We start from the raw sequence: 288,358 nt of genomic DNA on the forward strand, positions 1-288,358 counted from the left end.
TGTGAGGGAAAACCTGACAGGATGGCGACAGATTGAATATGCAGGTTAAATGAGAGAGATGAGTCAAGGATAATGCCAAGGTTAGGGGCTTGTGAGACAGGGAAGACTGTAGTGCTGTCATAAGTGATGGGAAAGTCATGGAGAGGGCAGGTGGGGGGGAAGATTATGAGTTTTATTTTGGACAGGTTAAGTTTGAGGTGGTGGCAGGACACCCATATAGAGATGTCCTGAAGTCAGGAGGATATGTGAGATGGAGAAGAAAGAGAGAAGTTAGGGCCAGAGAGGTAAATGGAAATTAAAGCCATGAGAGCAAATGAGTCCTCCACAGTGTGGGTATAGGTGGAAAACAGAAGGGGACCCAGAAATGACTCTTGAGGGACTCCCACAGTTAGAGGATGGAAAGCAGAAGAGGAGATTGTGAAAGAGACTGAGAAGGAGCAACAAGAGAGATAGGAGGAGAACCAGGAGAGGACAATGTCAGTGAAGCCAAGGTCAGATAATGTCTCCAAGAGAAGAGGATGGCCACAGTGTCGAAAGCAACTGAGAGATCAAGGAGGATTAGGATGGAGTAGAGGCTGTTGGATTTGGCAAGAAGGAGATCATTGGTGACTTTTGAGAGAGAGTTTCCGTGGAGTGAAGGGGGCAGAAGCCAAATTGCAGGGCAGCGAAAAGAAAGAATTGGAATCTAGATGAGAGAAGACAAACTCCAAGAATAACAGGGGATAGAAAACAAAAGGAATAATACTGAGGATTATAATAATGATCTGTCCTAATAGTACAGATGAAAAGTTAAATGAATGCATATTTGGGCCTTTCGGAATTTTCAAATAAAAGGTTTTATAAAGGGCAAACATTAAGACTTTGTTTTTCATAACTGTTAGTAATAAACGATGCTGTCCCATCTTCAAACCCTGATTGTAGGATGCCTATCAGTCCCAAAGTAGTTTTTTTATGACTCATCAGGATGGTATATTTTCTATATCACCTGTATCACCTTGCCCCCTCCTACCTCACCTCGTTGCTTTCCTACTACAGCCTAGCCCTCACGCTTTGCTTCTCAAATGTTAACCTTCTCACTGTACCTTTATCTTGTCTATCTCGCCACCTACTTCTTGCCCACTCCCTGCCTCTGGCCTGGAACACCCTCCCTCTTCATATCCGACTGGCAATTATTCTCCCCAGCTTAAAAGCCTTAATGAAGGCACCTCTTCTCCAAGAGGCCTCTCCATACTAAGCCCTCTTTTCCTTTTCTTCAACTCCCTTCAGTGTCGCCCTGACTTACTTTCTTTATTCATCTCCCCTCCCAGCCCCGCAGCATTTAGGTACACGTCTGTAATTTATTCATTTATATTAATGTCTGTCTTCCGTGTCTAGACTGTAAGCTTACTGTGGACAGGGAATGTTTCTGAAATATTATTATACTTTAGCTCCCAAGCACTCAGTACAGTGCTCTGCACACAGTAAATGCTCAGTAAATATGCTTGACTGACTGACTCCCCCACCAGACTGTAAACTCGTTGTGGGCAGGGAATGTCACTCTTTATTCTTGTATTGTACTTTCCCTAGTGTTTAGTTCAGTGCTTTGCACCCAGTAAGCACTCAAAAAATATGATTAAATGAATGAATGAACAGAACGTAATGAACCTCCACTGAAAGATTATTTTGGGTACTTAATGTCTCCCTTCTCCCGTCACCCTACAGGCAGTCGCTGGGGCTTTCTCTGCTCACACGGGTCTCAGAACATTGCCAGGTCAGCAGTATATACTGTCCATTTAGACACAAGGAGTATTATTTAGTCTAGAAGCTCTCAAAGGAAATATCTGCTTGCACATAAAAAATCTCTGGAATTTCTCTATCCAATGTCCCTGTATCTGTGCAATCTCCTTGAAAAACTCCCAAGCACAATTGCTGCTTTATTCTTTACAGACCAATCTGTCGCCATCTCTAGCCACATCTCCAGACTGGGCTATTCAGGGCACTACTCCTGAGACTTGGGTGGCCAATTTTTGATGGGGTGGGGATTGGGGGCAGGGGTGGGGTGGGGGACATGGCCAGTTATTCTGACAGGCCCAGGGCTGGGATCAAAGAAGTTATTTCTTGGAGTTTTGTAGGTTTTACAGTTGTGTTCATAAAACCCCCATGATGCTTCCTTTTCTTTCTTAACTCAGTAACCAAGAGAATTACAGTATGAAGCCTTTATGATAGGAGAAATGATGGGTTGCTTTAAACAGATTTCTTCCTGCCTCATTCTCTGACCTCCTTCACCTCCTTTCTCTCTTTTTCTTTTGAATTTTTCCAAGATTTTTTTACCCAGCCTCTCTTTCATTCCTCTGACTCTCCTTCTCTTCTTTCTCCAAATCCATTCCCAAAGAGGCCTAGAGTATTGAACTAGGATACCTAGAGGATTTGCTGGAAGCTTACGAGGAATTTATAGGACTACTCTGTTTGGATCTTAGATGACATCCACTGGCTGACTCTACTTCCTCTCTTGAATTTAAGGAGCTGGGAAATGTACTTTTCCAATAAATGCACCTCATTCCCCATCCTGTCCAGTTTTTGTTTGGATTCCATTTTCTTGGCTGGTATGATCCTATCAAAGCCCAAGTTGAGCAGCTCAGGGAGGAGACATCAACTTCCATCTGTTCTAAAAATCCATCTCAATAAACCTCCCTCTTCCACTTCATTTCAATTAATTGGACATACCAGATGGTTCATCCAAGCAATGAATTGGGAAAATATATCTAACAGCAGCTGAAAGAGAGGGAGGGGTGGTATGAGGTAAGAAGAGTTTTGAAAACAATTTCAGGAAAATTTTCAAAATCTCAGATGTAAAAGTTATCTGCAAAATAGGTAGAAAAATAAATGACCCTACATAAATTTACATTGCAGAGAAAATAACCGCAACGGCAGTATCGATAACTGTTTAGACTAGACCACCTCCCTAATGATCTAGGGACCAATTTATTGTGCCAGTTTGAGCCTAAACAAAATCAGACATTTTCCCCAAGAAATTTTAAAAACAAACACATTCACGCCCCTTTTGCATGTACATCTCATACTGTGGGTTTCAAAACTGGTTCTGTGACCCAGCCTAACCTTTTATTTTCCCAAAACAACCATCACACTTATAATGAACCTGAAAAAAAAAAGGCAAAATGTACATGAGAATCTTGTGAAATGAGTCTCCTCCCCCTTTTGAATGACATGAAGACACGGCTGGAATGACTTTTGAGGGTAAAGAAATGAGTCTGCTGATTAATGAACCCTCTAGCCAGGTTCCTGTCTCAGTTATAAAAATGTCAGGGACAGGTGCCAGTCTGTTCAAGGGACCTCATTAGGATTCATTTAGATAAAGCCGTGAGGCTATGGAAGTCATTCTTTGACTTCTAAATAGTTTCCACTTGCACATTGTTGAGAAGGCTACATGATGGTCATCCCAAATCTTGTAAGACCTTTCGAGGCGAGTGTGTGTGGGGGGTGGGGGCGGAGCATTCCATATATTTGGGATTAATTAGAACTCAGGGCTTAGTTTATTTAAATGTCTTGGCTTCTATGCCCACTGCGGCAATTCATGACCCCTTCCCCCTCCCCTCACCACCTCAGAGAGAAGCTGGGGAGGAATCACGTTGGCAGGATAAGGGTTAACAAATAGGGTCCAGCAGACTGTGCCAGAATGAGTGCAGCCTTTTCCCCCAGGTGTCTGTTACACAAAATTTCCAGTCAGACAGTTGGCTCCAAGCTCTCCCCTTAGCTGTGCGTGGCCCCGGGCATCGGATTCCCAGAGTGCTTTCTGGAAATCCAAAGTAATGGGCTCCTGCTTGCAAGAAGCTCCCTCATTGACACTCTTACCAGCTCAAGGCTTATTGAAGGCCCAACTCCTCCAAGAGGCCTTCCCCATCTAAGCCTTCATTTCCTCTTCTTCGGCGCCCTGATCTACTCCCTTTATTCACCGTCGCCTCAGGCCCATGCCACTTCTGTCCATATCTGAGATTTAAAAATTTATATTAATGACTATCTCCCTCCACCTAGACTGTAAATTCATTGTGGGCAGGGTCTGTGTCTGTTTATTGTTGTATCGTACTCGCCCAAGTGCTCAGTACAGTGCTGAGCACACAGTAAGTGCTCAATAAAGCCGATTGCCTAAAGAATTGTGTTAAAGAGCCCTGGGACTCTGAGAGCATTTCCAATGCATTTCATTCATTCAATTGTATTTATTGAACGCTTACTGTGTGCAGGGCATTGTACTAAGCGCTTGGGAGAGTACAGTACAACAATAAACAGACACATTCCGTGCCCACAACAAGCTTACAGTCTAGAGGGGGAGATAGTCATTAATATGAATAAATAATTTACAGATAGGGACATAAATGCTGTGGGGCCGGTGCAGGCGATGAATAAAGGGAGCAAGTCAGAGCAACACAGAAGGAAGTGGGAGAAGAAGAAAGGAGGGCTTAGTCAGGGAAGGCCTCTTGGAGGAGATGGGCTTTCAGTAAGGCTTTGAAGGGGGCAAGAGTCAATGTCTTTCAGATATGAGGATCTCAGTGGGTCTGTGTTCCCCTGCCCCGACCACCAGTCATCATATGTTGAATTTTTTTGTAATTGAACAATGCCAAAGATGGAGATGTATTTTAAAACTGGGGACACTGACATCAGGCAGCTGTTCATTCATGAATTCAATCATACTTATTGAATGCTTAACTGTGTGCAAAGCACTGTACTAAGCGCTTGGTTACAATAGAACAGTGCTAGGTACATAGTAAACACTGAACCAATACCATCATTATCCTACAACAACAGACACATTCCCTGCCCACAATGACCTGTTGTTTCTCATTGAGCCATAGAAATTCTAGATTTACCCCAAAGGGGGTTAATCATTGAGGGATGAAGTAAAATAGCAAATACTGGCAGAAACCTAAAAAAACCCCAGAAAGCGGTGGTATTGCTCTCCCCCTTTCTTGTCTGCTGTGTGACTTTGGGCAAGTCACTTCATTTCTTTAGGCTTCAGCTCCCTCATCTGTAAAATGGGATTTAGAATGTGAGACTGGACTGTGTCCAACCTGATTTGCTTGTATCTACCCCAGCGCTTAGAACAGTGCTTGACACATAGTAAATGCTTAACAAATACACTTATTATTATCTTTTCCAATCAATCTGCTATAGAGAAGTTGCCTGCCTGCACCCTTCTTTCCAGGTGCAAGACTGGGGTAATGTCTTCTTCCACTATCAATCAGTGGTATTTATTGAGTACTTTTGTGCAGAGCACTGTAGTAAGCGCTTGGGAAAGTGCAACAGAGTTGGTAGATGCAATCCCTGCCCACAGGGCGTTTATAGTTTACTGGAGGAGCTTTAAGTCTTCCATTCCGAGACCATCATCAATGGTAATTATTGAGCAGTTACTGTGTGCAGAGCACTGTACTAAGCACCTGGGGGAGTACAATACAACAGAGTTGGTAAAATCATGCCCTGCCCACAACAATGATACCAACTGTAAACTACAACTGCCTCCTTTCTTCACAGCTGATCCAACCAAGGAGAAACAATCAATCAATGGCAATTACTGAGCACTTACTGTGTGCAGAGCACTGTACTAAGCACTTGGGAGGGTACAATACAACACAGTTGATAGACACATTCCCTGCCCACAACGAGTATACAGTTTAGAGGGAAAGAATGACATTAATATATTGAAAGAAAACTATGGATCTGTACGTAAGTGCTGTGGGGCAGCGGGAGGGGTGAGTAAGAGAGCAAAATCCAAGAGCAAGAGAATGACTCCAGATCTTTTTTTATTAAAGTTTCCAGCCCTAACCCTGTCTGCCACTATCCTGCCAACCCTCTAGAGATAACAATTTAGCTGTGTAACTAAGTCCTTGGACAGGGGATCTTGATGATGGAAATTCAGAATGATGCATCAATCTTTCCATCACTTTCATGGGGTTTAGCCTTTAACTTATGCATTTTTTCTCAGGGTTCTTCCATCTCTGTGGAGTTATCAGAGACCTTGTCCTTAAGTAAACACTGTTTTTGTTTCCTTATTGATGGCGGAATTTTTTTTAAACGCTGCACAGAGATGACTAAGATGACGTTCTTGCCCAATATGACATCATTACCTTATTGGCAGCTTCAGGGCATTTTTTCTCATTCCAACCATACAAGTGGAAATCACCCTAAAATAAATTGTTAAAAAAATCCATTCTCTTTCCCGGCAGGGCTCAGAAAGCTCAGAAAGAGGAGTGGGATTGGGGCCAGAAGGAGATTCCAAGGTGCTGTGTCGCCCACGTACATGAATCTGCCCCCTTTAATCACTTGAAATTCAGTTCCACCCTCCGTCCCGCAGCACCAATGCACAAATCCAAAATTTATTTTAATGTCTGTCTCCCCCTCTAGACTGTAAGGTCCTTGGGGGCAGGGAACAGATCTTCCAACTCTGTTGTACTCTCCCAAGTGCTTGGTACAGTACTCAGCACACAGAAAGCGCCAAACTAATGCCGCTGGGGGATTGACTAAGTTCTGAGGGTGCGTTGAGAGAAGACAATGCTGTAAGAAGCTCTCTCACCTCTGTCTGCCTACTTGAATGTGTTGCGCTGCAAGATGAGGGTGAGAGATGAGGGTGAGCATGGGCAGGACAGAACATCACTCTATCATTAGGGAAGATATGGCCTAATGGAGCTAGCACGGTCCTGGGAGTCAGAAGGACCTGGGTTCTAATTCCAGCTCCGTCATTTGTCAGCTGTGTGACCTCGGGCAAATCACTTCATTTCTCAGTGTCTCAGTTCCCTCATCTGTAAAATGGGGATTAAGACTGTGAGCCCCATGTGGTTCAGGGATTGTGCCCAGCCTGATTTGCTTGTATCCACCCCAGAGCTTAGTACAGTGATCGCTACATAGTAAGTGCCTAACAAACACCACAATTATTACTATTATTATTTTGTGGAACAAGAAGAGGGGCGACAGAAAGTGAGGCTCCCCTGAATCTAGTTCTGATTCGTTGGGCTAAAGATGGCCAGATTCAGTGGGAACCATTACAGTGTCTGCCGAGCAGCAGCCTTGACTCCTTTTCTAAAATTCCAGCTGTGCTGGGAACTGACCTCATTCATGAAACAAACACTGAATCAAATACAAATAGGCTTAGCCCGAGCTTGTATTTATTCCTGGCTCGGTGGAAAAAACACTGATGTTTCCATGATTATGAAGCTGCCAGTTGGACTTCAGTTGAAGAAGGATGACTGCGTCTCCTCAAATATCCCAATCAGAGCAAACTCATCACTCTTTCAAGCCAAACGCCATTCTGTTGCCTCTTGTACTGCGTCACTGAAGTGCGTCACGTATTTTGTTTAGATTTTTAGATTTTGTGTAATGTAGGGTGACGTCATATGCAAGGGTCATCTTACGGCAAGGACAGTGGTGGGGGTGAAACTGTGGGATCTGAACCAAAGCAGCACTTTCCCAGCTTGTGTGTGTCACACAACACACCCAACACTTGCTCTCTGCTCCCCTCCGTGCCCTACAACAGAACGCTTCCTTTCTGCCTCCCATATGTGACCTTGGGCAAGTCATTTCACTTCTCTGAGCCTCAGTTACCTCATCCATAAATTGGGGATTAAGAATGGGAGCCCCATGTGGGAGAGGAATGGTGTTCCACCTGATTAGCTTGCAGCTACCCTGGAGGCTTAGTACAGTGCCTGGTGCAGAGTAATTGTTTATCAAATACCATAAAACAAAATAATTAAAAAAAAAACATTTGCACTCCATCCCCCTCCCCTGCCATGTGCCCAATAGGACAACTGCTTTTTGCCGTGTCCCACAGAACACCTGCCCTCTACCTTCTCCACTATGCCACTCCAACAGAACATCTGAGCTCTGCCTTCTTCCCCTGACCATGCCTCCCTGACAGAATACCTAGTTTCTGCTCCTCCTCCCCTCCATGCCCTTCCCAACAGAACCCCTTTGCCCCCCAAAATCTCCTAACAGAATGCCTGCTTGCCTTTCCAATTAAAGGAATTTTTCAGATTTGCAGCCATCCGCCATCTGTTTTTTGCAGCTCTTCGGTTCATGAGGTTTGCTACTTCTGGTAGAAGATCTGTGCTCCATGGCCCAGTCATGACAATCAATCAATCAGTATCATTTATTGATCATCTCTGTATACTGAGCCCCATACTAAGTGCGTGGGGGGAGTACAGTTGAATGAATCCCTGAGTTCCAGGAGTTTATGATATAGTGGGGAGAAGTGCTACTTTATTGGACCCCTCACTGTTCTGCTTCTAACCTCTCCCCTCTTGAGTCCACAATTCACTCTGCTACTTGGAACCCCTTTCTAAAATGTCTTTCTGCACATCTCTCCATGCCTCAAGAATTTCCCAAAGTAAGCCATTCATCTCCACATCAAACAAAAACTCCTGACATTAGCTTTAAGGCACTAAATCAACGCTCTATTTATTTATTCATTCGATTTCACCACACCCCTATTCACATTCTCCATTCCTCATTGGGCCTTGTTCTTAACTCTCCCGCCGTGGTCTCCTCGCTTGTGATCCTGTGCTATGTCTTGTTCTTGGAACTCCCTTCCTCCCCAAATCTGACAGGCCACAACCCTCTACACATTACCAAAGCCCTCCTCAAAGCCCACCTTCTCCAAGATGCCTTTCCCAATTAATTTTTTTAATGACATTTAAGCACTTACTTTTGGCCAGGCACTGTACTAAACGCTGGGATAGATCCAAGGTAAAGGGGTTGCACATAGTAACTGTCCCATGCAGCGTTCATACTCTTAATCCCCACTTTTCAGGTGAAGTAACTGAGGCACAGAGAAGTTAAGTGAGTTGCCCAAGTTCATTCAGTAGACAAACTGAGGAGCTGGGATTAGAACTCAGGTCCTTTGAGTCTCAGGCCTGGGTTCTTTCCTCTAAGCCATGCTGCTTCTCTTAACTACCAGTAACCCCGCATATAAATCTATCAACCATCTCTAGCTCTTATGTTCTTAGTTATACCCATTCTTAGCACTCGTGTATATACATTTGTTCGGTTGCACTTTTGTGCGTAAAAACTTTTATGTTTGTTTCCCCCATTAGAAGCATAAGCCTCTTGAGGGCAGGGAATACTCCTTTTCTTCCCAAATGCTTGATTACTATTACAACTTCTACTCCTTCATGAACTCCTACCTGATTTGCACAAAACAGCCCATGGACAAATCCCCTACTTCTCCATGGTTCAAATCCTTCATCAGAAACTGCTCCTTACCTATGTCATTAGAATCTTGGAAAGTTCAACGTACTTGCAGAACACTCAGTTCTTTGATAGCTAAGTGATGTATAGATACACACTGTATCGCCGTATCTTTGCATTTTGAAAACATACTCAACATTAAGGGTCGGAATTAATTAAAATAGTTCAAAGATCTGAAAGGCTAGAGTTACAGCTAGATAACTATCTTGAATACCCAGGGCATGGAAGAATTAGGGTACTGTATCTTACATACATTAAAACTGTAGTTGTAGTCAAGGAGACCACAAACACATACTTTAAATATTCCTAAACACGCAAATGTAATGATTCGGTTCTTAATTATTCTGGGGTCGATTATCCAACTTGAGGATTTTCCACCATCATCACCATTTATTAAGCATTTACATTTTGCATCCGGGCCTTCTGCCACATCTTCTGCTTGCCTTCCTTTTTCATTGAAAATTGACTCATTAGAGAAGGAAGAGAAAGGAAATAACTATTTTGTTACTTGTTAGCAGCACTGGTAAATGTTAGTTGAAGTTGCAATATGAAAATTATGTTTTTGGATTACATTAACTGTAGAGTTCATTTACTTTTGGAATCAAGCTTTGGTGTCCTTCCTATCATGCTTAATCAACACCATTCACCTAATGTTCTCAATTCATCCTTTCTGATGAAGTCAAAACACCCAGACTCTCTTCATGATATTTGCACCCCATTTGCTACATAGTTCAAAGTAAATTACTTAATTTCCCTGATCCTGGGTCTTTCCCATCTGTAAATTGGGGATAATAATTTCACAGCGATGTTCTACACATCCGGTATGTTGTTTTGCACATCATAATCATTGATTGATAGTCACTGGTGATTTCTCTGAGATCTACAAAACAAAAAAGAAAAGGAAGATACTCCAAAATTGTCTTCCTTATATTTTAAGGTGCTTCTGCTGACAACATCTCCTGTGTGTACCAGTGTGGTTGGAACCAGCAGACACTTCCCACGGCTGTCGTCCGGGGGACTGCGGAGCGTGTCGCTGTTTGCATTCTGATCTTTGAGTCACCAGTGTTTTTTTTCAAACAGGGACACCCACTTCTTTCACGCAAAGACTGTGTCACATAACCGACAGGCTAGGTTTTTTTATCTACGGCCTGAAATAGGGATGACATATTTGTCCTATGTAAATCTAATAGGAAAACTGATAGACCGATCAATCAAGGGTATTTATTGAGTATTTACTCTGTGCAGAGCGCTGTCTCAATCAAATTAATCAATTGATGATATTTATTGAGCATTTACTGTATGCAGAGCACTCTACTAAGTGCTTGGGATAATACAGTAAAATAGAGTTGATAGACGCCTTCCCTGCCCAACAAGCTTACGATCTAGAGGGGGAGACAGACATTAATATAAATAAATAATCTTTGATAGGTACATCAGTGCTGTGGGGGGTTGAATGTGAGGTGAATAAAGAGTGCAAATCCAAGTGCAAAGGTGATGAGAAGGAACAGAGAAATAGGAAAATGAGGATTTAGTTGGGGAAGGCCTCTTGGAGGAAATGCAATTATAATAAGGCTTTGAACGTGGGGAGAGGGGTGATCTGTCACCTACGAAGGGGTGGAGACTTCCAGGTCAGAGGAGGATGTGGACAAGGGGTCAGCAGGGAGATAGATGAGATCGAGGTAAAGTGACGGGGTTGGTGTTAGAGGAGTGCCGTGTGCAGGCTGAGTTGTAGTGGGAAATGAGAGGTAAGATAATCAGTCAACTGATCATATTATTGAGCACACTCACTGTGTGCAGAGCATTGTACTAAGCACTTTGGAGAGAATAATATGAGTTGGTAAACCTGCTCCCTGCCCACAGTGAGTTTACAGTCTAGAGGGGAAGACAGAAATTAATACAAATAAATTATGGAAATGTACATAAGTCCATTGGGGTTGAGGGAAGGGTGAAAAAAGGATGCAAATCCAAGAGCAAGTGCAAAGTCGCCGCAAGATAGGAGAGCGAGAGCTTACTGACTGCTTTAAAGCCGATCCGTTTGATGCGGAGGTGGATGTGTTCTTGAGGAATGGCAAAACAAGGACTGAACTTTTCTCATAATAATGATCTGGGCAACATTGTGAAGTATGGACTGGAGTGGGGAGATACAGGAGGCAGGGGGGTCAGAGAGGAGGGGGGATACGATAAATGTGTGGATCGACACCGTAGCAGTTTGGATAGAGAGGAAAGGCGGATTTTAATGATGTTGTGAAGGAAAAACTGACAGGAGGGTGACAGAATGAATATGTGGGTCGAATGAGAGAGATGAGTTGAGGATAATGCCAAGGATATGGGCTTGTAAAACAGGGAGGATAAGGGTGTTTTCTATTACTGCTTATGGGACATGCTAGTTCCTACAAGCTTTGCCACATGGGGAGCGCTTAAGAAATTATCATTATTATTACTCAAGGCCACTGCCTTGGATTAGGGTGTCTGAATCATCTCTAACATGCTGCCCAGTTTTTTTGCTGGAAGGCAATCTGAGGTGAAAGCATCAGAAATGATAACCCCTACCCTTAAAGCAAGGCTGACTGCATCTTCTATCTGATAAGGGACCTCTTGAATCCTCGTGGATGGGTCACTGCCATTCTCATCTCTCTTGGGTAATAACAGTAATTGAGGTATTTGTTAAGCACTTACAATGTGCCAAGCACTGGAGTGAATACTCTGAGCTCCTTTTGGGATGGAAACTGTGTCTGACCCCAGGGCTTAATACAGTGTTTGACACATAGTAAGCATTTAACAAATATCAGAACTATGATACAAAATAATCAGGTTAAACACAGACCCTGTCCCACACGAGGCTGTCGGTCTTCTGGGGAAAACAGGCATCAAATCCTCATTTTACGCATTAGGAAAAAGATACAAAGAAGTTACATGACTTGCCTGGAGTCACACAGCAGGCAAGTGGCAGGACAAGGATTAGAACCCAGGTGTCCTGATTTCCAGGCCTGGGCTCTTTCCACTAGGCCAAGCTGCTTCTCAGGAGCCATTTTCAGTATGATCCACATGATTCCTCCTCACTCTTGCCCATGTTGCTCTGGTCTCAGAGGCTCGCACTGCTTTGTCCCGGATTTCCCCTTCACAGCACTCTGGGCTGTTTCACTTGCGGGTTTAAAGTATTCATTCATTCAATCGTATCTATTGAGCACTTGCTGTGTGCAAAGCACTGTACTAAGCGCTTGGGAGAGTACAATATAGTAACGTGGCCTAGTGGCAAGAAACCAGGCTTGGGAGTCAGAGGTCATGCGTTCTAATCCCGGCTCCACCACCTGGCTGCTGTGTGACCTTGGGCAAGTCACTTCATTTCTCTGTGCCTCAGTTACCTCATCTGCAAAATGGGGACTGTGAGCCCCACGTGGGATAGGGACTGTGTCCAACCTGACTGCCTTGTATCCCAGTGCTTAGAACAGTGCTTGGCACACAATGAACACTTAACAAATACTGTCATTATTATTATTATAACAGGCACATTCCCTGCCCACAGTGAGCTCATCATCTAGATGGGGGAGATGGACATTAATATACATAAATCAATAAATTACAGATCTATACATATGTGCTGTGGGAATGGGAGGATGAATGAAGTCAGGGCAAAAGGGAGTGGAAGAAGAGGAGAGGAGGGCTTAGTCGGGGAAGACTTCTTGGAGGTGATGTGCCTTCAATAAGACTTTGAAGTGGGGGAGAGCAATTATTTCTCTGATATGAGGAGGGAGGCCAGAGGTAGGATGTGGGAGAGAGGTTCGGCTGTGAGATAAGATCGAGGTACAGTGAGAAGATTAGCATTAGAGGAACGAAGTGTGCAGGCTGGGTTGTAGTAGGAGAGTTATGAGGTGAGGTAGGAGGGGGCAAGGTGACTGAGTGCTTTAAAGCCAATGGTGAGGAGTTTTGTTTGATGTGGAGGTGGATGGGCAACCACTGGAGTTCCTTGAGGAGGGGGGAAATACGGTCTGAACGTTTTTGAAGGAAAATGATCCGGGCAATAGAATGGAGTGAGGACCGGAGTGAAGAGAGACAGGAGGCAGGGAGGTCAGCAAGGAGGCTGATATAATAATCAAGGCAGGGTAGGATAAGTGCTTGCAATAATGTGGTAACAGTTTGGATGGAGAGGAAGGGGTGGATTTTGACGATGTTGTGAACGTAGAACTGACAGGATTTAGAGATGGCTTGAGTATGTGGGTTGACTAGAGAATGTACTACTTGAGATCTTGGAGCAAGATTCTTGTATCAGAAAATTTTGAACAAAACTCCAGCGCTACCACTATTTGCAGCAATGAGTCAAGAATCAACAGGTATTTTTGTCGAACTAATGGAAAACAATAATGTAGTGCCCTAATGGAAAGAACACGGGCCTTATATCAGAAAACCTGGGTTCTAATCCTAGTTCCACCACAAATCTGCTGTGACTTTGGGCAAGTCACTTCTCTGAGCTTCAGTTCCTTGTCTGCAAAACGAGGATCTAATACCTGTTCTCTCTCTTACCTAGACTGTGAGCCTCAAGTGGGACTTGATCATCTTGTATTTATCCCAAAGTTTAGAACAATGCTTGGAATAATAATGGTATTTTTAAGCACTTACTTTGTATCCACCCAAGCGCTTAGTACAATGTCTTGCACATAGTAAGCACTTAAACACAATTATTATTAGAGAAGCACTGAGGCTTAGTGGAAAGAACAGGGGCTTGGGAATCAGAGGACGTGGGGTCTAATCCCTGCTCCGCCACTTGTTTGTTATTTGACCTGGGGCAAGCCACTTCACTTCTCTGGGTCTCAGTTACCTCATATGTAAAATGGGGATGAAGACTGTGAGCCCCAAGTGGGACAACCTGATTACCTTGTATCCACCCCAGCACTCAGAACAGTGCTTGGCACAGAGTAAGCACTTAAATACCAGTATTATTATTACCTTGTATATCCCTCAGCGCTTAGAACAGTGCTTGGCTCAGTGGAAAGAGCCCGGGCTCAGAAGTCAGAGGTTATGGGTTCTAATCCCGGCTCTGCCACTTGTCAACTGTATGAGCTTGGGCAAGTCATTCAGCTTTTCTGTGCCTCAGTTACCTCATCCGTAAAATGGGGATGAAGATTATGAGCCCCATTTAGGGCAACCTGATTACCTTGTGTTCATTCATTCAATAGTATTTATTGAGTGCTTACTATGTGCAGAGCACTGTACTAAGCGCTTGGAATGTACAATTCGGCAACAGATAGAGTCAGTCCCTGCCCATTGACCGGCTTACAGTCTAATCGGGGAAGACAGACAAAAACAATAGCAATAAATAGCATCGGGGGATGAACATCTCATTAAAACAATATCAATAAACAGAGTCAAGGTGATGTACATCTCATTAACAAAATAAATACGGTAATAAAAAATACATACAATTCAGCAGATGAGCACAGTGCTGAGGGGAGGGAAATGGAGAGAGGGAGGAGCAGAGGGAAAGGGGGTAAAGAGGGCTTAGCTGAGGAGAGGTGAAGGGGGGCAAGAGAGGGAGCAAGAGAAAAGGGGAAGCTCAGTCTGGGAAGGCCTCTTGGAGGAGGTGAGCTCTCAGTAGGATCTACCCTAGCGCTTAGAACAGTGCTTGGCACATAATAATGTTGGTATTTGTTAAGCGCTTACTATGTGCCAAGCACTGTACTAAGCGCTGAGGGAGATACAGGGTCATCAGGTTGTCCCAGGTGGGGCTCACAGTCTTCATCCCCATTTTCCAGATGAGGTAACTGAGGCCCAGAGAAGTGAATTGACTTGCTCACAGTCACACAGCTGACGAGAGTCGGGATTCAAACCCATGACCTCTGACTCCCAAGCCCGGGCTCTTTCCACTGAGCCACGCTGCTTCTCTGCATATATATATGCAATTACATATTGCATATATGTAGTATATACTGCATATATACAATTATATATAATATGATCTATAAAATATACATATTATTATTATTGGGGCAGCCGCCCCCACGGGCAGCGAGGCGCGTGCAGAGCGGCCCGTCTCGCGGGCTGCGGCCGAAGCCCCGCCCCCTGGCCCGCTTCTCCTCCAATCCCGTCACAGGGGGCGTGGCCAGGGCCCGCGTGGCGGGCGGCTTCGTCTCCATGGCAACGACGCCGCCAGCCGTTTTCCCCATCACCGCCGTCCAGCTCTGCCTCTCCCGTCCCCGGCGGGAGCCCCCCAGGCCCCCCGAAATGCAAGCGGCGCGTCCTGGCAACGTCCGCCCGCTCCCGGGGAGTCGACGGCGCCTTTCGAGGTCCGCGGAGGGCGCCGCCATTACCGCCCGGGCACGGGGCAGGTGCAACGGCCCGGAGAGGCAACGGGGGGGGGGGGGGGGGGAGCATTAAGACCATCGCGCATGCGCTCTCACAGTGGACGCATGCGCAGCTGCCCTCACATGGACGCAGGCGCAGTTGCCCCACTCGAAGTCTAGCGAAAGCTCCAAGAGGGAGAAGAGTGTGTTTGTTTCTTTGAGTCCTCCCTTTTCCTCCCCGCAGCTGATTATTAAAAAAATCCTTATTATTAAAAAAAATCATTTCTCTCGTCGTCATTCATGTTATCCAAGAAATCAATGCAACATCCCAGGACTTCTATCTAGTCAGGTTCTCCCTATTAGATAAGCAGTTTAAAATAAGGCGGGATTTTAACGAGCATGCGCAGTACTTTCTATGCACCCCCCCCCCCGCTCCCTGCCCAAGTTCTTACAGGTAGTGTTTAGGATAATAATAATAATGATGGTATTTGTTAAGCGCTTACTATGTGCAAAGCATTGTTCTAAGCACTGGAGAGGAAACAAGGTGATCAGGTTGTCCCACGTGGCGCTCCCAGTCTTAATCCCCATTTTTAATAATAATAATGATGGCATTTGTTAAGCGCTTACTACGTGCAAAGCACTGTTCTAAGCGCTGGAGAGGAAACAAGGTGATCAGGTTGTCCCACGTGGGGCTCCCAAGTCTTAATCCCCATTTTTAATAATAATAATAATGATGGCATTTGTTAAGCGCTTACTCTGTGCAAAGAACTGTTCTAAGCGCTGGGGGGATTCAAGGTGATCAGGTTGTCCCACAGGGGGCTCACAGTTTTAATCCCCAGTTTACAGATGAGGTAACTGAGGCCCAGAGACGTTAAGTGACTTGCCCAAAGTCACACAGCTGGGAAGAGGCAGAGGTGGGATTCGAACCCATGACCTCTGACTCCCAAGCCCGGGCTCTTTCCGCTGAGCCACGCCAAAATGGGAAACTGGAGCACGGGTGAGAACGGTCTAGGGTAGTTTAGTCGCATATATGCAGACAGCTTCTAGGGTTAGGGAAGCTTTGGGGAGGAAGGCTTTGTACAGGGCTCAAAGCAGCGTGGCACAGTGGAAAGAGCCCGGGCTTGGGAGTCAGAGGTCATGGGTTCAAATCCTAGCTCAGCCGCTTGTCAGCTGTGTGACTTTGTGCAAGTCACTTCACTTCTCTGGGCCTCAGTTACCTCATCTGTAAAATGGGGATGAAGACTGTGAGCCCCATGTGGGACAACCTGATCACCTTGTATCCTCTCCAGCTCTTAAAACAGTGCTTTGCACATAGTAAGCCCTTCACAAATGCCATTATTATTATTATAATTGATAACCACAAAGGATGAGGATAATTGGGAGGGATTTTTTTTAAGCTTACTTGTTAAAGTCTTATTATGCACCAGACACCATTCTAAGCTTTAGGGTCGATACAAGTGGGGCCCACAGTCATAACCCCCATTTTACAGATGAGGTAACTGAAGCACAGAGAAGTTAAGTGACTTGCCCAAGGTCACACAGCAGACAAGTGGTAGAGCCAGAATTAGAACCCAGGTCCTCTGACTCCCAGGCCCGTGCTCTACCCTCTAGGCCTCACTCCTTCTTGCTCCTGAACCTGCTGGATTAGAAGTGGCCTTGTATATTTTTTTAATGGTATTTTTAAAGCACTTGCTAGGTTCCACACGCTCTATTAAGTGCTACAAATCTGATTAGACACAGCCCCAGTTCTTCATGGGGCCCACAGTCTAAGTAGGAGGAAGAACGGGTATTTCATCCCCATTTTAAGGATGAGGAGATGGAGGCACAGGGAAGTTAATTGACTTTCCCTAAGTCATACGGCAGGCAAGTGGCGAAGCCCGAATTAGAATACAGGTCCTCTGACGTTGAGGGCCGTGTTCTTTCCCCATGACACACATTTCTTAAGAAGAAAGGGAAGAGGATACAGCTCCTGAGTCTTATCTGAGGGAGGAGATTCCCTTCCCTGGGATTTGTCATGAATTTCAGAGCCTCATTTTCTTCTGTGGGTCTCACCTCTTTTTCAGAGACTTAACGTTACAGAGCTTTAATCTGCAGTACAGTCAGTCAGAAACAACCTAATCAAGAATGCAGTCAGATGATATTGAAAACAAAACTTAAAAATCCACACAGTTCCAAAATGAAAACCCGTTCTTCATCTTGTAGAGTCTGGTGTGGTGACTGGAGAATAAACAGAGGGAGAATGTTGAAGGGTGGCCTGCGAGGTGATGTTGGAAATCAGAGTGCTGTCTGGGCAATGATTATTTGAGACTTCACATTTGTTGGGTAACTGTGGTGTCTGGCTCCCCTGTCACCACAAGGCGTGTGGTTTTCAACCCTGTCTGCTTTGGCGTCCTGCTGACAACAATTGGAGCCAGAAAAAAAAAAAAACTTCAGAGGAAGTGGAGCACCAGATGTTCTGGGTTTCCTGTCCGATGCTCCCACAGCTGGTACAGCCTGTGGTTGTGGTTAGTCTGTCTAGGGCTCATGTGTGAAAGACAAAAGCTGTGCTTACTGGAATCCATCTTCCCTCCTCCTAGATCTCTGGCTGATCAGCTCGACCAATGCCCGATGGGCCCTGGAGTTGCAAAAACCCCTGGCCGTTGCTTTGTTTCTGTGGAAGTGATTCCAAGCTGGTAGTTGGCTACCATTCTTGTCAGTTACAAGTTATTCTCTAAAACACTTTCCTTAATATTTTTCTATGACGGGCCTACATCTCTGACTAAATGATAAGCATCTTTCCCAAGCATAGCAGACTTGATGCTTGACACAGGCTTATCATCTGTTTGCAAAGTGCCAGGCTAAGAACTATGAACTCATGACACATGGAAGGTCTTAGCAAAGTTAAGCAATTACGTCATTTCCACCCTTCTGCTTTGATAGAGAACCGTTTGGCTATTCTTCCTTCCCACAGAGCTGCAGTTTTCTTTAGGCTGCTCGGAGGAAGCACTAAAGCTAGCAAAATCAAACAAAAGGAGTGTGTTCCGTGACAGCTGGCAACTCCACTAAGCGACAGGAATGGAAGCATCAATGCACGTTTTTGTGCGTACGGGAGAAGGGAAAACTCTGTGTTCATCAGGGAGAAGAGTAAGAGAACTGACTGAAAGCTGTGAGAAGGAGTTAGTGTCTGGTGTGCTTCCTGGCTCCCTTGTCTCCTCGTGCAGGAGGCCTAAGTCCATATACAAAAGCATCAGGCTACTCCAATTTATTTGAGGCTAGCAGTAGCACTCTGAGGCAAACTGGGGATTAAGACTGGAAGCCCCATATGGGACATGGACAGTGTCCAACTTGATTAGCTTGTACCTACTCCCCCGCCCCACTTAATACAATGTCTGGCACGTAGTAAGCATTTAACAAACACCATTAAAAAACCACTGGGTCTCAGTCGTACTGATTGCTGTTATTTTCTCAGTAAGTCAATAGTATTTAATGAGCACCTGTTTTGTGCAGAGCACTGTACTAAGTGCTTGGTAGATTACGAAGAGGTTTATAATGTATTGGAGGAAATGGAAACTAAGTGAATTACACACTGAGAGAAGAAAAGAATGGAATCACTCAATCAGTGGTATTTATTGAGTGCTTTCTGGGTTCAGAGAGCAGTACTAAGTGCCTGGGAGAGTACAACAGAGTTGGCAGACGAGTTCCTTGCCCACAAGGAGTTTTTATTCTAGAGGAAGAGACAGTCATTAAAGTAAATTATGGTTCTGTACTTAAGTTCTGGGGAGCGGAGGGTGGGGTGAACAAAGGGTACAGATCCAACCATGGGAAATGCAGAAGGGAGAGGGAATAGGGGAAATGAGGTCTTAGTTGGGGAAGTCCTTTTGGAAGAGATGTGATTTTAATAAGACTTTGAAGATGGGAAGAGTGGTGGTTTGTTGTATATGAAGGGGGAGGCAGTTCTAGGCCTGAGGGAGGGAGGCTTATTACAGTGCTCTGAACATAGTAAGTGCTCAATAAATACTATTGAATGAATGAATGAATGAATGAATGAATGAATGAATGAATGTGGACAAGGGGTCAGTGGCAAGATAGCTGAGATAGATGTACAGTGAGTAAATTGGCATTAGAGGAGCCAAGAAGCAAATAGGCCTAGTGGATAGAGCATGGGCCTGGTGGTCAGAAGGACCTGGGTTCTAATCCCAGCTCTGCCAACTTGTCTATTATATGACCTTGAGCAAGTCACTTAACTTCTCTATGCCTCAGCTACCTCATCTGTAAAATGGGGATTAAGACTGTGAACCCCATGTGGGACATGGACTGTTTCTAATCTGATTAGCTTGTGTCCACCCCAGGGTTTAATACAGTGCCTGGCACACAGTAAGAGTTTAGCAAATAACACAGAAAGTATGCAGGGTGGGTTGTAGTAGGAAATCCTAAATATGTCAGTGATTAAGACAGTGAGAAGCAGTGTGGCCCAGTGGAAAGGGCCCGGGCTTGGGAGTCAGAGGTCATGGGTTCTAATCCCTACTCTGCCATTTGTCAGCTGTGTGACTTTGAGCAAGTCACTTAACTACTCTGTGCCTCAGTTCCCTCATCTATAAAATGGGGATTAGAACTGTGAGCCCCACGTGGGACAACCTGATTACTTTGTAACGCTCCCCCCCCAGCATTTAGAACAGTGCTCGGCACATAGTAAGCACTTAACATATGCCATTATTATTATTATTATTAAGTACATACCCTAGTGGACAGAGCATGGGCCTGGGAGCCAGAAGACCTAAATTCTCATCTTGGCTCTGCCACTAGCCTGCTGAGTGACCTGGGGCCAGTCACTTAATCAATCAATCAATGATATTTATTGAGTGCTTGCTATGTGCAGAACACTGTACTAAGCATTTGGTAGAATACAACAGAATTAGCAGACAGGTTCCCTGCCCATAATGAACTTAGAGATGACTTTACACAATTTATCTCGGCCTCAGTTTTCTCAACTGCGAAATAGAGATTCTATAATGTTCTCTCTCCCACCTGATTGTTAGTTCCATGTGGGACAGAGACTGTATCCGGTATGATTAATGTGTATTTTACACCAGCACTTAGAACAGTTTTTGACACATAATAAGTTGGAGCTTAACAAATACCCTTTTAAAAAGTGCTTAAATAGGCAATGTAAATTGACAAGTGCAGAAATGCAACAGGGATTATGAGTGCATAAGTGTGGAGATGGTATGACAGTGTTGAGGTGTTAGTTGGGAGGATATAAACTGGGGAGAAGAAAAATTAACTGGGGAAAGCCTTTTTGGAGGAGGTGGGAGTTCAGAAGAGTTTTGAAAATGGGGAGAGCTGCTCTGATCAGTCAACTAATGGTATTTATTGCATGCTTGCTATGTGCAGAGCACTGTACTAAGCAGTTGGGAGAGTACAATACAGCAGAATTAGCAGATGCATTCCCTGCCCAAAATTAGATAGAGAGGGAGATAGGCATTAAAATAAATAACTAATCTATCTGGTGGATTTTAAGGGGGAAGGAGTTCCAGGCAGGAGGCAGGACACATGCAAGTCGTTGGTGGCAGGAGAGGCATGAACAAGCTCAGGGAGTAGGTTAGCATGGGAGGAACTTAGAGTGAGAGCTGAGGTGTAGTGGGAGAAGAGAGTAGGGAGAGAGCTGATGGAATCCCTGAAAGCCAATGGTCAGGTGTTTCTATTTGATCCAGGGAGGAATGGAGAACAATTGCAGCTTTTTGAGGAGTGAGGAAATGAGCCTAATGAATGACATTTGAAAAAATGTCCAGGCATCAGAGTAAACTATGGACTGGAGAGGGGAGAGGTTGGAAGCAGGGAGACCAGTGAGGAAGCTGACATAGTAGTCTAGTCAGGATATGGCAAGGGACTGGACCGGAATGGTAGTCATTTGGATGGAGAGGAAAGGGTGGATTCGGGAAATGTTATGGAGGAAAAAAATGATGGGATTCAGTGACAGACTGAATTTGAGGGTTGAAAGAAGAGTGACGAGTCACAGATAATACCAAGATTGTGGGCTGGAGAGACAGGGAGGAGAAGGAGTGGATTTGGGAGGGAAGATGATGTGTTCAGCTTTAGATATCTATTTTTTTATGGCATTTGTTAAGTGCTTACTATGTGCCAGACACTGTACGAAGTGTTGGGGTAAGTACAAGTTAATTAGGACAGACACAGTCCCTGTCCCATGTGGGGCTCCCAGTCAAAGTAGGAGGGATAACGGGGATTTAATTCCCATTTTACAGTTGAGGAAACTGAGGCACAGAGAAGTTAAGTGACTTGCCCAAGGTCACATAGCAGACAAGCGGCAGAGCTGGGATTATAACCCAGGTCTTTCTGATTTACAGGACTGTGCTCTATTCACTAGGCACACTTTCTTTGTGAATATCAAGTGCTTAATAGGCAAAGCAGAGGGCAGAAAGAGTTGGAGAAATGAGGGTTTAGTCAGGGAAGACCTCTTGGAAGAATGAGTGCAAAACATGTACTAAGCATTCAGGGCAGTAAAACAGAAGCAAGGCACTCACAATCCAACGGAAACCGACAGACAAAAGTGATTTGCAAAGTGTGAGCCAGAGCAAGATTCTATCAGGAAGTAATTGAAGTACATCGAGATGAAATAACTGACTAAGTAATTGAATAGACAAATTAAAATAGAGGCATACCACACAATACAGCCTTGGGTTCCTCCAAATGTGGATCTATTAGACATGTCTGCGTCTCAACGGATTATCTGGAATCTATCCCAAAGCTCAGTACAGTGCTTGGCATTTAGTAAACGCTTAACAAATACCACAGTTATGATTATGACTCTACCGTGGGGTACCTCAACCCATAGACATTCAAGCAATATGTTAGATTCTGTTCAGAACCAGCCCTGACATAATTCATTCAATCCTATTTATTGAATGTTTACTGTGTGCAGAACACTGTACTGACATAATGACCGGGTCCTATGGTCAAGTAAAAATTACAGTGTAAAATCTTCCCCACCCTTCTTCTCCCCTCTTCTTAATTCCCTCCTCTCTTCCTAGAAGCTTTTCTGCCCCTCTTTATTCCAAAAGAAGCCTCTTCTCCCCCATCTCCCCCACCCCAATTCTAATCATTTTTTAAAAACCTCTGGTCATAGCAACAGCTGTAGCCGCCAGCAGAGCCAGCCAGCTCTGTCGCGTCACCCTGCCCGTCCTCTCCTCCCAGCCCCAGCCAGGAACGGGAAGGGAAAAGGGAGGGAAGGGGCAGTGTGATGACCCCGGCAGCTGCACCCTCAGCAACAGCTGTGTCCCCCATCCTGCCCTGGTCCCTTCCCGTCTTCATTCCCACGGCTGGGGCCGGCGGGCGGAGAGGTAGGGCTACAACTGGTGCCAGCCCGGGATGGGTTTTCAGTGAAAGATGACGGAGACTGATAGAGTACCTGGCACGGGGCCGGGAGAAAGTGTGGTCGATCCAGCTGCACTTGTAGGCGACTTTCCATCATGCACGGCTGGGCTTGCCGATGAAGGCTGAGGATGGTGACAGGGACGTGTGCGTCTAGGGGGGTCGTCGGTGGCATTGGCATGCCCGTCTAGGGGGGCAATGACAGCACTTATGTCTTCAGGTGAGTTGCAGCAGCAAAGAGGAACACGTCTGCGGCAGTGGCACCGCATGGGTCACTCATCTGAATCGCCCTCCCTTCAGCAATTGGACAATCCTGGGGAACTGCGGCAACTGACGCATGATGCATCCCTGGGTTTTATACGCTGTCAAGTGTTTAGGACCCAGGGACAACAAGTACAAACAAAATATCCATAAATACTGATGTTGGGAATAAAATACATAGTAATAATAATGGTATTAAGCTCTGGGCTAAGGTCTGAATTAAGCCCTGGAGAAGATAATCAGGTTGGACAAAGTCCTTGTCCCACATGGGGCTCACAGTCTATACGGGAGAAAGAACAGGCATTCTGGTCCCACCACTTTCTGGATGAGGAAACTGAGGCACAGAAAAGTAAAGTGACTTGCCCAAGGCCACACTGCAGGCAAGTGGCAGAGCTGGGATTAGAATCCAGGTGCTTTGGCCCCCAGGCCCATGCTTCTTCCATTAGGCCATACTGCTTCTCTAAGTAATAAGGGTGACTGTTGGATTGATAAGGCTAAGATGTTGCACTTATATTTCACCCTCACACTTTGATTTGCACCCTTAATTCACCCCTTCCTCAGCCCCACAGTACTTATGTATATATCTGTAATTCAATTATTTATGTCAATGTCTGTCTCACCTTCTAGCCTGGAAGTGGACAAGGAAGGAGTTTACTAATTCTGTTATATCCTATTCTCCCAAGCACTTAGTACAGTGATCTGCACACAGTAAGTGCTCAATACATACAATTGATTGACGTTTTGAATTCATTGGGGAAGGCTTCGTGAAGGGCGCAAGGTTTTCAGAGGACTGTGAAAAGTGGGAGAGCTGTGGTCTGATGGATTTAGAGTCCGGGTAACTCCGTGAGAAGAAAAGAAGAGCTATCAAAGGGATCTTTCAGAACCAGGGACAGAATTTCAGAAAGACTATTCAGATTGGACCAGTTTCAAGTCCAGCTATTCCAAGAAAAACTCTAGATTGTTGTCAGAGCTTAACAGGGAATGTAGACTGTCCCACACTGTAAGCAAGCTGGCTCAGAGTCCTAGGATGGCACAAATGCCAGAGATACAGAGGTGGTGATCCTGTGTCATGTCATTTAACTATTCAATCAAGCTACCAGAGGGCCCAGATGAAAAGGGAGTCCCAAAACTCTGCAATTCCTAAAATGGTGATCACTGGGATCAGGAATTGAAAAACAGCAATTTGGGCAGTGATTTGTTGAAGGACAGAGTTGGGAATTTGCCTGAAGGAACCTTCCATTTCTGGAGGCTTGGTGAAAGAGCTTAATTTATTTATTTAACTCTAAATCAAACCACATTCTCCATTTCTGCTCAAGGCAGATGTTTTTAAAGAACTGAACCCACTTTAAATCACAGTTGCTGGATCGCTCTGTGGAATCCAGGCATGCTCAGGAAGTTCTTTCGTTTTCCATGTAATATAATCAATGGCAGACGATGCTGGTTGTGATGTAACAGGAAGCAGGGTGGCCTAGTGGAAAGAGCACGGGCCTGAAAGTCAGAAGGACCTGGCTTCTAATCCCAGATTCTCCAACTTGTCTGCTGTGTGACCTTGGGCAAGTTACTTCACTTCTCTGTGCCTCAGTTACTTCATCTGTAAAATGGGGATTAAGACTGTGAGTCTGTGTCCAACCTGATTAGCTTGCATCTATCCCCAGAGCTTAGTACAGTAAGCACTTAGTAAGCACTTAACAAACAGCACTAAAAAAAACAACAAAGAGTGCTGGGGCTTGGCTAGTTTGGGATTCTACCTGGGGCACTGCTGCTGGTTTTCTGGGTGAACTTGGTGAGCTCTTCTGGCTTCCTCCTTTTCCTCCTCCTCTTCCTCTTCCTCAAATAAAGGGGTAATGATGTTTGGACTTGAAACACTTGGGCATTTTAAAAAAAGGCAAGTGCCAGACCAGCTTCACATCATATATCCACCAAATAAAAGAGCCAATCAATCTAGTCAGTCCATCAGTAGTATTTTTTGAGCACTTATCGTGTGCAGAACACTGTTGTACGCGCTCAGGAGAGTACAACACAGTAGGGTTGGAAGTCTGGTCTGACACCAGTAGAACTGCTACTGTCTAGTGATGTTTAACTCAATAAGCTCAAATCCAGTAGAGCTTACAATCAATCAATGGTATTGAGTGCTTACTATGTTCAGAGCACTGTACTAAGTGCCTGGGAGTGCAAAGAGATAGATGAGGTGTTTGGAAGGTCTGTTCCCACTCCTAACTTTTCTGATTAGCCTGAAAGCAGTAGCTATGTTCAGAAGGACCTGAGAGGGGAACATACTGACTCTGGAGCAATTAGGGAAGTCAGGGGACACCAGAGATGCTCTCTTGGTCCATGTGATATCCCACAAGGTCACCCTAGGTGCTCACTCAATGCATTTGATATCACGTGGGTTTCAGAATTCGTTGTTTCTTTTTGGGTGCCTAGGTTGACCACACTAATCAGAGAAAGGTAGAGAGAAGGGAAAGGAGGGGAAAAGGGAAAAAGGATAAAGGGGGAAAGAACTGAAAAAAGGGTGAGAGTCAGCACTCTCCTGCCTCCTTTACTGTTGTTTCCAGTTGCTGGCAGCCTCAAGGGAGATCCAGGCTGGAACAGGTCAGCTCACCTGCAATCAAATCAATCAATGGTATTTACTGAGCGCTTACTGTGTGCGGAGGACTGTACTAAGTGATCAGTACCATCCCTTCTGCCCAGGTTGTGGCAGTGGCACTGGGCCTGAGTAAACTGGGCCATCCTGGGCCAATCTCTGCTGGGATTATAGGGCAGGCAAGCTCTGACCATTGCAGCCTTTTTATCTCACCACCGACCCCTCAATCATGTCCTGCCTCTGGCCTGGAATGCCCTCCCTCATATCTGACAATCCCTCTCCCTACCTTAAAAGCTTTATTGAAGGCTTATCTTCCTCCAAGAGGCCTTCCCTGACTAATCCCTCCTTTCCTCTTCTCCCACTCCCTTCTGCGTCACCCTGACTTGCTCCCTTTATTCATCCCCCGGCCCAGTCCCACAGCACTTATGTTCAGACCTGTAATTTATTTATTTATATTAATGTCTGTCTCCCTCTCTGGACTGTAAGCTCATTGTGGGGACAGAATATATCTGTTGCATTGTTATATTGTACTCTCCCAAGTGCTTTGTACAGTGCTCTGCACACAATAAGCGCTCAGTAAAAATGGTTGACTGACTGATTGACTGACTGCAGCCATCCGAAAGCACTGGATCTGGTACAACCCCAAACATACAGGCCCAGGGTTTGCAGGCCCCCCGGCTACCCTGTCTCCCTACCAATCCTCTTCCTCCCCATACAGAGAAGGAAATTATTTGCTCTCCTGGACTCATACCTCTCTTCTTCCATGGCCCCTCCCATCAGACAAGCTTTATTACTACTTCAGCTGACCAAATTTTTTAAAGGATTTTTTTTAGGACTTGAATGAGTCCCGAGGAACCTCAGTCATGAGGCAGGACAGACCCAAATTGGAATTTGTGGTTAATTTAGACTACCAGAGCAATTTCCAGGCAACACTACAATTAGACTTACAATGTTTCCCCTTTAGGATGACTGCTGGAGGTAGATGATGGAGAAGGAAGATTCAGAAGTTCCCACTAAATGTAAAGGTTGGAATAGATTTCCCCTTCCAGGATTCTCTCAGAAAGGCCAGGGCTTTTGGACCCTAGGAAAATCTCTTTTTTTTCCCTCCCATTCCACCCAAGGGAGACCTGTTTCTGGATTTCAGCAGGTTCTTGGAAGCCCCCAGAACCTTCTGACAAGATTCACATCCCTCAGACTGCCTGAGTAACTCTGAGGAACTGATTCACTTTGGCTGAGGTTAATATGGCTGGATTTCTCAGAAGCAGGAAATGTTTCTTACTTAAGGTTTTATTCTTTAGTGTAGTGAGAGCAAAAAGTGGGAGAGAGGTGGAGTCTGTGAGGAAGTAGGGCTTGTTTCTAGTTTACTATAAAAATTATCCCATAGGTTAGGATAGTACAGCATATCTTCAAGTGTTGGAAAGTTCTAGTGACAGACAGGAAATCCTGGAGAAGAAAGCAGGAAAGAGCAGCAGAAGCAACCTTGAACTGATGATCTTATATCCCAGCAACTAGGACAGGGCTTATCACACAATTAGCATTTATCAAATATCATAATTATTATTACTGCTATTAACTTGTATATCACTGGACATCTAACAGTAAGCCATAAATGTGCAAAACCTGCATAGCCAGTATAACCATCAGAAGAAATAAGTATGGTATTTGCTAAGTGCTTACTATGTGCCAAGCATTGTTCTAAGAACTTGGGTAGATACAAGATTATCCGTTTGGACACAGTCCCGTCCCAGATGGGAAATACAGTCCAGGTAGAAATAACACCAAACATAAAATCCTTTTCTGACATGATTTGTCTAAAGGAGGAGGAGGCTTTTGAAGGAATCAAAAGGGAAGACTTTAGTGTAGAGACAGGACTGGTTTCACATATTCAGCTGTCCAAGATAGGGAAAAAGTCACAGCCCACTCCTGTTCCATATGATGTCACCATGTATGATGTCATCCAGCATTCCGTACATTGTCATTATGTAATACCGTTATGTTATATCTGTAATTTATTTATATTAACGTCTGTCTCTCCTTCCAGACTGTAAGTTCGTTGTGGGCAGGGAATATGTCTACCAACTCTGTTGTACTGTACTCTCCCAAGTACTTAGTATAGTGCTCTGCACACAGTAAGCTCTCACTGTGGGCAGGGAATGTGTCTGTTTATTGTTATAGTGTATTCTCCCAAGTGCTTAGTACAGTGCTCTGCACAAAGTAAGTTCTCAATAAATGCATGTGAATGAATTAAAAAAAACCCAAGATTGATTGAGTGATTGATTGACTATGTGCTTATCCAGTGTAAAATAATGACATCAGCCTGCCAGAAACCCAAACTTAGAGCACTTCTCCAAGGGGACTCCTGGACTGCCCTCAAAGCTGTATTGAAGAGACATCTTCTCCAAGTTGTCTTCCCTGACTAAGCTCTTCTTTCCTCTTCTCCCATTGTCTTCTGCATCACCTTGTCTTGCTCCCCCTATTCACCACCCCCCACCCAGCCTCACGGCACTTATGTACTTACCTGTAATTTATTCATTTCAATGTCCGTCTCCCCCTCCAAACTGTTAGCTCATTGTGGGCAGGAAATGTGACTATTATGTTGTTGTATTGTACTCTCCCAAGCGATTAGTATGGTGCTCTGCCCCCAGTAAGCACTCAATAAATACGATTGACTGACTGACTCTACCATCTCCCCATCTCCCCTGCACCCACAGTCATTGCATTCTCCTCCCAGGTCCCTGGGAACACCAACCCACTTCCAATTTGGGCACTTTTGAATTCTTAACCACCACCCCTCAACTGCCCTGCTGCCACTCCATCGTGGCTGCCTATAGGCTGCAGACCTCAGAGCCAGTTGCTTATCTTGGGTTCTGTGTGAAGCAGACCTTGAGAGGAGAGGAGATTGATTGGGTGGAGTGCTGAGGCCAGGGACCCTTGGGAGAGGAAATGGAAGCAGAGTTTTGAGGAAAGAAAAGTAGGGATTGATAGGACATGAGGATTAGAGAGGAAAGGAGGAGGAAGAGGATGAGGAGAAAGAGGAGGAGAAGAGGAGGAAAAGGAGGAAAAGGAAGAGGAGGAGGAGAAGAGGAAGAGGGAGAGGAGGAAGAGGAAGAAGACGAGGAGGAGGATGAGAAGGAAAAGGAGGAGGTGGAGGAAGAGGAAGAAGAGGAGAGGAGAAAGAAGAAGAGGAAGAGGTGGAGGAGGAGGAGGATAAAAAGGAAGAGTAGAATGAAGAGGAGGAGTAGAAAGAGGAGGAAAAAGAGGAGGAGGAGGAGAAGGAGGAGGAGGAGGAGAAGAAAGTCCACCTAAAAAGAAAACCCCAATGAAAAGCCAGAGAGAGAGAGAGAGAGACAGACTTAGAGCAAGTGTGAGAAAAGATCACATGAAAGCAGAATCCAGGCTAGGGATAAGCTCCCTGGTTTTCCAGCTGGTAACATGAGGGGATCCTCTCCTTGTGGATTTTGGGGATCAGGACTGGGTTGGGTAGTGGAGGAGCCAGGAGAGGTTGGAGAAGGTGGGGGTAGCCAGGTGCTGACGGGAGGGAATCTGCAGATTGGGCTTCTCTGTTTGTTTTTCAACAACTGTGAAGCTGGCTCTTGGGTGTTCCTGTGTCTGGTCTGGAGTGTCTAGCAGGAAACTTGCTGGGGCCCCATCTGCTGGGTTTGGGGTGTTCATGTCTGCAGGTACAACGGCAGGATGGGGCCTGGCACAGTAGCTTGGAGGGAGGCAGAAGAGAGGAGTAATCAATCAATCAGTCAATTAATCAATGGAATTCACTGAGTGCTTATTGAGTGCAGAGCACTGTACTAAGCGCTTGGGAGAATACAATATAACAGTTGGTAAACACATTCCCTGCCCACAAAGAGTTTACAGTCTAGAGGAGCAGAGGGAAAATTCAGGCCCGAAATCTTCTTCTAACATTAGCAATTCTCAGAAAATAGCAGTGATTGCATTTGGCATTTTAGAATTTATGGGGAGAACTCAGGATTCTGCACTGGACCCGTTTTTGTCAGTCAAATCGGGGCCTTGGAGAAAAGACAACCCCTCCTCTGCTCCCCATTGTGTATCGGCTCTGGGCCTCACTAACCCTGCAAGCCTCGAAACCAAACTTGCGGGGGCTCAAAATGTGGACGCTTAACTGCTCTTTGAAGCAGTGAAGGCTTCTGGCCTCCAATCTACGGACTTATCTGAACCAGAAGTCTTTTCTTGCTTGTCTTTCTTGTTTTGGTATTAAACTCTGATGCAGGTCTGATTAACTACAGTCTGTGCTAGTGTCTACTGAAATCCGTGTGTGTGCGTGTACGTGAGTGTGTGAGGTGGGGAGGGCTTGCTTGGTGCTGTCTGGCTCAGCCTTCTGATGCTGAGCCAGGCCAGGAGAAATTAACCACCCAAATGTCTGGCTGCATCTCTGACAGGAAGTCGTTCTGCTCCCCATATAGACAGCATCCTTTGCTGCGCCTGGACAGGATGCTGTGGTCTCGACATGAAGTGGGTGGGGAGGGGGGGAGGCGGAGGGAACAGGGAGGAGAGGGGGAAGGGAGAAAAGGGAGAAAGACAGGAGAAAGAATGGGGATGGAGGAGGAGAGTGGAGAAGCAGATGGAGGAGAAAAGGAGAGACTGGTGGAAACGAAGTAGAGAGAGGCTCCCACCAGCCGCTAAGACCCAGAGATGCTCAACTTCTAAACTTCTTAACTTCTTAGTTTCACTTTACCAATGAGCGGGGAGGTAGGTGCTTGTACTTGGGCCTTAACTATGAGTCCCTCTGTGTGTCCCTCTGCTGTCCGGGGGGAGGGGATTTAGCATGTCCTTTTTATCTGGGCATCTGCTTCATCCTTGTTAGTTTAATTTACTCCATCCACACCCATGACTTATGCCTGAATGCACCCCTTCAGTTAGGCAAGGATTTAGCTCCAATTCAAGGGGAGAAATCGGGAGGGTGGGAAGGACAATATCAGGATACATGAGGTAGAGCATAATTACCATTAAAGTTGGTGTGTGTCTATGTGTGTGTGTGTGTGTGTATGTTTGTGTGTGTGAATAAGTGCAGAGGCATGTTGGCTGTATGCCTCGGGTTTCCCTCAACCTCAGTGCCATACTATTGACTGTAGAGATAAAAAACCAAACACAATAAAAGCAGGAGCAAGTTATAGCTGAGCCAGTGGGCCCAGCGAAAATGGATCTCATAATGAGCAGTTTGAATCACTTCTCACTCCAACCTGTAGTGCCCCTATCTTCCTTAGTGCCCCAACTGGTGTAAGATGCCAAGGCTTGGCTCGCGTAGCCACTGCCGGACCCTTGACAATGTTGGACATCCAGATGGGTGTATGTGGGCATGTGCCATTTGCAGAAGTCTGTCTATTTCTCCGGGGAGAACTCTGACATATCCACCCTCAACTTTCTCTAGAGCCACTTTGTTCCTCTCCGAGGTCCCTGTGAGCATGAACACCACATCTGAGCCATGGAATTCGGCAGCAGGAGCTGAGATGGAGGGAGGTTGAGCCTTGAAAATTAAAAATTCCATACATAAGGGCATCTAGTGCTGTATCCATACCAATCAATCAGTCAATCAATTAATGGCATTTCTTGAATACTTATTGTGGGCTGACTGCTGTACTAAGTGCTTGGGGGAATGCTTTATAACTGGGAGAGTACAATACAGCAGACAGGGGACATACGAGCTGAAAACTAGACTTCCAAGTAAAAAGCCCAAAAGAATGACCACCCAAGCCTTGGTATGTGGGCATTTGGTCACAATTTATATTTCTACTCAGTGCCCCGAGCCCTGTCCGCAATGTGGAACTTATTCCGAGTGGTGACCTGAGAGAACCAACACATGAAGCAGCATTGCCTACTGGATAGAGAACGCGCTGGGAGTCAGAAGGACCTGGGTTCCAATTCCTGCTCTGCCACTTGTTTGCTGTGTGACCTTGGGCAAATCACTTCACTTCTCTAGGCTTCAGTTCCCTCATCTGTAAAATGGGGATTAATGCTGTGAGTCCCATGTGGGACAGGGACTGTATCCAACCTGATTAACTAGTGATCAGCACTTAGTACAGTGCCTGTATCCAACCTGATTAACTAGTGATCAGCACTTAGTACAGTGCCTGGCGCATAGTAACAAATACCATTAAAAAAAAAATTTGCCACTCCCCTCACAAAAAATCTGGTCCAAATGCAAGGCTTGTTGTTCTAACTGGGGAGATATGGGCCTTGTTGAAATTCTCCTTCTGGAGCTGAGTGCCCTGGTCCAGCCTTGACCCCCACCATGGAGGGCATGGTGCATAGCATAGCATCTCAACTGTATATATTTTCGTTACCCTATTTATTTTGTTAATGAATTGTACATCGCCTTGATTCTATTTAGTTGCCATTGTTTTTACGAGATGTTCTTCCCCTTGACGCTGTTTAGTGCCATTGTTCTTGTCTGTCCGTCTCCCCCGATTAGACTGTAAGCCCGTCAAACGGCAGGGACTGTCTCTATCTGTTGCCGACCTGTTCATCCCAAGTGCTTAGTACAGTGCTCTGCACATAGTAAGCGCTCAATAAATACTATTGAATGAATGAATGAATAGTCCAAATTTCTTCAACTGACTTTGAATTACTGATGCATTGATTAGACCTGACAATTCCAAATTTTAAACAAGAATTCGGTTCCTTTCCAAGAGTTTTTGCTGCCATTTGTAACCACGAGGGAATTTTCTGTTTCAATTCCACTGCTTTGTAAACCTTTTCCTCTAAATGTTTAGGCTGGGGGTGGGTTGGAGGGACCCCGGAGATTACCTCTCTGTGCAGGGGTAATCAATCAGTGGTATTTACTGAGTGCTTATTGTGTGCTGAGTACTGTATCAGGTGCTTAAAAGAGAAAAATACAGTGGAGCTGATAGACACATTTCCTGCCCACAAGCAGCATGGCCTAGTGGAAAGAGCATGGGCCTGGGAGCCCAAAGACCTGGTTCTAATCCCAGCTCTGCCAAGTGCTTGCTGTGTAACCTTAGGCAAATCATTTAATCCTCTCTATTTAAATTTACCTCATCTGCAAAATGGGGATTCAATACCTTTTCTGCCTCTGGGAGCTCATATGGGAGAGGAACTGTGACCCACCTGATTGACGTCTATCTACCCCAGCCCTTAGAACAGTGCTGGACACATTGTAAGTACTTAATGAATAACTTTTTTTAAAAAAGTACCATATATTTTAGAAGGGGAGACAAACATTAAGATAAATTACTGACAGGGGAAATGGGACAGCACAAAGAAGAGAATATAATTGTTGTGCAGTTAAAGTGGGGGTGGAAAACAAGCGGAGCAGCATGGAGTAGTGGAAAGAGCACTGGCCCGGGTCATGGATTCTAATCCCAGCTCCACCACTTGTCTGCTGTGTGGCTTTGGGTAAATCACTTCCCTTTTGTGCCTCAGTTCCCACTTCCATAAAGTGGGGATTAAGACTGAAGCCCTATGTGGGACAAGGACTGTGTCCAAACTGATTAGATTGTATCTACTCCACTGCTAAGTATGGTGCTTGGCACATAGTAAGTGCTTAACAAATATCATTTAAAAAAGTGTTTAGGGGTACAGATCCAAGTGCATAGGCAACACAGAAGGGAGGGTAGATAGGAGAATTGCGCTTGTTTTTTGCTGTTGATATTGTATTTTAATGGCATTATAAAGTGCTTACTACGTGCCAGTCACTGTACTAAGTGCTGGGGAAGATATAAACTAATCAGGTTGGACACAGTCCATGTCCCACATGGGGCTCACAGTCTTAATCCCTATTTTACAGATGAGATATCTGAGGCATAAGGCAGTGACCTGCCAAAGGTCACACAGTGGACAAGTGGGATTAGAACCCAGGTCCTCTGACTCCCAGGCCGGTGCTCTATCCGCTAGACCATACTGCTTCTCCCTGCAGGATGGGCAAGAATCCAGATAGCAAGGTTACTCAGGGTTGCTCAGTCAGCCAGCTAGGAAAGGGTGGATTTCTGTCTCCCCTAGGAAATGCCCTCAACTCCTGCTGGGGCTGAGCCACTGTTTACTCATGACTGCACAGCTGTCCTTGTAATCAGCCCCCAATCCCCTCCCTCCCCACCCTGCTCAGCCATCCTTCCCCTCTCCCCCCGCCACCCCCTCCCCATCCTGTGGTCGCACCTGCACACTATGAATAATAACCCATGACTAAGAACTTTCCTCCCCCCCACCTCCCCCTCCGCTGTTCCCCCCCACACCTCCCCACCCCAGTCACAGGGAATTGAATCAAGTGCTCAGCAGGTTTCTGATAACCACCGGTGCAAATCTTGGTCAGGACTGGATGCGAATGAACTGAGTCAGATGGCTCGGTCCTGAGCAGACTTTTCCTTTGCGAGCGAGCGGCCTGTTTCCAGTCATCAGGGAAACAGGATGAACTGAACCCCTCCCCCCAGCCCCATCTGCCACTGTGGGCACAGTGGGACAATGAGGAGGGTCAGAGGGACTCAGCCTCCTCCTTTTCCCTCTCGCCCTAGGTCCCCAAGAACAGCTCAAGGGAAATAACATGACCTAGTGAATACAGCAGGGGCCTGGGAGTCAGAAAGACCCGGGTTCTAATCCTGGCTCCGCCCCTTGTCTGCTGTGTGACCTTGGGCAAGTCACTTCATTTCTCTGTGCCTCAATTACCTCATCTGTAAAATGGGGATTAAGACTGTGAGCCCTGTGTGGGACAGGGAATGTGTCCAACCTGATTAGTTTGTATCTACCCCAGCGCTTAGTACAGTGCCTGGCACATAGTAAGTACTTAACAAATACCATCCTTATCATTATGTCTTGGGCCCAGACCTTTCCAGGTCCTCGCACAGACAGCCCTGGGGTTCACCCTTTTGCCACCCCCTCCCCTTCTAGTTGGGCAACCAGGCCAGGGCTTGTCAAAAAGAGTGCTAACAATCAATCAATGGTATTTATTGCGTGCCTAGTGTGTGCAGAGCACTGTACTAAGCATTTGGGAGAATAGAATACAACAGAGTTGATAGACATGTTCCCTGCCCACAACAAGCTTACATTCTAGATGGGGAGACAGGCATTAATATTTGCTACCCCTCCATATAGCAGGATGTGGGCCTTATTAAAGTCACATCTCCTCAAAGATGTCTCTGACAGCCTTCTTTTCCATGACTCTATCCCCCTTCTATCATCAATCATCCAGACCTTAGAACAGTGCTCGGCACATAGTAAGCGCATAACAAATACCATCATTATTGTTATTATTATAATCAATGTCCTTGGGTCTCTACCCTTTGGGCACTTGGTGTTCACCCCACCTTCAGCCCCACAGCACTTATGTACTTATCTGTGTAAGCCCGTCAAAGGGCAGGGACTGTCTCTGTTACCGATTTGTACATTCCAAGTGCTTAATACAGTGCTCTGCACATAGTAAGCGCTCAATAAATACTATTGAATGAATGAATGAATCTGTAATTCATTTGCTTCTAGATTGTAAACCCTCTGTGGTCAGGGTACATGTCTACTGACTCTGTTGTACTTTCCCAAGTGCTTAGTACAGATCTCTGCATACAGTAAGCACTCAATAAATACCATTGATTGATTGACTGATTGTGGGGAGAAGCCATAGGCCAGCCTCCCCTCCAACCCCCACAAACCTGGTCTTTCCCATGCACATGGGTCTCAACCCTCGGAGAGGAGATCTTGCTCATTTGCGAAAAGTGTTGCTGTGATAGTAAGCTCATCTCTAGATTCAAAGTTCCTTGAGGGCAGGGATCATGTCTTCCAACTCCATTGCACTGTACTTTCCCAAGCATTTCATCCAGGGCTCTGCACATAGTAAGCCTTCAATATATACCACTAATTGATCGATTGATTAATTGATTAAGAGGGTCTCAGAGAGCCCAAACTTCTCTCTCAACTTCCTGGAGATTCTTCACTTTGGGGAAAAAGCTCCATTTCTGGGCAGGTGTCCCAGCTGGCAAATCTGTCTTGTTCCATTTTCACATATTCCTCTGGTCGCCCGGGGTTTGGAGAGATGCTTTTCCAGAAAGGCTTTAGAGGCGTCTCAAACTGTAATTGCTTTTTATCCTCACTCTGGGGCTAGGCCTTTATTGACTCCATCCCGAAGCCCTCTCTCCGCAAACCAGCCGAAAGTCCACCGCTGGATGCCACGTTTCAAAACTGCCCCCCAAGACTTTCTGGCTTTTAAAGGGTAGCTGGCTCTTAGAGGGGCCACCTGGGAGAGGCTACCACAAAGTCATCATGCCCCTACTGCCCACACAGCGGGAAGACCACCCTGAAGCCACGGGTGACGTGGCTGTGGCGGCCCGCCTGTCCCAAGTGCCGGGTCCCCGGGGCTGGGCTGTGGGCGGGACCCCACCCCAGGATGGAGACTGGGCAGTCCTGAAGATGACATCCGCAGCCAGTTCTCAGTCCACACAGGAAATCCCCATTAGAAAACACCCTCTTCTTAACTCTACACCCCATACCATTCCACCCACGCTCCTCCCTGACCTTTTCCAATTATCCATTTGATTTCTCCTTGTTAAAAACTAACTCCTCACTCCCTAACTCTGCTGCCCAATTTCTCTCCACGAGCTGGCGTTTTTCCCAGCGTGGTCCAGTGGAAAAGACCTGGAAGTCAGACAACCTGAGTTTCGATCTATCCTTGCCTGCTGTGTGACCCTGGGCAAACCACTTAACTGCTCCATGTCTCAGTTTCCTAATCTGCAAAATAGGGATTCAGTATCTATTCTTCCTCCTACTTAGATTATGAGCCCCATATGGGACAGGGATTATGTCTGACCTGATTAACTTGTATCGTCCCCAGGGTTTAGAAAAGTGCTTGACAAGGGAAGGGGCAATATAGCAGGGAGGGAGAAGAGAATTATTCTCTGCTTGGACCCAGAGCAAGGAATATTTCTGATCCCGAGAGTGGTCTTTGGCACTAGGAATCAGCTCTCAGAAAGGTGGGGAGGGAAGCAGATCTTTGAGAAGCAGTGTGGCATAGTGGATAAAGTTCAGGCCTGGGAATCAAAGGCCTTGGGTTCCAATCCTGGCTCTGCCACTTGTCTGCTGTATGACTGTGGGCTAGTTACCTAACTTCTCTGTGTCTCAGTTATCTCATCTGGAAAATGAGGATGAAGATTGTGAGTCCCATGAGGGACAGGGACTGTGTCTCACCTGATTATCTTGTATCTACACCAGTGCCTTGTGCAAAAATTGGAAAATAGCACTTAACAAAGACCCAATTATTATGGTTATCATTACCTGCACTTTGAGGTGGTGCAGCTTGGATGACAGTCGAACTTCAAAACAGCAGTTTGGAGCTTGGCTCAGCTGGGCCTCAGAATCGGAGCGATCAAGGTCTACAACGCCCTCCCTCCAGCAAGATCTCGGGAGATGGAAAACCGCTCCGGGAGCACAGGCTGGCCAAGATGCCTGCGCCATCACATTAATGAAGCCTTGCTGATAAGAGTTTAACTAGCTCAGACGCCTAATCCTTTTTTTTTAAAAAAACCAGCCTGCTCTCTCTGCTGGCCTCAACCTATATTGCTTAGACCAAGAAGCGAAGAAAATAAGCCTTCTCCACCTCTGACCCAGCAGGCCCAATCACTGACTTACAAGGGCATATGTTTGGCCTGGTGACTCAGAAGGAGGTGTGCTCGTTAACTTCTATTTTTAACCACTCAATCTCCAATGGCTCCTTCCCCTCTGCCTTCAAACATGCCCACGTCTCCCCCATCCTAAAAAAAACCCGCTCTTGACCCCACTTCCCCCTCCAGTTATCGCCCTATCTCCCTACTACCCTTCCTTTCCAAAATCCTAGAACGAGTCGTCCACAATCGATGCTTAGAATTCCTTAACTCCCATTCTCCCCTAGACCCCCTCCGATCTGGCTTCCGTCCCCTCCACTCTACCGAGACTGCTCTCTCTAAGGTCACCCATGACCTCCTTCTTGCCAAATCCAATGGCTCCTACTCCATTCTGATCTTCCTTGACCTCTCTGCTGCCTTTGACACTGTCGACCATCCCCTCCTCCTCCATACCTTATCTCACCTTGGCTTCACGGACTCCGTCCTCTCCTGGTTCTCCTCTTACCTCTCTGGCCGGTCATTCTCGGTCTCCTTCGCTGGCGCCTCCTCCCCCTCCCATCCTTTAACTGTTGGAGTTCCTCAAGGGTCAGTTCTTGGCCCTCTTCTGTTCTCCATTTACACTCACTCCCTCGGTGAACTCATTCGCTCTCACGGCTTTGACTACCATCTCTACGCAGATGACACGCAGATCTACCTCTCCGCCCCTGTCCTCTCCCCCTCCCTTCAGGCTCACATCTCCTCCCGCCTCCAGGACGTCTCCACCTGGATGTCGGCCCGCCACCTAAAACTCAACATGAGCAAGACTGAGCTCCTCATCTTCCCTCTCAAACAAGGTCCTCTCCCAGACTTCCCTATCACCGTGGATGGCACGACCATCCTTCCCGTCTCTCGGGCCCGCGATCTCGGTGTCATCCTTGACTCGTCTCTCTCGTTCACCCCACGCATCCTATCCGTTACCGAGACCTGCCGGTTTCACCTTTACAATATCGCCAAGATCCGCCCTTTCCTCTCCACCCAAACGGCTACCTTACTGCTACGGGCTCTCGAAATATCCCGGCTAGACTACTGTGTCAGCCTTCTCTCTGACCTCCCTTCCTCCTCTCTCACCCCGCTCCAGTCTATTCTTCACTCCGCTGCCCGGCTCATCTTCCTGCAGAAACGATCTGGGCATGTCACTCCCCTTCTTAAACAACTCCAGTGGTTGCCTATCAACCTCCGCTCCAAACAAAAACTCCTCACTCTAGGCTTCGAGGCTCTCCATCACCTTGCCCCTTCCTACCTCTCCTCCCTTCTCTCTTTCTACCGCCCACCCCGCACGCTCCGCTCCTCTGCCGCCCACCTCCTCACCGTCCCTCGGTCTCGCCTATCCCGCCGTCGACCCCTGGGCCTGGTCCTCCCACGGTCCTGGAACGCCCTCCCTCCTCACCTCCACCAAACTGATTCTCTTCCCCTCTTCAAAACCATACTTAAAACTCACCTCCTCCAAGAGGCCTTCCCAGACTGAGCTCCTCTTCTCCCTCTACTCCCTCTACCACCCCCCCCTTTACCTCTCCGCAGCTTAACCCTCTTTTCCCCCCATCTCCCTCTGCTCCTCCCCCTCTCCCTTCCCATCCCCTCAGCACTGTACTCGTCCGCTCAACTGTATATATTTTCATCACCCTATTCATTTTGTTAATGAAATGTACATCGCCTCTATTCTATTGAGTTGCCATCGTTTTTACGAGATGTTCTTCCCCTCGACTCTATTTATTGCCATTGTTCTCGTCTGTCCGTCTCCCCCGATTAGACTGTAAGCCCGTCAAAGGGCAGGGACTGTCTCTATCTGTTGCCGACTTGTTCATTCCAAGCGCTTAGTACAGTGCTCTGCACATAGTAAGCGCTCAATAAATACTATTGAATGAAAGGTCGATTTGCCAGTGCTCCCTGAGCTCGACAGGATGGCCTGTTCTCATGGCCTCACTGGGAAGGGACAGTGAACTTTGTACCTGTTGGGATATTATACCAGGGAGGGAGGGAGGATTCTGTTTATTTTATGGTACTGTTAAGCACTATTCTAAGAGTTGAGGTAGGTGCAAGTTAATTAGGCCGGACCCAGTCCCTGTCCCATGTGGGGGCTCACAATCTTAAGTAGGAGGGAGAACAGGTATTGAGGCTGTAAGCCCGTCGATGGGCAGGAACTGTCTCTATCTGTTGTTGAATTGTACATTCCAAGATCTTAGTACAGTGCTCTGCACATAAAATAAATTGTGGTATTTGTTAAGCGCTTACTATGTGCAGAGCACTGTTCTAAGCGCTGGGGGATATAAGATGATCAGGTTGTCCCACGTGGGGCTCACAGTTTTTTAATCCCATTTGACAGATGAGGTAACTGAGGCCCAGAGAAGTTAAGTGACTTGCCCAAGGTCACACGGCTGATTAGCGGCGGAGCTGGGAACCCGTGACCTCTGACTCCCAAGCCCGCGCTCTTTCCACTGAGCCACACTGCTTCTCTAGTAAGCGCTAAATAAATACTATTGAATGAATGAATCCCCATTGTACAGTTGATGAAACTGAAGCACAGAGAAGTAAAGTGACTTCTCCGAGGTTACCCAGGAAGCAATTGGCAGAGCAATTTGCAGAACCAGGATTAGAACCCAGGTCCTCTGACTCCCAGGCCTGTGTTCTTTCCACTAGACCATGCTGCTTCTCGCTGATTCTGGCCTGCCGAAATATAAGTCCATGTGGGTAACCCCCAAGGGAAATCAAAATCACCCCTGCTGTTTGGGTAGGAAGCCATGGAGCAGCGTGGCTCAGTGGAAAGAGCATGGGCTTGGGAGTCAGAAGCCATGGGTTCGATTTCTGACTCTGCCACTTAGCTGTGTGACTTGGGCAAGTCACAACTTCTCTGGGTCTCAGTTCCCTCATCTGTAAAATGGGGATTAAGACTGTGAGCCCCGCGTGGAACAACCTGATCACCTTGTACCACCCACCCCCAGCACTTAGAACAGTGTTTTGCGCAGAGTAAGTGCTTAACAAATACCATCATTATTATTATGGGGATTGAGACTGTGAGATAGGGACTGTGTCCTCCCTGATTTGCTTATATCCACCCCAGGGCTTAGTACAGTGCTCGACACACATTAAGCACCTAAACAAATACCATGCAAAGATGAGGGGAGAGTGAAGAGCAAGCCCCTTCCTCTCTGTAGAGGCCTCCTAGGGGCCTGCCTTCTTCAGCACACATCTGGAGCTTGGGGGATCTGGTCCATGGAGGCCGGGAGCTGGGGGGAGGGCAATCCCTCCTCTTTTTGGTCTGTAAAGTGCTCAGAGTCACCTGGGAGAAGGGTGTTTGCCACAGGGTAGAGAGTTACTATCAATCATGATGACTCCATTTGGTTCGAAGAGATCTGAGCTCTTTGCAAACCTACAGGGACAGTGTCTCTGGGAGGTCATGAGAGTGAGGCTATAATTAGCCTCCGAGAGACCGGCACCATGGTGAGTGAGTGGGACTGCTAGGTGTAGAACCCAGACCCTCTGTCACCCAGACCCAGCAGGCTCTGACCCTTGAACCACATGGCCTCTTCTCCTAGACCATTCTGCTCACTGACTCCCTCACCTGATCCCTGGGGGCAGCCCAGTCACCAATAACAGTGGTATTTCTCAAGGGCTTACTATGTGCTAACCACTGTGCTAAGCTCTGGGATAGATTCAGTGCTATCAGATCAGTCACACAGAGGGGACCACCTGGAGCTCCATGACACCCACCCCTCTGCTTGTAAAACCCTGCAAGGGCTTCCAGGGATCAGTCCTATCCACATCTGAGGCTGTCACTTTGGCTAAGACTGTTGAATTCTGAGCCACAAGAAGTCTGAATTCTGCCCTCCTACCCCAGTACCCTACAGTTTTTATTTTATTTTCTTTAATCCTTGTCCTGATTTTTCATCTTTTAGACTGTAAGGTCCGTGGGGGCAGGGAATGTGTCTACCAACCCTGTTGCATTGTACTCTCCCAAGCACTTAGTACAGTGCTTTGCACACAGTAAGCCCTCAATAAATACCATGGATTGATTGATTGATTCATTCATTTTGCATTTCTATTGCTTTTCTATTTACTCCTTGTATGTCTGTCACCAACTCCCTTCTCTCCTTATTCTAAGACTGTAAGCTTCTTGAGGGCCAGGGACCAAGTCTAATGCTCACCGACGTGTCCTCTTCTAGCAATTAGTGTCCCGTTTTGCACACTGCTACTATGACTATTATTACCACCATCTCCATTATTACTACAAATAATGATGGTATTTGTTAAGCGCTTACCCTGTGTCAAGCACTGTTGTAGGTGCTGGGGAAGAGCCGAGCTAATCAGGTTGGACAGGGTCCCTGTCCCACATAGGGCTCACAGTCCTAATCCCCATTTTACAGAAGAGGTCACTGAAGCACAAAGAAGTGAAGTGATTTGCTCAAGGTAACACAGCGGACAAGTGGCAGAGCCGGGACTTGAACCCGGGCCCTTCTGTCTCCCAGGCCCGCGATCTATCCATTAGGCCACGCGGCTTCCTTATTACGGCAGAGGGAGGCAGTGTTGGCAGTGCGGGGCAGAAGAGCTCTGTGGAATCTGGGAGAGAAGGGCCAGGAGCATGTGAGGAAAGGGAGGGAATGCTGGCATGGCTGCCTGGGGGCCGGGGGGGCCGGGATCCATAGCTTCTCACACTAGCCTGGTGGCGAAAGCGAGAAGCTGCCGGACTCCGGCGCGGTTGCAATGGCTCCGCTCACCGGGGCCGGGCCAAGAACAGCCCTGGCGGGCCATAAAACGACCTCTTGCAGCCATGTGGTTTGTGCTGCTAGGAGACAAGGTACAAAACATAGAGCCTCTCGCCCGAGTTCTGAGAACCTTATATCCCCCCTCAGACCTGGAGTTCACTGGAAGAATTCACATCCCTAATTAGAACCAATCCTCAAGTACACCAACAACGGGGAAGTGGGGGAGAAATCATCCCCCCACCTCGCTCCTCTTTGCCTGATTTCAATTATAATAAAACCCAAAAGCCGCTTTCCTTCCCTCTCCCCAGAGGCGCTCCAGGCCGGACCTTTGCTGGCGGAGGCCTCTGATGCTGAGAGCATCTGTGAGGCGGGAATCGCTTCCCCTCCCGGTTGCCCCGCGTGCAGGTGTAGCCGGCGTCTGCGAGGACCTCTAGCTCACCCAGCACGCGGGAGAAACTCGAGAAGACCATGGGGCTCTCTCCCCACTGGGCTCCCCGCCCAAGGTTAGGGTTGTTCCCCCTTCCAGGGAAGATGAGAAGTGGCTCTGTTTCCCACCACGGTTCCTCTTGCTTCCCTGCAGCTCAACTGTTTTTATAGTCTTAACCTGGGAGGGGCCGGGGAGGGGAAAGGGGAGGAGAGACACACTGACATGTGTCCTGCGGTAGCGGTGTGGCCTAGTGGAAAGAGCCCAGACCTGGAAGTCAGAGGACCTGGATTCTAATCCTGGATCTGCCACGTATCTGCTGTGTGACCTTAAACAAGTCACTTTATTTCAGTTTATGCCTTAGTTACCTCATCTCTAAAATGGGCATTTGTTTTGTATGGTATGATGTATTAACCTCTCACTCTGGGCTCCTCCTCTAGACTGTAAGCTCATTGTGGGCAGGGAATGTGTCTGTTATCTTGTTGTGTCATCCTCTCCCAAGCGCTTATTACAGTGCTCTGCATACAGCAAGTGTTCAATAAATTTGATTGATTGTCAGGGACTGTACTAAGCTCTGAGGTAGATACAACCTAATCAGATTGGACACAGTCCCTGTCCTTCATGGGGCTCACAGTCTTAGTCCCCATTTTACAGATGGGGTAACTGAGGCACAGAGAAGTGAAGTGACTTGCCCAAGGTCACACAGCAGACAGAGGGCAGAGCTGGGATTAAAGTCTAGGTCCTCTGACTCCAAGGCCCGGGCTGTTTCCACTAGGTCAAATCCCACTCCCTCTTACTTAAACTGTGAGCTCCATGTGGGACAGGAACTGTGTCCAACCTGATTAATTTATATCTATCCCAGGGCTTAGAACAGTGCTTGGCACATAGTAAGCTTTTAACAAGTACCATAATTATTATTACGTGGGAGATGCATAATTGGCTGGAATATAGATGAGAGGTCTCTTTCTCCTCATCTGCCTCCTGGATACCAGCCAAACTGACTTCCTTTGAGTCCCCTCCTCCCCAACCTGGCTCTGCCCCAGAAACCTTCACTCCACAGAGGCTTCTGGCGCCTTGGAGAAGTCACCAGTGTGCTGACCTTGGGCGACAGAAGGGTAAAACCCCGACTGGTTATGGGTCCAGAAAAAGAAGCTAAAAAAACCTCTCTCTGCCAAGTCTCCCCCCGGGCCCATTCCATAGGTGGATGAAAGTCCACAAAAGGATTCATTCCTCAGTTCATTTGTCTCCAGCTTCATCCTCATGGAAGAAGTGAGGGTGGATTTTGAGGGTGTTTATCCACTGGGTCCAGAACTGGACGCTGAACCTGCCCCTGTCTGGCTTGTGGGGCCAAAGTCCCTCACCGCCTGACTGAGCCCTCCTTTCTTCTCCTATTCCCTTCTGTGTTGCCCTGACTTGCTCCCTTTATTCATCCCCCCTTCCCAGATCCAGAGCAATTAGTTTATTTATTTATATTAATACAGATGTAGTTTATTTATTTATATTAATGTCTGTCTCCCCCTCTAGACTGTAAACTCATGAGCAGTATATTGTACTCTCCCAAGTGCTCAGTACCATGTTCTGCACACAGTAGTGTGCAATAAATAAAATTGACTGACTGCCTGACGACCCAGATTGGCCACAGATCACGGGCAAAAATCGGCAGCACGAACTTGATCTGTTCTGGTTGGGCCACTGGCAGAAAGAGTCACCGGCCACATCTTGTCTGACTCGATTCTGATTTTCCACCATATGAGGCTGGGGAGGGGCCCTGCTGAGCTGCAGGTGTGTTGACCATCTCCCAGGAAGAGCAGGGCTGGGAAGCAGACACCCGGGTCAGCCCGCCTCACCCCACCGAAGGCTTCCCCTCTGCTGACCGCCTTGGAGGGTCCTGCTCCCGGCAGTCTGCGGCTGAGCCCCGGCCGAGGTTTCCCAGATCATGCAGGGAATGGGACAGGGAGCCATTCGTTCATTCATTCAAACATATTTATTGAGCACTTACTGTGTGAAAAGCACGGTACTAAGCGCTTGGAAGAGTACAACAATAAACAGACACATTCCCTGCCCACCACGAGTTTACATTCTAGAGGTGGGGGAGACAGACATTAATATAAATAAATTGTAGATTTGTACATAAGTGGAATGGATCCAGAGAAGCAGCATGGCTTAGTGGATAAAGCATGGGCCTGGGAGTCAGAAGGACCTGGCTCAGGCTGTGTGAGCTTGGGCAAGTTGCTTCACTTCTCTGTGTCTCATTTGCCTCATCTTTAAAATGGGGATGAAGACGGTGAGCCCCATGTGGGACAGAGGCTGAGTCCAACCTGATCAGCTTGTATCTACTTCAGAGTTTAGAATAGTGCTTAGCACATAGTAAGCACTTAACAAATACCATCATTATTCATCATCATCATCATCACTATTATTATTAGAAGAAGCAGTGTGACTCAGTGGAAAGAGTCTGGACCTGGGAGTCAAAAGTCTTGGGTTTTAATCCCGGCTCCGCCGCTTGTCAGTTGTGTGACCTTGGGCAAGTCACTGTCAGCTGTGTGACTGTGGGCAAGTCACTTAACTTCTCTGTGCCTCAGTTACCTCATCTGTAAAATGGGGATTAAGACTGTGAGCCCCACGTGGGACAACCTGATTCCCCTGTGTCTACCCCAGTGCTTAGAACAGTGCTCTGCACATAGTAAGTGCTTAACAAATAGCAACATTATTATTACTATTATTCTCTGTACCTCAGTTCCCTCATCTGTAAAATGGGGATGAAGACTGTGAGCCCTTCATGGGACAACCTGATTACCTTGTATCTACCCCAGTGCTTAGAACAGTGCTTGGCACATAATAAGCGCTTAACAAATACCAACATTATTATTATTTTTATTATTGTTAGAAAAGTCTCAGTCCAGGGTGAGTCTGGAGAGGAGTCTCCTCCAGGATTCTGGATCCATCCCAGATCTTAGAACACTGCTTGGCATGTAGTAAGCACTTAACAGATACCATTATTACTAATATTATTATCTCAACTCAACCTAGCTCAAGGGTCTTCTCCTCCTCCAGAGTGCTTTCTGCTCCCATCCCCCTTTTTAGCCTTGAAGGCCTGTCACTGAGGGGCTGTCTTCCATTGCAAGATGGCAGGTAGGGGCAATGGTGCAGAGTGGAGTCACAGATTATCTCTGAGCATCAGAAACCCCTGAGCCTTTATCCATTTGGTAAACCATTCATTTATTCATTCATTCATTCATTCAATAGTATTTATTGAGCACTTACTATGTGCAGAGCACTGTACTAAGCGCTTGGAATGTACAAATCGGCAACAGATAGAGACAGTCCCTCCCTTTGACGGGCTTACAGACTAATCGGGGGAGACGGGCAGACAAGAACAATGGCAATGAATAGAGTCAAGGGGAAGAACATCTCATAAAAACAATGGCAAATAAATAGAATCAGGGTGCTGTACATATCATTAAACAAAATAAATAGAGTGATGAAGATATATTCAGTTGAGCGGACGAGTACAGTGCTGAAGGGGTGGGATGGGAGACGGGGAGGAGGAGAGGGAAAGGGGGGAGAAGAGGGTCTAGCTGCGCAGAGGTGAAGGCGGGGGTAGAGGGAGCAGAGGGAAAAAGGGGGGAGCTCAGTCTGGGAAGGCCTCTTGGAGGAGGTGAGCTTTAAGTAGGGATTTGAAGAGGGGAAGAGAATTAGATTGACGGAGGTGAGAAGGGAGGGCATTCCAGGACCGCGGGAGGATGTGGCCCAGGGGTCGACGGCGGGATAGGCGAGACCGAGGGACGGTGAGGAGGTGGGCGGCAGAGGAGTGGAGTGTATGAGGTGGGCAGTAGAAAGAGAAAAGGGAGGAGAGGTATGAAGGGGCAAGGTGATGGAGAGCCTCGAAGCCTAGAGTGAGGAGTTTTTGTTTTGAGCAGAGGTTGATAGGCAACCACTGGAGGTGTTTAAGAAGGGGAGTGACATGCCCAGAACGTTTCTGCAGGACGATGAGCCGGGCAACGGAGTGAAGAATAGACTGGAGCGGGGCGAGAGGAGGAAGGGAGATCAGAGAGAAGGCTGACACAGTAGTCTAGCTGGGATATTATGAGAGCCTGTAGCAGTAAGGTAGCCGTTTGGGTGGAGAGGAAAGGGCGGATCTTGGCGATATTGTAACAGCGTCTCCAAACTTCAATCTCTGGGTGGCTTTGGAAGTACTGATCCCAGCAATTGTCTGACTGAGATACAATTCTCTGTCTGCTACTATTCTGAAGTAGGGTACGTCCATATCCTGCCTCCGTCAGCTATCCGTCATCTGACTGTCTAATGCTGGGATATTGACTCCACACCTGGCCAGACTACAAATGTGCTATTAATAATTAAAAATAACTGTGGTGTTTGCTAAGTGAGCACTATACTAACATCTGGGGTAGGTACAAGATAATCAGGTCTCACATGAGACACTCGGTCTAACTAGGAGGGAGCATAGGTGTTGAATCCCCATTTTGCAGATGAAGGAATTTAGGCACAGAAAAATAAGTGACTTGCCCAAGGTCAAACATCAGGTACATGGCAGAGCTTGGATTAGAACATGGGTCCTTTGATTCTCAGGCCTGTGCTCTGTCCACTAGGCCACACACTTATAAATAGCTTCAGTCTTTCTGAACAATGAATTCATATCTTCAGTCAGGCAGTCAGTCAGTCAGTCATATTTATTGAGCACTTTCTATTTGCAGAGCACTGTACTAAGGAGAGTGCAATATAACAATAAACAGACACATTACCTGCACATAATGAACTCACAGTCTGTCATCACACAGTACCCTGGCTGGTGTAACAGTAATAATAATAATAATTGTGACATTTGATAAGCACTTATTATTTGCAAGGCACTGTACTAAGCAGTGGGGTGGGTACAAACAAATCGGGTTGCACACAATCCCTGTCCCAAATGGGGCTCAAAATCTTAATTCACATTTTACAGATGAGGTAACTGAGAGGCCCAGAGAAGTGAGATGACTTGCCCAAGGTCACACAGCAAAGTGGCAGAGTCAGGATTAGAACCTAGGTCCTACTGACTCCCAGGCCTATGCTCTATTTGACACTGCTCCTCTGTTTAGGTGAGAGGGGGTACAATATAGCAGTGAAGAAGGTAGGTGGAAAAAGTGAAAAGTCCCCCACACTACACCACATCTGCCAGAAAGCCAAGAATGGGAGAAAATTCCATGGAAGTCCTTTTTTCTGGGTCAGGCCATTTGAAAGGCACATAAAAGAGAAATGGCATACTTTGCTTCTGCTCTCTTGTTCCTGAATATAGTTTGTACAGTACTGATCAGGGAGACTCTCCCTTTCAATGTACAAAATATTGGGTTCGATAATGGAAGTTGCAGACAGTGAAAGAGTGAGAGAGCAAAAAAACGAACTTCATGCTGCAGTCCATGTTAGCCAGAAGACATGGTGCAGGGGAACTTCACTTTCCCCGAAGTCTTCTCTCTTTCTGGGCCCAGTATAGGGGAGGGACATGGACAAGATAAAGAACACTACAGGCCCACAGAAATTTTTTCTGGCTCCTCCCTTGCCCACCCACACTAAGACCTAGACATAAACACACATCTATTTGCTAATTTGCAAAGTCTTCTTGCTGTTTCCTCATAATAAAAATAATTGTGGTATTTGTTAAGCACTTACTATGTGCCAAGCACTGTATTAAGCTGTGGTGTAGATACATGGCAGAGATGGTATTAGAACTCAGGTCCTGTGACTCCCAGGCTTTTTCCGATAGGCCACGCTGCCTCCCAGGGCTCCTCAGAGAGTAGTAATAATTATTATTGTACTTCTTAAGCACTTACTATGGGCCAAGCACTTTTCTAAGCACTGGGGTAGATACAAATGAATCAGGTTGGACACAGTCCTTGTCCCACGTGGGGAAGCAGCGTGGCTCAGTGGAAAGAGCCTGAGCTTGGGAGTCAGAGGTCATGGGTTCGAATCCCAGCTCCTCCACTTGCCAGCTGTGTGACTGTGGGCAAGTCACTTAACTTCGCTGGGCCTAAATTCCCTCATCTGTAAAATGGGGATTAACTGTGAGCCTCACGTGGGACAACTTGATTACCCTGTATCTACCTCAGTGCTTAGAACAGTGCTCTGCACATAGTAAGCACTTAGCAAATACCAGCATTATTATTAATCCTCATTTTACAGATGAGAGAACTGAGGCCCAGAGAAGTGAAGTGACTTTTCCAAGTTCAAGCAGCAGACAAGTGGCAGAGCTGGAATTAGAACCCAGGTCCTCTCCAGCCTGCAGTCCCACCTTCAGAATACCCCCACAAAAAAACAAACAAAAAACAACAACCAAAATGCAGTAGAAGGAAGACGTGAAGCTTGTTGAATTTCTTTCAGGTTAGCTGTCTGATTTCTCTCAGCTCCAGGGCCTGTGCTAGTTGGCATGGCTGAATGAGCTATCTCTGGCTATCTAGAACCTGGGTGGATTGCTATTTCTACAGAAATCTATGCCAAGGGCTGGTCCCTCTGGTATTTGGGTATCTCAAGATTTAGAGCAACTGTGATTAGTCCACACAGACACACACACACACAGACACACACACACACACACACACAATTTAACATCCTCTCAAGCAGATAAGGGGAGTAAAGCAAAGGAAATCAGTGCTGTTTCCTACTCTTGGGGTTTGGCATAAACAGTTGCTTGTGCTAGGTGAAAGATTATTCCCCTATATGATTTAGGGCTACTGAATGAAGGTTCTGATTAAGAATGAGGTTCATCACCAGCTCCAATGTCTCATTCCCCTGCATGATTTTTTCTTATTTCTCTAACTATTTGTTAAGCATTTACTATGTGCCAGACACTATACTAAACACTGGGGTAGACACAAGTTAATAAGGTTGGACACAGTTCATATCCTGCATAGGCCTCAAAGCCTTAATCCCCATTTTACAGATGAGGTAACTAGGGCACAGAGAAATCAAGTGACTTTCCCAAGGCCACACAGCAGATGAGTGGCAGAGCTAGGATTAGAACCATGTTTTCGTCTTGCCTGGGCAGTTGGCAGTAAGGGGCACAGCCCAGGGATGTTTGGTTGTTAGGCAGACTCTGGAGGGCAGTTTCGTGCTGGGAATGAAGAATCCTCATTGATCATACTGCCAGAATGGGGCAAAAGATCAGTGATGGGAAATATGAGAACTAGGAGCAGTGAGAGGAATGAAGTGTGTGAGCTGGGGTGCAGTGGGAGAAGAGAGTGGATAGGTTGGAGGGTGATAGCAGATTGAGTCTCTTAAAGTCAATGGCTACTATCTTATCCTCCCTTGATTATAGCATCAGTCTCCTTGCTGACCTCCCTGTCTCCTGTCTCTCCCCTCTCTAGTCCATACTTCACTCTGCTGCCCGGATCACTATTCGACAGTGCTCAGTACATGTTTCCCCACTCCTCAAGAACCTCCAGTGATTGCCCATCCACTTCTGCATCAAACAGAAACTCCTTACATAGGTAACAAAGCATTCAATCACCTTGCCTCCTCCTACCTTACCTCTCTGACTTCCTACTATGACCCAGTCTGCAGGCTTCCCTCCTCTAATGTCAACCTACTTACTGTACCTCGATCTCTATCTCACTGTTGACCTCTTGCCCAGCCCATCTCCTGCTTTCTTCATATGCGACACTCTCCCCACCTTCAAAGCTTTACTGAAGGCACATCTCCTCCAAGAGGCCTTCCCCACCTTTATTTCCTCTTCCCCCACTCCCTTCTGCATCACTATCACACCCTTTGTTTTGCACTCTTTATTCACCCCTCCCTCAGCCCCACAGCACTTATGTACATGTCTGTAATTTATTCATTTATATTAATGTCTGTATCTTCCTCTAGACTGTAAGCTCCCTATAGACAGGGAACGTGTCCACCAACTCTGTTATACTGTATTCTCCCAAGTACTTAGTACAGTGCTCTGCACACAGTAAGCACTCAATAAATACCATTCATTGATCGATCAATTATTAAATTTAGCCTGATGCAGAGAGGAACTGATAATTATTGAAGGTTTTTGGGGAGTAGGGAGATGCACATAGAATTACATTAGAAAAAATGTTAGCAGACAGACAGCAGAGTGAAGTACCCACTACAGAGTCGAAACTAGAGTCAAGGAAGACAAGAGAGAACAGCAACCATCAGCTTCAAGGCGCTAAAGTCATTTTTTTCTCCCTACTTATTCTTGATACACTCCCTCTATAACCAAGCCCACAAACTTCATTCCTCTAATATCAACTTGCTCACCATGTCTCGATCTCGTCTCCCTCGTTGTCGACCTTAGCTCATGCCCTTCCTTCTATTTGAACGTCCCTCCCCCTTCATATCTGACAGAACACTACTCTTCCCACCTTCACATCCCTACTAAAATTATATCTTCTCTAGGAAATCTTCCCTGACTAACCTCCCATCTCCCCACCCTATTTCTCCACATAATGCATCATTTTGAATTCAGGTCTTCTAACCAGTTAGATACTCACCTTCCAACCCACAGCCCTTTAAATTCTGTTGCTTCCCCCTTTCTGTAATGTATTTTAGTGTCTGTCACCATCTAGACTGAAAGTTCCTTGAGGGCAGGGATCATGTCTGCTTGTACTCTCCAAGCGCTTTACACAGTGCTCTGCATAGAGTAAGTGCTCAATAAATACTATTGATTGAGTGAAAGTGTGATGAGCAAGAAGTCTGATGCAGGAGTCAAGCCAGAATATAACAAGTGGTTGGACTACTGTGGTGGTCATTGGGATGGAGAGAAAGGGACCCAATCCTGGAAATGGTGTGGAGGAAAAAATTGATGGGTTTTGGCAATAGACTGATTATGGGGGTTGAAAGAGAGAAAGGAGTCAGGAATAATGCCGAGGTTGTGAGCTTTGGAGTTGGGGAAGATGGTACATTGTTAACTGTAGGGAGAAGTAAGGTGGATGAGAGGATTTGGGAGGAAAGGCAAGGAATTCCATTTTGGATGTTTTAAGCAGTGCTGGTAGGTCATTTCCATTGCCACTGATTCATTCATTCAATCAAATTTATTGAGTGCTTACTGTGTGCAGAGCACTGCACTTGGAAAATACAATTTGGCAACAGAGATAATGTCTACCCAACAACGGGCTCACTGTCTAAAATGGGGGAGACAGACAACAATACAAAACAGAAGAAATAGATAGTCATCAATAGCATCAATATAAACAAATAGAATTATAGATATACACACATCATTAATAAAATAAATAGAATAATAAATATGTACATATATACACAAGTGCTGTGGGATGGGAAGGGGGGTAGAGCAGAGGGAGGGAGTCGGGGCAATGGGGAGGGGAGGAGGAGCAGAGGAAAAGGGGGGCTTAGTGTGGGAAGGCCTCCTGGAGGAGGTAAGCTTTCAGTAGGGCTTTGAAAAGGGGGAGTGTGTTTTAGTTTGGTGGATCTGAGGAGGGAGGCCATTCCAGGCCAAAGGTGGGACGTGGGCCAGCGGTCAACGGCGGGACAGGTGAGAACGAGGCACAGTGAGGAGGTGGCCTGAAGGGGGTTGGGAAGCAGGTTAGGAAGTTGAGGCTGGCGAGTCGGATATCTGATTTGGTGAGGTTAGAAACAGTACAATGACAAGTGATGGGAAGAATCCACAGGGGACCAGGTGGATGAGTGGGTGAGGTGGGATGGGCCATGTGGCCAGTGGAGTAAAGAAGCTGGAGGAAGTGGGCAACTGGGGGTTCACTGAAAATATCCACCTGGACGTGGAAGACCCCGAGAAGCGATGTAGAGGAAGAGAGGAGAAGGGGAAGGATGTCTCCTGAGGAATGTGTCAACCTATGCCACTCTGAACATAATAGCAGTGCTCCAGAGACCGGGAGGCAGATTGGGGTGGAAGAGGCAGTAACATGGAAATGACGAAGTCCTCCTCTGGCCAGTTATTCAGGGAGGAGGCGATGGTGGGATCTCTTCTGGTGTTCCCAGCCAGGTTGGGTGGTCTGTAGAGTCCTACCAGCACAAGGTGGTCAACTCAGGCCAACTTCTGCCAGGGTTCTCTCAGCCGGCTTAGGGCGTGAAGGCCCCATCCAGGCCCGCTGACTCCTCAATCATTAATTATGATTGTAATTATGATATTTGTTAAGCGCTTACTATACGCCGGGCACTATGCTAAACACTGGGGCAGATACAAGGTGATAGGGTTGGACAGAGTCCCCATCCCACATGGGAATCACAGTCGTAATCCCCCTCTTACGGCTGAGGTAACTGAGGCCTGGAGAAATGAAATGACTTGCCCAAGGTCACACAGCAGACAAGTGGCAGAGCTGGGATCAGAACCCAGGCCCTTCTGACTCCCAGGCCCTTGCTCTATCCATTTGGCCACACTACCGCCCCCAGGGAGTTTATGGGAGCCTCTGGTTGCTTCTGGCAGCAGGGAAGCAAGATGGCTAGTCTTGGCTGGGGCTGGTCTGTCCACAGGCTCCCCTTGTTGCAGCCAACGGGGCCTTTCCCAGGGGTTCGGTGGCCTCCTCCCTCTAAGGGGAGCCTCTCTGTGGAGCTCCCCTGGAATGGATCCAGAAAGGAACGGAGTACTGAGGGGCAAAAGGGAGGCACTTTCCCTCGGGCTCTGAGGCAGAGAGGGCCCGGACAGTCTGCCCCTGGAGGTGGAGCTCCTCTGGGGCTTCCGGAGAATGCAGTCCCCAGAGCAGGAGCAGATCCCCGAGAGGGAGGCCACAGGAAGTTCTGTCTGGGGCAGAGGATGCAGCTGTATCCTCTCTCATCCGGAGCCACACTCCCATTTTCTTCTATCGGCTCTGGGCCGACCTCTCGTCTTCCCTAGCATCCCCAGCCAGACTCAAAATTGCCCCCTCCCCTGTCCACCTGCAGGCTGTCTGCAGAGTTGGGTTCCCGTGTGACCGTCAGTGACCCAGGAGGGTTGGGGGGGAGGATTTGGATGCCTTTCAGCTGACCCCGGGCTCCTTGCGGCCTTGGGAAGCTGATGACCAGAATTCCCATCCTTCCTCTGGGATGCGGCTGCCACGCATCTCAGGCTGTGGGGTTTCAAGTGGGATGAGAACTTGTTCTTGAGGGGGAAAGTGGAGCAGGTCGGGTGTCTGCCTTAGGCAAAAGAAGATCAGAGGGAGCTGGGATGAAGAGAGCCCAGTCAATGGTAATCAATCAATCAATCGTCTTTATTGAGGGCTTGCTATGTGCAGAGCACTGTACTAAGCGCTTGGGAGAGGACAACACAACAGAATTAGCAGAAACATTCCCTGCCCATAATGAGTTTACAGTCTAGAGGATTGGACGTTCAGGCGGTTCATCTTTAGGAAGATGAGCAGACCAGGAGAAAAAGGCACCTCTCCAGCTGATGCCCTCATAAGCCTCCCGTCTTCCTCGGCTGCTGCATGCTGAGCAGAGATGCTCGGAGTCTGCTTTGAAGTGAGCTGCAACGGGTAATTAAGCTGTTAGGAAGGTCTCAGACCTCATGAAATGCCTGTTTGAAGCTCATCAAAATGGGCATCTGGCTTTCATGTCCAAGTGGTGCCTTCCTTCTCCTGAAAAAAGACTTCCTGCCAGAACCACACTGACGTGGCTTTCAACATTTTCTGAATCACAAGGAAACACTCAAGTGGCTTCTTGTCTTCATTCTGTCACTGTTGGCCCTGGCCTCCTGCCTCGAGGTGTAGTCACTATACAAGTGGGCAGTTACCAGAGTAGTCGATACGCTTATTATTATGTGTTTATTACGCTAAGCCCTGGAGTAGAAGCAAGATAATCAGCACAGTCACCCCTTGTCCCACCCAGGACTTCTGATAAAAGCGGTAGGGAGGGCTGTTATCTTAGCCCCATTTTATAGATGAGAACACTGAGGTTAAGAGAGATAAAGTGACTTGCCCGAAGTCCTGTAGCAAACCCAATGGCTGGGATTAGAACCCGGATCTCCCGAAACCCCTTAACCCATACTCTTTCAACTCGTGTCATCCACTGTTACACTGTACACTCCCAAGTGCTTAGTATAGTGTTCTGCACACAGAAAGCACTCAATAAATATGATTAACTGATTGATTGATTGATTGATTGACAGACCTCACAGCTCTTTCTTCTATCTGGCTCTTTGGAGTCCCATCTTCTTCTGGATTCCATCTAACCTGAACTGGTGCACCAGGTTTCCAGTGGCCATGGTAGAAAATTCACGTCTTAGCTTCTCTCCCTGGCAAGAAGGCTCTGTAGGCTCCTTCCTGTCTTGTCTCGCCTGCCTGGCGGACGGCAGAAGGCAGCTGTCTCAGGCGCCCTAGGACCCCATTCCAGTTCCTTGGAGCCTCTTGCGTTCTTTCCAAAGCAGCTTTTTCCAAGTGCTAAATCCCGTTGCTGCTTCTTCTCCTCCACACCCTCAGGAGTGTGTGTGAGTGTATGTGTTTGTGGGTGAATATACTCACAATATTATGATCACTGAATCCTAGTTGGTCTCTGGCTTGACCCTTAACTTGACTCATTTCCTAGAAAAGTTCTGCACAAGTTCCTCTTTCAACACACTGCAGGCGTTCCCATTCCCGCCTCTGCTTTCTCTGGCTCCCCAACTCTTTTCCTTGACGGCTGAATTCCTTTTTTCACCCGCTCCTCTAAAGGTCGGTAAGCCCGGGCCAGGGTTAGAGGGCCCTGTCTTCCATGAAGGCCTGGACCCATCCCCTTTTGGGGAACAAAACCCTGAATTCCTGGTCTCCATTAGACCCTCTTGGACCAAATGAACCGGGCAAGTAGAAACCTGGAGGGGTGGCACAGTAGTCAGGGCCTCGACAGCAGCCCTTTCACTCACTTGCTGCGAGATCCTGGCCACCACAATGGGTCTCCATCTGGGAAGCTGAAAGCTTCATACCAGTGGGGAAAAGATGTTGATGGGTCTGACCCAAGGAGGCATCTGGCCCCCAAATGGATGCAATATCTGGCCCCACCTCAGCCGTGACCTCAGTTCAGTACTCTGCTCTCCCAAGGTTTCCCACAGGCCCCATCTGTGGGGACCAGAGGAAGAAGGACAAGTGAGAGAGAGAAAGCATGTGAGGATGCCTCTAGATTAGTCTTCTAGACCGACATCCAACAGATAATTACTTTTCCCACCTTCAAAGCTTTAGTGGCTCATTTCCTCTTTTCTCACTCCATTCTGCACCACCATCATTTGCTTCCTTTATTCACTCCCTCCGTCCCACAGAATTTATGTACGTATCTGTAATTTATTTATATCAATGTCTGTCTCCCCCTCTAGAATGTGAGCTCACTGTGGGTAGGGAATGAGTCTACCAACTCTGTTGTATTATATACTTCCGAGTGCTGACTACAGTGCTCTGCACGCAGTAAGTACTCAATAAACATTCATTCATTCATTCATTCAATAGTATTTATTGAACGCTTACTATGTGCAGAACACTGTACTAAGCGCTTGGAATGAACAAGTCGGCAACAGATAGAGACAGTCCCTGCCCTTTGATGGGCTTACAGTCTAATCGGGGGAGACGGACAGACAAGAACAATGGCAATACATATAGTCGAGGGGAAGAACATCTCGTAAAAACAATGGCAACTAAATAGAATCAAGGCGATGTACAATTCATTAACAAAATAAATAGGGTAATGTAAATATATACAGTTGAGCAGATGAGTACAGTGCTGAGGGAATGGGAAGGGAGAGGGGGAAGAGCAGAGGGAGATGGGGGGAAAAGAGGGTTAAGCTGCGGAGAGGTGAAGGGGGGGCGGTGGAGGGAGTAGAGGGAGAAGGGGAGCTCAGTCTGGGAAGGCCTCTTGGAGGAGGTGAGTTTTAAGTATGGTAACATGATTTAAACATGATTGATCAGACTGTATGCTCATTTTGGGCAGGGAAACTGTCAGCTAATTCTACTGTATTGTACTCTCCAAACTCTAAGTGCAGTGTTCTGCACATAGTAAATGCTCAATAAATACCTCTGATTGATTTGCCAAGTGCTTACTTGGTGCCAGGCACTCTTCTAAGTGCCGAGGTGGCTACAATAGCATGGCTCAGTGGAAAGAGCATAGGTCCCCTCCCCCTCCCTTCAGCACTGTGCTCATTTGTATGTATTTTTTATTACCCTATTTATTTTGTTAATGAGGTGTACATCCCCTTGATTCTATTTATCGTGATTATGTTGTCTTCTTTTTGATTCGTTCTGTTTTGCTCTGCCACCTGTCTCCCCTGATTAGACTGTGAGCCTGTCACTGGGCAGGGATGGTCACTATCTGTTGCCAAATTGTGCATTCCAAGTGCTTAGTACAGTGCTCTGCACATAGTAAGCGCTCAATAAATACTATTGAATGAATGAATGTCAGAGGTCATGGGTTCAAATCCTGGCTCAGCCGCTTATCAGCTGTGTGACTTTGGGCAAGTCACTTAACTTGGAGAAGCAGCATGGTTCAGTGGAAAGAGCCCGGGCTTTGGAGTCAGAGGTCATGGGTTCGAATCCCTGCTCTGCCACTTGTCAACTGTGTGACTGTGGGCAAGTCACTTAACTTCTCTGTGCCTCAGTTACCTCATCTGTAAAATGGGGATTAAGACTGTGAGCCCTACGTGGGACAACCTGATTCCCCTGTGTCTACCCCAGTGTTTAGAAGAGTGCTCTGCACATAGTAAGCCCTTAACAAATACCAACATTATTATTAACTTCTCTGTACCTACGTCACCTCATCTGTAAAATGGGGATTATGACTGTGAGCCCCACGTGGGACAACCTGATCACCTTGTATTCTCCCCAGTGCTTAAAAGTGCTTTGCACATAGTAAGCGCTTAACAAATGCCATTGTTATTATTATTATTATTATTACAACACCATCAGAACGGATGCCATTCTTGCCCCATAAGGGGCTGCCAGTCTGCGGAGAAGGGAGAACAGGTATTTAATTTCTATGTCACAGATGAGAAAACCAAGGGCCAGAGACCTGTCCAAGATCACACAGCAGGCAATGGTAGAGCTGGGGAAGAGAAGCAGCGTGGCTCAGTGGAAAGAGCACGGGCTTGGGAGTCAGAGGTTATGGGTTTTCAGAGGTCATGGGTTTGAATCCCGGCTCTGCCACTTGTCAGCTGTGTGACTGTGGGCAAGTCACTTCACTTCTCTGGGCCTCAGTTACCTCATCTGTAAAATGGGGATGAAGACTGTGAGCCTAACGTGGGACAACCTGATGACCCTGTATCTCTCCCAGCGCTTAGAACAGTGCTCTGCACTTAGTAAGCGCTTAACAAATACCAGCTTTATTATTATTTGAACTTTGGTCTAGATTCCTCATCCTGAGCTCGTTCCCCTGGGCCCTGCTGCTTCGTCGCCCCTTTTGGCCACTAGTGGGCGCCTCCCCCGACGTGGGGCGCCTCGCGTGCGCATGCGCCAGAACTTGGCATTGTCAGCTGTGTGACTGTGGCTAAGTCACGTCACTTCTCTGGGCCTCAGTTTCCTCATCTGTAAAATGAGGATTAACCGTGAGCCTCCCGTGGGCAACCTGATTACCCTGTATCTCCCCCAGCGCTTAGAACAGTGCTGTGCACATAGTAAGCGCTTGACAAATACCAACATTATTGTTAGCGCTCCCTGGGAGTTGCCGGCCCGGGCCTGGGCTTGCAGCCCCTTTAATCCCGCAGGACAGAAACGCCCTCTCCCATTCCCTGCTCCCGAGAGCTGTTGTGTTTTTACCATCCAAGTAGCCGTCTCTGAGAGCTGTTCCTGGAGATAACTGTGCTGAGATAATATTTATATAACATGTTCTTCTGGGGGCCCGACTCACGCCAGGCCTGGGTCTTGGCTCCGAGCGGCCCTCCTGTTGACTGTTAGCACCGAATTCTCACGTCAGATGTCCTGAGAACATGGTTTTTAGGAAACTGGCCGGGTTCCCTCTAGGCAGAGCAACCAGCTCGGCGGCCTCTGGAGCGGAGCCGGAATCTGGGTGCTGGAACCCAGCCACAGCAGGACATCGGAGATGCTGGGCCAGCCGCGGGTGGTCACCAGGCCTTCCCACGTCTGGCCTCTCTAGCCCCATCCCAGCCCCGGGCCCTGGATCGTGTCAATCAGTCAATCAATCAATCAATCAAACATATTTATTGAGCACTTACTGTATGCAGAGCAGAGTACTAAGCGCTTGATAGAATACAATGTAACAGTTGGTAATAATAATAACCATAATTACAATATTTGTGAAGTGCTTAACTATAGACCAGGCACTGAACTAAGCGCTGGGGTGGATACAAACAGATTGGGTTGGACACAGTCACTGTCCCACGTGGGGCTCACGGTCTCAATCCCCATTTTACAACTGAGGTAGCTGAAGCCCAGAGAAGTGAATTGATTTGCCCAAGATCACACAGCAGATGAGTGGTGGAGCCAGGATTAGAACCCATTAGAACCATGGGATTAGAACTATGACAGGGTAGACAGATTCCCTGCCCAATGGGGCATTTACAGTCAAGAGGGGGAGGCAGACATTAATATAAATTTTGGATATTTACATAAACTCTGTTGGGGTGAATATCAAGTGATTAAAGGTGTTGTATGCTTGCTTTCCTCAGCTCACCTACTCCCTACCTCTCTGCACAGGAATCAGCATTCTGTATGCTTGGCTGTCCTGCCTGGCCCCCAGGCCAACAGGGTGACCCCTTCCCCATTAATTAATTAATTAATTCAGTCAGTCAGTCATTCATATTTGTTGAGCATTTAATGTGTGCTGAGCAATGTATTAAGCACTTGGGAAAGTACAACGATCAACAATGAGTTTACAGTCTAGGGCAGGGAGAGAGACATCAATACAAATAAATAAAATGACAGATATATTCATAAGTGCTATGGGGCTGGGAGGAGGGAAGAGAAAAGGGAGCAAGTCAGGGTGACTCATAAGGGAGTGGGAGATGAGGAAAAGTGGGGCTTAGCCCAGGAAGGCCTCTCGGAGGAGATGTGCCTTAAACAAGGCTTTGAAGGTGGGGGAGAATAATTGCCGTTGGACTTGAAGAGGGAGGGCATTCCAGGTCAGGAGCAGGAGGTGGCCTAGTAGCATGTTGCCATCCTGCTCTCTGCTGGATGCCTCCGGCTGCCTCTGTTCCCAACTGCCCTGCACCCTCAGCTCCACTCTGCCCCCTTGACCCATTGCCCCTCTGACCCCTTGTCTTCTGTCCCCAACTTGTGGTCTTTCCACTTCCATTGTCTATGAGACACAGCTGGACAACACTGATGGTAGAGGAGCAGGGTGTTGGGTGACGATGCCTGCTTGACCTTTTAGAGCCTGCAATTTCCTCCAGGCCCCAGCATGTGCTCTGAGCACCACGGGGTTGGGAGGGAGAAGAGAAAAGCTTTCCAGCGTGCAAGATCTTTGATGAGTCACCCTCCTTCCCATCTTCCCAACCAAATCCAGGAAGTGAGAAAGAGCTTGGGGCAGTAAAATCTCTTCAGTTTGGACCTTCCAGACCTGTGACCTGAACCTTGACTTTCATCAGTCTGTCCTGTCCCCATGAATGAAGAGTGAGCGTCAGCTTGCTGCCTCTCTGATCAGGGTTGACTGCTTTAATCTGTCAGTGGTATTTATTGAATAGAGTTGGTAGTCACAATCCCTGCCCAAAGGAGCTTACAGTCTGGAGGGGGAGAGAGATATTAATAATAATGATAGTAATAATAATAACGATAATAATGGCATTTGTTAAGCGCTTACTATGTGCCAGGCACTGTGACACAGTACCTGTCCCATGTGGGGCTCACAGCCTCAATCCCCATTTTACAGATGAGGTAACTGAGGCACAGAGAGGTAAAGTGACTTGCCCAAGGTAACACAACAGGCAAGTGGTGGAGCTGGGATTAGAACCCATGACCCTCTGACTACTGGCTCTATCCACTACACCTTGCTGCTTCAATAAAATAAATTACAGATAGGGGAATTGGGAGAGAATAAGGATATGGATATGTGTTCTGAGGCTGAGGGTGGAGTGAATATTCAATATTCAAGGAATTGATATGCAAGTGCATGAATGACACAGAAGGGAGGTTGAACGGGGAAATGAAGTGAAGTTCAGTCTCTTGGAGAAGATGTGATTTTAGGAGGGTTTGGAATATGGTGAGAGCAGTGATCTGTAGAATATGAAAGGGAGGGAGTTCTAGGCTAGGGGGAGGATGTGGGTTGGGGACAAGATAGATGAGACTGAGTTACAGTGAGTAGGTTGACATTAGAGGAGTGAAGTGTGTGGGCTGGGGTGTAACAGGAGATCTGGGAGGAAAGATTAGAGGGGGAGGGCTGCTTGAGCATCTTGAACCTGTTGGTGAGGAGTTTCTGTTTGATGCGGAGATGGATGGGCAACTATGGATGTGGATTTTTTTTTTAAGAAAAATGATTCGGGCAGCAGAATATTGTGTGTACTAGAGAGGAGAGAGACGGGAGATAGGGAGGTCAGCGAAGGGGCTGATGCAGTAATCAAGGTGGGATAAAAGTGCTTGGATTAGTTGGTAGCATGTTGGATGGAGAAGAAAGGGTGGATTCTAGAGATGTTGTGAAGGATTTGGTGACAGATTGTGAGACAGAAAGGATGGAGGTGTGGTCTACGGTGATAGGAAAGTCTCAGAGAGGACAGGATTTGTGTGCAAAGATGAAGAGTTCTTTTCTGGATGTTAAGTTTTAAGTTTCAGGGGGACACCCAAATAGAGACGCCTTGAAGGTAGGAGGAAATGCAAGACTGCAGAGAAGGAGAGGATGAGGCTGGAAAGGAAGATGTGGGATTCATCTGTGTAGAGATGGTAGATGAAGCCTGGGTGCAAATGAGTTGTCCAAGGGAGTAAGTGTAGGTGGAGAATAGAAGGGGACCCAGAACTGAGCCTTGAGGGACCTCCACAGTTAAGGGGTGAGAGACAGAGGAGGTACCTTCCCCTCCCAATAGCAACAGAAGGATTTTGGGTATTGAGCACTGTACTGAGTTTCCACAGGGCAGAAGCAGAGCGTTCCTGGGTGTGGCGAGTTATACTGAGAGCTATTGTGTACCGAGTACTGTATGGAGGTCCGCCTGTGTACAGAGCTAGGTCTAAGGCTTTTCAATAACATACGAAACAAGTAAAGATGCCAACCCTGACTTTGGAGGGCTTGCGATCTAGCCAGAAGGCCGTAAACATAACTTGCCTAATTGTTCCCAGTTAAGAGTAAGAAAATCGATGCAAGTGAATAAATAATGGAGAAGCAGATTCCTCTCTGGGTGCTGAGGTGGCTGACGGGATGGTGGGAAGGGAGTCTCTGGGATTCACTGGGAGGACCCTGAAAATAGGCTATTCCAACGCTCTCGGTGACCCCTCTCCCAGCCACCCTCCGGGGGGGGGGGTGCGAGGAGACGAGGAGGGAGCCGGCCCGCCCCGCCGGCCCAGCCCCTCCTGCGCCCGCTCTCCCTCTCCCGGGGTTCGCGCTCTGGCGAGGGACGAGAAACACAAAGCTATTTTTATTTATGATCGTGTCAGTGGGCTGGCCTCCGTCTAGACAGCTGGTATTATCATTCGAAGCCGCCCTGGAATTCGAAATACCATTTCTTCAGAGCTGAGCACGGCCTGGAGATTAAACAGCTCGTAAAAATGAGCTGGGACCTGACCTGGGCCGGCGGAGGGCAAGGTATCAGCGTCGAGGCCAACCGTCTTCATCGGTCTTAGGCCCCGGGATGTTTTCACAGAAAACAAAACGTGATCTGTCTTCGGGGAGAGCCGCGGGCCCCTCCCGGCCGCCCCGTTCCGTCTCGGCATGGCCCCGTCCGGTACAAAGAGGCCTCAGAATAGTCGCTTCCCCAAGCGGGGAAGCAGGAAAGAACAGAGGAAGAGCAGCCTGAGAGGGGCCGACTTTCCCCACCTCTCGGCCCCCTCCCCGCGTGGCCCTGGGAGTCTCTGGCTTACTGTTTTCCCGCCAGCTGGGGGACCGTCCCCTCCCAACAAAGGCCCCGACCTGGGCTCTCAACTCCCATCCGGTGACTGGGGGGCAGGGGAAGGAGGAGGAGAATGAGGAGAAAAAGGAAAAGGAGGAGGCGGAGGCCTCCCTCCCTCCCACCCAGAGCCAACAGTGCGGCTTGCACCTGTCCCGCAGGCCCCTCCCTGGGCCAGATGGGAGCCACAGCCCAGGACACATCCCTCACAGCTCGGACACTGCCGCTCTCTCCACCACCAGCCTCTGTGGGGGCAGAGGGGACGCCCCCAGGCTTCACACCCTGCTTCCCAAGAGAGGCTTCAGTGTCAGAAGGCATCGAGGGACACCGGGAAGCCCCGGCCCGGTCTCCCCGGAGGCGCGAAGAGACTGCTGCAACTGAGATCCAAACCCAGACCGATTCCATTTCCCCGCCAACAGACTTGGGTGTAAGATCAGGCGGAGAGAGGCACGTGGGGGAGAAGAGCATCCAGGCAGCCTGACAAATCCCATCCTGCCAGGCTGACTGATCCCCTGTCTGGTTTCTTCATGCTGGGCCTGGGCCTGGGCCTGAGCCGAGACATCGCTTCTCCCTCCCCCTGCTGACTCCTCTCTCCTTCTGTTTTATGTCAGTCCGTGGGCCAGAGTGGCAAGAAGACCCTGACAGCTTCCCCACCGCCCACGGTGGCGGCCCAGGTGCCTCCTCCTCTTGCCATTCCCTGGTGCCAGCAGCCTCTCCCTTGGCTTGGGAGTGCCTCTGTTTGGTCTTTTGAGCTTTGGAAGGCTGGGATCCTCTATTATGGGACAGTCCAGCACTTCTAATCCCCAGCTCCTTCTCCTCACTCACAGAGGGTCTTTGGCATTACCCAGGTACCGGTTAAGAACGGTCCCGAGATCTCAGGTGGAGCAATGAAGACACCCAGGGACTCCCTCCCCCTCCCCAAAATGCCAGAAAGAAGCATGGAACTGAGAGCACTCCCCCGACCCTCCCAGCCCCTTGACATACAGGCAATATGTCAAGCATTTCATCTCTCCCATATCTGTTCTTTTCTCTCCACTCTCCCTCTTCCTTCTCCACTCTTCCCACTCACTTCTCCGCTGTCCCCTCTCCATTCTCGAGTTTCCCCTCTCCATTCTCCCCTCTCCCTCTCCCTTTTCTCCTCTCCCAGTAATACTAATAATTGTGGTATTTGTTAAGTGCTTACTTTGTGCCAGACACTGTACTAAACTGGGGGGGAAGACAGGTTGGATACAAGCAGATCGGGTTGGACACAGTCGCTGTTCCACATCAGGTTTACAGTTTTAATCCCCATTTTATGAATGAGGTAAATAAGGCCCAGAGAAGTGAAGTGACTTCCCCAAGGTCACACAGCAGACAACTGGCAGAGCCGGGATTAGAACCCCTGACCAAATGTGGTCGAGGAACTCTGACCAGGGCCTCTGGGCCTCGTGGCCCTCGTTCAGGTGATGCGCCTCAGAGGGTGCCGCCTCTGGGTCCATCTCAGTCTCTGGGAAAGGTCTGGGATTCTTTTGCGCCCTGGCTGATCCAAGCCACAAGCCCAACCACTCCCACCTTCTGAGTGCTGAGCCAAAGGCCCTCAGGACTCTCTGGCTCTAGCGGGGATTCGGCCTCCCTGTAGCTCACAAATCTCAAAGACAAGGTTTACTCCTCTCTGCATGATGTGGGTGGAACGGACCTCAAAGACACCCTAAAACTGGCTGGGCACATGAGGAGGTACTAAGGGCAATACTAATTGAACACCCACTTGGTGTTGGGCTCAGTACCAGGCACTTGGGAAGCACGGAATTGAAGAGTGACCCATTCTCTGCCCCCAAGTAGCTTGCACTGTAACCATCCGGGCAGAGTGAAAGGTGGGAGTGGCTCTCCTCAGCTTCCCCCCCTTTTCTCTGGGGCCCAGGTAGCCGCCATGCTTTTGTAGTGCCCGGGAGGGTCAAGCCCTTCCCGAAGGCAGCGCCTCGTGGAGCAGGGGACTGTGGGAGCCAGAGACGAAGGCGGGGGAGCCCTCCCCATGCCCTCCATGCACTCCTTGTGCCAGTTGCTTCCCACATGCCAGTACGATGGCACCAAGAACAGCCAGAGCCGTAATGAATAGAGTTCATTGGGAGTTCGGGCCAGGTGGAGAGAGTACAGGCCTAGGAGTCAGAAGGACCTAGCATTTTAATCCCAGCTCCGCCGCATATCTGCTGTGTGACCTTGGGCAAGTCACTTAACTTCCCTAAGCCTCAGTTACCTCATCCGTAAAATGGAGATTAAGAGTGTGAGCTGCATGTGGGAAAGGGACTGTGTCTAACCTGATTAATTGGTATCTACAACAGCACTTAGAGTAGTGCTTGGCACATAGTAAGAGCTTAACAAGTACCATAATCGTGATTATTATTATTATAGGAAGTGGTCAGGCGGGGACTGACTCAGAGTGAGATGCTCCGGAGGCGATGTGCTGGACAGTCGGGCTCTCTGACCACATGGCTCAGGACCAGAGCCAGTCTGGCTGAAAGGCTGTGGAGGGCCTCCGTGAGTCGGACGAGTTCCGTGGGGAGGAGCTTTTACTGGAAAGCAAACATAAAATCCACGGGCTGACTTCCACACTGACCCCTTCCGCTCGGATCTTTTTAAGGTCTAAGAGCTATGTGCTCTCATCTGAGGAGTGGACCCCGAGGGGCACCGGCCCCCATTATCTGCCTTCGGAGACCAGCTGGTGAGAGGGAAATGGCTGATGGGCCTGGAATGGAGAACTAAATGAACAGTTCCAGAGACACAGCTAACTTTCCCAGCAAAACCCCCTTCTCATGAATGAGACTCCCCAATGACCTAAAGCAAACGCGTCAGCAAAGTAATTGCCCTAAACTGTTAGGGAAGGAAATTCATCAGGGGCTTCCCCAAGGGACTTGGTCTGAAAGCAGCTCATGATGTGCTGAGATGGATCAACAGCAGGGACCGATGAACCAGGGTGGCCTAATGGAGAAGAACACAGGCCTGGGAGTCAGAAGATCTGAGTTCTAATTCTGGCTCTGCCACTTGTCTGCTAAGTGACCTCGGGGGACTCACTTAACTTCTCTGAGCTTCAGTTCCCTCTTCTGTAAAATGGGCAGTAAGACTTTGAGCCCCTCGTGGGACCAGGCCCGTGTCCAACTTGATCGGTTTGTATCTACTCCAGCATTCAGTACAGTGCTTGGTACTTAGTAAACACTTAACAAATACCATTAAAAAAATGATGGGGAGGGCTGGGCTGGAACCAAGAGGTTCGACATTTGTGTCTCAATGGGGGCGGCAGCTGGAAGACCCAGTGGGAGCTGATACCAATGCGGATAACGAGCCATCAGTTTGTGTCCTGGGGCCTTCCCTAACTGCGGGCGTGATGGAGATTGCGCAGATCTGGCTCAAACCAGGCTCTTCCCCTGCTCCCAGGCCAAGGTCGCTCTGCAGAGCAGCCAGAGAGGCATCCACTTACCAACAGAAGGGAAAGGCTCCATCGAGTCCTGGGTAGGAAAACAGAGGGAGGTCCCCTCCCCTGCAGAGGCGTTCCAGCCTTACTTTCCAGCTGTGCTTTCCAGCTGTGCTGTCCAGCCTTTCAACATGATCCCTCAAGAGAAACATTTCCACCTTCCTCAAGCCGGTCCCTCTTGGGGGACTCAGAGAGAGGAATTAAGGGGCCTTGCAGGAGCCCCCCCCAACCCCCAGTGGCCGGCGTATTGGGGGTGAGATGCAAGAAAAGCAGCCCCGAACAGCCTGGCAGCATCCTTTTCATTCCTTTCAATCGTATTTATTGAGTGCTTACTGCGTGTAGGCCACTGTACTAGGTGCTTGGGAGCGTACAATTCAACATGGACGCAGAAACTTCCTGGGCAACTGAAGCAACATGGTGGACTGGGGGGGCCTCGGGGTCCCTGCCAACCACGCAGGAATCTGGGAGAGGCTTCCAGGCTCCCTATCCAAGGAGGACCTCCTCTCACTCCTACAAAAACATGGAGAGGGGACATGAGCCCTCCTTCTCTTTTACTTTCCCAAGTGCTTAGCACAGTACATTGCACTCAGTAGGCTCTCGGTAAATACCATCGATTGATGGATTGGATAGGAGTGGGGATGAAATCTACAAGGTTCCAGTGACGGGCCCAGATGAGGGGCGGGGAAGGAGACCGCATTTAGTCCAGCTTGACGATGTCGCTTTGGCCAGAGTCCACGGGCTCTAGGCCAGCTGCCCTACTGACCTGCCACGGGGCGTCCATAGCCAGGTTCCTTTCCTCCCCCGCTCCCTGCCACCATTCATGAGGAACTGGTCTCTGCAAGCCCCCAGGACCAGAGCCCAGTCCCTGAAAGCCCACCCCTTTGGGGAAACCGTGTGCTGGAGTGTTCTTTCTCAGGAGAGGGAGCCCTGAATTCCAGAGCACAAGGAAAGGATGTTTTCCTTTCTGACGGACAAAACATTTCTGGCACTTTCCGAGGGGACTGAACACTCTGTCCACTCTGGCAGCAAGCGGGATTCCAGGACAGACACAAGTGTGTTTTCACATGCAACAAGATTAATTACACAACCTCCTCTCTCCGCCTCCCGCCCCCCCCCAGAGCAAACTTACAGAGAAGCCGTTCCAAGTGGCTTCAGGAAACCAAGCTCAGCAGTGTGCGTGGCTCCTCCGGCTTCCTCCTGGGAGTCTGTTGCCCCACAGACCTCCTGACTTTGCTGCAGGGCTGGGACGGGGGAAGAGGTGGGGAGGAGGTAAAGGGCCTCTCCCACCCCAGCCAGCCATGCAATCCCAAATAGCCAGGGATCTGCAAGGACCCAAACCTCCTTCAAGAATCCCAAAGGCTGCTGGGACAGCTGTGTCCTCTGGTCCAGGCAAGGTGACCTTCATCCAAGGGTAGGAGCAGGGTGGCCTAGGGAAGAGGGAGCATGAGTCTAGGAGTCAGAGGACCTGTGTTCTAATCCTGATTCATCATGTGCCTGCGGTGTGACCTGGGCAAGTCATTTAACTTCTCTGTGCCTCAGTTACCTCATCTGTAAAATGGGGACTGAATACCTGTTCACTCCTCTACTTAAACGGCGAGCCCTGTGTGGGACAGGAATTGTGTCTGACCATCTGATTATCTTGTATCTTCCCCAGCTCTCAGAGCCCTCGGAGCTCTGGGCCGTTGGGCTTTGACTTCCTCAAAGCTGACGAGACACTTCACGGTCCTGTTCCTGGAAGCGGCCAGCATGGGTCTCCCGGGGCTTTGGAAGGAAGCACAGTGATCATAGATGGGCCAAACGAGGCTTGAGGGGACAGCTGGGGCCCACAGAGCCAGGGAAGAAACAGGGACCAGGCCACAAGAGTCTCACCCTCCACCAATCTCCCAAAACAAGCAGCGTGGGCTAGTGGGTAGCGCACGGACCTGGGAGTCAGAAGGACCTGGGTTCTAATCCCGGCTCCACCAGTTGTCTGCTGTGTGACCTTGGGCAAGTCCCCTCACTTTTCTGTGGCTCAGGTACCTCATCGGTAAAGTGGGCTTTAATGCTGTGAGTCCCATGTGGGACATGGGCTGTGTCCAACCAGATGATCTGTATCTACCCCAGCATCTCGTACAGTACCTGACACATAGTAAGTGCTCAACAAATACCATTAAAAAAAACAGAGCAGGAGCAGTGGACCTGGCAGATTAATTTCTCGTGGTCCCCAGAGGGGCCATGGCAGGCAGGATGGGGACAAATCCCCGCTAAAGGACAGGGTGGGTGTCTGGGTGGGAGCTCTAGACTGTAAGTTCACTGTGGGCAGGTAACCTTTCTACCAACTCTGTTAGGCTGTACTCTCCCAAGCGCTTCATTCAGTGCTCTGCACACAGTAAGCGCTCAATAAATACGATTGATTGAGCTGGCAGATTCCACGGCAGGACTCTCCCTCGCCGGCCAACCCTCGGTCTCCCACGCCGCAGGGCGGGGTTGGCTGGCTTCCCGTCCCCGGCCGCGGGGACGGGAGATCCTGGATGATGGGGAGGGCTGGAGAGCAGCCGGCGAGAACAGCAAGGGGCAGGGCCTGAGCCCTGAACCCATCGGGGCAGGTTGAACTGGGGCCGGAGGAACATTGCTAAACAGTAAGCAAGTTGTAAAATAGAATTCAGACACAACATCTGGCAGCTGCATCAAATAGTTCTCTGTCTGAAGGCTGGGCGAGCCTGCAGCAGATCAGTAAATCAAAACATGTACAAGGAGAGGCTTTCTATGGACCCGTGCACCTCGTCGGTTCCCTGCTGTAACCCGGCCAACGTCTACCCTGCTCGCTCCCTCTCAGAAATTCCCCTGTTCACATTCACATACCATTTCCTTCTAAGATCAGTTCATAGCATCCTTGGGCCCAAGCCAGAAGCCAGGATCCCAACCAGTGAGCTTTTGGCTCAGGAAAAGGAGGGAGGCCCCGGGGGGCGGGGGGACGGCCCTTGAGTTGGGGCCTTAGGAATCCTGGTTCCCACTGCAGGGAGCCGGGATTGGTCTTGGTGGCCGGGAGAACTGGCTACTTAGCCTGCGGCACGGTGCCCCCAGGTAGTCTCCACCGGTTTGATTTTCTGGCAGGAATGTCTACCATCCTCCTGCAGCCTAGCCCAGAGTCCGGGAGAGTAGCCAACTGAAGGACTTGTATAGACATGATTTCTCCCAATGGGAGGGGGAAATATTTCAGAATGAAATTGTCTACATTTAAACGTGTGTGTGTGTGTGCGCGCACCTTTCCTCTTAAACTGTAAGTTCCTTGAAGGGAGGGACCATGGCCAATCAATCAATCACTCAATCAACGGTATTTATTAAGTATATTCTGCTGCTGAGCACTGTACTAAATATTTGGGATAGTACTGTACAACCGAGTTGGTAGATAGGATTCCTGTCCACAAGGAACTTATTGCCTCCTTTCCCTGCAATTCCCCAAACGCCGCACCCAGAATTAAAAGTGATGGATAGTGCTGCCAGCTGCCCATTTTACAGGTGGGAAAACCGAGGTACGGGGTGGGGTTACCAATCAGGGAGCAGCAGAGACCACCCCCACCATGCCAACCCCCCTCCAGGGTAAGGTTGGCATGATCAGAACCTAAAGATTCCCAGATCAGGAGCGGAGGGATGAGCAAAGTCTGCTGCTTGGGCCCTGAAGGCGGAAACTGGACAGACAAGAGTTTGTCCACGGTCCACAAAGGACCTCCTCTGTGAGCTTCCCCTGCCCAGGAAGACCAGGGGACTCAGCTGTGGCAGGACGGGAAACACAAAGATAGTTGAAGGAGGTCGCTGCCACCCCCTCTCTGGCCCAGCCAGCTGCTCTCTGCCAGGGTTTTCCCGTACTCCTACTCCCAGCCCTGGAAAGTCACACCGGGCCTGCGGCAGCCGCCACAACGGCAGCAGCAGTGCAGCGACGGCAACAGCAGCTGCAGCGAGAGCAGCAGCAGCAGCCCCTCTGAGGTGGCTGGATCTAGGGAGCGCGGTTCCCTCGGGGTGTCAGGTTTCTCCTTTCTCCTCAAGAGACGGCTGGCCGCAGCAGTTTCAGCCGGGAACTGGAACGGGAACGGGAGCTGGGCCCGAGAGACCCCAGAACTCCCGGGACACGGGGGCGTTTGATGCAGCTGGGCACGGGGCAGGGGGTACGGGACAGAGGGCATGGAGGGGAGGGAGGGAGCAGTCGGGCCGGCTCGTTTAAGACTTGCTCACGCGGGACATCGTTTGTGCACTCTACAGCCCAGTCCCCATCTCATGATTTCCGCCCCGGTTGCCATGGTGCCATGCCAAAAACACAGCAAACTCCGGGCCCTCAGCAGGTCATTTATTTCAAATATTCCCTGCAGCTGGAATCCAACCATGTTTGGGTGTCTGGACTGGAGAATGAACTAATTGCTCTGTGTTCAGCCCCATCCTCAGATCCCTAGGCCTAGTTTAGGATTCAGTGAAGTCCACATTCTTCCCCCTTCTTCTCTTTCCTCTCCTCCTCCCCACCCCCCCGCCCCTCCTTTTCCTCCTGTCTCTCCTCCTCTTGCCTCTCCTCCTCCTCCTGCCTCTCCCCCGCCTGACTTTCCTTCATTCATTCGATCATATTTTTTGGGTGCTTACTGTGTGCAGAGCATTGTACTAAGGGCTTGGGAAAGTACAATACAACAATAGAGTGACATTCCCTGCCCACGACAAGCTCAGAGACTAAAGTGATAATAATTATGTGTTTTTTTTAGCGCTTACTATGTGCCAGACACTGGACTAAGCACTGGGGTGAATACAAGCAAATCAGGTTGGACACAGTCCCTGTCCCAAATGGGACTCACAGTCTCAATCCCCATTTTACCTCCTGCCTCTCCTCCTGCTTCCACTCCTACTTTTCTCTCTGCCTTTTCCTCTTCCTTCTCCTCTCCCTCCTCCTGGTCATCCTGGGTCTGGAGAAGGATGGGCCGGGGGCCGTTTCCCCCCCCCCCTCTATCCAGAGGCCGCAAACATTTTCTTCTCCCTTCGGGAATGGGAAGCCAGGCTGGCGCTCGGGGTAGTGATTCCGACCACATGTGCCAAGTCTGCTTAGCTGGCTTCGGTAACACTGCTTCTCTAGCACACAAAGACCTGCTGCACAGCAGAACAAAAGCCCTTATTTTCTCCATGCCACTACCACCCACGACCGCGGCTCCCCTCCTCCACTCTCCCCTTTCAAAGGAAGCTCGTGTTCCACAACCCAGACTTGAACTCCAACCTAAAAATAATTTTAGACCACCCTCCCCCCACCCAGACACGTCTGGAAAAGGTAGCGCGCGAGCCCTCGGCCCCACAGCCTGGTGCGCCCGCCCCCTCCCCCCCCACATCCAGAACCTCTCCTGCCCACCGTCTTTGGGGCACAGCTCCCCATGGCTGGTGCCGGAAAGGTCAGGGCCCGGATCAGGCGGGGTCTATAAGTCACAGAACTGGGGTGCATGGTCTCTCTTGGATTCAGCTCTAGAATAGGTTGGGCAGACTGGCCCTAAAGGCCTCATCAGTATGGAAATTGTGGGGCAGGGGCAGGGTGGATCTATTCTTGAAATTAAACCACAGGCTCGCCTGTCCCACGTTCCAGCAGTGGGATCTGAGGTCAGCCCTCCCGCTCCTCTCCCATGAAACCCAGCCCTCACACTTCACTCCTAATAGTGATAGTGAGAATTGTGGTATTTGTTATGCGCTTACTACGTGCCAGACACTGTTCTAAGCACTGGGGTAGATACAACGTAATTGGGTTGGACACGGCCCCTGCCCCACATGGGGCTCACAGTCTTAATCCCCATTTTACACATGAGGCAACTGAGGCACAGAGGAGTTAAGTGAGTTGCCCAAGGTCACAGCAGACAAGTGGCAGAGCCTCTCACTCCAACATACTTTCTGTGACTCAATTTCGTCTCTGGCTGGCGACTCATTGCTCACATCCTCCTTCTTTCCTGGAATTCTCTCCCACTTCACATTTGACAGACCACCCCTCTCCCCATCTTCAAAGCCCTTCTAAAATCATATTTCCTCCAGGAAGGCTTCCCCACCTAACCTCTCATCTCCTCACTCTAATCTCCTTCCTGCTCTGCCTAGGCACTTGGGTTTGTACCTCCTAAACGCTTTAATACTCACTCCACCCCTGCCCCCAAAGCACTTAGGTACGTATGCTTATACAATGTTGTTTCCTTCCTCACTAGATATGTAAGTTCCTTGTAGGCAGGGATCACGTCTACCAACTCTACTGCACTGTTTTCTCCCAAGCACTTAGTACAGTGCCCAGCACAGAGAAAACCCTCAATAAATACCATTGATCGACTGATAAAAACCTTGAAAGGAGCTAATGTGGACTGCAGGCATTTGCCTACCAAGGCTCTAAGAGTTTTTAAGTGACTTCAGGATTCTTTCCCTCCCACATACTTCTTGCTGCCATCCCTGCTCTTGGAACACACTGACTCCAGCGCTTAGAACAGTGCTTGACACATAGTAAGTATTTAACAAATACCATCATTCAATTTCAGCTGTCAAGCTTCAATCAATGGTATTTATTGAGCACTTACTGTGTGCACAGCACAATATAACAGTTGGCAGACAAGTTCCCACCCACAACGAGCTTACAGTCTAGACAGGAAGACAGACATTAATATAAATAATTTATAATATATAATTTAAAGATACGTACATATGTGCTGTGGGATTGAGGGTGGGACGCATATCAAATGTCCAAAGGTAACAGATCCACGTGAACAGACATTGTAGAAGGAAGAGGGAGCCGGGGGAAAGACAACGTAGAACTCTGCCAAGACTGGGCTAAGATCCCATTTCAGGCCTCTTCTGACTGGGATGGGGATGGGAGAGGGGATAATACGATTGAATGAATGAGTGAATGAGTTGTGACTTCATAGCAAGTGCAAAGATTATCTAATAGCCTTGACCTCGTGTGCCGCTGGGCTCTAAAAGTCCGAGGAGCCCCAGGGGTTGGCCAGCCGTTCGAGTTTTGGGCACAAGTACGGCCCATCTAGAAATGGGGGGACAGCTCAGGCTGGGCTGCAGGCCTTCAGCTCTACCTCACTATCCCCAAGAGGGGCTGGTTGTGCACTGGCATGGGGGCTCTGAGGTCCCTGGCCCCTCTGGCAATGGCACTTCTCCCACTGTTTCCCCTCCCTCACCACCCCCCAGCCCTGCTGGAGAAGGTGACTCATTGGGAGCGGGAAAGACATGAGTCTGGGGATGGTTGTGGCCGTTCTGACATGGGATGGCCCCGCCTGGAGCAGTAGAGAGCCCGAGGACTTTTCCCTCCCAGCAGGGGTGAGCGGTGGCGTTTCTTGTGGTTGTTGAATTATTAATTCTCTCCCCGTGCACCTGGAGAGTTTGAGCCCCTGAGAGGGCAGGGACTGAGTTTGAATCAATAACGGTATGCCTTTCTTGAGAAGCAGCGTGGCCTAGCGGAAAGAGCCCGGATCTGAGAGTCAGCGGACCTAGGATCTAATTCCAGCTCTGCCATGTGCCTGCCGTGTCACTTGGGCGGGTCACTTCACTGCTCTGTACCTCATTTCCTTCATCTGCAAAACAGATACCTGTTCAATCATTCATTTTCATTCATTCAATCGCATTTATTGAGCACTAATTGTGTGCAGAACACTGTACTCAGCTCTTGGGCGAGTACAATACAGCAATAAATGGACACATTCCCTACCCACAACAAGCTTACCATCTGGGGACGAGCTTACAGTCTAGTTTACCTGTTCTCCCTCCTTCTTAGACTGTGAGCCCCATGTGGGAACCTTATTATCTTATATCAACCCCAGCACTCAGTACACTGCTTGGCATATAGTCAGTGCTTAACGAATACTACAATTATTATTATTTCTCCAAGGCTGCAAAAAGTGCTCTGCATAAAGTAAATGCTTGTCAGAGCTCAGGAACAGAATCACAATGGTGACATCACTGCTGCAAACAAGGGAGATCCCTTCTCCACTTCCCTCAGACCCCCATAATAATAATGATGATGACGATGGTATTTGTTAAGCACTTACTATGTGCCAAGCACGATTCTAAGTGCTGGGTAATCAAGCTGTCCCACATGGCGCTCGCAGTCTTAATCCCCATTTTACAGATGAGGTAACTGAGGCACAGAGAAGTGAAGTGACTTACCCAAGGTCACATAGCAGACAAGTGACAGAGCCAGAATTAGAACCCAGGTCCTCTGACTCCCAAACCCGTGCTCTTTCCACAAAGCCACGTTGCCCTCCGTCTCCCTGATCCTCCCCTGAGCCCACAGACCCAAAGACAGTTTACTATACACAGGTCTTCATATTTAATAAATTTTATTTCATTATTAGGATACGGAATATTATCTACAGCCATAAAGTAGAAAGTGAAGAGACTGAAAACTGTACAAGCAACCATGTTGGGGGAAGGGAGGGGACCTGGGCAGGGACCTGAAATGGGAAAGACCCTTTCTCCCCCACACTTCCCAGTATGCTGGAAGACAACTGGTCAAGGCATAAAGCTATCATCCGGAAGGGCTCAATTCTCTCCTGTGCAACATGTGGAGGATACCCAACCGGCAAGAGAATGGAAGATTCCCCTCCCTCCCCCAGACAGTCCCAAACAATAATAAAGGGGGTAGAGGGGGTGGTCTTGGCACCAATTCTGGGCTTTCAAAAATATACTCTACAAGTAGATTTTTAAAAAAAGGTACCCTACAGCAGCTGTTTAAAAACACATCTTGTATACAGACAAGTATATATTAAACATTTTAAACAAATAAAGTCATCTATTGTACCTGTACAGAACTGAATGAAATTTGGATCCCAAGAAAAGAGGTGGAGACAGAAGAAATGTGCAAAACAAGGTGGCATCATGGACTGCTACTTGGGAGCAACACTAGGGAGGCCTGGAGTTATTTGGAAGATCCCTCCTTGTGGTTGGCAGTGGTGGTGGTGGCGGGAGCAGCAGCAGGAGAGCATTTTAGCTTGGAGTCGCGAGACGGGCCAGGTTTGAACGAGGAGCCGAACGGCCTTCCCGACTTCTGTCTCTTCCGCCAGAATTCCTGACGAGGAGGGTAGGAATCAGTCTCCCCTCTCCGGCTCTGTCCCGCTGGGAGAGAGGTGAGCCTTGATGTTTCCTCCCTCACCACTGGCCAAAAGGGCCAGCCTGGCTTTCTGCCACGGGAGCAGGGGGTTGCCCCAGCAGACACGGAAGCTGCCCGAGAACCCCCAACGGAAATAACTTTCAGGCGGTTTTCCCAAGTGGAGGATGCTCTTTGGCCAAATTGTTTTCAGGAACACTTTAGCACATATACCCCGCCCCACTCTCCCAACAGAAGTAGACCCTGTATGAGAGCAAAAAGGTGGGTGGGTGTAGGAAAGGAGGGTAGGGTTCCTGTGTGTTGATCCAGGTGGGTCCGATGAAGACGTCCATATTGCACGTGGCACCTCCAGTCATGGAGGAACCCAGGGCAGCAGGCCTCCGCCGCTGCCCAAACCCTCTCCAAAACCACAGGTCAACTAAGAAACGTCCATCTGGGTGCCAGAAAAGGAGGTTGGCAGGGGTGGAGGGTGAGGAGGACCGGGGTCAGGCATGGCCGGAATAAGAGGGACCCAGCGGACAGAAGGGACAGAACAAAGATTTTCTATGTAGAATAAATAACGGACTCTTTTTTGTCTATTTAGAGAATAAATAGAGAGGATGCAGGGTGAGAACATCCCTCATGGGAGTGAAACTAGCTGCTGCTTATCCACCTTGTCCAGGTCCAGGCTTTGTGTTCAAAAGGCTCCATGATGCATTTTTGGTGTTAGAAGCTTAACCTACTGCGACACTTTCTTTTTCTGGCCCAGGCCTGCCCCGGATAGCTCTGGGACTGCCAATGGGCTGAAAGCATCTCTCCAGCTCCTCTCTGGAGATGGTTTCCCTCTAGTCTTTGATAAAGTTTGGGATGCTAAGAGGGTGTCTTTCTCTCTGGGCAGAGGTGGAGAGGTCTCTTAATCCCAGAGCTAAAGAGCTAATCCCTCTAAGTGTTTATTCCATTGTTGATTTTTTTTTTTTTTAAGGAGGATGAAGACAGTCTGCAGGAGGCTCAGCCTCTCTTGGCACAGAGGCCATTTCCAGGGATGGAGAGAAGGCCTCATTGGTTCTGGGGTTAGCAGGAATTTGGCATGGGCTCTGGTGGGCAGGACCAACAGCAGAGAGAACAGTGGGGGGCCGGTGGAGGTGACTGAAGGAGCTTCAGTGATTACAGTGGGCAGTGGGGAGGACTGGGGGGAAGTGATGGAGGGAACTTCAGCCCAACGAGGCCAGGGGAACAGGGGAGGAGAGACCCAGGAGGGAAGGCTCCTCAGGTGGGCACTGGTTGGTATTCCTGAAGGCAGCTACGTGGCGGAGGGAGTCCTGGAGCCGGCCGGCGGTCACTGGTAGAGCAGGTAGCCCTTGAGGGAGGCTGGCAGAGGCAGCGTGTGAATTTCACTCAAACGTTCCTTGCCCAGAGCGAGGCGCACCGAGCGGCGACAGAGGTCCATCAGGGGCAGTGGTTCTGCTGTGGAGGACAAAAGACACACAAATATATACATCAGGCTAACCCTCATTCTGGAATGGACCCAGAGCTCCATGCAAAGGAGAGGAAAAACCCGTTCTGGGGTGACCAGATCAGCGGGGACCAGCCCTCCTCCCACGAGCACAGCACCAGCAGCCCTAGCCCAAACCAAGAATCTGGGGCGAGCACCCCACCTCTCCCGCCCGCCCAGTCTACGTGGCCGTGCTGACAGCCAGAGAGAAACAATCTTCTCTCGTGCTCGCTGTAACTGCTTCAAGGCAGGGGTGGTGCCACAGATGGAGGGGACTCTGTGTCCCCTCTCCAGATATCTTTGGGGGAGTGGAGGCCCAGAGTGGTTCGGCAGCAGCCCTGGAGAAAAGCCACGATTCTCTGGGTGCCTGAAAACCTCAAGCTACCTTGGCCATTCCGCAAGGAGAGGCAGTGTGGCTCAGTGGCCTGAGATTTAGAAGGACCTGGCCTCTAATCCCAGTTCTGCCACTTGTCTGCTGTGTGATCTTGGGCAAGTCACTTCACTTCTCTGTGACTCAGTTACTTCATCTGTAAAATGGGGGTTAAGACTGTTAGTCCTATGAAGGATACAGATTTGTCCAACTTGACTAGCTTGTATCTAATCCAGTGCTTAGTACAGTAAGCACGAGTAGACGTAACTCATCTATAAAATGGAGATTGAGACTGTGAGCCCCACATGGGACAGGCCCTGTGTCCAACACGATTTGCTGATATCCACCTCAGCACTTATTACAATGCCTGCCACATAGTGAGCACTTGACAAATTCCACAATTATTATTATTATTACAGTGCCTGGCACATAGTAAGTGCCAGGCATTTAAATACTATAAAAGGTGGGGGGGTGGTCTTGGAATTCCTCTCAGGAGGCAGGCACAAAAGCTCACTGAGGGGCTTCTGAACTCTGGGTTTCTGGCAAAATGCCACTGGAGAAAAAAAATAAGTGGCCTGAGGAGACCATCAGCTGGTCTGGCTCTGGTCAGGATGCTTTGCTACATTTCCCTGAGCCTTCTCCTCCTCTGACCCCTCCCTCTCTCTCCCTCCCCCTACCCCCCAACCCAACCAGCTGCAGCACCAGCACCACACATGCTGAACCTGCTGCCTGCAGGGCAGCTGAGCCTCCGCCCCCCAAGAGCAGAGCCAACACAGAAGCTTTCCAACAGCTAACAACCTGTTCTAGCTGCAGCCTTCACATCCTGCACATGCTGGCTCAGATCCTACTGCCCCGACAGGGTCAGCACGCCCTGCTTTCCTGGTGCGAAGAGGCTGCTCCCTGATTTCACCTCAGTTAGCCTTCCGGCCAGGCAGAAACCAGGGGAGTGTTCCCATCTGCCCGCCTGGCTCTCCTGCAGGCCTTCTGGCTTGCCGTTGGAGGGGCACGGGTGGGGGCTCCCTGCACTCGGGCTTCACATGGACCCCTTACTGCCGACCAGGATTCTTTTCCAAGGATAGACCCACCGGCTCCCACCCTGTTTCGGAAACCTTCTCGCCACTGAGTCCCATTCTAACTTCCCTCCCCAGCGGGCCTTCTAAGGAAAGAGTGGGGGACGTGGCAGATGAGGGCGTGGGCCTCTGGACAGAAACCCAGCTTTTCCCATCCACAATGAAGGGGATGAGGATGGGAAACAAGGTCAGGGGATGGGCAGAGGGAGGGAGGTAGGGAGGAAGAAAGACCTGAAGATGCTCCCTGCTCCTCACTGGGTTCAGAATAGTAATTATAGTATCTGCTAAATGCTTACGATGTGTGAAGCTATGGGGTAGATACAAGATCATCAAGTCCCATATGGGACTCACATTCCAAGAAGCTGGGAGAACAGGAATTGAATCCCTTCGTCACAGATGAGGCCCAGAGAAATTAAGTGACTTGCCCAGCTGTGGTATTTGTTTAGCACTTACTATGTGCCAAGCACTGTACTAAACCTTGGGGTGGATACAAAATAATCAGGGAGGACACAGTCCCTGTCCCAAATGGGGCTTGCAGTTTAAGTAAGAGGGAGAGCAGGTATTGAATTCTCAATTTACAGATGAGGAAACTGAGGCACAGGGAAGTTGTGATTTGCCTCAGGTCACACACTAGTCTGTTAAGCCAAGATTAGAACCTAGGTCCTCTGACTCCCAGGCCTGTGCTCTTTCCACTAGGCCTTGCTGCTTTCCCATTCTGCAGCCACTCGGTGAAGGCTGAGCCTGAGTGACCTCGAGTCCCCACACCACGGGGTCTTCCCTTCCATTAGTTGGGGCAGCCATCCTCATCCCACCTGGGCCCATGTGAGTGATGTATGCTTTCCTAAACTTGAGAACACAGTGAAGGGCCATAAATTAGGACCACCATCTGGAGCAATGAGGAGCCATAGAGGGTTTCCTCTGAGGCTTATTTTAGCATTTTAAAAAACAAAACAAAAAACTTTCCTCATTTGGATGGTCTTATTAATTTGCTCTGTTACTCTTGGGGATTCATCACTGCGCTGTCTGTCTCCCCTCCACTTAGATTGGAAGCTGGACTAGCTCTTCATTATTGACTTTCGATTGACCTTGCCGCTTAGTACAGCGCTTGGCACATAGGAAGCGCCGATGATGAGGTGACAAGAAGCTGTCAAGAGTTCAACACATTACTTGGAATTCAGGTGTTTGGAACTGGGACTCACACACTCCCTTGGGGAGAGACGGGTGAGTGGCACAAGATGAAACTCCCCAGGGAGTTCTCGAGGCATTTCCAGGGTCACCCCCTTCCGGGTGATGAACAGAGTCTTTGAGAGGCCTCAGCTTGGTGGGCCAGGGCGGCCAGGTGACATCCCTTAGGCTCGCAGGGAGACCAAGGCGGGAGGGTGGAAGGCCGGGCTCTGAGCCAGGGTACAGGGGCCCCCATGGCCGGACCTGAAACCTTGGTTCGTAAGCACTCTCTCTCAGAGTTTTGTTTCAAAGGCGAGAAAAATATGCTTCCACATTCACCCCACACCCTCTGAGTCAGCAACCTCCAGGCCAGAGTCTGGTTAGACCACTTGGAATGATTGTCCTGGTAGATTCTGAGTAGAAGATAGTGGGTGGAAGGGGTTAGGAGGTGGTGGAAGGAGGCTTGTTAAAGTCTTTGTTTCTAATCTTTCTCCAGTTTAAGTGATCAATCAATTGTATTTACTGAGCATTTATTGAGTGCAGAACTCTGTACTAAGCACTTGGAAGAGTATAATATAATAATCCCAGCGTCATCACTTGCCTGCTTTGTGAACTCAGCGTCACAACTTCACTGTGCCTCAGTTTCCTCATCTCTAAACTGAGGATTCAATACCTGTTCTGCCTCCTACTTAGATTTGAGCCCCATTTGGGACAAGGACTGTGTCCTACCTAATTATTTTGCATCTACTTCAAGGTTTAGTACAATGGTTGGCACACAGTAAGTGCTTTACAAATACCACAATTATAATTCCAGGCAGGAGAAAGAGAACAAGCAAGAGATTAGAGGTGGGAGGTGAGAATGAAACCCAATGAGTAAATTAACTTAAAAGTGAAGAGTGCAAGCTGGGGTGAAGTGGGAGAAAAGAGAGGATAAATTGGAAAGAGAGCACTGGTGGGACCGCCTTAAAGCCAATAATCAATCAGTGGTATTTACTGAGTGCTTACTGTGTGCAGAACACTATATGGTGTTTGGGAAAGTTCAGGACAGTAGAGTTGGTACACACAGTCCCTCCCTACAAGGATGTCTACTGGGGGAGGTAGACATTAAAAAAAATTACAGATGGGAAAATAGAAGAGTGTAAGCATATGTAAGTGTCATGGGGCTGGGGTGAGCAACAAAGTACTTAAAGAAGCAGCATAACCTAGTGGAAAGAGCACAGGCTTGGGAGTCAGAGGACCTGAGTTCTAATCCTAGGTCTGCAAATTACTTGCTGTGTGACCATGGGGAAGTCATTTCCCTTCTCTGTGGCTCAGTTCTCCTATTCTCTCTCCTACTTAGACTGTGAGCCCCAAGCGGGGCAAGGACTGTGCCCAACCTAATTAACTTCTAACCCCAGCAATTAAAACAGTGTTTGATACCTAGTAAGCACTTAAATATGTTAAAAAGGGTACCCAGCTGAGTGCATAGTCAGATGCAGAGGGAAGGGTGGGTAGGGTAATTAAGGCTTAGTCAAAGAAGGCCTCTTGGAGGACATGTGATTTTTAGATCAGTTTTGAAGGTGGAGAGAGTGGTGGAGTTCTTGCTCGATGACGAGAGGAATGGGCAACCAATGAAGGTTTCAGGGAGAAGGGTGATGTGTACAAAAAGATGTTTTAGAAAAATGATCCAGGCACCAGAGTGAAGCATATGCTGGAGAGGAGGGAGACTGGAGGCAGGGAAACCAGTGAGAAGGCTTGATGCAGTAGTCAAGGCGGGATATGACAAGTGCCTGAACCAGCGTGTCTGACCGTTTGGATGGTGAAGAAAGGGCGGGTCCTGGAAATGTTGTGGAGGAAACAGACAGGATTTAGTAACAGACTGAATATGAGAGTTGAAAGGGATGGTGGTGTCCTGGATAATCCCAAAATTACAGGCTTCAGAGATGGAGTGGACAGGGTGCCATCAACTGTGAAGGGAAAGTTAGAGGAGCAGTATGATCTAGTGGAAAGGCCACGGGGCTGGGAATCAGAGGACCTAAATTCTAATACTGCCCTTGCCACTTATCTGCTGTGTGGTCTTGGGCAAGTCACTTCACTTCTCTGGGTCTCAGTTACCTCATCTGTAAAATGGAGATTAAGACTGTGAGCCCTGTGTATGGACCGTCTCCAACCCGATTAGCTTGTATCTACTTCAGTGCTTGGTATGGCGCCTGAAACATAGTAAGAACTTAAATTTGGGAGAGAAGATGAATTCAGTTTTATACATGTTGAGCTTGAGGTGTAGACGGGACATCTAGCAAGTTATGTCCGCAGGAAATATGAAACTGCAGAGGAGGTGAGAGGTGGGGCTAGCCAGATAGATACGGGAGTCATCCACATCAAGTTTCTTTAGCGGTCTCCCTCCTCTATCTCTGTCCCTTAATTGTGGGGTGTCCCACAAGGGCTCTGTTTTGGAGCCTCTACTCTTCTTATTCTACTCACTCAGGGAACTCATTCACTCACCAGCATCAGCTACCTCCTCTGAGGACAACTCCCAAATCCACTTTCCAGCCCTGACATCTCATCTAACCTATAGTCCTGAGTCTCTTCTGGCCTCCGAGTTACCCCCACTGGGATGTCCTGCTAGCACCTTGAATTCAACACACTCCTTCTTCCTTTTTAAGTCTACTTCTCCTAACTTTCCTATCTCGAGTCGGTAACATCACCATCTTGCCTGTCCCAAAAGCCTTCAGACTCGGAGTCATCTTTGACTCCTCGGTCTCCATCAATCTCCCACCAAATCTTGCCAGTTCTTTCTACACAACATCTCCCGGATCCACCCGTTCTTCACCAAAAATGCTACCACTTTGGTAAAGGCTCTGGGCATACCGCAGTTAGACTATTCGATCAGCTTAGTCATTGACCTATCTGTCTCCAGGCTCTGCCCTCTCCTTTCTATAGTACAAGCTACTGTACAGATTTTTTCTGAAGCTTCGCTTGGCCAACATCTTTCCGCTCTGCAAGACACAGTCGTTTAGACTGTGAGCCCATCATTGGGGAGGGATTGTCTATCTGTTGCCGAATTGTACATTCCAAGCTCTTAGTACAGTGCTCTGCACATAGTAAGCACTCAATAAATACTACTGAATGAAAGAATGAATGACTGTCCGCTGGTTCCCAGCGTACTTCTGCAGCAAGTAAAAACTCCTCAAAATTATCATCAAGGCTCCCTACCAAATCAGTAGCTCCATCTGCTACTCCCTATCTGGCTCTCTTCAATTCCGTTAAGCTAATCTTCTACCGTACCTCGCTCTCAACTCTCCTGACTCTGTGCCCTTACTCACACTCTTTCATGAGTTCTTTCCAAATACAACACACCAAACATCTCCCCATAATCAAAGACTTCCAGAAAGCTCTCCTCCTCTAAAATGCCTTCCCTGATTAAGTCCCGGCACTCCAGGTCACATAAACCCACAAGCCATCTCCAGCATTTCTGTTCTTACAGCCATCCTCATCACTTTATGAATACACATTAAATAGTACATTCAATGTTTCATTCTAATCAATGAATTACAAATACAATCACGTCTCCCCCATTAGAGCTTAAGCTCCTTGTGGGCCAGGAATATGCCATTTGCTTCTGTGCTTCCCAAGTGCAAGAACAGTGTACGAACCCATTTGGTGTTTAATAAGTGCTAGTACAACTAGGTGATAGTTAAAACCGAGAGAGTGGATGAATTTCCTAAGGAATTGCGTACAGTGAGAAAAGAAGGGGACCCAGAATTGAACCTTTAAATTGGGACGTCAAAAATTCCAGCTCTGCCACTAGCCTTCTGTGACACCTTGGGCAAGTTACTTAGCCTGTGAGCCTCAGATTCCTCACCTGTAAAACGACGGTAAGGATAACTGTTCTTCCTACCCCTTAGACACTGAGCCCTCTATGGGACAAGGGCCGCGTGAGATCTAATTATCTTGCACTGACCCCACTGCTTGGGCCATAGTAGGCGCTTAATACCATGATGAATTGGATCCTCACCCTTTATTCGCCCCTCTCTCAGCCCCACAGCACTTATGTATATATCTGTAATTTATTTATTTATATTAATGTCTTTCTCCCCCTCTACACTTTAAGCTTGTTGTGAGCAGGCAATGTGTCTGTTTATTGTTATACTGTACTCTCCCAAGCGCTTAATACAGTGGTCTGCACTCAGTAAGCACTTAATACAATTGACCGACTATTCTCGCAAGTGCTTACTACAGTGCTCTGAACACAGTAAGCACTCAGTAAGAGCAATTGATTAAGCAGGCAGAGTTAAGTCCTTCATTGGTTAAGGAAAACAGCCTTATGAGAGGTCCAGCAATGCTAAGGTGAGTGCCCACTCCCATCTGATTTGGGACTTCAGCAGCTGCCGTCCCAGCCTGCTCTAGCCATGGGTTTCCAGCTTTTGCAATCAGCTTAGTCATTGACTAAGGAGAGGAGAGGGCCTGGGCCTTGGCGTGCATTTCAGGAATCTTGATTTCAGAGAGACTTTCAAATGGCTCACTGAATCACTGAGGAGAGCGCCCCCGACCTAACAGGGAGCTCCTTTACAAGCAGCAGGAAAATTCATCCCAAGGGCAGGAGCCTTGGCTGCTCTGCCCGTGTTTATGCATCAACTTCTTTCCTTTCATGTTTCTAGGGAGGACAGGCACTGGCCTCTGCCTGATCAGCCCACCATATGCCTGGCCCCTCATTCACTACAGGCTTCCCCTGCACTGCCAGTGCTCGGCTGTGAACGTCAAGGGGCCAAGTTGCAAGTAGAGCCTACGCCCCAACCCCAAAGCATGTCCCCTAGAGACCAACCCAGTTTAGAAGCCCAGAGCATTAGCTTGTCAAAGCCTTGCTCGCCTGGAAATCAGCTCCCAGCAGGACAGAAGCAATAGGAGCACCTCTCCACCGTGTTATTCCTCTTCAAAGAAAGCAAAACTGAGAAGCCTAGTGGATACAGGATGGGCTTGGAAGTCAGAGGATCTGGGGGTTCTAATCCCGGCTCCGCCACCTGTCTGATGTGTGACCTTGGGAAGTCACTTCACTTGACCTCAATTACCTCAACTGTAAAATGGAGATTAAGACTGGGAGCCCCATGTGGGACAGGGACTGCGTCCAAACCAATTTGCTTGTACCACCCCAGCGCTTAGTATAGTGCCTGGCACATAGTAAGCACTTACATGCCATCATTATCATTTTAAGTGGACCTTGATCCACCTTGATCTGAAAAACGATTGGTGTCTCTGGTTCCAGCCAATCCAACAGTAATATTTATTGAATGCTTACTATGAGAAGGCACTGTACTAAGCACTTGAGAGAGAGTACCATATGGAGCTAATAAGCATGATCCCTGCCCTCCAGGAGCTTCTAATCTAGCAGTGCCAAAGCAGTCCCACAGCACTTATGTACATATCTATAATTTATGTTAATATCTGTCTCCCCTCTCTAGACTGTAAGCTTGTAGGCATAGAGTGTGCCTATTTACTGTTATATTGTACTCTTTCAATCTCTTAGTACAGTGCACTGCACACAGTAAACACTCAATAAATACAACTATGCTTGACAGTTGCTCCTTCCCAAATAGACTGTAAACTCCTTGAGGACAGAGGTTGTGTCTACCGACTCTACTGTAGTATAGTTTCCTAAGTCCTTAGTATAGTGCTCTGCGCACAGTAAGTGCTCATTAAATTCCACTGACTTGATCGTTTGATTATCCTTTTTGGTGGCTTCTCTGAACAGAGATCTTTCCCCGACCCGAGTAGAACCTGAATGAGCTTGAGTTTTCCAGAGCTGTCAATGGAAGCCAGACTCTGGGGTAGGGTCAGTGTAATCTTTGCAAGGAGTTGCCACATCATTCTATAGATAGAAGGGGCAAAGGCAGATACTGGGCTACAGGGTGTTGGCAGATCCCTCGGGTTGCTAAATCCAATCTGAGGAGAAACTGTGTGTGAGGTGAAAACAGCACTAAGACGACCCCCATTTTTGGGCTGCGGGTTTTAACAGAGGCCGGTGAAACTTGTCTGCTTAGGTGAGAAATAGGCAACAGGCAAGGTAATTAGGGACTGGAGATTCATAACCCTGGCTCTTCCATTCCCTGGGTCTAGAATGCTTGGCCAGATGCTGCCCCTTTTTCATCAGTGGAAATGGGGCTAGCAGGAGGGCTCGGCTTCTAATCAAATAAACACTGGTACATATAATAATAATAACAGTAATAATGGCATTTGTTAAGTGCTTACTATGTGCCAGGCACTGTACAAAGTGCTGGAGTAGATACAAGAAAATCTGGTTGGACACAGTCCCTGCCTCACATGGGGCTCCCAGTCTCTATCCCCATTTTATAGATGAGGTAAATGTGGCATAGAGAAGTGACTTGCCTAAGATCACACAGCAGACAAGTGGCAGAGCTGGGGTTAGAACCCAGGTCCTTTTGACTCCCACACCCATACTCTATCCACTAGGCCACTATGCTTCTACTGAGTGCTTATTGAGTGCTCACTGTGTGTGAAGCACTCTACTAAAGCACTTGGGAGGGTACAATACAACAAAGTTGGTAGACGGTAAGGTCTTTTTTAAAATGGCATTTGTCAAACACTGTTCTAAGCGCTGGGGTAGGGTCGAGTTAATTAGGTCGGACATAGTCTTTGTCCCACATGGAGCTCACAGTCTAAGTAGGAGGGAGAAAAGGTATTCCCTTTTTTTTTTTTTTTTTTACAGTTAAGAAAACTGAGGCACAGAAGTTGAGACTTGCCCAAGTCACACAGCAAGCAATTGGCAAAGCCAAGATTATAACTCAGGTCCTTCTGATTCCCAAGCCCTTGCTCTTTCCACTAAGTCACACTGCTTCTCCTTTGGACAGAGAACATATCTAATGTGTATATATCTATAATTCTATTTATTTCTATTGATGATTGTTTACTTGTTTTGATATCTGTCTCTCCCCTTTATTTAGACTGTACGCCCGTTGTGGGCAGGGACTGTCTCTATTGCTGAATTGTATTTTCCAAGAGCTTTGTACAGTGCTCTGCACAAAGTAAGTGTTCAATAAATATGATTGAATAAATGAACTCTGATATACTGTATTTCCCAAGTACTTAGTACAGTGCTCTGCACACAGCAAGCATTCAATAAATACAATCATTTGACTGATTGGTAGACAAGTTCCTGCCCACAAGGCGCTTACAGTCTTGAGAAGGGAGAAAGAAGGTCTTAAAATAAATGATAGACATGTACCTAAGTGCTGCGGGGCTGAGCATGGGGTAAATATCAAGTGACTAAAGGATACCGATTCAAGTGCACAGGTGATGCAGAAGTGAAGGATTAGGGGAACTGAAGGCTTAGTCGGGGAAGGCCTTTAGCTGCTAGTACGGCAAACCAATCCCTGGGGAGAAAGATACTGCAGCCTCAGCCTATCAATATCCCTCAACTTGCTGGGGAGCCAAAGGCAGAGGAGGGAAAAGGATGATGGTGAAGATTGGCTCAGGGCAGCCGCAAGACACCAGGCTCCTGCCTCCCAGCCCAAGGTGGCTGGATCTATGCATAACCTGCATTCAAGAAAAAGCCCCTAGTAGAAAAGTGAAGGAGATGGTCAGGTTAATTAGTAGGAAGGGAGTGAGAGACCTCAGTTCACCCAGTTTTTGTAACCAGAGAGGCCCTCAAAAGCATCAAGGAAGCCTGCCCAGAAGACTGGTTAACGTTCGCAGATCTGGAGTCTCCCATATTTTCCTTCCTGCTCAGTTAAGACTTAGACAAATGAGAGGAGGCACTTGAAACACTCCAGCTTTAAGCCACTGGGTCCTGCACCCCAGTTGGGCGCCCTTGTCATATGAAGCGGCCAGTTCCAAATTTTGCTGGGGCCAGAGCGGCGAGAGGTGGAGGCTCCACTGGATCCCAAGGGCAACCTTGGCTATCATCCAAATAGGGAAGGTAGCTCAGCGACTCCCCGCCCCAGAGACTTCAGCTTTGACAGAATGGCAATCCATCCTCCAAACAAGTTTTGGATTTAAGCGGGTGGGGAGAGAAGGGCTGGGCATTCCCTTCTGATACATGGAGCCGCCAGCGCGCTGAAGTAGGGCGATGACTCCATCTAGCAGAAATGAGGCTGAGCGTGAGCCCCGAGCCCCCCGAGACTTGGTTTCTGCAGAATTTTTAGGTTCTTATTTGCCTAACACACATGATTCAGCACAACTTCTGCACCCCTCCCAGCAACTGTGTGTGTAATGGATCCTGCACTGGGCTAAATAGTAAAGTGGTGCAGAGGCAGAAAATCACTGATGGGAATATCAGAACTATTTCTGAAGTGGCTGTTGAAGTGGCTTCTGAGGTCCAGCCTCTTTGGGAGCCTGGATTGGTCAGCTTGGACAGGAAGAGGAAACACACAGGCTTGCCATTTGGAACTGCCCGGAAGTCCCTCAGAAGTACCTAATTGCATCCCACCCTAGTCAATCGATCGGCTAGTCGTGTTTATCGAGCTATTAGTGCAGGCAGAGCACCAGACTGGGCCCCACGAACTCACGCCTTACTGGTGCGTAAGTAAAGTGCTCTGCACTCAGTGAGCGCTCAATAAATGCGATCAAGTGAATGGTGGGGCTGACCCAAAGGATGGCTAAGCCTGAGGGGCCTGTGCCACAAAGTCCTCTGAGATTCACTTCCTAGAAATTTCGACTCGGCTCTGTCCGCCCCCATCTATCCCCCATAAGCTGGACAAGGAGGAGGGAGGATCGGTCCCTTTGCAACTGGGGAGAGGCCCGAAGAGCTCGTTCCCCGGTTACCCAATCCAGGTTGGAGCTTCTTTCCCCCGGCAAATGCCGCTGGATTCACAACTGAGAGCGTCTGCCCAGAAGAGTCCCATGACTTGGGGTATCTAGAGAGGCTGTTTCAGGTCAGGACCGAGCGGCCTTGGAAGCTTGGACTCCGTTGAGCAGCAGGCCCAGCGGTCAGACTTATTTTCATTTTCCTGGCCAAATAGAAGGGGATTGGAGGGAAAGAAATATTCACTCCTACTCATCTCCAACCAGGCTATTTCTCCCTTCCATTGCCCTCTGTGGCCCCCGTGGGGAAGACAAGGGAGGTGGGTGGCAGAAAAGGGCCACGTTTGTTTCTAACTTCCAAATCTCTACCCCAAGCAGTGGGAAGTGCCATCTCTTGGGGTAAAGGAGTGCTCAAGCACCAGCCAGATCTCACCCTGCTCCGAGGGATCAGTTGGACAGAGGATCCAGATCCGCTGGGGATGACATCAGCAGGGAGGGTAAGAGGAGAGCACACTCCTGTGCTCTCCCCCATGCAAGGAGGGGGCCTGAAGTGGCGACTGACCCAAACTGGGTATGGCCAGAACATTCCAGTTTCTTCAGAGCTGGGCAACTCTCTAGTGCTGAATAGGCAGCGACAATAAAAAGCCACCTAATCTTCTAATCTGCAGGTCCTACACGCCAATACCCTCAAATTCTACATCCCCCACTGATTTTTAAAGCAGAATCATTTGGGACCAGCTGTAATACAGCTGCTCTTTTTAGGTGAGAAGAAGTCCGTCGGGAAGACGCCAGTTGAATCGGCACTTCACAGAGAAAGTCTGTCCCCACCCACCCCCTCCACCCTTTTGGCTCTCCACCATCCTATACTCCTCTGGGGTAACTCACACCTTTGCAGGCAAGTGAGGCTCAGAAAAGCCGCTCAGCTCTCGGAGCCCAAGAGTCTTTAGCCCTCATCACAAAGTAACCTTTCCTGACTGTCTCCCCAATACACGCCTGTGAAGACTTGAATTATCCAGGGATAGCAGGGAAAGGGGCTCTGCCAAGGAGCTGCCTCTGTTACAAAATCAGAAGAAATGGGGAACTCCATGGAACATAGGGTGGGGGAGCCAGTTCAAGGTCACCAATGAGAAGCAACATGGGTACTGGAAAGAGCATGGGCCTGGGAGTCAGAGGACCTGGATTCTAATCCTGGCTCTGCCACTTGTTTGCTGTGTTACCTTGGGCAAATCACTTAACTTCTCTGTCCCTCAGTCACCTCATCTGTAAAAAAAACAGGGATTAAAGACAGAGTCCCATGTGGGACATGGACTATGTTAACCTGATTAGCTTGTATCTACTCCAGCACTTAGTACAGTGACTGGCACACAGTAAGTACTTAAATACCATTAAAAAAAGGCAAAAAAAAAAATCCTTCCCCCCACAAAAAAAGGGGGCACTTATCCCGCTAGAAGTTACAACCTGGTTTTGAGCCCCAGGAAGGCATGACAGTGCTGCCAGGATGCAATGCAAGTGGAAGGTGAGATTAACAGGCAGCATGGCCCCTTGGAAAAAATATAAGCCTGGGAGTCAGAGTACCTGGGTTCTAAATCTGGCTCTGCTGCATGACCTTGGGCAAGTCACTTTGCTTCTCTGTGCCACTGTTTCCTCATCTGTAAAATCGGGATCCAAAACCTGTTCTTCCTCCCCATCTGACTGTGAATCCCATGTGGGACAAGGAGTTATCTAATTTGATTATCACCTGTCTACTGCAGTGCTTAGTACAGTGCACGGCACACTGTATACATTTAACAAATGCCATTATTACTATTAATATCAGCTGGCATTTTGGGTCCCCCTAACCATACAAACCAAGAGCTCTGCTAACCACAAAACTGTCAGTTGCCAAGGCATCTGAAGGTCACATCTGTATCACCTCTGCGGAGAAGCGGCATGGTCTAGTGGATATAACACGGGCCTGGGAGCCAGAAGGACCTGGTTGCTAATCCGGCTCTGCTACTTGCCTGCTGTGTGACCTTAGGCAAGTCACTTCACTTCTCTGGGCCTCAGTTCCCTTATCTGTAAAATGGGGATTAAGATTGTGAACCCCCTATGGATTTCCTATGGACACAGGGACTGTGTCCAACCTGATTAACTTGTATCCGTCACAGCGCTTAGAATAGTTCTGGGCACATAGTAAGCACTTACTAAGTACCATTATTATTATTTTTATTATTTTCATCAGTGCTCGGAAACTGAAGCACCTTGTGCTCTTCAGGAGGGACGACCAAACCGGGCAGATGTGTGCACAGGGCCCATACTTGTAAAGAAGAAATACTTACGATCAAGTCCATTCAAGTAGCGCATCCGTATTTCACAGTGGCCCCAGACTGCACTCACAACCGGGTAGAGTTTTTTCCCCTTGAGTCCACGAAAGGCAACGCCCATGTACTGGCCGTCTACAATGAAGCTCAGGGTCCCATCGTCCATGTCCAGGGCCACGAGGAAGGAGTCCGGCACGATGAATGTCTCATCCGGCTCCAGAAAGGCGGGGTAGGTCTTGCTGGGCTGGTTCTTCCCGTCGTGGTACAGCCGATTGCGCCCCAGGTCCCAGCCCCAGGACTCGTGGTTGTTACCCACGAGGGTCGTGTACCCGACCGAGTGCAAGGGCGCGTCCGCGGTCGCCACCCCGACGACGGCGTGAGTGCCCCGCTGCCTCATCGCCCACGTGATCTGCCACACGTGCAGCCCCCGGGTGTAGCCGACCTTGCCCCGGATGGCGTCCGTGCTCTGGGCCACCGGATGCCGGTGAAAGATAAGTTTGTCATCCTCTTTGACGAAGACGTTCAGCGACCGGTCGTCATTGTTCCACGAGTGGAGCAGCTGGATGTCGTAGGCCACCGGAGGCATGTCCAATAGCAGGTCCAGCCGAGTGGGCTTGCTGTAGTCCAGACCCTGGAGTTCGTGTTTCAGGGGCCGGTATGCTGGGTCCCTCATGTCCACAGTCTTTATTCCTCCTGTGACCTTCTGACCCATGTTCGCCTTCAATTTCACCTCTGTATACACTCCCAAGGCAAACTCATCAATTGCCTGGCCTCTTTCCTGCTTTCCAGTTAAAAGCAGGCAGGATGCCTAAGGAAGGTTGCTAGGAGATCTCCTCAAGTTGTGTACCATTCAGTATTGCCTAATGGATGGAAAGGAAAACAAGGGGGGGTGTGGGGAGAGGAGAGAAGAGAGAGAGAGAGAAAGAGAGAGAGCAAGAAGTTGGGGGAGGGAGGGAGAAGGAAAAAAAGTTAAATATTAATGCAAGGCTCCTAGTAAGTCCAAGTAAAATCGTCACTGCTGTTTGGTTTGCAAGGATTCCTACATCATATCTGCTAGCAGGTACACCTGAGAATTGGAAGAACAGTTAAAAGAGGGGGGTTCAGGCTATTAGCTACTGCCTATCCTCAAATTTTAGTTTAAGACCATTTTTTCCTTAAGGTGTGCCATTACATTCAGGGGCACATATATGTCTTACTCCATTAGGTAAAATAAATCTTTTTCTGAGGTGCTCTGTGATGCTATCTGTCCATGCCATTTTTGGTTTATCCATCTGTTTTAGGGCTTATCTCGGTACTTCTCTGCCTTCTGCGGCTATATTTTGTAAATAACCAGAGGATTGCCTTGATTTCTCAAGGAGAGGAGTGTGTTTGTTGAACCCTGGTTATACTGTACAGGACAGGGTCTACAGGCTCTGCTCTGTACAAATTCCCGGACACCAAATGCTTAGGAAATAGTATGTTTTGCCAGGGGAGCACATGTGTTTTCTAGAGAATGCCAAGTCAAGATAGATCTTGAGGGTGGAGGGTGATGGGGGAAGTGTGTTCCCCAAAGGGCAACAAAGTCATGCCTGCCCCCTCCAGTTTCAGGGGCCTTTTTGTACCCAAATCTTGAGATAGCAGTCAGCAGAGGCATTTCTGAAATTAGGCAGCCCTCTTGACTCGTTGGAAGACAACCTCAGCGCAAGTGTAACTCTACCCTCACTGCTCCAAGTCAAAGCTTTAGGCTCAATCCTTCAGGGGCCTCCCTGTTTGGGAAGAAAGGTCAAAGCAGAACAGTTCCATGGGCAGCCGTCCTCCTGAGACCAGTTGCCTTTCCGGGTAAGATATAGCTGTGCTCAGTGGGGCTGGAATAAATCACTCAATCCGGAATCTATTAACAGAGCAGACCGCGACAGCCTCTGAAATCCTAGAAGGCAAGACAGCTTACAAACTAAGGGAGAGTAGATGAGAAGGAAGATGGCAATACACCCAGATGTAAGGAGCAAGACAACAACTACTGCAGGAAGACATTTCGAGGAGTCAAAGCCCCACTTGGCAAGCTAACTCCTCTCTTCACCTGGGGAAAATTTTCAAGCTTTCTCCCCAAGGACTCCACGTGGCCTGCCCCAGGTCACATTGCTACCTGCCCCTCAGGCCTGTTGGGGGTGAAGGCTTCTTCAAGGTGGAACTCGATTGGATCAATGAAACATATTTATTGAACACTACTAAGCGCTTGGGAGAGTACACTATAACAGAGGTCATAGACATGTTCCCTGTCCACAAGAAGTGTACAGTCTAGAGTGGGTTACAGACATGAAAATAAATTACAGGTATGTACAGAAGTGCTGTCAGCAACCTTCTTCAGGGTCCCGGGACTCCAAAAAGCACTTTTCCCCCAGTACAGAATGCAGCCAATGCACCCAGGAAAGATTAATTTATTCATTCAATCGTATTTATTGAATGCTTACTGTATGCAAAGCACTGTGCTAAATGCTTGGGAGAGTACAATATAACAATAAACGGACACATTCCCTGCCCACAACGAGCAAGAGAAAAGAGTCCCTGTAGAGAGAGGTGAAGCAAATATAGATTGTAAACTCGTTAGGGGCAGGGAGAGTGTCCGCTAAGTCTGCTGTATTGTATTCTCCCAAGTGCTCATTACATTTCTCTGCACATAGTAAGCTCTCAATAAATCTCACTGATTGATCAATTGATACATGCAGCAGAGCAATCCGGCCAGGACTACAGAGGTCTCAAAGCTACTTCCCTTTCCATCTTGAAGCACAACCCCCGGCCCCTGACCTTTAGTTCCCCGCCCGCTGCTGTTGGCAAGGTCCCAAGCTGCTGCGGCTGCCACTGTAGCGTCAGTGGTATTCCCGGGGCAGGATGGGCAAGCTACCCGCCTCCGGCCCAACACGGGGGAGGTCAGGGAATGCTGGCTCCCTCTCCCGCTTCTCAGTCCCACACGGGAAGCTATGTCCGTCAGTCAGCCAGCCAGCTCACTCGGCCGCAGCGGAACGGCACCGCCTCAGAACCCCCCCGGCCAACTTGGGAGCAGCTAGGCCGGGGTGGGAACAACGGCCAGTCTCATCTCGGATTCAACGAGATGAAGCTCTCGGGGTCGGAAAGGTCCGAGCGAGCGTCCCCAGAGCAGACCCACTCCTCCTTCAAAGATCTGCTTGACTCTGTGGCCCTACTGTCCCTTTGCATCGTTCTTTCCTCCTCAGACTCGCTGGTACCCCTGGGGTTCCTCCACTGCAGCTCACCTAACAAGGTGGGGAGTGCTTGCCCCAGGGGCGGCCTGAGACACCCTGCTGCTTGGCTAGACAAATCTTTCTACCAAGTTGGCTCAAGCGCTCCCCCAACCCGGCCCACTCACCTGGAAGCCCTCTGAACAAGGGTTCCCTGAGACATCCCAGATGACGAGAGTAAGAAGAAATAAAGAAGCAGCATTCTATCACCCGTATTGCTGGGTTTCAGCAATGAGAAACATGATGGCTTTGTGGATAGACCACAGGCCTGGGTGTCAGAAGGACCTGAGTTCTAATGCTGATTCTGTCACTTGTCTGCTGTGTAACTCTGTGAAAGTCACTTCACTTCTCTGTGCCTCAGTTACCTCGTCCATAAAATAGGGGTTAAGACCATGAGCCCCATGTGAGACATGGGACTGTGTCCCAACCTGATTAGCTTGAATCTACCCCAGCATATAGTATAATGCCCGGCACATGGTAAGCACTTAAATACCACTAAAAAGAAAAATTAAAAAAAGACCTCCAGCCTTCCCGGCCCTGCCTCAATGTTCCTCTATCTTCAAGTCACCCGGCGGCTAAGCTCATCCCGAGTCTGCGACATCCAGACCGGAGAGATTTGAAAACCCACCTGCCTCTCTGCCTTACACCATTTCTTGAGCTCCTTTCTTCGGTCCGCGCCCCGAGGACAGACTCGAGGGAGGGAGTCCCACGCAGAATTCCCCATGCTGGGAAAACCCGGCTGGAGCCTTCCAAGAACAGCACAGTCTCTGCGCCAGTCCAAAGTTGGAAACTTCTTCCAAAAGTGTGGGCCCGTCAAAGCTGGGGAGGCCAGCGGGAGGAGTGGTGCTGGACCGTTGGAGTTTTCGGTGTTTGCTCAGGCTGGTTGGGAGGCGGAGCGGAAGACAACTCCCCAACCACTTTTCTGCCTCAGTCTCCACCCCACCCTGGCAGCCTGGCGCTGACCTCACTGCATAAGTGACCCTCTGGGTCGGTTGTGATGGGGTGGGGGCTGAGACTCAGAGAGGTGGGGGGGGACATGGGGTGGGGAGCTAACTTTCTAAGAAAGATGAAAAAAAGTTATTTTAACATTTCCTGGAGTGAGGCAATCTCCACAAGCACTCGCCAGATTGAGTCACAGGCTGTCCCCAAGACCAAGATCGTGTCTGGCCTAGGGGAACAAAAAACAAAAACAAAACCCCAAAACCAAGATAACTATCATACCCCTCTCCTACTGTGGGGAAACCAGGTACAACAATATTCTCAAATTCTCCCACTCACCTCCTTTGGTTTAAAGCACAAGGGTGGAATGGAGGTGGAATGAGAAGCAGTGTAGTTTAGTGGGGGTATAGCACGGGCCTGGGAGTCAAAAGGCCATGGGTTCTAATCCCAATTCCACCACTGGTCTACTGTGTGATCTTGGGCAAGCCACTTCGCTTTTCTGTGCCACAGTTAACTTATCTGTAAAATGGGGATTGAGATTTTACAGTCTATATCTCTTAATCACCCAGCAGCTAAACTCATCCCGAGTCTGCAACATCCAGACCGGAGAGACTTGAAAACCCACCTGCCTCTCTACCTGAGTCAGGAGACCCAGGTTCTAAGGCCAACTCAGTCCTACACCTGCTGGGTAACCCTGGACAAGTTGTTAAGCCTCTTTGTGCCTCCATTTCCTCATCTATTAAATGGGGATAAAATGCCCGCTCTCCCTCCCTCTGAGACTGTGAGGCCTGTGTAGGATAGGGACTATGTGTGACCATCTTGATCCACCCCAGCTAGTGTTTAGTAGAGAAGCCTTTAATAAATGTAATAGCAACATTATTATTATTATTACTACTAATAATAATTTCACTAGGCCACAGATCAGCTTAAAAGACCTCATTCAATCTCAGCTCCTTCAGAAAGCCTTCCTTGAATAATCCACAGCATCCTAATTGCAACAGCCCAAGACCACCTATAACCTTTATGTATAGGTATATTTATTTGTAGGCGTATTTGGTCACATAATTGCCCCTGCTGCATAATTCTCTCTCCCCAATCCAATTTTTGAGGAGCAAGTGAAAGATTTTTCTAGGCAGTGACAATGGCACACACCAGAGTGGGAAGAGGACTAGGTTCAGAGCATCATCGATATACCCACTCACAATCAGCCAACTCCCCTAGAAGAAGAGGAGAAAGGGGCCGGAGTGTTTGAAGACACAGTTTCTAGTGTCCTTACCATTCTCTTCCTTCCCCCGTACTTTCCTCCTCCTCCCCTCTTCCCCTTATTGCTAGGCTTAATTCTCAATGTAATAACCACCTCCCACATTTGAGGGTTGCAAAAATAAGGCGAAAAACTGGAGACAATTATGTGAGTAAATTTGCTATTTGAATATTCAAATAGTTATTTCATCCTGATCAGAGTTACATTATTTTGTTACACCCTTGTTCTTCCCCCAACTCCCACCCTTTGTCCCCGTCCTCCCTTTCCCCATTAGATTACAAAGTCTCGGAGGGCAGGGAACTTGTGTGTACTCTCTGCTCTCCCCTTAAAAAAAAATTATGGCATTTGTTAATATTTGCTATGTTCCAGGCACTGTACTAAGTGCTGGGGTGGATACAAGCACGTCGGGTAGAACACAGTCCCTATCGATTAGACTGTAAATCCGTCAATGGGCAGGGATTGTCTCTATCTGTTACCGAATTGTACATTCCAAGCACTTAGTACAGTGGTCTGCACATAGTAAGTGCTCAATACATACTACTGAATGAATGAATGAATAATAATAATAATAACGAGGGTACTTGTTAAGTGCTTACTACATGCCAAGCACTGTTGTAAGCACTGGGGGAGATAAGGTAAATCAGGTTGTCCCACACGGGGCTCAAGGTCTTAATCCCCATTTTACAGATGAGGTAAGAAGTTAAGTGACCTGCCCAAAGTCACACAGCTGACAAGTGGCAGAGCTTGTGGATTCTAGACCTCTGACTCCCAAGCCCGTGCCCTTTCCACTGAGCCATGCTGCATTTCCATCCCACAAAAGGCCTCACCGTCTCAATCCCTATTTTACAGATGAGGGAACTGAGGCCCAGAAATTAAGTGACTTGCTCAAGGTCACACAGCAGACAAGTGGCAGATCCAGCATTAGAACTTCCACCCTGACTTCCAGGCCCGTGTTCTATCCACTAAGTCATGCTGCTTCCGGGGCATGCTGCTTCACGCTTAGCAGGCCCTCAACAGATCCCAACAACTGACTGATCACAAAAGCCAGGTAGAGAAAAGAGGGCTGGAAATTTACACCCCCCCCCCCCCATTCCCTCCTGCCCCGGGAGGCTCTGGGTAAGAAGCTGTGCCCAGCATCTGCCAACAGCACCATGCTGAAAAACTTCTAGGCCCACCCAGGGCCCTCTGTTCCCTGGGCCGCTGCACCAGTGACTCACTGTCCACTGGGCCGATCACCGTGACAACCTCAGTGCCATCTCTGACTCAGTCACCCTCCGGCTCCCACCCCACACCCCGGCTGTAACTAAAGCCAGTCATTTCCGTCCCGGCAGGGCTCTCCTGGTCCACACTCTCCCTCTGCTGCGCCCCACTCACAACACTGTTGCAGACATCAGTCTTCCCCCATCACGACTTTCTGCAGGACGTGCTTTCTATGACGTCGACTTTCTGCAAGGGCTCCGCTTCTCTCTGCTTTTGCGGTCTCCCCTCCTGTGCACCTCTCTGTTGCTTTGTAATCTCCTGAATGTTCTTCACTGCATCCTCTTGCTTCCTTACTGTATCTCTTCTTGGAACCAGAGTCCTGGCTAGGCTTGGGCCACCATTCGGCTTTGAGGTGCCCCTTCTTCCTGCCCCATACCCATCCTTAAAAAAATCCCAACAGCTCAGGGCACAGTTGGGCAGCCTAGGCCCTGCGCTCACCCTCAGCTTGGGCTTTGGTAGGGACCACAGCACAGCGGCGGGAACCATCTTCATGAAACAGTATGGCACAGTGGATTGATCACAGGTCTTGGAATCAGATCAGGGGTTTTAACTGCGCCTTCACCACTTGCCTGCTGGGTGACCTTGGGCAAGTCACTTCACTTCTCTGTGCCTCAGTTACCTCATCTGTAAAATGGTGATTGAGGCTGTGAGCTCCACATGGGACAAGGACTTTGTCCAACTTGATTTACTTGTATCCAACCCAGCACTTAGTACAGTGCCTGGTACATAGTAAGCACAGAACAAATACCATTATTATTATGTGCAGACATCCCTTAGGCTGTGGGATTTTGAGGAGGAGTGACAGGTAGGGAGTGGGATGGCGGGGGTCGGGGGTACTCGGGGTTGAAAAAGAGAGGCTGGCAAGACAGAGAAGAGAACAAGAGTAGAGAGGAGCAGGGCACGAGAGAGCATTCCGGGGAAATGAGAGTGGCTGGGGTGGAAACAAAGGATCCCGAGGAGAGATGAGAGGATCCAGAAGGGGACAAGATGGGGAGAAAAATAAAGACAGTGCTAATACAATGGTCCCTTTCTGAGAGAAGGAAGAGACAGGGGGTCTAAAAGTGGTAAAGGAACATTACAGTCGGGGAGGGAAGAGAAGATGAAAGCTTAGTACAGTGCTCTGCCCATAGCAAGCACTCAATAAATATCACTGATGGACTGATTGAAGAGGAGGAAGGGAGAAGGAACACCACAAGAAAAGAGACAGATTCTCACAAAGATATCCAGAGGCATAGAAACAGAGACCCAGAGAGCAGGCAAAAGGAATAGGGAAATGTGGCGAAGAACAGTGTCTGACTAGGGCAAGAGATATTTTTCTAATACACATACAAGAGTATGTCAATCAGTAATATGTATCGAGCACTTACTGTTTGCAGAGCACAGTACTAAGCTTTTTGGAGAATACAGTGGATTGATTTATCCACTGAAATTGATTTATCCATGAAATATATTAATAGATAAAAACAGTAGTGGAGTTTATTAAGCACTTGAGTAGACAGGATAATCAGGGCAGACCCAATCCCTGTTCCACATGGACTCATACTCTATGAGGGAGGGAGAACAGGTACTGAAACCCCATTATACAGATGAGGAAAGAGACACAGAGAAATCAAGTGGCCTGCCTGAAGTCACCCAGCATGCAAGTGGTGGAGCCAGGATTATCAACCAAGTTTCCCTGTTACTGACAGGGAACGTGTTTGCTGATTCTGTCGTACTGAACTCTCCCAAGTGCTTAGTATAGTGCTCTGCACATAGGAAGCGCTCAATAAATGTGATTCACTCTAATGCCCTTGTTCTTTCCATTAAGTCACTCTGTTTCCCCACCCTCAAGGAGCAATGGGGGAGACAGACATTAATATCGATATTGAATAAATATGAGCATGGCCTGAGGCAGAGAGAAAGTGGTGCAGTACTTGTGATCAAGAGAAGTGTTGCAAAACCTAGCCTGATTGGCATTTCCCTCTTCTGTGCCATGGAAGCGCTGCAGAAAAAAAACTTCTAAGATGTATCTGGGTCTAGGGAAACCCAGTTGATGTTCCACATCCTAATTCATGTCTCAGGACCTCAGTTTACTGCTAACCTCCCTCCTCCACCATCTTGCTAGCAGTAATATAAATCCCTTGTTTATACAGACTACACACACATACTTTATTTATATACATACAATCACAAACCTCTCCCTCGTAATCCTCTATGCCAAGAATGAACGGTTCTTACTGCGGCAAGTTAGCTACCATGACTACTGATGTGTAATGGCAACAAGCCTGAAAAATTGTTTTAGTAGTCTGACATTTTCTGAAGTTCAACTGCTTTCCAGTTGAACGGGGGCATGATAACACACACACACACACACAAAAAACAAAAAACCCTTTAGGCCACAGTGGATAACAATACTATATTTCTTATAGAATATTCAGGATACATAAATTTGCACATACCATGTGCTTTAAATTAGCTTCTTGCTAAAGCCGCATTGTATATTATAACTGAATCGAGTCTCATCCGGCCAGTTCTTCCTACATAACATCTTTGGGATTCGTGCTCCTCTCCACCCACTTACCAGCCTAGCCCAAGACCTGATCATACTGTAGCTATATTGTTTTTATCAGCCTGCTTACTGACCTCCCTGCCTCCAGCCTTTCCCCTTTTCCAATTTAAACTAGATGCTGCTGCAAAGATGATCTTCTTGAAGCTTTACCTGGTACACATCTCTCTCTACTTTGCTAAACCCTACATTGGCTTTTCATTTCTGGCCACATTAAGCTAGCGGGGGTCTCTAGGGGTGTCAAAGGATCTACTTGAAACATCTATTCTTATCAATTCTGCAGAATGGCTTAAATTAACCATCAGTTGACATCTAGCACAGTGTAAACTATAGGGTCTGCTAGATTGGGCAGTCCTGGTGGGCAAGGAATGTGTCTACCAACTCTGTTGTACTGAACTCTACTGAGCGTTTAGCTTAGGACGGTGCTCTACACACAGTAAGCGCTTACTAAATAATATTGATTGATTAAGCAAAAATACCTCAACTGCTACACTATAAGATCCTTCGATCTATCCATCAATGGCATTTATTCAATGTTTACTGTGTGCAGAGCTGTACTAAACAATTAGAAGGGTACAATACAACAGAGTTGGTAGACACGATCCCTGCCCAAAATGAGTTTACAGAATAAAGGGGGAGGTAGGCATTAATATAAATTCAATAAATTACAGAACCTTGAGGGGAAGAATCATGTCTTCCAACTAGTGTACTCTCAAACATTTTCAACAGTGCTCTGCACATAGTAGATACTCAACAAATATTACTGGCTGCTTGGTTTCAAAGTTCTGCACCAACTCTCTCCATCTTACATCTCTGCTCTCTTTACTTGCCCATCCCCAACCTGCTCTCTTCATCCTTCCCCAGAAAACCTTGTAATCCCACCTCCTCCAACAAAACTTCACTAATTCCCAACATCCCAAACTATACAAACTCAGCAGCCATTTCTAGCGCTTACACATTTATGCATACCTATTCTCAGCATTTTGCCCATATAATTATTCAATTGCACATTCAATTCTTTATTTTGATTACTCCCAGTTATAAATATGTATATACCTGTCTTATCCATTAGGAGTATAAACTTTTTGTGGGCAAGGCACACGTTGCTTTTGTGATACTTTCCCAAGCACTTAGCACAGTGCATTGCATCGAATGGGTTCTTAATAAAACTATAACTATTCCTACTATTAGGCCTCTACTGTAGTTTCCCAGCAGTCTAGCTGAATGTTAGAGCAACTGAATGTATCTTCAGATCCGCCTTTGAGCCTTTTTAGGGGTTGAACTCTACTTAGGCTGGATTGGTTTTCTTGGGTTTGAATCCTAGGATGCTGGAAGAGATGAAGTATTCTCAACTAACTTACTTCTGGGAAACTTCCAAGGGCTGACAATAATTGATACAAGAATCTGACAAAGAGGTAGGGGAAAATACAAAACCCAGTTTTAGTCATGCAAGAGGATTTAAAAAAAAATCTAATTAAAAGGGAGTCTGACTGGGGTAACCTAAGTAGAGCGAAGTCCCCATCTGATCCACAGAGGCAAATGGTAGAGCTGCTACTATTTATTCAGTGAGGTAGAGATAGCAGTGGAATTTGGTGAACACTCAGATACAAGGCACTGAACTGGTGTGCTGTGTAACGTTCTGGAGGAAAGCTTAAAAAAACCCTTCAAAGTGGGAGGTAGAATAGCCTAGTGGAAAGAGCATGAGGTTGGGAGTCAGGAGACTTAGGTTCATTTATTCATTCATTCAATTGTATTTACTGAATGCTTACTGTGTGCAGAGCACTGTACTAAGCGCTTGGAAAGTACAACTCGGCAACAGATAGAGACAATCCCTACCCAATAACAGGCTCACAGTCTAAAAGACTGTGGGTTCTAATCCCAACTCTGCCACTGGTCTGCTGGGTGACCTTGGGCAAGTCACTTGACCTCTCTGGGGCCCAGTTTCCTCAACTAAAAAATGTGTGCAACACCCATTCACCCCACCCCTTAAACTGAGAGTCCCACGAGGGTTAGGGACCGTGCCCATTCTGCTTAACCCCATATCTACCCCAGAAACTGGCACCTAGCAAACACTCAATAGCTACCACATCGCTGCAGGATTTGACTCTGCAAATAAAAAGTCCAGAACTCTAACAAGTTAGGCACCCCTTCTCTCTCATCTCCAAACCAAGATGAAGGGAATCCTTAAAATATCCAGTTCTAGATTTTTATCGCTGACTTGGACCCAGGAATCCAAAGCCGGCTCATCAAGTTTGTAGATGAAGTGAGACTGGGTGGAGTCGTTAACACTTTTCATTTTATTCCTGCTTTTCCAGAGTGGCCTCAATAATTTTGGAAAATCGCCAGGCAGGATGAAATTCAACAAGGATGAGTACAACATAGTACTTTGGGAAAAAGACTGCATAAGCACAAGTACAGCGGGGAGAAAAAAAAAGCCCAAAACCTGACATGCGAGTGGACCATCAAGAAAATCGGAGCCAACGGCAAACTACTATTAGGACAATCAACGGGTTTCTGAGATTTATCTATAAGAGAATAACACTGACGGCAGCAGAATAACCCATCTGTTAGTTCTGTATTGATCTGGAGGTTTTTTAATGGTATATGTTAAGCACTTACTATGTGCCAGCTACTGTACTAAGTGCTGGGGCATGATATAAGTTAATCAGGTTGGACAGAGTCTATAACAATAATGATGGTATTTGTTTAGTGCTTACTATGTGCCAAGCACGGTTCTAAGTACTGGAATGACAATAATGGTAATTGTTAAGCACTTATTATATGTCAGGCATTGTACTAAGCACTGGGGTGGATACAAGCAAATTGGGTTGGACAGGGTCCCTGTCCACAGAGGGCCCACAGTCTTAATCCCCATTTTACAGATGAGGTAACTGAGACATAGAGAAATCAAGTGATTTGCCCTAGGCCACACAGCAGACAAGCTGCAGATCCGGGATTAGAATCCATGACCTTCTGACTCCCAGGACCGTGTTGTAACCACTGCCCCAGATGGGGCTCACATTCTTAATCTCCATGTTACAGATGTGGTAACTGAGGCACAGTGAAGCTAGTGTCTTGCCCAAGGTCACGCAGCAGACAAGTGGCAGAGCTGGGATCAGAAGTCAGATTCTTCTGATTCTCAGCCTGGGCTCTATCCACAAGGCCACACTGCTCCTTGCATCCAGATTTGGTTAGTCCACTTTATTGACGATGGGAGAGGAACAGGAGAGAGTCTAGAGAAAAAATGAGATGAAAAGGGGGGTGGAAATAAATCCCATTTGGAAAGGTTGAAAGAATTGGTAGTGGGCAGACTGAAGACGACAGAGAGGGGACAATGATGAGATTCAGGAGTTCATGTAGGGTATTTCCCCTCCGGACTGTAAGCACTGTGAAGGCAGAGATCATGTCTACTAATTTTAGGGTACTGTACTTTCCCAAGGGCTCAGTTCAGTGCTCTGCACATAATAAGCACTCGATATATACCAGTGATTAATATTTATGAGGCAAACTAGTGGGTCTCCAAGTCCAACAAGTAAATGCAGGCTTATATTACTAAATTAATTATATTTATTGAGCGCTTACCTTGTGCAGTGCACTGTACTAAGCGCATGGGAGAGTACAATATAACAGAGTTGGTAGCAAGGATTATATTGAGACACTTCAATTGGATAAAAAGAGGACCTTTTTGATGGTCAGGGTGATAAAACAATAGAAGAGACTGCTAAGGCAGGCCTGGGAGTTAGTTGAGAAAAGAATATCCCTCAGTAGTCTTTACATAATACTAACTCTGTGCAGGGTACTCTACTAAATCCTTGGGGGAGTCCAACAGTATTAATAATAGCATAGATAATCACCTGAACTGGATGGAAGCCAGACCAAGGAACCCCTGGAAGGTCTCCCCTAGCATTACGATTCCATGATATTTAAGACTGAAGTTTTGTTCTTAAATGGCCAAGCCTAGTCAGATCTCTAAGGAATAGTCCCTGGGTCTCTGAGAAATACTACTATGGTTCGCACTGTTGAACAAGATCACTGGTGGGGAAAGAGGAGGCTCTGGCAGGTTTAGAACAAGTGTCAGAGCAGGAATTGGTTTTGCAAACGCCCCAGACAATGTGCCGGGGGGAAGGTTGGCTGGCTGAGACCCAGGAGGAAACAGACAAGGACTCAGAGAGAGGATATTGCACTGGAAGCTGTGACATTTGCTTGTTTCAACACTGACAGGAGTCAGATGACACACAGGCTTCTCACCACATCCTATCATGAACAGCGTTTAGAAGGGGGTCATGTCTGTTTCAAGGTTCCGGGTTCCCCGCGTCAATGTATAAGAACAAAGATTCCAGCAGAACTTGTGTGGGATGGACAGCACGTTTGCTGCTGGGTTGAATTATGTTGGGCATTGCCTAACCCTTCGGCCACTAACTCTGAACACACCCCACCTCCTGTACAACAACAACAAAAAAATATAAACCAACAGACAACATCACTGGGGCCAAAATTCAGTTCACATTCCACTGTGAAAGGCAATGCACATCTGACCTTCTATAGGCAAGTGTCTCACTCTCCAGTAGATGAGGTTTGCAGCTGCTCTAGGGTGGGGAGAGAACAGCAGCAAAGGCGCTTAAGAAAACAATTGGCGTTTCTCTTGGCAGGAGGGCAAGAGAAGCGAGGATAGCTAAGGCCGGCTGTTCCAATTTGAGGGTAGCCCATCCTTTGCATCGCACCCAGCTTGCTAGAGCGGGCGTAAGGGGCTGGTTCTCCGGTGTCCACTATGACTCTGGGGCAGCAGCCTCGAGTTGGTTTCCTCAGACAGCAGCTCACTTATGGGTGATGGATGGAGCCTAGGACCCCCTCCAAAATGGACAGCTCACCTCATCTCTGCCTAAAATTCCTCCCATCCCAGGAGCAAACAAACAATTAGTGAGCTAGCCGGGTCATGGCCTTCGAGCGGCTGAGATGCCAGACTTAGGGCGGTGACCAGATCCCATGATGAACGGACAAAACAGGGGAAGGAGGATGCGGCACAGCATGACCACGGATACACATCTGATGTGAGGGGGGAGCCCCCTGGTTGACACGAAAGGAGTCAGGGGCCAAGGGTGTCCTCAATCCCCAAGAAATACCTGCTGGATAAAGAGCAGTACACCCCGTTTTCCTAAACAACCCAGAAGTTGTAAAGCCGAGGCCACAGGTAATCAAGCTGCAAACCCTACCTCTTCTGTATTCCCCCTCTTGACTGTAAACTCATTGTGGACAGGGAATGTGTCTGTTTATTGTTGTATTGTACTCTTCCAAGCACTTAGTACAGTGCTCTGCACACATTAAGCACTCAAATACGAATGAATGAATGTTTCAGCCATCAGAACACCCACACACATACAATAGAGAGTAGATTACTGGTCGGAGTTCAGATGCTAAAGTGGCTGAGCTGTTTTGAGTCCATCTTTAATAATTGAAATTAGATTACGGGGACGTCCCGAGGACAGCTATTTCTTGTTGGCCTTCATTTTCACTTGCCTGGTAAAAATAGGACACTAGCTTGGCCCCAGCTGGCCAAAAAAAATCAGAATAGAACAAATTAAATCTGTGCTGGGCCAGTGGCTCTGAGCACCATGGAAACAGCTCAGTTTACCTGGGGTCACACCTCAGAGACCGTCCTCTGTTTGTGTTCCTGTTCTCACAATATTCTGCAGAGGAGGAGATTAAGAGAATCTTAGGAGAAAGGGACAGAGAGGGAAGTATGAGAAAACAGGGATGGCCAAAGGGAAAGGGGCAGCAGTGCTTTTGTGTGTGTGTGTGTGTGTGTGTGTGTCTGTTTGTTGTTGTTAAAACAAGAATTCCCTGAAGGAGCTTTAGTATACAACAAACTTGACGTTAGGTTTTAAGACTCACTGTTAACAGAGAGAATGGGGCTGTTCATTTTCCAACCCAGGGGTGTTTGTCTTGTCTTTTTTAAAATGGTATTTGTAAGTGCTTACTATGTGCCAGGCACTGTATTAAGTGTTGGGGTAAATACAAACTAACCAGGTTGAACACAGTTCATATCCCATATGGGGCTCACAGTCTTAATCCCCAATTTGCAGATGAGGGAAACTTGAGGCACAGAGAAGTTGAGAAGTTAAGTGACTCACCAAAGGACATACAGAAGACAAGTGGGGGAACTGCGATTAGAGCCCAGGGCCTTTTGACTCCTAGGCCTGTGCTCTATCCACTAAGCCATGCAGCTTCCCAGGTGGATGTCTTTTAAAGTTCCAGTCCTTAAAGTTCCAGTCCAATTTGTGGTATTTATTGAGCACATATTATGTACAGAGCACTGTACTAAGGCACTTGGTGAAGTATAAAACAACAGAGTGGGTAGACATGTTCCCTGCTTACAGTCTAGACTACTGGCAAATGGACAAGGTGACAGAGACGGAAATGCAAATCAGGGACAGTGACAGAGACCAAAGCAGAGACAGGCAGAGACACATACACTCTAGCTGTACTTCTTCCCCCCACCCCAACCCAACTAATCAGTGACTTATGATAACGCTGGAACACTAAAACTATTGTTCTGAACAAGGAGACATTGGGAAAGAATAAGATTCAGGATGCAGAACAAAGTGACCTACTTATAAAACCTCCTTTCACCTGAGGATCAAGTAACAACCCCTTCCACCTACCCACTCTTTCATGCACTTGTGGTTAGAGCTTTGGATTTTAACAGAAGTTAAGGCTGCCCCAAGCAACCTCTTCCAGGGAGATTATTCCGCTGATTGCCAATCTTGGAGACTCAACTAGCTAATGAGGACTTGACATTTGTGTTCCAGGAAACAGCACTCAGCTTCTGCCCGGCCAGAACTTTTTCGGCAGGCAGATTGATGTTCCCAGTAGTTTGAACACTAATGACAATATGCGGCAGCGATACCTAGCAGGGTATTGCACTCTACTGCACTCTCTGTTCTAATGCCACTTTTTATTTTATTTTATTTTATGGTATTTGTTAACTGCTTACTATGTGCCAGGCATTGCTCTAAGTGCTGGGGTATAAACAAATTAATGAGGTTGGACAGAGTCCACTTCCCACAGGGGGCTCACAGTCATAATCCCCACTTTACAGATGAGGGAACTGAGGCACAGAAAAGTTAAGTGACTCACCTATGGTCACAAAGAGGACAAGTGGTGGAGCCAGGATGAGAATCCAGGTCCTTCTAACACTTGGGCCTGTGCTCTAGCCAGGAGACCCACGCTGCTTCTCACTTGAAACCAAGCAATGAGTGTGATACCGAATGATATGACACAAACTTTTGTCAACCAGTAAGGCAGGAATCCCGTACCTCCCTGATCGCAGTCACTCCAGGAACACAGACGGCTCTCCCTCCCTCTTGTTCCTTTCTTCTCCCTCAGTTTGGTTTTGCCATCCTACATGACCTCCATAAAGCCAGCCTGCCCTTGCACCTACCTAATAATAATAATAATAGTGGTGTTTGTTAAGTGCTTACTATGTGCCTGCCACTGTACTAAGAGCTGGGGTGGATACAAGCAAATTGGGTTGGACATAGTCCCTGTCCCACATGGGGCTCACAGGCCTAATTCCCATTTTACAGATGAGGTACCTGAGGCCCAGAGAAGGGAAATGACCTGACCCAAACCACATAGCAGACAAATGGCAGAGCCAGGATTAGAACCCATGACCTTTTGACTCCCAGGCCTGTGCTCTCTCCACTATGCCATGCTGCTTCCCAGTTGGCTGGTGGGCTCTTCTTTCAGTTTAGAAAGCTTCCAGTCACAAGCTTCCAGTCACTTTATGCTCCTCCTTGGCCCTAGTGTCCAAGGAAGCTGGTACCCTGAGCCCCAGGTGCCTAGGCAGGGAGGTCAGACGAGGAATGAAGAAGGGGAAGCTGCTGATAGAGGGACAGGCACATGGTGACAAGATCCCAAACCTGGGCAGTCCAGGAGGGGTGATGGGAGACACACCCACATTTTGTAGAAGAGGATGTTGGAGGAAGTGGGACTGGTGCACTCCTGGGACAGAGCCAGCTGCCCAATCAACTTGACTACCAGGGTCCCGAGATGTAACCGAGAAAACTGCAGTTGCCCGTGGCTCCGGCCTTGGGCTCCAATTCCAATCCACCAAAACAAACAGTGTGGCCTAGTGGAAAGAACATGGGCCTGGGAGTCATAGGACGTGGGTTCTAACACCAACTCTGCTAATTGCCTGCTGTGTGACCTTGAGCAAGTCACTTCACTTCTCTGGGCCTCAGTTTCCTCAACTGTAAAATGATGATTAAATACCTGTTCTTCCTCCTACTTAGACCTTGAGTCCTATGCGGGACAGGGACTGTGTCTGACCTAATTAACTTGTAACTATCCCAGGGCTTAGAAGAGTGCTTGACACACTGTAAGCATTTAAATACCATAAAACAAAACAAAACAAAAAAAGTGACATAGGCAGACGTACTGCATCTTGGTAACCAAATAGCACATTAAACCAAACAGAAACTGCTAGATTGTAAGCTCTTTGAGGGTAGGGATCGTGCCTATTAACTCTATTGGACTCTCCTGGGAGCTTAGTACAGTGCTCTGTACACAATAAAAACCACTGATTGAAGGATGCCAGTACTCCCTCTCCACCTTTGGGCCACAATCAATCAATCAATCAGTCAATCAAGCAATCAATGCCTTGACTACTGGATCAGCCTCCTGGCTGACTTCTCTGTTTCTTGTCTTTCCACACTCCAGTCCTAACTTCACTCAGCTGCCCAGACTATTTTTCTAAAATGTCATTCAGTTCATGATTCACCATTCACCCCTTAAGAACCTCCAGTGGTTGCCCACCCAGTTACACATCAAACAGGAGCTCTTAACCATAAGCTTTAAACCAAACACCTTGCCCCCTCCTACCTTACCTCATTGTTTTCCTAGGACTATTCCTCTTATGCCAACCTACTCACTGTATCTCAATCTCATCTATCTTGTTGCCAACTTCTCACCCATGTTCTGTCTCTGACCTGGAACTCCCTTCCCCTTCATATCTGACAGACCATCATTCTCCCCACCTTTAAAATCTTATTAAAAATCTCATCTTCTCCAAGAGGCCTTCCCTGACTAAACCCTCATTTCCCCTACTCCCTCTCCCTTCTTGTACATGGATCTGTACCCTTTTATCACTTCATATTCACCCCACCTTCAGCCCCACAGCACTCAAGTATAGATCCGTTACTTATTTTAATGTCTGTCTCCCCCCTCTAAACTGTATTCTTTGTGGGCAGGGAACAGATCTACCAACTCTGTTATACTGAACTCTCCCAACTACTTAGTTCAGTGGTCTGCACACAGTAGGTGCTCAAGCCTCTGAGATGGTCCGGGGGATACAGGATGTCTTATACTGTATGTAGGCAAAGATAACATAGCAGTAATAATAGCATTTATTAAGCAATTACTGTGTGCAGAGCACTATACTGAGCAGTGGGAAAGAATACACAGGTGAGAATTAGACTGTATTCCTGTCCCTTGTCTCAGCACCCAGCAAAGGAAGCCAAACAGAGGCCAAATTCCAGCAGGAAGAAAACTTAATAGTGTTGAGCTGAGATGGATGTTATGGTCAATGTGACCTTCTCCCTGAGGACCCGGCACTATTAACTAGTTATTGTATACATTTTCTTCCTTCCCAGGGACAACCCAGGGAGAACATAGAAAACACCGTAGTGGTTCAGTAGTCCTTTGGATTACTGAGAAGCAGCATTGGCCTAATGGAAAGAGCATGGGCCTGGGAGTCAGAGTACTTGGGTTCTAATACCAGCCCTGCTAATTGCTGGCTGTATGACCTTGAGCAAGTCAATTCCCTTCTCTGGGCCTCAATTTCCTTAACTGTAAAATGTGATTAAATATCTGTTCTCCCTCCTACTTAGACTTTGAGTCCCATGCGAAACAGGTACTACACCTGATCTAATTAACTTGTACCTATCTCAGAACTTGGAAGAGTGTTTGATGCATAGTAAGTGTTTAAATACCATAAAAATGAAAACAAAAGAAGTGACATAAGTAGACATACTGCATCCTGGTAACCAAACAGCAAACTAAACCAAATCGAAACTGCTACACTGTGAGCCCTTTGAGGGTAGGGATCGTGCCTATTACCTCTATTGGACTCTCCCGTGAGCTTAGTACAGTGCTCCGCAAACAGTAAAAATCACTTATTGATTGAAGGATGCCAAGAGCAGTCTTTTCTTCCACTCCAGATTCTTTATTGTTTCTCCATTTCCCCTTTTTCATTTGAAAGCATAAAGACCTTAGGTGTACATATCCTATCTAAAAAAAAAAAAAAAAATCAAAGTGACCCTCACCCACTCCCTCTTTTTGCTCACAAAATCAGGCATCACCAGATGTCCCAGGAGATTTCAAAAACAAAAAACAAACAAAAAAAAACAGGAGCAGTGCCCTCTGATTGAGCGAGACCAAAATGCACCTGCCATAAACACCTACGGAGAGCTCCAAATTACTCATCACGGATCTCAGCGAGAAACAGAGCGGTTAGGCCTTGGCCCCCTGGGAAAATGGGGACGAATTCATTTACATACTAAACATTAAATATTAGTAATTAATAATTATGGCATTTGTTAACTGCTTATTATGTATCAAACACTGTTGTATGCGCTGGGGTAGAAGCACTTAATCAGGACAAGAGTGGGGCTCGCAGCTTATGTAGGAGGGAGAAGAGGTACTGAATCCTCAGTTTACAGTCGAGGAAACAAACGAACAGAGAAGTTAAGTGATTTGCCCAAGGCCACTTGGAGGGAAGTGGCAGAGCCAGGATTAGAACCCACTAATCAATCAATGGTATTTCAATCAGTCTATCAGTCAATGGTATTTATTGAGCATTTACTATGTGTAGAGCACTGTGCTAAGTGCTTGGGAAAGTACAACAGAACTAGCAGACACGTTCCCTGCTCACAGTGAGCTTAAGGTCTAGAGTAGAGACACAGGTATTAATATAAATACCTCTGATTCCCAGGTCTGTGCTCCTTCCACTAGCCCACGCTGCTTCCTGGTTACAACCTCATCAAGGTTACTGCTGCAAGGTTCTACATTCTCTTCCAGATGTTCCTCTCTCAAGTTCAATTCCTGGAAACCTGGACCCATGGAGGGCTCCCTGACATCGCTAACAACTGCTAACTCACTGGAACAGCCACATGACACTCAGCTTGCTAGAGTCCTGCCACCCTTTGGATGCTGTTACAAACTCAGTTTTAAGTCTCTGAGTCGTAAGGTAAGGGGATGGGGAGGGAGAAGGGAAGGACAGAACCATTTGGTTAGAGAAGTGAGTGGGTTCAAGGAGAAAAAGAAAGTCTCCAATGCAGTACTAAAGTAACAGGAGACTGCCGGTGCCTAATAGCTCTTTACCTGAGAGCTAGACCCTCGGGAATCATGGAGGCATTTAAAGTCTACTAAAGGGAAATAAAAGCAATTTGCTGATGGACCCAATCAAGTGACAAGCAGAGATCTCATTACACTGAACTCTCAAAGCTGATTTGTTCTCTCTAGACAACTGCTTCTCCAGTCCTTTCCTCCGCCAGTCTTCTTCTGGCATCCATCAAGACCTACACCCCTCACCACACTGTTGCTCCTAATATAATAATAATAATAATCCATTAATCACTTACTATGTACCAAGCACTCTCCTAATTGCTGGAGTAGATGCAAGATAATCAGGTTTGACACAGTCCTGTTTCACCAAATGTACTCAGGTGCAAATAGATCCAGGCGGCTTGGTTACTTAAACCTTGGTTTGTTCTTGAGAAGTTCTGTGGCCTCAGTTCCCTCATTTGTTCCCATTTGGGACATGGACTGTGTCCAATCTGATCAACTTGCATCTACCTCAGCACTTCATACAGTGCCTGGCACATGGTAAGCGCTTAACAAATACCATAAAAAAAGTGCTTGGGAGAGTTCAATACAATAGAGTTGATAGACACCTTCCCTGCCCACAACAAAGTTACAGTCTAGCAATTGATGTTAGTTACCTTATGATAATGAATTCTCTCCTTACCCTATCACCTTAAAGCAGGTGAGGATGGTTTAGCAGCACACTCAGGGTTTCTTGACTCTCACTGCCTATTCTCCCAGAGCTCTAAAGCGTTGGCTGGGCAGGTTAGAGTTACTCTCCCTCAAGCAAAGAGAGAGCCCACTTTGTGGCAAGAGAGAAGTCACTCAAGTGGGCTGAAGAACGAAAACAGGGGGCAGCCACACTTGGATGATTTTTAAGATAAAAGGCTCAGCTGTCTGAGGGCATCATCATCCATCATTATCATTGGTATTTATAGAGCACTTCCTGTGTTCAGAGCACTGTACCAAGGGCTTAGGAGAGTACACTACATCAGACAAGTTCCCTGCCCACAAGGAGCTTATAGTCTAAAGGGGGAAACAGACATTCACAGGAGTTCATAATATACAATTCATAGATATATATGGAAGTGCTTGGTGTGAGTATCAACATCGGTAATATGTTCAAGCAGAAATATCAATAGCTTCAAGAAGGGTGTGGATAAATTTATGGATGAGCAGTCTCCAGTGGGACATGAGAAGGGAAGATGGGGCTGCTAAGATGGAATGTTCATAAACATGAAGATGGGATGCCAGCCATCACTCTGTTCCTCCAAGCATTTGGCTTCCTTGCTGGGAACCAGGATCTAACTGGTAACTGTGCTACCAGCTCTGTTAAACAGTACTCTCCCCAAGTGCTCAGTACAGTGCTCCGCACAAAATAAGTGCTCAATAAATATAGTTAAGAGAAAGGGAGAACTGGCATTGTATCCCCATTTTACAGATGATAAAACTGGATGCGAAGGTTTGCCCAAGGTCAACCAGCAGGCAAGTAGCACAGCCAGGATTAGAACATAGGTCTCTGACTCCCAGGCCTGTGCTCTTGCCACTAGACATTGGGGTGGAATGCCATTGGTCTAGTCCAGTACAGCATTTGTGTTATTAAACACAGAACCATACTAAGACTACACAAGGCACACCCAGAAATCGCTGACAAGGTAGTCTGATATTCAATGTCAAAATGACCACAAGAAAGGTAAGACAGGAGAGAACAAAAGTCCTCTTCTTTTGGCCAGACTTTAAACCCTTCTCCCCTTTCCTGCTAGGGCAGCCTGGAAGGTTAGAATACTAATACTAAATGCAACATGAGACAGTTGAACAGCAGGAGAGAATGCACAGGTGGGACAGCTCTAGTCACTGAGCCTGTGAGTACACATGTGTACACACATACCCCCCACTCCCCCAACTCTCTAAGTTCTCTTTACTAAGCAGCTTCAGTTTCAGTGTATCTCAGGCTGTTCTTCTCTTTGGTTGGTCCAACGAATTCTCTAAGGACTTGACAGCCCCTATTGGCTCCCTCCCACCAGTCTCACTGGGCAAAGCTACTGGGTGCCAGAATTTTGAGCGGCCCACAGGTTAAAAAAAAAAAAAAGATGATGCAGAGAGCAGGCAGCACAAACGCTAAAGGCTCTGCCTCCAACTATTGCGCAGGTAGACTCTGACCTGGGGTAGGAGCATTCAGAGTTTTTTCCTTGCTTTATTTGGGCCAGTTGGCTCTGGAGGTAGTGTGGCCTAGTGGAAAGAGCACAGGCCCAAGAACCAGAGCATCTGTATTCTAATCTTGGCTCCTCCATTTGTCCATTCTATGTGACCTTGGGCAAATCACTTCACTTCTCTGTGACTCAATTACCTCATCTGTTAAATGAAGATTAAGACTGTGAGCCCCATGTGGGACATGGGCTGTGTCCAACCTGATTAGCCTGTAACTACCGCCAACACTTACTACAGGGCCTGGCACATAGCAAGGGCTTAAAAAATACCATTAAAAAAAAAAGAGGCTGGGCCCTTTACCCCTGGTACTTGGAGGAGGGAACTTGGCTACTGAGGGGTGACAGCAATGAGGCCCGATAATAAAAGTCAACTGAGCCCAACTCAAATTGATCCCTGGTCATCCCACAGTTCCAAAATGCATAGGCAGGTAGAGCAGTGGCTAGATGGGGCTTTCACAGAAATAGCAGGCAACACAGAAAAAATTGGAAAGCTGGGGAGGAAGAAATTTCCAGAGAGGGAGAAGTCGTTCATGTTCTCAAATTTCACTTTATAGAAAATGAAGTCAAAATGCCAAGAAGTGAAAAGCCTCTGAAGTCCAACAACAAAATTGGAGGCAGGGCAAGTACCCAACTGAAAGACCAGTGTTTTTCACCTTGCACATTGCAGTTGCCGAACAAGTCTTTCCTCATTAGAAATGGAGAATTGGGGGCACTTTCTCCAGCAGATATGGACACTCCTATCTTCCCTTTTCCTACCCAAAATAGCCCAAGAGAAATCTGAAAGAAAGTCATTCCCTCTGTTTTTTATATCCCATGTGAGCACAATAGATAACAAGGAAGAAAGTTTATTTTCATTTCTTTGACCTTTCTATGAGCACGGCTCTGGTCTAATGTCTGACCTAGTTATCCCCAGTTTTAGTACAGTGCTTGGCATATAGTAAGCACTTAACAGATACTACTTGATGGCAGGGATCAGGTCTACCAACTGTATACTTGTACTTTCTCAAGACTCTTAGTACAGTGCTCTGAACACTTAATAAATGCCACTGACTGATTGATTAGCACTGTGCTAAGTATTGGAAGAGAACATCAAAAGGAAAACATGCAATCCCTGACCTCAAGGAGCTTACCATCTAATGGGGAAAAGACAGGCAGATAAAAACATTTACAAAGAGTGAAAGTACGAAGGACAAGGACATACCAGGAAGCAGTGCAAATACATGAAGATGAAATAGCTAAATAACTGAATGCACAGTAATAACAGCTATTATGATACTTTCTATTAATAATGATTGTTTTATTTGTTAAGCTTTTACTATGAGCCAAAGACTGTACTAAGCACTGGGATAGCTGCAAGACAATCTGATCAGACTTCGTTCTTGTCCCATATGGGGCTCCCAGCCTAAGAGGTAGGAAAAACAGGGGTACTAAGGTCACTTTATAGATGAGGATATTGAGGCCCAGAGAAGTTAAATGACTTATCCAATGTCACATGGCAGGCCAATGGCAATCTTATAACTCCCAGCTCTGTGTTCTTTCCACTAAGTCTCACTGCTAAACAAATTATAAATAAAAAAATACATGGAGGAGATACAGAATAAAACATTGAAAACTATTACATGCTCACAAAGCTCATTCAATGCCAGTTTTTACCCTATGATCAATTAGCACTCTCCCTCTTGCCTAACTTGCTCATCTCCCACTAAAACCCAGCCCACACCTTCACCTCCTCTAACACCAACGTACTATTGTTTCTCCATCTCCTCTCTGGTCATCGACTCCCTGCTCACATTCTCCTTCCAGCCTGGAACTCCCTCCCCACCTCACCTTCATATCCAACAGACCACTAGTCTCCCCTTCTTGAAAACCCTATTAAAATCGTATCTCCTCCAAGGAGCCTTCCTTGAGAAACCTCTCATTCCCCCCCACCCATTTTCCCTCCCTTCCCATCATCTATGGATTTTGGATCTGCACCCCATAAACAGTGCTTAGTACAGTGCCTGTCACAGAGTAAGCACTTAAATATCACAATTAATATTATTATTACTCACCTCATCCCAACTCCTTTAGCATACATATCCTCATATTCTACTGCTTTCCCTATCTGTAATTTCTCTTAATGGCTTGTCTCCCCCAGTAGATTTTGAGTTCCAATAGGGCAGGGACAGTGTCTATCAACTCTACTGTATTGCACTCTTATAAGTGTTTTGTACAATGCTCTGCACACAGCAGGAACTTAACACCACTGACTGATCTTAACTAAATACATGGCTTGAAAACGAACTCCGAAGAAAAGTTATAAAGGAAACAAAAAACTGATCCCACGCTCCGAGGGAGAGGAGGGAAGAGGAGTGGGTGTGGAGGTGCTGGAGGGGAGAATGGACAGGTAGCCAAAAGTAATGGGACCTCTTGTCCCTTGCCTCCAAATTTTCCCTCAGGAAATCCTGTAATTTCAAGCTTTCCTACTTACACCATGTCTGGACAGGTGAAAGTGAGGACAGCCAACATGCACTGCTCTGATTTGGGATAAACTGAAGAAGAGCCCCAAAAGCATTTGTCTCCCCAGGCTGTTGGGAGCTTTGATGTAGAAGCCATGGACCTAGAGGAATCCTGATGAAAGGACGCCAGGTGTTCTTGCCTGACAGGGCTACAGGATTGGTTCCAACATCCCTTTTAAGCCTGAGTTGTTGCAAATGGCCTCCCCGGTTGTGCCTCACCCTCTGATTGCCTGATGAAGAGCAGCCAGACCTAAGAGATCACAGCAGATCTCAAATTCCAGGTCAGCCCTCACAAGCCTGAGAGCAATTCGAAACTAGCCCTCTACTTCCCAGTATGCTGAAGTGGTGTGGAAGTGCTTCCCCTGGTGCCAGGGGCTGAGCTGCCACATGTCAGAGCAGGAAGATGTCAGCCAGCAATAATTAACCCCCGCCCCTTGCTCACCCCTGTCGGTGTGAACCTTGCTGGTTGGGGCTCGCCCTTGTGTTTCACAAAAGTCACATCGGTGGACAGCAACCAAAGAGTGGGGGACATTGCACCCCTGCTGCCCAAATGGACAGATGACCTATGGACAGGCCATGTTTGTAAGCAAAGGTTCCGGACAGGCTTTATCAGGGCTCACTCTTCTATGGGGTGAGTTAGCCTTTTGAGAGCAGTGATTCACATAGATTCTTCTGGAGGGAAGAGTGCAGAGTTGTGGTTTGGCAGTTTAATCCATGTTGAGACGGCACCTGTCTATTGGGTTACAGAGCAGGAATTTCAGATGCAGGCATCCCCATCCCCGAGCCCAGAATTCCGTCTGAATAGGCAGGAAGCAGAACACATGTGGCCCACTGACATTCCTTCCCCTCTGGTCTCATGAAGTAGAGCCTGGGGGAGGGGATGAATGGGGGCTCTGGGTTTTCACAAGGACACTATTTGGTACAGAAACCGGAGACAGGGCTACAATGTAGAAAACTGAAGAGAAAGAAATTTACCTTAAACTTCCTAAAGCTTTGTGGGCTGTTGTGCCATCATCATGCTACTCCAGAATAATTTTTTACTTCTTAGGACTTTAAAATCAGGCTCTACTTTTCAGAACAGAGGCACATTGGGTAGAGGTTACCTTTCAGGTTCAATTTGTCTCCTCTTTGGTTGCTGTCCGCCAGTGTGACTGTGTGAAACACAATGGTCAGTCCCACTCAGCAAGATCCAAACCCACTCTCGGAAATCCACTTGGAAACTCTGGGAAAATCCACTCTTGGATAGCAAGAACCAATCAATAGCAACACCAATCAGTGTTATTTATTGAGTGCTTTACAGGGTTCAGAGCCCTAAGCACTTGGAAAGTACAATACAGATGGTAGACATGATCCCTGCCCCCATGAACTTACAGTCTAGTGGGGGAGATGGACATTAAAATAAATTACAGCTAGTGGATGGCAGAGTATGGGGATATGTATGTAAATTCTATGGAGGCTGAGGATGGGGTGTGATTCAAAGTGCTTAAGGGGAGCAGACCCAAGAGCTTAGGGTGGGGGAAAAGGGGCTGGACAGGCCAGAGTCTCCCCCATTCCCACAAGCAACAAGGGGCACACAGACCGGAGTATACTCAGCCTGGAGGCTCCCTTCAGACCATCTCTGTGGGACTTCCTCCATGGGCCATAGGCCAGAGAAGCAATGGAAGATGAGGCGCTTGCCCCAGAACCTGCTCTGGCAGTCCGTGACATCCTGATCTATGCAGAGAGACTCTGCCGCCCTCTTCCCAACCTTTTGCCAAGTTTCTACAAGACCTCAGACTACATCACCTGAGCACCGGAGCTGAGCCCTTACTGAAATGGTGGATGGGGAGCAGGGGGAGAAAAGGAGTCTGGCAGATTGGTCCATTTCACCAATACCTTGGAGTCCTGGATGCCTAAGGAAAAGCTCTCCACTTAGCTGGCTGTAGCCACCACCACTGAGCAGAGCAGATGGGGGAGGAGTACATACTATCCCCAGGATCACTGAAAGTCCAGACTACCCCCACATTGGAGAGAAAGGGAAGTTTGGGGGAGCCACAAAAGATCAACATGCTTGCCTATGAATGCTTGGCACTGTACTAAGTGCTTGAGCGAATACGACAATAGGAAGGCACATTTTCCCTCCACCCACCGACCCAAGTGCTTCAGGTGGATCCATTCCTGTGAGAGGCAAGAAGGAATGGAACGCAGCCTCTGGGTGTAGACAGATCACCATTTTGGCTGTTGTTGTCTCTCCTCCTTCTTAATCCTATCCCTCATGTGTGGGCAGCAGAGAAGCTAAGTTCTCCTGGAACTCCTCAGGTGCCACTGAAATCAGAGCTGCCAGGGCACTGGCAAAGATTTTTCCTATTTTCCTACTGCTGGCCTTCCCTGACAGCCTGCCACTGCCACATTTTCCTTTTATCACTCACTCTGGCAACAACGGGTGTGGAGGAGGAAGCAGTGTGGCTTAGTGGCAAGAGCACGGGCTTGTGAGTCAGAGGACATGGGTTCTAATCCCGACTCTGCTACTTGTCTGCAGTGTGACCTCGGGCAAGTCACTTCATTTCTCTGTGCCTCAGTTACCTCACTGTAAAAATGGGGATTCAAAAATGTGAGCCCCACATGGGACATTCTGATTACCCTGTATCTACCCCAGCGCTTAGAACAGTGCTCAGCACATAGTAAGCGCTTAACAAATATCATCATCATCATCAAATATAAGGACCATTATAAGGGAACAACTTCAGTATGGCACTCCAGCAGCACCTGTGGACTAGATGGCTGTTGGGTGACGGAAGGGAGAGTGGGGGGGGAGAGAGAGGGCAGGAGTGTGTATGTATGTGGCCGAGAAGCAGCGTGGGCTATTGGATAGGGCCTGGACCAAAGAGTCAGAAGGACCTGGGTTCTAATCCCAGGTCCTCCACTTGTCTGCTGTGTGACGATAGGCAAGTCACTTCACTTCCCTGGCCTCAGTTATCTCATCTGTAAAATGGGGATTAAGACCATAAACCCCATGTGGGACATGGTCTGTGTCCAACCTGATTAGCTTGTATCTACCCCAGGACTTAGTGCAGTGCCTGGCACACAGTAAGCACTTCAATACCAATACAAAAAAATGAAAAAAAGATCTTCACATTGGAAATTGATCATTTCAAAAGGCCATGGCTGCCCAAGATATACCAGGGCCTGAAACTTTTCTTGGGCATATTTCAAGTCTGGAGGTGGCAAACAAAAAATGGACAGGAGGGCAGTGGAAGAAGAGAGACACAGCAGAGCATCAACCACTGGACCAACTTCTGCAAGACAGCAAGGTCAGTGAGGGGGTGGGCGGAGTGGGTAGGGGCAGCAGAAGCTGGAACCAGGGCCTGCCTGGCCTAGGTCACAACCAGGGTACCCCCTCCTTTTTGGGGGGCCCTTTAAGACCCACTGTCTGGTTCCCCAGACGCTACTAGCTTGCACTCTTGCTCCATCCCACTGGCACAATCGACGTTGCACACGATCTTCATCCCCAACGCCCGCCTCCGCATGTCTGATCCGTGACATCAGGCAGGCCACATTTAGAAAGGTATTTCCTCCGCGAGCTTAACTTTCCATAAAATTAAAAACAGCAAAATGTTTACCTTTGTGGACCAAAAGGGAGCAAGCCACATGCATCGAGATCTTTCACTGCCAAGCTCAGCATTCCTCGGCATTCGACACCAAGTCGCTCATGGGACAGTGCGAAAGGAGGCCCGGTTTAAACCCCCACCCCCTGCCCTCCGCCTCCCCTTTCTACATTCTTGCAAAGAGTCCGGGGAGGCACTTAATCTCGCTGCATCTCCCTGAGTTGGATGAACTTGTTTCCTTAGCTGCAGGAGTACCGCAGGAGAACCCCCCCGCCCCACCGCCCGCACCTCCTCCCACAAACACACGGAATATTTCTAGCACTGTCCTGAGTTTCCGTTCCCATATCAAAAGTGCCTCTTTTCTGCTGAAACAGCAAGATCTGCCAACAAAACAAGCAATCAGGACCAAGGTTTTCGTAACAAAACTCTTTCCCCTTGAAACCCGCTAACAATGAATCACTGTGGCTTAATGGTAGCAGCAGCTGTGCCGGTGGAAGGGATCCCATGTGAAAGTTGTTCAGCGGGGTTCAAAACTTCTCCGATCCCACCTCTGATTCCTAAGCGATGGCAACAAACTAACTTTAGGTGCTGGACTCTGGGTACCTCTGGCTCCAGTGGGTTCCATACAGGAAAACCTCCTTAAGGATAAGCAGGCATCCTGCCAGCAAGGGGAAATCATCACGAGGTGAGAGGAGCAGCATGGCCTAGAGCAGCACAGGCCAGGGAGTGAAATGACTTGAGTTCTAATCCCTGCTCTGCCATTTGTCTGCTGTGGGACCTTGGGTAAGTCACTTCACTTCTCTGTGCCTCAGGTACCTCACCTGTAAAATGGGGATTAAGACTGTGAGCCTCATGTGGAACAGGGACTATGTCCAACCTGATTATCTTGTATGTACTGCAGTGCTTAGTACAGTGCCTAGCATAGAGTAGGAATTTAACTAACTTCATTAAAAACAAACAAAAAAACCAGTTCCAAACACCCAAGGAAAGGGATTTGAGTGATCATGAAGGGTCTTTTCTATCACTGAAGTTGGGTGGTCTGCACCCTCCAGGGATCAGGATTCTGTATGGTTAACTATGGTTAACTAATCCTGGCTCCACCATTTATCAGCTGTGTGACTTTGGGCAAGTCATTTAATTTCTCTGTGCCTCAGTTACCTCACCTGATTGGGGATCTCTTAATGGGGATCCCTTAAGGGATCCCCATCCCTTAATGGGGATTAAGATTGTGAGTCCCATATGGGGCAACCTGATTGTATTTACCCCAGCACTTAGAAAAGTGCTTGGCACACAGTAAGCGCTTAATAAATACCAGCAGCATGCCTCAGTGGAAAGAGCACAGGCTTGGGAGTCAGAGGTCATGGGTTCAATCCCGGCTCTGCCACTTGTTAGCTGTGTGACTTTGGGCAAGTGACTTAACTTCTCTGTACTTCAGTTACCTAATCTGTAAAATGGGGATTAAAGACTGAGACCCATGTGGGACAACTGATTACCTTGTATCTACCTCAGTGCTTAGAACAGTGCTTGGCTCATAGTAAGTACTTAACAAATATCATTATTATTATTATCATTATTATGGGCTTCACCCTTGCCCTAGAGAGATGCTCATCAAATCCTACCTTGGTTCATTCATTCATTCAATAGTAGTTATTGAGCTCTTACTATGTACAAAGCACTGTACTAAGCGCTTGGAATGTACAATTGGGCAACAGATAGAGACAGTCCCTAACCAATGACGGGCTCACTGTCTAATCGGGGGAGACAGATGGACAAAAACAATATAATCAGGATAAATAGAATCAAGGGGATGTACACCTCATTAACAAAATAAATAGGGTAATTAAAATATATCCAAATGAGCACAGTCCTGAGGGGAGGGGAAGGGAGAGGGGGAGGAGCAGAGGTAAAGGGGGCTTAGCTGAGGGGAAGTGAAGGGGGGGAAGGGGGAGGGAACAGAGGGCGGAGGGAAAGCAGAGAGGCAGCAGAGGGAACAGAGGGAAAAGGGGAAGCTCAGTCTGGGAAGGCCTCTTGGAGGAGGTGAGCTCTCAGTAGGGCTTTGAAGAGGGGAAGAGAGTTAGTTTGGTGGCAGTGAGGAGGGAGGGCATTTCAGGCCAGCGGTAGGATGTGGGCCAGAGGTCTACAGTGGGATAGGCGTCAATGGGGGACAGTGAGGAGGTGAGCGGCAGAGGAGCGGAGCGTGGAGGGTGGGCAGTAGAGAGAGAGAAGAGAGGTGAGGTAGGAGGGGACAAGGTGATGGAGAGCCTTGAAGCCCAGAGTGAGGAGTTTTTGTTTCATGCGGAGGTTGATAGGCAACCACTCGAGGTTTTTAAGGAGGGGAGTGACATGCCCAGAGTTTTCACCGCTTCCTAAATCCAACCGGCGACCACAGCACATCCCTAAGGGTGGGCTGGTTTGAAAATGGGAATTTGTTGATGGATCAACTCCTGGCTGCCAGCCTCTGCTCAATGCCAGATCCTTAGAGCTTGAGAGTGGGCAACCCTTGGTTCAGGTTGTCCCCAGTCAGAGGCCCCCAGGATAGGGGAGCAGAATGCAGAAGGAAGTTTGACTCAAACAGACTCTTAACCAGAGCTTTTCTCTTCTGGCAGAGAACTACCAAGAGAAGAAAAAGGGGGCACCCAGCTTTACAGACATTAGGCATGGAGCCACTTTTTTTTAATGGTATATGTTAAGCACTTATATTGACAGACACTGTACTAAACTCTGGAGTAGACACAAGATAATCTGGTTGGGCACAGTCCATGCCCCACAAAGGGCTCACAGTGTTAATCCCCATTTTACAGATAAGTTGTAACTGAGGAACCAAGAAGTTAAGTGACTAGCCCACCGTGACAGCAGACAAGTGGCAGAGCCAGGATTAGAACCCAGGTCCTTCTGACTCCAGCCCCGTGCTCTATCCACTAGGCTGCACTGCTTCACTTTTTTCGTTCCCTTCTCAAACCTCTTCCCCAAGGTTTCCATGGACTAGTTGTTTCTCCACTGCTACAGAGAGGGTCCTTGTTTCATTCCCATCCATGTTTTCTTCATTCTTGGTCACCTCCTTGCAGATCAATCAATAGATTTATTGAACACTTACTCTGTGCAGAGTACTGTTAAGTGCTTGGGAGAGAACAACACTTCTTAGACATGATCTCTGCCTGGAACTTACAATGCATGGGGAGGAAGGTGGGGGAGGCAAACTCTAAAATAAATTAAAGGGAGTGGGAAGCAGGTTTAAAGATATGTGCACAAGTGCTTGGAAGGAGGGATGGGGAAAGATGTGAGTAACCAAGGGCTCAGGTGGTGGGGAAATGCTGGAGCAAGTAGCAAATTTTTCAAGTTTAAAACAGCCACTGACCCCCTGCCCCTTTGACAGTAGTCAGTCAGGCAATCTTATTTATTGAGCATGGTGTGCTGAGCACTGTACTGAGGGTTTGCGAGAGTAAAATAGAATATTAAACAGATGCATTCTCTGCCCACAACAAGCATACAGCCTAGAGGGGGAGATAGATATTAATATAAATTGCAGATATGTACATAAGTGCTATGGGGCTGGGACGGGGCTGATGAATCAAGGGAGCAAGTCAAGGTGACGCATTAGGGAGTGGGAGAAGAGGAAAGGAGGGCTTAGTCAAAGAAGGCCTCTTGGAGAAGATGTGCCTTCCACAGTACACACCTCGCGCTAACCATCTCAAGCCCGGCCCGAGTGCAGAGTGCATCACCATTACGGAGGGCAGAAGCCACCTTTCTTTTTCCAAACTCTCCTGAACAAGCCCTGGGCATCCACCAGACATTAATTACTTAATTACCTTGGATTCTGCATGGCCAGGCCTGGAGGCAAATGGCTAATCCGAGAAGGAGGAAAAGGTGTCCAGCTCTGGGGGTGAGGAAGGAATGCAGGAGTGCTAAAGCCAAGATGAAGCAGCCAACCCAAAGAAAAGCAAACCAAGAACCACAGAGCCAGAATTTCTGGGGGCGAGGGCTGGTGCTGGTGCTGGCACAGCAGAACGCCCACATCACACTCTCATTTCCAGAGAGGGTCTTCCCCGGTGAGCTAGGATTAGCGCGCAAGAGTCAGCCCGAAGCACCCTGCAGTCACTAAGAGGAAACTGGCCTTAGTTACCATTTGCTTTGGGAACACAGAACGAAAAACAAACACTGAGGACTGTAAGCTTGGCTCTCCAGGCCTTACAGCACCATCTCTTAGCTGCTGGTAACAATTACAAGGTAATTGTTCCCTTTTTTAAAAGGTCCTCCAGGAACCGGAGAGACTCGATGCTCTGCTTCACGAGGCTGTTATATAACCCATCCCTCCCCCACCTCACCCCATTCCCCTTTTGGGAAACCACACTCCAACCCCATTAAAATGAAAACTCAGAAAAGCAGGAGATGGCAGAAGGAAGGCCAACAAGAATGCTCAGCTCAAACCCACGTTTAAAACTGCTTGATGTTGATAGCCAGTAAATCAGTATCAAAGACCCTTCCTTTTTTTTATTTTTAAACACAAGGGGCTCTCTGAGATGCAAAATCTTAGCCACACTTCAGAGTTCAAAGGGGAGGTCCCTCCCAGGGGCTGATTTCTTTGGGCTTGCTAGCAAAGCACTGTCAAACCAAACCAGAGGGGTAGGTCCAAACCTTCACTTTTTTCTTCCAAATGCAAGTCGGTCCCATTACAAAAACATCCCATGATTTGCCAACAAGTAACACTGGGAAGGGAATGCTCAGGGCCTGGGCAGGTTTTACAGCTGAATTTGACCAAGTTAACATCCCTGGTGTCTAATTCCCTGGTGCAAGCAAATGGTCAAGGATTCACTTCTGAAGTTTGCTCTTTAATGTTCCATTTTGAAGACTAGTTACTTGTACATGGTGCTCTGTATCAGTCAGCCCTCTGCCCAGAATTCTAATAATAATAACTGTGGTATTTGTTAAACATTTACTATATGCCAAGCACTGTACTAAATACTGGGGTGGATATAAGCAAGTCGGATTGGACACAGTCCCTGTCCCCCATGGGGCTCCCAGTCTCAATCCCCATTTTACAGATGAGGTAACTGAGGCACAGAGAAGTAAAGTGACTTGCCTGAGTCACACAGCAGACAAGTGGCAGAGCCGGGATTAGAATCCATGACTCCCAGGTCCGTGCTCTACCCACTCTGTCATGCCGCTTCTATGCCATGCTGCTTCCATTCCAAGCTGGCCTCTCTGGGGGCAGATGAGCAACTAGATCAACCAATCAATGATATTTATTTAGCAGTGCAGAACACTGTACTAAGCACTTGGGAGAGTATAATAGAACAGATCTGGTAGACCCATTCCCTGCCACAAGGAGTTTACAATCTAGAGCCTTTATAGGTACAGGGTCTAATTCCCATCTGTGCATTCTTTCCCAGTGCTTAGTATAGTGCGCTGCACATTTTAAGTGCTTAATAATTCTATTACTACTACTACTCCAACAGAGTGCACTCAAGAGAACCAGGGATTGGACTCTGAGCCAGCGAGAAGCAACACGGCCTAGAAGAAAGAGAACAGGCCTGGGAGTCAGAGGGACTGGGTGCAAATCCTGGCTCTACCACTTGTATGCTGTGTGACCCTGAGCCAGTCACTTAGTGCCTCCTGTGCCTCAGTTTCATCTGATAAACTCCTTCTACCTCCTACTTACATTGTAAGTCCCAGGAACTTTGCCTGATCCATCACTTTGCCCCCTCCTACCCCACCTCATTTCTCTCCTTCTACAGTCCGGCCTGCACACTTCACTCCTCTAGGGCTAACCTTTTCACAGTGGCTCCATCTCGCCTGTTTCGCTGAGGACCCCTAGCCTATGTCCTGCCTCTGGCCTGGAATGCCTTCTGACAGACAATTACTCTTCCCCCTCTTCAAAGCTTTATTGAAGGCACATCTCCTCCAAGAGGACTTCTCAGACTAAACCCCACTTTTCTTCATCTCCCTCTCCCTTCTGCATCGCCCTGCCTTGCTCCTTTTGCTCTTCTCCCTTCCCAGTCCCATAGGACTCATGCACATACCTGTAATTTTATTTATTTGTATTGATGCCTGTGTCTCCCCAACTCTAGACCTTGAGCTTGCTGTGGGCAGGGAATATCACTGTTTATTGTTGTATTGTACTTTCCCAAGCGCTTAATACAGTGCTCTGCACACAGTAAGCACTCAATAAATACGACTGAATGAACGAATAACCTTGTATCTACCCCAATATTTGGTGACTGGCCCCAAGTACGTACTTAACAAATACCACTATTATTATTGCTATCAGGGGAGCTATGTGAGTGGCGCCTGCTGAGCTGGAGGGAAGTGAGTGCACCCTGCTGGGGGCATAGGACCACCAGGTGGAAGGTAATGGTGGCCAGAAAGTCAGGCCGTCCTGTGTGGTAGGGCTGGGTTGGCGGAGATTACTCTAAGCCCACACACATTACCTAAATTTTGGACCAAGAATCACTACCTCTCTTGCCCCTCCCTGGCCAAAAAAAAAAAAAGATAGCAATCAATCGTATTTATTGAGTGCTTACTATATGTAGAGCACTGTATTAAGTGCTTGGGAGAGTATGACGCAACAATATAGCAGACACATTCCCTGCCCACAGCGAGTTTACAGTCTAGAAGGAAAGACAGACATTAATATAAATTATGGATATGCACAGAAGTGCTACTTCTCATAAGACATTACCACCCTTTTGGACTTCACACCCCTGTCTCTCCTAATGTGCAGCTTCATTTTGGGGTGTTTATGATTTTTCATGATGGGGTGGGGGTGAGGGGAAGAAGGTGTGTTTGTATTATATTATGGATTGTTTCCTTGGCAAAGCACTGCGGCTTGAGGATTCTGAGGCAGCCAGCTATCTTCTTAAGCGGAGCAGAGGAAGGCTTTTGCCTCCCTCCTCCTAGAATCCAGCCACCTTGTCCTTTTAATTACTTGGAAAGGAACCCTAATGGACCCAGCAAATTAGTATCGTAAAACAAGACTGAGCAGGGCTGGCTGCCAGGGAAGAGCCCAGCTCAAGTCCAATCTTGCTGCCTAGCCTGCCAAGGACTGCAGATATAACTTCATGCCAAAGAGAAGGGGTGAGAGAGTTAAGCAGCTCACTGTGTGCTTCCCTAGTAAAACTCTCCTCTTATCCTTATGTGCAAAACACCTCTGGCTCTTCAAGAGAAATGGGGCTCATCCCTTTGGTCACCACCTGGCCAGACCCTCCTGGAGCAAGCATCCCTTTACCCAGAGCAAGACACACAGCCCACTTACTCCTCTTGCTGACCTTCATCCCAGATCTGGGGCTGCTCTTTCCAAGGTCCAGGTATCCCATAACCTTTCCCTCTCAATCGGGACTGAACTTCCCTGGGGCAAGCTTCATATTTCATATTTCCTTCTCCCTCCAGAAAGTGAGCGGCAATAAGGAGGAGAAAAAAGGAAATTCCAGCTTCCTGGAAAGCCATAAATTCCAACCAATTTCTTTGCAAACTTTCCTCTGTGCCTACCACCCCTGAATGGGGAGCTCTGCCTTCTTTCCCTATCCTTTAGGGAAAGGTCAGCTGATAGGGATCTTTACAAAGTTTTGGAGAGGAGGGTTAACAGGTCAGTTTTTTCTCCCCAACTTACTCCAGAACACTTGCCCCCCCTCCCCACCGTGCCCCAATTGCACCCCCCTTTTCACCTCCTCCCCCACTAATCACACACACACACACCCCTCCTTCACTCCCCCTTGCCTCTTGGCAGAGTTTCTGAGATAGAGCCCGGGGACAAAGCTGCCTACCTTATTTTTTCCATCTCGCTTCACTTCTCCCTTTCTTATTCCATGCAAGTCTACTCCCAAAGAGAAACTCTCCCCAGTCCCAACCACGACCCACAATTGCATGCAAATAGAAGGGTGGGGGGAGGACACACACACACACACACACACACCTCCTCCCCCCCCCCCACCAATCCCCCCTTCTTACCTGGAGGTGCAGGTCTCTACCTGCCCACAAGGGCTTCGGCTCCCAGGAACCCTGGCCGGTCCCGCTGCCCACCGTCCCCTGTGTGCTGCCCACCGTCCCCTGTGTGCTGCCCACCGTCCCCTGTGTCCGTCATGCAGGCTCGGCTGTCATGAGTGGGAGACCCCAGGAGACCCCATCCGGGCCGGAGACCACCTCACTCCAGGCCGGCGAGGACCTCGCTCTGAAAGCAGGCACGCTGGCCCGGTGCTGGAGGCAGAAGCTCGCCACATCGCCCCTTCCCCGGCCCCTCTTCTAGAGGAAAGCGGGCCGCCGGGGCTCAGCCTAAATGAAGGTGGTGGTGGGGGGCTCTACGATCTGCAGCTCCTCCTCCTCCTCCTCCTCTTCCTCCTCCTCCCAGCAAAGGGCTCTCTCTCTGCTCAGCCTGGCTCAGCCCCCCATCTGGCGGAGCTGTGTCTGTCCGGTGGATGCACATGTAGCTGACACTTAAACCCTGACTCTGCGGGAGCACTCTCCTACTGCGGATTCTCTGGCAGAAGGTGGGGAGGAAGGGGAAAGGTTAAAAAAAACCAAACCCAAAAAACCCTGAGGAAATCAAACTGGGCATTTTGGTCTTGCATGGAAAGCTTCACAATCATTTATAGAGGGACAAACACACTCAACCTCTAACGCTTAAGTGGTAGATTTATCATTCTCCCCTGACCTTGGCGGAACGCTTCTGTTTATTTAAAAGGATTTGCTCCTGGTTGGAGGGGCAAGATCTTCTCTTAGAACCTGTAAAGTCAATCCGGAACAGGGATTGCTGAGATGGACAGGATGGACTGCGGAAATCCCAAGAAGCTTGTAGAAGAGGTGGGTCACTGTTAGAGTTGCAGCGTGGCGCAGTGGAAAGAGTACGGGCTTTGGAGTCAGGGCTCATGAGTTCAAATCCCAGCTCTGCCACTTGTCAGCTGTGTGACTGTGGGCAGGTCACTTAACTTCTCTGTGCCTCACTTCCCTCATCTGTAAAATGGGGATTAAGACTGTGAGCCCCACGTGGGACCACCTGATTCCCCTGTGTCTACCCCAGCGCTTAGAACAGTGCTTTGCACATAGTAAGCGCTTAACAAATACCAACATTATTATTATTGAGCTTAAATGCTGGACTTTCCACAGCCGTGGACTGACCTGGACCCCTCTAGGTGAGCCAACAGGCAGAAAGATATAAGCACATGTCTGTCACCTTCCTCTCCATCTGGTCCCCTCCAAGGAGATTAGTCTCCTGCTGAAAACCCTTTTTGCACCCCTTACACTTTCCAATTCAGAAGGAAAACAACAAAATCTGCTTCAATAACAAAACTCCCTGGTCACCACTATCACGTGGCATCTCTCTCACTCATACACCCGCACACACACCACCACCCACCTTCTAGAAACTCTTCCATTTCCCTTTGCTTTCCCAATGATGAAACCGAAGCCTACTTTCATATTGTCAAGGCTTTAGGTCTTTTCAAAAGCATCCCCACCCTGCAAAAATGATCAGGCATATAAGTTGTTTCAGAAAGCAAGAATTTCCTGGAAATCAATCAGTGGTATTTATTGAGCCCTTACTGTGTACAGAGCACTGTACTAAGCACTTGGGAGACAAAATTGGAAGGCCCTCTCCCTGCCCGCAAGGAGTTTACAGACTGGAGGGGGAAAGTTCATCTTATGCCCACCTGGCCAGCATGTTTCTTAAGAGTTGGGATTTGCCCCATCAGCTTCCTGCTCCAGATGGGCAGCTGGGACCTTTGGTAGTTTTCAGCTGACCTGCCAAGTCCCTTGTCCCTCCCGCCTCCCCTCCTCCCCAACCCCCCTCCATTTCCACCAGCCTGACCAACACCAGGACACTTTCATGTCTATTATTAAACACCCAGCCTTCCTCCAATTCAGCTCCTATATCTGAATCCCATGGCTCAGAAGCAGTAGTAGTATTTAACGAGCACCCATTAATAACTGTGATATTGCTTAAATTCTTATACTCTACCAAGCACTGGGGTAGATATAAGATAATCAGGTCAGATGCAGTCCCTTTCCCATGAGGCTCCCAGTGTACTAGATAATTATAACAATTAATAACTATGGTACTTGTTTAGCCAAATGAGCCAAGCACTGTTCTAAGCACTGGGGTGGATACAAGTTAATCAGGTTGGGAAGTACAGAATAATAAAATTAATGCTTTTGCATTTTTTAATAGTATTTGTTAAGTGCTTACTATGTATCAAGCACTGTTCTAACCACTGGGGTAGATATAAGGTAATCGCATTAGACACAGTCCCTGTCCCAAATGGTCTCACTGTCTTAATCCCCATTATACAGATTAGGGAACTGAGGCCCAGAGAAGTGAAGTGATTTGCTCAAGGTCACAGAGCAGACAAGTGGCAGAACTGGTATTAGAACCCAGTTCCTCTAACTTCCAGGCCCGTGCTCTTTCCACTAGGCCACAGATTCTCTGCCCACAGAGAGCTTACCCTTTAACAGAGGAGACAAACATGAAAATATTGACAAATATTTACAACTAGAAAGGTCAGAAGAAACAACTGTGTTTCCAGGGGTCTGGGAAGGGACTGCAAAGGCCGTGGAGTTAGTTGGGAGCAGAGAAGGAAGTCCAGGGCTTCCCCTGGAAAACTACTGAGTGCCTGGCACAATGTGTGTCATGTCATACCTGTTGGGGTATCTGGCACCTGCAAGGGCCACCACTGGCCACCTTCAGACTTCTACACTTCAAGGAAGAACCTTACCCTGTGACACTTATTTTCCTGAATTTGCAGTCATCTCATTAGACATGGACAGAGGGGGAGAGAAGAGATTATAGATCAAAGTGGCCTCATGCACACACCCAAACACTATTGGTTTCCAGGCAGGAACTAGAAGAAAGCTATAAATGAACAGCTAATGGATTCCTATTTACATTAGGCAGTTAACTTTTAACTGCTTAATGAAATGTACAATAAAGTGAGTAGCAGATCCATAAACTTAGGAGACCTGAAGGCCTTTTCATTATCCAAGATGAGGCACCCTCACACAGCGATTTGGGGAGGGTGCACCCATACTCCAAAAAGGTTACAAGTGGATAGCATTCTGCCTCCTCCAGGAACACTTCCTGTAGGATTGTGTGACAACAGAAGACCCCTCACAAATCTAGGGGGATAGGGAAGCTAGAAAAGTCAAAAGGTAGCTGGAGATGTGGGATTTCCATTAACTGCTGCAGTAAATACCACTTTACAAGTTGTAAGCTTTGTAACTTAGTTCACAGTAAAGAACAGGTAGGTGAATTACAAATGCCCAGTTTCCCAAGTAACTGCATCTTACAGTAACTCTTCAGAGGAATCCCAGGTTCCTCTCTCCACAGTTGTGCTTTATAAAGTTGGCAGGTTTCACTGCTCTTCTTGCCTTACACCAACTACTGTTCGATAGTCTGTCAGTAACAAAGCTTTCCCTTCCAGGATAACTTCTTTACAGCCTCCAGGGATATCCTGGTCTAAGCAGTGCTGAATGTCCCTCCTCCTAGCTAAGAGGCATCCCTCAATCAATCAACGGTACTTATTGAGCACTTACTATGTACTGATCACCTGGGAGAGTACAGTACAACAGTGTTAGCACATAGGTTCCCTGTTCACCCTCCTCAAAACCATTCTTCCTGGTCTCTTCCTTTCAGAGATATTTTCAGCAGTGACCCTTGATTGAAATTAAGAAATATGTGAGACCTCCACATCCCTCAATGGCAGTAAGTCGGTTTCCTGGAGGATTCTACTTTTATTTCAAAAGATAATTATGGAGCCTTCCCCAACAGGGTAATTGGCACTGTTTTTTTTTTTTTTTGACTTTTCCACTATCCATACACAAAGTGCGGGAACAGTCGCCTGTTCTTCCTTTGAACTCGCTTCCAAACAAGTTTTTAAAACCTCCCCCTGCCTTAGCCTCTACCAGTTTTTCTGTTCTGGTTCTCTGTCCTGAAATCCTAAGATCAAGCGCTCGTGCTTGTCCATCATTCTAGCTGGGAGAGTCCAACATCAACAAACCCCTGCAGGAGAAGCAGCAGCAGCCTTGAAAGGATTGTGAGACAAGAAGGCAAAGGTGAAAACACTAATAGGCTTTAAGGACAGTCTTAAAACCTTATTAAAAACCACACCTCTTCCAAGAGGCCTTTCCCAACCAAACCTCATTTCCTCTTCTCCCACTCCCTTTTGCATCATCCTTGCACCTGGATATATACCCTTTATTCACCCCTCCCTCAGCCTCACAGTATTTCTGTACATATCCACAATTTGTCTGTCTCCCCTTTTAGACTGTCAACTCATGGTAGATAAGGAACGTTTCTACGAACTCTGCTATATTGTACTTTCCCAGGTGCTTAGTACAGTGATCTGTACATAGTAAGCACTCAACAAATACAACTGATTGATTGCACAATGCGCCAGAAACTGTGGGTCCTGCCTTGGCTTTTTTAGCGTGGCTCAGTGGAAAGAGCATGGGCTTTGGAGTCAGGGCTCATGAGTTCGAATCCCAGCTCTGCCACTTGTCGGCTGTGTGACTGTGGGCGAGTCACTTAACTTCTCTGTGCCTCAGTTCCCTCATCTGTAAAATGGGGATTAAGACTGTGAGCCCCACGTGGGACAACCTGATTCCCCTATGTCTACCCCAGCGCTTAGAACAGTGCTCGGCACATAGTAAGCGCTTAACAAATACTAACATTATTATTATTATTATTATTATTATTAGCCACAGGTGAAATGCATCCTTGGTAGCAACTTTCATTCATTCATTCATTACTGAGTGCTTACTGTGTGCAGAGCACTGTACTAAATGCTTGTAAAGTACAATTCAGCAATAGAGACAATCCCTGCCCACACTGGGCTCACCGTCTAGAAGGGGGAGACAGGCATCAAAACAAGTAAACAGGCACAAAACACATAACCAGGCACAAAAGGCAGCTCTACACAGTATACAGGGGAGGAAAAGCAAAGCTATTTTAGTGACACCCAAGTAGCCTCCCAATACAGAGCTCCCACAGGAAGAGTAGTATTCTAAGAAGCAGCTCACTTGTGTCATCCACCCAATGAGAGCAGACAGTTTCCAAAACACCACTCTGAACTATTAGAAATAGCAAGGGTATTTACTTCATGTTCACAGAGCACAATGCACTGTACTAAGCACTTGGTAAATACAAGAGGCACAAGACTTGCTCCTCAGTCTCTTTAGCTATTCTTTATTTAGATGAATTGGGAAATTGGTCCAGGGAAGGGGTTCTACGGTAATTCCAGCTTCAAGGGGCAGAAATCAAGCCTAAAGCAGCATTCCCCAACCTTATCCACAACCCACACACAAGCAAATAAACCCAAAATACAGTCATACATAACCCAGAAACTGTGAGAAGCAACACTGAGTAGTGCATAGATTATGGGCCTGGGAATCAGAAGACCATGGGTTCTAATCCCTGCTCTGCCACTTCTGTGAAACTCAATTACCTCATCTGTAAAATGGGGATTGAGACTGTGAGTTCCACCTGGGATGGCGACTGTGTCCAACCTGATTTGCTTGTATCTACCCCAGTGTTTATTATAGTGCCTGGCTTGTAGTAAGCACTTAAATACCACAATTATTATGATTATTATTAAAGGAAGTACGTGTTCAAATGTACGTGAGGAAAATGAAAGATTTCCAGAATGACTGGGCAAAAGCCTAGTCCTGAAACTTGAGAAAGAGGAGAAGATAAGCCTTCCAAAGCAGGTTCACTACTCTCCCACCTCTGACATTGAGCAACCCAGATTCAGGTAGTCCATGCCCAAATCTGCATCCCCGGCCTGCCAACAGGCACCAGCCAGGCTTACATCTCTCAAGAGTTCACCAGGACATGACCTGTCTCTTGTTGCTGCTGTTTTATGATCCTCCAAGTACACAGAAACCACAAGAAGGGGGAACAGAAGAGAAGCAGCAAAAGGAAAGCAGAGTTTTCTTTCATGGTATTTGTAGAGTGCTTACTATGTTCAGAGCACTGTACTAAGAGTTTGGGAAGGTACAGTACAACATAATTAGCAGACATTCTCTGCCCATAATGAGCTTACAGTCAAGAGGAATCTTGCCTTACGCCACTCAAAGTGCTCATGCCAGCAAAGAGCAATGTGAGAAGCAAGATGGCATAGTGGATAGAGTATAGGCCTGCGAATCAGAAGGTCATGGGTTGTAATTCCAGCTCTGCCACTTGTCTGCTGTGTGACCTTGAGCAAGTCACTTCATTTCTCTGTGCCCCAGTCCCCTCATCTGAAAATGGGGATTGAGACTGTGAGCCCTTCATGGGACAGGGACTTTGTCCAGTTTGATTTACTTGAATCCACCCCAGCAGTTAGTACAGTGCCTGGCACATAGTAAGTGCTTAACAAATACCATCATTGTTCCCAGGCACCCTAATTAGGAGCTGAAACATGAGTTTGTGCATATATGTATACCCATTCATGTTTATTGAGTACTTATGTTCAGAGCACTGCCCACTTGGGAGAGTACAACAGTTGGTAGACATGTTCCCTGTCCACAAGGATCTTACAGTTTAGAAGGATGCCCACGTACGTACACACACTTGCATATGCAAGCACAGATGCATGCGGAAACACATCCACACCCCTACTTACGATCCTCTGGCACTCATCCCTTCCTCAGAGGCGAACTTGCCCCCTTAAAGTAGAAGGGGCAGGAGGGGCAACAACAGCCTTGACAGGCTTGGCAGCCTGGACCGCTAGTGAAACAACCTTGCTGCTATTTATTCCTGCCATCCCTCCAACCCCCCACGGTTGCGCGAGGAAGATGAAAGAGGAAGATGAACATGAGGAAGATGAAAGAGAAAGCCCTCTGTAGTCCTTTGAAGAAGAGTGCAAAGCGACACCTTGGAGGTGAGGACTGAAATTCAAAAGAGAAGAGATCCTGTGAACTCTCCTGGGCCCCACTTCCCACACAGAGGAGAGTGGCAAGGGACCGACCATTCAACTGTAAAGGGGAAACCCAGGCAGAGGGGATCCATGAGCTTTGTAAGCTGGATACAGCCATACATCAAAGGGGATTTTCCTGTTTTGATTTGCAGCCAACAGGTCTTTCAAATTAAACCGAACCAGACTAAACTAAAGTACTAAGGAAAGTCCCTCCACAACGGTCTGCTCAAGCTTAAACTTTTCAGCCAAGAGTCTTCAGGCGGCAGGAGGGGAGACACAGTGGAAGGAAGAGCAAAGGGGCTTGTCAGCCCGGAAATTTATGAGGCTTTCAGGAAGGGCAATCAGAAGGTACTTTATTACTGTAACACTTAAAACAAAGTCTTTACCTTCCACCAAATTCCTTCTGGGAAAAGGGGAACTGGTGTTGCAACAACCTAGTCAGAATACAGAAAATGTTCTCATTGTTGTTGTTACTGCTGGTTATTTTATATGTAAAGAGTTTACTATGTGCTAGGCACTGTACCGGAGCGCTGGGACAGATACAGGCTAATCAGGCTGGACAAAGTCCAAGTCCCACATGGGGTACAGAGTCTTAATTCCCATTTTACAGATAAGGGAACTGAGGCACAGAGAAGTGACTTGCCCAAAGTCACATACCAAAGTGGCAAAGGCAGGATTAGAACCCAAGTCCTGAACTCCCAGGCCTGAGCTTTATCTACTAAGTTATGCTGCTTCTCACGGTTCTGGTTCCCACTGTATATTTCTGAAAAACAAATCCCTGACACGAAGGACCATTCCCAGGATCAAAAATAAGACCTGCCTTGGGACCAAGCTGAGAATAATTCTCTTCTCCCTCCCAGGCATATTAACCTGTACCCTGACAACCATTCGGGCATTATTTTGTTTTGAGACAAAATTGTTTGAGTTGAGTTGAGTTTGAGACAAATACTGCAAAGGCACGGTTATCCCAGCATTGTGGATAAGCAATTCCACTTCTTCCTAGGATCCTCAAGGGTCTGATGACCTACTCTGAGGATGCCAGAGAAGGATAGGGAAATAACTATTTCTGTCTCCCCTGACTCCAGTACTTATTTTACTCTGCCGTCTGGATTGTTTTTTTTAAAAAAAAAATTGGTCCATATTTTCCTGCTCCTCAAGAACCCCCAATGGTTGTCCACCCACCTCTGCATCAAACAGAAACTCCTCATCATTGACTTTAAAGCACTCAATCACCTTGGTCCCTCCTATCTTATCTTGCTGATATCCTAAGACAACCCTGCATACACACTGCTCCTCTAGCCAATTTTCCTCTATCTGGTTTATCTCACTGCTGACCTCTGGCCTGGAACTCCCTTCCTCTTCATATCATCATATCTTATCTTCATATGATCATATATTCATATCTTATCATATCTTCATATCAGAGGCAGACCATCCCTCTCCCCAACTTCAAAGCCATATTTAAAAACTGTCTCCTCCTCTTCCTGCCTTCCCCAACTAAGCCCTCATTTCCCTACTCCCTTTCCTAGCTGTGTTCCTCTTTCACTTGGATTTGTACTCTCCCAAGCTCTTAGTACAGTGCTTGGCACAAAATAAGCTCTCAATAAATACGACTGATTGACTGAAAGAGCAGAAGACTGCCCCCAAACTACCTCTAGATACAACAATCCGGAAAGGGAGGAACACTCAAGGTTGCCTTGGAACTGACATGTTAAAAAAAACTATGTTATTTCTGCTTTGATTTTAGAAATTCTTAGAAGCTCAAGGTCCTTCTAGACCGTAAGCTTGTTGTGGGCATGGAAGGTGAATATTTATTATGTTGTACTCTCCCAACACTTAGTACAGTGCTCTGCACACAGTAGGCACTCAATAAATATGATTGATTGAATGAATACCAATTGTGTTGTACTGTATTCTCCCCAGGGCTCAATAAATATCATTGATTGATTGATTCTTCCAACTCAGACTCCTTGGCCTCTGTTGAAGCTGATTCCGGTAATGAACAATTCAGAATTTGCAGTTAGAGGAAGAGAGGGTGGGGGATGAGGGGAAATGAAGTTGCAGGTTTCCGCCATAGTGAAAGAGGGCGAGGACTGGAAGAGGATGACAAGCTGCTGCTGACAAAAACCCTTTCATTCCAGGGGAACCAAAATCACAGTACAGTTTGGTTCCTGTGAAGCTGCACAAACCTTTTGATGAAGAAGCAGGTGTGACTGTGGAGAGCGTCTTCAAATCAAGGAACTCAAGGCCCTCCAAAGGAACTGTTAGAACCAGGCTGCTTACCCCATTTTTCGTTGCTCATTCCACATTAATCTTAATCTTGCAAATATAAAGAAGTGGAAACGTGCATCTGTCCCCAAAGTGACAGGTTTCTGAACAAGACGGCAATATGCTCCAGACTCCTGCTTTCCATACAAATTCAGGAAGATTTTCTGATTTGTGAAAACAAAGGAGAGAATAGTAGTAGAGAGTAACAGAGAGTAGTGACCAGATGGCACCCACCCCTCACCTCCAACCCTCCCCTGCCAGGACCACTGGATAACTCCAGCTGGCTGTTCCCTGCACTGGGCATCAAGAGGCCTGGATTCTAGTCCCAGCTCCGCTAGCAGGGGAATGCCCACTGGGGTTAGCTAGGCCATCAGTGGTGAAAATTTCTGACTTGCAAGCTGGATTTCTCCCCTTCCTCCAAATGTCACCATCTTGCCAACTTCTCCCTCTCTTACTGCCAGATTTGTAGCATTTCCCCTTCTAGGGAAAAGAGTTTCTAATCTCACACAGGCTGAAAGGACAGGGAGGAGCACCCCATTATGGAATAAGAATAAGGATGAGGATGATAAGGACGATAAGGACATTAGAGAAGTAGTGTGGCTTAATGGATAGAGCATGGACCTGGGAGTCTAATCTTCATTCCACCATGTCTATGTGACCTTGAGCAAGTCACTTAACTTTCCTGGGACTCAGTTACCTCATCTGTAAAATGGGGATTAAGAGCATGAGCCCCATGTGAGTCAGGGACAGTGTCCAAACTGATTAACTTGTATCTACCCCAGCGTTTAGTACAGTCCTTGGCACATAGTAAGCACTGAACAAGTACCATTAGTATCATTATACTTGTTAAGTGCTTACTATGGGACAAAAACTGTTTTAAGGACTGGGGTAGCTACATGGTTATCAGGTTGGACACAGTCTTTGTCCCACATGGGGCTCACAGTCTAAGAGGGAGGGTGAATGGGTATTGAATCTCCATTTTACTGATGAGGAAACTGCAGCACCGAGAAGTTAAGTGACTTGCCCAAGGTCACACAACAGCTTGTTAGCAGAGCTGGAACTAGAACCCAGGTTCTCTGACTTCCAAGACCTGTGCTCTTTCCACTAGGTCATGCTGTTGCTCCAAAGTATTCTGAAGTGGTCATTTTTTAATGGTATTTGTTAAGCACTTATTATGTGTCAAGCAATGTTCTAAGCACTGGGCAGACACAAGTTAAGCGGGCCAGATACAGTCCCTGTCCCAAATGGAGTTCACACTCTAAGTAGGAAGGAGAACAGGTATTGAATCTTCATTTTGCAGTTGAGGAAACTGAGGCACAGAGAAATGACTTGCCCAAGGTCACACAGTAGGCAAAAGGCAGAGTCTAGATTAGAACCCAGGTCCTAGGGCTCCCAATCCATGCTCTTTCCACTAGACCATGCTGCTTCTATGGAGAGCCTGATGGGCAGCAGCGGATTCATTCCTTCTGATCACCAAACCTTAAGGAAGTTCAGTCTCCACGTTTAATTTTACTTGTGACATGTCCCACAGGGGGAAGGGAATTGTATTAAAATTCCCGGCCTCCAGTTTCTACTTCTGTTCTCACTCTTCTCCTCCGTTCCTCCTCCCTGCAAAGAACTGCCTGCTGTCATTCCTCTCCCAGAATCCCAATATTGACTAGGCTTCTTTTCTCCAAGAAAGTTTCCTATTTGGAACAGTGACACACAAGGCTTCATAAGAATTTTTCTTCTAAAAAGTCACTATTTTAATTTCAGGATGACTTTCCAGTTCTGAAAAGCTCTGAGGGTCAGGAGAACTATTACTCCAGCAAATTATAGCCCACCGGGAGGTCACACCCATTAATTACCAGAGAGTTTTGAATATGGACTTGAGTTCACCTCCCACCTCAAACTACAAAGTTCCCTTTGTGGGAAGACAAGCACTGGAACCTTTGCCTGGGGGAAAACCAAATTTGAAGTTTCACTTAGGTCACAACTAATTCTTTGTCCTACCCAATCCCTGGCCCTACTTGCACACACCACAAAGCTGGCAATTTATGCAGGACCAGTTTTCCTATGGAAGAACCTGACATTACAGGAATGAGGTTCATGAAGCCCAAGACAGATTGATCAGTGCTCTGCCTGACTCTGGTCAATAACAATTTGAGTATCCAGGGGATCAGTCCCTGAACTTTCTGTGTGCCTGGTGGGACATTCTGTACAACGATACTTCTTCTTATCCCTAATCCATCAATCAATAATAACTGCGATAGTTGTTAAGCATTTACTATGTGCCAAGCACTGTTTTAAGCTCTGGGATAGATACAAGGTAATCATGTTGGACACAGTCCCTGTCCCACATGGGACTCACACCCAACCCCTGTTATACAGATGAGGTAACTCAGGCAGAGAAAAGTTAAGTGACTTGCCCAAGGTCACACAGCAGACAAGTGGCAGACCTGGGATTAGAACCCATGACATTCTGACTTCTAGGGCTGTGCTCTGTCCACTAGACGACTCAACTTCTCTACGGTATTTGAGTGCTTATTATGTTCAGAGCACCAGAAATATGCTCCCCTTCCTCTCTGCTTCGTAGACTTTAGTGGAATAGGTTTTTAGGAGGGGGAATTGGGGTTTTAGTTTGATGATTATGCTGAAAAGCAATTCCACATCTCATTTCATCTAGATTCCACCTAGACCCTTTCATAAGGGCTGAACAAAGTCAACAACTTAAAATAGGGAGCTAGATGGGAGCAGATGTAAGGTCTGGCAGAGATTACCATCTCCATTGCCTTCACAGCACTCAAATCACCTTGCCCCCTCCTACCTTACCTTGCTGATTTCCTACTATAATCTAGCCCACACACTTCGCTCCTCTAATGCCAACCTACTCACTGTACCTAAATCTTGTCTATCTCGCCGCCAACACCTCACCCACATCCTGCCTCTGGCCTGGAACTCCCTCCCTCTTCAAATCCGCTGAGCACTCTCCTCGCCTTCAAAGCCTTATTAATATCACATCTCTTCCAAGAGGCCTTCCCTGACTAAACCCTAATTTCCTTCTCTCCCACTCCCTTCAATCTCACCCTTGTACTTGGATTTGTACTCTTTGATCATCCCACCCTCAGCCCCAAATCACTTATCTACCTATCTCTAATTTATTTATTCAAATTAATGTCTGTCTTTCCCTCTAGATTGTAAGCTCCTTGTGGGCAGGGAGTGTGTCTACCAACTCGCTTATAGTGTTCTTTCCCAACTGCTTGGCACGGTGCTCTGCACGCAGTAAGAGCTCAATAAATATAAATTATTGATTGATTATAAATATGGCAAGGCCAGAAAATATAGCTGGTGTCCTCTCCTAAACCCTCTACAGTACTCTGCACATAGAATGCAATCAAACATTATTATTAAAGGATTGATTGAGGTCTTAGGCTAGGACATAAAAGTTGACCGCCAGAGCACTTAAGCAAATGCAAGAAGATTGGCAGAGTAGGGGGCAGAATGCATTTGCATCTGAAGAGAAAGCCTGGCAGTGGGGGTCAGAGGGAGGAGGGAGGGATTGCATGGGGAAGGGGGCACTTGTGAACTGATCAGTCCAGGAGGGTTAATTCAAAAACGTAATGGAACTGGGAACTGACAGAGCATCAACAAGTATTTCAAAGGCACCCATGCCCACAATCAGTTTCATTTATTGAGCACTCACTGAGTGCAGGGCACTGAACTATGCTTGGGAGAGTACAATAGAACAGAGTTGGTAGACATATTCCCTGCCCAAAGGGAGCTTACAGTCTAGAGGGGGAGACAGACATTAAAATAAGTTATAGATAAGCGCTGACGTGGTGGAACGTATCTGCTGAGCTTGTTGTACTGTACTCTCCCAAGCGCTTAGGACCCAGCGCTCTGAACCCAGTAAGTGCTCAATAAATACCACTGATTGATTGAGACTGAGGGTGGGGTGAGTAAAGGGTACGAATCCAAGTGCAAGAGTGACACAGAAGGGAAAGGGAAAGGAAAAAAACAGAAAAAAGGGTGGCACTCACTTCCCATGCTGGCTTCCAGCAATCTGGGGCAGCTGCTTCCTTTACCGCAGCAAAAGCTCAAGAGGGCAGGGCAGGAGAGAAGCCCCACACTAGCAAGACTGCAACATGGACAGCGGATCTGGGGGAAAGGTCGAGCCCAGAGGCTTCCCCTTCTCGGTCTCTGTGGCGGGCTGACGGAGGCGGCGGTGCTGGTGGAAAGATGAGTCAGCGGACTTCTGGGTAGTTCAGTTCTTGCTAATCCAGGGTGTCTGTTGGCCCTTCGGGGGGCCTGGGTTAAGACCAGTTCCCAGCACCCAGGGAGACACTAGAGCGCCGATGCTAACCGTCGGGCCACGACATCGAGGGGAAGCAGTCAGCAGATGCTGCGTCAGTCAGTTCTGCAGGATGGAAAGGAGACTCTTCCTTCCCCAAATCGGGTCAGCATCCATTCTCTCCAGCAACGACCAGGACACTGGGATGGACCGCCCCAGGACCTTGGTTCTGGGAACAGTACGGCCGGGGGATACGGTGGTAGTTCGGGAGGGGGACCGCAGCCGTCCCACCTGCCCAGGGGTCCCCACTTTAAGCAGTGGATGCTTGGGGGTACCTCCAGAGTCCTAGCTCCTTCTTCTCTTTAGGGTGGAGGAGGGAATCAATCAACGCTTTTAATTGGGTGTCCAGCACTGTACTCATCACTTGGCGAAGTACACTACAGCAGAGTCGGTAGACATGATGTCTGCCCACAGGGAGCTTACCGAGGTCCGGCTGGGTAGTCCTGTTCCTTATGAGCTGGTTGCTTGGGCTTGGAACTCAAACGCCTTCTCCTCCCTGTCCCCTCAGGCCCCATCCCATGAAATAATACTAATAATGGTGATATTTGCTAAGTGCTTACTATGTGCCAAGCACTTTACAAAGCACTGTGGTAGATGTCCATCCACCTCCCCATCAAACAGAAACTCCTTACCATCGGCTTTAAAGCAGTCAATCACCTTGCCCCTTCCTATATCACCTTGCTACTTTCCTACTACAATCCAGCCTGCACACTCGATTCTTCTAATGCTAACCTTTTCACTGTCCCTCGAACTCAATTATCTCACCGCCAACCTCTCGCCCACGTCCTGCCTCTGTCCCGGAACTTCCTCCCTCTTCATATCTGACAGACAATTACTCTCCCCACCTTCAAAGACTGATTGAAGGCACATCTCCTCCTAGAGGCCTTCCCTTACTAAATCCTCCTTTCCTCTTCTCCCTCTCTCTTCTGTGACGCTTTGACTCGCTCCCCTTATTCATCCCCGCTCCCAGCCCGACAGCACTTAGGTACAAATATATAATTTATTTATATTAATGTCTGTCTCCACTGCGGGCAGGAAATGTGTCAGTTTTTTTGTTATATTGTACTCTTCCCAGTTCATTGTGGGCAGGGACTGTGTCTGTTATATTATACTCTCCCCAGCACTTAGTACTATGTTCTGTCCACAGTAAGTGCTCAGTAAGTACAGTTAACTGACTGACCACATGGAGCTCACAGCCTAAATAGGAGGGAGAACAGGCACTGAATCCCCATTTTGCAAAATGAGGGAATTGAAGCCCAGAAAAGTTAAATGACTTGCCCAAGGTCATACAGCAGGTAAGTGAACCTAGGTTCTCTGACTCCCAGCCCTGTGTCCTTTCCATTTTGAAGTTCTCCCGAGTTCTTCACAGAGTACATAGCATCACTGACTCTGAGCAGAAAACTGGCATTTATTCATTTAAGGCTTTAACATTAACATTTAGCTGTGCAACCAATTTTAAACCTAGTCAGGGAATAACCATCCTTTGAATGACAGAGCCCTCACCCCTAGTCCCCTTTCCTCTGGACCATAAAATAATCACCTCTCCTTTTGGTCGCCTGGCTCTACCTGTGCCCAAAATAGTGGCAGGATTTCTTCCTCACTTGCTAGTCCTCTTCCACTTCTCCCAAATCTTCCCCTGCTTTAGTTGACACCACCAAGAGAGGGACTGACCGCCTTTGCAGATGAGTGGCCTTTTGGGAGAGGATACTGAGAAATAAGCAACTCCCTGATCTGGAAGGTTCTGAGGTTTTTGCTCCCTTCTCAATCAGTGGTATTTATTGAGCACTTATGTGAAGAGCACTGTGCTAAGTACTTAGAGTAAAATATAACATTATAACAGAGTTGGTAGAATGCTCCCTGCCCACAATGAGCTTACAGTCTAGAATCTATGTCATCTCTTAGGATGGGGCAGGCTGAGTTTAATAATAATAATGTTGGTATTTGTTAAGCGCTTACTATGTGCCGAGCACTGTTCTAAGTGCTGGGGTAGACATAGGGGAATCAGGTTGTCCCACGTGGGGCTCACAGTCTTAATCCCCATTTTACAGATGAGGGAACTGAGGCACAGAGAAGTTAAGTGACTTGCCCACGGTCACACAGCCGACAAGTGGCAGAGCTGGGATTCGAACTCATGAGCCCTGACTCCAAAGCCCGTGCTCTTTCCACTGAGCCACGCTGCTTCTCTAACCAACTCTGTTGGTTGGTTGGTTTAACCAACACAGAGTATAAGCTCATTGTGGGCAGGGTACATCTCCACCAACTCTGTTCACTGTATTCGCCCAAGTTTTTGTACAGCATTCTGCACACATAAGGCATGCAACAAATACCTTGATTAATAGGTAAGTAGAGGTGGGTGGGGCACCTTAATTTGTCACTGCCACAAGATGTCCTTGCCTCCAGGGCCTTGGAAGGTTAATCCCTCATCCCATTAAAGAGGGCATCCTTTTGGTATATTAGGAGTGGAGTTGAAATGGGAGTGTGCTCAAGGGTCTGGTTAATTTGGGTCCCAAGACTAGGCGAGAGGGAAGTGTGAGGAAAGCAAGAGATACTTCGGACTGAGCTCAACCATTCTGTCAACCAAAAAAAAAGGAAGAAATGATATCACCAGCTGGATCTTTGGTGGAGTCCCACAAGTAGCTAGGCAGGGAGTATGAAGAAGGACCTATCACAAGTGACACTTACAATGCACAGTCCAACCCTGGGCACGGCTGCTCAGTCTTGGCACATGCTCGTTCAATTCACTGCCTAGTGGCAAGAAAATCCCTCAGAATAGTTTACCAGTCAATGGCATTTATTGAGCACTTACTGTATACAGAAAAAGTATATTATGGTCAATCCCTTAACGCCCTAGAGTACAAAGCTCCTCTCTGGGCTCTTGCTAGAGATGGGTTATTGAATGGTCAGGACTCAGTATGAGGATCACTTCTAGAATTCTCACCAGGAATTTTATCCCCACCTTCCTCACTCAGACCTCCATTATTAAAGCAAAGCGCCTGTCATCTAAAGCCTCCCTTACCTCACCCTCTGTCTCTGCATGTAGAGAGGGGCAGGCTAACTCTGTCAATCAATCAATGTTATTTATTGAGCACTTACTATGTGCAGAGCACTGTACTAAGCGCTTGGGAGAGTACAATACAGTAGAATTAGCAGACATATTCCCTGCCCATAATGAGCTCACAAGACTAAGATTCCTGGATATATCACCCCTCCTGCATGAACACCTTGAGTGAGCACTTTTCTACAGGCAAAGAATTTATGGTAACTGGGGGGAAACACTTCCTGCAGCTGCTCTTTGGCTCCTTCCTGGGACCCCAGAGAGGGAAGACGGCTGGGGGAGACATTCCCATCACTGCGCATTAGAGGGTCACAGAATCAAGTTGCCCAAATGCCTTGATTACATGCATCTGGAATCCCTTTTCCTCAGCTCTGGTGTTGCACAAATGCTCACGTTTGGCCAACTCAGGACAATGGCTTTGTGGGATTATTCCTAACTTGTTTCATGCACTCGCATTCTCAGACGGTGCCTTGAGCACTCCAGCAGATGGAAGGGATTTTGAATGAAACCTACTCTAGTAAGCAAGATTCTTTGCCTAGTCTGGGGGATGGGGATGGATGGGATGGGTCTGAAAAAAGCCTTTGGTCACAAGAGTCAAACCACGGAACCTGCATATTGTTTTATTACTGAGACTGGCTTTGGTTTAAATAAAGCTTAGAACAGTGCTTGGCACATAGTAAGTGCTTAACGAAAACCATTATCATAAATAAAAATAAACTTTATTTTATGAATTTGGCTCCCAGGACTTGTTTCAGTCAGTGGTGCCTTCTTTGACTAAGAACTATACGCCAGCACATTTCACACCTCTAATGCCAATATACTTCAGTCTTGTCTATCTCGCCCTTGCCCACATCCTGCCTCTGACCTGGAACTTCCTCTCCCTTCATATCTGACAGACCATTACTCTCCCCACCTTCAAAGCCTTATTGAAAGCACATCTCCTCCAAGAAGTCTTCCTCCACTAAGCCCTCATTCCCATTTCCTCTGTGTTGCCTTTGTGCTTGGCTTTGCATCCTTTATTCATCCTTCTCTGGGCCCATAGCACTTATGCACATATCCATAATTTAGATTAATGTCTATCTCTTCCTCTAGAATGTAAGCTCCTTGTGAACAGGGAGCAATATCCCAACTCTGTTCTATTGTACTCTCCCAAGTGCTTAGTACAGTGATCTGTACATGGTAAGCATTAATAAATACCACTTATTGATTGGCATGCAATTATGTTTAAATCACCTGTTGAAATAACACAATCCATTTAACTCTTTTCCCTTGTGAAATGCCTCTTTGCCTCTACTAAAGCATCCTGCAGCAGAGAAGACTTTGCAGGGGAAAGGGAAAGGAGGGAGCTGGGTCTTTTTTTTTTTTTTTTTTAAGAAAGAATGGGGCTATCCTCCCCTGAGCTAAGCTTTGGAAAGCTTCCAAGTTCCCCTATGCCATTTTGGCAGGAAAGGAGGGTAACAGAAGTGTCTGAAGTTCCCTGTTCCTTTGAAGTTTCTTGCATTACCCCAGATGTACCACCACCATAAGGGGTGTGACAGTCAACAGCTGAGCTGAGGAAGCCTGAAGAATGCAGATGTTTTCAACATCCACTCTCTGGGAAGCCCCTGCAGACTAAACCATGGGTTTTCTTTTTTAAATGGGGAGGCTGGGACAGGGGGGAGAAAGCACATTCCAGTACCTGTCATTAAATGGCTGCTTTTTTCAGAGAGAGCTCCAGACACCACTGTCTGAGTTTCTTCCATTTTCTTTACTGACAAGGTGGGAGTGGAAATCCAAGAATTTACAGAGAACAGAACAAGTCAGAAATAGGCTGGGGGAGGGGAGAATAGTTTAAACGAGTTAAAAAAAAAATCAAAAGCAAACTCAGGTTCCTTGGTCTGGAATTTCCCAGCCAGTTTTTTAAGAGGAGGTAAAAGTGGAAGTCAAGGCACCATTTCGAGACAAGCAGGCCTCCTTTGGCTCTTGGCTCCTCAAGTGAAAGTTCCCCCAGTTGAAAATGAGACTGGAGTAGTAACTTCATACCTGTGTACTGGATCGTCTGAGCCTGTCATCCATATTCCCAAAGAAATAATGAAAAATTTCAAATTGGAAAACAGAAATCCAGCCATGCCACACTGCTCCTCCTAAAAAAGTGGCCAATTCAGATTCTCCCCTGCTCTGTCCACAGGCTCCCAACACCTTCAACCATGTCTCTTGGAAATCTCACCCTGGAGGTTCCTGGCTCAGTAACTGATTTGTTGAGATGCCTACTGGTCTTCCACTCCCAATTCTGTGCCTGAGCTTCTGCAGCAGCCAATCAATGGTATAAATGCTCAATAAATAGGCTGCAGAGCACTGAGAATGAAGTGATTGTGAGCCTGTCTTCGAGACTTTAAGCCCATTGTTGGGTAGGGATTGTCTCTGTTTGTTGCTGAATTGTACTTTCCAAGCACTTAGTACAGTGCTCTGCCCATAGTAAGCGCTCAATAAATATAACTGAATGAATGAATTAAATGAGGAATGAAAATGACATGGCCCTTTCTCTCTACCTCTGGGAGTGGTTATGAGGATAAATGAAATAATGGGTTAAGCAGTTGGTCTCCTCAAAAGATGGATGCTGAATAAACCCAGAGACCTGAAGTTTGGGATTCTTCATGGAAAACTGGCGCAGGTCTCTCTCCTCCTTAAATTAGTATGTTTGAGAGCTGCCTTTAAAGCCCTTCCTTTGTCAGCTCAGAGGGGAAATTCTAAGACTTCTGGCCATCACTTTTTGCTGAGCATCTCCTGTGTGCACAGCACTGTACTAAGTGCTTAAGAGAGTACAATAGAGTTAAGAAGACTCGATTCCTGTTCTCAAGTAGAGTGGTCATTTGTCCGGTTTTTTTTAACAGACAACTTGCTGGCTCCCTGCCCGGTGGTGATATGGATGCCTTCATGACCAGAATTTCCATTTTAAACACCAGTTTCCCTCTGCCTCGGCTCCTGCAGGGGGATCCTTAAACTCAGATTATCTGCTCCACCTTTCCAGCATTCTGGGTGAGGAGTAACTTCTCTGGAGTCAGGGAGGTCATGCTGAGAAACAGGGTAGTCTACTGGAAAGAGCACGGGACCTGGAGTCAGAGGAACTGCATTCTAATTTTAGCTCCATCACTGCTGTGTGGCTTTGGGCAAGTCCCGTCATAGAGCATAGGCCTGGGAGTAAGAAGTTCATGGTTTCTAATTCTGACTCTGCCACTTGTCTGCTGTGTGACCTTGGGCAAGTTACTTCACCTCTCTGTGTCTCAGTGACCTCATCCGTAAAATGAGGATCAAGACTGTGTATCCCATGGGGGACAGGGGACTATATCCAACCAGACTGGCTTGTATCCACCCCAGAGCTTAGTACAGTGCCTGGCATAGAGTAAGCGCTTAACAAATGCCATTATTATTATTTCTCTGGGCCTCAGTTAATCCCCCTGTAAAATGAGGAATAAGACTGTGAGCACCACATGGGACATGGCCTTCATGCAATCTCATTAGCTTGTATCTGCCCCAGTACTTAGTGTCTGGCACACAATAAGTGCTTTAGAAATACCATTAAAAAAATTAAAAAGGGTGTGTGTGGCGGGGGGTTGTCCCTAGGTCTTCATCCTATGTTATGTGGATTTCTAGGGTAGGTTCTATATGATGTTATTACATTGAACGATGCACACAGGTTGACTGGAGGACATCTGGTGGCTGGGAATGCCATTTCAATGAGCTGACACTCTAATAGGGGGGATAGGCACAGAGTAAATTACCAGTTGGAAGAGAGAGGTGAATAAATGTCTTTTATAAAGTATATAAATCAATCTGCACAGAAGACACTCACGGCACCAGCAGCCCAAGTCCTGAGGTCATAATTGGGAAGATAGGATTGGGGGGAGAAGATAATTAACTGGGGAAAGCCTCTTGGAGGTGGTGAGATTTCAGGAGGACTTTGAAGATGGGGAGGACTGTGGTTTAGGTTTCTGAAGGGAGAGTTCCAGTTGGGAGGAAGGGCGCGAACCATAGATTGTTGATGGAAGAGTCCAGAATGAGGCCCAGTGTGAAGGTTAAAAAATAATGGTATTAGTACAGTGCTTGGCACATAGTAAGAGCTTAAAGGGCTGGATTGGGTACAAGTAAATCTGGTTGGACACAGTCCCTGTCCCACATAGGGCTCACAGTCTTAATCTCCACTCTACCAATTAGGTAACTGAGGCATAAAGAAGTGAAGTGACTTGTCCAAGGTCACACAGCAGACAAGTAGCGGGGACAGGATTAGAACCCAAGTCCTTCTGACTCCCAGGCCCGTGCTCTATCCACTTGGCCATGCTGCTTCTCAGTGGTTTAGGTTAGCTTGGGAGGAGCAAAGTATGAGAGCTGGGGTGTAGCTGGGGAAGAGAGTAAATAAGAGGGAGAGAACTCATCTTCTTTGCCCCATTCTCCCTTCTGCATCAGTTACATACTAAATGCAAACATCCTAAGCACTTTGATACTCATTCCACCCCAAACAGCACTTATGTACAAATAAATCTTTATTCTCGGTTGCTTCCCCTGCCTGTAATTTATTTTAATTTCTGTATTCCTCACTAGATTGTAAACTCCTTGAAGACAGGGACTGCATCACTTACTCCACTGTACTCTTTCAAGGGCTTTGTACAATACCCTGTGCATAGTAAGCACTAATAAATACCACTGATTGATTAATTAACCTTGTGAAGTACCTTGAAGTCAGTAGTCAGGTGTTTCTGTTTGATGTGGAGAGGATTGGGTAACCATTTGAAGTTTCTGAGTGGAGGAGAGATGGGTGCTAAATGAAATTTTAGAAAAATGACTGGGGCTTCAGATTGTCAGCACCCTGAATCTTATCAATCCTTCATCCACCTCTTGCACTTAGGTATTTCTTTATTTGTGCCCATCATTAACACTTGAATACTTGCATATTTGACTGAACATTCAATTTTATTTATTCTGATTCCACTGTGTGCAAACATTTCTCTGTCTCCCCGTTGACAGAGTATACTCCTTGTGATCAAGAACCATATTTTGTTCTTCTTTAAAAAATGGATTAGTGAAGCATTTACTAAATGCCAGGCACTGTACTAAGCGCTGGGGTAGATATAAGCTAATCAGGTTGGATACTGACTATGTCCCACAGTGAGCTCACAGTCTTGTCCCCATTTTACAGATGAGCTCACTGAGGACCAGAGAAGTGAAGTGACTTGCCCAAGGTCATACAGCAGACAAGTGGGGGAGCCGGGATTAGACCCCAGGTCCTCTGACTCCCAGTCCTGTGCTCTTTCCATCAGGCCACACTGCTTTTGTTGTATTTCCCAGGGCTCAGTACAGCACAGCACATTTCAAAACACTGAATAAATATCATTACTACTATTGCAGCAACAAGAAGACAGGAGGTTGTTTCAGAAGTCTAGTGGAGCTCTACAAATGAGTGCTCTGAGGAAGGGGACATAAAGAACATTCTCAGTGGGCTACCATTAATGAACACTATCAGAGAAGAAAACACTTGCCACTGTGAAAGCTGTTAGGGAATGTTTTTGCTGGAACTCTCTGTAAGCACTTAAGCAACAGAAGAGACACTTCCCCCTCCTGTTATAGGAGAGAAGAACACGGAAGAGAAAAGGGAGAGAATCTGTAGGAGTCTATCGCAAGACACTGCATCTATCCAGAACCATGGGGCACAATAAATAATAGTAATAATAATAGTATTTGTTAGGTGCTTACTATGTGTCAAGCACTGTTCTAAGTGCTGGAATAGATACAAGTTAATCATATTGGACACAGTCCCAATCCCACATGGTCCTCACAGCCTAAGTAGGAGGGAGAAAAGGTATTGAATCCCCATTTTACAGGTGAGGAATCACAGGCACAGAGAAGTTAAGTGACTTGTCCAAGGTCACATAGCAGATGAGTAGCAAAGCTGGGATTAGAACTCAGGTCCTCTAACTTCCAGGCACCTGCTCTTTCCACTAGGCTACGCTGCTGCTTCTCTATACGGGGATGTTACGTTCTTATTGTGAAGGTGGGATGTTAAAGGCAAAAGGAAACACTTTTTCGCACAATGGGTGGGAAGCATATGGAATCTGTTCCCAGTAGAAGCTGTGCAGGCTGAAACTATGAGCAGAGTCGAGAGGGGTTTGGACACACTTGTGGATGAGTGTTCCAAAATGGGTCACTAGAGGAAAACAGGGATATAAAGGAAAAAGTCAAGAATTTTAGATGGTTCATCCTCTAGACTGTAAGCTCATTTGGGGCAGGGAATGTGTCTCCTAATTTTGTTGTATTGCACTCCCCCAAGCACTTAGGACAGTGCTCTGCACACTGTAAGCCTAGCCTAGAAGATAGAGCACAGACCTGGGAGTCAAAAGGACCAGCAAATTAATCCTAGCTCTGCCACTTTGCTGTGTGACTTTGGGCAAGTCACATTATCATCATAATAGTGGTATTTGTTAAGCACTTAGTATGTGGCAGGCACTGTACTAAGTGCTGGGGTGGATACAAGCAAATCGGATTGTACACAGTCCCTGTCCTACATGGACCTCACAGTCCCAATCCCCATTTTACAGATTAGGTAACTGAGGCACAAAGAAGTGAAGTGATTTGGTCAAGGTCACACAGCAGACAAGTGGAGGAGACACGAGCCACTTAACTTCTCTGTGTCTCAGTTACCTCGATGGAAAATAGGGGTTAATAATGTTGGTATTTGTTAAGCGCTTACTATGTGCAGAGCACTGTTCTAAGCGCTGGGGTAGACACAGGGGAATCAGGTTGTCCCATGTGGGGCTCACAGTCTTAATCCCCATTTTACAGATGAGGGAACGGAGGCACAGAGAAGTTAAGTGACTTGCCCACAGTCACACAGCTGACAGGTGGCAGAGCTGGGATTCGAACTCATGAGCCCTGACTCCAAAGCCCGTGCTCTTTCCACTGCGCCACGCTGCTTTCTCTTAAGAAAGTGAGCCCCATGTGGGACAGGGACTGCGTCCAACCTGATCAGCTTGTATCTACCCCAGTGCTTAGTACAGTGTCTGGCACATAATAAGGGCTTAATATAAAAAAGTAAGCACTAAATATCATTGATTGATTGATCCCAAAACATTAGGATGGTTGTCCAGAAGAGCAAACATCACTCAGCTCTTTCAGACAGCCTTTTGGGCTGGAAGAATTACTAGTCGGAGCCAGAAGGGGGGTTGCTTATGGCGTTATGTTCCGAGATCAATCAATTGTATTTAATATAACACTTGGGAGAATACAATATAACAGATTTGTCAGACGTGTTCCCTACCCAAAATGAGTTTACAGTCTAGAGACAAGGAGCTTACACACCATTCAGACACTGCGCCTATGGCTTTCCCCTCCTTGTAGTGGATAGAGCACAGGTCTGGGAGTCAGAAGGTCATGGTTTCTAATCCCAACTCTACCGCTTGTCTGCTGTGTGGCCTTGGGCAAGTCACTTCACTTCTGGACCTCAGTTACTTCATCTGTAAAATGGGGATTGAAACTGTGAGTCCCTCATGGGACAGGGACTATGTCCAACCTGATTTGCTTGTACCAACCCCAGCGCTTAGTACAGTGCCTGGCACATAGTATGTGCTTAAGTGCTTAATAAATACCATCATCATCAATAAATACCATCATTATTATTATTATTGCCTTTCTTCAACCAACCCAGGTACAACCAGATACAGCCTATGTTCAAACTATACCACTGGGTCAAGGGATCAATCCGAGGTCTCAGGAAAGAGCAAAAAGTGGAGCAGTTTAAGGGAAACATGAAGGTGGATTTTTTTCACTCTTCAAAGACAGTTCCTAGACAGGAAAGGCTTCCCACCCAAGGCTCCTCACCACTAAATTGAGACCGATGGAGCTGATGCAGACAGAATCCATTACGGCTGGAGATGATGCAGACAAAACCCATTAGGGCGGCAGCAGCCTGAAGCTCATCCCAAAGATCCTGCTTGCTCCTCCTTCCCCTCTGATCCCAGAGCAACTCTTTCAGCTCGATCAATTGGTCGGTCACAAGGCCCTCAAAAGAAGACCTCTACAGAGGGCAGTTTCCAATGCTCTCCCTCCCCCTTCAGCACCATTTTCTCAGACCCACTTCACCAGCCCTGGCCTTCTGATGCTGCTACAGAGGCAGATAAAATCAATTAGCACTAAGCTGCTCCCTCAAGTCCCCTCCCTTCCCAGTCCCCGCAACCGGGGTGTGTCTCCCATCAAGGAGACGATAGACTAGAAGAGCTGCAGTCAGCACTGCTTTATATTAAAGCCTTTTGAAATCAGCCAGCCTCTTTCCAAGAGTGGTCTTTAAATGGGTAACATGTTCCCACCAGATTTCCTCTTCCCCGCACTGGGAAATTCACACAAGGTTCTGTCAGCTAGAGAGGAAAATTCCAGTTTCAGCAGCAATCCAGTTACCAAGTCCCAAATGCAAATACCCTGCTCTGAAGAGAAAGGGACTTGGTTCAAATTTTTATTTCCTCCTGGGTCAACAGTCTTATTGTCCCAATAGACTAAGGGATGCGTGGCTCAGTGGAAAGAGCCTGGGTTTCGGAGTCAGAGGTCATGAGTTCCCGGCTCTGCCACTTGTCAGCTGTGTGACTGTGGGCAAGTCACTTAACTTCTCTGTGCCTCAGTTCCCTCATCTGTAAAATGGGGATTAACTGTGAGCCTCACATGGGATGACCTGATTACCCTGTATCTCCCCCAAGCGCTTAGAACAGTGCTCTGCACATAGTAAGTGCTTAACAAATACCAACATTTTTAATTCATCTGGTTGCATTTTGGTTCCCCAACAATCAAAACAAGACAGATACCAGCTAGATTGTGAATCAATCAGTGGTATTTATTGAACATTTTTAGTGTGCAGAACACTATAATAAGTGCTAGGGAGAGTTCAATGGTGGGTAGAAGACCAGCGATCGCCACTTATTTCACAACACTGCAAAAGGCTGCACCTGGACCCTGTGGCTTATTTCCTGTTCACTCACTCCCTTTGCCATGCAAAAACTGCAATGAATTTTGAGGGCAGGAGACTACCTCTGTCCTCTCCTCCTCCCCCCCACCTCAACCCCTCCCACCCCACAACACCCTCCCCCAGCCACTGGCCAAGAACTGTAACGGGAAGCGCCGTGTCTCCCACAGCCAGGCTTCCCAGAAAGCTCACAGATTTCCAAACCTGACAGGACGTGAGCACAATCAGCTTCCTTTGCTGTCCACCTGGGCGGTCATGAGACCTAGAGCTCGGCAACAGGGTCTGTGCCCGTCCTTCCTGACCAGCCCAATTTCCCGTTAAGCCCATGTGAACTCTCACCACACCTCAGGATTCGTGGCGGGATTTTCCAGAAACAGAATGAGCTATAAAGCCAAAATACTAAACCCACTCCCAAAACCTTTAGCCCAAATTCAGCCAATCCTCTCCCCTACTCACTCCTTCCAAGCACCTTGTCTGTGTCCCTACCCACCTCCCAAACACAAGTCTGGCTGGGATTAAGCAGCAACACTACATAACAATTATCTCCCCTAGCCTCTCTCCATCCCTGCCGTCCCTCACCCACACATCCACATCCCAAAGCACTCTTTAACTCTGCTTCTGTTCTTTCATTAGAATTAATCCCACCACCCTGGAGCCGGGGCCAAATGGGTAGGATGCAAACCAAACTGGATCAACTGAGGTAGAAAGAAAGGGGAACAATTCCCCTCTACAGCTTCCTAGTTAAGGATCAGTCATCTGCCTGCCATTTGTCAGACCCAAGCCTGGTCTGTGGATGATCGGGGGATTCAGGGGCTTGGAACTGTACACGTGGGAGAGAGGGGTCTTCAGAGCATGGGGGAAGTGGGAGGGAGAACACAAACCCAACTTCCTAGGCTGAGAAGCAGCCTTGCCTAATGGATATAGCACTGGCCTGGAAGTCAGAAGGACCTGGGTTGTAATCCCGGCTCCGCCACTTGTCTGCTGTGAAACCTTTGGCAAGGCACTTAATTTTTCTGTGCCTCAATTACTTCATCTGTAAAATGAGGATTAAGACTTTGAGCCCCATGTGGGACAGGGACTGCATCCAACCTAAATACTATTGAATGAATGAATCCACCCCAGTGCTAAGGAAAGTGCCTGGCACAGAGTAAGTGCTTAAGAAATACTATAGTTATTATTATTAGGCTGTATCCTGGGTTGGCCACTTGTCTTCTGTGTGACCTTAGGCAAGTCACTTAACTTCTCTGTGCCTCAGTTACCTCATCCATAAAATGGGGATCAAGACTGTGAGCCCCATGTGGAACAGGGGCTGTGTCCAACTCAATTTGCTTGTTTCCACCCTGAGCTTAGTATAGTGCCTGGCACATAGTAAACACTTAAATGCCATATAGTTATTATTATTATTATTAAAGATTACAACCAGAGGAGCAAACCGGAACCTGGCATTATCAACATGAAGATGTGACTAGAACAGGGGTTTGGAGTGCAAGTCACCCAAGAGCCCTTTCCTGGCTTAGATCAAGCCATGGAGCCTCCAGTTCATGAATCACATGGTCTTAGGCCAAAAAATGGTCATGCCAGTTTGGACAGAAGTGGAATGGCACCCCCACCCCGCCACTGACACATTCCCTATTTCAAACCTCCTTTTAGCTGGTCCAGGGAGGAAAGAGGGGAGAGGAGAAGAAGAGGCAGAACAGCAACTCCAGGCTAGGGTGAGGATTCATTCAATAGTATTTATTCAATAGTATTTATTGAGCGCTTACTATGTGCAGAGCACTGTACTAAGCGCTTGGAATGAACAAGTCGGCAACAGATAGAGACAGTCCCTGCCGTTTGACGGGCTTACAGTCTAATCGGGGGAGACGGACAGACAAGAACAATGGCAATAAATAGAGTCAAGGGGAAGAACATCTCATAAAAACAATGGCAACGAAATAGAATCAAGGCAATGTACAATTCATTAACAAAATAAATAGGGTAATGGAAATATATACAGTTGAGCGGACGAGTACAGTGCTGTGGGAATGGGAAGGGAGAGGTGGAGGAGCAGAGGGAAAGGGGGAAAAGAGGGTTTAGCTGCGGAGAGGTAAAGGGGGGGTGGCAGAGGGAGTAGAGGGAGAAGAGGAGCTCAGTCTGGGAAGGCCTCTTGGAGGAGGTGAGTTTTAAGTAGGGTTTTGAAGAGGGGAAGAGAATCAGTTTGGCGGAGGTGAGGAGGGAGGGCGTTCCAGGACCGCGGGAGGACGTGGCCCAGGGGTCGACGGTGGGCCTCGGTAGGCGAGACCGAGGGACGGTGAGGAGGTGGGCGGCGGAGGAGCGGAGCGTGCGGGGTGGGTGGTAGGAAGGGGCAAGGTGATGTAGAGCCTTGAAGCCTAGAAGGCACGACTCAAGCATGTGTTAGAAGGCCCTGAATGAGAACACAATGCACCAAGCATCTGCTGTCTCCCTCCTCTCCTCATTCAGTAGTGTGGTGAGGCATACTCTAGTCTAGACATAAGACCACAGGCCAAGCGTGGAGCCACTCAAGCGGTGGCTCCGTCACTCTCTGAGAGCAGGATCACTGGGTGTCAATACTTGGGTTTTGTTCCCCCACTGGTCTCACCTTAGGACCACTTTCTATCTTAGTTCTCCTTCCCTCTCTTTTCCTCCCCCTTCATTTATATGCTGGGATAGAATTATACCTGTCCAGTTCCCTGAGAGGGGATGAGATGAGTTTTAACTGGCTTCAGGGTTTTTGGAGAAGAGGTGAAATTCACAGCAAGCAGTTTTACAGGTGTTGGAACACACCAGACATTAGCTAGTTTCTTTAACTGGGTTGGGGGAGGTAACAGGCACACTAGGCCAAGTTTAGGAACATGCTTGGGCATGCAAAATTAAGCCAAAGATGGCAACACCAAGAACTGTGGACTTCATGAGTGTTCTGGGAATGGCCACCTGTCATCATGTCACCACCATGCCATGAGAAGCAGTGTGGCCTTGCTGGAAAGAACATCCACCTGGGACTCAGAGGACCAAGATTCTAATCCTGGCTCTACCATTTGCCTAGGGTGTGACTTTGGGCAAGTCATTTAAGTTCTCTGTGCCTCAGTTTCCTCACCTGTAAAATGGGGACTCAATACCTGTTCTCCTTTTCACTTAGACTGTGAGCCCCTTGTAGGACTGGGACTGTGTTTAACCTTATTATCTTGTATCTACCTATGAGAAGCAGCATAGCGTAGTGGATAGAGCATGGGCTTGGGAGTCAGAAGGTCATGAGTTCTAATCCTGGCTCTACCCTTTGTCTGTTGTGAAACCTTGGGCACATCACTTCACTGTGCCTCAGTTACCTCATTTGTAAAATGGGGATTGAGACTGGGAGCCCCACAAGGGACAGGGACTGAGTCCAACCCGATTTACTTGTGTCCACCCCAGCACTTAGTACAGTACCTGGCACACAGTAAGCACTTAAATACCACAATTATTATTATTATGGCAGCGGTTAGTACAATACTTGGTATGGAGAAAGCATTTAAATCCTGCAATTATTATTATTCTTTCCAGGGAAATTAAGGATGGCAGCAAGGCAAACTTTCCAGGCACAAGGAAGTATTACCCTGAACCTCGGTTGCGAACCATCAATATGGTCCCTTGGCCTGCTCTCACTCACTGAATAAATGGCATCTACCACATAGCTCCCCAGGGAGGGGAATGAATATGTTCCCTCTGTAACCCATTCCACTGCCTCACAGTCTTAGCTTAGCAATTCCTCTCAGGCAGAACTTGGATTTATCATGATACTAAACTACAGAGAAATAAAAGCACTCTATGCTATTACTGCATGAATAAATCAATACGTCTAATCCTGGCGGTTTTCCCATCTGGGTGTGCGCCTACACATATGTATAGATCCACTATGAAAGATGAGAGGATTAACACTGAGGTGTTATCTATGCTTGTGACTGTGGCTAAGAAGGCTGATAGGGGATCATCATGTTTATGTGTAAGTCTATCAATCCTTTGTTGAGCACTTACTGTGTACAGAGCATTGTACTAAGTTCTTGGGAGAGTATTTAGGCACATTATGTGCCAGACACTATACTAACTGCTGGGGTAGGTACACGCTAGTTAGGTTGGACACAATGTCCCACAAGGGGCTCACATTTTTAATTCCCATTCTAGAGATGAGGTAACTGAGGCACAGAGAATTCAAATAACTTGGCCAAATTCACACAGTAGACAAGTGGCAGAGCCGGAATTAGAAGCTAGGTCCTACTACCACTCAGGCCCATGCTCTATCCACAAGGGCCATGCTGCTTCTCACATTGGTAGACATGTTCCCTGCCCAAGTGAGCTTACAGTCCAGAGAGGGAGAGAGACATTAAGGAAAATGTAAGGATAGATCCTTGTTGGCCTAACTGTTTTGTGGGACAAAAACCTTCCATCCTGACTTTCGTGAAGGCCTTAATTTAGGAGAGCAACCTGACGTCTGCCCACCAAACTTACCTGCTTGCACCAGGGGCCTCCCCACCAACCCCCTGCTGGTTCATACTGCTGGAGTTTGTGCTTCACCATATTTTTAAAATGCTTTTTTCTGCCCTCTGGGGTTGTGCGAGCCCCCTTTCAGTTCCCCCTCAGCAGCTGAGTGGGTATCCTGCTATCATCCATTCTCCCTTCACTCCATCTCAACCCACTGTAGAACTGGGCCGCTATAAGCACTGCTTCATACTACTATATTGGTTAAGTGCTTACTCTGTGTTACGCAGTGCTGTAAGCACTGGGGCGGTGCCAAGCTAATCGGGCTAGACACAGTCCCTGTGCCACATGGGGCTCAGAGTCTAAGTAGGAGGGACAACAGTTGTTGAATTCCCATTTTGCAGATGAGGTACCGGGCACAGACAAGATAAGCGACTTGACTGCAGTCTCAAGCAAATGACTGAGTGAGCTGGGATTAGATCCCAGGTGCTCTGACTCCCATGTCGGTGATCTTCCCACTAGGCCACACTGCTTCTCCTTAGCATTTCTATCTGTTCTCTTTCAATTAGCCTTCAGGCAGACCCTGGACTTCAACCTAATATAGTTTCCCTTTGGCTTCAATTGACAGCTATCTTATTTTTTTTCCTCCTCCACTTATTTGTGAATAGCTTGAATCACTCAGGCTCTCCCATTAGACTAAGCTCTTTGAAGACAGGGCACTATGTCTCTCCCATGCACTTAGAACAGTGCTGTGTGAACAGCAAGGACTCAGATATTGCTGATTGTTGAATACTCAATTTTAGGGAGAGGATAGCACTCACCTTGCTTCACAGCAGTTAGACCAAACCCTATTTGTACAGTGAATTTGGCACCAAGATTACAGCCTGGTGACAATCATAACAATCATTACTTCCTGGATTCACAAATGTAAGGTCTCTATGGGCAGGGAATGTGTCCGTTTATTGTTATATTGTACTCTCCCAAGTGCTTAGTACAGTGCTTTGCACAAAGAAAGTGCCCAATAAATACGAGTGAATGAATGAATGAATGAGTAAAAACACAGACCCTCAAGACTTCTCCTTCCAGTCACTGAGAGGAACAGGCTTGATACTGTAGGACAAAGCCTAAAGCCTGGGCATTCGTGTCCTCTTTATTACTAATGATAATAATGATATTCTTTGTATCAAGCACTCTGTAAACACCATTGATTGATATGATGATCATGCCTCCCATCAAAAACAATGGATAAGCTTGGTCCTGCTCCTCCTGGTGCATTATAGGATGGACAGGGAGGTCAACAGTACTGGAACACAGTGATTGGCAGACAATGCCCACAAAGGTCAGGACTGGCTGTAGCACAACACAAGAAATTGCCAAACACGTTCCTCCTCCACTGCAGCAATGCGTTTGGCATCAAAGGACCGAAGAGTCGAATGGCAGGGCTGGTGCCAAGTGGATCTACCTTGAGCCTCAAGGTTCCCAAGCTGGCAGAGCATTTGTGGAGATTAGCCGTTAGTACATCCTCATATTTTTTTGAACTTCAGCCTTATTATCCAACCTGATTAACTTCTATCTATCCCAGTGCTTAGAATAGTGCTTAACACATAGTAAGTGCACAAAAATAATGATGGTATTTGTTATGCACTTACTATGTGTCAAGCACTGTTCTAGGCGCTGGGGTAGACACCAGCTAATCAGGTTGGACACACTCCCTGTCCCACATGGGACTCACAGTCTTAATCCTCATTTTACAGATGAGGTAAATGAGGCACAGAGAAGTGAAGGGACTTGCCCAAGGTCACAGAGCAGACAAGTGCCAGAGGCGAGAATACAACCCTGGTCCTCCTGACTCCCTTGCCTTTGCTCTATCCACTATGCCATGTTTCTTCTTATAATAATCATATTATAATAATAATCCTAATAATATGTGGTAGAAGGCTATCTCTGGACCCAAAAGGATTTTCTTGGAGTCAGAGGTCTCTCATTCCACAATGGTTCCTTTAAAAAAGAAATACAGTGTGTCAGGGGGCAACACACTGTCCAGTTGTCACTGCTGATCTGGAGGACTCTGTTCCCAAGCAAACAACAAACAGAGTTAAAACCTGACTAGCTTCTGCAGTGTCATTATGGCAATCAAGACAAGGTTGCCTTTATGGCAACCAGCACAAGTTCTACTGCACATTGAAAACTTGCAGCCGAGCCCCCACCAGGCTTGGGAAGTGGGGAAATAAGCTCGCCTCCTCCTCAAAAAGTCTTAAATGATTTAGCAGATTCAAAGTGAAAATCATGTGAAGGACGTTTCCCGGCTTCCCTCGGCACTGCTCCCTTCCCATTATGAGTAGGAACTGAAAAAGCAACATACTTTGGATATTTTCCCTTTGGATACTCTGAAAGCAGGCAGTTCGGATCCAAGAATTCTAAGGGCAAACAGCACAATTCCAGGGTGAATTGGGAAGGGGAACTCCAGGGTGGCTTCCTCTCAAAAACCATCCTCTCCAAGGCTCGTCTTGGAGAGGCCCTTGAGCCACTTCAAGAGGAAACACAACAGAACCAACCCCACTGCAGCACAGAGCAGAGCAGACGACAGAGTGGTCTCCAACTCTCTAACACCATCCTAGCAATTTCTTCAGGGACAGGACAACAGATTCAGTTTGTGAGTTTCTAATCCTCACTAGCAGAGGGATAAGATCATACAAACGAAAACTCTTTGTGCCTTCTGACAGCCTGTCACTAACTCGCCAAGATTGTTATGCTCTTTGTGGGCAGGGAATGTGTCTACTAACTCTATTGCTGTATTGTACCCTCCCAAGTGATTAGTACAGTGCTCTGCACTCAGTAAGCACTCAATAAATATGATTGATTGATTATTTATCAAAGCATTATCAGTAAACCAGGAGGAAACTGGGGGAGGGGGTACAGTGGAAATCTCATTAGTAATAACTGTGGTATTAAGGACTTACTATGAGGGGTAGGTGTAATACAATCGGATTAGACAGTCCTTATCCCACATAAGGATCACAGACTAGGGAGGAAGGAAAGTGTATTAAATTACCATTTTGTAGATAGGGAAACTAAAGCCCAGAGAAGTTAAGTGACTTGCATAAGGGCATACAGCAGGCAAGTGGTTCCTGCTTTTGCTTATTCACAGTGAACTCTCAATGACCATTTTTGCGGTTCACAAGGCAAAGTTCTCTTTAGTGGCAGAGATTCCTTGCTGGAAGACACCACAAACCACAAAACTAGTGTCCAGAGTGGTCGCTGAAACTAGTCAGGTGGAATCAAGTTACACCAGAGCTGTGGCAAGTTTACGCACCCAAAGAAGCCAGGACCCAGCAGGGTGGAGGTCTGTACCCAGCATTTAGGAAGACTACAGGGGGAGATGGGAACTCAACCCGATTTCTTCTGGAGAGTTATATTTCTTGCTATTTATATTTAGTGGGTTGGCAGGTTCTATGAGTGGCCAGGTGTGTCTTCAGTGCTACGCAACCCTAGTGGGAGCTCAAGGCTGGGTCAGAGACTCGCTAAACTATGTGCATCAATGATCCTGCAGTCTAAACACTCCATGAGTCCATTCCACATGCTGCAGAGAAGCAATGTGGTGTAGTAGTTAGACCAGGGGCCTAGGAGTCAGAAGGACCTGGGTTCTAATCCTGGTTTCGCTGCTTGTCTCCTGGGTGACCTTGGGCTTCACTTCTCTGGGCCTCAGTTACCTCATCTGTAAAATGGAGATGAAGACTGTGAGCCCTACTTGAGACAGGGACTGGCCTCAGTTACCTCATCTGTAAAATGGAGATGAGGACTGTGAGCCCTACATGAGACAGGGACTGCGTCCAACCAGAGAAGGTTGTATCTACCCCAGGGCTTGGCATATAGTAAGGGCTTAACAAATACCTTCATCATTATTATTATTCCCCGGAAGGATGACCTGGGTTGACCGAGGTCCCACCATCTACCTCTCACCCCAGAGATTGAGACATGCTCCACCATAAAGCACTTCCAGATGGGCTGCTAAGCCTGTTCCTGGAGGACAGTTCCTTCTCCAGCTGCAGCCGGAATATAGAACCTGTGAAAAACGGCAGTAATTACCACAGAAATAAACTGGCTACAGCCAAGGGAAGGGCTGGGCCTTAGTTTTGCCATCGCTGTGTAAGTCTTAGGTAAAACGTACACTAAATCCTCACGTAAACAGGAGGTTTACTGCACCCTCCCATACCCCCTTGCTTTTGAGAAAAGAGGAAGCATTAACACCAAGATAAAAAAATAAACTTAGTCATAACTTCATGAGACATCACAAAGGTTACTGAACACAAATGCTTAGTCACAACTTTAATTGGATGAAATGGCTTTTTTATAATTTACCATCACAGCTATTCTGTTTTAGAAATTGAGTTTCAAGCAAAACTCAGTGTCCCCCTCAAAAAAGAAAATTAATTTCCTTCTGATGTGGTTACATACCCCACCTGGGCCAGATGTGAAATTGGACATTTGCTGGAGAAAGGTCATACTTCACGGATGACACCCTCTGGCTCTGGACAACATACTCTTGGGGCAGGCAGGGTGACCTGCCAATAAACATTCTCTGTTGCAGCTAAATCAGACATGGAAACAGCATGGCCTGGTGAAAAAAGCACAGGCCTAGGAGTCAGAGGACCCAAGTTCTAATCCCAGCTCTGCCACGCAAGTCACTTAACTTCTCTATGCCTCAGTTTCTTCAACTATATAATGGGAATTCAGTACTTGTTCTCCCTCCTACTTAGACTGTGAACCCCATGTGGGACAGGGACTGTTCCTGACCTGATTACGAGTATGTAAGGGAGAAGCCGGACAGGTGGACATGAGTTCAAATGAAAGCAGCCACCTAGATTTGGGCCCAGGGGTGGGCGTGACCTACAATCATAGTGAAGGCCATACCCTCTGGACCCTCACAGTGAATTGGGCTTGGACCATTTCCTGGAGCAAGCAGGGAGGAATTAGCACCCTTTGTGGAACAACCCCCCTACATTAAATCAGCATCTCCTGATGCTAGGAATCCAGCGAATCCTGGACAGCAAGGGCAGAATCCAGTACCCTAGTCCCTGGTCCCTTCCTGCCTAAGGGGGCAGAGGATCCCCAGGGTTGGAGTGCATATTGGCCCTAATATGGATAGGATAGGATAGTGCCACAGAGGAACAAACCTGAAGCTAGTTAACAGCGACTGGCCTCTGTACCTCTTAGAAGCCAAGCCTGGGAAAGACTCAGGGCAACTTTCTCACTGTGCTTCGTTCTCTCCTGTCTCAACCCCTGGCCGCGTCCTGCCTCTGGCCTGGAATGCCCTCCCTCCTCAAATCCAACAATTACTCTCCCCTCCTTTCAAAGCTTTATTGAAGGCCCATCACCTCCAAGAGGCCTTCCCAGATTAAGCCCCACTTTCCCTCATCTCCCACTTCCTTCTGCGTCACCCTGACTTGCTCCCTTGGGTACACCCCAGCCCCCCACAGCACTTATATATCTATTTTATTTATTTGTATTGATGTCTCTCTCTCTCTCCCCCTCTAGATTGAGAGATAGTTATGGGCCGGGAATGTCACCGTTTATTGTTGTATTGTACATTCTCAAGAACTTAGAACAGTGATCTGCACACAGTAAGCACCTAATAAATACAACTGAATGTCTGAATCTAAGACAATCTGGTCTGCTGCCAGGAAGGACAAGCTCCGACCCTCATGGCCAGCTGGTACTAGGAGAGTGAATTTGGGACGAGTGGTCATATGGCAGGAACTAAGGAAGCGGGACTTCCCTAAAGGGGAGCTGGATGGGTTGTTCACTGATATACTGAGGCTGCTGACCCGTTGGGGGCAGACCAACAGCTCTGCCCGTCACAGAGCAGGGAGGTTAGAAGGGGGATCCTGCGGGCTCGACAAACATTAAGTGGCTGTGGCCCTCTCATGGTCCAGGTGCTCCTGGCATATTGAGACTGTGAGCCCCACATGGGACAGGGACTGTGTTCAACCAGATTTCCTTGTATCCACCCCAGCGCTTAGAACAGTGCCTGGCACATAGTAAGCACTTAACAAATACTACAATTATTTTATGACCGTCCTGGGAAACGACCATCAGGAACTTTCTTTCCTGGTATATACCAGGGCTCTTCTGGGATTTTAATGTATGTTTAAACCAGCACTAACCAAGTTAACTAGTTTTAAATTGTAAGCACCAAACCAGCTTCACATGAGAGATCAGTGTCTGATACTGTTTGTACCTGATACTTATGGTCTGTGATGAAGAAGAGTTCCTAATGACCTGAGAACATATCCATTCTGTTCTAAAAGTATAGAAAGGATTATGTGAATATATTGGGATTAAGGCCCACCTCATGTGGAAAGAGTTGAGATTTGCAGTGGATGCCTACCGAGAGATTGGGTGGAGCAGAAATGAGGAAAGGTTGTTAAAATGCGGAAAAAAAAGTGTCAAAGGCCCAAAGGGTTACCTTTTATACTTAAAGAGATAATGGGGAAGTGAATAAAGATGAGAGGGACTCCCTATGTCTCAGGAAGGAATGAGAATGCTGAAGAAGGATTTAGGCATTTGTCCTGGGAGGCAGAAAGTGACACCTCATTTGTTAGAGGAGATTGGTTGTATCCTGTGCCTGTGAAAATGCATGTAGAATGAGTTATATTAGAATGAACTGGCCACTGTTGTGCAAATGTAAATTGTGCATTGTGAAGAGAAATTCCTAGCTGAATTTGGGTAGCTCCAAACGTGGACAGTCATCTTATTAAGTGCCGTCAAGTTGTTTCCAATTCATAGCAATTCCATGGATATAGTTTCTCCAGAATGTCCCGTCCTCTGCCATAATCTGCAACCTTTCCAATGGTTCTTTCGTTATCGTTCTTACGGTCTCCATCCAAGTGCTGGTCTGCCTCTTTCTCTTTTTCCTGGACTTTTCAGAGCATTAGTGTCTTCTCCAGAAAATTAGTCCTCCTGATTATGTGTCCAAAATATGCTAATCTAAGTCGAGTTTCTGGCCTTCCAAAGACCACTTTGGCTTAAATTTGCTCTAAAATCAATTTGTTTGGCATATTGGTCTACTATTTTTATTCCTTTTCCCTTCTCTCAGTTTCTTAAAGTCACCCATTTAGGTGCAGGAAATCTGCAACTAAGGCATTGGGGTAGGAAAACTAACCAACTTCTCCTCAGGGTCTATTAAGAATAAGAAAACCCTGGTGGGCTTGAGCTATCACCTTAGAAGATCCAAAAGGAATTTGTTTGAGAAAATGCACCACCCTTAAGCAAAAGGTTGCCTCCTTTAATCAAAAGACACTTCCCTCAAATAGTTAAGTGTGAAACTGTAAAGGAGAAAATTAGGAGAGAATTTGCAATTGCTCTTTCAGGCTAGAAATGCCTCTAGGGGTGGCAATTAAATCACTATTTCTGAAATTCTACTGCATTATAATTTGCTAAATTAGTAAAATAGGTATATAAGCAAGTCAAATACAAACTACATGGTAAGCTACATGCCTAGTAGAAAAAGCCCAGGCCTGGGAGTCAGAGGACCTGAGTTCTATTCTCAACTCCACCATTTGTCTGCTGTGTGACCTTGGGCAAGTCATTTGATTTATCTATGCCTCCGTTACCTCATTTGTGAAATGTGGATTAAGACTGTGGGCCCCATGTGAGACAGGGACTGTGTCCAACTCAACTTGCTTGTATTCACCCTAGCACTTAGTACAATGCCTGGCACATAGTAAGTGCTTAATACCAGAATTATTATTATTAGTAGTAAAAGGTATCTAGAACAGTGCTTGACAAATAGTAAATGCTTCATAAGTATAATGATAATAATGGTGATACTTGTTATGCGCTTACTATGTGTCAAGCACTGTTAAGTACAATAATAATAACGATAACAATAATGTTAATGATACAGGGTTGGGGGGAATGGGAAAGAGGGAGAAGAGGACAAATGAGGAGCTGACCTTGCTTATCAAATCCAGAAATGATCATAGCCATTCTGCGGAAGACTGAAACCCAAAAGGCATAGTTTGCATATACACATCAACAGGCTAATAGGCAAACACCCACAACTCCCCAACCCCCTCCACCATCACCTTTCACAGGAAATACAATGCCACTTTTTCCACTAGTTTCCTATATTTTAATCTCTAAAAATATAAAAGCCTCATCTGACTCCTTTCTGTAATTTCCAATTTTATTCTTATGTGGAAAAAAGAAATTTGTACTCAGATCCACATGTGCAAGAAATTGATTTCTTCAGCTACATGAAGAAGCCCAGTGAATAGTACGTTGCAACAAGAAGTCTTGTTTCTTTCAAAAGCTGCCTCTAGAAAGCAACCATCATTTCACATCCTGCCTGCTGGATGGCAACATACTATAATATTCTGACGTGAATGAGGTAAAGGTTGAGGGTGTGTGGATAGAATGGTTAATGAGAAACCCATATGTTTTCAGATATTTTTTTTTTTGAGTAGGGACCTGAATCTTTACCAAGTATAAGCCAACCTGCTGTAGGAATGGAAAGCTGTATTAGCTTGCTGGCCACCAGATTCAGGAAGAATGAGAAAAGATAGCGCCAGACAGCCTAATTGCTAAAGCTTTAGGGTAAATGGAAGACTGCAAGTTTGCAAAAGGTAACATGGGAGGGAGCTTGGCCTAGTGGAAAGAGCTTGGGACTAGGACTCAGGACTTCTGGGTTCAAGCCAGAGGATGAAGTACACATGTGATTCCCATAGATTATGATCTGATATATGATATATGATTATGCTATGATATATGAAGTGTTCAGATCATAGTAAGGAATTTAAAATGCTAGCATTATAATTATTATCATTTGAGCCTTTTTAAAAATTTGTCTGCAGAAACAAGTCATCTTGTTGGGGGCTGGGGGTGAGACGTAAAATTTAATGCATAATTACCTTCCAAAATATATTTTTCCTTATCTTAGTTTTGTCTCATAACATTCTTGTGAGGGGGGGGAGAGGTATTACTAGCTCCATTTACAAATGAGGAAACAGGCACAGAAAGGTAAAGAAATTTACCCAAAGTCACACAACAGGCCAGGGCCAGGGCCTGAACTGTGGCTAGAACCCATGACTTCTGACTCCCAAATCCATGCTCTTTCCACTATTTCCACACCCAGAGTACTTACCCTTTCAAAGGCCCTTCTCTCTAAGGCAGTGGAAGAGGCACACACACGTGTGTTTTCGCTCTCTCTCTCATTTGTGTACCAGACACTGTTCTAAGCACTGGGATAGTTGGAGTAATCGGGTTGGACACAGTCCATGTCCTACATGGAACTCAAATTTTCAACCCCCATTTTATAGATGAGGGAACTGAGGCACAAAAAAGCAAAGTGATTTGCCCAAGTCTCACAGCAGACAAATAGTAGGGCCAGAATTAGAACCCGAGAATGTTCTGGCTCTAGATAATACCCAGAGAACACCCAACAATACCCGGGCAATACCCAAAAGCTGTGACGTCCAAGCAAACAAGGAGGCGTGGAAAAAAGGGTCCCATAACTAGTGGCACTAAGCTAAAACACTACTTCCCCACTTGTGGGCAGGGAGTGTTTCTACCATTCATTCATTCATTCAATAGTATTTATTGAGCGCTTACTAAGTGCAGAGCACTGTACTAAGCACTCTGTTACACTGTACTATCCCAAAAGTTTAGTACTGTCCCAAAATTTTTGTACAGTGATCTGCCCACAGTAAGTGCTCAATAAATTCTATTAACCATGATGATGATGAAGGGGATCCTATAACTTTATATCTGGTCCAGCACAATATCTGAGTGCTTAATACCATAATAAAAATTATCAATAAAGTTTTACAGAGCCTACATAAAGATAAGGAATTCCCTACCACTACTAAGAATTTTTTTTTTTAAGGGAAGAATCTGAAGATCTTGTTTGCTATGACAAATACAGCAGAGTGGCAAACAAATCATAAGACTGTCATACTGGCAAATAATAATGATGGTATATTAAGAGCTTACTATATGCCAGGCATTGTACTAAGCGCTGGGGTGGATACGAGCAAATCGGGTTGGACACAATCCCTGTCCCACGCAGGGCTCATATTCTCAATCCCCATTTTACAGATGAGGGAACTGAGGCACAGAAGTGAAATGACTTACCCAAGGTCACATAGCTGACATCTGGCCAAGCAGTATTAGAACCATTAACCTGCTGATCTCAGGCCTGTGCTCTATCCACTATGCCAAGCTGCAAAAAATCCAAGTCTGTGATGTAGATTGAGAATGAAGAGATCAGTGGAGAGCAATCCCATCAACTAAAGAGCATCCCACACGTGCACCACTGCACCCAAATGCAGCTTAACATATCATCATTATTATTTTCAGGGATGCCAGTCTTATGATTGGTTTGTCACTCTGATGTCTTTGTCATAGCAAACAAGATCCTCAGATTCCTCCCTTAAAAAAAAAATTTCTTAGTAGTGGTGGGGATTCCCCTATATTTATGTAGGCTCGGTAAAACTTAATAATTTTTATTATGGCTATGTACTCAGATGTTAAAACTGTGCTTTACAGGTACAGGTTAATTAGGTCCAACACAATCCCTGTCCCACGTGGAATCCCTGTCCTGTGTGGGGGTTCACAGTTTAACTAGAGAATCTTGGTGACCTCAACTGCACTTCCAGGGGGAAAAACTGGAGCTTAGTCAGCTCCCTGAAAGGCAAAATTCTACCACCGTTGGCTTGACCAGAATCCTGGACCATCAGATAAACCAGGTGGTCGCCACAGAAACTACCCTTCTGGCCTAGACCAGGTCTTCAATAAGGAAATACAATAGCTTGGGGGTCCTTCTGCACCAATCCAAATGATCTGATCATCAGAAAAATAAACTCTGCTAAAAGCAGAGGCCTAACAAACTAACAAAGAATTAACTTTGTTCTTCCAATAAATATTCAATCCTCAGACCCTTCTCACCCTTGCTAACAAATCTCTCTCTCTCTTTGCCTACTTAGGCAAGAGGGCTGAACGAGGCAATTCCATTCCAGAAAGGAATTACTGAAGTTGAAGGAGAGCAACAGGAAGCTGGGAACAATGAGAGAAACCATCAGTAGGGGTTTAAGGAAACGGGAAAGATTTAGGATCCGATTGCCAGATCAATCCAACCATGGGGAAATGTGGTTCTTTTCTTTTATACATCCTCCCCGTCACTCCCCACCTCCAGTCAACAGGCAGACCACCTCATCTGCCAGCAGCACCGAGGCATGTAAAATCCTGCTGCTGGAATGTCATTCATCCATTCAAGTGTATACAGCAAAACTAATGGAGCTCTGTTAGTTAACTCAGGTCAAAGCAATTAAATCATTACACTGAGGTGGAATGTTAGCAGAAAACGATTGTATTCATCCCAGTGAAGATAAGGGTATTTAGGTCCATTGAATGGCTGTCAGTCAAGTTCTTTAAATTTTAAGGAGGAGAGAGTTATTGATAGTGGGGTTGACCAGAGGCAACAGTTTCATTTGGCTGGAAAAAAAACCAACCACCAAAACTACTTTTCCCAGGTAGGGGGCCACAGAATCTGTAAGCAGCCATCAGTAGTGCCAAGTGAATTATAGGTATAGAGTAATGGGGTTTCACCCCCAAGGAATTCTTCCTTATTATTACTATGGCACTTAAGCACTTATTATAGACTAAACATTATTCTAAGCACTGGGGTAGATACAAGTTAATAAGGCTGGACAGAGTTCCTGTCACATGGGGCTCACAGTCTTAATCCCCATTTTACAGGTGAGATAACTGAGGCCCAGAAAAGTGGAGTGACTTGCCCAAGGTCAAACAGCAGACATGTGGCAGAACTGGGATTAGAACCTAGGTCTTTCTAAGTCCCAGGCCTGAGCTCTATCCACTAAGCATACTGCTTTTACACCACTCTCTCCTCTTCTTCCTCTCCACCCCTCTCCCCAAAATGGTCCGAATTGCCTTTATCATACACTTTATAGGTATTATTCAGGTTTTTTTTCTTTCCTTATAGGCCAGTGAAGACTAACTCCCTAAGGCAGCCCAGAAAGGAGAGTCAGGCTAGTAGCCCGGTGAAAGACTGCCTTGATTCGACCCACCCTGAGGAAGCACTGCTAACAGACAAGAGCTGTTTCTCAAATCAGCCAAGCACGAGATGCTGGCCAAGAGGATATGGGCCATCTGCCAGGAAGGAAAGAGGCCAATATTTTATGTAAAACTGAATTAATAAATGTGGAGGAGGGGGGTGGGGAGAGATGGGAGCAATGGATTAATAAAATCACTGTAGCACTAGTTGTTTGGTTTTCAGCTGAGGGTAAGGGAGAGGCTCACCCAAGAGAGCTTAGTATCTCCATTTCTATCATTTCTGTTATATTGTACTTCTCCCAAGCACTTAGTACAGTGCTCTACACACAGTAAGCACTCAATTACCAGACTACTTGATTCCAGTGCTTAACACAATGTTTACCCCATAGTAAGCACTTAGTAAACACACAATAACATAACCCATGACTCCTTTTAAACCACGACAGAGGTGGAGGCAAGGGGAAGCGCTTAGTATGGCACTGTACTCACAGTACAGTAAGCTCTCAATAAATACAATTGAATGAATGAATGAATGGGGAAGAGGCAGCACTACTCACCCCTCTAGACTGTAAGTTCGCTGGAGTTAGGGATCTTGTCTATTAACTCCGTTGTACTTTCCCAAGCACTTGGTACAGTGCTCTGTACACACTGAGGGTTCAATACAATTGATTGGACTCCAGGGCTTAGCACAGTGCTCACCACACAGTAAGCACTTAAGTACCATGACAATGTAACTAACCCATGATTCCTTTTAAACCACCATGGAGGGTTGAGGAGGGGGAAGTGGCAGCACTAGTCATCCCTCTAGGGTGGGGAGGGAATGTGTCTATCAACTCTTTTGTGCTCTCTCAGGTGCTCTATAGAGCACTCTGCACACAGTAAAGCACTCTGTAAATACCAACTGATGATGATAGTCACCTGGAAATACAGTCACGTGGTCTGTTAGGAAGCCTAACAATGCATCTTTTTGCTGATTCATTCATTTTTTCAAGAGGTTTGGAAGGAGTGGGGTGTGTGGGCGGAGGATGAGGCAAGGGCTGGAATAAAGGGAAGAGCTGGAAGTGTCCCAGTGAATTGCTGTGGGCAGGGAATGGGTCTACCAACTCTGTTGAACTCTCCCAAGCGCTTAGTGCAGTGCTCTGCACCCAGTCAGCACTCAATAAATAAGATACGGCTGAATCTCTTGATGACATATTCAACGGAGTTTAAGAGGCCTCTCGCATAGTCTGTGAAAAGTTTCCTCATTGTGAGCCCTTCCCCCTTCCACCTCCTACAACATAGACTATTTATAGCAGGGAGAAGGCAGTGAGTTGTTGAAGGCAACCTTCCCCATTCAGAGAGAGGACAGCTACATTCACCACATGGAGCTGCTGAACCCGATAAGGTTAACCAAAAGCCAACATGAATAAGTAATTATCAGAGAGGCTTTCAGCACACCAGTCTTCAAGAGACAAAAATCCTCTCCTTCCAGGCCACTGCTCAGGCACCATTTAGACCAGGAGAAACTGTGGGACACATGACATTCAGAAATCTCTTCCCATTCAGTGTTGGATTCCAAGAGGCTAAAGGTGGCCATTCACACTTATTTACTTATCATTAGCATCCACCCAGATGGTTCTTCCTCCTCTTCCTCCACCCCCTGCCCATTCTACCTGCTTTTGTATGCAATCAACAACAAGGAGGGTAAGCTGGAGACACACACCATATTAGTCCCCTCCTTTCAGAAAAATAAAGATAAAAAACTCACTTTATCCAGGCAGGCATCAGTGCACAGAAAGAACGCCAGCAGCATTGCAAACACATTGAGAAGTTGAGATAGGAGCACAAGCATCCAGTAGATATCTCCTCCTCGTCACCCCTCCCCAAGAAGCAAAGGAGAGCAATTCATTCCAGAAAGATCTAGGAAGTTCCAGTAAGATCTAGGAAGTTCCAGTAAGCTTTGTTCCTTCCAAGCAACTTCCAGAGTAACACTAAGAACCTTGACATTATAGCATTTTTTGTGTGGTTCTCAAGGCATTTCACATCATCCCATTTCTCTTTTTACAATTCCTTTGAGGAAGGTTCAGGCTCAAAGGGGTTGAGGTCTTGCCCAAGGTCTCTCAACTGAACCAGAAAGCCAAGCCTTTGGAGTAAGGGAAGTGATCTCCCCATAGTTCATGCTGCCTCACACAGCTAGTGACTTCCTGAAGGCTCACAACCTTCGGGCTTATCAGCCCCCAGAATCGGTTTCCTTCCACGGGACCCAGAAGCCAAAGCAGAGGGCTAAGACTCTGCTTCAGTTTATTCCTGGCTCAAATACGGATTGATTGTGCAAACTGACCCTGCCCAAGTGACTTCAACTCGATTGTTCATTGCAAAAATCTGCAAACTTACTGGTTGGGAAAGTCACATGGACAACAGTGAGGAACGTCAAAGCATGTTGCAAATAGGAAGGTTAAAAGAGTTTAAATAAGTGACTATCATAGCTTCATTACAGCTCAAGGAGGAAGAACATCAAGAACCAAAGAATGTTTAAACCAGAAATGAAAGAAACTAGAGAATACATCTATCAAGATAATCCCTTACTCAGGGCCCACACACAATTTCTTTAGAAGCTTTAGCCCATGCTTCTCTCAGGGTCACACCTGGAGAGTTTCCAGTACTTTAGCAATCTCGACTATGGGATGGAGAGTCAAGCAGAGGCATACCCATTCCATTCCTAGCTTGGGCAGTGGCTAGCGAGTGGAAGGCGATTTGCTACAAGTCAAAACTCACCTGTGTTGGGCAGCAGTAGCATGGGATAGAGTCGAGGGTGAAGACTCAAGTTGACTGTGCAGAAGGAGGCAATGGTAAACCGCTTCTGCATTTTTACCAAGAAATCTCTATGGATCCACTACCACTGTGATTGAAGACAGAGGTGGGGAGTTCTGGGAGAGAAGTGTCCATGTGTCGCTAAGGGTCAGAGACGACTCGATGGCATAAGACAAGCCCATGCTTACGAGGTTCTCTCAGTCGTCATTCCCCACTATGACTCACTCACACACACACACGTAATGTCTGCACCCAAAGTGTAGAATGAACCAGAACTCTTTAGACTGATTTTTAACCAATGACAGTATATTAACCTAAAACACCACTAAATTTTTTAATAAAGTGTTTCCAATCCCTAACTATAATCCAGACCCACAAGAAACTTAGTCTTGTAACTATCCCATTGCTCTGCTTCATGGTGGTAATATTACCACAACTGGTTGGATTAATCTGGTGACAGAGAGAACAGGTAAGAACACTTCTTCCAAAAATATCATAAAGCCTTGGAACTAGCCTCAGCAGCAGCCAAATATTCCTTTCCAAATCCAGATTTACCTGACTAGTCTTCTCCCCTTCCCTCCCTTGTAACCTGAAAGTAGCAGCTATTTACAATGATCTGTCTGACCAGCTAAGGAACATTCAGGATTGCCCTTGTGATCCTGAAACAGAACTAAGCTTTTGCAAATCCTTTGCCAATCAGGGCAAACTGAGGTTCTTGACACATCTGCAGCTCTTTTGATGTCAGTAGCAACCCTCTTTTTAATAATAATAGTTTAGCACTATGTGCTAGGCACCGTTCTAAGCACTGTGGTAGATACAAGGTAATCAGGCTGGACATAGTCGATGTCCCACGTGGGCTTCACAGTCTTAATCCCCATTTTACAGATGAGGTTACTGAGGCCCAGAGAAGTTAAGTGACTTGCCCAAGATCACACATCAGACAAGTGGAGTCAAAATGCGAACCCAGGCAACAGCTGCCAACTGCCACTACAAAGGGCATTCTAGGCCTGGTTCCTCCTTGTTCTCAAACCAGCCCTGCTCCCTTCTCCATCCTTATAAAGTATATTAAGACAAAAAGGACACATACGAAGCGAGACGGGAGAGTGTTGAAAATGGACACTAAGTTTGGCCATCCTTCACCTCAGATCAGTATCAATGTCTTGAAAGTTCTCCTGCACCCCAGGGGACTATCAACCAAGCAGCTGTATCCCCCTCCCTCCCCAGCCCCAGCCAGTCACATGGAGACCAAGCAATCTGGACCACCCCATGTTCCCCTGCTTACAAGTGGTTGACTTTGCAAGGAAAGATCACTTAGAGTGATGAAGAGAGACCTCCACTCCTGAATGTCCCTCTTCTCTTTGTAAGCAATGGAGGAAGCTGCATGTGTGAATCAAGCCAAGCCTTAGCTACTGGTTTCCAATGTTTAGATTTTCTCTCCAACTCCTTAAGGGTGGGTGTCCACCATCTCCTGCACATTCATCAAACACATCTCCACCACAGCCAATGGCTTTCTGCTCTGCCAGTCTCTAGTTTACTTAGGACTGTGTCTTCCAACACATTCCTCTGTGCTCTGAAAATGATTCTGGGCTGTCTCTCTCCTTTCCTGGGCTGGGCAAGTACAGATTCACTTGTGAAGCCCAGCGATTCTTTGTTTGGGCCTTGCCTTTACTGGGTTGGTTTTTTTTTTTTTGTTGTTTTTTAAAAAAAAGTCAAACAAACAGCTTCCTTGTCTTCTGACACCCAACCCCACACACATTCAAACCCTACACCCATGAACAAATGAGTAACAAATCTTGCTATGAAACAATACCAAAGAGCAAGAGTGGCATTTCACACGGGTGAATTATCTTCAATGACTCTGAGAAAGGAACAGATGGCCTGTGCCAGTTTTTGATGTGGGTTCGTGTTTCGGTCACTGTATTCATGTATTTTTAAAGTAAGGCAATAAACATGAGTTCTAAAAAACAAACAAGCAAGCAAACTTCCCAAAGCCTTAAAAGGGATGGCCACAGTACACAACTTTCAAGTTACTTGAGATAGCTTTTCCCTCTTTTCCCTGAGCAGACACCCTAAGGATTAGACATCAGGCAAGGGGAAGAGTCTGGGTTTGGAAGTCAAAAACCTCTGCCCGATTGCAGCTTCATCGCTCAACAGTCCTTGGGCAAAAAATCAATACCTGTTTTATCATCACCTTTATCAGAGAGCATTTGTTAAGCATCTACTGGGTGCTGTGTTAGATTCTGCAAAAAGCTCATCATCGGGGACAGTTTCCAAACTTAGGATCTTTCAGTCACAGTGGCGGGCAAACGGAATGAAAGACAAGGAAGGACAGACAAAAACAACTCGGATAAGAGTCCTTCAAATTCCAGCAAATGAAGGTTCAGAATGAATTTACAGTGTTGTGTTCTAGCCTAGTGTTATTAAATCTAAAAGATGAAGTCAAGCTATGTGGTTAAAAAAAAGTCTCCAGGAGAATTACAATTGTGAGGTTCACTCTTGCCTACCTGTGGGGGTGGAGAAGGAGAAACCACAGGTTACTTACAACTGTGCAGGTATTTCTCATGAACAGTCATAGTAGAAACTTCTCAAACAAAACCAGTAAATAGGCTACGGATCATAAGGTTTCTTCTCAGCAGGTGAAGGGCTTACTGCAAACTGCTGAAATGCAAATTCAATAAAGCTTTTTAGAACATCAGAACTATGACCTGAAGCATAAAAAGAGAGATCAAGAGCAGTTAATGATCCGATTACTACACTCTGGTTTCCTTTGACCTTACTTCATTAGTGGGAACATCCCAAGTGTTCTGTACCGAAATTAAACATCTGCATCAAAGTCACAGGGGGCTGAATTTATGGTAGAGAGCTACCTGTTGAAATGGGGCCAAAATCATCTTGTCTGGCAGAAAGAAAGGAGGATGGTATACTCTCAATCCAGAGGGAATATTTTACTAGCAGTTCTGAAATGACAAGCCCCAGAAAGTCCTCTACAAGTTTGGCAGGAAAGGGAAAAAGAAAAAAATTGCAAGCCCACCGGTTGTCACCATCAAAATCCACTAGGGGCAATTTTCCACAGGAACAATGTAGGCTGCTGGATCCAGATAGGGGCCGGTGGCAAGACCCCTCCCCACCCATCTCAACCCAACTGTTATTGCTTCGTGGGCTAAAGGCCTCAGGGACAGCAGGGAAGATGTTGGTAAAGTAAGAAAGATTTTCTATGCATCTGCTTCATCGCACCTGGATTTGAACCCTTTATTCACCCCATCCTCAGCCCCACAGCCCTTATGTACATATCCAAATTTATTTTTATTAATGTCTGTCTCAGTTTCTTGGAGGCAGGGAATGTGTCTAGCATTTCTGTTACACTGTACTTGTCCAAGCGCTTAGTACAATCCTCTGCACACAGTGCTCAACAAATGATCCATCAACTAAACCTTTTTTTTTTTTTTTTTTGACTTTAAGCAATACTGGGGGAGCTCAAACAGGGAAAAACTTGTCCATTTCACAATGAAGTTGCTCAGAGTGCAGAATGGCAGCAAACTGTAAGAGATGGATTTTGAGAGAGTAATGGGCACATACAGATTTCTACCAACAACATGCACAATGGTCTTCATCATTTCTTTTCTCTCAAAGAGGATTGTGAGGGCAGCATAAGCACCACATCTGAGTTTCTGTCCCTCATCTTCAAAATTGGTCTTAGAAAAAAAACACACAACCTGGACATTCTGGTCATCGCCAGGATGAGAGTAAAAAAATGGCACCTCATCAGATTACAATTTCACAACTTAGTTCTGAAGAGACAGCCTAGTTACTTGAAGCAGCAACAGCCCAGGGTGGGATGCTGCCTTAGAATACCAAAATGATCAAGTCAATCCCTAAAATGAAAAGCTACCTCTTTCATATGTGTTGCAAGAGGCATAAGATGGGCAGCAGTAGGTGAGAAAGAAGATAGTTCTCTCTTGACTGGTTTGGAAAAGCCGGATTTTCAGCAAATTGAATAAAAGAGCCAGGTAGGGGAAAAAAAAAGTCCTGTAAGACCCTGGCCTCCCTTTCCCCCAGTGTTTTAATTTTTTTATATAAGAGGGGCACATAACATATTTCTGTTATTTATCACACTTTAGTCATCCTAGAGGATAGGGCTTTTACAATGAACACCTGTTAAAACTCAACTCATGACCAGGCTCCGATGCTATGCCGGAGTGTTTAATTAAATATTACTCACTCAGGAAGCACCAAATGCCAATGCAACCAAAAGCTATATATTTATTTTAATTTTTTTTCAAGAGTGTGAGCTGAAGCTAGGCATCCAGCTTGTCATGGAAGTTTAGATCACCACCACACCACCATCAGCACTTAAAATTTCAAACTGGATTGTAGCACACTGTCACTGGCACACAAGCATAAAGGGGAGGGAGGAAACAACTCTGAGAAGCAAAATTTAGGCTGCTTTCTGGGGCTGTCAGGTTGCCTTGCAGGCACAAGGCAGCTGTGTTTCCACATAGTGCACCCAGAGCTCTGTCTCCCTTAGTAACCTGGAGGAAACTCTGAATTCTCTCCTCTACAGGCCAGGACTCTCTAGTGCCGTTTGCTGGTGAAACTCAGGTGACCTCGCTCTGGCCTGGACTCTCTCCGGGCCCCTTCAACAGCTGAACCTTTGGACGGGAAGAGGGCCTGGAGAAGAAACTCTCCCACCCCCTGGCTCAAGTTGCAGCTGACACCTCTCCGAAGGGAGAGTTGTAACAGCTTTACCCCCCTCTCCCCACCCATAGCACTTGTATGTGTGTATATATATAATACATATATATAATTCTATTTATACTGATGCCTGTTTACTTGTTTTGATGTCTGTCTTCCCCCTTCTAGACTGTAAGCCCGGTGTGGGCAGGGATTGTCTTTCTCTTTTTTGCTTAACTGTACTTTCCAAGCGCTTAGTACAGTGCTCTGCACACAGTAAGCACTCAAAAAATACGATTGAATGAGTCAGAGGACTTGGGTTCTAATCTTGACTCTGCCACTTGTCTGCTGTGGGACCTTGGGCAAGTCACTTCACTTCTCTGGGCCTCAGTTCCCTCATCTGTAAAACGGGGGTTAAGACTGTGAGCCCCACGTGGGACAATCTGATTACCTCGTAGCCACCCCAGCGGTTAGAACAGTACCTGTCTCATAGTAAGCGCTTAACAAATACCATCATTATTACTATTATTCATTCATTCAATCGTATTTATTGAGCGCTTACAGTGTGCAGAGGACTGTACTAAGCGCAATTCGGCAACAACATTGTCCTCCTCTCTGCTTTGCACTCAGATTTCCTCTAAAAGGCTGGTGGCTTTTGTTTTGCTTTAAAGGCAAAACAAAGCACAGCAGCAATAAGACTGCGAGCTACTTTGGACAGCCCGGGCTGGCAGGAGTGGAGGAGAGAGAGGAGAGGAGAAGAGAGGGGGGTCCGAGAGCTGAGAAAGTTTGGAGGAGGCGTCCGCTCCACTGACAACCCGCAGGAGCAACGCAGGAGGGAGAGGCGGTCACAGGCCGGGCGGGAAAAGCGAAACCAAAGTTTTTGATGAGAACGAGCCCCTCTCCGCCGAGCAGGAGAGAGGAAGGGGTCATGCCGCAGCGGGTCGCAGAAGGAGCCAGGACCTTGCAGCCCCTCGCCCACGAGGGGCTAGAGAGGCGAGCCTTCAGCTCTCCTTTTCACCCAAATCGGACCCTCCTCTCCTTTACACCCGACGGGGAGGGAGCTGGGGGAGACCCCCCTTTTGCACCCACCTCCGAGCCTTGACCTCCGAACCTTGACCCCTCCTTGCCCCCCACCCCTCGGGTGGAGAGATTCTGCACAGTAGCTGGAGCTTCAGGGTGCAAGAAGAGGGTCGGTGGAGACCCCCCCCCACCCCCAATCCTTCCACTTCCACGGGTGACAGCGATCAGAGGGGGCTTCCCCACGTCCCACAGCAGGAGGGACGCGGCCTTCCCGTGCCCACCCACCCCTCCCCCGGTGCACGGCGACCCCCGACCCCTCCTACTCCCTCTTGCCTACCGTTCAGGGGCGCAGCGCAGGACCATGGCTTCGCCCACCTCTCCCCGCTTGCCGTTGCTCTTTATCCCTCTGGCTCGCTGACTTTTTTTTGCTTAGCCGCGGCTTCTCGGGTCGCTTCTCGTAGTGCAAAAACGGGGGGAAAATGGAAAAAAAAAATCCTCCCTGTGGGCCCGGGCTGCTTCCACAGCAGCAGGGATCGCCCAGGACCTTCGCGTGGGTGCGCCGGCTTAATAAATGCTTCTACCCAAGTAAAATCAAAAATCGGCGGCGTTGATCCCTTCTACACAAATAAAATCTAAACCGGCGGCTTTAAATGGGGAGCGCCAAACGCACCCCCCAACATGCGAGGGCACAATAGTGCGAGCGGAGCGCGTGCTGCAGGACCGGCCGGGGAGGGAAAGGAGGCGGGATGGGGGGCCGCAAGACCAACCCCCGGCTCATGCGAGAGGAGGTAAGAGGCGAGCCCTCCCTCATCACGTGCTGCGAAGCGCTCTCAGCTGGGCCTCTGCACCTCCCAGCCGCTCCCTCCGCCCCTTCCTCCAGGCCTCCCCGCTCACCTCCCGAGAGGCGACCACATCGGTCCTAGGGGCGGTGGGACGAGCCGGCCGCTGTCAGCTGAGGCTGTGACGAGTCAGGCCTCCTTAGTTCGTTTGTTTATTCCCTCCCCTTCTTCGGGAGTCGGAGAGGGGTGCAGAGGGAGGGGTGTAGCTTTCCCGGTAAATGCCATGAGTCAGGCACTGGCCCCAAGGAATCATCCTCGAGGAAAGGGACGGACCGTTGCAGAAGAGTCTGGTTGCTGTAGATGGGGGGCTGAGGGTGGAGGAAGGGGACCTGGCAAATCCTAAACATGTTTTTGCAGCTAGACAGAAGAGGAATGCCTCCCCCCCCACCCCCACTCCCCTTATCCCGGGAGGGTTGGAAACGCTTTAGGAGGCAGAGCCTCAGGCACACAGAGGCTAAGTGAGGTCACAGAAAGAGACTTTCGGGCCTTTTCACCTGATGAAATCTCAGAACTTGGTGAAATCCTCCTTCCTAAACTGCAAAGTCATGGGGAAGGAATCGAGTGGCCTTTTTCTAGGGATGGGTCGGCCTTGAGGGGAAATTAATCAATTATATTTATTGAGTGCTTACTGTATGCGGTGCACTGTACTAGACGTTTGGGAGAGGGCACTATATCAGAGTTGGTAGACAGGGAAAAGGATGCTGATGAGGTCCCCCACCACAGGAACTTCTGTCTGGGGTTTAGGGGTTCTTCCAAGGCCCTTCCTCTCTCCCAACCCCCTCCATCCAACCTACATGTGGACTGTGCAGTCATTTTCAGGATACGAGCAGACACAGTAGAAGCTGCGAACCTGCATTTCAAGCAAGTTGAGATGGGAACCAAGACTCTTTTTATAGTTTTTGTTAAGTGCTTACTATGTGCCAGATGCTGTACTAAAGCGCAGGTGTAGATACAAGCTAATCATATTGGACACAGCCCCATCCCACATAGGGTTCACAATCTTAATCCCCATTTTAAAGATGATGGAACTCAGGCACAGAGAAGTTGAGAGACTTGGCCAAGGTCACAGAGCAGACAAGTGGCAGAGCAGGGATAAGAATCCTGGTAATAGTAGTAATGATAATTATGGTATTTGTTAGGCACTTACTATGTGGCAAGCACTGTTCTAAGCACTGGGATAGATGCAAAGTAATCAGGTTGAACACAGTCCCTGTCTCACACTGGGCTCACAGTCTCAATCCCCTTTATACAGATGAGGTAACTGAGGCACAGAGAAATGAAGTGACTTGCCCAAAGTCACACAGCAGAGAAGGGGCGGAGCCAGGAAGTACTTCTGACTCTCAGGCCTGAGCTCTATCCACTAGGCTATGCTGCTTCTCTGCCAAAGGATGGCCTCACCAGATCCACCTTGAACCAGATAATGCGTTTTGTGGCATTTGAGATTTGATGGACACAGTAGTCTTGGTGCCAGGGCAGTCGATCTGTGGTTACATCATCTACAAATTCCACACCACTAACACTGTATCACTCTGCAGCCGCCATGGACAATCTGGTGATAATTTCAATAACACAAGTCTGTTTACCCCAAATCACAGCCTGCTTCACAATTCGCCTTCACTTAATGTTTGAGCTACTGTATTGTCAACTGGTGTCTGGGAAATTTGGGGGTTGCCTTAGGACAACGAGGAGTGCTTTCATGTTCACTTTTATGTCTTCCTTGAAAGACACGATGACACCCCATCCTTCTCTCTGGTTTATTTACCAGGGGCTGGGCATAAACTGGGTCTTAGGCTCATTCAGCCTCGTGGCATTAGAGGTTCAGGGAGGTGAGTCGAGTTTGTCTTCCTGTGTCTTCTCTGAAAGACAAAATGGCACCCCATCCTTCTCTCTAGTTTATTTACCAGGGGCTGGGCATAAGCTCAGGCCTTAGGCTGGGTCGGCCCCATGGCATTAGAGGTTCAGGGAGGCGAGGCGAGTTTGTGCTATTTCCCAACACGTGGGCCAAGCAGTCTGCAGCCATTCTGCCTGGGGCTTGGAGGCTGTCAGCTCTCATAAGTGAAGACCAGTTGTGCCTCACCAGTGCTCTGAGGGGAGACTTCCCAATACAGAGCTGCCGTCTTCTGGAGGCTCTGTTTGTATTTCAAAAGAGGACACTACTCATCTGTAGGTGGAGGTGCTCGTCTTAGTGTGAGTTGCATAAAAAGGAAGATCTCGATGGATAAAAATTGCACAGTTTTGGGGGAAGTGATGGAGGAGAAGGTGAAGGAAAAGCGGAATGGGTAGAGATCCTGGCTTCGATCCAGTTGGGTAGTAGTGTTCTCCTGCTTACATGTTCTAGGTAAATTTCACTGGAGAATCTAAATGTTTTTCTCCTTTTCCTATCCTGAACTGTTTCATAGCAGATGCTGTTAAGCATGGAACTTCAGGACCTCCACATTTCATTGTTGATTCATGTGAGTGTTCTGTAGGTGAAACAAATATGCTAATCTGATACTATTTTTTGTTGTTGTTGTTGTTTTAATACCACTTGCTTTGTAAAGAGATTAGCACCTCTCCGATAAACACCACCCAGGAATTTCTAGGCAGGATTTAAGACTCTCCAGGTAACAATAAGTGGGTGAGTGGGAAGGCTCGAGTTAAGGAAGAGTGCTTCCTGCCCCTTGGCAATCTGCAGCACGCTTTTCATCTCTTGCGCCACTCGACTTGCTCCACCTTTTGGTCGGGCACATATTTTCGGATTCAGTAATGACCTTTTAAAAGTAATGACTGGAAGGATTAATCGAATCAGATAGCAAGCTTGCCTTGGGTGGCTTCCCAGGGGAAGCAGATGCGCACTGCATTTCAGAACCAGCTGTTTATTTTGCCTTAGTCAGAGCAATCATTAGAGCTGCCCTTAGGCAAATCACTTAATCGCTGTGGGCCTCAGTTTCCTCATCTATAAAATGGAGACAAGGTACCTGCTCTCCACTGCTTTTAGACTGTGAGCCTCATGTGGGTCAGGGACTGTCGGTTTATTATTTTGAATCTAGCTCCAAGTTTAGTACACGTTAAGCACTTGATACCATAAATAATTTTCATTCACCTCTCATCCTTCTACCTCGCCTAGCTGATCTCCCACTGTAACCCTCACGAAGGAGCACACTTTGCTCCTCTAACACCAACTCGCTGTACCTCAATCTCCTGTCTCTTTCACTATCAGGCCATTGCTCATATGTCTCTGCTAACTGGAACTCCCTTCCCCTTCAGACCACCATTCTTCCCATCTTCAAAGCCCTACTAAAATCACATCTCCTCCAAGAAGCATTCCCTGACTAACCTTGAATTTCCCCACCGTATCTGCCTTCCTTTCTCTGTGGCCTTTGCATTTGGCTACAGCCCCAGTAAGCACTTTGATACTCACCCTACCCCCAGCATTTATGTACAAGTCCTTAGACTCTGCTGTTTCCCCTCTCTGTAATTTATTTTAGTATCTGACACTCCCTCCCTCCCCACTAGATTGTAAGAGTCCTTCAGGGCAAAAATCTTGTCTACTATTGTGTTCTACCGGGAATCTCTTACAATGCTCTCAACACAGTAAGCAATCAATACCATTGATTGTTTGATCACTTGGCGTCACTAAAACATTGATGGGATTGGTCTCCTCTCTGCCTAGATAGAGAAAATCCTTAAGATGTAAATCTGAATGAGAAACCCTGACTCTGCCCTTCATTCAGACCAATGGGCCAGTTTACTTAAGGAGAGCTGGAATACAAATCTTCAAGGAAGAACACATATGCTGTTGCCCATCTTACTCCCATGGGACTAGGTTGCTTTGGAAACTCTACCCTGTAGTGCCTGGGGGTTATTTGACTCCCAAGCTGAATTTCAAGAGGCTGATTCATTCATCAGAATTGCAGTTTACCTGTGTCACCCTTGAAACTCTGTAGGTGAAAGGATTTCTTGAGGAGGAGAGAGAAGGGAGAGCATTCAAGGGTGGCGAAAGAACAAAGTGGTTTATTGCTGAGCATTTTCAAACTGTTCTCTGGGAGCAATAATAACAATAACAACTGTTGTATTTGTTAAGCACTTACTATGCTCCAGGCACTGGAGTAAGCGGCGGCCGGGGTGGATACAAACAAATCGGGTTGGACACAGTCCTTGTCCCAGGTGGGGCTCACAGTCTCAATCCTCATTTTACAGGTAGATAACTGAGGCTCGGAGAAGTGGAGTGACTTGCCCAAGGTCACATAGCAGACAAGTAGTGGAGCCGGGATTAGAACTCATGACCCTCTACACCCTTTAGACTGTAAGCTTGCTGTGGGCAGGAAATGTGACTCTCTATTGTTGAAATGTACTGTTCCAAGTGCTTAGTTCAGTGCTCTGCACAGGGTAAGCACTTAATAAATACGATTGAATGAATGAATGAACGACCCACTCCATTCACATTCATCTACAGAATGTCTGTCTGTCATTAGTTCCAACGTAAACCTGAAGTAGGATTAGAGTGTATTCCATATGATCAAGAGGAAGGGGGGACCAAAGTGAAAGCAGAAACAGTAGAGATGGGCTCACACACCTTATATTCTGATCCACTGCTACTGATTGTCAGTGTCAATTCTGTATGAGCAGGGAAAGTGTCTTGCGCTTCTTTTATATTTTCTTAAATGCATCTTACTCAGGAGGAGCTCATAGTAAATACCTTTACCATTAGTACCACTTCCCAATCTGCATTCTGAGAGAAGAAGTAGGAACTGGGGTAAAGTTCAGAGAAGCAGTGTGGTTTAGTGGAAAGAGCTTGGGAGTCAGAGGTCATGAGTTCTAATCCCGGCTCCACCACTTGTCAGCTGTGTGACTTCTGGCAAGTCACTTCATTTCTCTGTGCCTCAGTTACCTCATCTGCAAAATGGGGATTAAGACTGTGGGCTCCAGGTGGGACAACCTGTTAACCTTGTATCTATCCCAGGGCATAGAACAGTGCTTGACACATAGTAAGCGCTTAACAAATACCATCATTATTATTAAAGGTTGGGTGTTTTGTCCCATAGCAGGGGTTGTGTTGAAATAGAGGGTTTAGCAATGCCTCTGCTAGAAGCGTAGAGTACTGGAAGCATACAAATGTCAAGAAAAATGTGTTAGTTTTGACCTGTCCCTCCCACAGATATATGGAAACTGGTGGAGAAGAGTCTGTGGAAATTGGAAAAGCAGACACCTTTCTCTCTTGATATGCAGATGACTAGACAACGGATCTCCAGGCTCAGCGAGAATGCAAAAGAGGAAGATAACCCCACCCCAGATAAAGCAATTTTTTTTAGTAAGGCAAGCTTCAGCTATTTGCCAGAGCAAGAGTAGCATAATGGTGTGGCAGTTTGCAAAGGAGGACCAAGGTATCCCGGTACCAGAGTTATTGACCCAGCTCCAGTCTCAGGACATGACCCTGGACCAATAGTCACTTAGTTTCTCAGTGTCTTCAAGGGCTCATCCTGCAAAATGGACTCTAAAGGAGCTTGTGATACTGAGCTGTTAAAGGGTGAAGCGGGGAATTGATGGATGCTTTAAGTGTGATCTCGGAAAACCTTTGGCTGATCCTACCAGTGGAATTTAGAAAGAGGAGTCCAGAATTAGATTTTCTTCCTCCCTTTCTTCATGGCTTGCACATTTCCCCTCCCTAATTACATCTACACTGTTGATGCAACACAGTCTGGAGCTGGATGACCAAGAAAGCCCAGTTGCTTCCTCCCAAGACAGCAGAAAAGTCTCCTGAGTCCTCTCTCTCTCTCAGCAGTAACTCATTCTGCCTATCCCTTCCTAGCTTGAAGTCTGAAATGGTTCTGCTGCCCACTGACTTTATTAATATTAATAATAAAAAAGTGATATTAAGCATGTACTATATTTCAAGCACTGGACTAAGTGCTAGGGTAGATTTCACATAACCAGATTAGACACAGTCCCTGTTCCACATGGAGCTCACTGTTTAAATAGGAGGGAGATCACGTATTGAATCCCTATTTTATTCATTCATTCATTCAACCATATTTATTAAACACTTAGTGTGTGCAGAGCACTGTACTAAAAGCTTGGGAAAGAACAATACAGCGATAGACAGTGACAATCCCTGCCCAAAATGAGCTCACAGCCAGATGAGGAAACTGAGGCATAGGGAAGTTAAGTGACTTTCCCAAGATCACACAACAGACAAGTAGCCGAGCTGGGATTAGAACCTTTGTCCTCTGATCCCCAGACCCATTCTCTTTCCACTAGGCTATATGGCTTCCCTACTTTTCCATGGATTTCCCAGCCCCAGTGAGCCAGACCATCCAGACCACAAGGCCCCACCCAAGTTGGGAAATCGAGGGATATGCTATTTCCAGGGTAGGCCAGAAGCTGATCTCATCAAAGTAGAAGTCCCAGAGCAGGGTCTACTCTAGAGTCCCTCCGGCTAGTGGGTCTGCTTCCAGGGAGACACCCATTCCCGCCTTTAGTCAAATGACCCACATAAAAGCCAGGCCCCTGGTGGGTCTTGTGTCTTTAATGGACAGAACCAAAAGAGGCCAGGACTAGTGGCTGCCCACCCTCACACAGACATGCAACCCTTTGGGGAATAGCCACCCAATCAATCCATCAACCAATCAGTGCTATTTATTAAGTGCTTACTGTATGCAGAACACAGTACTAAAGGTTTGGAAAAATACCATACAGTAGGTAGACTTGACCCCTGTTCATTTGTATTGATGGCTGTCTCCCCCACTCAAGACTGTGAACTCATTGTGGGCAAGGATTGTCACTGTTTATTATTGTATTGTACTTTCCCAGGTGCTTACTACAATGCCCTACACACAGTAAGTATTCAATAAATACCACTGAATGAAAGGAGTTTACAGGTGGAGATTGAGAAGCAGCATGGCTCAGTGGAAAGAGCACGGGCTTTGGAGTCAGAGGTCATGGGTTCGAATCCCAGCTCGGCCACTTGTCAGCTGTGTGACTTTGGGCAAGTCACTTAACTTCTCAGTGCCTCAGTTACCTTATCTGTAAAATGGGGATGAAGACTGTGAGCCCCACGTGGGACAACCTGATTCCCCTGTGTCTACCCCAGCGCTTAGAACAGTACTCGGCACATAGTAAGCGCTTAACAAATATCAACATTATTACAATCTTCCTGGGGGCGAGATTCTTGATTTCTTCTGGCCTGCTTCTGTACTTGTCAACTGTACTTTTCTGTTCATTTCTGAGAAAAGGTAAAGTCGCTGAGGTGGGCAAAGCAGGGCCCTGGGGCAATTTTAGGACTCAGTAATAATAATGTTGGTATTTGTTAAGCACTTCTATGTGCAGAGCACTGTTCTAAGTGCTGGGGTAGATACAGGGTAATCAGGTTGTCCCACATGAGGCTCACAGCTAATCCCCATTTTACAGATGAGGTAACTGAGGTACTGAGAAGTTAAGTGACTTGCCCACAATTACACAGTTGACAAGTGGCAGAGCTGGAATTCAAACCCATGACCTCTGACTCCCAAGCCCGTGCTCTTTCCACTGAGCCACGGGACTCAAGTAAGGGCAGCTGCCTGAAACCAGACAGGCCTAAGATGGACTCATTCCTTCAGTCGTATTTATTGAGCACTTACTGAGCGCAGCGCATTGTACTAAGCACTTGGAATGTACAGTTCGGCAACAGAGTTAATCCCTGCCCAACACTGGGTTCGCAGTCTAAAAGGGAGAGACAGCCTGCAAAACAGAACAAGTAGACAGGCATCAAAACCATCAAAATAGATAAATAGAAACATAGATATATACACGATTAATAAAATAGAGTAATAATAATATATACAAATATACAGAAGTGCTGTGAGGTAAAGGGGATAGAGTAGAGGGAGGAGTAGGAGCAATGAGGAGGGGAGGAGGGACAGAGGGAAAGGGAGGGCTCAGTCTGGGAAGGCCTCAGGGAGGAGGTGAGCTCTCAGTAGGGCTTTGAAGAGGGGAAGAGAGTTAGTTTGGCGGAGGTGAGAGGTGAGGAGGGAGGGCATTCCAGGACAGCGGGAGGACGTGGCCCAGGGCTTGACGGCAGGACAGGCGAGAACAAGGCACAGTGAGGAGAATAGTGGCAGAGGAGCGCAGTGTACGAGGTGGGCTGTAGAAGGAGAGAAGGGAGGTGAGGTAGGAGGGGGCAAGGTGTTGGAGAGCTCTGAAGCCAAGATGGATGTCTGTTAGCGCTAGTCCCAGTTCCGTCTGGTTAAATTATCAGACGATTAATCATTCCCTTTGAGTTTCCTCTGGCAGCCTTGGCCTATTTGCCCTTTAGTTTTTGTTGTGCCAAGGACTCCCACAGTTCTTCCTGCCAGAGGAAGCCCTGTTTTTGGTTTAGCATTCTGGGGGCCTGAGTTGCCCAGTGAAGAATCTATTCACCATCTCTGCCTCTGACTCTCCTTCCCTCACCTGCTCCATCTCTGGCTCCCAGGGCTTGCGTCCTGAGTAAGGTGAAAGAGCAGGACAGCTTGCGTCTCTGCCCTGTGCATTAGTAGAGGTAAATACATCGACTAGAAGCAGCATGGCCTAGTGGACAGAGCACGGGCCTGGCAGTCAGAGGTCTTGAATTCTAATCCCAGCTCTGCCACATGCCTGTTGAGTGACCTTGGGCAAATCACTTAACTTCTCAGTGCCTCAGTTACCTCATCTGTTAAATGGGGATTAAGACTGTGAGCCCCCTTTGGGACAGGGACTGTGTCCAACCTGATTACCTTACATCTACCTCAGTGCTTAGAACAGTGCTTGGCCCAAAGTAAGTGCTTAACAAGTACCATAATTATTATTATTACTGTCCACTAATGATAAATCCAAGGATGATTAAAGGGCAGCATGAAGGGTGCTACTGTGGGAGAAGCCTCACTCTGAACCAAGTGTTCTGGAAATTAGATAGTTTACTTCGAAAGATGGGAAGGGAAGAGGCAGAGAGTCCAGTTATGTTTGCATTCCATTAAATCCAGAAATCAAGAAAATCCCCTTTGCCAAGCCTTGGGTTTCCTTTGTTTGGGAGAAATAAGGGTACCTCTGCTTGTCTGCAGGCACTTTTAGGGCTGATGTGACATCTGGTTTTAAGTAAAGCAGCATGGCCCAGTGGAAAGACCTTGGGTTTGGGAGTCAGAGGACCTGGGTTTTAATCCCAGCTCTGCCTCTTGTCTGCTGTGTGACCTTGAAGAAGTCCCTTAACTTCTCTATGCTTCAATTCCCTCATCTGCAAAACAGGGGTTCAGTAGCTGTTCTCCCTCCTACTTGAGAATATGAGCCCCACGTGGGACCTGTTTATCTCATATCTACCCCAGCACTTAGTACAGTGCTTGGCACATATTAAGCTCTTAACAAATACCACAATTATTGTTATCATTAAGTGATATCCAGCTAATCAACAGGGTTGCCTGAAATATCAGGAGTAACTGTCTCAGAGTCAGCCAGACACCTGGTAGCAATTCAGACCTCTCACCAGAGTGTCTTTTGTCCAGAAACAGCTTGTTCTGACCACTAGATCACCCAACCAATTGACCATTTTCTGGCCGACAAAGTGTTGGGTTTGGCTTGGGCTGGCAGATCAATTCCTCAAGTCAGGGCTTTCCTTTGTTTTTAAGCTGCCTATCCAGTCTAGAAACCCTGAGAGTCTTGTCCATTAAATTTGTCTCTTGTTTGTATTTGTTGGGTGTTCCCTACCACTATTAGAAGCAGCTTGACCTAATGGATCGAGCACAGGCCTGGGGGTCAGAAGGACCTGGGTTCTAACTCTGGCTCCATCACTTGTCTCTTGTGAGACCTTGGACAAGTCACTTAAATTCTCTGTGCCTCATTACCTCATCTGCAAAATGGGGATTAAGATTGTGAGTCCTGTGTGGGACATGGATCGTCTTCAACTTTGATTATCTAGTATCCACCCCAGCATTTAGTACAGTGCTTGGCATCTAGTAAACATTTAACAAATACCATTTTATTTTAAAAAGCGTGATCAGGGTAAATGTCCACACTGAGAACATGGTTATAGCTCAGACCAAGTTATTGCTCATTCCGGGTTCCGTTAAATTGTGAAATTGCTACTGAACTTGTTAAGGGTAGTTCTCTGCAGTCCTTACACAGGATTTGGCATTTTGTAATAATGATAACTGTGCTATTTATTAAGCTCTTATTTTGTTCCAAGCACTGTACTAAGCCCTGGGATAGATGGAAGATAATCAGGTTGGACACAGTCCCTGTCTCACATTCATGCATTCAATTCATTTATTCAATCATATTTACTGAGTGCTTACTGTGTGCAGAGCACTGTACTAAGCACTTGGAATGTACAATTTGGCAACAGATAGAGATAATCCCTGCCCAACAACAGGCTCACAATCTAAAAGGGGTAGACAGACAGCAAAACAAAACAAGTAGTCAGGTATCAATACCATCAAAATAGATAAATAGAATCATATATATATATATATGTATACATCATTAATAAAATAGAGAAATAAATAATATATACAAATATACACAAGAGCTTTGGGGAGGGGAAAGGGGTAGAGCAGAGGGAGGGAGTAGTAGGAATGGGGAGGGGAGGAGGGGCAGAGGAAAAGGGAGGGCTCAATCTGGGCTCACAGACTAACTAGAAGGGAGAACAGAAATCGAATCCCCATTTTACATTTCAGGATACTGAGGCATGGAGAAATTAAGTGACTTGCCCAAGGTCACACAGCAGGCAAGTGGTAAGGTGGGATTTCAGACCCATGTCTTTTGATTCCCAGGCCTGTGCTCTTTTCACTAGGTCATGCTAATTTCTCCTACTCGCTCTCCCCTCTGCAAGGTCTACGTACTTGGCTGTGTACCCCATGAGCACATGACACTCACTTGAGCACCACAGCACTAATGTTCATACCCTTATACTCCACTATTTCCCCTACTCATCATATATCTTAATGTGTCTGCCTCCCCTTGTGGACTGTAAACTCTGTGTGGGTAGGAAGCACAGCTACCAACTCTATTGTGGTGTACTTTCCCGAGAGCTTAATACAGTGCTCTGCACACAGTAAGCACTCAAATGTCATTGTTCATTTTCTAAAAGCTTTAGAGTCATTGATTAGGAGCTGGCCCTCTGCCACAAGTGGCCTGGTACACTCCACTCTGTCATAATACCATGTGTTTTGGCTAGAACGTTGGGAGGGAATTAGGGTATGTCTGCTTGACAATGTGAGCCTGTTTGGATACAGCAAGGCCTGGGATGGGCCCAAGGGGTGGGGGTTTATGAGCATGTAAGCACGTGTGTGTGTGTGTATGCGCGCGTGGTCTCGAACATACACATGCCTGAGATTTTCTCCATGCAGAGTTGTGCAAGTACATAGCCCCTCTGTGATAGAACGAGATGTCTCTCCATTTTAATCAAGAGGAAACAGTCCCTGAGAAAGGAAGTGACAGTAATCTAACCAAACAGACCCACCAATTCAGTGTCCAGCCTCAGCCAATTCCAACAGACCACGCCCGCGGTCCTTTCAAGGGTTGGGTAAATTCTTCCTACTAAGTCAAGCTAGAGAAGAGGAGGGTGGCACAGGAGGCAGGGCCCGGGGAGTTGAGTCCAAGATAGGATATAAAGTTCTAACTGTGGCTGTGTCTTCAGTTCTTTGCGGGTGACCTTATGCTGCTCTTTCCCCCTGGCCTCAGCTTCCTTATCTGTGAATGCAGTGTGGCCTAGTGGAAAAAGCACAGGCCTGGAAGTCAGAGACCTGGGTTCTAATCCCATTTCTGCCACTTGCTTGCTGTGTGACCTTGGGCAATTCACTTAACTTCTCTGTGCCTCAGTTTCCTCAACTGTAAAATGAGGATGCAATACCTGTTCTACTTAGATTGTGAGTCCCATGTGGGACAGGGACTCTGTCTGACCTGATTAAGCTGTATCTACACCAGCGCTTAGAATAGTGCTTGACCCATATTAAATGCTTAGTAAATAACATAAAAAACGGGGTCCTGAAACCAAATCTAACCCAAAGGTGTGCAATGAAGGAGAAACTATTAGACCACTGCTCTTCCAATCTTCATAAGCCCCTTAAAATCCCACCTCCAGTAGGCTCTTGCCAATCAATTCAGAATATCTCAGGCACTTTAACCCCATAGACATCCTTAGGTCTTAAGGATTTTAATTATTCCCTCAGCACCAATATACATATGTATATTTAGTTATATAGTCAATTACTTATTCAGCTCTTTCATCCTAATATTACTGTTCTAGCTTTGTTTTCCCTCCTGCTCCCATTATTTGTAAACAATTTCTGACTTCCCCGTTAGATTGTAAACTTCTTAAGGCAGGAATCCTGTGTCTTGTTTGTGTTGTACTTGGCCAAGTGCTTAGTACCTGACTTCATACTCAGTAGATGCTCAATAAATGACACTGATTGATAATTACTGGCTAAAAAGTACTGTGCATATGCAAATGTAATACAATCATCATGGACAATCTAGTGTCTGCTCCCTTCGTGTTCAAGGCTGGGTGGGAAAAGAACACAAAAGAGGCAACATCAAACATTCCTAGCAGTCTCTGGGAGGGCCTTGGTCCAAAACTGAAAAGCACCTGAATAAATCCCTCACCAAGTCAAAACATAGAGACGCGTAGGTGGTTTGTTTACAGACAGCGTGCAGAGCACGTCAAAATGCTTCTACCGAGGAATACAGTCCCGAAGAGCATCTGCTATTCAGAGATAACCATGTCTGGGAATGAACACATGCCCACACAAACCCGCACACCCACAAACACATGCATGCCGACACAAAATCCACCTCCATGCATTGTCCTTTAGAGACCTCATAGCTTCTCTCTTCAGGGCTCCCCAAATACCACGGTGCCTCTGCCAGGCATTATTCCCATGTTGCAGATGGAGAAACTGAGGCACTGAGAAATTAAATACCTCGTCCCAGGTCCCCCTTGTGGATCTCTGAAGTGTGATGCCTGCAGTCCTGTTCAAGACCCAGGAAACCCTAACCCCACAGCCGGTCAAAAACAATTCCATGAATCCAAGTGGGTCTAAACGGTGCTCACGATACCGCCCGTTTTAAGGAGTTTGAGAAAAATTTGACGGGTGCAATCTTATCCAGTTCAGTGTTTCACTGAGCTGCTACAGATAGGGTTCTTCGTGCTGAGACTGAATCCTGCTGTGGAGGGCTACCAAACTGATAGCAGTTCCCCAGGAATGCTGGCACTGTTCCCACCAGCTGCCCGGACTTGGGGCACTGCTCCGCAGGCCCCCGATATGGCCTCTGGGCTTAGAGGGGCTATCTGAGGCTGAGTGGATGGTTAGGTCAGAGGAAGTGCTGACCTCAGGTTTCCCTGGATGGGCTTAGAGGCAGGACTAGTGGGACATTCTGTTGATTCTGTCTGCAGAAGGGAATTCCTGCTCGAGTTATGTTGGTGTTTGATGTGTTGATTTGGGCAAAAAAGCAGAATTTCTTACAGGAAAATGACTTTCAGAGATGATGGCAGCCCCACCCAATTCTGTCACCTCTCTGTCCACTGGTCTGAGGCATGGAACTCAGTGGAAGGAGCTGGGGTGGAGGGAGGCGGGGTACTGAATATATGAATACCAGACATGAAGTCCTCTTGATAGTAGGCACTTTGTGGGCAGGGAATATATCTACCAACTCTGTGGTAGTTTACTCTCCTAAGTGTTTAGCACAGTGCTCTGCACACAGTAAGCACTCAATAAATACCCTTGACTAATTAAAGGTATCGTGTGCTGATCTATACTGGACAGGGCATAGACCACCTGAAAACCAAACAGTCTGTTGTGAAACCTGATGAATGTCACTCTAGCAGGGAGTGGGGAAATGCAGGTTCTGGGAAAACACTAATGCCAATCTTGGATATCCCTGTATCCTTGCTGGGCCTACTCTCAGTCAATCAATAGTATTTACTGAGCACTTGTTCTGTGCCGAGGATTGTACTAAGCATTGGGAAGAGTACAATAGAATTATTAGACACAGTCCCTATCCTTGAGGAGCTTAAAATTTACAAACGAGGAGCAGTGTGATCTAGTGGAAAGAGCATGGACCTGGGGGTTGGAGGAGTTGGGTTCTGATCCCAGCTCCTCCACTTGCCTGCTGGGTGACCCTGGGCAAATCATTTCACTTCTCTCTGCCTCAGTTTCCTCATCTGTAAAATGGGGATTCAATATCTGTTCTCCCTCCTACTTAGCCTGTGAGCCCCAGGTGGGAAAGGAACTGTGCCTGATTCAATTAATTTGTACCTACCGCAATGCTTAGAACAGTGCTTGACACATAGTAAGTGCTTAATAAGTACTGTAAAATGGGAATAACAGCAATAATGGTGAAATCCGAGTAGTCCCAGAACAGCTTGGTGGGTCTGACTCCAACCCCTTGGGATTAGATTGGGGCTGTGTCAGACCTACTGGTGTGGACTCGGATATAAGATTTTTCAACTTAGTAGGATTTTAGCGCTTACCCGAAAGGTAAGGGTAGTCTCATCTAAAGGTTCCAGCTCAGTTGAAGGACATAATTTGACAGAGATGATCAAAATTCATCCCTAGTAGCTTCCTCCCTCCCCAGCAAGGCCCCGTGCCGGAATATCCTGGACTCCTTCCGTCAGCTCACTACAAATGGATGAGGACTCAATCTCCTGCCATAGGTGGATGGGCTTCTTTCCCTTCCCTATATTAGGATTTTATTAAAATACCCTCATGCACAAAACACATTAAATCATAATATTTGTGCAAAAAAAAATCAAACCAGACCCAAGAATGGGGATGCTGTGATGGTCTTGGAATTTTAAAGCCTCGAAGAGTAATTTTAGCAGTTTACTGACGAGAAGCCAAGGAAAGCATTAAAATAGATGTTTGTTTTTGAAGATTTAAGATGCTGCCAGGGTGATTCCACCCCATTTCACTGTTTTTCTGAAACTTTGCCCCCAAGGCTGCTGGCCCAGCACCCACAGTGCTGTGGGAGTGGCTTTCCCCTTTTGGATTTTGGCTTTGAGAACGCTAGACTGTCCCACCAGAGCTTATAGTCCCACTAAACTGTAAATTCCTTGAGGGAAGGGATCGTCTCAACCAACTCCATTGTATCGTACTCTCCCAAGTGTTTGGTACAGTGCTCGGCACACAGTAAATGCTTAATAAATACTTCTGAATGCCCCCCTTTTCCTCTGCTCCCTCTCCCTTCCCATTGCCCCTTCCATTTGCTGTACCCCCCCCAGCCCCACAGCACTTGTGTATATATGTATGCATTTATAATTATAATTCTATGTATTTTTATTAATGATGTGTATATATCTATAATTCTATTTATTTATAATGATGCTACTGATGCCTGTTTACTTGTTTTGATGTCTGTCTCCCCCCATTTAGACTGTGAGCCTGCTGTGGACAGAGATTGTCTCTGTTGCGGAATTGTACTTCCCAAGCACTTAGTACAGTGCTCGGCACACAATAAGCACTCAATAAATACCATTGATTGATTGAATGAATGAATGAATAAATGAATGACCTGGGCCTGAAACCTGTCCCCTACTTAGTTTAGGCTGGACCTGAGTGACTTTTAAAATAACTTTTTACTTCTGCAATCATATTTGGGTTGAGTCTGATAGAAAGACATCTTTTCCCACACAGGGGCTAATTCATTCAGTCGTATTTATTGACCACTTATTGTGAGCCAGCACTATATTAAATGCTTGGGAAAGTACAATACAACAGTGAACAGTGACATTTCCTGCCCACAGTGTGCTCACAGTGGTGCGTTCCCCAAAATCAACCCCTTTATGTTGTAAGCTCTTTATGGGCAGCGTACAAGTCTGCCAACTCTTTGTACTCTCTCAGCTCTTAGTACAGTGCTCAATAAATGCCATCGATAGATCTGTTGATCGATATATCGATCGTGTCTTTGGAGTAAAGGCTAATGCATATGTGGAGTAGGTCTGAATGCTGCAAATCTGCTACTGTGGACTGTATTGCCCCATTTGCTTACCCTGTCTCATTCACCCCCACCCCTCCTCCCTCTGCTCCATTTACCTCACTCAGTAAACCATTTCTCGGCTTCCTTGGCTACTTCTCTCTTTTGATTATCCCCAGGCAGCACTAGCTTTATCCCTCTCCTTTCCTTGGGAATCTCCAAAGGGAAGGAAAGCTAAATAGATAGATCTCTTCTCTCCCCCAACAAATGCACAGCCTTCAAAGGAAATGAAGAAGAGGAGCATATATCAGCCCAGTCATAAAAGCTGAATGACCCAATAAGGTGTGTCTTTGTCTGCTTCTAATGGTCACCGACCCCACACGAGGGCTCTTCTCCCTTCTGCAGAGTGTTTTACAGAATGTCCAGTGTGCTGAGCTCCTCTGCCATGGAGAAGTTCAAGGTTAGGTCCCGCCTCCTCCTGACATGCCCTGTATCTCTCTTAACAGTTTACTCCCTCTCCCAGTGTGACCAGTTCCAAGGATCAACCACCTGGGGGAATACATGGGGGAGGAAGTGTTGGAGCTGAGCTGTAGCCAGAGGAGTGTCTGAACTGATTCTTGGGGAGTGAGAGGGTTTCTCATGGCTTGGAAAGGGTCACTAAAACTCGGTCGCTCCAGGTGGCAATCTGCTTCCTAGGATTATGGGAGGGAGAGGTGAGGTTGTGAGAAGGGAATGTGTCTATTGTTGTATTGAACTCTCCCAAGTGCTTTGCACAGTGCTCTGCACACGGTAAGCGCTCAATAAATAGAATTGAATGAATCTGACTGGGCCAGTTGTCTCCATCTCCAGTGGATTACAAGGCTGGACTGTACCAAACCTGCTCACCACCTGCACCCTGCGCCCTCAGAATCCGTAATGGTCGCAGGGCTGAAGGCGGGTGAGTAGACATGATTGTGGGGCCCAGCCTGTCCTATGAAGTTGGCCCTTTTCCTCCAAAACAAGATGACACCTTTCTCCCCTCTTCCATTTCACACCCAGCTCCAGCCCCTCTAGAGGGATGGACCCCTGAGGTGGCCTAAATGCTGATATGGGCTTTCCTGCTTTAGGGGTTCTCTGGTCCTGCCCCAACAGAAGTGGCTCTCAGTCAGACACCCTGTGTCCCTCCCAGAAATTTTGGTTCAAGATGCACATAGTCACACACCCTCCCTCCCCAAATCTGGTCCAGTGATCACAACCACCCCCCTGTCCCTCCCCCCTCACCTCCCCATCTTTGAGCCTTTCTTGACTCATTCCTCAGATATGAGGGTGGAGGCCTCCAACGACTCTTTGGGCTGGGACACCTTTCTAGCACCACCTCCTCCTAAGCACAGGGCTAGGCTAATTGATGGCAGGGAGAGGAGCAGCCAAATCCCTTGCTAACTTCAGCCCCAAAATCTGAGTTAACAGGAATCGAGGTGTGGCTGCTGAACTGGGACACGCAAGAACTGGGTGGTTGGGTCTCTGGAGCAGGTGGGTGGGACCCTTTCTATGGGAGCAACAAATTACTCGCTGATGTTGCAGCCGCGACTGGGAATCTCATCCTGGCCAGGCTCTCTGCTTTAGTTTTTTCCCTTGGTCTTATTGTACCACGTTACTGTAGTGGGACACTGAACAGTACCCCAGCAGCTTGGAATGCAAGGCCCTAAAATGGCCATTGTGGGGTCAGACGAATGACCTCTTCAGTCCTTGCTTCTATCTCCAATGAGGTCCCCAGGATGCTTGGAGGAGCCCTCCTGGGTGCCCATTCTCACCTGCCACTGGGTGAGTGATCTGGGCCCTGAGGGGAGGAGGGAGAAACCGAGCCAACTGCATCTGAAAGAGCAGAGGTGCCGGTCCCAAAGCTTAGAGTGACATGGGGGCCACCGGCCATTAGCTTCTGCTCTCCAGCTGGCCAGTGGCAGGGCGGTGTGGGGAAGCAGTCGGAGAGATGACGGGAGCCTTCCAGGCCCAGTGCTGCCCAGCTTGATACCCCCAGGCACCTGAGGCAGACTCCAGTCTCTTCTGGCCCCTAAGCAGGGAAGAAAGAACTTAAAACACAGAATGTCTTGGCAAAAGGATTTTATTGTTGAAAAATATATTTTTTGCATGAAAAAATGTTTAAAAATCTTCAAAATTCACAGCCTTTGATTTTTCCAGTGTTTCCACAGCGTCTCCCTAAGCAGCTAGGGTAGATTTCAAGTACTGTCTCGCTCTCCGACGGCCACTGAACCCCCTTTGACTGGCCAGTGCAGCCCACTGAAGCAGGCTCCTCCACCAAAGGGGAAAACAGAGGTCTTTCAGATTCTCGGTCAGATTCCCAGCTGGGGTGTGACCCAAACTGGCCGGCCGCTTCCACCAGCTGCTCTTTGGGAGGCCGAGACCTGGCTCGGGGTGATGGGGGCTGTGAGGTGCCCCCCTACAGGGGATTGCTGGCATCCTGAGGAGGCAGATGGCGACAACCTTTGGCAGTGTCTCAGCTGTTTGGTTTTTTTCAGATCTCTGTTTTTTGGGTGGGGGTTAGGTCTTTTACCTGTAATGGGATTTTGAGTTTGCAATTATTTGTCCGTCCTTGGCAAATGTGACTTTTTCCTGATGATAATCAAGGATTCTTCCACGCAGCTTGGGAAGGTGAGATGGTGACCCTGTTTTTTTTTTTTTTTAATGGTACGTGTTGAGCACTTACGCTGTGCCAGGCTCTGTTCTAAGCACTAGGGTAGATGCAAACTAATCAGGTTGAACACAGTCTCTGTCCCAAATGGGGCTCACAGTCTTAATCCTCATTTTACAGATGCGTGAACTGAGGGACAGAGAAGTGAAGGAACTTGCCCAAAGTCACACAACAGACAAGTGGTGAAGGCAGGATTAGAACCTGGGTCCTTCCGACTCCCAGACTCATGCTCTATCCACTAGGCCACGCTGCTTCTCTGGTTCCCAGCAGACCACCGTTTTCCCACAGCTGTTCTTGTAGCAGGGGAAGGGAGGTGCTGCTTCCTATTCCAAGACCAACATGTGGCTCAGCATGTGTCTGCGTGGGACCTGCTGGTGACTGGTTTCATAACAGGGGCAATGGCCTTCAATAGGCACTGGTAGACTAGTAGGGACCACTTAGTTAAAAGATTATGATCAGTCCAGAGAAACATGACCCTCCCACACCCAAACTGCCATAAAAAGGTGCAACCACGTGTCAAAAGCACCGGGATCCAATTCAAACTTGCAAAAAATGAGGACAAGCTACTTGCTGTCTGGGCACCCGACTTGATGGGCCAAGGCAAAAATCTGTAAGCTCCGTGGGGGATGCTACCTGCCACATTAGAGGAACAAACTCCCAGGTGCTACAGGGTAAATGTTCTGAGTGTGTGAAGATGGGGCTTTGCTCATTTTCACCCTTCCAGGCTTGGATGTTCTAATCAGGTTTTGATTTTAGCTCAGTGAAGCCTTTGCTGCCCAGTGCTGATTAGATGGAAGGAAATTACCTTCTCTGCAGGTGAAGAGTGAAGTTCTCAGTGAACTTCATCAGCTCAGTGAAGTTATCAGCTAGCCCTGAAAGTGCTGCCTATACACCTTTAGAGAAGGAACTCAAACTCTACCCTAGCTGTCTGGAATATTTTGGGACAGCTTAGTCCTGACAAGGTCCAAAAAGCACTCTGCTGAACCAAATTAAGAGACAAAATGTCATTCTCTTCCATGTGACAAGCCATGCGGATAAACTAATAAATGGCCTCCCCAAGGTCTCCTCCAAACCTATAATTCTCACTTTATATGGCCCTATGACACTGGCCTTGTGGTTGCCACGAGAGTCATCTCATGTTTTGGGAAGACAGGGGTACGCCCTTGTTTGCCTTTTCTTTGTCCCCGTGCCCTGGTGAAAGAAGGAAGGCCCACCAGGGTTTATGATAGGTTATGACACCATATTTTTGAAGTGCTTACTATTGTGCACGGCACTGTGCTGGGTGCTGGGGTGGGTACAGTATAGTTGGATCAGCCATAGAGAGGTGACCCTCTCCCCTCTCCTCTAGCAAGACCAAGGCAGCACTCTAAGGTTTTGGAAATTGAGTGCTGTCAGAAAGGCCAACCTAATGCATTTAGCTTCCTAAAAGTAAACTTCTTCTACAACAGCCTCCCTCTGATACGCTTCCTGACTTAATGAGATGCTAGGTGTTACATGCCTTAAGCTTTTCTACACTTTCCATAACCCCTTTAGCCTTCCCAGATCTTTGGGTTTTTTTTTTCCATAACCTGGCCACCCAAGATCTCTGGTCTACACTTGTTCCTGTGTGGATGGCTCAGCATGAACCATCCTGCTGCTGCAAAACCCATGGAAGTACTTAGCCTGCTGGCGGTAGGAAACACCCTCCCCCTCTCTGATGCTGGCATCTAAGTAACGCCCTCCTGAGTGGTAGAGGGGTCGGAGAATGTGTGCTATTCTCTCTTCATGGACAAAATGCATAAGAGATTCTCTCCGGGTGGGACTCACCCTCATAAATAGCCTTGCCGGCAGCAGTGTTACTTATGAACCAAAGGACCACTGGGTCAGCAAGAATACCCAATGCTGCAGAAAGGTATGGAGCAGCCTCAAACTTGAAAGGGAGCCCATTGTGGGAAGGGAACGTGTCTACCAACTCTGTTACATTGTACTCTCCCTCAAGCAGTCAATAGAGTGTCCTGCTCACAGTAAGCACTAAATAAATATGATTGATTTTCCCCTCCACCCTTGGTCCCGTGCCATGCATCGATAGCCTGAAGATAAAATCCTATGGCTACTAACTGCGTGAACCCACCCCTTCCCCCAAAGGCCTTCCACTGACTTCAATTTAAGTGTCCTGAGGGTGCCAGTCCGTTGTGTGGGTTTAGTAGGTAAGAACCACACATTCTACCTGGAATGTCTCAAGGTCCAGTTCCGGGGTCAGTCTCGAGCAGGGGTTTTGGTTTTGCTGATCCTTGTGGGGAGGAGACTCTGGGAAAGCTGGGGGAGAATGGGAACTTGGAAAGGTGCTGGGTACCACTTCCCTCATCCCCCACTGGAGCTGCCTATCTTGCTTATCTATTAATTTATTTATATTAATGTCTGTCCCGCCCCTCCCCAGACTCTGAGGTTGTTGTGGGCAGGGAATGTCTGATGTTATATTGTACTCTCCCAAGCGCTTAGTGCAGTGCTTGGTGCACAGTAAGCACTCAATAAATACGACTGATTGATTCCCTCTGTGGTTGGTTGAAAAAAATCAGCCCCAGGTTCGGAAACAGAGTTTGCTTGTCAGCCCCTGAGAAAATATCTCACATTCTCTACACACATGCAAATAATAATCAGGATTTGCCTTTCACCCAACAAAGCGATGAAGTCCACAAAACACGAATTAATTCACACCACAACCCTGGGAGACATCACTACCTGTAACCCAGAAACTCTCACATACAAAGGCACACAAACAGGTTAAGTGCTCTGCCTGAGGGCAGCCAGCAAGGCTGATGAAGAGGGGAAGGAGAGTGGGGAGGAGGGAGGAGTAGACCGCCTGATGCCTCTAAGGGCTACCCTAGGCCGGCCACCCAGAAACCACATATTTTAGTCTGCAGAAGGGACAGCATGGCAACTTCATGGTTCTAGGCTGCAGCACTCAGGCTCCCAGTAAACTGCAGAGAAGTTCCTTAGCAATGGGGATGTATGGAAAACGTGCCTGCATAACGTGCTCACGCAAACACCACTTTTTCCTCTGGGGGTGGGGTGAGGGGGGTCTCCTGGTGAAATACTCTGTATTTGAAATCACACTAAAACCTCTTCCTCTTAAGAGATGCCTCTGTTCCCAAGGTCTAAAGGGAACCACCCCAAGAGAGAGAGACACACAGAAAGAGACAACTTTGGTTCCCAGCCCCACTGGCTCTCTAATAAAGCTGGCTCTCAGTTTGGTTTCTAAATTTTTGGGGACTCTGTCCCACGAGAGTGACTCGGCCCTAACTCAAATGGAAGATCAGTCAATGCTGCTGTTGGTGTGGTTTTGGGTGAGCAGCCATTTTGTTCAAAAGATTGACATCTTCCCTCGAAGGAAGGGGGGGAAAGGTTAAGAGGGGAATCAGATGACCCTTCTCAAGAGTTTTCACTCTTGCTTTTTAAAAGGGCCCATTTGACGTTTACTCCCCAAATCCCACCAGTGAACCCCTCCCCCGACCCCACCCCCCGGGAAATGCATCAGCGTGAAGGCTACGGTCCAAAGCAGAAACAAATTTTCTTTTCTGAATCAGCAAAGGACAGTCTCGGGTCAGGGCCCCAGCGCCGTGACTCAACATTGTTCTGAAATGGTAACATTATGGTAGCCCCACGCCCCAGGGTCCTCCAGGGCATTTCTGAATCACCAGATATTCTCCGGGGATGCAACTAAGTCAAAGGAATTTCATATTTAAAAAAAAAGAACAACCCAGGAGGGGGCTGGGCGGCTGTTGCCCTGTGGAGACGAGGTCACCGTTGCCTTCTGGTTTCAGGGACCCCGGTGGGACAGGTTCTCAGAGGCGCCATGAGAGGGAACACTTAGGAGTCACAGAAGGATGGAGGGGAAAGGGGGGAAATTGCACCAGGTGGAGACACCTGAAAAATTAGGTGAAACTAAGTCGCTTTCACAGTTCAGCCCACTTCTTTAGGCTCAGAGCTTTGGTGTCGGGCTGCCACCTCGTGGCTAAACCCTGTACTTGGACTGCCTTCACCACTCTCCTCGGCCCATCCGGCCTGAAGTCCGGTTGACAAGAGAGAGAAGAGGGAGAGAAAGAGAAGGGGGAGACAGAGAAAGAGAGCCTGCACAGAGCACGTCCTTGCCTGCTACCCCCTGACTGCAGCCGTCTGAAACCAGATTCCCCCCAGGAACTATCCCAGATCACCCTGCCCGTGGCCCAAGCTTGGACCCAGCCTTGGGTCGTGGGATATCGACTACTTTTTCATGGCTTCATTTTTACATCATTCCTACACCATGGTGGGGACGGCTAAAAACACCAATGACTCTAGGTTCCCATCCTCCTCCCCGGGTAAGAGCCCCAGTCAAATGCTGCCCAGTCCCCAGGGAACCGAGGACACGGAGGTACTTTTCTGCCCTTCTGGTTTTCAGTAAAGCTGGCCCCAGATGGAGAAATGAGGAGTTGCCCCTTCCAAACGCCAGAAAGTTTGGCACCAGGGTCCAAGGCCTTGACGGAACTCCCGCCTTGGGTCCCAGTTGGGGAATGGCCAAGACGGGCACAAAGGGATCCTGAGGACACTGGTCAGAAGGCTACAAGGAGAGAAGGTAGAAGCTGGGTGGGTGTCTGTGTGTGTGTGTGGGTGTGTGTGGGTGTGTTGTGGGGGGGAGGAGGAGGGTGGCACACGTTGGGGAAGGGATGGGGAAGGGTCTCCATCAGCCCAGAAAAGCATCATAGTCCATGTACCACACCAAGTGGCCGGAGCTGGGCAGGACCCCTGAGATGGGCCACTTCCTCGGCTCGTGGCCCACACGGCTGACCAGCGAAGTGATGTCTCGTTTGTTCTTGCCCATCACCAGGACGGCCACCTGCTTGGCCCGGTTGATGAGGGGCAGGCTGAGGCTCATGCGCTGGTGAGGCTTGGAAGGGCTCTCGGTCAGCACCACCAGCTGCTCCCCATCCAGGCCGCTGGGCGAGTGGGGGAAGAGGGAGGCTGTGTGCCCGTCCGCCCCCATACCCAGCAGCACCAGGTCGAAGCTGATGTTGCCCACCAGGGCTGCGATCTCCTTGGCGTAGAGCTCCACCCCCTGGTCTGCCTCCACGCACAGCCGCCGGTGGAGGTGCACAGGCATGGGGTGGACATTGCAGTAGGGCATCCGGATGTGCTGCAGCAGGTGGGCCTGCAGGCCCTGGAAGTTGGACTCGGGGTCCGTGAGCGGGACGCACCTCTCGTCTACCAGCCACAGGTGGGTGTGTGCCCAAGGGAAGCCGAAGTGCCGGGTGGCCAGCCTCTGGAACAGGGCCACCGGGCTCGACCCGCCTGAGAGGGCCAGGTGGAACTCACCGGAGTGCCGCACCGCCTCCTCAGCCGCCGCCTCGATGTCGTCCGCAAGGCGGGAGATCAGCTCCTCCGGCCAGGCCGAGACCAGCGGGCTCTGCCGAAACCTGGCATCCAGGACGCGGAAGTCACTGGGTGTCTGGGCGGAGCCCAGCCCGGGAATCAGCTGCTCCGGCTGCCCCTGAACGAAGGACACCTGTCTGCCCTCTACTTCGAAGTCCAGCAGGGGTCCGTTCTCCGATCCGCCGGGATACAAGCGTGGGACCTGCTGGGCCAGACTGTCCAACAGGGGTGTCCAGAAGTCCCAAGAGGCCAGCAGGTTCTCGGAAGTGATGAAGGCATCCTTCCGGCGATGGAAGATGTGGGAGATGAGGATCGAGTAGGCGTCCCTCTCCCGCACGGGGCCGTAGGCATGGTAGGCCGACAACGGGAGGCCGAACAGCTGCAGCCCCGGCCGCTCGGGCATTTCCCTCCAGCTCTCCAGGGACAGGCGGGGCTCGAACAGGTTCCGGCTGACCAGCACCGCAGGGCTGCCTAGGTCCCCGTGCCCGATGTAGAAGATGATCTGCCTGGGCTGGCACTGGCTCTTGCCCGTGTCCCGGTGGCTCTCGCTCTGGGCACAGTACGCCCGGTTCTTGAACAGGATCCGGACATACCCCACCCGCTCATCCATGGCCTTGCCGGACGTCAGGATAAAAGGGACACCCTCCCAGCGCAGGGTGTCCACGTGGATGAGGATTCCTGAAATCGGCAGGGAGGGTTGGAAGGGGAGGGAGAATGGGGAGGGGCAGGGAAGTATGGCAGGTCAGGTTGGGCCCGGCCTCCGTGGCCAGCGACCAAGCCACACACTGGTGCGGCTGAGCCACAGACGCCCACTGCCCCCTTTAATTTTTCCAGTCTTCCTGTGCCTTCCCAGCTCTCCTCTTCAGACCCTCTCCTCCCGCTCTCTGGAGGCCCTTTCTCCCTGGAAGTTGGACTCGGGGTCCGTGAGCAGGACGCACCTCTCGTCTAGCGGCCACAGGTAGGTGTGTGCCCAAGGGAAGCTGAAGTGCTGGGTGGCCAGCCTCTGGCACAGGGCCACCAGGCTCGACCCGCCTGAGAGGGCTAGGTGGCCTAGACCATCTGTGGATTCCAGCTAGGAGTCCAGCTGCACTAGGCAAACCAGGGTTTGTCCCTGTTTCTCCCACAGCTGAGCCCCCATGTAGAAATCTGAGCTCAACTTCTACTTCAGGGCAGCGTGGACCTCAAGAGCCTTTTTCTTTTTTTCAACTACCTTCTTTGTCACCCTGACTTGCTCCCTTCCTCTCCCAGGCCCACAACACTTATGTACATATCTTTAATTTATTCATTTATATTAATATCTGTCTCCCCCTCTAGACTACAAGCTCGTTGTGGGCAAGGAATGTGTCTATTATAGTGTACTCTCCCAAGTGCTTAATACAGTGCTCTGCACACAGTAAGCACTCAATAAATACGATTGGCTAATGGAAAGAATGCAAACCTGGAAGTCAGAGGACCTGGGTTCTAATCCTGATTCTGACACTTGCCTCCTATGTGACCTTGGACAAGATGCTTCACTGCGCCTCAGTTTCCTCATCTACAAAATGGGGATTCAGTATCTGTTCCTCATCCTCCTTAGACCGTAAGCCCCATGTGGAGAGGAATTGCCTCTTACCTGATTATCTTATTAATCTCTCTGCTCCTCTCAGTGCCTGCCCCCCTCCATCTCTGCTCCCATCCTCAGTGCTCCCCCTCAGGGCCCCCCAGTTCTCTGCTCTCCATGTTTATTCCCTTCAGTACCCCACAGCTCTTTACCATCCTCAGTGCCCCCTACCTTGTTCTGCTCCCCCCCCAGGGCCCCCACCCTGCTCTGCACCCCCCAGGACCTTCCCACCCTTCTCTGTTCTCTCAGGGCCCCCCACCCCACTCTGCTCCAATCAGGGCCCCCACCGCTTGTCCCCGGCAGGAAGCTGACCTGCGAAGGTGGGCGTCAGGCTGCCATAGCTGGCTGGCTTCTGCAGCTCCTCGCGCACCTGGGCACTGTACGCCTGGTACTGGCCTAGCACGGCGCTGGCTCTCTCCAGGCTGCGCAGGGCTTGGAAGGTCTTCAACTTGTGCCGAAGCACCTGCTCCGAGCTGCTGACGTTGCGGGGCAGCTCTATGGCCACGGACAGGAGGATCTCAGTCAGGTGGTTCTGGATCACATCACGGATCACGCCATACTCCTCGTAAAAGCTCGTGCGGCCTGGTGGGCAGAGGCAGGGAGTGGGCAGCTGCTCTGTTAGGTTTCTTCAAGATTCCCAATCAATCAATCAGTAGGAATTATTGAGCCTTTTACTGTGTATATGTTAAGTGCTTGGAAAAGTACAATACAGCAGAACTGGTAGTTGCCCCCCCACAAGGAGCTTACAATCTACAGACCTTAAAATGGATTGGGATACGAGTAATAGTACAGTATAAAAATATTTACACAGGTGCTATGGGGCTGGGGTGAGTATCAACATGCTTAAGGGGTACGGAGCCAAGCACACAGTCGATGTAGCAGGGAGGGCGAATAGGGAAGATACAAGGTTTAGCCTAGGAATGCCTCTTAGAGAAGCAGTGTGGCTCGGTGGAAAGAGCATGGGCTTGGGGGGCCAGAGGTTGTGGGTTCTAATCCTGGCTCTGCCACTTGTCTGCTGTGTGACTTTGGACAAGACACTTAACTTCTCTGTGACTGAGTTAGCTCATCTGTAAAATGGGGATTAAGACTGTGAGCCCCATGTGGGACAACGTGATTACCTTGTATCTCCCCCGGTGCTTAGACCAGTGCTTGGAACAAAGTAAGCACTTAAATACCAACATTATTATTATTATTATGTGATTTTAGGGGGGTTTTGAAAGTGGGGAGAGCAGTGATCTACTGGATATGAAGTGGGAGGGAAAAAGTGTGCAAGAGGTTGGTGGCAAGATAGATGAGACTGAGATGGAGAATAGGTTGGCGTTAGAGGATCAGAGTGCAAGTAGTAGGAGATCAGCAAGGTAAGGTAGGAGTGAGAAAGCTGACTGTCTTAAAGCTGATGGGAAGGAATTTCTGTTTGATGTGAAGTGGATGAACAACCCCTGGAGGATTCTGATGAGTGGGGAGATGACTGAATAGTTTTTCGGAAAAACGATCTGGGCAGCAGTGTGCAGTATGGACTGAAGAGGGAAGAGACAAGATGCAGGGAGGTCAGTGAGGAGCTGATGCAGTATTCAAGATGAGAAATGATGCATATTTGTATCAGCATAGCGGCAGTTTGAATGGAGAGGGAGGGCTGGAATTTAGTGATGTTATGAAGGTAGAACCAACAGGATGTTGTGACAGATTGAATGTGTGGGTTGAATGAGAGAGATGAGTTGAGGATAATGCCAAGATTACGGGCCTGTGAAACGGAGGATGGTGGTAACGTCTATAATGTTGGGAAAGTCATGACATGTTTTCGGTGGGAAGATGAAGAGTTCTGTTCTGGACACAGGAGCCAGAAACCTGGACTCCTGTCCCATCTCTGCCACTGCCTGGCGGTATGATCTTGGGCAAGTCACTTGGCCCCTCTGGGCTTCAGTTTTCTCTCCTGTAAAAAAGCAATCATAAGACCTACCGCCTCCCTTCCTCACAGGGATGTTGTGAAAAGGAAACAAAAAAACTGATTGCTCTCTGCACAGACTAAGTTGATCAATTTTATTTCTTGAGTCCTTACTATGTGCAGAGCACTGTACTAAACACTTGGGAGAGCACAATATAACAGAATTGGTAGACCCGCTTCCTGCCCAAAACAAGCTAACGGTCTAGAGGAGGGTTTACAGCCTAGAGGGGAAATTTACAGTCCAGATGGATGTGAAAGTACTAGCAAATACATAGCATCATTTTTTTTAAAATGGTATTTGTTAAAATGCTTACTGTGTGCCAGGCACTGTACTTTTTAAATAAAGATTAGTGCTCTGGAAAGCAGCGTGTCCAACTGGACCTAAGGACATTTGGTTCTGGGATGGAGGGTGGGGGGGGCAAACCTCATATTCTTGCCCCAAACTTCCCCACAGCAAGGAAAAATGTCAAATGAACCCCTCCCCGGTTAGGATCTGGAGAGGGAAGGGAGGGTCAGTATACTCTCCAAAGACATTATCCAAAGACATTCAATGGGGTGGGACCTAACCAATCTGCTTTTTCCTCCCCACAACAGAAGCCCCCTCCTAGTCATTAATTGGCTTTTCACTTCTACTTCCCATTCACCATCTTGTCTCCCAAGGAGAGGAAAGCAGACTTGCAGGTAAATCCAAACATTTTACCCATCTACACCCATGTTTCCCAGGTCATCCTCCCTCCAAGAGGATAATCCACGTTTAAACTAACAGATTATCTCCTTCTTGACTGGCCCACTATGTGACCTGTCCTAGACCAGGTTGGAGAGAGTGGGCCCTCAGTTAAAGAAGTCCCTCCGAGTGGGCTTCACTGGAAAAACTGTAGCAGCCTCCTCACTGGTCTCCCTGCCTCCACCTTCTTCCCTCTCCCTAGTCTTTACTTCATTCTGCTGCCCCAATCGTCTTTTTCAAATACCATTCTGCATGCATCTCTCTATTCCTCTAAAGCCTTTGATGGTTACCCACTCCTCTCCACATCATGCAGGAAGTCCTGGCCTTTGGCTTTTAAGGCATGCCATCAGCTTTCTCATTCTTACCCTAACCAATCTCTTCACCCCAGCTCACTTTCTCATGGTGCCTCATTCTCAAAACTCCCATCTGCAACCCCTGGGTGCATGCCTTTCCTTCTTCCTGCAACTCCACTCCCTCCCCCTTCAAGTGCAGCAGACCACTGCCCTCCCCATTTTCAAAGCCCTCTGGAAAACTCACCTCCTTCCTACTATCACCTGAGCCCTTTCACACAACCTTAGCATTTTTGCCCTTACTGCTTCCCATAGCACTTGTGTACATGTTGTTTCACATACTATACTCTAAGTACTTTTTGTAAATTATTCTACAGCTGTTTCCTTACCTAAACTAGAAGTTCCTCGTAGACCGGGATCATGTTTTCTTCTATTGCACCCTCAGTGCAATAAATATGATTGAGCGCTTACCGTGTGCCTCTGCACACAGTAGTGTACTAAATGCTTGGGAGAATACCTTATAACAATGAACAGACACGCTCCCTTCCCACAACGAACTTACAGTCTAGAGGGAGAGACAGACATTACTATGAATAAATTACAGATAGGTACATACGTGCTGTGGGACGGGGGTGTGTGGGGGGGTGGATGAATACAGGAAGCAAGTCAGGGTGACACAGAACAAAGTGGGAGAAGAGGAAAAAGGGGCTTAGTCAGGGAAGGACTCTTGGAGGAGATGTGACTTCAATAAGGCTTTGTGGCGAAGGGACAGTGTCTGCTGGATATAAGGAGAGACGGCGTTCGGGCCAGAGGCAGGGCGTGGGTGAGAGGTCAGGGTGAAATAGATGGGATCGAGGTACAGTGAGATAGCACTACAGAAGTGAAGTGGGCAGGTTGGGTTGCAGTAGGAGAGTAGCAAGGTGAGGTAGGAGAGGTCAAGGTGATTGAGTGCTTTAAATCCAATGATGAGGAGTTTCTGTTTGATGTACTGTGCACCCTCCCAGAAACATAATACAGTGCTTGACACAGAGAAGGCAGACAATAAAAAAACTCTTGACTGATTGAGAGGCCTGAAATCCTTCCTTCTCCTACTTTTTGCCCTGATGTGGCCAAAGTTCCCCGGACAAGTGAGAGGCAGAGAAGGGCTCAGGATTTCCCATTTTTAGCTCTGCCCCTCAGTCTGGCTTCCTCTCGCGTGGCAGCTCTGCTTTGGGCTAGGACCCCTGGGTAGGGGGAGGGTCAAGCCTCAAGCCTGGAGTTAAAAACAACCACAAACCATGATCAAAGCGGTTCCCATGTGGTTTCCTACTCCACTGCTAAAACAACTCCGAGGCCTGCTGCAGCTCTGTGCTCCTCCTCTCTTTCGGATGCCCGTGGCCTGTCTCATCAGCTCAGTGCCTAGAAGAGGCTCCTTGAGAATGAGGGCCAGTGGCCAGCCTGCTCACCTGCCGACTCCCACTAGGTGTTGCCAGGGATGGACTCCCTGCATCTCTCAGGACAGCAGGGTGGGAAGGTCTGGCAGCCTAGCCTACCTTGCCTGCCGCAGAGCGGTCCTGGGGATCGCTCCTCCCCAGTGCTGCGGTGCTCGCCCTGTTCAAGGGCCAGGCTCCCATCACGTGGCCAGGAGGCAGGCCAGCAGACAGCTCAGGATCTGGGCAGGTCCCAGTGACAGGATCCGGCCCTGCCAATCCGGCAGGGAACGCGTGTCTTGCTTCTGTTGCACTCTGCCAAGCACTCAGTACACAATACTCAGGAGGAGTTCAGTAACTACCACTGATTAATCGATTGATTGTATTTACTTAACGCTTACTTTGTGCAGAGCCCTGTACTAAGCATGCGGGAAAGTACAATATAACATTTGGTAGACATGTTCCCTAATCACAACGAGCTTACAGTTTAGAGGGGGAGAGAGACATTAATATAAATACATTATGGATATGTACATAAGTGCTGTGGGGCTGAGGAAGGGGTTAAAAAAGGATGCAAATCCAAGTGTGAGGGCGGATTGAACCTGGTGGCAGAAGTGGGTCTGTCTGGTCTGCTCTGGCTGAGGTTGGGCATGTGACTGTCCTGGAAATTACTGCCCAGTCTCTGGGCGAGGCCAATCTCGCCGGACTGCCCAAATGAAGCGGTGAGGGCAGAGTTTTCTGAAAAAGGAGCCACTGTCCTTGGCCAAGGTGCCAGTGAGACTCGGCATTATTCCCTACACTGCGTTTCGCTGTGCCTCCTGCTGCTCCTTACCCCTCTTGCTCCCCCCTCCTTTACAGAGTTCCTCAAGGGCAGTTCAGCATAGATTTGGGCACCTTCTCTACTCCTCCGCGCCGCCAGTATACTGCCACCGGTTCCTGGCCCATGGCTACCACAAATGCCACCCAGAAACCAGAGGGGGTGGCCCTCTGATTTCCCCAGAAATCCTAGAGCAAGCTGGGGTTTGCCCTAGGAGCTGCTGCCCGCCAGCAATGTGGACTGTCTGAGGAAATCTGCTGCTCTAACCAGCCCAGACCCAATCTGCAAGTAGGCCCTGCCCCTGGTGGTCCCAAACAGCAGGGGTCCCCCATCCTTCTCAGTCTCTGCTCCGAGCCAGCACACTCTCCTGGAACTAGCAGTACGGGAGCATCCTCTAAAAGGTCCTTGTGGCAAGTTCGGCCCAATCAAAGACCATGTTTCTTAGCTAGAAATCCGGAGGCCCAGGCAGGGACGTGACTTTGCTTCCGGAACCAGCCCAGAATTCCCTGCAACGCTGCTCTCTCCTCCCCCTCATCCACTCATCTCTCAAGTGCTGCGGCCCAGCCCCGCTGCAACCTACTGCGGGCCAGAGGCTGCGACAGAGAACGGCAGGGAAGGGGTCAGGGAGGGGAAGCCTGATTCCAGGGGGAAAGCAGGATCTCCGGGTGACCTTGTCGGGTCGAAGTCCCTCTCTCACATTTGGCCTGTGGCCACTTCTGAGGAAAACACCGGCCTGGGCTCCATCTCCAGGAGGCTGACCCTGAGGGAGACAGGTTTGGGGTGGGGAGGGGGAGGGGTGTGTGTGTAGGGGGACAGTTTTAGGGCCTCACCCAGGCTTTGGTGGGGTGGATGGCTGGCTAGTCCTGGGGAGAGGAATCTGAGAAATCCTTAGCAGTCTGAGGAGATGTGAATGGAGAAACGGGGACAACTCCCGGTTGGAAAGACAATCCTAGAGTCTGGCTGCTTTGCCCTATCCCCTGTCCTCTAATCCCCTCCCCACCCTATGCCAATGGCACTGCTGCTGTTTAGCTGGTCAAAGTTTATTAGCTTGGGGGGGAAGGGGATGCTTCTGGCCACTCCCCCTGCCCCTCAATTCCCTGGGTAAGCGGCGTCAGTATTCGGGCACTCCCAGGGCTGGGAACTGCCGAGCTGTCTCAAGGCCTCAGAGATGTGGCTCAGGCCCTGGCTTACAGAGTCCCCCTGAGAAGCACCATGACCTAGTGGAAAGAATACAAGCCTGGGAGCCAGAGGACCGGGTTTCTAATCCCGGCTCTATCACCTGTCTGCTGTGTGTGACCTCGGGCAAGTCACTTAACTTCTCGATGCCTGTTACTTCATCTGTAAAATGGGGATTAAAACTTGGGGTCCCATATGGGACATGCGCTGTGTTCAACCTATGAGAAGCAGCTTAGCCTAGTGGAGAGAACACAGGCCTGGAGTCAGAAGGAACTCGGTTCCAATCCCGGCTCCACCACTTGTCTGCTGTGTGAGCTTGAGCAAGTTACTTCACTTCTCTATGTCTCAGTTACCTCATCTGTAAAATAGGAATTAAGACTGTGAGCCCCACTGGGGAAATGGACTGTGTCCAACCTCATAGCTTTGTAACTTTCGCAGTGCTTAGAACAGTGCCTGGCACATAATAAGTGCTTAAATACTATTTAAAAAAAAGAACCAAACCTAATTAGCTTGAATTTACTCCAGTGTGTGGTTCAAAGCCTGGGATATATAAGAACTCAAATACAATTTAAAAATAAGCTGGAACTGCACATACTGGCTGTCAGGGACCTTGGAGGCTGGGGCAGGGTTATCTGGTTGGGGTGGAGGGGAAAGTTTCACTGGCTCCCTACCCATGCCTACTGCATCCAGGTTCTGTGTACACACTGGCCCAGGGTCTTCCTTGATCCCTGATCCTTCACCAGGCTGCTGCAGGGCTGCCCTGTCCCTGGCAATGGTGCCCACTGACAGCAACTAATTTGGCAAGTCTCAGTCCAGCTTTTTGTGGAGACATGCCGGGGACCTGACCTGTCAGCCCCTTCCTCACTTCTCACCACTGGCATTGGCTGGCAGCCCTGATCTGGGCTGCTGCCCCAACTAGCCACAGGATCCCAAGCAGTTTTATCCTAGTGCCGGCATCTCCCCCGGGGCACTGGCGGGGAGGGAAACTGACTCTACAGGCCCTTCTGCTAGCCACACCGAGCTGTAGTCACCCAAATTGGTCACTCAGAGCCAGGGGCTGTTCTAAGCCCAGTACAAGGCAGAGCAGGTGAGGGTACCCACCCCCTCACCATAAAGTGGACCCTGGGCTTGTCCCCAAGGACAGGAGGCCTGCAACCTCCTCTTCGACCCTGCGGCCCCAGGCCCGAAGCCCACACTGGCTCCTGGACAGTTAATCAAACAAGGACAATGAGGGATGATCTAGCTAATGCTGCTTATTCAAACCCAAGCCTCGATCCAGCCCCCAAGCTCATCCCTGCCTCAACTGGTCCCTTGGTTTATCGACTGATCTAGAGTAATAGAATGTGTGTGTGTGTGTGTGTGAATCTGTCCCTCTAATTCAAAAGGCACACTCATTAATGCAGTCAATGCTGCAGTCTCCCTAGATGCCAGCCGACAAAGGGGGCCAGGCAGAAAAACTCAGGTGACAAATTATAGTGGATTCCAAAACCAGAAAGGGGAAAAAAAAAATCCCTCCTCTAGGGACCCAGAACCAGGAGAGAAAAAAAAGAGAGAGAGAGAGAGAGAGAAAGAAAAAGGAGAGAGAAAACAGAGAGAGAGAAAAGAGACAGAGGAGAGAGAGAAAAGAAAGAAATATCAATCCTTTCATGCAGCCCTCCCGCCTCCATCCCCACCCACCTAAGCAGCCCTCAAGGTTTCAAGGAAGCGCAGGGCGGGTGGAAGAAGGCTGGCAGCAGCACTGGGAGGTTGCGGAAAGCAGAGTCCCTGGAACTGCTCTGTGGGGCCATCCAGCCCAGGGAACTCTATTCTGAGCACTGCAGACGGACTGTGCTGCAGCACTGCAGGGAAGGCGATGCAGCCGTGTCCTTCAAAGGGGTGGCAGGGCCTGCCTCACTCTCTCGGTACAGCAGCAGCGGCCTCGGTTCTGGAGCACGCTCCCTGCAAGATGCCAGAGATGGGTCCAAGAGGGCACCAGCCAGGCAGGGAAGGATGGGGAAATGAAATGTAGGTGCTGAGAGGGTCCTGCAGCCCAAAGGGGCAGGTCCACTCCAGCATACATCACCAACGCTGCCGTGAGGATACCCAGCAGGGATGCCCACCGGACACCTTCAGTTCTTCCAAACTGGACTCAGGAACTGGCACCAGTCTGGGCTCTGAACAGGGCCATGATCCTGGCAGATCTGGGCATGGTGGTCTCCACCTACCCTGCCCTCTGTCCCCACACTCCACCATGACTAGGTCACCCCACCACCCTGAAGAGAGGGGGGCCGGGGTGGGCGCCGGCCTGCCACAGGCCCACAAAGATTTCCTTATCCTGTTGCAAACAAGACACGTGCAGATATAGAATCCCCCTTGCCACCTCCTGGTTTGAGGGAGGCCCAGGATGTGACATCTGGTGCTGTTCCCTCACCTGCCGCATCCACCGTCTCCTTCAGGACAATCTCCACCCTGTCCACGTGATGCCGGTTCCAGATGGGGTCCAGAGCCTCCCGGTTCTGGTCTCGGAAAGGTAGGATCTGGGCCACGGCCTGGGGGGAGAAGACAGACAAAGTTCCTTGATGCCTCCTGTACCAGCTCTGCCCCCTCCCGCCTCAAACAGTGCAGAGATCATTTTCTCCTGCCTAGAATGTCCTCCATTCTCATCTTCCAATCACTAAACCAAGCAGCGTGGCCTAGTGAAAAGAGCAGGGGCCTGGGAGTTAGAGTACCTGGGTTCTAATCCTGGCTTTGCCAATTGCTAGCTGTGTGATTTTGGGCAAGTCATTTAATTTCTCTGTGCCTCAGTTTCCTCCACTGTAAAATTGGGATTCAATACCCATCTTCCCTCCTACTTAAGACTATGAGCCCCATGCAAGGCAGGGACTGTGTCCAACCTAATTGACTTTTAGAACAGCATCTGATACACAGTAAGTGCTTAACAATCCCTTCTCGGGGTTTCACCCTTCCAGTCTCTTCCAGTCTCGACTACAGGAGGGAAAGTCAAGCAGAGGCATTTCCATTACAAGCTTGGGCCATTACAAGCTTGGGTAGTGGCTAGCGAGTGGAAGGCCATCTGCTACAAATCAAAGCTCACCTATGCTGGGCAGCAGCGGCGTGGGAGAGAGTCGAGGGCAGAGACTCAAGTTTATTGTCCGGAAGAAGGCAATGGTAAACCACTTCTGGATTTTTACCAAGAACACTCTAGGGATACACTACCAGAATGGTTGCAGATAGAGGTGGGGCATTCCGGTCATGTCCATGGTGTCACTATGGGCCGGAGACAACTCGGCAGCATAACACAACACAAGTGCTTAACAAGCACCATCAAATAAGCAAACCAACCTCCTTACCCTCCTTCCAGATAAGTCCAACCGGATAACTTGCTCCATTAACACCCACCCCCACTCAAGGCCAATAGAAATCAGGCTCCTTGAGGGCAAAGACTTCGTCTTCAGTACCCAGTGAACTACAAAAACTAAACTCTCAATCAATGCTGTTTATCAATAATACTTTAGCACAATTACGTTCAGAGCATTGTACTAAGTGTTTGGGAGAAGTGAATAGCGTTTGTAGATGAAATCCCTGCTGACAAGTAGCTTTTCATCTAATGGGGAAGACAAATATGATAATGATCCTTCATCTTTCCCAAGTCACTCAGTTATATTAATTGAGCACCTACTATGTGCACTAGATTAAACACTTGGGAAAGTCCAACAGAGTTAGAAGTAACGATCCTTGCTCTCCCTGCAAGATGCCAGAGTAGGGATTTCCCAGGTTCTTAGCACTCATGGGTATGTAAACATCTGTTCCTCTGTCATGGCACATGTTTTTATGTTTCTTTCCCTTGGGTTGATATCCATGTCTGTTCCCTTTCTCCCATGGGACCTTGAGTTCCCACTGGACACGGCCAGCATCAATGGTATTGAGCACTTGCTGTGTGCAGAGCACTGTACTAACCACTGACAGTACAATACCGAATTGTACATTCCAAGCGCTTAGTACAGTGCTCTGCACATAGCAAAGGCTCAATAAATACTATTGAATGAACGAATGAATACTACAGAGTTGGTAGATACGTTCCCTGCCCACACAGCTAGTGTTGCCTTCTCCTGTAATCATTCCCCAAAGATGCTGGCACAGACCAAGGCAGGTGGCAGATGGATCAGTCAGTCTAGAAATATTTCTTGAGTGGCCACAGGGTGCAGGGTGGGGTCAGGGATCTGCAGAGGCACCAATGTGATCCCCGGAGGTGGAAGCCCGAGGAGGGGGGACAGAAGAGAAGGCAGAGGAGACCTGTTTAGCTTGAAGGGTGAGAGCAGGCTTCAGTGGGGAAGAGGAAGGGAAGAGAAAAGGTGGGAAAAGGGGAGGAGCAAGTCAGTGGAGTCTGGAGGGGAGTTGGGGGGAAGGGAACATGAACAGTGCACTTATGTACACATCCTTTCACTCTGATGCTTCCCCTATCTGCAATTTATTTTAGTAAGCTAAAAGCCTCTTCCACTAGCTAGTTTAAAAAAAATCATATTTATTGACTGTTTTAAGCACTTGCGAGAGAACAATATAACAGAGTTGGTAGAGAGGTTCCCTGCTCACAAGGACCTTAGTCTAGAGGGAATAATAATAGTAATAATAATTGCACTTAAGTGTTTATTTTGTGCTAACCACTGTATTATGCATTGGGGTAGATACAAAATTAGACACAGTCCCTGTTCCACATGTGGCTACCAGCTGAAAGGGGAGAGAAAACAGGGGCAGACACCAAGGCACAGAGAAATTAAGTGGCTTGCCCAAACTCAAAACAGACAAGGGGAGAGGAAGGATTAAAACCCAGATCCCCTGCCTCTTAGGCCCATGTTCTTTCCACTTATGCCAACTTCCAGTTCTGGAGTGGGTACTGATTCAGCAAAATCAGAACACTGTCCTGTAACACCAAGTGGTTTGTCCTCCCACTGGCCTGCTTGCACACACCCACTCCCCTCCCCACACACCCACACATACCCACACCTCCCCCGCCTCCTATGGACACAAGGAGAGGTCAGTAAAGCCTGGAGGAAGGGGAAATGTGGACCATTAGACTTTCAGGGGCTGCGGTCTGGGCCAGATCCACTACGTGTCCTTGGCCTGCTGATACACTGATACAGCCAGAATTGGACACACCCCTCTCCCGGCTCTGGACTGGGCACACATCTTCCTTCCGCCTAGCGAACAGGAGACCGGGAACAGCTCACCTGCTTGCCCAGGTAGTGGTCCACGCGGTACATCTCTTCCTCCTGGAAGAAAGACCTGAGCTCCACCGCCAGCTTCTGGGCCGACTGGTAGTCATGGCCGAAGGGTTTCTCCAGTACCACCCGCAGCCAGGCCCCCGGGCTCGGCCGGCAGCTGCTGTTGATATGTCGGGCGATTTCTGCGTAAGCGAAGGGGGGCACCGAGAAGTAGAAGATCCTGCCGGCCTCCCTCAGCCCCTCCTGCTGGAGCCGCTCCTCGATGTCCCGGCTCAGGGCCGCGAAGTTCTCGGCCGTCTTCAGCTGGCGGTACTGGCTCAGCTGCAGGAAGCGGTCCTTGAGGGTGGCACAGGGCTCGGGCGCCACGTCGGCCGGGCAGGAGAGCCGCTTCAGGGCTTCTGCCAGGAGGCGCTGCCCCTGCTCAGGGGCCGTCAGGGCCGCCCCGTGGAAACTGAGACTGTGACCCCGATCTGCTTCATCCACGAACAGCTGGAAGAGCCCCTGCCACAGGTACTTCTTGGCCAGGTCCCCGGTGGCCCCCAGTAGAACCACCGACACGTGACCCCGAGGCTCCTGGGCTAACACAGCCCCCAGGAGGAAAGCCATGCAGAACGTGGCCTTCAGCATTGTCGGGAGGCCTGGTTCCCGGAAAGTGGGAGCGTGGGTATGGGGGGAGAGAGAGCAGGAGGAAGAGGGAGAGTGAGAGAGAAAGAGAAAGCAGAGCGAGGGGATTAACTGGGATGGGAAATCAAACAAAGAACCAAGCAGTCAGCTACTTCCTTCCCAGCAAGAACTTTCCACGTGTTCCTTTTGGTAGCCCAGTACTGCTCTCAGACTCCTTCCTCTCTTGACCCTTGAGAGCTAGGGTGGTCAGTCATACAGTTTTTTGCAGTAGGCCTGCCCCTCACCCAGTCCAGAAACCATGCCCAATGCCTTTTTGTCTGACATTTTAATTTTCAGCACACACTCCTTTCCTCCCCACTAGCTTGGAAGTGGTTCCTGGGTTCAACATGAACTGGGAGAGGAAGGTGATGGCTCTGAAGCAGGCGGGGGGGCCAGGGCTCTCAACCTGAGCGACTTGGCACATTTCCCCAAAACGGTGTCTGCTGCGTGACTGGCGCAGTCCACGTGACATCGTGGGCGTCTCGGTGTCCAGCATTTCTAAGGGCCTCTAGTGGCCACCCTGCTTTGCTGCCCCCCTCCCTAGGAGGGTTGGAAGGCTGGGAAACCGCAAGGTCAGGGAGGGAGAGAAGCAGCAAGCGGCCAGCCAGGAGAAATAGCAGCGAGCTGGCACGCAGGATCTCCAAGTGACCATTCAGAGCTCGCTTGTGGCACCAGGGCTGTCTCTCTGAAAAGGCCTCTGCCATGCTGCAGGGAAATTTCATTTGGGTTCATTTCAGTGCCACCCTCCCCTGCCCTGCCGAGCCTGGGGCATCAGCCTCGCCGGCTGGGGCTTCACAGCACCTGTGCATATTCTCTCTCACGTGTTTGTTTTCTCTCTCTCTCCTTCCCCCGCCACTCCCTCCCCACCCTTTTCCAGCCTGCATGCAGACCAGCAGACCTCTGACATTTTAACTAGAGTCCATGCATGGGACCTTCCTGGCATGCAACTGGGCTCTGACCCTGTGAGAAGGGGCTCTGTACCTTGGGCTCCCAAAGATGGCCCAATCCCAATCCTCCCACTATTGGTGAGAAGACTCCATGTGAAGTTCATGGTCTCCCGGGGAACTATAGTACAAAACTTACATTTACACAATACCTACCGGCTGGACTTCCATAAGCTTTAGAGCTTATTTGTTTGTTTCAAAGGTCCAGTTAACCCTCACCACACCTCAGTAAAGAGCAAAGGCCCCATGTTCTACTTTCCACCTTTCAAAGGGGAAAACTGAGGCACAGAGCACAGAAGCAACCTGCCCCACGTAAAAGCACAACCAAAGCAGAGCTTGGCCCGGGGCCAAGATCTCTTGTCCCTGAGGACTCTGAGAACTTTGGGTCTCTCAAGGAAACCACAAGAAAGTCAAAGAGAGGCTGAATAGAATACTCCTGCACTCTAGTCTGAGACAGCTGTGACTGGGTGGCCCCTCCCAAGCCTCCCTCACGACCTCCAGCATGAAGCCATCTGAATGGGGGCTGACATAAGACTGCTTCAGTTCATCTTCAAACATCCTGCCACTTCTCCTGATTCTCCATCCTCTCTGAAGATTCTAATTAGTAAAAAGCAGGGTGGCCTAGTGGAAAGAGCACAGGCCTGGAAGTCAGAAGGACCTGGGTTCTGATCCAGCTCTGCCACTTATCTGCGTGTGACCTTGGGCAAGTTGTTTAACTTCTCTGTCTCAGTTACCCCATCTGTAAAATTGGGATGAAAAACTGAGTCCCACATGGGACATGGACTGTGCCCAACCGGATTAGCTTGTATGTACCCCGGCGCTTAGTACAGTGCCTAGCACATAGTGTGGGTTTAACAGTTAGTATAAGATAGTATAAGTAGAGAAGCAGTATGGCTCCCTACCTCCTGTCTCTCCCCACTCCAGTCGATTCTTCATTCCGCTGCCCGGATCATCTTTCTGCAGAAACGCTCTGGGCATGTCACTCCCCTCCTTAAAAACCTCCAATGGTTGCCTATCAACCTCCGCACGAAACAAAAACTCCTCACTCTGGGCTTCAAGGCTCTCCATCACCTTGCTCCCTCCTACTTCACCTCCCTTCTCTCTACTGCCCACCCCGCACGCTCCGCTCCTCTCCCGCTCACCTCCTCACCGTTCCCCGTTCTCGCCTATCCCGTGGTTGACCTCTGGCCCACGTCCTACCGCTGTCCTGGAATGCCCTCCCTCCTCACCTCCGCCAAACTAACTCTCTTCCCTTCTTCAAAGCCCTACTGAGAGCTCAACTCCTCCAACAGGCCTTCCCAGACTGAGCTACCCCTTCTCCCTCTGCTCCCTCTCTGCTCCCCCTCCACCCTCTACTCCTCCCCCTTCCCTCCTTCACCTCCCCTCAGCTAAGCCCCCTTTCCCTCTGCTCCTCCCCCACCCCACAGCACTGTGCTCATTTATATATATTTTTATTACCCTATTTATTTTGTCAATGAGGTGTCCATCCCCTTGATTCTATTTATCGTGATGATGTTGTCTTGTTTTTATCCGTCTGTCTCCCCCGATTAGACTGTGAGCCCGTCACTGGGCAGGGATTGTCTCTGTTGCCGAATTGTATGTTCCAAGCGTTTAGTACAGTGCTCTGCACAGAGTAAGCGCTCAATAAATACTATTGAATGAATGAATAAATGAAAGAGCACGGACTTGGGAGTCAGAGGACGTGGGTTCTAATCCTGGCTGTGTGACCTTGGGCAAGTCACTTAGCTTCTCTGTGTCTGTTACACTTTTAATCCCTTTTTTACAGATAAGGTGAGCCCCATGTGGGACATCCTGATTACCTTGTATCTTCCCCAGCACTTAGAACAGTGCTTGGCACATGGTAAGTGCTTATCAAACACCATCATTATTATTATATAAAAAAAATTCACGTCCTTTAGAGGGATGGCTTTGGAACCAGGACCAGCCTTCCCCTTGCCCCCCGACTCACCTCCCTCACACGAGCTCAGGGGATCCTCCTCGGACCCCAGCAGTCTCCTGAAGCAGACTCGCGGGCCCCCGGGAAGGCTTGCTGAGATCACGCAAGGGCCCGACCCTGACCCTCTTCCCTCCGCTGCCTCCTGATTCCTGGATGGCTCTCCCACAGGGAGAGGCAGGTCAGGCCGGTGCGGTGTCCAAATCAACACAACCGAACACACTCTCCCAATCAATCTTCAGACAAACAGGACCTGAGGTGGAGATAAGCCTGCCGCTGAAAGCTTTCTGGTAAACTGGGAGAGCTGTAGGCCTCCTATTCCCAGCAGAGAATGGGCGGCGGGAAGTACCTGGTCCTGCTGCCTCTACATTCCCCTCCTCCCCCAGCCCTCACCCCCGCTACAGCCCCCATCCCCACCCCCCACGGGCTTGCCTTTGCTTCCCCAAAAGAGACAACAGGAGGAAATTATTTCCTTAAAAAAAATCACATGACTCTCGAATCAGAAAAGAATGAGTGGGAGTAGAATTGCAAAAGGTTCAAACTAAATATTTGCAGCTGAACTTTGCCTGATGTTCACCCAGCCTGGTGCTCTTCTCCTAGCTCCCTGGTATGCTGTTTTCTTCTTTCTCTACCAGATCACATTCTAGAAAAAACTGCCTCCCTGTGAAATATTGCCCTTCGGCAGCAAATCACCCCGTAAGTGCTTTGGGATCTGGAAATGTGTTCATTTCACCCACTGCTACACCATTTGAGAATCTCTGCTTCTCCTCCCCTCCCCACTGCCCCTACTCACTCCCTCTGCTCTTTCCCCTTCCCCTCTCCACAGCACTTGTGTATATTTGTACATATTACTCTATTTTCTTAATGATGTGTATATATCTGATTCTGTTTATCTATATTTTGATGCTATTGATGCCTGTCTACTTCTTTTGCTTTGTTGTCTGTCTCCCCCTTCTAGACTGTGAGCTTGTTGTTGCGTAGGGATTGCCTCTATCTGTTGCCAAACTGTACTTTCCAAGCGCTTAGTACAGTGCTCTGCACACAGTAAGCGCTCAATAAATATGACTGAATGAATCAATGAATGAATGAACCCCAATCCTGTGCAGCAAAATCCCAAAAACGGCCTGTTATATGGGACAGAAGCGACTCACACAAAAAACTAACACAAAGCATCATTTTGCAAGGGGCAAACCTGAGAGCAGGATAGGAATTAGAGTAAATTTACCAACCAAGGGGCTTTCAGCTAGTGCTCTGATCCCATTTCGTCAAGGTGGGACTGGAAATCTTGAAGTTGGGCTTGTGCAGAAAATAAATCAATTGTATTAATTGAGCACGTACGGTGGCGGATCACTGTATTAGTTGGTAGGCATGTTTCCTGCCCACTAAGCACTTACAATCTAGAGGGGTAGACTGACATTAATATAATAAAATATGGATATGTACATATGTGGGGCTGAGGAAGGGGTGGGAAAACAAAGTTTTAAAAAAAAAAGACAAGGCAGCATGGCAGCTGGGTGGCTTCCCTGGGTTGCCCTTCCCAAAGGATTGGGGATCTGCATAGTTGAGATGGGCATGATAAGATGGTACAATCCTGAGAAGAGAGTTTGGAACCCCTCTTTCATTGGGAGAAAACTGGAGGAGAGGCAACGTGGTTTAGCAGATAGAGCACGGGTCTGGGAGTCAGAAGGACCTGCATTCTAATCCTGGCTCTGCCACATGTCTGCTGTGTGACCTTGGGCAATTCACTTTAATTCTCTGTGCCTCAGTTACCTCATCTGTAAAATGGGGATTAAGACTGTGAGCCCCATTTGGAACAGGGACTGTGTCCAACCTGATTAACTTGTATCTAACTCAATGTTTAGAACAGTACTTGGCACAAGTAAGCATTTAACAAGTTCAATGATAATAATAATAATTTTGGCATGGCCTACTGGAAAGAGCTTGAGAGTCAAAGGATCTGAATTCTAAGCTGGCTCTGCCATTTTCCTGCTCTTTGACCTTAGGCAAATTGCTTAACTTCTCTGTGCCTCAGTTTTCTCATCTGTAAAATGGAGATTAAATGCTTATTCTCCCTCCGCCTTAGACTGTGAGCCCCGTGTGGGACAGAGACTGTGTCTGACCTCATTATCTACCCCAGAGCTAAGTATAGTGCCTGGCACAAAGTAAGTGCTTAACAAATGTCACATTTATTAGTATTCATGTTTTTTGAAATCTTTAAAACCCCCAAATACCTTCTTATGGGATAAAATCAGTTCCCAAGTCCCAAACCAGAAACTTATCAGGGAAGAAATCAATTTCCGGGCACAAGGGGCATCCTAGAGGAAACTGTTTTGCTGGGCCCTGGTGTGGGGGGCTGGCCTTGAGGCTCTCCCAGCCACCCCCTTTGCTCTGCAGCATTTCCTGGGGTGGGGTGGGTGCTATTGGGAACTCCCCCCAACTGCGCCACTCCCATTGTATCTGTTGCCGACTTGTTCATTCCAAGCGCTTAGTACAGTGCTCTGCACATAGTAAGCGCTCAATAAATACTATTGAATGAATTTGCACTCTTGCACTGAGCCCACACAATTGTCTCCTCTAATGCTAACCTTCTCACACTGTACCTTGATCTCATTTATCTCATTGCTGACCTCTCGCCCAACGGGCTCACATTCATTCATTCAATAGTATTTATTGAGCGCTTACTATGTGCAGAGCACTGGACTAAGCACTTGGAATGTACAATTTGGCAACAGTTAGAGACAATCCCTGCCCAATGATGGGCTCACAGTCTAAACAGACTCACAGTCTAGAAGGGGGAGACAGACAAGACAAAACAAGTAGACAGGAATCACTACCATCAAAATAGATAAATAGAATCATAAATATATACACACCATTAATAAAGTAATAAATATGTACAAATATACACAAGTGCTGTGGGGAGAGGGGAAGGAGTTAGAGCAGAGGGAGGGAGTAGGGGCAACAGGGAGGGCAGGAGGAGCAGAGGGAAAGGGAGGGCTCAATCTGGGAAGGCCTCCTGGAGGAGGTGAGCCTTCAGTAGGGCTTTGAAGAGAGGAAGAGAGTTAGTTTGGTGGATGTGAAGAGGGAGGGCAGTCCAGCTCAGAGGTAGGACGTGGGCCAAGGGTCAAGGGCGTGACAGGTGAGAATGAGGCAAAGTGAGGATGTTGGCAGCAGAGGAGCGGAGTGTGCAGGGTGGGCTGTAGATGGAGAGAAGGGAGGTGAGCAAGGTGATGGAGAACTCTGAAGCCAACAGTGAGGTGATTTTGCTTGATATGAAGGTTGAGAGGCAACCACTGGAGATTTTTGAGGAGGGCAGTGACATGCCCAGTGTTTCTGCAGAAAGATAATCCGGGCAGTGGAGTGAAGTACAGGCTGAAGCGGGGAGAGATAGGAGGATGGGAGATCAGAAAGGAAGCTGATGCAATAATCCAGTTGGGATATTATGAGAGATTGTACCCGCAAGGTAGCAGTTTGGATGGAGAGGAAAGAGCAGATCTGGGCAATGTTGTGAAGTTCAGACCAGCAGGTCTTGATGACCGATTGGATGTGTGGGGTGAATGAGAGAGCAGAGTCAAGGATGACACCAAGGTCTTGCCCCTGGCCTGGAATGCCCTCCCTCCTCATATCTGACAGACAATTACTCTCCTCACATTCAAAGCCTTATTGAAGGCACATCTCCTCTAAGAGACCTTCTCTGACTAAACCCCACTTTTCCTCATCTCCTAATCCCTTCTGCATCACCCGGACTTGCTCACCTTATTCATTCCCAATCCCAGCCCCACAGCACTTATGTACACATCTGTAATTTATTTTTATTAATGTCCGTCTCCCCAACTAGACTGTAAGCTCATATTAGGCAGGGAATGGGTCTGTTTACTGTTATATTGTACTCTCCCAAGCGCTTAGTGTATGACACTGCACACAGTAAGTGCTCAATAAATATGACTAACTTAGGTTCCTTCTGCAGTTGCCCAGATGTAGCCGTGGGGTGTGTTCGAAAGTCCTGCAAAGAGCAAGCCAGAGGTTCCTCGCAACTGAACCAGCTACAACAGCCCCTGAAGAGGGCAAGGAAAAGCCGAGCACAGCAGGGAAACAAAAAGCATGGTCCCCCAGGGTCCCAGGTCCCCCTTCTCCTTCCAGGCATTTGACCACATCCACTGCATCACAATGGAGTTGGGCAGACTTGGGTGGGTGATCAGCCTTGGAGAGGGAGGGTAGCTGATGGCAGAGTCCTGGACAGAGGGGTGGGGGATAGGAAGGGGGGTCTGGGGTCTAGTCGTCTCCTGACAGTCTATGTGGAATCTGGCAAGTCGCTTAATTCTCTGTACCTCCACTTTCCTATCTGTAAAATGGAGATAGAAACCTCAGCCCCTGGAAGACAGAAATGAAATCCTCTGACTTGGAAATAGCTTTGGAAATAGAGGTGGTATTCCCCTGGCACAAAGCAGCTTTTCTTCCTCCAATGGGAATGCTTCTCTCCAACTAGGACGCAGGAATCACATTCCGATTTTCTAGATCACAGAGAAGTTTGTGACCCCTAGGCTGAGGGCATGGGCAAAAGACCAACTGGAAATCTAGTCACAAGAGATGCCATTCAGCAGTTGTTGAGCTCCATAAACCCAGCCGGTCCACCAAAGGGATAGGGTCTATGTTACTACTCTCTCATTTGGGGAAAAAAAAAAAGATTTGGGCTCAATAATAATAATGTTGGTATTTGTTAAATGCTTATTATGTGCAGAGCACTGTTCTAAGTGCTGGGGTAGATGCAGTGTAATCAGGTTGTCCCACGTGAGGCTCACAGTTAATCCCCATTTTACAGATGAGGTAACTGAGGCACAGAGAAGTTAAGTGACTTGCCCACAGTCACACAGCTGACAAGTGGCAGAGCTGGGATTTGAACTCATGACCTCTGACTCCCAAGCCCGTGCTCTTTCCACTGAGCCATGGTGCTTCTCAAATGCTAAAACTCTCCACCAAAGATGCACGGAGTCAACAGGCAAACAACCTTCAGAAAAGCATGCTCAGTTACTGGAACAGGAGAAGACACAGAGAGAGACTATCCCTTCCAGGAGAGGGGGCTGGAGAACAGGAGAGGTGATGGAACTGGAAAAGAAGCAGTGTGGTATAGTGGACAGAGCACGGGCCTAGGAATCAGAAGGACCTTGGTTCTAATTCTGGCTCCGCCACTTGTCTGCTTTGTGTCCTTGGGCAAGTCACTTCATTTCTCTGTACTTCAGTTACCTCATCTATAAAATGGGGATTAAGACTGTGAACCTCATGCAGAACATGGACTGTAACCAACTTGATTAGCTTGTATCTATTCCAGGGCTTAGCAGAGTTTTTGGCACATAGTAAGCACTTGACAAATACCATTTTTTTTTTAAAAGAGGTCATTTATCTCAAAACTGTCTGCTGGATCTGAGAAGGTGGCTGAACAGCGGGGAGTCCGAAAGCTGATGTTTCCACCTGTGGAGTCCTTGGACCCTGGAAGGAAGATGCCTAGCCCGGCCTTTTTTTTTCCAGCAGCCACAGAAACTGTTCCAAAGATTTGTGTGCCTCCCTGCACCCCATGCCCACCTCCACCCGCCCCCCTCACCCCCACCACAGACATTTATCATTTGTCTTTGCAGAGAGGGAGGTGGCTCCCAGGGTTGAATTAAAGTGACACCTCCGACTGCGGACTTGAATTCCTGTGCCGGGGAAAGGATGATTGCCACTCGTCCCCAACTACTTCAGCTGGAAGAACGGCAACAAAATCTAACCCTCCTGCAGTGGGAGGGCAGCAGGGCCTGAGAATTCTCCCTGGTTTCCCTACTTAGACTATGAGCTTCATGTAGGCAGGGATTGTGTCCAACTTGATTCATTTGCATCTACTCCAGTGCTAGAACAGTGTTTGGAACATAATCGCTTAACAATTACTATTATTATTATTATTTCCCTCAAATCTACTAGCCAAGCTCACAAGTTTTCACCATTCTGTTACTGGAGATGGGGAGTGGGAACCCCTGTGACATTTCTTTCTTTTTCCTTTTAAATGGTCTTTAAGCATTTACTATGTTCCAGGCACTATACTGAACACTAGGATAGATACATGATAATCAGGTTGGACACAGCCCCTGTCACACATGGGGCTCAGAGTTTAAGTAGGAGGGAAAACAGGTAATGAATTCCTCTTTTACAGACGAGGTAACTGAGGCACAGAGTCGTTAAGTGTCTTGACCAAGTTGACACAGCGACAAGTAGCGGAACAGGGATTAGGACCCAGGTCTTCTGACTATCAGACCCATGCCCTTTCAACTAGGTCATGTTACTTCCCAGGTTTAAGAGCGGGACAGGAAATCCAGTGGTGACTTTCAGCAGGCCACTATACTAGGTGATAAAGAATGGATGGGACTCCAGAAGCCTCTAGAGCTCTCTATTTGGCTCAGCTCAAGGTCAGTTTTCCCTTGAGATGGACAAAATGGCCCACAGAGTGGCCTGCCCTGTGGACCAGAAGCAGGCTTCCCCAAGCCCGTCACTTCCACTGGGGGCAGTTGGACCTCTGCACTGTTTCAGCTGCAGATGTAGAATGCGACCTCCCACACAGAGTGATTCCCAGACCAGCTGCGCCTGGGCATACTGACCAAATCTAGGGCCGACTCCATGGTGGGAAGGAACTGTTGTGGAAGGGAAGCGACAGCACTTCTACTGCTGAAGTCACTGCCCACCCGTCCCGCAGATATTTATAAGAATGGGAACAGCTGAATCCTTTGCCTCAGTGTTTCAATTTGTTTAGAGAGGCTTGCTAAATGATCCAAGTTGAGTCTGTATAGATATATTGAAATGAAACAAAATATATATGAAACATATACACACACATATATAAATGGAGTGGATTTTAAGTTCAGAAATCAATGTATTTATTGTGCATAGGTACAATAATTACAGAGTTGGTAGACACGTTCCCTGCCCACAATGAGCTTAGTGAGGAAAATCACTCCTCCTATCCCTGTAGCGCATTCAGATGGTTGCTGAATACAAAATAATAGTAATTAATAATAATGGTGCTTGTGAAGGATTTACTATGCAGCAAGCACTGTACTAAGAGCTGGGGTAGATATAAGGAATTCAGGTCATACACAGTCCCTGTCACAAAATAGGATTTCCAGTCTAAGTAAGAGAGACTGTATTAGACCGTAAGCCCGTCGATTAGACTGTAAGCCCGTCAAACGGCAGGGACAAGTCCCTGCCGTTTGACTGTCTCTATCTGTTGCCGACTTGTTCATTCCAAGAGCTTAGTACAGTGCTCTGCACATAGGAAGCGCTCAATAAATACTATTGAATGAATGAATGAGAAAACAGATATTGAATCACCAATTCATTGATAAGGAAATGGGCTCAGATAATTTTTTATGGTATTTCAGCACTTACATGTTCCAGGGACTATACTAAGCAATGGAATATTCATTCATTCGATCATATTTATTAAGTCTTACTGTGTGCAAAGCACTGTACTTAGCACTTGGGAAAGTACAATATAACAATAAACATTGACATTCCCTGCCCATAATGAACTTACATCTAAAGGAGGTTGGGGGTGGGTGGGGGAGGCAGACATCAATACAAATAAATAAATAAAATTGCAGATATGTACATAAGTACTGTGGGGCTAGGAGCGGGGAAAAGCAAAAGGAGCAAGTCAGGGCAATGCAGAAGGGAGTGGAAGATGAGGAAAAGTGGAGCTTAGTTTGGGAAGGCCTCTTGGAGGAGTTGTGCCTTCAATGAGGCTTTAAAAGGCAGGAGAGTAATTGTCTGTCAGATTTGAGAAGGGAGGGTGTTTCAGGCCAGAGGCAGTATGTGGGCTAGGAGTTGGTGGCAAGACAGGTGAGATCAAAGCACAGTGAGAAGGTAAGCACTAGAGTGAAATGTGAGGGCTGGGTTGCAGAAGGAGAGAAGCAAGGTGAGGTAGGAGAGGGCAAGGTGATGGAGTGTTTTAAAAACAATGGTGACAAGTTTTTGGTGGGTACTGACATGGATGGGCAACTACTGGAGGGGTTTTTTTAGGGTGGCGGGGGGTGACATGTCCTGAATAATTTTGTAGAAAAAATGATCCAGGAAACAGAGTGAAGTATGAACTGGAGTAGGGAGGGACAAGGAGGCCAGGAGGTCAGAAAGGAGGCTTATGCAGTAATTCAGGTGGGGTAAGATGAGTGATTGCATTAATGAAGTAGCAGTTTGGATGGAAAGGAAAAGGCAGATTTTAGCGATGTTGTGAAGGTGGGACTGACAGGATTCGATTACGGATAGAATACGTGAGTTGAATGACAGAGAGAAGTCAAGGATAACGCCAACTTTACAGGCTTGTGAAACAGGAAGGATGTTGTTGCCGTCTACAGTGATGGGAAAGGAGGGGGACAGGGTTTGGCTGGGAAGATAAGGAACTCTGTTTAGGACATGTTAAGTTTGAGATGAGAGGAGGACATCGAAGAAGAGATGTCTTGAAGCATGAGGAGAAGCAAGACTGGAGAGAGGGAGAAAGATCAGGGCTGGAGATGTAGAGTTGGGTATCATCTGCAGAGGTGGTACTTGAAGTCATGGGAGTGAATGAGTTCTGCAAGGGAGTAGGTGTATATGGAGAATAGAAGGGAATTCAGAATTGAACCTTGAGGGACCCCCATAGTTAGGGGTGGGATGTAGGGGAGGAGCCCGCGAAGGAGACTGAGAATGAATGGCCAGAGTGATAAGAGGAGAACCAGGAGAGGACAGAGTCAGTGAAGCCTTGGTTGGATAACTTTTCCAGGAGAAGGGGTGGTCTACATTGTCGAAAGCAGCTGAGAGGAATAGATACATGCTAATAATAATTGTCATTTGTTGATAATTTACTATGTGCCAGGCACAGGTCTAAGTGCTGGAATAGATATAAGATAATCAGGTTGGACACAGTCCCTGTCCCACAAAGGGTTCACATTCTTAATTCCCATTTTTTTCAGATGAGGTAACTTCTCTGTGCCTTAGCTAATTGACTTGCCCAAGGTCACACAGCAGACAAGTGGCATATTTGAACCCAGGTCCTTCAGAGACAGAGGGGGGAGACACTTCCTTTCTTGGGTAAGGGTGTCGCACTTCAGCAATACCTGGCTGAGGATGGCTGCTTCACTCTGGATGCAGCAGAACTAAACTTTTCCTCCTCATAACTTTCTCATCACTTGAAAATACCATCATTTTCTCTGTCTCTCGAGTCTGGAGACAAGGCATTATTCTTGACTTCTCTCTCAAGTCCTATATTCAGCCTGTTGTCAAATCCTGTTGGTTCTCCCCAGAATGAGCCACTTCCTCTTCATCCATGGCCTAGTGAATACAGGATGGGTCTGGGAGTCAGAAGGACTTGGGTTCTAATCCCAGCTCTGTTACTTGTCTGCTGTGTGACCTGAGCCAAGTCACTTCACTTTTCTTGGCCTCGGTCATCTCATCTGTAAAATGGGAATTAAGACTGTGAGCCCCATTTGGGAAAGGGACCGTGTCCAACCTGATTAGAGAAGCAGTATGGCTCGGTGGAAAGAGCCCGGACTTGGGGGTCAGAGGTCATGGGTTCATATCCTGACTCAGCTGCTTGTCAGCTGTGTGACTTTGGGAAAGTCACTTTACTTCTCTGTGCCTCAGTTACCTTATCTGTAAATTGGGGATGAAGCCTTTGAGTCCTATGTGGAACAACCCGATTACCTTGTATCTATCCCAGTGCTTAGAACAGTGCTTGGCACATAGCGCTTAAAAAATACCAACATTATCATTATTATTATTAGCGAGTGGCTTAGTGGAAAGAGCATGGGCTTGGAGTCAGAAGACACGGGTTCTAATGCTGGCTCTGCCACTTGTCGCTGTGTGACCTTGGGCAAGCTGTTTAACTTCTCTGTGCCTCAGTTACCTCATCTGTAAAATGGGGATTGACTGTGAGCCTCAAGTGGGCCAACCTGATTACCTTGTATCTACCCCAGTGCTTAGAATAGTGCTTGGCATACAGTCAGCACTTAAATACCATAATTTATTATTATCTTGAATCTCCTTCAGCACTTAGTACAGTGCCTGGACCATGGTAAGTAGATTTTTTTATGGTATTAAGCAAACCACCACACTAGTCCAAGCTTTTGTCGAATTCCAACAACCACTGCAGGAGACTTCTCACAAACCTACCCTCTCCAGTTCACACTTCACACTGCTGACCAGATAATTTTTCTAAGACATCATTGAGTGCACATCTCCCCACTTCTCAGAAGCTTCAATAGTTATCCATTTCGCTATGGCTTGAGCAGAAACACCTCATCATCTGTTATGACACTCAAGAAGCTTTTAGTCAGATTTCTTCTTCCTTCTTATCCTTTGTTCCTCTCCCACTACACCCCAGCTCACAGGCTCATTACTCTGTACCTCATTCTCATCTCCGGCCAACAACTCCTTGTTCGCATTCATTCCTCCTATCCCTTTTAAGGTATTTGTTAAGCATTTATTACGTGCCAGACACTGTACTAAGGGCTGGGGTAGCACAAGCTAATCAGGTTGGACACAACCATCTCCCACATGGGGTTCAGTCCTAATCTCCATTTTACAGATGAGGTAACAGGCCCAGGGAAGTTAAATGACTTGTCCAAGGTCACATAGCAGACAAGTAGCAGAAGTGGGATTAGAACCCAAGTCCTTCTGACTCCCAGGCCCATGCTCTACCCACTAGTCCATGCTGTTTATAATAATAATAATAATGATAATAATGATGGTATTTGTTAAGCACTTACTCTGTGCCAGGCACTGTACTAAGTGCTGAAGGAGATTCAAGATAATAATAATAATAAATTATGGTATTTAAGTGCTTACTGTATGCCAAGCACTATTCTAAGCACTGGGGTAGATACAAGGTAATCAGGTTGGCCCACTTGAGGCTCACAGTCAATCCCCATTTTACAGATGAGGCACCAAGGTGGATATGAGAAGCAGCGTGGCTCAGTGGAAAGAGTACGGGCTTGGGAGTCAGAGGTCATGAGTTCAAATCCCAGCTCTGCCACTTGTCAGCCGTGTGACTGTGGGCAAGTCACTTAACTTCTCTATGCCTCAGTTACCTCATCTGTCAAATGGAGATTAACTGTGAGCCTCACATGAGACAACCTGATTACCCTGTATCTACCCCAGTGCTTAGAACAGTGCTCTGCACATAGTAAGTGCTTAACAAATACCAACATTATTCTTCTTCTTATTATAAGCAAATCAAGTTCAGTCCCTGTCCCGCGTGGGGCTCACATTCTCAACTCCCATTTTACAGAAGTGGTAATTGAGACACAGAGATGTGAAGTGACTTGTTCAAGGTCACAGAGCAGACAAGTGGCAGAGCCAGTATTACCTGCTTATGCTGCAGACCACTGCTCTCCCCATCTTCAAAGTCCTTCTGAAATCACATCTCCTCCAAGAAGTATCGCTGATTAATCTCTCAGATAAGAAGCATTATGGCATAGTGGATAGAGCATGGGCCTGGGAGTCAAAATATCATGAATTCTAATTCTGCCTCTGCCACTTGCCTGCCATGTGGCAAGCCATTTTACTTCTCCATGCAAGCAGCATGGCATAGTGGATAGGACACGGGCCTGTGAGTCAGAAGATCATGGGTTCTAATTCCAGCTCCACCACTTGTCTGCTGTGTGACCTCAAGAAAGTCACTTCACTTCTCTGTGCCTCAGTTACCTCATCTGTAAAATGGGGAATAAGACTGTGAGCCCCATGCTGGACAGGGACTGTGTCCAATCTGATTTGCTTATATCCACCCCAGGGCTTAGTACAGTGCCTGGCACATAGTAAGTGCTTAAATACTACAATTATTCATTATTATTATATTAAGACCGTAAACCCCATGTGGAACAGGGGCTGTGTCCAACCTGATTACCTTTTATCTACCCCAGTGCTTAGAACAGTGCTTAGCACATAGTAAGTGCTTAACAGATACCATAATTATCTCCCCATCATATTTCCCCCCACTTCTGGCACTTCTAATCCCTACACATGTGGGAACTCACCCCCCAACAAACATTTATGTACATCTGTTTCTTCTCCTTACCTGTAATTTTTTAGTGCCTGCCATAGTTCCCTCTCCCATCCTTCATTGTAAACTACTTGAGGTCAAGGTTCACATCCATTAACTCCACTGAACTCCTCCAAGAGCTTAATACAGTGCTCTGCCCAGAATAAGCACTCTGATAAACACTAATGAATGCAGCACCACTCCTCCAAATCCTATCCAGAGCTGGTTTTCCCCTGCCAATCAATCCCTGAGGAAAATATCTTCAGCTTGTAAGCAATTCACACACCTGAGATAAATTATTGTCCTATGGCTTTAAGAGGTGTTAGGCCATTTAGCACCCATATATGAGGGAAGTCCTTGAAAAATGGATTCAATTAACACTACTGTTTTTACATTATTTGACTGTAAGCCTTTTGAGGGCATGGGCTGTCTTTTGGTTCTTTTCTATTTTCCCAAGTGCCCAGTACAAAACTCTGTAACCAGTAGGTACTCAATAAATAATTAATTAATTGATGCTAAAAGTTAAACATCAGGGTTAATATAAAACATAATAGAGGGGGTCTTTGTCCTTACAGCACAGGTGAGCTGACTTAAAATATTCCTTTTTTTTAATTGGTTTCAACCACCTTTGAGAAGCAACCACTTCCAGAGCAGAATGCAGCAATTATTAAGTGGCCTATTAGCCCTAGGGGGAAAAAGGGGGGGGGGAAGAAGTGGGGGGGAGAAGAGGGGGAGAGGGAGAGAGAAAGAGAGAAGTTGGGAGGGGGGGAGTGCATGGTGAAGTAGATAGAGCATGGGGGACTAAGAGTCAGAAGATCACAGGTTCTAATCCTAACTCCACCATTTATCTGCTGTGTGACCTTGGTCTTAATTAACTTCTCTATGCCTGTTACCTCATCTATAAAATGGGGATCAAGACTGGGAGCCCCACGTGGGACAGGGGTTGTGTCCAACCCGATTTTCTTGTATCCACCCCAGCCTTTAGTACAGTGCCTGACACATAGTAAGCAGTTAATACCATAATTATTATTAAGTCAAGAAATCCATCATGCACCTTGGAGAGCATCCAGGACAGTGGGATGGACAGGATGACTAGCATAAAATGCCCAAGGATTTAATTTTTTTTAAAGTAGCCCCAAGTGGTCAGTTGCATGTATCAGCTGAACAGATCCATGATACAAACGCTTGGCGAATGCGCCATCGCTGCCGGATATAAATAAAAGCGGGGGAAAGGAGCCAAAAGTGAGGGGAGCAGGGGGAACCGCAGTCTACTTAATCTAAAGCTGTCAGGGCGATGATGTTCCGGACCCTTCAATTCCCAGAAATGTCAAAAGGTTAAAGCACAGGCTCTCCCCTGACTGCCGTGGGACCATTAGGTTGTTTTACAGTTTGGGGGAGGTTGTGGGAGGTGAGGGGAGTGCATGCAGAAGCCCACCAAGGTCAGTTCCCCCCATACCCTAGAAACCCACCTTCCCCCACGCGGGTTGAGTAACAGGGTGAAGCAGCATGGCGTACTGGATACAGCACGAGCCTAGGAGTCAGAAGGCCAGGGGCTCTAATTCCAGCTCCACCACTTGTCTTCTGTGTGGCCTTGGGCAAGTCACTTTACTTCTCTGGGCCTCAGTTACCTCATCTGTGAAATGGGGATTGAGACTGTGATCCTCATATGGAGAGAAGCAGCGTGGCTCAGTGGAAAGAGCACGGGCTTAGGAGTCAGAGGTCATGGGTTCTAATCCCGCCGCTTGTCAGGTGTGTGACTTTGGGCAAGTCACTTCACTTCTCTGTGCCTCAGTTACCTCATCTGGAAAATGGGGAGTAAGACTGTGAGCCCCGCATGGGACCTCATTACCCTGAATCTATCCCAGCACTTAGAACAGTGCTCGGCAAATAGTAAGCGCTTAACAAATACCAACATTTTTATTACTATATGGGACAGGGACTGTGTCCAACCCGATTTGCTTGTATCCATCCCAGCATTTACTGCAGTACCTAGCCCATAGTAACCACTTCACAAAAACCACAATTATTATTATGTCACCTGACAGGAACCAGATCTTCAGGGGCAGGGGGGAGGGGAGTGGGCAGGGAGTGTGTTATATTGTTGGGGTTGTAATAACTATGGTATTTTAGTGCTTACTATGCGCCAGGTTCTGCTAAGCGCTGGAGTGGAGACAAATTGGGTTGGACACGGTCCCTGTACCACACAGGGCTCAGAGCCTCAATCCCTAGTTTACAGATGAGGTAACTGAGGCAGGGAGACGTGAAGTGACTTGACCAAGGTCACACAGCAGATAGGCGGCAGAGGTGGGATGACAGCCCATGACCTCGGGGCTCCCAACCCTCTGTTGTACTCCCCCAAGCGCCCTTAGTACAGTGCACAGTACACGTTCAGTAACAACGGCTGATTAAGGGAGGGAGAGGGGTGCGTGCAAGAGAAGCAGCATAGCTCAGTGGAAAGAGCAAGGGCTGGGGAGACTGAGGTCATGGGTTTGAATCGCAGCTCTGCCACTTGGCAGCTGTGTGACTGTGGGCAAGTCACTTCTCTGTGTCAGTGACCTCATCTGTAAAATGGGGATGAAGTCTGTGAGCCTCACAGGGGACAACCTGATAACCCTGTATCTACCCCAGCGCTTAGAAGAGTGCTCTGCACATAGGAAGCGCTTAACAAATACCCACCTTATTATTCTCTGTGCCTCAGTAACTTCATCTGTAAAACAGGGATGAAGACTGTGAGCCTCATGGGGGACAACCTGATGACCCCGTACCTACCCCCAGTGCTTAGAAGAGTGCTCTGCACATAGGAAGTGCTTAACAAACATCCATCTTATTTTCTGCCTCAGTGACTTCATCTGTAAAATGGGGATGAAGACTGTGCACCTCACAGGGGACCACCTGATGACCCTGTATCTTCCCCAGCGCTTAGAACAGTGCTCTGCACATAGGAAGCACTTAAATACCCACCTTATTATCTCTGTGCCTCAGTGACATCATCTGTAAAATGGGGATGAAGACTGTGAGCCTCCCTGGGGACAACCTGATTACACTGTATGCATCCCAGCGCTCAGAATAGTGCTCTGCACATAGGAAGCGCTAAACGAATACCCACATTATTATCATGTGCAAGTGGAGCATGAAGCCAACCAACTTTAAGCGTGGCTTTGGGGTTGGCCCAGAGGAGCGGCAGCAAGGGGGCTGCGGGCGAGGAGGCAGGTGGGCTAGCAGGAGAGGCAGGTGGGCCAGCGGGAGGGGCAGGTGGGCCAGCGGGAGGGGTAGGTGGACTAGTGGGAGGGGCAGGTGGGCCAGCGGGAGAGGCAGGTGGGCTAGGGGGAGGAGCAGGTGGACTAGTGGGAGGGGCAGATGGGCCAGCGGGAGGGGCAGGTGGGCCAGCGGGAGGGGTAGGTGGACTAGTGGGAGGGGCAGGTGGGCTAGGGGGAGGAGCAGGTGGACTAGTGGGAGGGGCAGATGGGCCAGCGGGAGGGGCAGGTGGACAGCGTGGCTCAGTGGAAAGAGCACGGGCTTTGGAGTCAGAGGTCATGGGTTCAAATCCCAGCTCGGCCACTTGTCAGCTGTGTAACTTTGGGCAAGTCACTTCACTTCTCGGTGCCTCAGTTCCCTCATCTGTAAAATGGGGATTAAGACTGTGAGCCCCACGTGGGACAACCTGATTCCCCTGTGTCTACCCCAGCGCTTAGAACAGTGCTCGGCACATAGTAAGCGCTTAACAAATACCAACATTATTATTAGCAGTAGTAGGAGAGGCAGGTGGGCTAGCGGGAGGAGCAGGTGGACTAGTGGGAGAGGCAGTGGACAAGCAGGAGAGGCAGGTGGGCTAGCGGGAGGGGCAGGTGGACTAGTAGGAGAGGCTGGTGGGCTAGCGAAGGGGCAGGTGGACTAGCGGGAGGGGCAGGTGGACAAGTAGGAGAGGCAGGTGGACAAGTAGGAGAGGCAGGTGGGCTAGCGGGAGGGGCAGGTGGACTAGCGGGAGAGGCAGGTGGACAAGTAGCAGTAGGTGGACTGAGAAGCAGCGTGGCTCAGTGAAAAGAGCACGGGCTTTGGAGTCAGAGGTCATGAGTTCGAATCCCAGCTCTGCCACTTGTCTGCTGTGTGACCTTGGGCAAGTCACTTCACTTCTCTGGGCCTCAGTTCCCTCATCTGTAAAATGGGGATGAAGACTGTGAGCCCCACGTGGGACAACCTGATTCCCCTGTGTCTACCCCAGCGCTTAGAACAGTGCTCTGCACAAAGTAAGTGCTTAACAAATACCAACATTATTATTATTATTAAGTAGGAGAGGCAGGTGGGCTAGCGGGAGGGGCAGGTGGACAGGTAGGAGAGGCAGGTGGACAAGTAGGAGAGGCAGGTGGGCTAGCGGGAGAGGCAGGTGGGCTAGCGGGGCTGCACGGCGAGCGGGAGCGGCCGGTCCTGCTCCAACCCGTGCAGAGCCTCGAGGCCTCCCGCGACCTGCTTTCATTTTGCACACTCAAAAAGGGAAGCAGAGGCGGCGCTTCTTCTTCTCCTCCCCCCCCCACCCCTTCCCGCCGCTAAGCCCCGCGGGCCGGGCTGGTGCAGCGCAGTGCTGGGGCCGGCCCGTCCCTCCCCGCCTCGCAAAAGCCGCAGCGTGGCTCAGTGGAAAGAGCCCGGGCTTGGGAGTCAGAGGGCGTGGGTTCGAATCCCACCTCCGGGGAACTTTGGGCCAGTCGCTTCGCCGGGCCTCAGTGACCTCATCTGGAAAAGGGGGGTGAAAAGTGTGAGTCCCACGTGGGACATCTTGAGCAGCTTGCATATTCCCCCCCCCAGCGCTTAGAACAGTGCTGTGCACATAGTAAGCAATTAACAAATACCAACGTAATTATTATTATTATTATTATAATTACTCACCCCGAGCTGCCGAAGCCAAGGGGAGAGGGGGCCCACGCATGCGCAGACGGAGGCGCCCGCGGCTCTTTTCCCCCCTATGACGTCACCGGGGGCGGGGCAAGTCTTTGGTTGACGCTCAGCTTTTCGCACCTTTCCCACGCGGGCGGGCGGGAAAAGGGCGAATTATCCCTCCTCCCCCTACCTCTCCTTCCTTCTCCTTTCATTCGGTAGTCTTTATTGAGCGCTTCCTATGTGCAGAGCACTGTACTAAGCGCTTGGAATAATAATATTGGTATTTGTTAAGCTCCTACTATGTGCAGAGCACTATTTTTTTGCTCTGATACAGGGGGTAGGGGGTAGGTACGGGGTCATCAGGTTGTCCCCCATGAGGCTCACAGTCTTCACCCCTGTTTTACAGATGAGGTTACTGAGGCATAGAGAATAATAATGTTGGTATTCGTTAAGTGCTTACTATGTGCAGAGCACTGTGCTAAGCGCTGGGGTAGATACAGGGTTATCAGGTTGTCCCCTGTGAGGCTCACAGACTTCATCCCCATTTTACAGATGAGGTCACTGAGGCACAGAGAAGTGACTTGCCCACAGTCACACAGCTGCCAAAAAAATAGCAAGTAAGCGCTTACTATGTGCAGAGCACTGTTCCAAGTGCTGAGGTAGATAATAATGATAATGTTGGTATTTGTTAAGCGCTTACTATATGCAGAGAACTGTTCTAAGTAATGGGGTAGATAATAAATGATAATAATAATAATGTTGGTATTTGTTAAGCGCTTACTACGTGCAGAGCACTGTTCATTCAATAGTATTTATTGAGTGCTTACTATGTGCAGAAGCACTGTACTAAGCGCTTGGAATGAACAAGTCGGCAACAGAGATAGTCCACTGTTCTAAGCGCTGGGGTAGAGACAGGGTCATCAGGTTGTCTCACAGGAGGCTCACAGTCTTTATCCCCATTTTGCAGATGAGGTCACTGAGGCACAGAGAAGTGAAGTGACTTGCCCACAGTCACACAGCTGACAAGTGGCAGAGCTGGGATAATAATGTTGGTATTTGTTAAGCGCTTACTGTGTGCAGAGCACTGTTCCAAGTACTGGGGTAGATAATAATAATAATGTTAGTATTTGTTAAGCATTTACTATGTGCAGAACACTGTTCCAAGTGCTGGGGTAGATAATAATAATAATGTTGGTATTTGTTAAGTGCTTACTATGCACAGGGCACTGTTCTAAGTGCTGCGGTAGATGATGATAATGTTGGTATTTGTTAAGTGCTTACTATGTGCAGAGCACTGTTCCAAGTGCTGAAGTAGATAATAACAATAATGTTGGTATTTGTTAAGTGCTTACTATATGCAGAGAACTGTTCTAAGTGCTGGGGTAGATAATAATAATAATAATGTTGGTATTTGTTAAGTGCTTACTACGTGCAGGACACTGTTCTAAGCTCTGGGGGAAATAATAATAATAATGTTGGTATTTGTTAAGCGCTTACTATGCGCAGAGCACTGGGGGAGATAATAACAATAATGTTGGTATTTGTTAAGCGCTTACTATGCGCAGAGCACTGTTCTAAGCACTGGGGGGATAATAATAATAATGTTGGTATCTGTTAAGTGCTTACTATATGCAGAGCACTGTTCTAAGTGCAGGGGGAGATAATAATGTTGGTATTAGTTAAGCGCTTACTATGCGCAGGGCACTGTTCTAAGCACTGGGGGGGATAATAATAATAATGTTGGTATCTGTTAAGTGCTTACTATATGCAGAGCACTGTTCTAAGTGCAGGGGGAGATAATAATGTTGGTATTAGTTAAGCGCTTACTATGCGCAGGGCACTGTTCTAAGCACTGGGGGAGATAATAATAATGTTGGTATTTGTTAAGCGCTTACTATGCACAGGGCACTGTTCTAAGCGCTGGGGGAGATAATTATAATAATGTTGGTATTTGTTAAGCGCTTACAATGTGCAGAGCACTGTTCTTAGCACTGGGGTAGATACAGGGTCATCGGGTTGTCCCCCATGAGGCTCACAGTCTTCATCCCCATTTTACAGATGAGGTCACAGGCTCAGAGAAGTTAAATGACTTGCCCAAAGTCACAGCTGACAAGCGGTGGAGCTGGGATTCGAACCCATGATCTCTGACTCCCAAACCCGGGCTCTTTCCACTGAGCCATGCTGCTTCTCTCTCTCTATATATATACAATTCAGCAACAGATGGAGACCATCCCTGCTCAATGACGGGCTCACAGTCTAATTGGGGGAGACAGACGGACAAAAACAAGACAACATAATCACAATAAATAGAATCAAGGGAATGTACACCTCATTAACAAAATAAATAGGGTAATAAAAATATATACAAATGAGCACAGTGCTCTGCCACCGGCTCAGCTGCTCCAGAGTGGCTCAGTGGAAAGAGGCCGGGCTTGGGAGTCAGAGGTCATGGATTCTAATCCCAGCTCCGCCACCTATCAGCTGTGTGACTTGGGGCAAGTCACTTCACTGGGCCTCAGTTACCTCATCTGGAAAATGGGCAAGAAGACTGTGAGCCCTACGTGGGACAACTTGATTACCGTCTATCTACCACAGTGCTTAGAACAGTGCTTAGCACGTAGTAAGCACTTAACAAATACCAACATTATTAATCCCGACTCCACTGCCTGTCAGCTGTGTGATTTGGGGCAAGTCACTTCACTTCTCTGGGCCTCAGTTACTTCATCTGGAAAATGGACAAGAAGACTGTGAACCCCAAATGGGACAACCTGATTACCCTGTATCTACCCCAATGCTTAGAACGGTGCTTGGCACATAGTAAGCGCTTCAACAAATACCAACATTATTATTACTATTTAAAGTAGCCTGGCGCAGTGGATAGAGCACAGACCTGGGCATCAAATGCATGGGTTCTAATCCTTACTCTGCCAGGTGTCTGCTGGGTGACCTTGGACAAGTCACTTCACATCTCTGTGCCTCAGTTATCTCATCTGTAAAAGGGGGATTGAGGCCATGAGCCCCATGTGGGACAGGGACTGTGTCCACCCCCATTTGCTTGGATCCACCCCAGCACTTAGTATCATGCTTGGCACACAGTAAGTTCTTAATAAATACCATTATTATTACTATTATTGTTATTTCTATTGCTACCTCCCTCCACCCTATCGTTGCGGCCTCATTCGCAGCACTGGTGTCAAGTCTCAGTATCCAGAGAAATCTCCTTTCCTTATAAACCGCAGCTGGGGATTTGGTGATCCAATTTTTTCTTAGTTTTATAAAAGCCTATAGAGAAACAGCTTGGCCTAGTGGATAAAGTGTGGACCTGAAAGTCAGAAGAACCTGGATTCTAAGTTGTCATTTGTCTGCTGTGTGACCTTGGGCAAGTCACTTAATTTCTCTGTGCTTCAGTTACCTCATCTGTAAAATGGGGATTAACACTGGGAGCTCCACCTGGGAATGGACTGCATCTGGCCTTATTGGCTTGTATCTATCCCAGTGTTTAGAACAATGCCTGGCACATGGCAAGCACTTAACCAAGATCATGAAAGGAAGAAAATGCCACCCCAAGAGACCAGGGGTTTTATCCAGGCTTTTCCACTTGCCCACTGTGTGACACTGGGCAAGGTATTGAAGTTCACTGTGTTTGTTTCTTCAGCTGTGAGCTTCATGTGCTTGATCTGCTTTATTGTATATGCCCCAGCACTTAGGACAGTGCTTGGCACATAATAAGCACTAATGAGTGTTGTATTTGTTATTACAAAATCTGTTTTCCACCCCCATGAGAAAAAGGGAAGACTATATCATGGGAAAGACATGAAAGAGTGGCTAAAAGACATTTTTCTCCTCAAACCCACATGCCACACTAAGGTCAGGATGGTTTCTTCATGCAGTAGATTTCCTTGGAATCAGTGATTTCAATCAATCAATCCATCAGTGGTTTCTATTGAGCACTTAGCGCGCACCGAACATTGTAGTTAGAGCTTGGCAGAATACAGTTTAATCAAGTTGAAAGACAGTCCCTGCTCACATGGAGTTTACAGTGTAGCAGAGCAGACATTAATTTAAATAAATTAAGGGTACGTATGTACGTATTGTGGGGCTGAGGGTAGGGTGAATACCAAGCATCCAAAGGATTCAGATCCAAGTGTATTGATAATGCAGAAGGGAGAGGGAGTGGGGGCAGAGAGGGCTTAATCAGGGAAGGGCTCTACGAGGGGAAGGTATCTATCAATCAATCAACCATTATTGGTGTTTGATACAATCATATATTTTAAAAATTGTTTTGAAAACATTGAGTGGCAGCAATCAGAAATGGGCAGTGAATGTTTCCATATTCGACTGAAATAAACATGATCATTGAACTGTACTATTTACTCAAAATCTGGTGGTATTCTGGAAGTGGGCATGTGTAGTGTGGTGGAGCAGTCACAAAAAGTCAGGGACTCTTAAGGCACTGCCAGCTACTGCCCTTGGGCCCAGCTCCAAACTCTGGGCCTTTCTTCCCCTTCTCTGCCCCTCGGGTCCTCTCAAATGTCCATTACACTCTCTCTTCCCTCTGCCAGGGCCTTGTTCTTCCCTGTTCTTAGGCCTGGCAGGCAAGCCTCATTCAGGGAGAAAGCTCAGTTGTTTTGTTTATCTCACTGCTTAGTTTTTTTTTTATGTGGACAGCTAGGAAAGAGCAAGGAGAAAGTAGCTGACAATGCCAACCAGTAAGGAAGCCAGCTACTGCCCAGCTAGCCCTCCCTCTCCGGCCCCAGGACGTTGTCACATGGGGTGAGCAAGGGATTTCCAGGAACCCAGTGATCTCTGAGACAGCTGGCTCCTGATCCAGACCCTTGATTCTCAAGGTAACAGAGACCATCTTGGAGACTGTTTGACCAGGATGGGTGCCCCAGGGGCAGGGCACACTGGTCTTCTGGAGAGAGGAAAAGGCTAAGGGATCAAGCCCCCACCTCTCTATCCCCCCATTCACACTTTGGAGCAAGAAGAATTTAGGGGTCAAAGAAAGGAGCTTCAGGGTTGGGGACTTGTGTGTTGCACTTGGATTTCCACCCTTTATTCACTTCTCCCTCAGCTTCACAGCACTTACATACATATCCGTAATTCATTTATTTGTATTAATGTCTGTATCCGCCCCTCTAGACTGTAAATTCACTGTGGGCAGGGAATGTGCCTACCAACTCAATTATATTGTACTCTCCCAAGTGCTTAGTACAATGCTCTGCACACAATAAGCACTCAATAAGTACCCCAGATTGATTGATGACAGTGTGGGTGTCTAGGTATGAGCCAGGCTGGGTGCATGCAGAGGTAATGTCTAGAAACAGCGTGGCTTAATGGAAAGAGCATGGGCTTGGGAGTCAGAGGATGTGGGCTCTAATCTCGCCTCTGCCACTTGTCTGCTGTGTGACCTTGAGCAAGCCACTTAACTTCTCTGTGCCTCAGTCACCTCATCTGTAAAATGGGAATTCAGACTGTGAGCCCCAAGTGGGAGAACCTGATTACCTTGCATCTACCCCAGCGCTTAGAACACTGCTTGACACATAGTAAGTACTTAACAAATTCCATCATTATTATTATTGTTTTTCTTATTTTATATCGGGCAGTCTGTTTTTCAGCTGGTCTCTCCTCCTTACAATATTGTACATATGTACCTGTATTTGTGGGATCAGGGAAGTGGATGTTGCCAAAGGGCTATTTTATATTCCCAAGTGCTGTCAGTGGCCCCTTTTCAATCAATCGATTGATAGTATTTCCTGAGCATTTACTGTGTGCACCGCACTGTACTAAGTGCCTGGAAGCATACAATAGAGTTGGTAGATATGTACCCCTGCCCACACAAGTTTATAGTCTAGAGGGGGACACAGGCATATAGATAAATTGTAGGTACTTACCTAAGTGCTACCCTCTCAGGGTCACACCTGGAGTACTCTACCAGTCTCGACTATGAGAGGTAGAGTCAAGCAGAGGCATATCCATTCCATTCCTAGCTTGGGCAGTTGCTAGTGAGTGGAAGGCAATCTGCTACCAGTCAAAACTCACCTGTGCTGGGCAGCAGCGGCGTGGGAGAGAGTCGAGGGTGGAGACTCAAGGTTTACTGCACGGAAGGAAGCAACGGTAAACTGCTTTTGTACTTTTACCAAGAAAACTCTATGGATCCACTACCAGAACGATTGCAGATGGAGGTGGGTCCTTCTGGGAGAGATGTGTCCATGGTGTTGCTATGGGTCGGGCACGACTCCACAGCATAAGACAACAACAATCTAAGTGCTGTGAAACAGAGGGTGGAGTGATCATCAAGTGCCCAGAGGGTACAGATCTAAGGGCATAGATGATGTGGAAGGGAGAGGGAGTTGGGGGAAGAGAGGCTTAATCAGGGAAGATCTCTTGGAGAAGGTGTGATCTTAGTAAGACTTTGAAGGTGGGGAGAGTGGTGCTCTGGTGTATACGGAGGGGGAGGGAGTTCCAGGACAAAGGAAGGATGTGGGAAAGGGGTCAGCAGCCCTTGCTAGAAGCATGACCCTTCTTTGGTTTCATAACCTTCCTCTGGGCAATAGCCGAAGCTTGAGCTACACAGGAAAGCTCATTATCTCTACCCATCAGAGCTGATGCCAAGGGAGAACGTTACCAAAAATGTTTGTGTAGGTTCACAGGTCAAATTTAGCAGGGCCCCTCTCTCTCCAACCGCCTAGAAAGTTGTTTTCTCCAAGAGTGCTTTTGCCACCTGGACTGAAATCAAAGTCTGTATTTAAAATCTGTACCTTTAAAGATGGGAGCCCCTCTTTTATTGACAGATTCATCAGGCTGGGATATTAAAAAAAAATCTGAGGTGGGGAGGGTATGCACCTCACTTCTGTGAGGGGAGGAAATGGGAAGGAATGGGTCTCACCTGTGGGAGGGGGGAGAGGGAAGGAGTGCATTATGGGCAGAGAATATGTTTTATCCCCCGCTTCAAAGCTTTATTAAAGGCATTTCTCTTCCAAGAGGGCTTCCCAGACTAAGCCCTCTTTTCCTTTTCTTCCACTGCCTTCTGCGTCACCCTGACTTGCTCCTTTTTTTAATTCATTCTCCCTCCCAGCCCCACAGCACCTAAGTACATATCCATAATTTATTTATATTGATGTCTGCATCCCCTTCTAGTTGGAAAGTTCATTGTGGGTAGGGAATGTATTCTATTTTTATAATGTACTCTCCCAATTGCTTAGTATAGTGCTCTGCACACAGTAAATGCTCAATAAATACAATTGATTGATTGATTCTGTTGTATCATATGCTCCCAAGTGCTTAGTACTGTACATAATAAATGCTCAAAAACTATAATTGATTGATTGATGTGCTTCACCTGTGTGATGGCAGAGAAGTGTGCATGTTGGGGGGAATGACAATGTTAGTGCTGGGTAGATTTAGACTCCAATTCCCAGATTAAAAATATAAGACTCTGATAAAGGTCCCGACTTCACCCAGCCCTCTTGAGCCAAAAGGGACAAGAGGTGAAGCCAATAATAATAAATGATAAAAATTATGGTATTTATTAAGCATTTGCTATGTGCTGAGCACTGTTCTAAGTGCTGGGGTAGAAACAGGGTAATCAGATTGTCCCATGTGGGGCTCACATTTTTTTTTTAAATCCCCATAGATGAGGTAACTGCAGCACAGAGAAGTTAAGTGACTTGCCCAAGGTCATACAGCAGACAAGTGGCAGAGATGGGATTAGAACCCATGACCTCTGATTCTCAAGCCCGTGCTCTTTCCACTAAGCCACGCTGCTTCTTCATCTCTTGCCCTGCTGTGGGCAGGGGGAAAAAGAGGTGAGGGGTTGTCCACTGTCCCTTTGCTCTTCGTGGGGCTTTGGAGCTGTGCATGAGCGGTTTCTCTCGCTCCCGCCCCGAAGGCCACCGAGGAGATGCCAACTGCCTATGGTGCCCTAATCCAGTTTTCAGCTACTCTGTCCCCTGTCCAGTACTGATAAGGCAGTGGATGCCTTTGAATCAATCAGTGGTATTTCCTGTGTGCAGAACACTGTACTAAGCTCTTGGGAGAATACAATATAGTTGATCAACGCATTCGCTGCTCACAAGAGTCCAAGCACTTTTGAATACCTTGACTTCAGCCATTGAGTCCTGTGGCTTGAAAGTAGAGCCAGCGTGGCTCAGTGGAAAGAGCACGGGCTTTGGAGTCAGGGCTCATGAGTTCGAATCCCAGCTCTGTCACTTGTCGGCTGTGTGACTGTGGGCAAGTCACTTAACTTCTCTGTGCCTCAGTTCCCTCATCTGTAAAATGGGGATTAAGACTGTGAGCCCCACGTGGGACAACCTGATTTCCCTGTGTTTACCCCAGCGCTTAGAACAGTGCTCGGCACATAGTAAGCGCTTAACAAATACCAACATTATTATTATTATTAGAGCCCGGCTTTAATCGGTAAATTATATTTGTGGAGCCCTTCCTGTGTGCAGAGCAATATACTAAGCACTTCATTTTTCAATCATATTTATCGAGCGTTTGCTGTGTACTAAGCACTTGAGAAAGTACAACACAACAATAAACAGTGACATTCCCTGCCCACAATGTGCTTAAAAGTCTAGAGTGCTGCCTTTACAGGGGCCGGTGTGTGGGTGTGTTTGTGTGGCGGGGGGAGAGGTGTTGGGGGAGCTCAGACATCCTACCAGTTTTTGGAGCAAAGAATTCATTCATTCAATAGTATTTATTGAGCGCTTACTATGTGCAGAGCACTGTACTAAGAGCTTGGAATGTACATATCGGTAACAGAGACAGTCCCTGCCCTTTGACGGACTTACAGTCTAATCGGGGGAGACAGACAGACAAGAACAATGGCAATAAATACAATCGAGGGGAAGAACATCTCATTAAAGCAATAGCAAATAAATAGAATCAGGGTGATGTACATCTCATTAACAAAATAAATATCATAATGAAGATATATACAGTTGAGAGGACGAGTACAGTGCTGAGGGGATGGTCGGGAGAGGGGGAGGAGCAGAGGGAAAGGGGGGAGAAGAGGGTTTAGCTGCAGAGAGATGAAGGGTGTGTAGAGGGAGCAGAGGGAAAAGGGGAGCTCAGTCTGGGAAGGCCTCTTGGAGGAGGTGAGCTTTAAGTAGGGTTTTGAAGAGGGGAAGAGAATTAGTTTAGCGGAGGTGAGGAGGGAGGGCATTCCGGGACCACAGGAGGACGTGGCCCAGGGGTCAACGGCGGGATAGGCGAGAACGGGGGATGGTGAGGAGGTGGGCAGCAGAGGAGCGGAGCGTGCAGGGTGGGCAATAGAAAGAGAGAAGGGAGGAGAGGTCAGGTAGCATGTTCTAGATTCCAAAGATTCCTGCAAAGAACATTTTCATGTGCCCTTAGGTAGTGATTACATGTTGCTTACAAAACATTCATCTATTGCTTCCTGGTAGCCAAAGCGTGTGCTGTATCCATTCACGGTTCTAGGGCAGAACAGTGGGAAGGCCCAGTCTTGTCTTCCCCTTCTCTCCCTTCCTCTTCTTTCCCCTTCTTTCTTTCCTCCTCTTCCTTCTTTTCTCCCTCTTTTCCTCTCTTCTTCCCTCAAAGCTTACCCCCAAATTTGGCATTGTTCCATCCACCTCTCAAACTGAATTCATTCATTCAGTGGTATTTATTAAGCGCTTACTGTGCACAGGGCACTGTACTAATTGCTTAGAAGAGTACAGTGTAACAATAAACAGACACATTCCCTCCCGACAATGAGCTAACAGTGTAGAGGATCCTTGGAGGCTGGTTTCATCAACCCTTTGCTCTACTGTAGAGATAGAGCATAAGTTATTTAAACCTGGTACTATTTTATCTCGCCTTTACAGACTTTCCAGAGCAGAGGAACAAGGCACTTATTAAGGGACAACCTCATAGAGATGCAATGATTGCGATATTTGTTAAGTGGTTACTAAGCGCTGAATTAAACTCCGGGGTAGACACAAGATGATCAAGTTGCACACCATCTCTGTCCCACATCCCTGGTGACCTCCCCTCCTTGGGTGACAGGTTTTAAGAGGCAGCAAATTCAGGTTTGCTCCCTAGAGCTATAGACCCAGTCTGCACAACAGCACAGGGAGACTACATTTCAATTAATCAATGGTATTTATTGAGTCCTTACTGTGTGCAGAGCACTGTACTAAGCACTTGGGGAAATACAACAGAGTTAGTAGAAACATTCCCGCCCACAAGGAGCTTATAGTCTAGAGGGGGAGACAAATATTAATTAATGGATTTCAATGGTATTTATGTGCATAAGTGTATGGGGCTGAGAATGAGAGCCAAATGCATAAATAACGCTAAAGCAGGAAGGAAGTGAAGAAAAGAGGGTTTAAATGGGGAAGGCCTCTTGGAGGAGATGTGAATTCAGATGTGAACTCCAGAACCCAAATTTCCTTTCTCTAACCAGGCTTCCCCAATTAATTTTCTTTTTCTCAGGTTGTATTCATTCATTCATTCATTCATTCATTCATTCAATAGTATTTATTGAGAGCTTACTATGTGCAGAGCACTGTACTAAGTGCTTGGAAACCTCCCTACTATTACTTCCCAGCCTCTCATAGAAATTGTGTACATATCAATTTATGAACTTTGTTATTAACACACTTATTTATTCACTTATTTATCTTTCCTTTATCTTAGTCCTTCTAACTGTAAATAATATTGTGTGTCTCTCTCTCTCTCTCTCTCATCATACTGTGAACTACCCAAGGGCACGGATTAGGTCTTTTAATCAATTAATCTATGGTATTTATTGAGTACTTACTATGTACAGAGCATTATTCATTCACTAATTCAATCATATTTATTGAGTGCTTACTGTGTGCAGAGCACTGTACTAAGCACTTGGAAAGTACAGTTCAGCAATAAAGAGAGACAATCCCTGCCCACACCGGGCTTACAGTCTAGAAGGGGGGGAATCAGGCATTAATACAATAAACAGGCTTCAATATAAATAAATAGAATTGTAGATATGTACATATATATACAAGTGCTGTGGGTTGTGGAGAGGGGAAGAGCAAAAGGAACGAGTCGGGGCTAAGGAGAGGAGGGGGAGCTGAGGAAAAGGGGGACTTAGTCTGGGAAGGCCTCTTGGAGAAGATGAGCCTTCAGTAGGGCCTTGAAGGGGGAAGTGTAGTTGTTGGGCAGTTATGAGGAGGGAGGGCATTCCAGAGCAGAAGTAGGATGTGGGCCAGGGGTCAAGGGCGGGACAGGCGAGAACGAAGCACAGTGAGGTTAGCATCAGAGGAGCAGAGTGTGCAGGCTGGGATGTAGAAGGGGAGAATTGAGGTGAGGTGGGAGACCGCAAGGTGATGCAGAGCTTTGAAGGGATTAGTGAGGAGTTTTTGTTTTAATAGGAGGTTGATAGGCAACCACTGGAGATTTTTGAGGAGGTGGGTGACATGACCAGAATATTTCTGTAGAAAGATAATCCAGGCAGTAGAGTGAAGTATGGACTGAAGTGGGGAGAGACAGAAGGATGGGAGATCAGAAAGGAGGCTGATGCAGTAATCCAGTTGAGATAGGATGAGTGGTTGTACTAACATGGTAGCAGTTTAGATGGAAAGGAAAGGGCAGATCTTGGCGATAATAATAATGATATTGTTGGTATTTGTTAAGCGCTTACTAGGTGCAGAGCACTGTTCTAAGCGCTGGGGTAGATACAGGGTAATCAGGTTGTCCCACGTGAGGCTCACAGTCTTAATCCCCATTTTACAGATGAGGGAACCGAGGCACAGAGAAGTCAAGTGACTTGCTCACAGTCACACAGCTGACAAGTGGCAGAGCCGGGATTCAACCCATGACCTCTGACTCCCAAGACCGGGCTCTTTCCACTGAGCCACACTGGAGATGTTGTGAAGGTGAGACCTGCTGGCTTTGGTAATGGATTACTAAATATTTGGGAGGGTACAATACAACAGAATTAGCAAACATGTTCTCTGCCAATACTATGGTAATAATAATAATAATAACGGTATTTGTTAAGTGCTTACTATGTGCCAAGCACTGTTCTAAGTGCTAGGGTAGATACAAGGTAATCAGGTTGTCCCACATGGGGCTCACAGTCTTAATCCCCATTTTACAGATGAGGTAATGAGGCACAGAGAAGTTAAGTGACTTGCCCAAAGTCACATAGCTGATAAATGAATGGGACGGAATTAGAACACATACCCTCTCACTCCCAAACTCATGCTCTTTCCACTAAGCCACGCTGCTTCTCTAATGAGCTCATAATGAGCTCTAAGTTCTTTCATACTTTCAGAAGTGCTTAATATAATAATAGTGGTATTTTTAAAGGGCTAATTATGTGCCAAACATTATACTAAGTGCTAATGGAGATACAAGATAATCAAGACCCATATGGGGTTCACATTCTAAATAGAACAGGTGTTATATTTTACAGAAGAGGAAACTGAGGTACAGAGAAGGGAAATGAGTTGCCCAGAGTCACACAGCATGTAAATGGTGGAAGCAGGATTGGAACCCAGGGCCTCTGACTCCCAGGCCCGGTATACCTGAAGCAGCATGACATAGTGGATAGAGCACAGACCTGGGTATCAGAGGGTTAAGGGTTTGAATCCCAGCTCCACCACTTGTCTGCTATGGGACCTAGTGGGATCCTCCACTTCTCTGGACCTCAGTTTCCTCATCTGCAAAATGAGGATTGAGACTGTGAGCCCCATGCAGGACAGGGAGTGTGTCCAACCCAATTTGCTTGTATCCACCCCAGCGCTTAGTACAGTGCCTGGCACACAGGAAGCACTTAACAAATACGACAATTATTAAGAAGCAGCATGCTGTAGCGGATAGAGCATGGGTCTGGGAGTCAGAAGGTCATGGGTCCTAATCCCAGCTCCCCCCGTATCTGCTGTGTGGCCTTGGGCAAGTCACTTAACCTCTCTGTGCCTCAGTTACTTCATCTGTAAAATGGGGATTAAGACTGTGTACCCCACGTGGGACGGGGACTGTGTTCAACCCAACTTGCTTGTATCCACCCCAGCGCTTAGTACAGTGCCTGGCACATAGTAAGCGCTTAACAAACACCACAATTATTATTATTAGGGAAATTTGTCCATGTCCCGCGTCCCACTTGGGGCTCACAATCTAAGTAGAGAACTCTGCCCCCTGCAGGTGCTCAGTAAATATTACTAATAAGTTGCCTGATTGATTTTCTTTTCTTCTCCCACTTTCTCGACATCCCTAGTCCTCTTCTTTCCATCCCCGGGGCTTTCTGGAATAGGAACTTTGCTGGTTTAAGGTCATTCCCTTCAGAAGGCCGTTCAATCGATCAGTCATATTTATTGAACACTTACTAAGCACTTGGGAGAGTACAATATAGCAGAGTTGGTAGACACTCCTGATCAATCGATGGTATTTATTGAACACTCAGTGGGTGCAGAGCACTGTTCTAAGTGCTTGGGAGAGTAGGATGAAACAGATTTCCCTGCCTGAAACTAGCTTACAGTGGCTCAGTGGAAAGAGCCCGACTTGGGAGTGAGAGGTCATGGGTTCGAATCCCAACTCTGCTACTTGTCAGCTGTGTGACTTTGGGCAAGTCACTTAACTTCTCTGAGCCTCTTACCTCATCTGTAAAATGGGGATTAAGACTGTGAGCCTCACGTGAAACAACCTGATTACCCTGTATCTACCCCAGCGCTTAGAACAGTGCTCTGCACATAGTAAGCGCTTAACAAATACCAACATTATTATTACAGTCTAGTGGGAACCTCCTCATTTCCTGAGACCTCCACTGCCTTTGGGAGATGTTGGTTAGGGTAGGAAAATTTTAGGATCCCTACCCATTATTGGCCTAGGTGTGAAAGAGTTACCTTGGGCAATGACACTCTAAAACCTCTAAAATCATCACCTTAAAGGAGAGTTATGAAAAATGTGCCCATTCGGCACATTTCTGGTCCACATCCCAGCAGTTGTTGGGAGACTCTGGAGTCAAGGCTGGGTGCAACCAGAAGCAACAAAAGAGTAATGCAGGCAGAGCTCCTTTCTGACAGAGGGAAGGGAAAAAGCTGGTAAGCAAAAGTGATCTAAAGAAAAGGTTATTTGTGTCTTTGTAGCCCGAAATCCAACTCCCTGTGGTTATACCGATTTTAAAAACTATTTTAAAATTGAATTAGTCCACTGCACAGACCTATTAGATAGATTGGAATTAGAGATTATTCTCCCCCAGTCACAGGTAAAGAAACCAATGAGGCATGAGCCGTCTTTAGGAAGAGAACCCAGGGCTGTTTCTTACAATACTATTACTAGTAATTATTGTGGTATTTGTTAAGAGCTTACTATGTGCCAGGCATTTTCCTAAGTGCTGGGGTGGATACAAGCAAATTGGGTTGGACACAGAGGCTCATAGTTTTAATCCCCATTTTACAGATGAGGAAACTGAGGCACGGAGAAGTGAAGTGACTTGCCCAAAATCACACAGCAGACAAGTGGAGCCACTAGTATTAGAACCCAGGTCCTTCTGACTCCCATGCCTATGCCAGTTATCCCCTAGGCCATGCTGCTTCTTATTTTCAGATTCCATCTCATCTGCTGATTGCTCAATACTTAGAGGGTTCAGGTGCCATTTAATAATGTTGGTATTTGTTAAGCGTTTACTATATGCAGAGCACTGTTCTAAGCGCTGGGGTAGATATAGGGTAATCAGGTTGTCCCACGTGAGACTCACAGTCTTAATCCCCATTTTGCAGATGAGGGAACTGAGGCACAGAGAAGTGAAGTGACTTGCCCACAGTCACACAGCTGACAAGTGGCAGAGCCAGGATTCAAACTCATGACCTCTGACTCCCAAGCCCGGGCTCTTTCCACTGAGCCACGCTGCTTCTCATAGCCACCTGCTTGTTATTTGTACCCATAAAAAAGAAGGTCATTTATACAATAGTATTCATTGAGTACTTACTGAATGCACAGCACAGTACTATGCGCTTGGGAGAGAGTAATACAACAGAGTTGGTAGACATGTTCCCTGTCCACAGCAAGCTTACAGTCTCGAGGGGGAGACAGACATTCAAGTAAATAAATAAATAATGGTTATATACATAAGTGCTGTGGGGATGAGGATGGGGTGAACATGAAGTGCTTAAATAATAATTGTGGTATTTGTAATTGCTTACTGTGGGCCAAACACTGTACTAAGCACTGGGGTGGATACAAGATCACCAGGTCCCACGTGGAGTTCTCCCTCTAGGAGGGAGAACAGATATCGAATCCCCATTTTGCAGATGAGAGAACTGAGGCACAGAGAAGTAAAATGACTTTTCTAAGGTCACACAGCAGGTAGGTAGTAGAGCAGGATTAGAACCCAACTCCTCTGACACCCTGGCTTGCCTTCTTTCCACTAGGCCATGCTGCTTCTGAAAAGGGTACAGATCCAAATGCTTAGGTGATACAGGATGGAGAGAGAGGAGGAGAAAAGAGGGTTTAATCAGGGAAGACCTCTTGGAGGAAATGTAATTTTAAAAAGTCTTTGAAAGTGGGGAGAATGGTAGCCTGTCATGCATGAAAGGGGAGGATTTCCAGGCCAAATGGAGGATGAGATAAAGAGGTCCATGATGATATAGATCTAGGAACAGTGAGTAAATTGTCTTTAGAAGAGTGAAATGTGCAGGCTGGGCTGTAGTAACAAATCAGCATGGTAAAGTATGAGGGGCAGGGTGAGTACGAGGGGGCAGGGTGATTGATTGCTTTAAAGTCAATGGAAAGGAGTTTCTGTTTGTTGCGGAGGTGGATGGGCAACCACTGGAGGCTCTTGAGGAATGGGGAAATGTGGACTGTAAGCCCGTCAAACGGCAGGGACTGTCTCTATCTGTTGCCGACTTGTTCATCCCAAGCGCTTAGTACAGTGCTCTGCACATAGTAAGCGCTCAATAAATACTATTGAATGAATGAATGAATGTGGACTGAATTTTTTTTCAGAAAAATCTAGCAGAGTGAAGTAGGGGCTGGAATGAAGAGGGACAGGAGGCAGGGAGGTCAGGGGAGAGGATGATGTAGTAGCTAAAGCAGACTAGGATAAGTACTTGGATCAGCAAAGTAGCTGTTTGCATGGAAAAGAAAGGGTGGTTCTTTAGTGCTGTGAAGGTAGAACTGCCAGGATTGGGTGACGTTGAATGAGAGAGGAGTTAAGAACACTGTCAAGGTTATGAGATAGGGAGGACAGTGTTGTTGTCTACAGACAAGGGGAGGACAGGATTTGGGTGGGAGATGAGGAATTCTGCTTTGGACATGTTAAATTTGAGTTGTCAATGGAACATCCAGAAAAAGATGTCCTGAAGGCAGGAGGAAATACAAGACTGCAGAGGAGAGAGGTCAGGGCTGAAGAAGTAGATTTGGGGGTCATCTCCATAGGGATGGTAGTTGAAGCTTTGAGTTATCCAAGGGAGAGGGTGTAGATGGAGAATAGAAAGGGGCCTAGAACTGAGCCTTGAGGGACCCCCGCAGTTAGAGGGTGAGGGTCAGGAGAGGAGACTGACAAAGAGAAGCCAGGAAGATGGGAGAAAAACTAGGAGAGGTCAGTGTCAGTGTTATCAGGAGAAGGGGCTTGTCCATAGTGCTGAAGGTGGCTGAAGGGTCGAGAAGGATGAGGGTGGAATAGAAGCCATAGGATTGGTGAGAAATCCTCACTAAATCCTTTGAAAATCAGATTTATACAGTTCATCCTGGGCTCCTCCACTCAGTTTTTATTTTTTACTGTGATGCATTTCATAAAATCTCTATGCCAGAATGCTCCAAGATCATCAATGGCCTCATTTACAAGACCTTTGGGCTCAGCTTGTGTCCTATCCTCCTTGCCCTTTCAGCCACCTTCCAACACTGGATCATTCCCTCCTTCTGGAAGCACTGTCAGATTTTGGTTTCAACATCCACGTCCTCACCTGATTCTTCTATCTTGTTGGCTGCTCCTTCTCAGTGTCATTCCCTCATTCTTCTTCCATCTCTCACCTTCTAGCTGGGTGTCTCTCAAAGCTCTGTTCTGGATTCCAGTCCTCTAGACTGTAAACTCATTTTGGGCAGGGTATGTGCCTACCTACTCTGTTGTAATATTATTTCCCAAGCACTTAGTACAGTGCTCTGCACACAGTAAGTGCTCAATTACCACTGACAATGGTCCCGTCTCTCTCTACACTCATTCTCTTGGGGATTTCAGCCTTTTCCGTGGCTTCAGCTCCAATTCTCACATCTACCTTTCCATCCCCAGCCTTTCTCCTAATCTACAATCTTGCAAATCCTCTTGCTTCCAGGATATCTTTATTTGGGTGTACTGTCAGCACCTCAAACTGAACTTTTACATTTCCATCTCTGTCAATAACACTATCTGTTAATGCTACCACGTTAATCCAAACACTTATCCTACTCTGCCTGGATTACTGTATCGGACTCTTTTCTGACCACCCAGCCTCCTGTCTTTCCCCACTTCAGTCAATACTTCACTTTACTGTCCCAGTCATTTTTCTATTTTGGTGTTTGCTGCCCCAATCATTTTTCTACATTTTTCAGGCCATGTTTCCCCACTCCTCAAGCACTTCCAGTGTTGCCCATAGAGCCCATCCACTGTCACATCAAAAAGAAATTCCTTACCATAGGCTTTAAAGCACTCAATTACCTTGCCCTTCCTACTTCACCTCACTACTCTCTTACTGCAACCTAGCCTACACATTTCACTCTTCTAATGCTAACCTCCTCACTCTACCTCAATCTTGTCTCTCTCACCATTGATCTCTCACCCACGCTCTGCCTCTGGCCTGGAACGCCCTCCCTTTTCAGGTCTGACAGATGGTCACTCTCCCCCCCTTCACTCTCCCCACCTTTGAATCCTATCAAAAGCACATCTCCTCCAAGAGGCCTTGCCTGACTAAGCCCCCCTTTCCTCTTCTCCCACTCCCTTTCATTCAATAGTATTTATTGAGCGCTTACTATGTGCAGAGCACTGTACTAAGCGCTTGGGATGAACAAGTCGGCAACAGATAGAGACAGTCCCTGCCGTTTGACGGGCTTACAGTCTAATCAGGGGAGACGGACAGATGAGAACAATGGCAATAAACAGAGTCAAGGGGAAGAACATCTTGTAAAAACAATGGCAACTAAATAGAATCAAGGCGATGTACAATTCATTAACAAAATAAATAGGGTAACGAAAATATATACAGTTGAGCAGACGAGTACAGTGCTGTGGGGATGGGAAGGGAGAGGTGGAGGAGCAGAGGGAAAAGGGGAAAATGAGGGTTTAGCTGCGGAGAGGTAAAGGGGGGATGGCAGAGGGAGTAGAGGGAGAAGAGGAGCTCAGTCTGGGAAGGCCTCTGGAGGAGGTGAGTTTTAAGTAGGGTTTTGAAGAGGGAAAGAGAATCAGTTTGGCGGAGGTGAGGAGGGAGGGCGTTCCGGGACCGCGGGAGGACGTGACCCAGGGGTCGACGGCGGGATGGGCGAGACCGAGGGACGGTGAGGAGGTGGGCGACCAAGGAGCGGAGCGTGCGGGGTGGGCGGTAGAAAGAGAGAAGGGAGGAGAGGTAGGAAGGGGCAAGGTGATGGAGAGCCTCGAAGCCTAGAGTGAGGAGTTTTTGTTTGGAGCGGAGGTTGATAGGCAACCACTGGAGTTGTTTAAGAAGGGGAGTGACATGCCCAGATCGTTTCTGCAGGAAGATGAGCCGGGCAGCGGAGTGAAGAATAGACCGGAGCGGGGCGAGAGAGGAGGAAGGGAGGTCAGAGAGAAGGCCGACACAGTAGTCTAGCCGGGATATAACGAGAGCCCGTAACAGTAAGGTAGCCATTTGGGTGGAGAGGAAAGGGCGGATCTTGGCGATATTGTAGAGGTGAAACCGGCAGGTCTTGGTAACGGATAGGATGTGTGGGGTGAACGAGAGAGACGAGTCAAGGATGACACCGAGATTGTGGGCCCGAGAGATGGGAAGGATGGTCGTGCCATCAATGGTGATAGAGAAGTCTGGGAGAGGACCGGGTTTGGGAGGGAAGATGAGGAGCTCAGTCTTGCTCATGTTGAGTTTTAGGTGGCGGGCCGACATCCAGGTGGAGACGTCTTGGAGGCAGGAGGAGATGCGAGCCTGAAGGGAGGGGGAGAGGACAGGGGCGGAGATGTAGATCTGCGTGTCATCTGCGTAGAGATGGTAGTCAAAGCCGTGAGAGCGAATGAGTTCACCGAGGGAGTGAGTGTAAATGGAGAACAGAAGAGAACAGAACTCCCTTCTTCATCCCCCCTCCCAGCCCCACAGCATTTATGAACATATCTGTAATGTATTTATTTATATTAATGCCTGACTCCCCCTCTAGAGTTTTGGGAAGGGAATTTGTTAACGTTGTTAACGTGTATTCTCCCAAGTGCTTAGTACAGTGCTCTGCACATAGTAAGCACTCAATGAATACAATTGACTGACCGACTGGCTGGCTGACCACCATCTTCCCTGTCCTAGAAGGCCAGGACTTTGGTGTCATCCTTGACTCCTCATTGTCTTTCAGCTCCTACATTGATTCAAATTCCTGTTATATCATGGTTAAAATCAGTCTTCTTACTGGTAATAATAATTATTATGTTAATGATAATAATATTCATTCAATCATATTTATTGAGTGCTTACTGTGTGCAGAGCACTGTACTAAGCGTTTGGGGAGTACAAAGTGTATGTGTGGTATTCGTTAAGCTCTTACTATGTGTCAAGCACTGTTCTAAATTCTGGGGCAGGCACAAGGTGATCAGTTGGAACCAGTTCCTGTCCTACAGAGGGCTCACAGTCTAAGTAGGAGGGAGGACAGGTATTGAATCCCCATTTTACAGTTGAGGAAACTGAGGCACAGAGACGTTTGATTGCCCCAGGTCACAGAGAAGACAAATGAGGGACCTGGTGTTAGAACCCAGGTCCTCTGGATCCCAGGCTATTTTTTATGGTATTTACTTTGGTGTTTACTGGCACACTTACTATGTGTGCCTGTCACACTTACAGTCACACTCAGCATTTGTGTATTCTGTACCTATCCTCAGCACTTATCAATCAATCAATCAACCCATCAGTGGTATTATTTATCGAGTGCTTCCTATGTGCAGAGCACTGTACTAAGCACTTGGAAAAGTAAAGTACAACCGAATCAGCAGACGTGTCTCCTACCCATATTGAGCTTACAGTCTAGAGGGTACTGTAAATATCTACATATTTATGATTGTTTGTATATTCACTTATTCATTCAACTACTGTTCACTCATTCATTCGACTACTGTATTTCATCTTGACGTATTTGTACTACTTCCTGTTTTACCCTTGCTCTTCCTCGGGCTTTACTATTTGCAAATAAGTTTCATCTGTCTCTCTCCCTCATCAATCTATACCGTACTCTCCCAAGCACTTAGTACAGTGCTTTGCACACAGTAAGCATTCAATAAATACCACTGAATTAATAAATAAATAAATAAATCAATAGTATTTATTGGGGGCTTACTGTTTGGGGAGCACTGTGCTAGCAGCATAGAGATGAGAGACACTATCCCTGCTCACAAGCTTACAGTCTAGAGTTGAAGTTTACAGACTGAAAGCTCCTCCTCTAGACTGTAAAGTCCCATTAGGAGGAGTATGGCCTATTGGAAAGGGCATAAATAATAATTAGTAATTGTGTTATTTGTTAAGTGCTTACTTTGTGTCAGGCACTGTACTAAGCACTGGGGTGGATACAAGCAAAGGCTAGACACAGTCCCTGTCCCATAAGGGGCTCACACAGTCTCATTCCCCATTTTACAGATGAGGTAACTGAGTAGAGAGACTTGCCCAAGGTCACACACGAGACAAGAGGTGGAGCTGGGATTAGAACCCATGACTTTCTGACTCCCAAGGCCATACTCTATCCACTACACCGCGCTGCTTCTCTGTGGGCCTGGGAGTCAGCGTACCTGGGTTCTAATTCTGACTCTTCCACTTATCTATTGTGTGACTTTGGGCAAGTCACTTAAATTCTCTGTGCCTCACTTTCCTCATCTGAAAAGTGGGAATTAAATTCTACTCCCTCCTACTTAGACGTTGAGTCCTATGTGGGACAGGAACTGCATCCGACCTAATCTGCTTGTATCTACTCCAGCTCCAAGTATGGTGCCTGCCATAAATTATAAATTATTTATCTATATCAATATCTGTCGCCCCTTCTAGACTGTAAGCTCCCTGTGGGCAGGGAGAGTGTCTACCAACTCTAAAATATTGTACTCTCCCAAGAGTTTAGTAGTGCTCTGCACACAGTAAGTGCTCAATAAATATAATCGAATGAATGAAATTGATCAATTGACTGATCACATAGCAAGTACTTATTAAGTACCACAAAAAATAGATTGTAAACTCTATGAGGACAGGAACTCTGTGTTTGGCTTCTGCCATACTCATCAAAGTGTTTGGTGCAGTCCCTGGCACTCACTAGACACTTAAACAAATACAACTAATTGACCTTGAATCTCCCGGATCTTTGCCATTCTTCTCCCTGGCTCAAATCTTTTGGCATCGGCCAAATTATTGTGGAGTCAGCTTCGGGCACAAAGACAGCAAATGACTGGGCAGCAGTGGCCTAGGAGCCAGAACTCCTGATTCAAGGGTTGAATTCCACTGGCTCACTGGGTGATCCAAAGCAAGTTAGGAGAAGCAGCTCAGCTCAATGGACAGAGCAGGGGCCTGGGAGTCAGAAGGACCTGAGTTCTAATCCTGCTTCCACCACATGTCCGCTGTGTGATCGTGGGCAAATCACTCCACCTCTCTGGGCCTCAGTTACCTTATCTGTAAAATGAGGATTAAGAGTGTGAGCCCCATGTGGGACAGCGACTGAGACCAACCTGATTAACTTGTATCTATTCTTGTGCTTAGAACAGTGTCTGGCATAAACAAGTTACCATAATTATTAAGTATTATTTACCGTCAGTTCATCATTGTGTGCTTCTGGTTCCTCATATGGAGTGTGAGAGGATGGAATCCAGATGTGGTTTTGAAGGTTCTGAGGCCCTCCCACAGGAGGGCTTGAATAGAGGGGAGCTAATGTTGGATGAGCAGGGGCTGGGGAATATTCTCAGAGCCTTCATCCTGATGTTGAGAGGGTGAGGACTGAGGCACCTGGATAGGAAGACTTGTTAATCTGCTCTAGGAGTCGGGACACTGGAGGGCTAATCTCCAGGGAAGCAGTATTCCCCAGTGGATAGAGCATGGGCCTGGAAATCAGAAGGTCAAGGGTTCTAATCCTGGCTTCGCCACTTGTCTATTGTGTGACCTTAGACAAGTCACTTCACTTCTCTGTGCTTCAGTTCCCTCATTTCTAAATTGGGGATTAAGACTGTGAGCCCTGGGTGGGACAGGGACTATGTAAAACCTGATTATCATGTATCTATCCCAGCACTTAGAAGAGTGCTTGGCACATAGTAAGTGCTTAACAAATACCATCATTATTATTATTATTATTCTTTATAATAATCTCCCCACCAAAGGTACCTGTACTCTCCCATTGCCACTGGCATTTCTCACCTTGAGCTTCCAGGTCGGGGCGGGGAGAAACGCTTGGCCAGCAGATGAAATTAGAAGATAAACCAGCTGGCATCCACCCCAGAAAACACTACACTGGCCCATGCGCCACGCTTTCCTCTCTTTCTGCCAGCCAGAGGCAAAGTGCAGGTTCTGTAGGGGCCTGGCACTGGAGGCAGGCTGCATTGGAGCTTGGGGGCAAAAGCAAGAGTAACCCCAGGGAGGTAAGGACAGAGGGACCGATATCACAGGCTGCCTCCCCCATCGAGTGCTTCCCTGGGAGGAGAAGACATCTTTAACTTGTACTGAACATAGACCTGCAGTGAGCATTGAAGCGGCCAAGAACTGGGGAGAATCTCTGAGGCTTTGCAGGGTTAAAACAGGGGTTCCACAAGATCCCCTCTCCTTCCCTGTGAGGTCTAGTGAATTGAGCACGGGCCTGGAAGTCAGAAGACCTGGGTTCTAATCCCGGCTCCACCACTTGTCTGCTGCAAGTGACCTTGGGAAAGTCACTTTATTTCTTGTGTCTAAGTTACCTCATCTGTAAAATGGGGATTAAGGCTGAGTCCAATGTGGGGCAGGGACTGTGTCCAACCCAACTACTTTGTAAATACCCCAGCACTTAGTACAATGTCTGACACATAGTAAGTGTCTAACAAATACCATTATTATTATTTCTCCTCACCTATCCCTTGGGTTTCTATTTTGAGACTCAACAGGTCACAGACCTGCCCCTGAAGCACAAGATCCAGAGCCTGCAACATGATTAGACTGGGTTCCCTTGCCTGGGAGCTGATTCCTATGCCATGAGATGCCTATGGTTTGGCTTCCTCCTTGCCATCCCATATTACCACCCTCCCACCCCTGCCATCTCTTCTTTCATTCCCTGCTTGTTATGGTAATGTACTCTTCTGAGTGCTTAGAACAGCACTCTGAACATAATAAGCTCTCAATAAATGCCATTGATTGATTGATTGATTTCAGCCCCTGGGCATCCCTTTCCTGCCCTGGAAGAGAGTGGTAAGAATCATGGTATGTATCAAGTCCTATATTATGTGCCAATCGCTGTCCCCCATGGGGTTCACAATCTAAGAGAAAAGTACGGTGCTTTGCACTTAGTAAGTGCTCAATAAATATGATCGAATGAATGCATGAATGAATGTATATCTTATCCCCATTTTACAAATGTGAAAATGGAGGCTGAGAGAGGTTAATAAATCAGTCAGTCGTATTTATTGAGCATTTACTGTGTGCAGGTTAAATGAGTTTCTCAAGATCACACTGCTGGGTGGACAAACTGGGATTAGACTCTGGGATTCTCAACTGGCAGGTCTATGCTTTTTCCAGTGGGAAATGCTACCTCCCAAAACCGACTTTGGATCTGGGCTCATGAATGAGGCAGGTAGGGTCTGGGACTTGGACAGCATGAAGCATTCATACAGGTAGCAATATTCTTAGACCAATATTTGTTTTCCATAGACCAGCACTGTAGTAGGGTGTTAATTGAGTTAATTTTATAATCTGTGTCAGACTGGGAGGTATAGCCCCTGTGTAGGGAAGTCTGTGAAGCAGCGTGGCCTAGTGGATAAAACATGGGCCTGACTGTTAAGGGGACTGGGTTCTAATCCTGGCTCTGGCAGTTACCTGCCATGTGACCTTGGGCAAGTCACTTAACTTCTCTGTGCCTCTGTTTTCTAAATGGGGATTCAATACCTGTACTCTGTCCTACTTAGACTGTGAGTCCCATGTGGGACTGTTTCTAACCTGATTAACTTGTATCTACTCCAGCATTTAGAATAGTGCCTGACACATGGTAAGCACTGACCAAATGCGATAAAAAAAAGAAAAAAAGCTAGTATAAGGAAAGCCTCCCCTTGAGCAGAACAGTCAAGCAGCATGGTATAGTGGAAAGAACATGGGCCTGAGAGTCAGAGGTTGTGGGTTCTAATCCTGACTCCACCACTTGTCAGCTATGTGACTTTGGGCAAGTCATTTAACTTCTCTGTGCCTCAGTTACCTCATCTGTAAAATGGTGATTGAAACTATAAACCTCATGTGGGACAACCTGATTACCTTGTATTTACCCTAGTCTTTAGAAAAGTGTTTGGCACATAGTAGCGCTTAACAAATACCATCACTATTATTATTATTATTATATTAACAGTCGGTGTGCCCTAGTACAAAGACCACAGGCTTGGGAGTCAGAGGACCTGACTTTTAATCCGGGCTCCACCACTAGCCTGTTTTTTGTCCTTCGGCAAGTTGTTTAATTTCTCTGTGCCTCAGTTTTCTCATCTGTAAAATGGGGTTAAATACCTATTCTCTCTTCCCCCTTAGATTGTAAGCCCTATGAGAAAGAGGGACTGTTTAACCTAATGTTTCTATCCCAGTGCTTGGCACATAGTAAGCAGTTAACGAATGCCATTATTATTAACAGCAGTCAAGATTTCATATTGCAATGGACTGGGTTAAGGAAGTAATGCTGTTGCCCCAGAGATTTAGGTTCTCCAGTCTACATCCCATTTTGATTTAATAAGACAGTTATTGTTTGCTTCATAAATATTGATTGAAAGCTGGAGACCTCGATTGTTGAGATTTGGTGATCTCTGCAGCGAATAAGTATCCTTGAATCCTGGGTCGTAACTGTTTGTCGTCAGTATCTCATTACAGATCCACTTCTCTTTTGCCTACAGAGAAACACAGTGGGAGTCAAAAGGATCAGGGTTCCAATCAAAGCTCTGCCACTTGCTTGCTGTGTGACCTTGGGCTGAGTCCACTTAACTTCCCTGTGCCTCAGTTACCTCACATGTGAAAAGGAACTTGAGACTGTGAGTCCTGTGTGGGACAGGGACTGTGTCCAACCTGATTAGCTTGTACCTACCCCAGCACTTAGTACACTGCCTGGCACATAGTAAGTGCTTAACAAATGTCATAAAAAACAAAGAAGCAAACAAAAAATAATTACAATGTGGGAAGCAAGAGACCGAGAAAGATGAATGTTGATGTGCAGCAGGGAGATCCAGGAGTTCTGTTTTAATAACAGAATAGAGAACAAGGATTTGGAGGAAGTGGGGAAATCCATTATCTTTGTAGAGATAGACTGTCTCTATCTGTTGCCGACTTGTTCATTCCAAGCGCTTAGTACAGTGTTCTGCACATAGTAAGCGCTCAATAAATACTATTGAATGAATGAATGAAAGTCACTCAACTTCTCTGGGCCTCAGTTACCTCATCTGTAAATTGGGGATGAAGACTGTGAGCCCCACGTGGGACAACCTTATTACCCTGTATCTACCCAGCGCTTAGAACAGTGCTCTGCACATAGTAAGTGCTTAACAAATACCAACATTATTATTACCACACCAGCCTCCTCACTGGCCTCCCTGCTTCCTTTCTCTCCCCGCTCCAGTCCATCCTTCACTCTGCTGACCTGATCATTTTTCTATAAAGGGTTCAGCCATGTCTCCCCATTTCTCAAGAATCATCCACCCTCAGCATCAAACAGCAACTCCTTACCATCAACTTTAAAGCACTCAATCAGCTCGCCCCCATCCTACTTTACCTCGCTGTACCACAATCTCATCTATCTCTCTGCCAACCCCTTTCCCACATCCTCCCTCTGGCCTGCAACTCCCTCCCAATCCATATATGCCACACCACTAATCTTCCAAACTTCAAAGCCTTATTAAGGTCACATCACTCCAAGAAGCCTTCCCCATTTAAGCCCTCTTTTGCCCAACTCTCTCTCCCTTCTGTATCATCTATGCACTTGGATCTGTGACCTTTGGGCATTTGGAATTTGCCCCACCCTCAGCCCTACAGCACTTTTGTGCATATCTTTGAATTATAAATTATTTATCTATATTAATGTTTGCCTCTGCCTCTAAACTGCAAGCTCGTTACTCTCCCAAGTGCTTAGTACAGTGTTCTGCACGTAGTACTCAATAAATTCCAGTGATAAATAACAATAATAATAATGATGGTATTTGTTAAGCGCTTACTATGTGCAAAGCACTGTTCGAAGCGCTGGGGGTGATACAAGGTGATCAGGTTGCCCCACATGGGGCTCATAGTTTTAATCCCCATTTTATAGATGAGGTAACTGAGGCCCAGAGAAGTTAAGTGACTTGCCCAGAGTCACACAGCTGACAAGCGGTGGAGCTGGGATTAGAACCCACATCCTCTGACTCTCAAGCCTGTGCTCTTTCCACTAAGCCACCCTGTTTGTTTACTGGATGCTTACCATTTGCACTGTACTGTGCAGTGGGGTAGGTTCAAAACATTCAGATCAGATATAGTTCCTCTCCCACATGAGGCTCACAATCTAAGAGGAAGGGAAGGCCAGGAGTATCCCCATTTTAAAGATCGTTATTATTATTGTTATTATTATATTTAAGTGCTTATTACATGTTAAGCACTGTGCTAAGCACTAGGGTAGATGCCAGTTAATCAGGCTGGACCCTGACCCTGTCCCAAATGAAGCTAACACTATAAGTAGAAGGAAGAACAGTGTTGAAGAGGAAACTGAGGGTCAGAGAAGTTAATTGACCTTCCCAAGATCACATAGGTCAGTGGGAAAGCCAGATTTGGAATCCAGGTCTCTTGACTCCTAAATCCCTGCTCTTTCCAGTAGCTAATGCTGCCTCCCTGGTACCAAGTCAAACCTGTGGGAAAAGCACAGAGACAATCATCTGAACCCTTTCCTTGGCCCATGTAGGGGGAGGGAGAGGGTCATGGCAATGCAGTGTGGTGCCCCCTTCATTCATTCATTCATTCAATCGTATTTATTGAGCGCTTACTGTGTGCAGAGCACTATAGTAATCAGTTGGGAGAGTACTACAGCACATTCCCTGTCCTTTTGTCATAGGTTCTCATCTCTAGCCCAATCATCTACATTTCTACACTTTTTATAGTGCCCTGAAATGCCCCTACAATCTGAAAAAGTTTGAAACTACCAGGCAAGCATGAGGGTTAGGAGTAGGAGTTAGTAGGTCACAGGTTCTAATCCCAGCTCCACCACTTGTCTGCTGTGTGACTTTGGGCAAGTCATTTCACTTTGTAGAGAAAAGGAATGGGAGCTGGAGGCAGACAGAAGTGTGACAGTCATAGAAATGAGGCAAGAATAGTGGTATTGGTTAAGTGTTCACTGTGTGCCAAGCACTGAACTAAGCACTGGGATAGATATAAGATAATCATATCAGACAGAGTCCCTGTCCCATAGAAGGCTCACAGTCTAATGGGGAGGGAGAACAGGTATTTGATATCCATTTTGCAAATGAGGTAACTAGTCACAGAGTAGTAAAGTGAGTTGCCCAAGGCCACAAGAGCAGGCATGTGGCAGAGTCAGAATTAGAATTCATATCCTCTGACTCCCAGGCCCTTTGCTCTTTCCACTAGTCCATGCTGCTTGGCCCTGAGCCAGCATCTCCTAGCTGAGCACTTTCTTCATGACCTCTACAGACTCTCTGACTCCCAGCCCCTCCAGTCTGGGAGCAGGAGACAGCGTGGAGTCAAAGCATCCCCTCTGATGGTCCTGTAACCAGGCCAGGAGGCACATATCCTGGACACCCCACAAAGGTGAGAGTTGGAGATGGGACATGAAGAGCAGGCTCGAGTGTCCAGAATTCCTAGGGGTTGGAGGCCCCAGAATGGGGCAAATGATCCAACAATCTTACCCCTGGTGGAGCCCTGCCTCCAAGATCCATCTAAGCCCACCCTGAGCAGGTGAGTTTTGCCAGAGGCTCAGAGAGCAGTTACCCAGAATAATAATGATAACAATAACTGTGGGATTTGTTAAACACATACTGTGTGCCAAATGCTGTACTAGATACAACATAGAGAAGCAGAGTGACTTAGTGGAAAAAGCACGGGCTTGGGAGTCATTCATTCATTCAATAGTATTTATTGAGTGCTTACTATGTGCAGAGAACTGTACTAAACGCTTGAGTCAGAGGTCATGAGTTTTAATCCTGACTCTACTGCTTGTCAGCTGTGACCTTGGGCAAGTCACTTAACTTCTCTGTGCCTAGTTACCTCATCTGTAAAATGGGGATGAAAACTACGAGCCCTATGTGGTACATCCTGATTACCTTGTATCTATCCCAGTGCTTAGAACAGTGCTTGGCACATAGTAAGCCCTTAACAAATACCAACGTTATTATTGTTGTTATTATCACTTTGGGCTAGTCACTTAACTTCTCTGGGCCTCAGTTACCTCATCTGTAAAATGGAGATTAAGACTGTGAGCCCCATGTGGGACAATTTACCTTGTAACTACCCCAGCTCTTAAAACAGTGCTTGGCACATAGTAAGCACTTAACATATGCCATTAGTATTCTTATAACCAGGTCAGACACCATCCCTGTCCCATACGGGGCTCACAGTCTAAGTAGGAGGAAGAATGAGGTATTGAATCCCCATTTTACAGATGAGAAAATTGAAGCACAGAGAAGTTAAGTGACTTGCTCAGCATCACACAGGAGTCAAGTGGTGTTGTTGGGTTTAGAAGCCAGTTCCTCTGACTCCCAGGCCTGTGGTCTTTCCACTAAGCTTCTCAAAGCATGTCTTGAGCAGTCGAAGGAGCGAGCAAAAGAAGCAAGCAAGAACAGGGAGCTGGAGGAATTGGTGGAATGGAGAACTGAAGGAGACACAGTGGTGGGTAATGGCCCCCCCAACCCATCCCTTTGACTCCCTAGGCCATTGCCGACCCAAGGGGGCTGGCACAGTTTAACCCCTTGCAAGCACATCCATGCCAGCCACTATAAATCAATCAATCAATCAATCAATGGTATTTATAGAGGACTCACTGTGTGCAGAGCACTGCACTAAGCACTTGGTAGAGTATAATAAATAGACTTGATAGGCATGATACCTGCCCACAATCTAGTGGGGGAGATAGACATTAAATAAATTGTGGATAGATACGTAGGTGCTGTGTGGTTGAACGTGTAGTGAATATCAAGTACTTAAGAGGTTCTGATTCAAGGGCCTAGGTGACGCAGAAGGAAGAGGGAGTAGGAGAAATGAGGGCTTAGTCAGGGAAGGCCTCTTGGAGGAGATATGATTTTAATAGGCTTTGAAGGTGGGGAGAATGGTGGTCTGTCATATATGAAGGGGGGTGGGGGGAGTTCCAGGCCAGAGAGAGGAGGACGGTAAGGGGTCACTGGCAAGATAGATGAGATCAAGGTTAGTGTTATAAGAGCCAAACTCCTGGACTGGGTTATAGTAGGAAATCACTACCCTGAGGGCCAAGAAATCAAGCAGCCCTACAACCTTCATTTCTCCACTGTTTGATTCAGAAGGCTATTGGAGGCTAGGTTCTAAATTCACTTTCCCAGTTTATTAATCTGAACTTTCTGTGACCAATTTGCCTGAGAGCACAGGGCAGAGCTAAAGTCTGTTTAACAGAGCAGCTGCAAGTTAAAGCAGCAGCAGCCTGGAGAGTCCCGACCTCAGGGAAGATTGTCAGGGAGTGGTGGAGCTGGACAGAATCATGTTAGTGAAGCTCTCTGGGCCATGTCAGTGCAGGGAACCTTTGAAGCACAGTGGTAGCCGATAGTGGAGTGTGTGGCCAGCCCGACATTGATGTACTTTGTCATTCAAAGGCGATGCCAGTCAACTAGATAGCTTCAGGATGGCTAAACCACTCATTTATCAGAAGAGCCAGATGCCATTAGCTTGGCTGGAGAACTTTGTCTCTTAGTGTTTCCCAACCTGCCCGATTTCATTCAATCGTATTTATGTGCTTTCTGTTTGCAGAGCACTTTGCTAAGCACTTGGGAGAGTACAGTATAACAATAAACAGACACATTGTTTTTCTGGTTTGGAATAGCCTGAATTGGCCCATCTCCTGGGTCTCTGGGTTGTGTGTTGATGGGGAAAGGGGTGGGGGAAGTCTCCAGGGTCAGCAGCTCTCCTCAGCTTTGTCCAGGAAACAGCATGGCCTAGTGGAAAAAGGCCTGGGAGTCAGAGGACCCAAGTTTTAATTCTAATTCTGCCATTTGCCTGCTGTGTGATCTTGGGCAAGTCACTTAGCTCCTCTGTGCTTTAGTTTCCTCATCTATAAAATGGAGATTAAATGTCTGTAAGACTGTGAGCCTCTTGTGGGTCAGGACCTTTGTCCCACATGATTATCTTGTGTCTTCCAATGCTTAGTATTTTTGCTTCTCTCTCTAAAGGAGATTGTAAAGGAATTTTTCATGACTGATGAAACATGGAATCCTGGTGTAAAGAGGGTTCTCCAGAGATCACCTAGTCCATCCCTCTGCCTCAGAACTATTTCCCACCAAGCCAGAAGATCCTAAATTCAGCCTCAGAAGCCTGTTCTAATTGTAACAACGCTCACCCTCAGGACCTTCTGCTTAGTGGAAAGAGCACGTGCTTGGGAGTCAGAGGATGTGGGCTCTAACTCTGTCTCCACCACTTACCTGCTGTATGACCTTGGGCAAGCCACTTAACTTCTCTGCGGCTCAGTTACCTCATCTGTAAAATGGGTATTAAGACTGTGAGCCCCAAGTAGGACAACCTGATTACCTTTTATCTACCCCAACGCTTAGAACAGTGCTTGGCACATAGTAAGCACTTAAAAAATACCATTATTATTATTATTATTACCTCTCACTAAAGTTTCTCCAGTTGAAATTTGAACCAGTTTCAGCAAATCAGTCAATCAGTCAATCATTGGTATTTATTGAGAGCTTACTACGTGCAGAGCACTATACAAGAAACTTGGGAGGATACAAATAAAGAGAATTAGTGGCACGTACTCACTATGGTCTCCTTCTACCCTCAGGAAGCTTGTGAACAAGATGCTTTCCCCAAAGTTGCCCTTCCACCCCACCACCCACTCCCCACAATATTGGCTTACTGAAGAAGGGGTGTGAATTAGCAGCTAAGCTGCACTTGTTTTTACGAGAGGGTTTGTGTTAAGCAGGGCATAGCTTATCAGAGGCTGAGGCATGATGCTGAATGGATCTTTTGGCTGAGACAGAATCAGGGCTGAAAGAACTTGCCTAGGAAGAAAGCTCCAAGACTTCAAACAAATGTGCAAAAATGACAGAAGCTAAGGACAGTCAAGTCTGAGGCCTCTCAGTGGCCCTTCCAGGCCCTAAATTTGTCTTTCGAAGAGAGGAAGGGCCATGTTTGGCCCCGGCCCGCTGCCAGCATATTGATTTCCAGCTGGTGCCTGAGGGAATGAGCATGAATGGTATGGCTACAGCACGCCACGAACCACTTAGTTTATTCTGCTCTGGGTGAGGATGGGCTGATGTTCTTCCTCTCCAGGGTGCCACTCAGGAAACCTTGATGCCTTCCCCATTGGGCACACAACTTGTCAAGTGCTTAGTGCAATGCTCTGCCCAGAGTAAGCATTCAATAAATATCACTGATTAATTGATCAGTCAGAGTTGGACCCGGGATTTTGGCAAGAGTCTGGACCCAAATCAGAGCTGGGATGAAGACAGAGGTTGAAATACTGTTTAATCCAGGATGGAAGAAAGCGGGAGCCTCCACAGTCAGAAGGATCCTATCAAGAAAATCATCCTATCCCACCTTGAATTCTGCATCAGCCTCCTTGCTGACCTTCCAGCCTCCTGTCTCTCCCCACTCCAGTCCTAGCTTCACTCTACTGTCTGGATCATTTCTCTAAAAAACTGTCCATTGGATGTTTCCCAGTTCCTCAAAAATCTACCATGGTTGGTCATCTACCTCTGCATTAAGCAGTAACTTCTTTCCATCAGCTTTAAGGCATTCTATCAGCTCTCCCCCTCCTACCTTACTTCACTGATCTCCTAGTACAACCCATCCTGCACACTTCACTCCTCTAACACCAATCTACTCTCTGTCCTCTGATTGTGTCTGTCTTATCTCCAACTCCTTGTCCATTTCCTCCCTTGGGCCTGGAACTCCTTCCCGCCTCATATTTAATAGTTTACCACTCTCCCCACCTTCAAAACCCTCCTTATCCTTCGGGCTTTTGGTAGTCCCTTCCCCTCAGCCCCACAGCCATTATCTATGTATCTATAAATTATTTATATTTATGTTTGCCTCCCCTTCTAGACTGCAAGCTCACTGTGGGCAGAAAAGGTATCTACCAACTCTTGTACTATATTCTCCTAAGTGCTTAGTATAGTGCTTTGCACACAGTAAGTGCTTAATAAATACCATTGATTATTTGAGTGAACTCCTCTGAGGCCTTCCCTGACCAAGCCCTCATTTTTCCTACCCATCCTCCCCTTTGTCAACTATGCACTTGACTGGGCACTCTTTAACCACTAGGATAAATTGCAGCCCCATAGCACTTATGTCCATATCTTTACACTCTACTATTTCCCTTGTATGTAATTCATTTTAATATCTATCTCCCCCTATAAACTGTTAATAATAATAATGGTATTTGTTGAGCACTTACTATGTGCCAGGCATTGCACTAAGCACTGGGTGGATTCAAGCAAATTAGATTGGACACAGTCCCTGTCCCATGAGGGGCTTGCAGTTTTAATATCCATTTTCCAGATGAGGGAACTGAGGCACTGAAAAGTGAAGTGACTTGTCCCAAGTCACACAGCAGACTAGTGGCAGAGCCAGAATTAGAACCCTTGACCTTCTGACTCCCAGGCTCGTGCTCTAATAATAATAATGATAGTGTTGGCATTTGTAAAGCGCTTACTATGTGCAGAGCACTGTTCTAAGTGCTGGGGTTGATACAGGGTAATCAGGTTGTCCCACATGAGGCTCACAGTCTTAATCCCCATTTTACAGATGAGGTAACTGAGGCATAGAGAAATTAAATGACTTGCCCACAGTCACACAGCTGACAAGTGGCAGAGCCGGGATTCAAACCCATAACCTCTGACTCCCAAGCCCGGGCTCTTTCCACTTAGCCATGCTGCTTCTCCTATGCCTGGTCAGTAGGGACCGTATCTACCAATTTTATTGTATTATATTTTTCCAAGTGCTTAGTCAAGAGCTCTGTACACAGTAAGCGCTCAACAAATACCACTGATTGATTACTTGATAACAGTTACTCTAGCACAAGTGGGACTCACACACGCTTCATTGCTGGGGTCCTTGGTGGGGTGAAAGAATGATTAAAGATTGATTTCCAGAGGGGAAGCCCCCAGGATCCACTGAGGGACGACGATGAGGAAGAGGGTTTTCTGTTCATCTCTCAGAGGCTCCTTTGTGGTCTGTGTTTTGGGTTTAGGGAAACCACTGGATGCTTTTCTCTCTTTATTTCAAAGAGGTCAGTACATTTAGGCAGATATTCTAACACACACTCCCTCCCCCTTTAAAGGTGAGGGCACTAGGTGCTGAAGTGAATAACGCCCAGAAAGTCAGCAAGCCTCAGACCCAGTCTCCCTGCCGCCCACCATTGGTTCCATCGCTGCATCTGAATTTGCAAGGACAAATGCCTGAGCTTTTGACCAGGTCAAGGAAGGACACGCCTGTCTAGTACAGAGCTCTGCTGTCTGCAGCAGTATGAGGTCCCCAGGTTTAATGCACTCCATCTGCCATGACCTACAGTCAGATGACCAAAAGCAGTACTCCCGCCTGCTCGTGGTCATAGCCAGATCCCTGCTATCCTCTCCCCTTCCTCCATTGCCGGAGAGATGATCTGCAGGACCAAGGGGTGAGATACCCGCTACAGACTGAGTCTCTCTCTCCCATCAAATCTGCTCGGCACCAAGGTGGATGCACCAAATTCTGCCTAGATAAGACTGTGAAGCAGATGAGATGAGGCTGGCCGTTTTATTCACAGGGGAACTCTGGTTTCTTCCCTACACTCCCTGTTTGCTGGCTCTCTCTGGGCGCTAAATCTCAAACCCAGGAATGTGTTTTCCTCCTCTTCCTCTTCTCAGTTTTTCATGTGGTTTGCACTGTCATCCGCTTGCTGTGTGACAGTGTGCTGTGGTGGGTAATGGGTTTGCAGCTTCAAGTCCTTCTGTGACACTCTCCCCCACCACCCAGCTCCCCAACACGCAAACACAAACACACATACACAAACATACACACACAAACATACACAACTTGGAATTTTTCAGTGAAATACTTGCCCCCTCTACCTTGGATAAAGGGGATATGAACTTTAGGAAGCTCAGCAGTGGCACAAGATGACATTTATATTTTCTAGGTGACTTCTGGGTTTTGTGTGTAATTGTTTTGTGTTCATTTTTCCAATAAAATTTCCTTGGAGGGAAAAAACACAGAGACTCAGAGAAAAACATAAAGAACTGTGAAGAATTGCACAGAGTCCTGAGGAGAATTTTTCTAGTTTTTGTATGCTACTGTCTGCCTCCCTGCTTCGTGACTATTATTGACATGTCCACAGCAAGGCACTGTCTCTGCATTATTTCCTAACCTTACCCCCACCCTCCCCCTCTCCACCCCCTGCCTGATCAGTCAGCAATACGAACTTCTGAACAAGTTTCAACTTGCCCAAAATATGGCCCCAGGAAGGAGGAAATAAAAGTGTCCTAGAGACTCTGCAGATAGGCGATTGGCTTTTTGCAAGGAGAGAGATGTTCAGGTTAACGGCCCAGCCACCGCCGTGTAGGGGAATGCTGTGGTCCTTTTTTTGTGTGTGGGGGGGGGGAGGGAGGCGGGGAGGGAGGCGGAGAGCCGCTTTTAAGGTGCATTTCTATAGGAGCAGCGATCTTGCCGAGTCAGGGGTTTAAATTAAAAAGGGAAAAAAGATGAGGGGGGTGGGGGGAGGGAGCTCGAGCTGTCTGCAGCTTCTGGACTCTCCTGGCATCATTTCGGTGCAGGGACCCAGCTGACACTTCTTATTTCAGGTCCTGCCTCTCTAGCAGCAGCAGCAGCTGCAGTAGCAGCAGCAGAAGCAGCAGCAGAAGCAGCAGCGACAGCCTCCTGCAACTTGTCAAGCGGCAGGGCCGAGCGGGGACGCGCCAGGCGCCAGCAACCCTGCAAAACTGCAGGGGAGAGAGGTAACTTTCTGGGGGTGGAGGCGGCATGAATGAAGACTTCCGTGGCTAATTTTATCCCCTGTCCTCAGATCCCTTTATTTTATTTTCTTTTATCCTTGTCCTAAGCGAGATCAGTTTCTCTGCCCCGGAGTCTGGCTGTCACTTTGCAGAATCGGACCGAACGAGGGTCTTGGTGGGAAGGATGGGGGTGCGGATAATGAACTTCAGGCCGGCCCGGTCCTGCGGGGTTTTGTGTCGCGAACCCTGTCGGAAGAGCCACGCCATTGGCTCTCAGTTGAGTCTTGATAGTAATGATGATGATGATAATGATAAGTATAGTAACGGGTAGGCTTTGTCATCATTTGGAAGGCGATTCGGAACTTCTTTTAAAATCGTTTTGTTTCTCCTTGTGGCTTCACGTCCGCACCTAATCGCTTTAGGAAGGACTCAGAGGTGATCGATAAGTTTATGGGGCTGTTTTGGGGGGGCTTGGAGGGCGCTCCCTTTATTTTCGGGCCGGCCCCGTTGCAGGTTCTGGTGCAGTCCCAGATCCCTGCTTCAGCTGCAGGGGCTAGCGCAGAGTACTCCTCTCTCCTTCCCTCCCTCCTCCCTCCCTCCTTCTTCTGGTCAGAGTCTGGCTTTCTGGATTAACTCCAACTCTGCCTCCGTTTCCCCCCCTTCCCTCCCCCCAGACTCTTTCCTTCCCCTTTCCCTCCCCCCACGGCCAAGATTCGCAAGTTGGTGGACTCCATTGCGGAGGCATCTGAGGTCTGAAGGAGAAATTGGACACTGCAGCTTTAAGAGTGCCGTACTGCGAAATCTTTCTCCTTCAAGTGATCTGCAGAGCAGCAGCGGCTGCAGCGGCTGCAGTAGCAGCAGCAAGAGCAGCAGCATAAGGGGAGGAATTCCCACTTCTCCATAGGTCAGCACTTTTGGGTCCTGCGAGCTCAGACACAGTGGGGCTAAATCAGACATCCACACCACAATCAGGATCTTGAAGTCTCTCCCCACCTTTGGGATGGGTTCAGAGCTCCCCCTAACCCTCTTCCAGGGGTTGGGGGGAGTTTCAGTGTGACCTCAGTTTAATGGTCTACCTTTCTGCCTCTTTTTAATGCCTGAAGGACTCTTTCCACACTGTGTACTGGCCTTCTGGATTGCTTTCTAACTTGACCTCTCAAGCAGCAGTAACTGGACCAGGGTACAGATAGAGTTGCCATTATTTCTGGCTGTCTTAGAACCCACTGAATGCGCCCTGCAGGACATGATTCTGTCCAGGAGGCTGCAGGGCTGGTCTCTGAAGAAAATGCTGAACGAAGTGATTTGCGACTCGCAGGGGTGGAGAGAGAGAGAACGGAAACATTTTGGAATAGGGCAGGACCATTTTTTGGTTATTAGTTCATGTGGCTGAAATGACAGAAAAAATCAGGAAACAGTCCTGCGGGTCTTGTCAATCTTGAGTTCTGGGGGGAATCTGCAAGGAATTGGTCCAAGTGGGTTTTCCATCAGAACTTGGAGAAGAGGGGAGAGAGCAGCCTTTAAACAATCATTCATTCTGGTGAAATGCAATAACGGCAAAAGTCAGCTGAGCCCTAGTCCCCCTGGATCCATATTTCACCCTCTCCAAACCATCTGCAGGGGCGAAAGGTCTCCTGCCCTGCAGCCAGTTGCTGCTGGACCCGCATTGGCTGGGATGGCTCCCAGCTGGCTCGTCTAGAGGGGGCAGACCGAGTCTGCTCTGCAGAGGGGATTGCACACTGGTACTGCCTGGCAAGGGTGCCTGGAGGGTGTGTGTGTTTGAGGGGAAGGGGAGGTTGGAGGGGGTCCCAAAGTTGAAGTTATTCTTGAAAAAAGTATATTTTTCTGTTTTCTGAGAGGTATTCAGTAAATCAGCAGAACACGCTTCGTCCAAAGGACAAATGGCGAGTATTGCGGTCGCAAATCAACCCATGCGAGCGCCTGGAACAGCAACTGGGAAGTAAAACTTCTGAAACCCCCAGGGCTGATGGAATGAAGCGACTTCCAAGGCCTCGTAGATCATTTTACAGCTCTATATGGGGGCAGGGGCCAGAACTGGCCGGTTTATCTGCAGGAAAACATCCTTATGCCTTGTCAGGCCTGCTTGGGCACCGGCACTAGCTAGGTCTGATCTGGGTTGCCACATGAAGCTTGAGGGAGGCCTAAGCAAAAGCGATTCTGCTCACTAAACAGATGAGGAGGCTGAGCACCTGGAGACTCAATGACCCACTGAAGGTCATACCCCCAGGCAGGTGGTAGCAGAGCCTGAATCCCTGGTCGCTTTCCTCAAATCTGGAGCACCTCTTTCCTATCTCCCCTGTTTCTATCCTCAGTCCTAGAGCGCCTCTTCACTCCTGTCATTTTCCCCAACAGCTCAAAACTTTGAACCAGAAGGCAGCCTCTGCCTCTGGCCCTTGACCTGGGGTGAGTGTCAGCAAAGCGATTCTCACATCATAACCTGCTCACCTCCTCTGGTGAATCAGTCTCGTTCTTGGTGGGGTCAGGCTGGAAGCCTGATGGAAATGGCCCATGAGTGCAGGGCAGCTCCCTTGCCCTCACCCCTCCCATTGTCACCACTCCTGTGTTGCTTCAGGCCACTTTCTAGCTGGAGAACCAATGCCATCCCTCACTGCTGGGAGCAAGGCTGCTATGGGCTGAGATCACCCTGGAAGGCAGAGCTAGGCTTGGTTGGGTCTGGCCTCTCCTCTGATGGTTCAGGCCTAAGGGGTCCAGGCTGCCCCGGGGGTTATGGTGAAGGACTATTTTTGCATCCTTCAGGCGGGTCTGACCCTTCTTGCCTCCGAAAAGCCGCAGATTAGATGCCTCTGAGTTTGTCCTTGGAATCGTGCACCTATTCACAGTTCTGATCTCTGCTCTGCAGCTGGGTCTCCATAAGGACCACAGATGAGCCTGAAAGGGAGAGGTGACTCCCCTGGTCTACCGTGATAGACCAACCACTTAACAGTGCACGACTGGCATTTCCGGAGACACCCGGGCCCTACGCTTCTCCTGCTCTTTTCACCATGAATGAACCTTAGAAGCATGTCTGGGTCTCAGCAGGGAGTTAACAGAGCAAAACCATCCTCTACGTTGGGCGATTAGGAAACTGGGGGCAGGAGATAAGGCATGTAAGTTTGTTGTGAACAGGGAAAGTATCTATTATATTGTTACATTGCACTCTTCCAAGTGCTTAGAATATTCTGCACATTGTACCCACTCAGTAAATACAATTGACTACCTGACTGAGGAGTGACTCTTTGGGGTTGGAATCCCATCAGAGCCAGGGCCACATAGATGCCCTGAGTGGCAGGATAGATGGGCTAGTCAAGGGCTAAGTAGGTAATTGCTACCAGGCTGGCTGGGGCCAACGCAGAGGCCAGTGCCCCCATCACTGGACTGCTGATGCCTGGCAGCTGGCAAAATCAATCCCCACAGCTCCCAGATTGGGCTGTTTGGCAGCACTGCCTGCCAAGGAAGGTAGGGATGGGGAAGGGGATGTGAGTTTTCCCTCTCTCATCCTTTGCCCCCCTCTGCTCTTTCCTCACCTCTTCTTGCCTCTTCCATCAGGCCAGACTCAGAAAGGCGGCAGGTTCCCGAGTCTCCAGAACTCATCTCTGGATGCCCAGGCAGATCTGGTGAAAGTGGGGGTGCAGGGTAGTTTATGTGCCACATTGGGATTGTGATCAGTCCCCCATTTCAAAGAAGGGACCCTTTAAGAGGGGTTCCCTTCAGGACAGCCCTGTTGGCCCACCTTTCCCCTTCTTTTCCCACCCACCTCCCACTGACGGCTGCTTTCATTCACCTGGGCATGATCTCTTCTTGACAGTGAGATCGCTCAGTTTAGTCCAGGAGCAGGGGATTATGGGACCTTGATGGCGTCAGTGGTGCAGAATGCTGCTCCACTGCAGTAGCCTGGTGCTGCGGGGACTTGCACCAACACTACCACTGGGGACCCTGCTGCCGGGGCTGCCCGAGTCCTGTTCTCACCCCAGACTTTGCCAAGAAAGGGTACCCCATATACGTGTGAGAGAGCTGGGGATTGCTGATGATTGTTACTAATTTGTAAGGAGCATTTAAAAGGTTTTATGCATTTTCTTGGAATATGGGGCTCTTGGCAGGAGACAGTGTGGTCTGGTGGTTAGAGTGATGGAGTCTGGAATTCTGTTCAGTCACTCTCCACAGACAGACATGCGGGTGACCTTGACTAGCGCATCACCATCAATATTGTTCTGGCTCTTATTAAATGAGATCCCAATGGGGGCCTGCCACTGTGTCCAGCCCAACCCTGCTGCCTCCCCATCTCCTTTCCACCATTTCCCAAGTGGAAATTTTCCCTCTGCTCTATAAGGGATGATGAGAGGAATCAAGATTTATGAAGTGTCTGGGCGGGAATCAGCCAGTGGAAAATCCTCACCTGGGAGCAGTGGCTCTGTATTTTCTCTCTGGACCAGGAGAAGACTCAGGAGTGAAATTCTGCACTTCCCGCTGGGTCAGCTGAGGCTAGGAACATTCTGGGCCATGATCCAGTGACCTTATCTGGCAACTTTCCAGAGCCACCAGCTCTCCAGGACTAGAGGAAATGGCACCCTAGTTTGGGTCCTCTTGGAGGTAGTGCTGTGGACAGAAGGGAGAGGGAGATAACCATGTCCTGTAATGGAATTAAGATTGACACTTTCTGGGGTGGTGGGCCCAGCGTGAAGATGTCTGTAGAAATGCAGTTCTCCTCTGCAGAAGGGCAGTCTTCCCTGCAGATGGATAATCTCCACTGCAGTGGGGGATTTTCCCTTGCAGTGAGCCATTCTTCTCCTGCAGATAGACATTTTCCCCTGCAGCGAGTCGTTTTCCCCTGCAACAGGGCATCCTCCTCTGCCAGTCCTTGCCTTGGGGAGCAAGGGAAGGAGAAGTTGATGGAGGGAGATAGAGGAGAGTGGTTGCTGGGTTAGGTCATGTGACTCCAGGGCTTGGCTGGACTTGTCCCAAATGGGGACAGAGGCTGGACTGGGAGAGGTTCCAGGGAGCAGGAGAAGAGGAAGCTGGGGGAGGGCAAGGAATGTGTCTTTTAATTGTTATGTTGTACTCTCCCAAGCACTTAGTACAATGCTCTGCACACAGTAAGCGCTCAATAAATACGACTGACTGACAGAGCAGCAGAGTGGCAGGACTGTCTGGGACAGAGGGCAACAGCGGTTTCCTAAACCTGTTCTTGGGGATTTGGGGACAGAACCCTGGGGAGGGGCTCTGCCTTAAAGAGCAGCCTCTTTGGCATGGCCCCTTCTGCCTGCCAGCAGAATGGGAACATTGGTCAATTTGTCCCCAGGGACTTTGCTGGCACAAGCCCTTTCTCCCAGCAAGGTTAGAAACATGGTAGAGGGGAAGGTTGAGGCCATGCTGTACACATGGCTCTCGTTTATTCTTTAATTTGTTCAGCTGCTCCAGTTCAGCCCCTGCCCCTTCCCAAGTCCCCGTCATCCCTAGCTTTCAAGTTGGAGCTCCACCTTGGAACTTGCCCTTGGAGTCCTGCATTGCGCTTAGAGGAAGGAGGTGCATAAGGAGGAAGAGAATGGAGGAGGAGCAGGAGGAGGAGGAGGAGGGGCGGGTGGATGAGGAGGAAGGAGAAAAGGGGGCACTGGGGAAGTGAAGTCTTCAGACTTTAGTCTGCACTGATGTCATCAGCTTGTCTGAGGCCATCAACCCCCTGGCTGCCCCAGGCTGGTGGCTGGCTGGAAGCTGGTCCCATCATGGTCCAAGCGCAATGCTGCAGCAGCCAGTGCTGCTCTGGCAAGGATGCAGAGGGAACTGGCTCGTCCGGGAATGTCCTGCAGCTCTGGCCAGTGCCAAATTGGCTGGCTGGGCTGAGCTCTTTCTCCGTCCTCCGCCCCCCTCACTGCCCAGCCCCATGTGAAGCTAAGATATGTGGAGAGGGAGGATAGCAGGGAGAGGGGAAAATAGTGACCCCACTTCTGGGCAACTTATGGGACTCCTTAGCACCGTGGCTCTATGGAAAGAGCACGGGCTGGGGAGTCAGAGGTCATGAGTTCTAATCCCGGCTCCGCCGCTTGTCAGCTCTGTTGCTTTGGGCAAGTCACTTCACTTCTCTGTGCCTCAGTTACCTCATCTGTAAAATGGGGATTAAGACTGTGAGCCCCACGTGGGACAACAGTGCTTTGTTCTAAGCACTTTTAACAAATACCAGCATTATCATTATTGTTATTATTATTACTCCCCCAAGAGAGCAGTCAGCCCAGTAGGGCACACAATTTCAGCCCTCCTCCAAGGAGTTTCAGGGGAGCATGAAATTAGAAGAGAGTTGGAGGGGGTCCAGGCTGAAGAGACAGTTTTTATGGTATAGGGTTATTCTGCTTGTACTTGGACTAGGCCGCAGGAAGCTGTTCTCAGGGCAGGAACTGCCTCCAGTCTTTTTTTTCTGGTATTCATTAAGCACATACTATGCAACCCGATTAGCTAATATTATTCCAGCACTTATTATGTGAGAAGCCCAGTACTAAACAGTGGGCTAGATACCAGATAATCAGGTTGGACACAGTCCCTGTCCCACAGAGGGCTCACAGTATTAATCCCCATTTTACAGATGAGGTAACTGAGGTCCAAAGAAGTGAAATGATTTGCCCAAGGTGACACAGCAGACCAAATGGCAGGTCTGGATTAGAACCCAGGTCCTTCTGCCTCACAGATCCGTGCTGAGTCTTCCGAGAGCTGGTATCTAAAGTGGTTGTGCTGCTTCTGCTACTTTCCATCCATGGGTTTGGGGATTAAGGTTTAAAATAGAGGTCTAAACTCTTACCTTCCTTTTCTACCCCAAAATCTTGACCCTGGTAGCCAGGGGCATAATGAACAGCCTGGGATGGTTCAGGGGAGAGTGGGCCGGGGGCCATCTTTGCAGTGTCTCAATTTTAAGAATTCTGGTTTTGCGTAGAGAGAACTCTAATCTGGTTGATGATAACTTTGTGTTTGACCCCTGGTGATGATGGCCCCAGTTGATACTGTCGAGACAATCTTGGGGTAATCGCTGGTCATTAGTGGGTGTAACTCAATCATGATCCAGCAGAGGTCCCCCCAGCATTCAGCATGTAATCAATGGCTCTGCATCCTTCTACAGTTTGAAGATATTCCTCAGTTTTTAGCGAGGAGACCTTGGGATTCCTAGCAGGACCTTGAATGAGAAGGGACCCATTCCATCTCCAGAGTTTCTTTCTTCTTCTCCCCTTTATTCCCCTCCACCAGTGATCAAGGGCACTTCCTGCTGGTGAGAGTAGACCTTATGTCCTTCCCACTCTGCAATTTATAGGGGCGGTGGTCTAGTGGTGAGCCCCAATGAGAGAAAATGAACTGTGTTTCTAATATGATTGAAAATGGTATCTATAGGGTGCAGAAACCCACGGGGTTCGAGACTCACTCTCTTTGCTTTCCTTTTGGTCGTCACTGGAAGAAAGACCTGTGGTTGACAGAATGGTGGCATGGAAATCAGTGACATGGTACCCAATGGTTGGCAAAAAGACAGGATTGGTATTACTTTAGTCATTCTTCTTTGTAATTCCAATTCATGCAATTGTAATTTAGACTGGCAATAATAATAGAGGCCAATTTACAGATTGAGTATAAAAAGCCAAACAAGAACAATTGGTTAGGGTAAGGAGTTTAATAATGTTGGTATTTGTTAAACGCTTACTATGTGCCGAGCACTGTGCTAAGCGCTGGGGGAGATACAGGGTAATCAGGTCGTCCCACGTGAGGTTCACAGTTAATCCCCATTTTACAGATGAGGGAACTGAGGCACAGAGAAGTTAAGTGACTTGCCCACAGTCACACAGCTGACAAGTGGCAGAGCCGGGAGTCGAATTCACGACCTCTGACTCTGAAGCCCAGGCTCTTTTCCACTGAGCCACGAGGAGTTTGAAATACCATCAAGCATTCCTGAACATTGGGAGGGACAGTTTAAGGCTCTAGTAGGCTAGGAAGAGTGGAAGTCCAGAGACACCCCTCCCCACCCGCAGAAAGTCTCCCCATTCCTCTTTCTCCCCCTTAGAGGATCATGCACACCTCACTGCCTTCTAATGCATGATCACTGCTGGGGCTAATGGTAGGAGTGGTATTTGTTAAGCTCTGACTATATGCCAGGCACTGTTCTAAGTGCTGAGGTAGAAATAAGATAGGATGGACTCAATTCCTGTCTTAAATGGGACTCACAGTCTAGTGGGAAAGGAGAATGGGTAGTGAATCCCTCATTTCACAGATGAGGAAAAACAGGCATAGAGAAGTCAAGTAATTTGCCCATGGCCGCAGGGCAGGCAGAGCCGGGATTAGAAAACATCTCCACTGACTGACTGTCAGGTTAATACCCTTCCCATTAAGCCAAGTGGGCTAATATAAGCCCAGCAGCCATTGAAATGGAGATGAGGTATTATCGGGACAGCAGTTGGGAGACTGCCCTCAGAATGAGTGCTCCCTTTTCTCCACCAGCAAAGGAGCCCTGGCATCAGACTTAACATTTGAAGGTTGCTCCTTCCCTCCCCGAGAGGGGGATTTTATCCATGTGAGACAGTAGCCGAGAAGACCGCAACAGATGACATGAAGATTGTCCTTGTTGTTCTTTGTTATTTTCATCGATCAGTAGTGTTTCCTGAGCACTTACTGTGTGCAGAGCACTGTACTCAATGCTTTGGAGCATACAGTAGAGTAACTTGGAACTGATCTTCCCAAAGTTCCCCCTCCCAAAAGAACCTCACTTCTTTCCTAGTGGGGTATGTTTGGTTAAACTGTTAAGCTCCATAGTCTCCCAGCAGCTCACTGGGTTGTTTGAGGTTGGGCTCCTTTAAAATGTTTCTCCTGCCCCTCATTGGCTCTATCTCTTATTGGCCATGTCTGCTCAGGCCTCGGGTATTTTTTGAAGACAACTTTTTAGTAGAAAATTCCATTGGGGATACAAATCTGTCTGGGGCAAACTCCAATTGAACCTCAGAGGGGGAACCAAAAAACACATAACTAACCTCTTGATGGAAAGGTGGACAGACGGCACTTCACACCTGTCCTATCCAGTCTTGTGTCTCGGCTGTGCTGCTGCCCTAGGGACCTTCAGGGCAGCCCCTGGTGACCAGACAGGGTGGTGGCATGGGGAGGGAAAGGAGGGCAGAGTTACCATCAGTCCTGGGCTCCAGCAGTCAATCAAGTAGCATTGCAATGGGGAAGCCAGAACACTTAGTTCTCACGAGCTCAGTCTAGGTAGTAATAGACTAGGAAGCAGCATGATGTAGTGGATAGAGCAAGGGCCTGGGAGCCAGGTCATGGGTTCTACTCCCAGCTCTGTCACTTGTCTGCTGTGTGGCCTTGGGCAAGTCACTTCACTTCTCTGGGCCTCAGTTCCCTCATCTGTAAAATGGGAATTGAAACTATGAGTCCCACGGGGGACAGAGTCTGTGTCCAACCCGGTTTGCTTATATCCACCCCAGCAGTTAGTTTGGTGTCTGGCACATAGTAAGCAAATGCCATATTTTTTTTTAGTAGAAGTAGGTATAACAGTGTTAATTAAACCCTTACTGTGGACAAAGGACTGGACGTTGGGAAAGAAATACTTTCTTTCCTGGACTCCAGCAGGCACAACAATCTAAGCATGGTGGGAGAGGGAGGGACGTTGGTAATAGACGCCTAAAGAAAGGTGAACAAAAGTACGCAAGACAAAAACAACAACAAACCTGAAAGGAAGGGCAGCATTTCAGGTTCCTCCTAGCCTACAGTCCCAGAGGTTACAGCTGTGTTAGGGGCAGTGACCATTCCAATGGTCTAAAGGTTGAAAAGCCTGCACAACCACCATTTGTTGAGGTGAGGATTGCTCTACAACTCTGAATTGTGACACAAAGATGCCCACAGTGGGATGTCCAACTCCTTCAGACCTTCTTCACACCTCAGGTTCCCACATCTTTGTTTCTATTATCTGCTGAGTCAGGAATGCAGGTCAGGATATGGTAGGAAGGCTTCTCAAAGGTGAGAGGAGGGGTTTGTTATTTATTTGCTTGAGGGAAATGTTTAAATCATCTCTACCATTGTTCCCTTAAATGACTCATTGTTTTGGCATTTGCGCACACTGCCGGGTGACTGTCCTTGAGTTACAGGGGGAGAGACCGGAACCATCTGAAGGCCTCAGGTTTAGGGTGGCCATTCATCCGGTTTCAGTTGATCTGTCCCCTGTCCAATACTGATAGGGCACCAGATGTCTTTATGTCCTGTATTTTTATTTTCAGTGGTCAGCCGCCCTCTGCCTTGACTACTGCCCCTAAGTCCCACACCATAGAAGAAGCCTCCATGTTAATAGGGTTCTGGGAGGGGGATGCACCTGCTCTATAGTGAGGGAGAAGGTCAAAAGTCCCTCAGAAAGGAAATGCTTGTGTGGACTTCCACAAAAGGACCTCTCTGACATCGTTATGTTGGGGATGGAATCGGGGTAATGTAACCTATGATTCTTACCTCCAGTTCCTCAAAGGGGTGTCCAGTATCGTCAAGTGCCATCAGTGGCTATTCTATTCATCCACAATCATCCTACAGGGAATGTAGGTAATAGACACCTAAAGAAAGGTGAGCAAAAGTACATAAGACAAAGACAATGACAAACATGAAAGTAAGGCAGCCTTTCACGTTCCTCCCAGTCTATATCAACAGACCCAAAAATCAGAGCTATGATAGGGGTGGGTGACCACCCCAAAGATCTAAAGGTTGAAAAGCCCACACACCACCCCTTGTTGAGGTTAGGATTGCCCTATCACTCTGAATTGTGGCACAGAGATAAGGATAATAATAATAATTCTGGCATTTGTTAAGCACTCATTATGTGCCAGGTACTGTACTAAGCGCTGGGGTGGATACAAGCAAATTGGGTTGGGCATAGTCCCTGTCCCATGTGGGCCTCACAGCCTCAATCCCCATTTTACAGATGAGGTCATGCATCAACATCACCTTCTTTCATCATGCTACCTCTCCCCTCATTATCCCACCCCTCCTCTCAATCAATCGGTGGCATTTATTGAGCATTTACTGTGCGAAAAGCACTGTACTAAACTCTTGGAAGAATTCAAAAGAGGCCTTCCCACTTGGGTCCCTGCCCATAGTGAGCTTTTCCCACCAGTTCTTGTCATCTTGAAGAATGGTTTATAAATGACTCCTGGGTGTAGTTTCATTGCCACTGGTTTTGGAAGAGGTTTTGGAGATGAACCAAACACACAATCAGCTAAACTGACATCAGCTCAAACCTGGTGAAACTTGAAGTTAAAGTTCTGTGCTTTTTAAGATTTTTCCTGAATTTCTCAGATCTAGAACACTGGGTGACCAGTCTTCCCATCATGCCCCACAAGGGGCAGGGACTATGTCCAACCCAATTTGCTTGTGTCCACCTCAGCACTTAGTACGGTGTCCAACATGCAGTAAGTTCTTAACAAATGCCATAATTATTATTACTATTATTAGGGCCTTCTCAATTGGCCAGTCTCCTCATCATTCTTAGGACCCTACTGGCCATCCTTCCCATCATGCCTCTCTGCTTCTGTTTTATGCCTCAGAGGCTGCTACAGTGCATTTAGAAAAATGGAAGCCCTCACTGGGTGTATCCTGAGTTCCAGAAAACTCCTTGGGCTTTGTTGGCACTCAAGAAGGGTTACCCACTGATGGTAACAAATTCAGGAAAGATTCCTCTAGATTTGGAGCTAAGGTACAGATGATTTTGTATTCTATTCCAGATATCTCACCCCTTCCCAGGGAAGCACAGTCTTTCTGGACTTCAGGCTTAGGAACGGGTTGATTTGAAAGGGAAGTGAAAGTGACCATGCCTTGTTCTTCAGCTCCCGACTCCCTGAGTGTGATCATTTGGAACAATAACTTTCATTTCCCAAGGAAAGACCTTTTCTCTGATAATAAATAACTAGGTCCTTCAACCCAAATATAATGTGGTCTTGCTGGAAGCAGGCATTCTATTACAGTATGGTTGACCTTCGGCTTCTTGGGTCATCTTGCTGGAACCAGGATGCTGTCTTCTTGGGCTTGAAGGGGTCACAGATCTCTTGGTGGTTTCCTGTGTCCTTTGGGCTACTCTTGTTATTGGGGGTGGAAGATTAGAGGGGGAACAACGTAATAGAGGACAAAGAGGGAAAAAACAATCTGTTAGGAGACCCAATCTGAATATTCCTGAAGATGACTTGTTTCATATTAATGACGTTTAATTACTCTTCCACAAATGGGAGCAATTAGAATAAATATCCAGAAGATAACTTGTTCACCTGCATTATTAGGCAATTGTCTCTTTTCTCTATAAATATAACTTACAGATGATATGGTAGAATGAGATAATTATAGTCAGGGTGTAGACTTTTCTTTGGACTTCTCATTTAGGTAGGTGAGTGAACTGCAGTGTGTGTGCACACACACATGTGTCTCTGATTCTTCTAAAGTTAGAGCAGCCAGTCAATAGTATGTACTGAGTGCTTACTGTGTGTGGAGCATTGTTCTAAGAGCTTGAGAGAGTACACTATATCAATATGACAGACACATTCCCTGCCCACAGTGAGCTGACAGCATCCTCAGTACAGGCAATATAGTATCACAAAATGTTGTAGATGGCTGAGTAGACATGGGGAGATGGAAAACTTTGCCAGGGCAAATGGACCAGCAGGTTGAAGGACAAGGACTTCGCATTTCATCCTCTGATCACTTCAGTTTATTATAACTCCCAGTTGATGGGCTCCATTTGAGAGCAGAAGAATCTGATTCAGCACAAACCATCACCATTACTGCAAAAACAGTTCAAGTCCATGTCCTGCTGGTGGGAGGAAATGCCTTTCCCCACTTAACCCTTGGTTCCAGAGCAATGTTCATTTCCAATGGCATGGGACCAGAAATGGTTTATGACTGCATTTTCATGGGCACAATGTGCAAGCCTCCAAGTGATTTTCAAACTCATGGGCACAGCCTCATGGCCAGAAGCATCAATCAATCAATCAAACATATTTATTGAGTGCTTACCATGAGCAGGTCACTGTACTAAACCCTTGGGAAAGTGCAACACAACAATATAGCAGACATATTCCCTTCCCATAATGAACTTACTGTCTAGAAGGGGAGACAGATATTAATATTAAAAAATTATGGATATATATATATATATATATATATATATATATAAGTGCTGTGAGATTGTTGGGGGTGGAGAATAAAGGGAGCAAGTCAGAGTGACGCAAAAGGGAGTGGGAAAAGAGGAAATGATGACTTAGTCAGAGAAGGCCTTTTGGAGGAGATGTACTTTCAATAAGTCTTTGAAGGTGGGGAGAGCAATTGTATGTTGGGTATGAAAAGGGAGGGCGTTCCAGGCCAGAAGCAGGATGTGGTTGAGAGGTTGATGGTGAGATAAATGAGACCAGTGCTTAGAACAGTGCTTGGCACACAGTAAGTGCTTAACAAATGCCATCATTAAATTAATCGAGGTACAGTGAGTAAGTTGGCATTTGAGGAGTGAAGTGTGTGGGCTAGCTTGAGTAGGAGAGTAATGCAGTGAAGTAGGAGGGGGCAAAGTGACTGAGTGCTTTAAAGCCTATCTTAAGGAGATTCTGTTTGAATGCAGAGATGGATGGGCAACAACTGGAGTTTGTTGAGAAGTGAGGAAACATGGATTGAACATTTTGTGGAAAATTAATTTGGGCAGCAGAGTGAAATATGGACTGGGGTTGGGGGAGACAGAGGCAGGAGGTCAGCAAGGAGGCTGATACAGTAATCAAGGAGGGATAGGATTAAGTTCTTGGATTGTCTTCAAACTGATAGGCCACTCCATACAGTCCTTCTTGATCCTTTGGGCTCTTGGGACTGGACACTGTGACCATTGCCTGCATTCTATCACACTATGCTTGACCTTCAGGTTCTTGGGTCATCTTGCTGGAACCAGGATGCTCGCTTCTTGGGCTTGAAGGGGTCACAGGTCTCTTGGTGGTTTCCTGTGTCCTTTAGGCTACTCTTGTGATTGGGGTGGAAAGTTAGTAGGGGAAAGAGGTAATAGAGGACAAAGAGGGAAAAACCAATCTGTGAACAGCGTGGTCCCCTCTTCAGCCTGAGAGAGCAGCTTTCCCCTTTAAGCACATACTCATTTTTTCTCACAGACAGTCCTTGATTGAAGATGTTTTGAATTACAATGAATGGCTCTTACAAAATTTCTTAATTTACACCTTGTTTCAGTTTTACAACAGTTTGGTTATGACTCTATGACACTAATGCCCCTTATAATATTAATAATAATAATCATTATAATATTTAAGAACTTACTACGTACCAGGCACTGTACTAAGCACTGGGGTGGATACAAGCAAACTGAGTTGGATACGTCCCTCTCCCACATGGGGCTCACAATCTCAATCCCCATTTTACAGATGAGGTAACTGAGGCACAGAGAAGTAAAGTGACTTGCCCAAGGTCACACAGCAGACAAGTGGGAGAGAGCTGGGATGAGAACCCAGTACCTTCTGACTCCCAGGCCCCTGACGTAGCCACTATGCCATGCTGCTTCTCACGGAGTTATGTCACTAGCTCCATTCAGAGCCATAATAGAGCATCCTTCGGAGGTAAGATGTTCATTTCGACCCCCTCAGGTGACTTGGGCAGGGTATCACATAGCCCCATCATCAGGGAGGGTCGACAAGTCCATTTTACTTCTGACAAAGTAAAAGTGGGGCATCTATCATGAAACCTCTCTGACTCAATATAATACATTACTGCAGCAATAGAACTCATTTGTAATGGATTGAGTAAACAATTTGGGGTCATGCTATTAAAAACAGGCTGTTCGACCTTTGTTCAGAAACCGATCCCCCATTTATAACATTGTTCCTATGAGAATAATGGTTCTGACTTTCAGCATTTTCAGGAATCACTGTGAAGGCTACCTATAATATTACTACTAATAATAGTATTTGTTAAGTGCTGACTCTGTGACAAGCACTGTACTAAGCACTGGGGTAGATACAAGATCATCAGGGCCCTCAAAGGGCTCAAATTCTAAGTAAGCGGCAAATAGGTATTGAATCCCTCTAGACTGTAAGATCAATGTGGATGGAAAATGCCTCTGGTGGGTATTGAACTCTCCCAAACGCTTAGTACAGTGTTCTGAACTTAGTAGTGCTCAGTAAATGCCAATGATGAAGAATCTCCATTTTGCAGGTGAGGGAACTGAGGTACAAAGAGGTTAAATGGCTTGTCCAAGGTCACACAGCAAATAAGTCGCAGAGTGGGATTAGAGCGTAGGTCCTCTGACTCCCAGACCCATGCTCTTTCCATTAGGCCACACTATCTAGGGCTGGACTGGCTTAGTAATATTTACCCCAAATCCCAAGAAGAAGACTTTAAAGAGGAAGCAAAGAGGAAGTGTTTGAGAAGCACAAGTTCCTCTATTTCTGCCTGTAACTCTCTTCACTGTCTCTGGGCTCCAGACAAGATAGATACTGCTCAGAGCAGTCTACATTGTCAGTAGCCACTGGTATTTTTCTGGCATCCCAGCTGGGTATCCCATTTGGCCAGTCCAACCCTGTTCTTGTCTAAATAGCCTCCTTTTAACAAGTCACTGCCATTTTGCGTAAACATTTGCAAGCACCTGCTGTGAACAAAGCTTCATGTAAGGCATTTTATCAAAAAACACAGAGTCTCTCTCTTCTAGTTTACATTCAATTAATCAATCATGTTCGTTGAATGCTTACTCTGGGCAAAGCTCTGTACAAAACATTTGAGAGAGTACAGTTGAGTTAGGAGACGTGGTCCCTATCTTCGAGAAGCTTACACTTTAGGGAAGCAGTGTGGCAAAATGGACACAGCACGGGCCTGGGAATCAAAAGGACTTAGGTTCTAATCTGGCTCCCCCACTTATCTGCTGTGTGATTTTGGTTGCCTCACTTCACTTCTCTGTGCCTCAGTTACTTCATGTGTAAATTGGGATTGCGACTACGAGCCCTATGTGGGCCGTGGACTGTGTCCAACCTGATTACCTCTAGATTGTAAGCTCACTGTGGACAGGGGAACATGCCTGCCAACATCATTATACTGTATTCTCCCAAGTCCTTAGTGCAGTTCTCTGCACACAGTAAGCACTTAATAAAAACCATTGTTTGATCGATTTGGAGGGGGTGGGAAGGGGGAGGCAGACACTAAAATAAATCACAGGAAGAAGAAAGAAACTGAGTTTAAAGATGTGTACATAAATTATGTAGGGGTTTAGGAAGGGTGAGCACCTAAGTGCAGGGGAGGCAGCACAGCGTAGTGGATAGAGCACGGACCTAGGAGTCAGAGCATCATGGGTTCTGATCCCGGCTCTGCCACTTGTCTGCTGTGTGGCCTTCAGCAAGTCACTTCACTTCTCTGGGCTTCAGTTCCCTCATCTGTAAAATGGGGATTTAGACTGTGAGCCCCATTTGTCCAACCCTATTTGCTTGCATCCACCCCAACGTTTAGTTCTGAGCCTAGCACATAGTAAGTGCTCAACAAATACCTCAATTATTATTATTACTAGAGGTTGAAGATTCAAGAGCACAACACAGATTAGCAAAAACCCATCTATCTATTCTTATGGCTAGGTCATTTCTATTCTGCTCACGTGATCCCCCGACTCTACATGTACCTGTCCTTCCATGATGCTTTCTGCCCCTCCTACTGGAACTGAGCCTGGGGCAGCAGGCCCTCTATCCCTACCCTAGGTCTGCTTCTGCAGAGGAGATGATGAATGATGGAGCATTCTTTGGAAACAAGTGATGGGTTTTAGCCCAGAGACTTCAGTGCTGAGAACGTGTGCAAAGAAATTGACTAGGAATTGATTTTCCTATCTTTAATGTATTCCTGTATCTGTAATTTGTTTTAATGTCTGTCTCCCCTATTAGATTGTAAGTTCATTGAAAGTAGAGATAATGTCTTCCAACTCTACTGTATTCTCCCAAATGCTTAGTACAGTGTTCTGAACACAGTGAGCGCTCAATGAATACCATTGATTGATTGATTAGCATCCTAGTGGTTTGCACGGTGCCCTATCACTCTCTTATCCCTGCCAGCCCTGTTCCCTGTGGGACACAGAGTACAGTGAGCAAGTAGTCAGGCAGGAGTTCAGCACTTTGCACAGTGCCCACAAAGGTTTTTTATAGGTAGGATCCATTTACAGCTCAAGTGACTGCAGC

General features: G+C 47.5%; 2 protein-coding genes across 7 annotated transcripts; both read right to left on the minus strand.

The window, feature by feature from the left end:
* Positions 1–74,053: 74,053 nt before the first annotated feature.
* SPSB1 (splA/ryanodine receptor domain and SOCS box containing 1) lies at positions 74,054–178,210 on the minus strand. Of its 4 annotated transcripts, XM_029066514.2 has the most exons (4): positions 177,673–178,210; positions 174,149–174,302; positions 89,964–90,805; positions 74,054–76,280 (listed from the first exon to the last, which is right to left on the minus strand). In XM_029066514.2, the coding sequence occupies exons 3-4, from the start codon at positions 90,655–90,657 to the stop codon at positions 76,153–76,155; spliced, it is 822 nt and encodes a 273-aa protein (XP_028922347.1). In that variant the 5' UTR covers positions 90,658–90,805; positions 174,149–174,302; positions 177,673–178,210; the 3' UTR covers positions 74,054–76,152. The 4 variants fall into 4 exon arrangements, with proteins under 4 accessions (XP_028922347.1, XP_028922346.1, XP_028922349.1 ...); XM_029066513.2 differs by lacking the exon at positions 174,149–174,302; XM_029066516.2 differs by lacking the exons at positions 174,149–174,302; positions 177,673–178,210 and adding an exon at positions 135,990–136,073.
* Positions 178,211–199,292: 21,082 nt separating this feature from the next.
* On the minus strand, positions 199,293–235,792 carry H6PD (hexose-6-phosphate dehydrogenase/glucose 1-dehydrogenase). Of its 3 annotated transcripts, none has more exons than XM_029065384.1 (5): positions 235,742–235,792; positions 215,275–215,906; positions 212,481–212,598; positions 204,025–204,294; positions 199,293–202,790 (listed from the first exon to the last, which is right to left on the minus strand). In XM_029065384.1, exons 1-5 carry the CDS (start codon positions 235,779–235,781, stop codon positions 201,427–201,429), a joined length of 2,424 nt encoding a protein of 807 aa, XP_028921217.1. In that variant the 5' UTR covers positions 235,782–235,792; the 3' UTR covers positions 199,293–201,426. The 3 variants fall into 3 exon arrangements, with proteins under 3 accessions (XP_028921217.1, XP_028921219.1, XP_028921218.1); XM_029065386.2 differs by lacking the exon at positions 235,742–235,792 and adding an exon at positions 218,845–219,180; XM_029065385.1 differs by lacking the exon at positions 235,742–235,792 and adding an exon at positions 217,778–217,812.
* Positions 235,793–288,358: the final 52,566 nt, after the last annotated feature.

Source organism: Ornithorhynchus anatinus, chromosome 5 (assembly GCF_004115215.2).
Source record: "Ornithorhynchus anatinus isolate Pmale09 chromosome 5, mOrnAna1.pri.v4, whole genome shotgun sequence".
In the NCBI taxonomy this organism is placed as follows: domain Eukaryota; kingdom Metazoa; phylum Chordata; class Mammalia; order Monotremata; family Ornithorhynchidae; genus Ornithorhynchus; species Ornithorhynchus anatinus.

Excerpts from the sequence above, each read along its gene's own strand:
- SPSB1 (XM_029066513.2), bottom strand. The coding sequence starts at position 90,657 with ATGGGTCAGAAGGTCACAGGAGGAATAAAGACTGTGGACATGAGGGAC. Across the intron at positions 76,281-89,963 it reads CTACTTGAATGGACTTGATC|CAGAACCACTGCCCCTGATG; the intron begins GTAAGTATTTCT and ends TGTCCTCCACAG.
- H6PD (XM_029065384.1), bottom strand. The coding sequence starts at position 235,781 with ATGCGTGGGCCCCCTCTCCCCTTGGCTTCGGCAGCTCGGG. Across the intron at positions 212,599-215,274 it reads ACCACTACCTGGGCAAGCAG|GCCGTGGCCCAGATCCTACC; the intron begins GTGAGCTGTTCC and ends TTCTCCCCCCAG. Across the intron at positions 202,791-204,024 it reads CCTGACGCCCACCTTCGCAG|GAATCCTCATCCACGTGGAC; the intron begins GTCAGCTTCCTG and ends TGCCGATTTCAG.